A 287,925-nucleotide genomic window follows, 5' to 3' on the forward strand; every position below is an offset into this window, starting at 1 on the left:
TGAAATATCTTGGGATATTAAAAGCATGATATAAGTACACATTGTCATGGTTGTTGTAGATTTATTAGGGTGTTACCAGGGATGAAGATTTGCACGTATAAAGAGACAGTTGAGAACTTGAGATTGTTTTTTCACTAGAACTGAGAAAGTTGACATGTGATAAAAACAAAAAAACTGCGGATGCTGGAAATCCAAAATAAAAAATACCTGGAAAAACTCAGCAGGTCTGGCAGCATCGGCGGAGAAGAGTACAGAAGAGTACCCTCAACCGTGTCCAGCCCATCTCCCATGCATCCGCCCTCACGCCTTCTCCTCCCTCCTAGAAACATGATAGGGTCCCCCTTGTCCTCACTTATCACCCCACCAGCCTCTGCATTCAAAGGATCATCCTCCACCATTTCCGCCAACTCCAGCATGATGCCACCACCAAACACATCTTCTCTTCACCCCCCCTGGCGGCATTCCATAGGGATCGTTCCCTCCGTGACACCCTGGTACACTCCTCCATCACCCCCTACTCCTCAACCCCCTCCTACGGCACCTCCCCATGCGAACGCAAGATATGCAACACCTGCCCCTTCACTTCTTCTCTCCTCACCGTCCAAGGGCCCAAACACTCCTTTCAAGTGAAGCAGCATTTCACTTGCATTTCCTTCAACTTAGTCTACTACATTCGTTGCTCCCAATGCAGTTTCCTCTACATTGGAGAGACCAAACGCAGACTGGGTGACCGCTTTGCGGAACACCTTCGGTCTGTCGGCAAGCATCACCCAGACCTCCCTGTCGCTTGCCATTTTAACACTCCACCCTGCTCTCTTGCCCACATGTCTGTCCTTGGCTTGCTACATTGTTCCAGTGAAGCTCAACGCAAACTGGAGGAACAGCACCTCATCTTCCGACTAGGCACTTTACAGCCTTCCGGACTGAATATTGAGTTCAACAATTTTAGATCTTAAACTCCCTCCTCCATCTCCACTCCCTTTCCGTTTCTTCCCCCTCCTCGTTTTTTCCAATAATTTATATAAATTTTTCTTTTCCCACCTATTTCTATTATTTTTAATGTATTCCACCGATCATTTATCTATACCTTTTATGCCCTTTTAGTCTTATTTCACCCCACCCCCACTAAAGCTACCTTGCTTGTCCTGCTATCCATTCTTAATTAGCACATTCTTTTAGATAATATCACCACCTTCAACACCTCTTTGTTCTTTTGTCTGTGACATCTTTTGGTTATCTCCTTCTTTCACTGCTTGCTTGTCCCAACAACCACCACCCCCCCCCCCACCCACCCTTTAAACCAGCTTATATTTCACCCCTCTCCTAGTTTTACTTAGTTCTGTTGAAGGGTCATGAGGACTCGAAACGTCAATTTTGTTTTTCTCCGCCGATGCTGCCAGACCTGCTGAGTTTTTTCAAAGTTGACATGTAACCTGATAGAGGTCTTCAAGATTAAGCAGGATCAGAATAAAATAAATAGAAATATGTTGTTTCCAAAAATATGGTTATGAGGGAGCAGAAATTTAAGATAATCGCAAAATACACGGTGGGTGGGTAGAATGTGGAATTCTCTGCAACAACTGGTTGGTACATCAGAGTGTAAATAATTTTAAAAGGAATTCATTGTGTTTTCTCAGAAGGAAAAATTTGAAAATATACAGTGGGTTGGGGTGTGGAGCAAACGTAATTGTATGATCAAACTAACTGACTTATGTGGAAAAAGGCACCAGCACAGATTTGGTGGACCTCATGGCTTATTTCTGAGACGTAACATGCTATGTACAGTGTGTAATGCAATATTAGCCTCTTATATTTTACTTGTGAACTTATAGGAATCAGAATCCTCTGACTGGACAGAAAGTATACCTTCTCTGCAGCGAAATATCTAAGCTAATTTTAAGTACGTTTGTAGATTTGTTGTTCTGAATAATTTGTTACTTATATTATTGATACTTATTTAAAAGACTCTTTGAAATTGTTGATGGTTTTCTAAATTGTTTGGCATGTCTCGATGAATCATGGTTGTTTACATCTATATTTGTGTGTAGATTTTCAGTTTCATTAACCTAAACATTAAGTTGCATTTATGTCAATCGAATCATTAATTTATGGTTTTTAATCCCTGTGTTACTGTTCATCACTCAAATAGTTCTGTTGCAAGACATGAGAAAGCTGGATAATGGGTCTTTATATGGATCTATGTGACTAGGATTAAGTGCCTTTTTTTCTTGTTCCTGATTTGAATTCCTGATTTAATCAAATTAATAAAAGCACCTATTGTTAATTTATTTGTGTGCTTTGCTTGCAGCTCTGATATGCTTAATAAAAATACAAGAAAAGCTTGACACCATCCAAGACAAAGCAGCCTGCTTGATCAATGCTCCATGTACCGCCTTACACATTCACTCCCTCCACTACCAATGCACAGTGGCAGCAGTGTGTACAATCTACAAGATGCACTGCAGCAACTCACCAAGCTCCCTTCGACTGCACCTTTCAAGCCTTGTATCACCATCTAGAGGACAAGGGCACACTGGGAACACCACCACCTGCAAGTTCCTTTCCAAGCCACATGACATTCTGACTTAGAAATATATCACCTTTCCTTCAGTGTCGCTGGGTCAAGATCCTGGAACTCCCTCCCTTACAGTACTATGGGTGTACCTATACCACATAGACAGCAGCGGTTCAAGAAGGCAGCTCACCATCAGCTTCTTACAAGCAATTAGCGATAGGCAACAAATGCTAACCTTGTCAGCAATGTCCACGTCCCGTGACAAATAAAAAAAAATTGTTGGAACCAAATCAAGTGTTTAAAAATTAATATGTAACACACAACTTTATAGAAGTAGTTTTTCCTTTTACCAAAAAACCCATGTCATTTTTTTTTCTTAGCTCTCATTTTCTGCTTCTGTTAGTGGTTCTGTAACAAAAAAATTGCCAGGGAGGAGAGAACTTTCTGCATATTAGAAACTTTACCAACAACAAAAAAACTGTGGAAGTTACTGTGCTGTATAGTTTAACTTAATCATCCGTTCGAATTAGAGATTATAGTTTTGCAACCTTTAGAAGTGGGTTGTTGAACCAGTTTTTCAGTTCATTGATTGAGGGGCAGATTCATCCAACTAAGTGCAGTTTCTGCAAGTTTAGCAGCCTTGCAGATCTGTCACCTGTAAATCCTACTGAGAGTTGGTATTAAGCCTTCTCCAAATCCAGCAACAATACAGCGTAATTGAAGTTTAACTTATGGCTACCATAAATCTTTTGGATAGGAATAGAATAAATAGAAGGTTTGGGAAAATCTGATCGCCTTTAATTTCAGTTAAATGAATTTTCCATGCTAATTAAAACTGGCGTATCGAATAGCACTCTCATATACTCATCCTTCAAAACAACCTAACACCAATATGAAGTGCTGCAGTTTCGTATGTTATCATTACAAGATAAAATAAATCATTAGAACTACCTGAACATGCTTTATTCCTTTTGCTCTCATGCCAGCAATAGCTCCTATTGTTGCTCTAAGATCTGTGTAATAGATGAGACAATGATGGTATTATTGATAAATGGCTGAAATATGTGCTTATTTTTTCTGTTCTGTGGTCTTCTGCTGTGTATTTCATTTGATTAATCGCACCTTTTGAAAATGTGCCTGTGGATTTGTGCCCCACTTTAGATAGTTGTACCAGAGGTAATGGTGGTGGAATCAACTGTAATAAAATAAAGCATTTTTAATCTAAGATTTTGCTTGTACCATGAAAAAAATACAGAATCTTATAACATGTTACAAGTTTCTAAATATTTCCTTGAGTTCGGTGTCACCGATCCCTCATGTAAGCAGAGACCACATTCCTTATGAGGATTTATCTTTACTACCCGATACCTAGTCATACGATAGCATAACTTGGGGCACAACAATGAAACTCTTTATCATATGAATTGGATACTGTAATTTTGCACATACATGTACACTTCTCCAATCCTCCATAAGATAGACTAATTAATATTTTAGTGTGATGAGACAAGATACAAGCTGTTTTATTTACGACAATGAGTGCAGAGTAACAGGTAAGGCAAATCTCATTTTTCTCAACTCATGATATATAATAAAATAACAAAATATGCCACATAACTATCGTGTGTGTTTATAATGATATAAAAGCACCAATCACTCTAAGAAATTGGGTAAACACGTTGTGGATCCATTTATTGACATTAGGCACATGAGAACATTTACACAGAGGCATAAAGATTGAAGACATCAGAGCTGTTCTCTGCTCCAAAACAGAAGTGAAACTGAAACTGGATCACATGACATACTTCCTTTCTAGTGATGTCATGCTGCAATCCCTTAAAGGCATATTACAACATCCACCTTTCTTTTTAAAGATAATTTTCCCCCTTCCAAAGAAGTATAACTATTTACAATACGTGTTCATGTTTAGTTACCATTGCATAAGTGTATAGGACTAGTGAATCTAGTAAAATTAGGGATTTCACTGTGTGAATCATTTGTTCGGCTAGGCTGTTAGATCTAGGGTAATGTAGAGAAGTAGTGAGATCAATATTCCATTCCTCACACGTCCTGAAATGGCTTACCAATAAATTTCAGACAGTTTTCCATACTAATCTCACACCAAAAAAACTGAAAATAGCACTTATAGTGTGCATAACAGGTGTGCTTGACATCTTGTGCAATTGTTGAATAATGTGGTACATGGTAAAGTAGTCGATGATTATGATGAAGTCAGCACCATGGACATGAAAGAGGTTGGATGCAATTTTGGACCAAGGATGGGGAGGAACTTCATGTGGAATCAATGGTTTTTTTGTGCTGGCTTGGTATACCTCACACTTCTTGACAATGACTTCAATGTCATTGTTCATACCCGGCCAGTAGACTTGTTCTCTTGCGAGCCTTCTCATCTGATCTGTGCCCATGTGTGAGTGATGAAGGTGTTGGGGTTGCAAGGACTTGGGTATGATGACTTGCCTGCCTTTAAAAATAACTCCCTGGGAGATGCCTAGCTCATCCTGGTAAGGCCAAAATGGTCACACCTGTTTGTGGACGTGCTGAATTGAATCAGGACCTTCAATGATGTTTATCCATAGTTTCTATAGTATAGAATCCTTCGCTGTTTCTTCTTGTAGCTGCTGACATTTGCATTGTGCAAAATATACCAGACCAATTTGAAGAACATCTTCCAGTTTGATGTCAATGAAGTCAACTTGTAGATCAAAGATGCATCTTCTGTTTCGCTGGGTTAGGCAATCTGCTAAGAATATCCAATATGACCATCAAGTTATTGGGCTTGTACCTGCCCTCACAGTCGTAACTGTGAATCTTTATCAAGAGATGCTGCAATCTTGGTGGTGCACTGGTCAATGGTTTTCTCCAAATCATCTCGAGTGGCTTGTGTTCGGTCTCTACCACAAATCTTTTGCCAAATAGATAGGTATGAAAACACATGATTCCAAGCACTAAAGCTAATGTTTCCCACTCGATGTTGGAGTAATTGGATTGTGTTACAGACCGAGATTTTGAAGCAAATGCAATTGGTTTGCCTTTTGGGGTAGGTATGCTCCCAGACCTTTCTGTGAGGCATCTATCTCCAGAGGAGTTGTCTCCCTAGGATCGTAAAACTGTAATGTCGATGCTTCTGATAATGACTGTTTCAGTGCTTCAAAGAGGTATTGGTGGTCTTCATGCCAGAGGAAAGGCACGTCCTTTCTTAATAATTCCTTTAGCGAGGACAATTTTTGAGTGAAATTGGGAATGTATGGAGACAGAAAATTAAAGAAACCTAGACACCTTCGAAGATCACCTTATTTTGAGTTGGCATGGCTTAATTATCCTCTATTTTACTTGGATTAGGGTGTATGCCAGCACTGGAATAAATAGAACCAAATAAATTGATCTGCTGCACATAGATGACACATTTCAGACTGTTGAACACCAATCCTTCATTACGTGCTGCTTGCATCAATAAGGGCAGTTTCTGGACATGTTCTTCCTTTGTTCTGCCTACAAAACAAATATCATCGATGGTACAGATGCATCCTGGCACAGTGCATGTAATGCAGCCCATGGAAGCTTGAAAGAGATCCTGGCTAACAGCCCGAAAGGAAGTCGTTGTATACAGTATCATCTGAACAGGGTATAAAATGTAGTAGGCTCTTGGGACTTCTCCGCAAGATGTATGGACCAGTAGCCATGCTTGGCCTCAAGCTTCAAGAGAAAATTTTTGTACCAGCAAATCTCAGATTTAACTCTTCTAAATTGGGTATTTTGTAAGGACAAAATTTCAAAGCTGCATTTAAACATCATGGATTGAGGCATGCTCTTGATGATCTATCCGTCTTTATGGGCAGGATCTTTAGGTCAGCGAGCAGGGGGTGGGGCCCGCTCACCAACACGTAAAATGACGCAAGATGACGTAGAGTGGAACTCCCCATGTCACACCGCATTATTTCCATTTTTAGGTCGGCGGGGGTGCAGCCAAGTCAGCTCTGCACCCGCCGGCCTGTCAACGGCCTATTGAGGCCATTAATAAAACAATTTAGGTTATTGACAGGGCTGCCCGTCCAACCTTAGGGTTGGCGGGCAGGCCAGGAGCCCTGGCAGGATTAAGAAAAAGCATGAAACCTCATCAATGGGTGGGATGAGGTTTCATGAGGGTTTCTAACTATTTAATAAAGGTTTGAGTTAAAGTGATGGACATGCCCCAACTCATGGGACAGTGTCATATGAGGGGACATGTCAGGGAAATTTTTTTAAACATTTACCTTCAAAGTTTTAATTCTGACACAGAATTTAAGAACTTAAAAATGACAGGTGGTTCATCTACAGTTGTGCCAATGTGTTTTAACTTTAGAGAAGCACTTAGCCTCAGGGAGATCAGTGTGCTCTTAAGAGTGCACTCCCAGCTGAGGGAGTCCCCCCCCCTTGCCCGCACAGGGAGCGCATAGCGCTTCCTGGTGGATGTCACGCTGGGCGGGCCGCCCACTTAAAATGGCGGCATGCCCGCGCCCGTTCCTGCACTTCCCCCCTGGCGAGGGGAAAATTCTTCCCTAAGGCACATATAATGGAGCTGCACCAATCTGGGTGCTCCTGTACTCTTCTCATGATTCTGTCTTTCTCCATTCTCTCCAGTTCAACCTTCAATTTCTCTTGTAAGTGGATGTTGCATTTACCTGGTGGATCAATAGATGGGCTTGCATGCTCCTGCATGTGCCTTGAATCTGCCAATTTTGTCGAAACATTCTGGATATATCAATGTTAGGTCATAAGCTGAGTTGAGAGGAGTAGTTTCTTAGATTGTGCTGCTGTATGAGGTCTGACTAATTCCATGGTTGTTACTAGTGAGAGCTCACAGCATGCTGGTAGATCTGAAATTGTTGGGCCTTTAGTCTCCATGATGTAGAACATCTGTGATACCCAGGAGGATTTTAAAAAAAAATTAATTCACGGGATGTGGGCTTTGCTGGTTGGGCCAGCATTTATTGCCCATCCCTAGTTGCCCTTGAGAAGGTGGTGGTGAGCTGCCTCCTTGAACTGCTGCAGTTCACGTGGTGTAGGTACACCCACAGTGCTGTTAGGAAGGGGGTTCCAGGATTTTAACACAGCGGCAGTGTAGGAACGGCAATATATTTCCAAGTCAGGATGGTGAGTGACTTGGAGGGGAACTGCCAGGTGGTGGTGTTCCCATCTATCTGCTGCCCTTGTCCTTCTAGGTGGTAGTGGTTGTAGGTTTGGAAGGTGCTGTTCTAATGGGCATTCTTATTGCTTGAAGATACCCATTGTATACGGTCTGTTTGGATCAATGCATGACTCTTTGTAGCTACATCAGCCCTTGATCTGGTTCACTAGCAGTGCCAATGGCCTTCTTTGCCACATATCTTGCTGAATTGCTGGAAAGGCAGGTAGCTCCTTGGTGCATGCAGGAGCCACACTTTCCACATATCTGGCTAGGTTTAGGTGCTTTTGTGAATGTGTCAACAATTGGAGCTGTACTTAGTTGTACTCAACCTTATGTCCATCCTTGAGTAGCTCTTCCATGCTATATGCTTTAGGCTTGACTAGCAGATCTTTCTAGAATTCTTCCATGGGAGTGAATGCGACCACCAGCTCAACAATTCTGTCTGCTCATTCTGCATCTGAGAAATCACAGTACTTTTCTCTGCATCTTCTGATGAAATGCTTGATGGATTCTGTAGGCTGTTGTCAAAATGAACTCTAGCCGATGAATACGAATGTTTAGCCTGATTCCAAACCAGTCTCCTAACGTAGTCCATATCTTTTGGGCATCCTTCAGTTCTTCTGCTGTTAATCCTGACATGTTCATTCCCAATTGCTATGTGAATTTTGATGGCTTACTTGTCTGGTTCAGACACACATGAATCAAAAAAACTCTGTATACTGTTTAAACATTTTGAATTCGGATATTAGGTCAGCTGCATCCCAATTCAAACTGGGGAATTTTGTAGACATTTTGACAATATCCCTTTGACCTTCCTTCGCTTATAGTAGCTGGGATAGGTGTCACTGTAGCTACTTTAGTGCACTTTTCCAAAACTCTGCCGTTTATAATCGCAATCTTCTCTGGCCCAATTTTTATGATTTTTTTTTAACCCTCCCTATATCACTATCTGTCCAGCCCACATGCTGGTCACTTACCTTTCCTGACTGAGCTAACATGGTGCTGGTTCTCTCAATGTGCTGTCCTGCTCACCATGAGTGTCTGCTTACCAGCTCTTCATTTGAGCCCTATCTCTGCTCTGTGTCTTCAATGCTTTTCTGTGCAGTCACTACACTGTAATTTCAGCACTCTCTGATGCACTCGGACCAGAACATCGAGGGTTGTCTCATGCCATTTAGTATGATCTAAGGCTGTTCACCATGTCATACCTGTACTGAATTTTGCTGCCTGGCTGACCACTATGTTGTATAGAAGGAACCACTGCTGCACACCATGTTGTATGTGTTATAGTGATACTCATAAGGGATTGTGTAAACATGTTGTGGGTTCATTTATTGACACCAGGCACACATGAGAACATTTATACAGAGGAATAAAGATTAAAGATATCAGAGCTGACTGTGTGTTCTCAGCTCCGAAGCAAAAGTGAAATGAGACCAGATCACACGATGCACTTCCTTTCTAGTGATGTCACGCTGCAATCCCATTAAGGCACATTATAGCAATAACAGGTAGCAAGTAAACTTAACCTTTTCTTGTCAGCCTTTTCTCTGAATCTGGCTGGCATGGAGCTTAAAAATGAGACAGTGTGTTCCTGCTAGATTAAAGCCCTTTCCTAAACCTTGCCAAACTAACCCAGAGTCTGTATTCCTCTTAACTTTTGTATCAAATCTTCTGTCGAGTTCCTCAGTAGGGATACAGTGTAAGGGGGTTGACGATCCCAGGCAGCGAAGACACTCAGGTCAAGGCATCCCTGTATGTGGAGATGCCGCTACTTTCTGCTCAGATTTGCTGTCAGTCCACAGACTGATGAGTATCTGCAATCTGGCCTCAGGAGCCAGAGTAAACAGCAACAAAAGCAAAGTCATGTTCTTTGGAAACTGTGCCAACCATTCCTTTGTCCCCATCATCATCAGATCAGGTTATTGAAGGTGCTGGGAGTATAGTACAGAGGAGCTAGGGTGTGTGCCAAAAGCTGGGAAAAGTGTATTGCTAAAGTAAAATGGAAATTGGGTATATGGGAGCAATGTACCCTTCTTCATTGTGGTTAAGAACCTGGTCATCAGGCATGAGGTTCTCTCGGTGTTGCTGTATATGGAGGAGAACAGCCCATACCTATTCGTGTCATGATAGACTCTGAGCCATCTTCCACATTATCTGAAAATTGAAGATTGACTGTCCACAGGGACACTATACATAAATCCCCAGATAAAGTGGGAAAAACATACCCATTGTTGCTCTCATCCTGATGGCCAAGTTTGTGTGCAGCTTCATTAAGCTGTGCCAAGACCATCAGTAACACAAACAGCAAGTGTCACAATGTGTTGAGGCTCTATAAGTGCAAGGAGAGGAGAACAAATGAAGGAATACTAGGCAAGTCAAGTTGCCCACAAAGTTCTCCTTAGCCTCCTGCCAGCAACCACATTTCCATATCTGCAGAGATTAAATAATTCACTTTGGTAGACCTTGTGCTGAAAGCTGTGCCAGCAGATCCCTGTTGGTATCATAAAATATAGAGAATGCCTAACCAGCTGCTATGGCTGGTTTTTCAGAAGCATTCCAGTCATAGCTTGTCATGTTTTAAGAGATATTACATAAAGAAAACTGACCAAGAACCAGCATTGTCTGTTGGCATTGTCTTCCAAGATGCCGCCAAATGCTTCTGCATACTCTGGTACACTCACTTGGCAGTGACTGTGAGGACCTGTTTTTCACACTCTGGGTCAGTAGTGAGTCAGTTACAGAGCTGTGGCATCTATTACAATGACACCTGCCCCTACTAAGCATCATAGGACTGGCAAATTCAAGGGTAGCTCTGGTCTGAAATGTGGTTGCATCTGCTTGTAGGCATGCTGCAATGCTGACCTATCAGTATCATACTATGCTATTGCACAGAGAATAATCCTCCTCAAAAGTACTTCATGCAGAACTAACTTGATTTCAGAACCAATTAAACAGAGCTGTGATCTCAGCTGAACAGCTGCAATTTCATGTTGACACCTAAGATTGTCTTTCCCTTATTTTTGCCTGCCATTACCTAATCCTCACTATTTTAGTCAAGGCAAAGGTTGCAGGTAGGCTGAGATGCTTTGTAAGGTTTCTCAAGACCTTTTGAAATTGTTGTACCCCTAATGTGACACTCTCCTTTAATTGCCTCCATCTCTTTAAATTGAAGTAATATACAATTCTCTCCCACCATAAAATGCTCCTTAGACCCGTCTTTGTCTGCATCTATGTTATGAATAATCATGTAAACTTAAACTTGAGAATTCAGTACTATTAGCACATGACCTTTCAGGCAAAACAAAAATAAAAATACCTGGAAAAACTCAGCAGGTCTGACAGCATCTGCTAAGAGGAACACAGTTAAGGTTTCGAGTCCGTATGACTCTTCAACAGAACTAAGAAAAAATAGGTGAAATATAAGCTGATTTAAGGGGGGTGGGACAAGTAGAGCTGGATAGAGGGCCAGCGATAGGTGGAGATTATCAAAAGATGTCATAGACAAAAGGACAAAGAGGTGTTGACGGTGGTGATATTAGCTAAGAAATGTGCTAATAGGTGACATTAAAGGTAGAAAGCAGGACGAGCAGGACAGACTGAAGGTGTTCCGCAAAGCAGTCACCCAGTCTGCGTTTGGTCTCTCCAGTGTAGAGGAAACTGCATTGGGAGCAGCGAATGCAGTAGATTAAATTGAGGGAAGTGCAAGTGAAATGCTGCTTCACTTGAAAGGAGTGTTTGGGCCCTTGGACGGTGAGGAGGGGGGAAGTAAAGGGGCAGGTGTTGCACCTTCTGCGGTTGCATGGGAAGGTGGCGTAGGAGGGGGTTGAGGTGTAGGGGGTGATGGAGGAGTGGACCAGGGTGTCCCGGAGGGAACGATCCCTGCAGAATGCCGCCGGGGGGGGTGAAGGGAAGATGTGTTTGGTGGTGGCATCATGCTGGAGTTGGCGGAAATGGCGGAGGATGATCCTTTGAATGCAGAGGCTGGTGGGGTGATAAGTGAGGGCAAGGGGGACCCTATCATGGTTCTGGGAGGGAGAGGAAGGTGTGAGGGCGGATGCGTGAGAGAAGGGCCGGACACAGTTGAGGGCCCTGTCAACACCTTTGGTCTGTCCGCAAGCATGATCCAGACCTCCCTGTCGCTTGCCATTTCAACACTCCACCCTGCTCTCATACCCACATGTCCATCCTTGGCCTGCTGCAATGTTCCAGTGAAGCTCAACGCAAACTGGAGGAACAGCACCTCATCTTCCGACTAAGCACTTTACAGCCTTCCGGACTGAATATTGAGTTCAACAATTTTAGATCATGAACTCTCTCCTCCATCCCCACCCCCTTTCGATCCCCCTTTTTTCCAATAATTTATATGGATTTTTCTTTTCCCACCTATTTCCATTATTTTTAAATGTATTTCCATCCATTGTTTTATCTCTACCTTTTAGCCTATTTCGATCCCTTCCCCCCATCCCACCCCCACCAGGGCTATCTGTACCTTGCTCGTCCTGCTTTCTACCCTTAATGTCACCTATTAGCACATTTCGTAGCTAATATCACCACCGTCAACACCTCTTTGCCCTTTTGTCTGTGACATCTTTTGGCAATCTCCACCTATCGTTGGCCCTCTATCCAGCTCTACTTGTCCCACCCTCCCTTAAACCAGCTTATATTTCACCTCTCTTCTATTTTTTCTTAGTTCTGTTGAAGAGTCATACGGACTTGAAACTTTAACTGTGTTCCTCTCCGCAGATGCTGTAAGACCTGCTGAGTTTTTCCAGGTATTTTTATTTTTGTTTTGGATTTCCATCATCCGCAGTTTTTTGCTTTTACCTTTCAGGCAAGATTGGCTTCAATTCTTAATCATTTAGAAACAACTTATAGGAAAAAAATCTTCAAATAGTAACCAAGGGTAGATTTGATGTTGGAGACTAGTTAGCTCAGCTGGTAATAGCATGGTGCTTGAGTATGGCATGGGCTCAATCCCTGTACCAGCTGAGCTAGCTCTTGGAGCTTGCCTCTTCTCCTTGCCCCATTGTGATATCATGGCATCATTGAACCATGATTAGCAACCCTTGGAGAATGAGGACGCCTCGTGAAAAGAGCAAGTTTTGATGTAGGGTGATAGTATAAAATGGATGATATTGGGAGGCATCTCAGTTGAAATGAGAATTAGGAGAGATGTAGCATAGGTAGCTGATCTGATATCTCCTGTTTTACATGATCATTTAAACTTAATATTATCCCATTGAATCGTAGTTTTTCAAAATCTTCAAATAAATGGAGGATAATCTCAGAATGTAATTTTTATAATTTGAACTATTTTTGGTACAGAATAGTTGTTACATTTGCCAGAATAACATTAGCCACTCAAATACCAACACTGCCAGCTTAGACCTCTCTCCCTGTGTTTAAAGAGGAAAGACATTCTGGGACATTATACACTTTGAATCTAAACTACTTACTCATAAAAGTGTATTGTATATGGCTTCTGAAAAAGGGTGACCAACAGTTCTGTTTAGCCTAATGAACCGTTGAGGTTCGTCTGTAAATGGGAGAACAGCACAGCTGCCTGTTTCAAGTGAGAGGCTGCTTAAATATATGCCTTATTTTTCAATTTTCAAGCTCCTGGAGAACATCAACCATAAACATCTAAAGAGTGCTTGACTGAGCTACAGTGCCTCTGATGCTGCGGCCATAACGGAGCACCTATTCAAAGCACTAAAGTAGGGGGGAGGGTTCTGGACAGAGGATACATAGGCTTACAAAGCAAAAGGATATGACAGCATTGCAGGGCAGCTATTTAGGTAATGATACCTAAAGTGTGACAGCAAGGGACAGGGTGTATAAACATTTTTTAAAAAACAGCAAATAGGGTCAAAGGAGGAAAAAAAAACATTAAAAAGGCAAAATTCATAGCTCTTTACTTAAATGCATGTAGTAGTCGGAACAAAATAAATGAATTAACGGCCCCAATAGAGATTAATGGTTATGATCTTATAGCCATTACAGAGACATGGTTGCAAGGAGATTAAAGTTGGGAACTAAATATTCGGGGGTATGTGGCCTTTTGAAAGGACAGGCAGGAAGAAAATGGTGGTGGGGTAGCTTTGTTAGTACGAGATGGAATAAGTACAATAGCAAGAAATGATCTTGGATTGGAAGATGTGGAATCCATATGGGTGGAGGTAAGAAATAACAAGGGGAAGAAGACACTTGTGGGAGTAGTCTATAGGCCCCCTAACAGTAGCTATGCTGTAGGACAGAGAATAAATCAGGAGGTAATGAGGGCATGTAATAAAGGCAGTATATTAATCATGGGTGACTTTAATCTACATATAGATTGGGAAAATCAAATTGGCAGAGGTAGCCACAATCAAGAATTCATAGAGTGTATTCAGCACAGTTTCCTAGAATGATGTGTTATGGATCCAATCACAGATCAGACTATTTTGGATCTGGTAATGTGTAATGAAGCAGGTTTAATAAATAGTCTCAGAGTAAAAGATCCCCTAGGAAACTGTGGCCATAACACGGTGGAATTTAGCACTCAGTTTGAGAGTGAGAAACTTAAGTCGGAAACAAATGTGCTAAACTTAAATAAAGGTAATTACAAAGGAATGAGGGCAGAGTTGGCTGGAGTGGGCTGGGAAAGGAGTTTAGCAGAAAAGACAATTAATGAACAATGGCAGACGTTTAAGAAAATAGTTCATGACTCACAAAAAAGATATATCCCAGTGAAGAAGAGGGATTGTAGGAAGGGGATACACCAACCATGGTCAACCAAGGAAATTAAGGATAATATCAAAGCAAAAGAAGAAACATACAATGTGGCAAAGATTAGTGGTAAGACAGAGGATTGGGCAAGTTTTAAAAACCAACAGAAGATGACCAAAAAAAAATGAAGAGGGAGAAAATAAACTTTGAGGGCAAACTAGCAAGTAATATAAAAACAGACAGTAAGAGGTTCTCTAAATATATAAAAAGGAAGATAAAGGCCAAAGTCAGAGTAGGCCCCTTTGAGAATGAAGCTGGAGAAATAGTAATGGGGAACCAGGGAATGGCAGAGGAGTTGAATAAATACCTTGCATCAGTCTTCATGGTAGAAGACACTAATAGCATACCAAAAGTACTAAATTATCAAGGGGAAAAAGGGGGGCGAGAGGAAATAAATACAATAACTATCACTAGGGAAAAAGTACTGGGAAACTAATGGGGCTGAAGACTAATTAGTCACCTGGACCTGATGGGTTGCATCCTAGGATATTAAAGGAAATAGCTGCAGAGGTATTGGATGTACTGGTAGTAATCTTCCAAGAATCCTTAGATTCTGGAAAAGTCCCAGAGGATTGGAAAACTGCCAATGTAACACCTTTATTCAAAAAGGGAGGGAGACAAAAAACAGATAACTTTAGGCTAGTTAGTTTAACATCCGTCATTGGGAAAATGTTAGAGTCTATTATAAAGGATGTAATAGTAGAGCATTTGGAAATGCATAATATAATCAAGCAGAGTCAGCATGGCTTCATGAAGGGGAAATCATGCCTGACAAATGTATTAGAATTTTTTGAGGAGGTATCAAGCAGGGTAGATAAAGGGGAACCAGGAGATGTAATATGGATTTCCAAACGGTGTTCGATAAGGTACCGCACATAAGGCTACTTAATAAGATAAGAACCCATGGTGTTGAGGTGGTATATTAGCATGGATAGAGGATTGGCTAACTAGTTGGGATAAGGGGGGCATTTTCGGGTTGGCAACCTGTAACTAGTGGAGTGCCACAGGGATCAGTGCTGGTGCCACAATTATTTACAATATATATTAATGACCTTGGATGAGGGAATTGAATGCACTATCGCCAAGTTTGCAGATGACACAAAAATAGGTGGAAAAGCAAATGGTGAGGATGACACAAAGAGTCTACAGAGGGATATAGACAGGTTTAGTGACTGGGAAAAAACGTGGCAGATGGAACATAATGTGGGAAAATGTGAGGTTATGCACTTTGGCAGGAAGAATAGAGAAGCTGAATATTACTTAAATGGAGAAAGACTGAAGAAAGCTGTAGCACAGAAGGATTTAGGAGCCCTCATGCATGAATCACAAAAAGCTAGCATACAAGTTCAGCAGGTAATAGGAAAGGCAAATGGAATGTTGGCCTTTATTTAAAAGGGAATGGAGTATAAAAATAGGGAAGTCTTGCTAAAACTATACAAGGCACTAGTTGGACCACACCTAGAATACTGTGAACAGTTTTGGTCGCCTTATCTAAAAACGGATGTACTGGCATTGGACGCAGTCCGGAGAAGGTTCACTAGGTTGACCCTGGGTATGGAGGGATTTTCTTGTGAGGAGTGGTTGAGTCGGTTGGGCCTGTACTCATTGGAATTTGGAAGAATGAGAGGCAACCTGATTGAAACATATAAGATTCTTAGGGGGCTTGACAGGGCAGATGCTGAGAGGTTGTTTCCCCTTGTGGGAGAGTCTAGGACCAGAGGACATAATCTCAGAGTGAAGGGTCGCCTATTTAAGACAAAGATGAGGAGGAATTTCTTCTCTCAGAGGGTTGTTAATCTGTGGAATTCTTTACTGCATCAGGCTGTAGAGGTTGGGCCGTTAAGTATATTCAAGGCTGAGGTAAACAGATTTTTAATCAGTAAGGGAATCACGGGTTATGGGGAAAAGGCATGAAAATGGAGTTGAGGATTAGAAGGTCAGCCATGACCTCATTGAATGGCGGAGCAGACTCAATGGGCCAAATGGCCTACTTCTGCTCCTACGTCTTATGGTCTTATGGGCTAAGGTAGAAGAACACTTAAGACAGGCACTAAAGGCTGACTCTTAGATGTCAATAATGTGTAGGCAATTGTGTAAGATTGTAAAGTTATAATCTTTTGAAACATTTTTGTGTGTGAAGTGTTCCAAGTACAGTTGCAGTGTTAGTTGACATGAATATCAATGTTGGCCTTGGTGGGGTGGTGATGGGCAGTGGTGTAGTTGATTTGATGGTGATTGAACTGAGGCAGATTTCAGATGTGAATGTTGTTGAAGGGGAGCAGGGATTTTTTAGCTGAGGAGCTTTTCAATGAGTTGCTGCCAAAGAGGTCTGGCTGCAAGCAAATATTGGAGTATTGCTCTTTCTTTATCATCAGTGACTTCTCTCGCATCATGCTGAAGATCCTCCTTAGATGGTGACTCCATCTGTTGTCTCATTAAGGAGCAGAGCTGTGGCTATCAGACAGGAGATCCTTTATGGCTGCACTGCAGGGTTCCACAGGCCTATTCAAGCAGCAGAATCATGTCTTGAGGACTCCACTGGTCTGCTTGTTGGGAGATCTGTTTGAGCCATGGATAAGAGTTTAGGGAAGTTTGATTCCCCAGCATGTGCATTCCTGAGAGGAGCCCGAGGAAATTCCTTGCCCCCAAGAATCCAGTCTCTCACTTGCTGTGCATAAGCAAAGATTGGGGGGAATGGAGCATTGCTGCAATATAAACGTGTCATGGTGGCTGCCGGGAAAGTGGGCACTGATCTGCATTATGTACTGGTGATCACACATCAGTTACACGTTCATTGAGTGGAAGTCCAAGGAGAAAGTGATGGAAATGTTTACTTTAACAACCAAGACATAAGTCAGCTGCATAATGCAAATAAACAGCAGACTGATTGATGTTATGGATCTCTCCTGTAGCATTCAGCTGGGTCTGCTGTGGCAGTTGGTTTCAGTTCTTGTTGAAGGAGGTGATACAATGTGATTGCCAGTTTGGAGAAGTGATGCCTTCGAATGCACTGCTGCTTAGGGAACTGCAGGTAGATCGTCCTGAACTTATTTGGGATGGTAAGAATTCCTGAAAGCACAACTCTTTTTATTGGCTCTCCCTCCAACTACAGCATTGTTTCTCCTTCCTTCAGCTTCAAATGCTGCTCCTCCTTCTCTGCCTCGTAGAATTTCCAGAAGGATCCTCTCAAAGAAAAGAGCGTGGTGGAAAAACCCTTTAAGTGTTCAGGATTTTCTACAGTGGCTACAAGCACTTTAAAATCTTAAGTAGCAAAACATTATCACCTAATACAAATAAAATGCCTCAAAAAATCTTCTTAAGTTTTACCTGAAAGCAGCACAGGATCCTCTTAAATAATGCTGAAAATGGCCACATTACAATTTGTAGTACTCAGAGGTTGTGAATGATAGTAAGAACTGATGATAGCATGAGACTGAGATGAAAATAGTATCATGGGTCATAAATACATCATTTGATTCCGATTTGCATTTATTAATGAGGCTCCCATCTGTTTCTAGCAGGATGCTTTGACCTAGATCAAAGTGCACTGAAAATCAGGGTAAGCAGAAACCAAGCAGTAAGCCAGAACCTCAAAAATAGGTGTTATATTGATCCCACTACCACATTGTTTTTATAATGTAAACAGGGTGGGATGGGCATGAAATTGTCTCCAATAATTTTATAAGACTTGAATTTTTCAGACACAGTTATAACTGTGAGATTATTTAAAAAGGCAACAACAATGCTTAAAACAATTGTTTCAAGGAGATTTAATTTCCTCTGGTACATCGCTTAGTACAACCTTAGATATTTGTATAAAATTGCTTTGTGCACTACTTTAACCATTTGTTAACACATGCTTTTAGTACTGAATGCCACACAAATAATATATTTACATGAACAACTGCACCAAAAGGAATTAAACTCCAAGGTGGCATGAGCCTGGATTATGCGTTCAACTCTTTGGAATAGGGTTTGAACCTATGTCTCTCTAAATCAGAGGACAGAATGCCACCGTGGAGCCATGGTGATGATTATTAACTTCTTGGGTGCAGTTTTCCATTGTGTTTGTATTCATTCTGTAAATTGAAAATGCTAAAATTACATCAAGATGTTAAATAAAAAGTTAGGTTAATGTTTAGGGTGTAATCTTTGACAGATCTGTCTGTTTCCAGCATTTTCTGTTTTAATATCAGAATTCCAGTATTTGTGGTCTTTTATTTTCCCACCTGTATTATGGACTGTATAGAAAGTGCCTGAATCAGTCTAAATTAACTACTGTGCTCAATCTGAATCATTGAATGATGGAAAATTACAGCACAGAAGGAGGCCTGTGTTGGCTTTTTGAAAGATCAGTCATGCTTAGTCCTACATCCCTACTTTTTCCTCTGTGATACTGTAAGTTCCTGCGAACATACAAACAAGGAGCTGTAGGCCATTCAGCCCCTCAATGCTCCGCCATTTAATAAGATCATGGCTGATCTGATAGTAACCTGAAATCTGCATCCCACCTACTGCCAATAACCTATCACCCTCTTGCTTACCAAGAATCTACGCACCTCTGCCTTAAAAATATTCAAAGACTCTGCTTCCACCGCCTTTTCAGGGAGAGTTCCAAAGACTCGCAACCCCTTCCTTGTCCTCAAATACCTACTCAGCAATGTTCAGCTTGGATTCTGTCAAGATCACATAGCTGCAGGTCTCATTACAGCCTTGGACCAAACATGGACATAAGAGCTGATTTCCACAGGTGAGGTAAGGATGACTGTCCTTGATATCAAGGCAGCATTTGAACAAGTGCGGCATCAGGGAGCCTTAGTAAAAGTGAAGTCAATGGGATTAAGCAGGAAAGCTGTCCACTGGCTGGTGCTAAATTTAGCACAAAGGAAGATAGTTGTGGTAGTTGGATGACAATCATCTCAATCCCAGGATATCACTACAAAAGTCCTCAGGGCATTGTCCTAGGACCAGTCATCTTCAGCTGCTTCGTTGCTGATCTGCCCTCTATCATAAGGTCAGAAGTTGGGTTGCTCATTGATGAATGTATAGTGTTCAGTTCCATTCACATCTGTTCAGATAATAAAATAGTCCATGCCCACATGTGAAAAAGACCAGGAAAATATTCCAGCTTGGGCTAAGTAGCAAGTAACATTAGTGTCATACAAGTTTTAGGTGTTAACCACCTCAAAGAAGAGTCTAACCATCCCCCCTTGACATTCAATGGCATTAGCATCGTTGAATCCCCAACCGTCAACATCCTGGGAGTTACCATTAATAAAGAAGGAAAGAAAGACATGCATTTATAAAATGTTTTTCATGACCACTGGATGTCTCAATGTCTTTGCAGCCAAATATGTACTTTTTGAAGTGTAGTCACGGTTGTAAAGTAGGAAATGTGGCAGCCAATTTGCACACAGAAAATTCCCCAAACAGCAATGTGATAATAACCAGACAATCTATTCTTGGGATGCTAATTGAGGGCTAAATATCCATCCTCACAGGTGGAAAGGACAAACATTTGGTGAACCTAGGCCTAGCATACCTCTTGTGACTGATAAAATAACTATGTTGAATGAAGTTTGAGTCAGGTCAATTGTCTGTCCTGTTGGTTAGAATAGGGTGTGTAGCATGGCTGGAGAGGTGTAATTGCAATGGAGAAAATAGCTTTAAAATGCTGTAAACAGGAGAAAAGCAAGATTATCATATTAACAACACTCTAAACAATAGGTACTGTAATGCTTTACTGAAATTTCCAACAGTGTTTATCCACAGAGTTGGCTATTGGTTGGTAAACTGCGATAGAAGAAAAGATGTCCAAGCATGAAAGGCCATCAGATGAGACAATAATTTGGCATGCTGTGTGCAGCAAAACTGTTTAAAGTGTGTCTGCTTAAAAAGGTTAAATTACAAAGATTGTTTACAATTTTTGTGAATGTTTATTGAGGTATTTCAATAAAATTGCAGTGCATCAAAAAGAACTGCACAGGGCCAACTCACTACAGAAAAAATCAATAGCCAATGTAGAAACAGAACAAAGTAGGATCAACATGAATGGTTGTACTAACAATGAGTGTACAATAGCAGAGTCAATTGCAGCAGCATTCAGAATTTAATGTTAATCCTAGGACTGCAAGCATTTTAGGATCATCATGGTGGTTATAAAGGTCAGTCCTGTACTCCCTGGGTTAAAATGCAAAAGTGTCCAAATATATCTGGTTTCTATGTGAACAGTGCACTGGGTAAACATGTGCCTTGTGTGATATTAAGCCATTCAAACCAGAAACTATCATATTCAGTCTGTGCAGAGTTAGTTGATCTCAGCTAAACTTGCAATCAGGATGTTAGAATTGGTATTGGTGATTGAGGTGGAAGATTAAAGAAAACAGCCAGAGTTTGCACTCCTGATCAGTGTTGTCTCTCCTTTATGCTTGCATGAGTGGATATTGAGGAAAAATAGGATCAGGCTCAGGTGGTACACCCTCCATATTTAAACGGACTGCAAATACTCTTTGTTCCAGCTTCTTTGGGGAGGCTTGATGAAACTGTCTGCCAGCAACAGTCAGCAGTTTCAGCAGATAAAAATATCAGGAGAAAATATCTGATTTCACTACATTTCATATCCAGGAAACAACAAATTAAACATCCTCTTGACAACTTGTGAATTCCAGAGTATTACAACTGAAGCTGCTTAGGAATGAAATGATCACCAATCACAGTGGAATCAGTCAGTTTGTATGATTACTTGTTTCTTATATAAACTGTATGTTTTATGATAATCTCTCCAGAGAAATTATATTAGTGTAATCAGTTATGGACCATAAATGAAAAATAAACAACACTTTTATGTTGAGTTAAATGAGGGTTTGTTCCGACCTTCTGCAGTCACATTTAGCTCTTAGCGGAATAAATTGATGAGAGAAAAATACTTCATGTATAAGCTCTTTAAGGTACTATTACCATAGAATTTTTGGAGTGCAGAAAATAGCAACCCTATGACAGTAATATGATACATTTTGAGGTACAAAACAACTCTTTAATTCTGTAGATAGATTCTACTGTACAAAAAGGTCTCCACATATAGTAAAGCCAATGACATAATGCTCTCCTTGTGCCAACCAAATAAAGTATGTACAAGAGGTTCTCAGACCTCACAATATCAGAACCAGCTCAAAGTGCTCTTAGGAAACTAATTATTTTGAAGTCCAGTGTCTGTTTTTGCATTTTGCACACAACAAGAATTTACATTTCTTTAAAGGCCAGAAAATCTGAGGTGTTGTTAAGTGGGCAGGCTGACTTCCACAGCAGATTCTACAATTTGGCTTTCCATTAAGTGTAACTCTACACTGGGAGCAGAAGCTAAAATTTTTAGGGTTCATGTACATAGACATCATATGTTATTTGCTTAACTCTTTATTAGAAATTTCAACATTTAATTATGTTTTATCAAGCTTACTATCAGGATTAGTTTGAGCAACTCAAAGACAGAAATAGTCTTAATTGGCTGACCAATCAAACAGTGTTTTTGGCTCAAGGATGTGAACCATCAGTGAGCACTGTCTAAGTAGGTGAAATTCTATTTTCTTGCTCCACCTTTCCTATATAAAAAATCTCATGATATCACATCAACAATAAAACTTGGAAGAATTTTTTTCCTAGGTCTCACAAAGTCCATACACCATACACTTCATAGCTATCAAATAAAATCAGACACCCAGACTCAGTAAGGACAAAGGGAAATCCTGAGTGCTGAGATAAAATATTTCTCCTAACAAATCTTCATTTTCTCCCTTGAAAAAATAAATGTCTTCTAATTCTGCCCTCGGATCTCTCCAAGGCTATTACAGCCACAGCCAGATGCACAAATACTATTGAATCGTATACCCTTATTTTTTTTCCCCTCTCTTTAGGTCCAAACTCAATTGCTACACAATACCACTGTGTCACTCTTGTGCTGGAGATAAAGATGCTTTGTTGTGCTGCTCTCTTACACTTTGATGGTATAACTTGCTACACACAGCATTCAGTACAAGGCTATGTGTTTGTAACATGATCCACGTTCTAGTTATTTTTGAACCAACCATTAATCGACCATTAATATTGCACCATAATATGACAGAGATATATCATATTGGAACAACTTCCAGATGAACTACAAAACTTTAGCAAAAGAGCCTCTAAATCCTTTCCATGCCTTTGGAACATAAGAATACATAGAGAAGTTAGAACAGGGAAACAAATTATTTGGTCCAATTAATCTCTGTGTTGATCTACCACATAAGCTTCTAGTCATATTTGCCCACTTGGTCCCATATCCCTTCACCTTTTTCATTCATCAATCTTTTAAATCTAATTTTGGATAGTGAGAGTTTCTGCCTCAACCACTAAACCTGGTAGTGAATCATAAGGTGGTATTTAATGGAGGTGACAGGGGTCTCACCTGCCAGCTTCTTTTAGGGAAGGCCCACCAAATTAAGTGCCATTCAGGACTCGACAGGCCAGAGGCGGACTTTCCCTGGGATCAAGCTCCCCGGGGCGGAAGTCCTGCCTACCAGCAGCTCTACTGAACAGCTGTGCCACTGAGGCGGCAGTGGCTTCCTCTCTCCCTCTCACAGTCCCTCGAAATGAGGAGGGCACTAGCCATGGAGCCTGTGGCAACAGCTTGCCCGTGGAGTCTTTTAACATGGGGAGGCTGTTGTGCTGCAGCTACCACATGGTTCTGACTGACCAGGAGACTCCCCCACTCTTAGCCTCTGCTATAGGTGTATTGGAAGGATTTACAGGTTGATAATCAACCTGTTTGGCCATGTTATGAACGGACCTTCTGTGGCCATCAGGTCCTAGGGTGGGACTCGGACCTGGGGCTTCTGGTTGAGAGGTAGGAATGCTACCCACGACACCACAATACCTCCTATGGAGATGGTGGCTGCTGCTGGTACAACACTCACCCGAGTTCTAGGATCGTGGATGGATGCAGGCCATAGGTGAGTGGTGATGCGAGAGGGGTTGCAGGGTGGGGTTATGCAGGTTAGGGAAGTTGGCAGCAAGGGCAGGGGGGTGGCTCTCAGCAGGCCCCTCCTTTCCCAATGCTGGGTCTGTCAATCAGGCATTGAGTGCCTATGCACGAGGGACACCCCCTGACCCTGGGAGCCAGCAAGCACCCCTGCACAGGTTTGCTTCTCATACTCCCTGCATGGCGAACCACCCCAGCAGTGGTGGGATGAGGCCCTTAAGTGGGCGTTAATTGTCACTAAGGGCTTTAATTGGTGGTGGAATAGGAAGGTCCTCCACGGGCTGGCCCATTCACCATGAACTTAATTGGCAGGGTCCCCACCCAACAACTGCCTGATTAAATGCCCTCCCTGCCTCGAAACTCTCCAAGTGGAAGGACATTAAATTTTAGTTGGCTGTGGAAAAGGACAAGGTGCAATCCAGAATAAAAATAACTAATTGTTGAAGGGTCAATTTCAGTGGGGTGAGAACAGATCTGGCCCAGGAATCAAAGCTTGGTGAGCAAAACTGTAACAAAAAAATTGGCTGTCTTGAAAGAGGAGTTGGTCCAGGAAAAGGGTGTGCATGACAGATGTCAGCGTTGATGATACAAGTGAGGAACAGCTGAATATAGGAAGTTCAGGGGAAAAGTGAAAAAAGGAAATAAGAGAAACAAAGAGAGAGTATGAGAATAGACTGGCAGCTAACATAAAAGGGAATCAAGAAGTTTTCTATAGGCATATGCATATAAAAGGGTAATAATGGAGGAGTTGGTCGATCAGAGACCGAAAGGGGGATTTTGGCATGGGGGGAGAGGACATGGCTGTGGTACTAAATGACTACTTTGCATTTGTCTATACCAAGGAAGAAGATGCTGCCAAAGTCATAGTGAAAGAGGAGGCAGTTGAGACACTGGATGGGCTAAAAATTGATGAAGAGGAGGTACTAGACAGACTGGCTGTACATCAAATTGAAAAATCACGAGGTTCAGATTAGATGTATCCTAGGATACTGAGAGAAGGGTGGAAATAGCAGAGGTGCTGGCCATAATCTGCCAATCCTCCTTAGATGCAAGAGTGGTGACAGAGGACTGGAGAATTGCAAATATTACACCCTTTTTTAAAAAAGGGTGTAAGGGTAAGTCCAGCAACTACAGGCCAGTCAGTTTAACCGCAGTGGCAGGAAAGCCTATACAAATGATAATCTGGGACAAAATTAACAACCACTTGGACAAATATGGATTAGTGAAGGAAAGCTGACACAGATTTGTTAAGTACAAATCATGTTTAACTCACTTGCTTGAGTTTATGGATGTAAGAGGGTACATGGACTTCCAAAAAGGCACATAACAGGCTTGTTGGCAAAGTTAAAGTCCATGGAATAAAAGGGACAGTGGCAACATGGATAGGAAACAAGAGTAGTGGTAAACAGTTATATCAGACTGTATTTACAGGTATATAGTGGGATTTCCCCAGGGGTCAGTATTAGGACCACCTCGTTTCTTGATCTATATAATTGACCTTGACTTGGGTGTGCAGGGCACAATTTAGATCTTATGAAATTTGGAAGTATTGTGAGCTGTGAGGAGGGTAGTGTTAGGCTTTAAGAGGACATGGATAGGCTGATGGAATGGGTGAACAAGTGGCAGATGAAATTTAATAGAAAGAAGTGTGAAGTAATACATCTTGGAATGAAGAACAAGGAGAGGCAATATGAAATAAAAGTTACAATTCTAAAGGGGAAGTTGGCGGAAGAAACAGAGAGACTTTGGTGTATGCACAAATCATTGAAAGTGGCAGGGCAAGTTGAGAAAGCATGTAACAAGGCATATGGGGCCCCGGGCTTTATAAATAGAGGTATAGAGTGCAAAAACAAGGAGGTTGTGATGAACCTTTATGAAATATTGTTTTAGCCTCAACTGGAGTATTGTGTCCAATTCTGGGCACCAAACTTTGGAAGGATGTGAAGGCATTAGAGTGTGGAAAAGATATATGAGGTTGGTTATGGAGATGAGGGACTTAAGTAACCTGGACAGATTGGAAAACTGTGGCTGTTCTCCTTAGAGAAGATAAGATTGAGAGGAGATATGATGGAGGTGTTCAAAATCATGAGGGGTCTAGACAGGGTAGATGGGGAGAAACAGTTCCCATTGGCGAAAGGGTTGAGAGCTAGAGAACACTGATTTAAGGAGAATGGCAAAAGGACCAAAGGCTACATGAGGAAAAACTTAACAGTGAGTGGCTAGGATGTGGAATACACTGTTTGAGAGTGTGGTGGAGGAAGATTCAAATATGACTTTCAAAAGGAATTGGATAATTATTTGAATAGAATAAGAATGCAGGGCTACAGGGAAATGCCAGGGGAGGTAGACTATTTGAGTTGCTCTTGTAGCTAACTGGCATGGACAAAATGGGTTGAATAGCCTCCTTCTATTCCATGAATTCCATATCCTCACAACGTTGTGCGTAAATAAGCCTTTCTTCCCATCTGTTTGAAATTTCTTATATTTAATCCTGTGTCTATGATTTCCACCCCCCCCATTCTTGAACCCTAATACTGGAAAGTCTACTTCTTTTCACCCTATGTGATATTCTTATTATTTTAAACACATCTATTATATTGTCCTTTAATTTACATTGTTCTATTAAAAACGATCCATTTTTTCAAGTCTTCCACCATATTTGTTTTTCCTCCTGCCAAACAGCATCCTAATGGATCTGTACTGGATCCACTTTAAAGCTGCAAAATCTTACCTATAACATGGTGCCCAATGCTGCAGACAGTAATTTGACTGATGTCTTATTATGGTTTCTTTTAGGTTCGTCATTACCTCTTTACTTTTACATTTGACGCCCTGAGACAAAACGTAGTATTCCATTAGCTGTTTTTACTGTCTTATCAAACTAAAGTTAATTTAAATCCCACTAAGACAAGCCTCTCCTTATTGCTGTAACCTGCCCCAGTCCTACAGCCCTCTGAGAACTTTTCATTCCTCCAATTCTAGCCTCTTGTGCATTCCCAATTTTCTTTGCAATTCCCTATGGATGCTATGCCTTCAGCTGTGTCAGCCCTAAACTCCAGAATTATTTTCCTAAACTGCTAATCACCCGACCTCTAGCTCCTCCTTTAAGACACTCCCTAAAATCTGCCTCATTGACCAAGCTTTTGGTCATTTGTCCTAATATTTGTTTATAGTTTTTTTTCTGATAAGACTCCTGTGCACCCTGTGAAATTTAACTATGTTCAAGACACTATCTAGAGGCAGTTGCTTTCCTAAATGTTCTCTGAACCTATACACTCAAATTCTTTTGCTTTTCCACAGCATCAAGCTTGCTTCTATTTGGATAAGCCTAAGGCCCTAGCAACGTGACAGCAGCATAACTTTCATAGTGTTTGCATTTGATAAAAGCACTGAAGTGCTGGATCTTTACAGCTTTAAAAACTTAAAGACTGACTTTCCAATTATGGGCTGGTCACCTGCAAATCAACATTAACAGAATTTATCACTGGCTGTATGTGACAGATGTAAAAGAGAAAAGGTAGATAAATCAACGTAAAGATGCATTTAAACTATGACTTCCTGTGGCGCATTTCGGAGCAGCTTTGAAGAATGTAAAATCACCTAGACTTCCCCCATGGGGCGGGATGCGCTATTGCGCAATCATGGAATAGTTTTTATAGAAAAATGAGCGTGGTTTCCTTCAAATCTGGACTTGATGTGTGGACACAACTGCTGCTCATAGCAGCAATAGGCTCTCAGAGGGGCAAACATAACTGGTAAAACTAAAAACTGATTAAATTAAAATCCTAACGTGCAGAGAGATATTATTTATGAGCTTGTTATGAAGTGGACAGGTAGAGACTCAGCTGTGTAAATGAATCTTTGTCCCACACACAAGGCGTGCGCCACCACCTCCCCCCCCCCCAAAATCCGGGTCTTTCTCTAGGAGACATCACCGTCCAACCTAACCTGATCCGAGCCCGCTAGCCGTTTGATTGACAGCCGCAGCAGCCAATGGCCAGTCGGTCCTGACGCCGTTACGCCGCGCAATGGAACGTCAGTCGCACATTCTGGCCAATCAGCATCGAGCGGTTGGGGAGGGGCGGGGGCCGGATGTGCACCTATCAAGTTAGTCGGAGCAAGCGCACAGAAGTTAATGGTTCGGGTGGACTAATATTGGCGGGGCCTAGTCTGTCTGTGAGGCGCGGGGGCTTTCGCTGTTCGTCGCCCAAGTCAAACTTTACATCGGGAAGATTAAAAGACGCTGAAATCCCCACAGCTTCTAGTCAGACTCGGAGGCGCCCGACACGGTAAGGATAGAGGGCCAAGAATATGCAGAATGAAGTGATAGCGGAGAACCGAGCGCTGGACACGATGACAGACGGCTTTGAAGACGAAATAGATTCTGTGACCGCTGCCGTCAGCACTAAAGTTCGCATTTTAGAGCCGACACCCGGGGATCGCCTGGATTTCAAACTGGCTGTGCTTTCCGGCAGCGAAGAGGATGAGGTTTCTGAGGTAAAGTGACCCTCACTTCACCATCGCCACTCACAGAGCTGCTCTTTTAGTCAATCATTTTAAGGTGTTAATACGCGGCCCCCTCCCCTCCTCTTCTCCCCTCCCCCGCAATCACCCCCTCCTCCTTCGAATAGGAGGCCTGAGAGCTGTAATGTCGGTGGCGGTGCGCACAGATCCGGGTCTAAATTTGTAATACGAAGCCGAGGCTCGGGCGGCGGAGCCGGCAGAAACGGTAGGCCGGAGATTTTTGGGGGGGGGGGGGAGGGGAATGGAGGAGGAGGGGGGGGGGGAGAGAAAGGGGAGCCGGAGAGTCGAGTGCGCACGCGCGGTGGCCGCTTTGCATCACAGGAAGTGTAGTTTCGACGATTGACTGGGAGTTTGAAGGGACTCGGAGGAGAAGCTAGACCCGGACTACAACTCCCAGTGAGCCGCACGGCCCTCTCGCTGCTTGGTTTTTTTTGGAATCCAGAAACTAGTTCTGGCCTGAATTGTCCTGAAGCCACTAACCCTTTTGAATCACTATATATAGGTTAATATAGGTTGAGCCATCAAGGGCCGCCCGTACCAGATATTTCCCATAATATGACCGCATCGAATAAGATGCGATCAGCTGCCCAATATATTAACTCAGTAATTTTTTCAGCCCCATTTTCTGTAAATGTGTTTTTCTTACGTACATTTAACTACGAACGAAGTTGGAAGACACCATATTATCCCCATTTACCCTAGGAAGCGTCTAACATAAGGGAAATGGGCATAGTAGGTCTTTAGTTCCTAAATGCTGTCTCCGTTCGCACAAATCTAGTCTTTCGGGCCTTGTCACATGATGTAACCTCCGAGACGAAATATGGTTCTAGTTTATATCTCAATTACAGTTCCAGATTGATTTTGATGCGTTACCAGATGAGCCTGACATGCCTGGTTTCACTGGAGAAGAGATGGTATTTGGTGTGTTGATGTGTGACAAGTAGAATGTCTGTTTCATATGAGGGAACGGATAATGCCAGTTCTATTTTACAGGTTTCTTTTTTTTGTTTGGCAGGGGAAAATTTAACAGCATTTAAGATTTTGGTGCAAATATGTTACCTTTAGGCAGCATAGTAGTAATGTTCTTAGCCTGCAAAAACCCACCTATTTAGATTCAGTTACAGCGATGAACAAAATATTTTCAGAATGGATACATGAAAATTAGAGCAAAAAGAAATGTCACAGTTGTCTTTTAACTTCAGCTCTGGAAATTTGCTTCTTTATTTTTTATGATCAACAGATTTGGGTATCATAAGACTGTAAGACGTAGGAGCAGAAGTAGGCCATTCATGATAGCATAAAGAAGCAGAAAAGTTAAAACTAACTTGAAGAATTTTGGTTAAAAAATACACAGGTACAAAATTGAGCTAATTGGCCTGGTCATATTTCTTGTGTTCTTGGTTGAATTGTGTTGCAACTGAGTTGTAGGAAAGAAGAGGGGTCATAAAATTTATTATTCTCGATTGACATCAAATTGTATATGACAATTAGATAACTAAATAATTTGTGTAGAAAATGATCTGTTACTAGGGATTACAATGAAGTTTGGTAATAAAATTTGATCAGCGTTTTGCTGTCTGAACATTTTGATTATTCAGTCTCATGGAAATAAATATGATTATCATAATCAGGTAATAGATAATTTAGTTATTTTTGGATTTCTTTTAAATAAACATTGTTTACATTTTGAAGATACCAACTAGTTGGATTTCCTGAGCAGCTGACGGCCCCCTGTTTCTTGTCCAATTGGCTGTTTATTATATGCGAGCTGAAGATAATGAATGTTGGCACATAATTGAGCCCTGTCCTGTCATAGCAAGACATAATTCCTCCCTTAGCCTCTGCACCTAGTGATTCCTCATTCTTAAAGTCATAATACTCTTGCAACTGTTGATTAGTTCAATCACTCCCTCACTTTCACCTCTTTATCCTTCTGCCCCAAGTTAAACTTTCACATGTTCTCACCCTGCTTTTCTATGATATTGCCCTATCTTCACTCCTTCAAGACCAAGGTGTGCAGATTGAGTGTACCTGCTGCACAGCTACTTTAGCCATCCTCAGATGTGACTACCACATCAAATGCAATCAGATTTCACTTTTCTCTGCCAAAGTCTATCAGCTCCTTTCTCTTGCCACCTCACCCTTGAACAATAAGTGCTAATAGAAATTTTTGGCACTAAAATTGAGATAATTTGTTCAGCTGTCTCTTTTGCTGCAGCACTCCTCCCTCTCCCCACCCTGCCCACCAAACCAAGCCATGCCAAACTTTTCCTTCTCATCCTGAACTTGCACATTGACCCCAATCCCACTGAACTATTGACCAACCATGCAGCCTGCCTTTGTGACCCCATGTTTCATTCTCGCTGCTATTAGTTTCTTTCTCGCATACTATCTCTGTTCCTTTTCACAGTGGCCTTTTCATCACATGTTTTTGAAAGAAAACAACCTTGGCCAATCTGCCTTTCCAAACTACTTCCCCTCCAACTTCCTTTCCTCTCCAAAGTTCTTGAATGTATTGTGGCATCCAAGTTTCAAAACCATGTTACCTGCATCTTTGTGTTTGAATCTCATCAGTCAGTTTTCTGTCCCCATGCAGCATTTAAACAGCTCTGACCAAAGTAAAAAATGGCACATTGAGGTTGCAGTGAACATAATCCCAGCTTCAACTTTTTTAATAGCCTTTAAAATGGTTGATCACGCCATCCTGCTTCATGACCTCCTTATTCAGCTCAGTGCAGCTACCTTTATTGGCCCCACTCACCTATCCAATCGTAGCTAGAGCAGCTCTAGAAATGAGTATAATCCACCCTGTTGCCTCCAGAATTCCCATTGATCTACGCTTGGCCCCTCCTCTACCTCATTTATATCCGGCTTCTTGGTTACCATTTGGGGAGAGAGATTTAGGTCCCAAATTTGTTGACTTTACTCAGATCATCTACTCCATCACTTCTCCTGACCCTTCCACTGTTTCTATGTTGTGAGAATTGTCCACTATCCAGTTTTTGCTTATTTGCAATTTGCTTCAGTTAAATGTTGGGAAGACCAAATCTATTATCATTGTCCCCTGCCACAACTCTGTACCCTTGGTACTGATTCTGAACCCCACCACCTCCAATTTCTGACTAGGATATTTGTATCCTTGGTGTCTGATTCGACTCTGAGCTGGGTTCTCAATTCCATTATTGTCTCCATCAAAGACTGTTTGCTTCTACCTGCATGACATAGTCCATGTGTCCTTGTCAGAGCTCCCTCCTGCTTAAGACCTCACCTATACTGTTATTACCTCCAGACATGACTGTTCCAGTTCTGTGCTGGCCTTCCTCCCATCATCCATGCTCTGTAAACTTCAGTTCTTTGATTCTGCATCAAGGACCACTTGCCCTTCTTGACTTTTTGTTCTTGCTGGTCTGTGTTGGCTTCCAGACTCCAATGCCTTAAATGTTAGGATGGGAATTTTATATTTCAGATCTCTTCATGGTGTTACCCCCTTATCTCTGCAACCCTCTGGACTTGAAGTCCCAATAGAACTTGCTATTCCTCTGCCTCTGGACACTTGTGCATTCCCTCCCAACCAAAAAAAAAAACCCTTTTGCCCTAACTTCATTTGCAGTACTGCAAATCTCCTGGGAGGAGTTTGGAGAAGGAGGGTGGCGGGTGCAGAATCAATACCAAGGATACAGAGTTGTGGCAGGGAACAAACATCATAATTTTGGTCTTCCCAACATTTAACTGAAATAAATTGCAGATGACCAAAAACTGGATAGTGGACAAATTCTCGCAACATAACAGTGGAAGGGTCGAGAGAAGTGATGGAATGGATGATCTGAGTAAAGTTGGTGCATGTGGAACCTGGCGCGCATGCGCGCGCTCGTTTTTTCTTTCTCCCTTCCCAAATGGTAACCAGGAGCAGGATATAAATGAGGAAGAGGAGGGTCCAAGGCTAGATAATTGGGAATGATCTTTCTAAGCCTCATGCATTGAATTTACCTCCCTGAATGCTTCCATGTCTTTCTCCTGTAAGCTCTACCTCTTTGAAGAAACCTTTGATCCCCTCACTTAATATCTCCTTTTACTCGGTGTCCATTTTCTTTCTGTTTAATCCCTCTGTGAAGTGCCTTGGGACTTTTTGTTTCCTTTAAATGTGCAATGTGAATGTAAGTTGTTGTTTGCATAGGGCACTTTCCAGCAGAAGAACTGGATAGCTATCAGCAGCAGATACATTGACCAACTGCTGCCCTAGATAAGATCAGCAAACTGAATAGATCTGGAACCATCTGGGCTTGCATCTTGGTATCAATGGCCTATTAAGCCAATTAGGGAGCTTATTTGGAGAAATCTTCATTTTTTACTTCTATTTGTAAATCTCCAATTCAGCTGGTGTTTGGTGGGGTGATAGCAGTCAGGATTTAGCACACTTGCTCTGCAGCTGAGTGTTCTGTAGTCAGTCCTATGGAGACTACTCCTGGTCTTTAAAATATTTGTGGTCTTTATGATAGGACGGGCTTTTGAGTGACTGGCAAGGAAAGTTTCTATTCCATGGAATCAACAACCCTTCAGTTAGACCAAGTACATGAAGGTTGGCTAGAACAGTACAGTACTTTATTAAAGCTACACCTTTTGGTATTTTGAGAGTTTTTGCTACACTGTGGACGCCTGAGAGATTTTGGGGGTGAAATCACAGTATCCAATGTTGAGACAGTCTCAGTGCCACAATGCATTTATCAAGACAACTGATTTTCATCTCCATAAAATTGCATGTCCCTATCCTTAACTTATCCCTGCTGTATTATCCCTGGCTTTTTTCCTGTATTGGCTCCTTGTTCCTCAGCATGTTGGTTTCAAAATCTTTGCCTGCAAATTTCTATGTGCAAATTCATCTGTGTAATCCATTCCAAATTCTGGTCTGAACTCTGCTTTTGCAATTCTGGACCGGTGTGGTCACTGCATCATTGGTGACAACCTTCAGCTATCATGTCCTGAACTCGAGATCCATGTCATCTTATGTTCTTAATCTCAATTTGCTGTCCATTCTTACCTTCCATTCTTGTAGTGCCAAGTACTCTGCCTTTGTTCAAATCTGTCCTATCGTGCCCCCTCATTTATGGCCATGCCTGCAATTGACTAGGCCTACACTTTGGAACTCCCTCCTAAAGTGTTTGTAGAGTCACATCTTCCTTTTAAAAAAGATAACAGGAATTCCTTAGTTAAAATGTTGCTCCTTATGTGCAGTAGAGTTTTCCAACTCAGCATAGTTCTATCTCCTGATGATGTAATAGAGTGCCATCTCTCCAAGTTTGTTGATGACACAAATTGTAATTTCATGTTCCTGTCTACAAAATAAAAATCATTGATTGATAGATTAAATGAGTAGGTAAAATAGTGGAGATGGATTCCATTTCTGCCTGAAAAAGACAAGTTTTTTTAAATGATCCAAAGAGATTTATGAATCTATGTACACAGATAACTAAAACCTAGTAGCCAGGTCCAATAAATAATCCAAAAGCTAGTGGAATTTTTAGTTTTAGAGGGGTGGAAAATAAAGGGGAGGAAGTTTTGCTGCAGTTGTACAAAGCCTTGGTTGAATCACATCTGGAGTATTGTGTGCAATTCTGGGCATTGCAACTTAGGAAGACTATATTGGGCTTGAAAGGAGTGCAGTGTAGAATCACCAGAATATTACCAGGGCTCCAAGGGTTAGATGATGAACAGCGATGACAAGATTGACTTAGATTATATTTCTTTGGTTAGAGAAGGTTAAGGGGTGATTTGATTGAGATTTTTAGGATTTTGAAAGGAATTGATGGGTTAAGAGGTCAATTACCAGGGGCATAGATTTAAGATGATTGCTAGAAGGATTAGAGGGGACACGAGGAAAAACTTTTTCACTTAGAGGGTAGTGTGTGTCTGGAACTCACTGCTTAAATTGAAGGTTGAGGCTGAAATGCTCAACTCATTTAAAAGGTACCTGGATCTGCACCTGAAGTGCTGTAACCTGCAAGGCCACAGACCTGGTGCTGGGAAGTGGGATTAACATGGGCGGTTAGTTTCATTTTTTCCTCCTTTTTTTGGCCGGCGCAGGCACGATGGGCTGAATGGCCTCTTTCTGTGCTGTAACTTTTCTGTGGTTCTAAACACTTCTTGCTGGTGTGGGGAATCTAGGATAAGGGCATATAACCTTAAAATCTGAAGCAGGTCATGCAGATGTTAAATTAGGAAACACTCCTTCACAGAGTGGTAGAAGTGTGGCATGGGGTCTCATTTTTAAAAAAGAAAAGCAAATATTAACTCAATTAATTTTAAATCTGATATTGATAGATTATAAAGAGATATGAAGCCCAGGCGGGTGATGGAGTTAAGATACGGAGGAGCCATGGTCTTATTGAATGGCAGAACATGTTTGAGGAGTTCAGTGTTCCTGTGCATAGTGGGTAAATGTTAGTGCTAATCCATCAAGACTGGAAGGTCCCTGCTTTGATTTTTGACTGGTGCTACTTTAGCTGATCTCAGCAGGGAGAAACATTTTGATTAGCACTATTATCAGCAATGCATCTAAGCTTGTGAGGTGTAAAATTAGCCAAGATTTCAGTAGTTCCTGTTGAAAAGTGAACAACTGAAAAGAGGATTGGCCTTGGTTGCAAGGCTCTGCATTTTGAAATAATCTGCCAATATTCTTTAGATTTGAAATTAAGTACTATTGGATAAGGTACTTGTGGGTTACTAGAACCTGTGAAATGATACCCCAGCAAGAGTCAAGCAGCCTGATGAAGGGGAGACAAATACAAACATTTATTTGAAGTATGAGCAGGAGCATTTTCAGGCCAGATGGGTACTTCATCAAAATCTTAAACGTACATATAATTTCATTTCGCAATCAGTCATTTAGTCTGGGTCATTTAGTTTCCTTCTGACAATGCTGAAATCTGCTACCTCATTCTCTGTTCCTGCTCTGCTATACAAAATCTGGGACTGAACAGAGGATAACCTACCATTTCTCTAACTGGCCTATCTGAACATTATGTACTTTGCTCACCTTCGAGCAAACTTGTGCAGGCTTGATGAGTAAATACACTGCTGCAGTCAGCCATGGAACCACCCCGGAGGTTCCTGGTTCGACCTTCAGGTTTTTTTCGCCAAGTTACCTGACCTCAGTCAGATAGGTGTTGGAAATGTTGCAATTGACCAGTCCACTGGGCAACACGAGGTGGGGGGGAGCAAAAATCAAGGTTTCCTACCTTGAATGAGCCCAATAGTAATTAATGCCTTCAGGAGAGATTCAAAGGTAGAAAAACAGTCTTGATTTAATTTCCTGTTCTTTGAAATTAAGCTAAATGCGGGTGGTATTTAAATTGAGATGGTTTAACTTGGGCTGCAGCAATACTAAATAGTCATTGCAAGCCTGTGTCTGAATATATTCTTTCCTTTGTTTAGATAAGCCAAATAAGACAGCATTGAGAGAAGTCCAAGTACGAATGCTGAACAAGACTGTCATGTCTGATATTGTATTTATATTACAGCCCTGATTTCAATGTTGCCCATATGTGTCCACAGTATGTTGAGTATCATGTAGAGCTTTTTTTAACCCCATGCACTGATGGAGGCAAAACAGCGGCAGTATAAATAAGCTGCAATATGTTACTGCTTTTCTGACTGCAGGTGGAATGAGTTCTCAGTTTAGTGGCCAGAACACTTGAAATCACAGTTGTGATCTTTAAATTGCTTGTGAATCTTAATGTAAAATGATTGGTACAAGAAATGATTCTCCTTATAAACCAGCTGCAGCCTGTGAGAGCTCATGGAGAGTATTGCAATTCCATGCAGCCACATTTGCAGCATGTGTTTGTATCTCAGAGCGTTAGCTCCCAGTGTTGAGTCCTAGATGTAGACGTTGCAGAGCATCAGGGAGAATGAGAGTTACCTGTACATTTTGCATGAGGAGGGAGTCACGCCCCTTGGACTGGGGAGTGGTGTGGATCTGGTTTGTGGTCGTGGACAGGAGAGTGTGACTGGGAATCATGTAGTAAGAGGACCCCGATGCAGTGCTGGAGGAGCCTCAATTTCTTCAGTTACCAGGATTTGGCTGCCTGTGTGGATGAGGTCAAAGTTTGTGGGGTGGTTGAACAAACTAACCATGGCACTGTGGTAGAGGAGGCTACCAAGTTTGTTGGGGGGGGGGGGTGCAAAGGAATGTAGTACTAATTACCTTATCCATATGGCAATTTGCACAGGGTCAAACAGATAAGTGCTGAATGTGTGCCTCAGAGTGGCTTGGAAAATCAGGGTTTTGGTGCATGGGGCAATGGCACCAGAACTGGGGGAAGATAGAGCCATTCTGTTGAAATGAGCTCCACTTAAATTGTGCTGAAACCAGTGTCCTGGCATATAGAATAACTAGGGCTGTAGATAGACCTTTGAATTAAAAAGTCAGGGTGGGTGTGGTGTTCAGGTAAGGGGAGATTTGGAAATTTACAGCAAAAATGCAAGACCCGAGAGCAGGGTAGCAATTTGAGTAAAGATGAGCAGATGTAACAGGAAGGGACAGAGTTTAACGAGTAGTGCATCAGTGAATAAGGTCAAGTCAGCAAAAAAAAAAGTTGAAATCCAAGGTACTTTATCTAGATGCATGAATTATTTGTAATAAGATTGATGAATAAAGGAACAAATAGAGATAAGTAGGTGTGATCTGATGGCCATTTCAGAGACTGGGTTGCATAGTCACTAAGGTTGGGAATTAAATATTTCAAGGAATTTTGGCACTTGGAAAGATAAGCAAACTAGAAAAGGAGTGGCGTGGAAACCCTGATAATTTTTTTTTATTGATTCATGGGATGTGGATGTTGCTGGATAGGCCAGCATTTACTGCCCATTCCTAACTGCCCCTGAGAAGGTGATGACCTGCCTTCTTGAACTGCTGCAGTCCATGTGGTGTAGGTATACCCACAGTGCTGTTAGGGAGAGAGTTCCAGGATTTTGACCCAACGACTGTGAAGGAGTGGCGATATATTTCCAAGTCAGGATGGCGAGTGGCTTGGGGGGGAACTTGCAGGTGGTGATGCTCCCATGTGTCAGCAGCCCTTGTCCTTCCAGATGGTAGTGGTTGTGTGTTTGGGAGGCACTGTCTAAGGAGCTTGGTGAGTTCCTGCAGTGCATCTTGTAGATTGTCCGCACTGCTGGCGTTATGCATCAGTGGTGGAGGGAACGACTGTTCGTGGATGAGGCGCCAATCAAGTGGGCTGCTTTGTCCTGGATGGTGTTGAGCTTCTTGAGTGTTGTTGGAGCTGCACTCATCCAGGCAAGTAGGGAGTATTCCATTACAATCCTGATTTGTGCCCTGTTGATGGTGGACAGGCTTTGGGGAGTCAGGAGGTGAGTTACTCGCTGCAGGATTCCAAGCCTCTGCCCTTCTCTTGTAGCTACAGTATTCATATGGCTAGCCCAGTTCTGTTTCTGGTCAATGGTAACCCCAGGATGTTGATAGCAGAGGATTCAGCGATAGCAATGCCATTGAATGTCAATGGGTGATGGTTAGATTCTTTCTTGTTGGAGATGGTCATTGCCTGGCACTTGTGTGGCGCGAATGTAACTTGCCACTTGTCAGCCCAAGTCTGGATATTGTCCAGGTCTTGCTGCATTTGGACGTGAACTGCTTCAGTATCTGAGGAGTTGCGGATGGTGCTAAACATTGTACAATTATCAGTGAACACCCCCACTTCTGACATTATGAAGGAAGGAAGGTCATTGATGAAGCAGCTGAAGGTGGCTGGGCCTAGGTAGTGATGAAATAAGGCACTGTGATACAGGAGCCAGTCAAGTGGGTGGAGCAAAAACAAACATAATCGTAGGACAGGACAGTATAGTGAGGGGGACATGTGCTCAGGGCTGGAGTGGAACTTCTTGTGGGAGGGCAAGGATCCAGTTATCATGGTCTGTGTAGGCACCAGTGACATAAGTGGAGCTAAGAGGGAGGTTCTGCATAGAGAGTTTGAGGAGCACTAACTTGAAGAGCAGAACCTTAAAGTTAATAATCTCCTAGGTTATTACCTGAGCCATGTGCAAGTCAGCTTAGGGCAGATAAGATTAGAGAGATGAATGCATGTCTCAAAGATTGACGAGGGAGAAGTGGGTTCTGGTTTGTGGGGCACTGGCACCAGCATTGGGGAAAGTGGGATCTGTACCGTTGGGTGGTTGACACCTGAACCGTGCTGGGATTGGTGTTCTAGTGAGCTGCATAATTAGGGAAGTAGAGAGCATTTTAAACTAATTAGTGGGGGCACGGGGCCAAATTTGGCAAGATGTGATAAACCACAGAGTAGAGAAGGCAAGAAAGCAAGGTATTAATATGGGAAGTGATAAACAGAACATGACAGGAAGGGATAGAGAATACAAATCTAACAGTAAGACAGCAGTCAAGGCTAGGGTTACAAAAATAATAAAAGGACAAAACTAAAGGCTCATTATCTGTACGTAGCATTGAAACAAAACAGATGAACTGAGCGCAAATAGAAATAAGTATGACCTGGTAGCCATTACAGAGACATGGCTGCAGGATGACATAGATTGAGACCTGAATATTGAAGGGTGTTTGATTTTTAGGAGGGACAGTAGGCTAGGAAAAGGTGGCGGGGTGGCTCTGCTAATTAATGATGGTATTAGCGCAATAGAGAGGGATCACCTAAGTTTAGAAAACCAGGATGTAGAAGCAGTGTGCGTTGAGATGAGAAACTCCTGTGGGAGTAGTGTACAGGCCCCCTAATTTTAACAACATGGTAGGACAGCGTATAAAGGAAGAGATAATGGGAGCTTGTCAGAAAGGTATGGTAACAATCATGGGGGATTTTAATCTACACACAGACTGGAAAAATCAGATGGGCAAAGGTAGCCTAGATGAGTTCCTAGAATATTTTCCAGATAGTTTATCAGAACAACATGTTCTGGAGCCAACCAGAGAGCAGGCTATACTAGACCTGGTATTGTGCAATGAGATAGGATTAATTGGTAACCTCATAGTGAAGGCACCCCTGGGTAGCAGCGAATCCCTGGATTTGGGGAAGGCACTATTGGAAAATAGAAAATAAACAGGAAAGGATTAGGTAAATGGAGTGTTGGCCCTCTAGAGTGTGCAAATGGAGGCTTCATCGTCGATAATAAGGAAATGGTGGATGAAATGAACAAATATTTTGCTTTTTTCTTCACGATCGAGGGTATAAAAACATTCCAGTAATAGCTATAAATTAGGTGGAGGGGAGAGAGGAACTTGGTGAAATTATAATCACTAGGGAAGCAGTAATGAGCAAATTGATGGAACTGTGGGTTGCCAAGGCTCTGGACCCAGATGGACTTCATCCTAGGGTCTTAAAAAGGTGGCTAATGAGGTAGTAGATGTGTTGGTGTTAATTTTCCAAAATTTCTTAGATTCTGGAAAGGTTCCATCAGACTGGAAAGTAGCAAATACAACCCCTCTATTCAAGAAGGGAGGGAGGCAGAAAACAGGAAACTATAGGCCAGTTAGCTTGACATCTGTTGTGGTGAAGGCGTTGAGTCAATCATTAAAGAGGTTATATAGCTGGGCACTTCGAAAAACACAAGGTAATTGAGAAGATGGTTTTGTGGAAGGGAAATCATGTTTAACCAATTTTAGAGTTCTTTGAAGGACTAACATGTATTGTGGATAAAGGGGAGCCTGTAGATGTAGTGTACTTAGAAGGCATTTGATAAGGTACCACATCAAAGGTTATTGTGGAAAATAAACACTCATGGTGTAGGGGGTAACATATTAGCCTGGATAGAGGATTGGCTGGCTGGCAGAAAACCAGAGTATGCATAAATATGTCTTCTGTCTGATTGGTAGGTTGTGACTAGTAGGGTCCTGCAAGTGTCTGTGCTGGGGCCTCAACATTTTACAATTTATATCAATGACCTAGATGGGAGTGAAGGCGTGGTAGCTAAATTTGAAGATAAAACAAAGATAGGTAGGAAAGTATGTTGTGAAGAAGACACAACTTTGTAGACAAGTATAGATAAATTGAGTGAGTTGGCAAAAATCTGGCAGATGGAGTATAATTTGGGAAATGTGAAGTTGTTCACTTTGGCAGGAAGAATAAAAAAGCAGAGTATTAAATGGAGAACGACTGCAGAGTTCAGAGGTGCAGAAAGACCTAGGTGTTTTCCTGTTTGGGTCACAAAAAGTTGGTATGCAGGTACAGCTTTGTAGAGCTCTGAGATTCAGAGGGACCTGGGTGTCCTAGTGCATGAATCACAAAAGGCTAATATGCAGGTATAGCAGGTAATTAGGAAAGCTAATAGAATGCCATTGTTTATTGCGGGGGGAATTGAATATAAAAGTGGGGAGGCTATGCTTCAGTTGTGCAGGACACTGGTGAGACCACATCTGGGGTACTGTGTACAGTATGAGTCACCTTATTTAAGGAAGGATGTAAATGCATTAGAAGCAGCTCAGAAGGTTTACTAAACAAATACCAGGGATGGGTGGGTTGTCTTAAGAGGAAAAGCTGGACAGGCTGGACTTGTATTTACAGGATTTTCGAACATTAAGAGGCGACTTGATTGAAACATATAAGATCTGGCTGGGGGGGCGGTGGGGGGTCTTGACAGGGTAGATGTGGAGAGGATGTTTCCTCTTGTGGGAGAATTTAAGCTAGGGGTCACTGTTTAAAAATAAGGGGTCACCCATTTAAGACAGAGATAAGAAATTTTTCCTGAGGGTGGTGAGTCTTTGGAATTCGCTTCCTGAAAAGACAGTGGAAACATGAGAGCATTTGTTTTAAAAGCAGAGGTAGATTCTTGATAAACAAGGTGAAGGGTTATCGTGGGTAGGCGGGAGGTTAGTCAGATCAGCCATGATCTTATTGAATAGCCGAGCAGACGAGAAGGAATCTCGTTCATTAAAGTGATAAAGATCTTAGCTTGGAATATCAGGAAGTAGAATCGATATGGGTATAGGTGGAAAATAATAAGGGGCAAAAAACATTGAGGGTAGTTTACAGGCCCTGTGAAAGTAGCTATACCATTGGACGGATTATCAATGAAGAAATGAGAGGAGCTTGTAACAACAGCAATGCAGTAATCTTGGGGGAATTTAATCTTCCCATACACATTGGCAAAAGTGGTCTAGAAGATAAGTTCATGAAATGCATCTGAGACGGACAGTTTCTGAGAACAATACATTGTGGAACCGAACAGGAAAGAGGCTATATTTGATTTCCCTTATGTAATGAGACAGGGTTAATTAATCTCATTGTGACCCTCTGGGAAGAGTGATCATAATAGAATTTCACTGAATTGGAGAGTGACTCTGAAACTATTTTAAGTAAAACCAATTACATAGGTATGTGGTGTGAGTTGATTAAGATAGATTGGGGCATTAGATTAAAAGGTATGACATAAGATAATTAATAAACATTTAAACATGTGTTTCATATGTAATGAATTTGCATTCTATTTATTAATAATTCCACTGGAAAAAAATATATTCCTGGGCCACTAATGAGGTTACAGATAGTACTAGACTCTTTAAAAAAAAGAGGCTTATAATGTGGCATAGAAAAGTAGTGTGTCTGATTTGCGAGTGTTTTAGATACTAGCAGAGAATGACCAAAAAATTTGCTAAATGGAGAAAATAGAATGAGAATAAACTAGCACGAAGTGTTAAAACAGATTGTAAGAGCCTTTGAGATTGTAAAAAGGAAGACAGCAGCCAAAGTATGTGTGGATCCCTTAAGGGTTGAGGCAGGAAAGAATATAAAGGGGAATAAGGAAATAACAGAAACATTAAGCAAATATTTTGTATTTTTCTTCACAATAGAAGACAAAAACCATAGAAATATTGGGGAACCAAGGCTTTGATGAGAGTGATGAACTTAATATAATATTATTAAAGAGAAAGTACTGGAGAAATGAATGGGACTAAAAGCTGACAAATCCCCTGGATTTGATGGTCTACATCCTAGGTGTCTGGAAGAGGTGGCTATAAAGTGGATCCACTGGTTGTGATCTTCCAAAACTCCCTGGGTTCTGAAACAGTATCAGTGGATTGGAAGCTAGCAAATGTAACACTGCTATTTGAGAAAGAAGGGACAGAGGCAACAAGGAACTAGAGACCTTTGAGTCTGACATCACTTATTGGAAAAAATACAGAAATCCTAAATGAAGGATGTGATAAGTGGGCATTTAGAAAATCAGATGATTGGTCAGAATCAACATGGTCTTACGAAAGGGAAATTGAGTTTGAAAAATTTGTGTTTTGAGGATGTAACTAGCAAGGCAGATAAAGGGAAATCGGTGGATTTTTAAAACATTCAATAAGTTGCCACATGAAAGGCTGTTACATTAGTTAAAGGTTCATGGGATTAGGGATACTATAGCACAGATAAGAGGGTTGGTTAAAGAACAGGAAACAGTAGGAATAAACAGGTCATTTTCAGGTTGATAGGCTGTCACTGTTGGGGAGCTGCAAGGATTAGTGCTGGGGCTGTAGCTATTTACAATCTATTTTCATGATCCGTTGTTGCCAGCATTCTTCCATCTACGCGAGATGATAGACAAGCAGCAAATCAAATCCATTGTGGACATGGTACCTTAGTATGCTGCACTTTTGCTGATGGCTGAAGAAATCAATCGGAGAGGCAGGTTCTGCTGCATGTGCATATATGAAATGGTTATCATGGTCTTTGTGGGAGTTTGTTTTTGGTGTTGGCACCTGTTGCCTTGCCATTGATTGGCATGGTGACACCAGGTCAGCTAGTGATTCCCAGGTGCGATAATTGATGTTTAGGGCCTTGAAGTCATGTTTTCAAACATCCTTGAAGGGGAACTTTGGGTGCCCTACTGGTGTTTGGACTCCAGGTACCTCGCCATAGAGAAGTCCTTGGGTATGCGTCCATCTTCCATCACTGCAGACGTGCCCGAGGCAGCAGAGTCACCTCTGATTGAGTGCCAGCATGCTTGGGAGATTTGGCTTTGAGGGGACTGTCACATTCCTGATCCATGAGATGTCCAATATGTGCCTCAAACTGAGATGACTGTTGAGCTTCCTTTTTTAATAGCTGTAAGTCGTCTGTGTTTCACAGCCATAAACAAGATGCTAAGGACATGGGTCTCATAAGCCAACATCTTGGTCTTAAGAGTCGGAGTGATGTTACTCCACGCACTTTTCATGAGCCAGCCAAAGCTTTCCCTACGCATGTATTAAGTTCTGCATCAAGAGACAGATTGTCACTTCGGACGCAGCGAAATATTATTTAGAGCGATCAACTCTGGAGATGTGGAACCCTGCCCCCTGACCACAGTTTTCTTTACGCTCATGGCTGGAGAGTTTAGAGCTGGGCTCTGAGTCTCAGAATAAGGGTTGGTCAATTTCAGCCCAAGATAAGGGTCTTCAAACAGAGGGTTGTGAATCTTTGGAACCCTCAACCCTAGAGGAATGTAGATGCTCAGTGGTTGTGTTCAAGGCTAAGATGGATTTAGGTTATTGGTGCTCAGGGAATTAAGGGATTTGGAGATTGGGTGGGAAAATAAAGTTGATCTGGAAGATCAACCATGACCTTATTCAATGGTGGAGCTGGCTGGAAGAACCATATGGCCTGTTCCTATTTCTCCTGTTCCTATAAATTGTATGGATTTCTGCACTCCAAGCCCAACTGCAGTTTCATGGCCATTTGCCTGGTATTGAATTTTTGCTGACAACAACAGCTTACAGAGGTGCCAGGAGTCTGCACTAATTGTTACCAACATTCAGTTGTGTGTAGCAATATTTTTCTGGCACATGTAGATGCTGAGAGTTAGAATTGGGATCAACTCTTTTAACCCCACGATCAAGTAGTTAGTTTAGTACCTACATATTTCCACTTATGGAGAGTAACTATTTGGATAAAGTTCCGCACAGTTTCTGGCATTGTCAGAAGTGTGAAATTTCACTTGAGAGGTGCAGAGAAAAGTGGAGGGTGGGCATATTGTTATGATGAAATGTAATGGTTCCTATGGATCTATTTCCGATTACTGTTGTTGCTGCTAGGAGACACACTTTCTGACTTAGATTTGAGTGTACAAGGCACAGTTTCAAGGTTTGCAGAGGGCACAAGTCTTGGAAGTGTTGTGAACTGTGAGGAAGATAAGTGATAGACTTCAAGAGGACATAGACTGGTGGAATGGGAAGGCACATAATTGATGAAATTTAATACCATAAAATATGAAGTGATTTGGTAAGAAAGGAGGGTGGAGGAACTGAGAGACCTTTGTGAATGCATAAATCATTGAAGGCGGCAGGGAAGGTTGAGAAAGCAGATAATGAGGCATACAAGATCCTGGGCTTTATAAATAGAGGTTTAGAGCACAAAAGCAAATAAGTTATGGTGAACCTTTTATAAAACACTGGTGGCTTCAATTATTGTGCCAATTCTGGGCACCATACTTTCGGAAGGCTGTGAAGGCATTAGAGAGGCCGCAGAAAAAGATTTTGGGGAATTATAGAGATTTCAGTTACATGGACAGATTGGAGAAACAGCGGCTCTTTTCCTTGGAGAAGAGAAAGTTGAGGAGATTTGGTGGAGTTGCTCAACATCCTTAGGGGCCTAGGCAGGAGATGGAGAGAAACTGTTCCCTTTGGCAAAGGGGCCGAGAACCAAAGAACACAAATTTAAGATGATTGGCAAAATGGTCAAAGACAACATGAGGGGAAAACAAAATTATGCACTGAGTGATTATGATCTTTAACCTACTGCTTGATGGGATGGTGAAAGAAGATTGAATTGTGACTTTCGAAAGGGAATGGGATAAGTACCTGCAGGAAAGGCCTGTGGAATAGTATTAGCTAACTTGCTTTGTTGTGGACTTGACATGCTGAATGGGTTCTTTCTATGCTGTAACCATTCTGAGACCCCCTTCTTGAGGTAATGCCAGACCTCTGTTTTATACTTTCTTATAGCAGTATGACTTTATTAAAAATTAAGATCCATATTTCACAGCTTCATAGCATAGCTGAACCAAGAGGACAAATCAAGATATAACTCTTAAACTAAATTGATACGAAATTAACATTTAAAAGCTTGGCACCATAAACTCCCAAGTACCCCCACTATAAAACTGGTATAATTGTACTTGATTCTTGGACCTTGCTTTCCAAACATTTTCATATTCAACTAGTACACGAGACATTGTGTAAAATGCATGTGGTCCAGGGTGTGTGTGTTTTTTTAAAACAAGGGTAGAGAAATTAAATGCATGCAAACACTAACTGGTGAACAGCTGTGGAAATTCAAAACATCAGTGCACTGAAAAAGAAAATTTGTAACTAGATTCTTTTGGAAGCTTGTGGATAATATTGACTATTAAAACTCCAACATGGTAACTATGCCAAATCCGTCTCTCTGGCTGCATGCTAAATATAATCTCCACTCTGATACTACCACAGTGCATATTATAATAGCCTTTTCTTCCAGCCACTTCCATTTCTCTCATGTGATGAAAAGGGCTGGGTATAGTACAGTAGCAAGTTTAAACATTTGAAGTGTCAAACTAAACTATACGGTACAATGAGCATAAATACATTGAAATGGAGGATATTTCTTAAAAAATAAGCTTTTATTTTTACCAAGTTTCTCTTCACATCCGTCTTCATCCATGAGAATGAGGATGAAGATATCGAACTCGGAGCGAGACTGCAAGGTTCTTGAGCAAATTGATACACAGAGCGTATTGGAGGTGTTGGCAGGCTTAAAAGTGGACAAATCTCCAGGTCTGGATGATTTGTGTCCCAAACTGCTGAGGGAGGCAAGGGAGGAGATCGCAGGGTTCTGACCCAAATTTTTAATTCCTCTCTGGCCACGGGGGAGGTGCCAGAGGACTGGAGAACAGCTAATGTGGTTCCACTATTTAAGAAGGGTTGTAGAGAGAAGCCAGGGAACCACAGACCAGCGAGCCTCATGTCAGTGGTAGGGAAACTATTGGAGAAAATTCTGAAGGAGAGAATCTATCTTCACTTGGAGAGGCAAGGTTCGATCAAGGATAGTCAGTATGGCTTTGTCAGAGGGAGGTCATGCCTAACAAATTTGACTGAATTTTTTGAGGAGGTGACCAGGTGTGTAGATGAGGGTAGTGCAGTTGATGTAGTTTATATGGATTTCAGCAAAGCCTTTGACAAGGTCCCACATGGGAGACTTATAAAGAAGGCAAATGCACATGTGATACAGGGTAATTTGATGAGGTGGATTCAAAATTGGCTTAGTTGTAGGAGACAGAGGGTGATGACAGAAGGATGCTTTAGTGACTGGAAGCCAGTGGCGTATCACAGGGATCTGTGCTGGGTCCCCTATTATTCATCATTTAAATAAACGACATAGATGACCATGTGGGTGGGAGGATTAGTAAGTTTGTGGATGACACAAAGATTGGCCGAGTGGTTAACAGTGAGGTTGAGTGTCTTGGGCTACAAGAAGACATAGACAGGATGGTCAAATGGGCAGTCAATAGATAAGTGGCAGATTGGAATTGGAGTAAAGAAGGGAAATGGTATGTTGGCCTTCATAGTGAGAGGATTCGAGTACAGGAGCAGGGATGTCTTGCTGCAATTATACAGGGCCTTGGTGAGACCACGCCTTGTGTGCAGTTCAGGTCTCCTTATCTGAGGAAGTATGTTCTTGCTATAGAGGGAGTGCAGCAAAGGTTTACCAGACTGATTCCTGGGATGGCAGGACTGACATGAGGAGAGATTGAGTTGGTTAGGATTATATTCGTTGGAGTTCAGAAGAATGAGGGGAGATCTCATAGAAACCTATAAAATTCTAACAGGACTAGACAGGGTAGATGCAGGAAGGATGTTCCCGATGGTGGGGGAGTCCAGAACCAGGGGTCACAGTCTGAGGATATGGGGTAGACCATTTAGGACTGAGATGAGGGGAAATTTCTTCACCCAGAGAGTGGTGAACCTGTGGAATTCGTTACCACAGAAAGTAGTTGAGGCCAAAACATTGTATGTTTTCAAGATGGAGTTAGATATAGCTCTTGGGGCGAAAGGGACCAAAGGATATGGGGAGAAAGCGGGAGCAGGCTATTGAGTTGGATGATCAGCCATGATCATAATGAATGGCGGAGCAGGCTCGAAGGGCCGAATGGCCTACTTCTATTTTCTATGTACCTCTATGAATTTAACCCTGAAAAGTGTGAGGTGATACACTTTGGAAGGAGTAATTTGACAAGGAAGTATTCAGTAAAAGGCATGACGCTAGGCAGTTCTGAGGAACAAAGGGACCTTGACATGTGTGTCCATAGATTTCTGAAGATGGAGGGGCATGTTAGTGGGGTGGTGAAAAAGGCATGTGGGACACTTGCGAGGCATAGATGACAAAAGTAAGGAGGTCATGTTGGAGTTGTATAGAACCTTGATGAGGCCACAGCTAGAATACTGTGTGCAGTTCTGGTCGCCACATTATAGGAAGGATGTGATTGCACTGGACGGGGTGCAGAGGAGATTCACCAGGATGTTGCCTGGGATGAAACATTTAAGTTATGAAGAGAGGTTGGATAGACTTTGGTTTTAATTGGAGTAGAGAAGACTGAGGGGTGACCTGATCGAGGTGTACAAGATTATGAAGGGCATGGACAGGGTGGATAGGGAGCAGCTGTTCCCTTTAGTTGAAGGGTCAGTCACGAGGGGACACAAGTTCAAGGTGAGGGGCAGGAGGTTTAGGGGGGATGTGAGGAAAAACCTTTTTACCCAGAGGGTGGTGATGGTCTGGAATGCGCTGCCTGGGAGGGTGGTGGAGGTGGGTTGCCTCACATCCTTTAAAAAGTACCTGGGTGAGCACCTGGCATGTCATAACATTCAAGGCTATGGGCCAAGTGCTGGTAAATGGAATTAGGTAGGTAGGTCAGGTGTTTCTCACATGTCGGTGCAGACTCGATGGGCCGAAGGGCCTCTTCTGCACTGAGATTCTGTGAAAACATTGACTACTTGTGGGTAGTTTGGCAGGCACAGGATGCCCTCTGGTACATTGTCCAAATGGGCTTTTTTCGGTATAAACCTGGGCAATGAGTGTTTACAGGCTTTTGGATCATGAAGACAGTGGGGTAGATATTCTTGCCAAGCCAACGTACATGTTTTATCTGTTGTCATTGCATAATTAACAGCAACATTGTGTTAAAGGCACACTAGAAATACAGTAAAATATCCCAAGACACTTCATAGGAGTATTGTAAAATTTGACATCAAGCCACATGGAGAGATAATAGAGCTGATAATTGGTTGGTTTTAAGGTGTGTCTTAAAGGAGGAAAGGGAGATGGAGAGGTTTAGGGAGGGAATTCCATAGATTAGGGCCTTGGCAGGAGTGAGAACACTAGGTGATTTTTTTCCTTCATAACCAGCATCTCACCAAAGTGGCAACTGTAATGACTGCTTCCACCTCGGTTAGGTGTTGACTTAGCACAGATTGCAGATAGAACCTCAAGCTAGGAATTTTCTTGGTCTTTGCAACTTTATGCACTACAGATTGAGGTCATAAAACTTCTGTACTTTCGAGATTCCGCTGATTGCAAACAATAATTCTTTAAAGCTTTGTCAGATTTTATATGCCACTAGCCAGTATTGTTGATGGGAATGTTGCACTAAAGAAAACATCACTTCTTGCAGTATTTCTTAATGAGAAAAATCTCGCTTATAGAGAAAACAAATACTACCATTTTTACAAGTTTGCTACTGGGAGCAATGTGACTTGAAGATTTCTTCCCCACTGAACCATGTTGTGATGTTATTAGGAGTGTTCCATTGTTAACAACGGGAACTGACTTTGGATTGACCTGAGTCTTGACCTGGAGACTTTGGGGTAATAATGCTACTGCTATGCAAAAGGACTTGTAAAATAATAAACTGATTTATATTGTGTTTTTTAAATTTCAGGATGTCTTAAACTGCTTGACCTGTACTTGTCCTGTAGGCAGCTGTTTTGTGCTAGCAATTGAATGATCAGATTTTTTTTGGTGTTGGCTGAGAGATGAATGAACCAGGACACTCGAAGAAACCCATCTGCACATGTGTACATACTTGAACAGGGCATAAGGTTAATCATGTCATTCAAAAGATCATACCTTTGAAAATCAATTTGCAACACAGCAGCTTACAACTCCTGCAGTGGAGCTTCCATAACCCTAACCAAAGACGAGAGTGCTACCAGCTGAACTAAGCTAACACTAGACGCTGCAGTAAATTTCTTTTATTACAATTTGAGCTGCCATGAATTTAATGTATTTAATGCTTTATATTAATACATTAAGACTTTCCCCCCTAAGGGCATTCTTTTGTCATTAAAACTTTGCAGATCTTCAGTTTTGGATGAGCTGATTAAAGAGATTAATTGATGAGAATGTTAAATAATTGCTTTAGTATGATTATGGAATGCACACATTTGTTCAAATTGTAGAATATTTACATCACTGCCTGTGACAAAAATAAAGATGCTGAACAGTAAGTGTTCTGCTAGGATGTTCTGATGTATGTTGCCTGAAAGCAAGTTCACATAAATGGCATTTTGGTTTTGTCACTTACAATTTGATAGTATTAAGCATCCAGCATACTCTAATTTTGAATTGAATTTCCAATAGTTGCAAATGTTGTACTTGATTATTGGATTTGTAATCTGTTTTGAGTCATCTTTCATTAGAAATCTTATTAACTGAAATTTGCGAGCTGTTTTCTTAATCCTGAATAAAAGCAGATAAAGTGCAAATGATTAAAATAAAGTAGTTACAATAGTTATGAAAGCCTGTTTTAAACCCATGAATGTGAATTTGGACAACAGAACCAACATTGGATGTGAGGGAAAGTTTTGAGTTGGTGAGTAAGGGAGGAGGAAGGAGCCTTTGAATCTGGTTATGTATGCTGTGTGGCATTGAGCTACACAGCTTGGGAAGGCCCTGTGATGCAATTGGCCTTTGTTAGGGAGGGGCTGGAATTGGGGTTGATTTTGTTAAAAACAAAAACAGAATTACCTGGAAAAACTCAGCAGGTCTGGCAGCATCGGCGGAGAAGAAAAGAGTTGACGTTTCGAGTCCTCATGACCCTTCGGCAGAACTGAGTAAAGTTAGGAGAGGGGTGTTAGTTTATCTCCCGTGGAAAAAAGTGTGCTTCGGTAGGCACTGTGTAGCCCCAGCAATTGAATAACTTCATGACTATTTACTGCATGGGCTTATTTCTGAAGAATACCCCAGCATGAGTCATGGCTTTGAGAAAGGAAGGCAGAAAACTGGAGAAGTAGATTGGGGAGAGCAGCGAGAATTCATTCCCAGCCCTTAGGGTGGAACAGCATGTAACAGTTTGTAATGTGCTGCTGGGTCCTGCTATCCTTGTGCTCTGCGTGTTGTTACTTTGAGAGCATATGACTGCTTTGAAGTAAATAAAACTTGAGGCTGTGCTGTGGCATCTAGAAAAGTTGAGTTCCTCCAGTGTGGTTTCTTGTTTTCATAAGTGGAAATGCTTCTATATATTGTCCCCATTGTTTACTATTCTACAAAGGTAGTAAGATTATAATGACTCTTTTATGTTGGTATCTCTTTTTCTGTCTATTGATGCCTTGCAATCAGTGTCAGTTTAAATTCTAGTAAATTAACATGAGGGAACATGGCTAACTCTTTCCAGACAAGTCAAATCTCACTTCTACAAATGCTGAAATAATGGCAAACTAACCATAATGGTTAAAAGCAAAATACTGCAGATACTGGAAATCTGAAACAAAAACAGGAAATGCTGGCCAACCTCAGCAGGTCTAACAGCATCTGTGGAGAGAAAAAAAACAGTTAACATTTCGAGTCCGTATGACTCCTCTTCAGAGCTTCAGCTCTGAAGAAAAGTCATATGGACGTGAAACGTTAACTTTTTTTTCCTCTCCACAGATGCTGTTAGACCTGCTGAGGTTGGCCATATTTGTTCCCCATTATGCAAAGGAGTGACAATTCCAGAATGGTCAATGACCTACCTCAGAAATTCTTAAATGTTGAGATCAAAACTATATTGAGCCAGGGAGCAGATACCATTAATGCTGAAGGTTAAAACTGTATTTAAATACATCAATGGGGTTATACATCAGGAGCTAGCCTACTGTGGCTGTTTGCAGACTAGTATTTACATGTCGAATGACTGCATGGCTGCTAATATTTCAACAAAGCAAAATTGTGGGCATCGTTTGAGTACTGATGATTAGTTCCTTTGTTTATTTTCTTTTTACTATTTTTGTACTTCAGTGTTATTTGTTTACTTCTCTTCTAGACTTAACATCATCTGACACCTTCAATTCTTTATGTGCTTACACTATTTCTGGGTTTCTTTTCTGAATGGTGTGCTTATCAAGGTGAGAGTTATTGATGCTGAGAATTTCCATTTGAGCATTGAGGATTATTGGCCAAGTTCTCTTTACTATGCCTAGCAAAGTGTTTCAGCCACAAGGTCAAAAGAGCATCCCCTGCTGCATGAGTGTGGCAGTTGTCTTTTCTCACACCAGTCTTCTTGTGGTCTGAATGAGTTTGACAGCGAAGAATTATGGGCAGTCTTGTGCTGTCATCGATCCTCAGTAAGAAGTGTATTTCAGCTTTCCAGATTCGATTCGCACGTAGTTTTTGTAGCCACCCAGCAGGTGATTTATCCCATTAGTCTAGTCTAAATATTGAATCCGGATTCGAGAGGTATCTAATTTACCACCACCTGATCCTCCCCTCCTGTTTATGGAGGTTATAATATTCTCCTACACATTCCAACCGTTTATCTCTTCCACTACTTTTACAGGTTGAGAGAATTAAGTTCAGCTCTATTACCATAAAATCATCAGTACATTGGGAATGAAGTGCTTTGTAAGCAACCTAGAGCACGAATACTTGTGCCATAAGTATGAATAACCCCTACTTGCAGTAGTTTGAGACTGAATCCCTTACCAGCTGTGGTGGGGGAGAGCAAGAGAATGAAATTTGTTGTTGGGCATATAGTCGGAGTGGGTGGTGTTCTAGAGTTTTCATATCTATTTAACATGTTCAGTAACAGTTCTAGGTCTTGCATCCCATTTTCTTTACTTTTGATATAAATCTCACAGAATCACAGTGCAGAAGAGGCCCTTTGGCCCATCGAGTTTGCACCGACACGTGAGAAACACCTGACCTACCTACCTAATCCCATTTGCCAGCACTTGGTCCATAGCCTTGAATGTAATGACGTGCCAAGTGCTCATCCAGGTACTTTTTAAAGGATGTGAGGCAACCTGCCTCCACCACCCTCCTAGGCAGTGCATTCCAGACCATCACTACCCTCTGGGTAAAAAAGTTTTTCCTCACATAAATCTCTCTAAGGTTTCCCCTCTTCCTAACTAGAGTATGGTTGCATGTCGGTTGTTTGCTAGCTTCTTTACCAGCATCTGTTAACCATGTGATCCTGATGTGTGTGTGCTCATTCTACTGCAGAGGCTTCATATTTGAGATCAGCTCCCCCCTCAGCTCAGTGACTGCATTTATATACTGTCAAGTGGATTCATTGCAGCATTCAGGAGAGGAATTCCTACTTTTTTTTTTCCCCTGCCCACTGTGTTAAGGCCAATTATGATTGAAGTCAGCAAGTTGAACGCTGTGTGTGGATCAAATTTGGGAACTTTTGATTTGTACAAATGCAGTTTGCATTTATATAGCACCCTGAACATAGTAGAATGTTCCAAAGCATTCACAGGAGTGTTACCAAATCAAGTAAGGAGATATTAGGAAAGGTGACCAAAAGCTTGATTTTCAGGTTTTAAGGCGTGCCTTAGAAGAGAGCGAGGTGGAGATGCAAAGAGGTTTAGGGAGGAAATTCCAGACCTAGGCAGCTGAAAGCAGCACTGCTAATGGTGGACTGATGAAATTGGTGATGTGCACGAGGCTCTAAATTAGGGGAATACAAATTTGGAGCATTGTAGGGCTACGGAGAATATACAGTATGGAAGCAGGCCATTCAGCCTAAACAGACCATTACCAGTTTTTAAGTTCCATTTGAACCTCTTCCTATCCTTTCTCATCTAATTTTACCAGGAGAACCTTTTTCCCTCTCTCCGTATGCCCATCTAGCTTCTCTTTAAATGTATATACGCTATTTGCCTTAACCACTCCATGTGATAATGAGTTCCACATTCTCTGGAGGAGGTTACACTGATGGGAAGGAACGAGGGATTTGAAAACAAAGATGAGAATTTTTAAAGTCAAGGTGTTGCAGGAAGACAGGAAGCTAGGAAAAGATGGAGGGTCGCTCTGTTAATTAAGGATAACATTGGCACAATAGTGAAAGATGACTTTGGTTCTGGAGATCAAGATGTGGAATCAGTTTGGGTAGAGATGAGAAATAGTAAAGATAAAAATTCATTTGCGGGAGTGGTTTATAACCCCCTAACAGTCACCACACTAGGATGGGGCATACAAGAAGAAATAATGGAGGCTTGTGAGAAAGGTACACCAATAATCATGGGTGATTTTAATCTACATTTCTGATTGGACAAATCCGATTGGCAAAGGTAGCCTGGATGATAAGTTCATAGTGTGTTTCTGGGACCATTTCTTAGAGCAGCATGTTCTAGCATTGACCAGAGAGCAGACTATACTAGATCTGTTAATGTACAATGAGACATGGTTAATTAATGACCTCATAGTGAAGGTACCAGTGATCATAATATGATTGAATTTCACATTCAGTTTGAGGGAGAGAGGAATGGATCTAAGACTGGTGTTTTAAACTTAAGGGCAATTATGAGGGCATGAAGACAGCTGGCTAAAGTGAAGTGGGAAATTAGGTCAAGGGATATTTCAGTAGAGATACAGTGGCAGACATTTAAGGAGATATTTCAGAATACTTAGAAAAGGTATATTCTAGTGAGAAAGAAAGACACTAAGGGAAGGACGCACCATTGGGGCTAAGTAAGGAACTTAAAGATGGCATTAAATTGAAAGAAAAAGCATGTTATTCCACAAGGATCAGTGGCAGGTCAGAACATTGGACGGAATAAAGAGCAGCAAAAAATAATTAAAAGAATAATGAGGGAGAGATTAGAGTATGAGGGAAAGCTGGCTAGACATATAAAAACAGTAAGTTTCTACAAGTATTTAAAAAGGAAAAAAGTAAAGTGAGCGTTGGTCCTTTAGACAGTGAGATAGGGGAATTAATAACGGAAAACAAGGAATTGGTGGATGAATTGAACAGATATTTTGCATCTGCCTTCACTTTGGAGAGACAAATAACACCCCAGAAATAATTGAGTCAGGAGGTGAAAGGGAGGGGGGAACTAAAAACAATTGCAATCATCAGGGAAAAGGTACCAAGAAAATCATTAGAACTAAAAGTTGGCAGGTCTCCAGGCCCTGGTAAATTTCGTTGTAGAATCTTAAAAGAAGTGGCTGCTGAGATAGTAAATGCATTGTTTTAATTTTCCAAAATCCCCATGGTTTTGGAAAGGTCCCATCAGATTGGAAAATAGTGAATGTGGCTCCACTATTCAAGAAAAGTGGTAGGCAGAAAGTAGGAAACTACAGGCCAGTCAGCTTAATATCTGTCATAGGGAAATTGTTGGAATCTGTTATTAGGGAAGTTATTGAGGGTGGGAGGCGCTTAGAAAATCTCTGCCATCAGGCAAAGTCACCATGATTTTGTGAAAGGGAAATCATGTTTGACTAATTGGAGTTCTTTTAGGAAGCAACAAGGAACGTGGATAAAGGGGAACCTGTGGATGTGCTGTACTTAGATTTCTAGAAGGCATTTGACAAGATGACACATCAAAGGTTACCACACAAAATAAGAGCTCATGGTGTAGGAGGTAACATATTGGCGTGGATAGAGGTTTGGTTTATTAACAGGAAACGAGAGTAGGCATAAATGGGTCACTTTGGGTTGGCAGGATGTGATGAGCAGAGTGCCACTGGGATCAGTGTTGGGGCCTCAACTATTTACAATTTATATCGATAACTTAGAAGGAACCGAATGTATGATTGCTAAATTTGCGGGTGACAAAAATAGGTAAAAATAGGTAGGAAAGTAAGTTGTGAAGAAGTCCTGAATCTGCAAAAGGATATAGATAGGTTAAATGAGTGGGTGGGTAAAAATTTGGCAGATGGAGTATAATTTGGGGAAATGTGAACTTGTTCACTTTGGCAGGAAGAGTAGAAAAGCAGCATATTTAAATAGAGAGAGATTGCCGAACTTTGCAATACAAAGGCATCTGGGTGTCCTGGTACATGAATTGCAAAAAGTTAGTATGCAGGTAGAGCAAGTGATTGGGAAGGCAAATGGAATGTTGTCGCTTATTGCAAGGGGAATGGAATATAAAAGTAGGGATATTTTTCTCCAGTTGTACAGGGTGTTGGTGAGACCACATCTGGAGTACTGTGTACAGTTTTGGTCTCAGTTTTGGATATAAATGTGTTAGCAGTTCAGAGAAGGTTCACGTGACTGATACCTGGGATGGGGGTGGAGTTATCTTATGAGGAAAGGTTGGACAGGCTGGGACTATATCTATTGGAGTTTAGAAGAATGAGGGGTGTTCTTATTGAAACATCTGGTTCACTCATGTCCTTTAGGGGAGGAAACCTGCTGTCCTTACCTGGTCTGGCTTACATGTGACTCCAGACCCACAAATGTGGTTGACTCTTAAATGCCCTCTGAATGAGGGCAATTAAGAATGGGCAATAAATGCTGGCCTAGCCAGCGACTCCCACATCCAATGAACGAATGAAAAAAAGATCCTGACGGGACTTGCCGGAATGGATGCTGAAAGGATATTTCCCCTTGTGGGAAAGACTAGAACTGGTGGGGACAGTTTTGGAAAAAAAAGGGGCCAGTCTTATTTAAGACGCAGATGAGAAGTTTTTTCTCGTGGTCATGAGTCTTTGGAATTCTCTTCCCTGCAGAGTGGTGGAGACAGAGACATTGAATATTCTTAAGGCAGAGGTAGATAAATTCTTGACTAACAAGGGAGCCGAGGGTTACTGGGGATAAGCAGAATATGGAGTTGAGGCCACAGTTAAATCAGCCATGATCTTATTGAATGGCAGGGTTGGCTCAGGGCCAAATTGCCTATTCTTGCTCCTAATTTGTATGTCTTGACGTGTTGCTGGACTAGCAGCCATTGTAAGTCTGCAAGCACAGATGTCATGGGTGAGTTGGACTTGATTGTGAGTACAAGGGAATCAATATAAAGCTGCTCAGAGCATTGAAAGAGTTATTGAATCTTTTATAGGATGGAATGCATATCTAGGGTACAACTGGGCGTGAATATTCCATCATGCATTATCTGCAATGAAAATGGGTTTGGATTTTGAGCACTGAATGTTGTAAAGGCATCATTTAGCATGGATCATCCAGTGCAGCGGATGAGTGTACTTCCTTAACCTGTTGACTGTAAATTTTACACTTCCTGTTGGGTCAAGGCAGAGGAAGTCATAAATAAATAAACAGATCTGCTTCAGGTTATGTATGGGTGATGTAGGGTGGCAAAATATGAAATATAATAATTCCCAACTTAACACCCAAATTGTGTTCTTTAAGTGCAATTTAAAGCAAAACAATGTTAAGCAAGTCAGATTTTCCCATAAGCATTAACTGGAGTTCGGTTCCACATCAACACTCTTCCCCCGATTCCCAGTGAGCCTCCCTTGTCTCTATTACCTGGTTGTGGAAACATTGAATTGATACTGTAGTAATTTTGGTCATTTGGAGTGGGGCAGGAGTGAGGTGCAAGCTGATCTGGGAATCTCCCAAGCCAACTTCTGAGGGCGCAAACAAACTTCTCAACAGCACTTTCCATTGCTCTGTCGATGGTGATGATGCTGCCCAATCTTTCCAATGACGCACAAACTAGTTCCAACCTAGTAGGACTTCAGTTCTGAAATCTTTGTTAGACAAAATGTCCAGTGGCAATAATTCAGTTGAATCCCCTTGGATTATGACATTCCAGCCATCCTGTCCTATTTATAGATGCTCGCATCAAGGCTTGTCATTTCCTTCACTTGGATTGGAATAATTGGCACAAGACCTCTGCCCATCTAGGATCTCTAGGTTCATGAAAGCTGCTTGGAAAAGTGAACCTTTTGCTAGCTGATTCCTGTCTGGAATTTGAGCAAACTGTATGATGAAACTGTTTGAGCTAATGTTATTTGGCAAGCATTTTTGCATTTGAGTTGGACTGTTTGCACTTAGCTCAGCGTTTAGAATTAAATGAATGTAATTCTTTGGTGATGGAACTAACATATCTTGTTTGATAGATAATCCCGTCTGCTGTTGCTAGAAATAATTTTTAGTTCATTTACCTCAGCAATCATGGCACCAATGCTTTAATGGTAGCACAGATAAATTAAAAATAACTTTCTATGTAGATACAATTTAAGATTATTTGTTAATCCAGTTATTTTTTCTTGTAAGAATCACATCTTTGAACCCATTATAAAACAAGACTTAGTAACTTAGTAGCACATATCTCCTTATCTGGTCAGGAATCACCAAAGAAAACTTGGAGCCCTTCTGGCTTTTTATGATAACCTTCAGAATTGGCCATCAGGTTTTAATTTATGCTAACTGGGGTAGGTAACTAAGGGTAACTGCATGCTTAACAAAAGCATTGATCTCCCTCAGGGTAAGTGACTTTGCAGAGGTTTAGGCTGATATACACATTTAAATCCTCGCATTGTCTCTAGATTCTGCACTACTTTTGTATGGTCCTGTTTGTTTGAGTTTGATGATGGATATTAGATGATTTATTATTGATAAGGATTTCCACATTCAGTAAATGCAACTTATCGCCAATGCACTCCCTTCTCCCTTTTGCTGTGCAGGGATTTTTTTTTTGCCTGTCAACTTTCTTCCATCTCCTACTTTCTGACGGTTGGGGCATAGTGAGTACCATCTACAATATGCACAGCAGTAACTTGCCAAGGCTTCTTCGACAGCACCTTCCAAACTCTCAACTTCTACCATCTAGAAGAACAAAGGCAACAAACATGTGAGAACACCGCCTGCAAGTTCCGTCCAAACCATATGCCATCCTGACTTGGAACTGTATTTTTGTTCCTTCGTTGTCGCAGGGTCAAAATATTAGAACTCCTTCCCGAACAGCATCGTGGATGTATCTACACCACATGGACTCCAATGGTTAAAAAGACAGCTCATCACCAATTGCAGGAGCAATTAGGGATGAGATATAAATATATCATAGCATCACAGTATCGTTACAGTGCAGGAGGAGGCCATTTGGTCCATAAATGATGGCCTAGCCAGCACCCCCTCATCCCATGAATGAAAAATTAAAATGTTTTTTGTTGCGGGCAGAGGATGATGTTGGAGGAGGGGTGGCGGTGGGAGGGGATAGAGAAACTTGCATTTATATAGTGCATTTGACAACAACAGGATGTCCCAAAGTGATTTGTAGTCAGTGAAGTACTTTTGAAGTGTGGTCACTGTTGTAATGTAGGAAACGCAGTAGTCGGGTTGTGTACAGCATGCTTTCACAAACGGTAATGTGATAATGATTAGATATGTTTGTGGTTTTGATTGAGGGATAAATATTGACAAGGACACTGGGTAACTCCCCTGCTCTTCAAAATAGTGCCATGAATTCTTTTCTGTTCACCTGAAAAATGGGGCTTTGGTTTAACATCTCCTCCTCTTACAGTGTAGCGCGCTCCTAGTACTGCAGTAGGTGTCACTTTTGATTTTTGTGCTCAAGTCCTGGAATGGGACTTGAACCCACAATCTTCTGTCCAGATGCTACCAACTGAGCCACAGCTATAACTTAGTTGCATATTAAATAAATTTTCTGAACCACCCTCATGGACCCATTTTCTGACACGTGCAGAAACTTTTAGAAATGTCATGTTTGCAATATGAAGGAATTAACCAGTTCTGTATGTTTCACTGATATCCTATTGTTCCACTTTTGCTGTTTACCCTGTGGAGGACCTCAGCTGACTGAAATCAGAATTGCTAACTTAATGACCTTGCATAGTGTATGTAGTGTAGGTCAAAGTTCTTGATGAAATCTTTCATTGGAACTGATGAAAAGTTACATGCAAAAGGAAAATGTTAACTTATCTTTCTCTTTCAGATCCTGACTGACATTGTGCATTTCCAGCATTGAGTTTTAACTTCTAGTATTTCAGTGGGTTTCTAGGCCAGTACAAGTAGGTTTTGAAAATTGTTTGCAATGGACATCAGAGCCATAGGTCCAGGTATGGTATTTGTAAGAAAAATACTCCTATCTCTGTCTTCTATTAAGTTTACTTTCCATTTTTCTTTCAATGTGAGTGGTCTGCAGATGGTGGTAGCACTGAATAAATATTAAATTAGGCCCCAATTTGTTTTTGAGTGTCCCTAAACCATAACGTTTTTATCAATTTTTCATGCATGCTGGAATACAGAGTATTCACTCTTTCACCTTCTAAACTTGTACCTCTGCACGTGCTCTCTTGCGCTTTCTCTCTTGCTTAGCTCCCCCCCCCTCAGGACACAGGCCCTGCCCCTCCCTCATTCCTCCTATCTATTTTACAAAATTGGCAATTCAAAAGCACTTTCAGATGTACTGAGGTCATGACAGGCACTATGTAAATGCAAGCTCTTTACTCACCACTCCCTTCACATCCCTGCCTGCTCACTCACCTCACCTTCCTGGTGCTCACTCTTTCTTCATCCTCACCAGTCTCATGAATGCATTCCTGTTCATGTGCTTTGGCTTCTCCCTGAGATTGATTATCTCTGGTGATTTTCTGGGTCTCTTTTTCATATATGCAAACTCTCTATTTAGCTTTATTTTTTCTTGATTGTGCATGCAACCGTGCTCATGCATACTCCCCGATTCTCTTGATTGAACTCCCTTTGTGTCCCAGCTCTTTCTTGTATGCGTCTGCCCCCTCTCTATGCCTGTCATGCTCACTTGTTCTCTCTTTGTCCCCCCTCCTCGTTCTGACCCTTTGACTCTCTTGCTCTTGTTCCCACTAGCAACCTGTGTCTCATTATGTGCACACATACCTCCACCACTCCTGTTGTGCATGTTTTCCTTTTCAGCCATCTTCTGTTTCTTGTTCTGTAATCTTTCTTTTAGTAAATTCATCATAATGTTGGAGGCAACTTAATGAGTGGCTTCTGGGAATGTATGCTGGAGATGTTGCTAATTGATTGGGGTTGATAGTACAGGGCATTGATTGGATGGAGCACGGTGGTGTCATGTTAAGGTCTCAGCCCTGTAAGTATTTTTAGAGCTCTTTTCATTTGGTTACTTGTTCAACTGTAGCTGGCCCAAGCATTATTAGCAAATTTCTGGTCTGTTCTATCATGGATAAATCTATCATGGATAAATCAGTTGGCCAAGTGCTTTTCATTAATAAAGGTCGGGTAAGACAATATTGTTGGCTTTCTTTAAGAGCGCACCAAATTGAAACTTGATTTTTATTAGCCCCAGTGCTGCTTTTCCCTTGCAGTTTGGATATGATTGTAGATTTGAGAAACATAGTACTTTGGAAATGTGATGGTGATGTTAGCTTACTCTACTAAGGGAGCTTACATTGTTGTCAAAATTATTTTCATATCACTGTGTAGATCAGGTGATCCAATATGGATTTTTGTTGTGACAAGGTTCTTGGATCATCCTTGCCTTCACCCCAATCCAAGTTAAATGTTTTTGTGCAGCACTAACAGATCGACCTGACTCGCCTGAATGTCTCAGTATTTTAATTTGAAATGAGACATCCCTCTTCCATTACTATGTTGTGCCTTTGCCCCATTTGCTGCTTCCTCTGCCCAAAACACTGTTACATTCTTCTCTTTCATCGCTCCACAGTGATTGATCGCTGTCTTCATCGACAAACTGTAATATATGGTGGACTCCCTTTGACTGCTTCTGCTTCTACTTATTTGCAGCAGAGTCTATATCTCCAGCAGTGACTTTTCTTTCCTATTGCAAAGTGGAGCTATTGCTGCTGCTCTCCTTTTCCTTACTTTTGCCCTATGGAAACTTTATCCACAGATATGAGACCCAGTTTCTGCAAGCATTAGTGCTCATTTGCTTTTGAATTCTTCCCATAATAGGGTGCCCAGAACTATGTAGGTTTTTTTTTGACTGTGGCCTAAAAATAATTTAAGTTCACCATTTCCTTGTTTTTGTTTTCTTTGGCTTCTGAATCAATAACTGAGATCTTTCTTGTGGCTGTATCTACTTATATTGCCACCTTTTTAATCTTCACACAGTGCACCCCCTACTTCCCTTGGCCACCTAATCATTTTTCCCCCTTCTCCATTTTTCTCCCCCTCCCCACTCCCTATTTGGAGAGTCTAAATGAAGATTCTAGTGAGAGATTTGAGGTCAAGGACAGTTACAAGTAAAACCTTATAGATAGCCTATTAGCTGGGTAAACTCTGCTTAATGCTTACCATAATTCCAGAGTGTCTCATGCTTAAGATCTTCAGTACAGTAATTCTTGTTTAATTGTACATGTCTTCTGTGGAGTTGTAATGGGTCACAACCCATCATTTGTCACCTGAAATACAAATGTTTTTCTTATCCAAGTTCCAGTACCAAATCTCCACTGGACTTGATATAAATTGTACTTATTAATATTCTCAATTGCCAGTGCTACAGCATTACAATAACTGAGAATGAAATGTTTGCCAAATTAAAGAACATTTTGTACTTAAACTTGAGACCCAAGATGGGCTTGCAATACTAATCTGTAGTTTTGGTTTCAATGGGATTTGGCTGATGTATTTAATGAGGTTAAAAAAATGGACAAAAATCTCTGCATGCATGACTTTATACTCTTCACTTCAAAATCAAAAAACTTTAAAGTAAGTACTGACTGTTTGGAAGGCAGTCAGGACAGAATTAATATGGCTGTTAAATGTACTTTTTTTTAAACCCCCGGAATCCTTGGTTTTACATCTGAAGTAATTGGAACACAAAAGCGGTGATAATGTGGAACTTGTACAAGACCTGAGACAGAAATTCAGAATCTTATGTACCATTATAGGAAGATGTTGAACAGTGGGAAAAGCGCAGAGGAGATATACTAGGATGTTACAAGGGATGAGACCATTGCAGTTATGTTGAACAACATGAGAGATCTGGGCTTTAATTTTTAATAGTGTGGAGAAAGTTGAAAGGTGATCTGATGGAGGTCTTCAAGATTTTGAAGGATTATGGTAAGTTAATAGTGATTTTGTTTCATTTGGTTGGGGAAATGGTAGCAAAGACATTAATTTATGATGATCACAAAGAATGATAGGGAAGAGTAGAAAATTTTTTTCATTGAACACAAGTAGAATTTTCTGTCTCAAATTTTATTGAAGCAGTGTCTATAAATTCTTTTGAAACAGAATTAGGTAGTTGTTTGGAAAAATAATTTTGAAGATATAGACAGCCAGTAAGAAAGTAGTATTAGACAATGACTCATGAAAAAATACACTAGAATTGACTTTCTGCAAAAAAGAACTGTTCTAGGATTTGTTGTGGGGCACAGTGCGCTTCACTTGCAGTGTGAACGCTAGAGGGCATCATGCACGGGTGTTAGTGCCTCTAATTAGTGAAAACCCTGTCCTAACATGTTGCATTGCCAAACTATTAATTGCCATGGTCAGTTTTACAGTTATATTGATGGAAACTGGAGAACAAATAACTTGCACTGGAATGTCCAAAGTGTCCCAAAAGAATGGAGAAAATTTAGTTTGGTAACGGTTTGATGAGAGTAAATTGCTTTTGACTAGAGCACTAGTTTTAATTAATCCTATTTTTTGCTCTTGTGAATCTTTAACTGTTCCTGATGTTTATGGCTCAGTAACAGGCCATTCAGTACATTTTAATCACTTAATCATCTGAGGAGTTAGACTTTGTGGAACCAGCAAATCTAATTCCTTTACCATTGGTGTGGAGCGCTCCAGAGCTGAGTGTTTTCCATTCAGTTAGTTTGTTTTTCCTTCTGTATCTTCTGGTGAAGAATATTTTACTGCAGTTAATGGTAGTGGAAAGTCTTCCCTTGGACAAAAGTATCCCCAGCCTGTATGGCTTCATTTCCCTATTGAAGTCTATTTTGGAAAGATTATTAAGTGCTCTTAATTTTAGTGATTCTATAGTTCAGATTGCAGGAGAGCAGTGACAGAGAGCTTGAATCCCTTATCCTGTGTGGGGGCATGTGTATTTCAGGATACTGTTGATGTAGTCTCCTTATGCCAAGAACAAATAATGGAAAACCTGTGGTTTGTCTGCCCAGGAAAAGCAAATGATTTATCAGTTTATCAGTCTTATTTAGAATCTTGCCAAAAACAATTGGCTTGGGCCTGTTGCATATAATGTCTATGTATTAAATTTAGAGGTACACCTAAAACTGCTTGTATGGATCTGCTGTTTCAAAATAAATTCCACACTGTCCACGGTGTTCTGAAATTGAACTGTTGAACTTCCAATGTTAAAGGTGTATTGCTTTGCTTGGCAGTATGTCCTCCTTTCCCTTTACACAAAACATGGACTGTTTTAATAAATATCCTGTAGGGTATTCAGAACTCTTTCTGTGGTGACGAGATGGTTAAGGAGTTAAGTATAGTGGGGTAAGAAAGAGGTGTGTGGGCGATAGGAAGTGGAAAGGAGTATATTTAAGTTGAAAGAGTAAGAGATTCAATGGAAGCAAGAGAGTGGGGAGAACAGCAAGTGATTGAATTAAAGGAATGAGAAAGGAGCTACAACCCCTAGTATACAGTTGTTGCAGTATGGCAGGGAAAAGGAGCAACCAACACCCAGCATCTGCCGCCAAAGAGAAAAAGGGAGACAGAATTAAGAGTTAGAAAGGAACAGAAAGTGAGAGGAACAACCAAGAGAGCAACAGCAACACAAAGACAGCAGAGACAGGTAAGCAAGAAAGCATATTCTTAGACTTAACAACTGCAACCCCATGGGAGATCTGCTAGTGTTAATGTTTTTTTTCCCTCCTCTGAAGGTGCTGACTTTTGCTATGGTAAAGCTCCACAAACACCAGCAGCCTTTTGGTACCTCAGCAGTATGCGAGCCTAAAACGTGTCAGCAAGCTTTTTGATTATAGACGCTCTTATAGCTGAGCCTTGTCCTGTTCTCAACAGATGTTGACATTCACGTTTTCCAGCTGGAGTTACTGGATAGCAAACAGGAATGGGAATCCTGGATGATTTTTCTCTTTCCTCCCCTATTGAGGCCAAATGTAGTATTCTTACTGCTGCTTCAGTTGAGATCAGCGAACTCAGTACATCCAGAGAATGGACCTTCAGGTTTGTAAAAGCAGTGCTTTTACTCAGGCTGTTGTGGTGGGGATAGTGATCATATCCATTTTGGTATTGTTGGTGTGGAGCAGTACATAACCATCATACTATCATTGATTTACCTTGCTGAGAGGGCAGAGAGTTTATATTTATTTTAGTTATTAGGATGAAAAAGAGCAGCTTCAAGTGTCCTTGAAATTATTGCTCAAGAATATGCGAAATGTGATAAATGTGACAAGGATGAATCGAAGGTTAAATGTGATAACAGGGAAATGTACGTTTTTAAATCAAGTTGATGAGCAGTCTCTACTCCTTTCTATGTTTGAAGGGGGTGGATCCAAATTCTTCAGTATTCTGGTCATAGTGCAAACTAACATACTGGTCATAGTGCAAACTAATATACCATGTGCTTTGTGAGCATCTTTGTCGTTCTCCCTCTCTCACTGCCCTTGCCTTCAACACCCTGCATATGACTATCTGCATTGTCTGGTTGACAATTTTATTTGCTAGCCTTTGATTTTGCTTTTCAGTAAACTAATACGTCCCTATACACAGCTATTATATATTCCCCTGGAACCAAATAAAATGGTTCCTTTACTGGATTTCATCTAAAATAGCAATACTTTATAGACGGTAAGTGAATGTTAAAACATGGACGGCTATAGTGTAGCATTCTGTCTCTACTCCACTGCAATTTTACAGTTCAAAGAGGAGATGGCATTGGAAGAAGCAATTGTCACAAACTACTATTGTCAGTATATAAATATAATATGCATTTCAAACTTTCAAATAACCTCAACATTTCATTGACCAAGTGGATAGAACAGCAAGATTGCAGCATTTTTTTAAATTTCTAAAGTCCTGCAGTCTTTAATTGAGCCTTCCATCATAAAATTTTAGTTGGCTAAAATGTTTTGTTAGTGCCTTAATTAAACATGCAGATTATGAATTCCATGCTACTTATGGTATATCATGCAATCTCGGGTTTGTTCAATCATAGAGGCACAATATTGTCTAAAGCTCTGTGTATAATTTGTGTAGATTACCGTTGTTATTTTTAATTGTCATTTCCATTCTTAATTTCCTGGGAGTTTGTCTTGTTCTTTTGAGAAGCAAATTGATTGTTGGAAGAAGGAAGTGCTCTCTTGCATCTTTAACCTAGGATTGTAATCTTTTTCAGGTTGAATCGTTTATTTTGGACCAGGAAGATCTGGATAATCCAATGCTTAAAACGGCATCTGAATTACTGTTATCAAGTGCCGCAGATGGAACAGATCTACGAACGGTGGACCCAGAAACACAAGCTCGATTAGAAGCCTTGCTTGAAGCAGCAGGTATTCTCTTCAGTGTGATTGTAACATGTAACTTTTTTTTCTACAGAATTATATTTCTGATTGGTCTATTCGCTGACTTTCAGAACACAAATTATGCATATGTTCCAACGCCTCCCCCACAAGTACTTAATATATGGATTATAAATTAACCTCAGCCAATATATTTGGTTGAGTGACTACTTATCAATAAAATATTTTGTTTGTTTATGCAGGTTAATTTGAGCTTAATCATAACCTAAAGAATAACTGGGATTCGTAAGTAATGGTGGGGAGAGAGAAATTTCTTGACAATTTGAGTGGCATGATGTTTACATTTGCAAGAACTATATAGTTAAATGTGATACAAGTATTTTAGGTAAGTGAGATAAATAGCCTGTTATTTGAGATGGTTGGAGTCTGGAACAAACTTCCTGAAAGGGTGGTGGAGGCAGGTTTGATAGAGGAATTCAAAAGGCAATTGGATTGCTACCTGAAAAGAGAGCATGTGCAAGGTTATGGGGAGTAGGATGAGGTGGAATGCTCTTCAGAGAGCCAGTAAAGACTTGATGGGCCAAATGGCTGCCTCCTGCACTGTAAAGATACTGTGATATAGATGGGAAAGTGAAACTGTACCCCTTTAATAGTTTAGCATGTTTCCATAATCTACATAATGCTGAGTACAATGCCACATCATGGATATTGTTTTCTGATATGCAGCAGGAAATTCTGCTGTGCATCAGAGTAAAAAAAATGTAATTTTATTTGGTTCATTCTACCATTGCATCCTAGTAAAGCAGTGCATTTTGACCTCTTTGGCAAAATGCCATCCTTGCCTCAATGTTTCATCACTTTGTGCAGAAATTAGACTACAGTAAGTCCTCACTTTAAGTCACCTCGCTTAATGTCAATTTCTTCTTTAGGGCCAGTTTTTCTGATTTGCGTTGCCCTTTTTGCTTGAAGGCTTTTTTTGTAGAAGGCCCCCCGCCCCTACCCCATGCTTCACTCGGGGCCATGTCCTGCCATGCTTTGGCGTTGGAGCTGCTGCCATTACCAGAGACCGAGTTGGGGGGAGGGGGAGAGGGACTGAGTTGGGTGGAGGACAGGGGAGGAGGAGAGGGGGAGAGGGACCGAGTTGGGGGGGAGGAGAGGGACTGAGAGGGGGTGCCGAGTGGTTTTGGGGGCAGGGGGGAGGTGAATGGGGTGGCGTATGGTTGGGGGGTTGGGCGAGTGGGTGGGTGGGTTTGCCGGGGGGGGGGCTGGGGCTGGAAAAGGGTATGGTATGGTGGGTGAAGAGACCGAATTGGGGAGGTGACAAACTGTGTGAATTCAGAAGCATATTTCCACTTGACTGCAGATAGGGTGTGATATCCTAGCTATTTTCTCTTATTTATGTCCCTTATTATCATAGTGATCATGAGGTTTGTTTAAGAGTTATGTTACACTATACTTTGTTACTAGCTGATTTTTGGGAAGCAGCTTCTTGTTTTGAAATGAGTTTATTTTTTTCAACCAAATTATGACAGCTGAACAGGCATTAGTGAACCCTTGAGTAAGGTCACTATGTTGTAGTTTTCCCAAATATGCAATCATAAAATGGTTACAACACAGAAGGAGACTTTTTGGCTCGTTGTGTTTACACTGGCTCTCTGCAAGAGCAACTCTCAAATTGGATTGAATTGAGGAATTTCCAAACCAGTGTTTTAAAAGTCCCAGGACCCCATGCAGTAAAAATAGGAATTTATTGATTTAGCTCATATTAATCAGTTGCCATCATTGTAAATTGACAAACCTGTCCCTAAACCACTACATAAGATAGTAAATGGGAACAGGAGTAGTCCATTTGGTCCTTCAAGCCTGATCCACAAGTCAGTACAACGAAGGCTGATATACATCAACCTCACTTGCATTATCCCCATATACCACAATTCCTGTTGTATCCAAAAACCAGTTAATCTCTACCTTGAATAAACTTTAATGGCTGAACATTCATAGCCCTTTGGGGAGGAGAATTTCAAAGATCTATAACCTTTTGAGTGAATAAATTTCTCTATTTCAGTCCTAAGTGGCCCTTATTTTCAGACAGTGATCTCGGATTCTAGACTCCACTGCCAGGGAGGGGAAAGAACATACCAGCATTTACCCTCTCGAGAATCTTGAGAATTTTAAGTTTCAAAATGATTACCTGTCATTCTTCTTAATTCTTCTATAGGCCTGGTCTATTCAATCTTTCCACATGGGGCAATACTTTCGTCCCAGGAATCAGTCTAGTAAATCTTTGCACTCTGTCTGAGGCAAGTATATCCTTCTGAAGGGGCTTGACAGGATAGTCATCGAGAGGTTGTTTTCCCTGGCTGGGGGAGTCTATAACGAGGGGCATAGTCTCAGGATATGGGGTCAGTCATTTGGGACTGAGATGAGAAGTTTCTTCACTCAGAGGGTTGTGATTGGGATTGAGGGGAAAATCAGCCATGATCGTATTGAAAATTGGAGCAGGCTCGAGGGGCCGAATGGCGCATTCCTGCTCCTATTTCTTAGGTTCTTGGATCCCTTAGGTAAAGGGCCAAAATGGTACACAATACTCCAGATGTGGCCTCACCGAGGCTCTACAGTAATTGCATTAAAACTTTTTTACTTTATGCTACCTCCCTCATTCTGTATCAATTCCCAAGTTCATCGACACCTGGACTTTCAAAATTCAAACAGTTGAGGCTTAGGCCTTCATTGGCCACAGCATTTCTACAGCTACTGATTTATTCAGCTTCATCCTCACCTCCACCTTTGATATCCTAGTCCCCATTAAAACAATTATATTCTCTCACCTGGGCCATTCCCTCTGCATGACCTTCATCTCCGCTTCCTTAAGTCCAAAGACTTGAAAGGACCTGGCGATCAACTGATTTAGCCACCCAATGCTATATCTGGCTGTACCACTTAAAACACCACCGGGTGCTTCAGTTGTCTGCTAAAACTCAGACAGAATCTCAATCTTTGCAGTGCAGAAGGAGACCATTTGGCCCCTTGAGTCTACACTGGCTGTCTGAAAGTGCATTTTACCTAGTCCCACTCCCTTGTCTTATCCCTGTAGCCCTGCACATTGTTTCTTTTCAGATAGCAATCCAATCCCCTCAGTTGAACCTGCCTCCACCACCCTCTCAGGAAGTTCGTTTCGGACTCCAACCACTCTCTGGGTGAAAAAACTTTTCCTCACGTCACTTTTACTCCTTTTGCCAATTATTTTGAATCTGTGCCCTCTAATTCTTGATACTGCCTTGGAACAGTTTCTCACTATTTACCCTGTTCATACCCCTCAGGACCTTGAATACCTTTTATCAGGCCTCCTCTCAGCTGCCTTTTCTCCAAGGGAAACAGTCCCAACTTCTCCAATCTATCCTCATAGCTACAGTTCTTTATCCCTGGAATTATTCTTGTGAATTGCCCCTGTACTTTCTCCAATGCCTTCACATCCTTCCTCAAGTGTGGTGCCCAAGACTGGATGCGGTACTCCAAATGAGTACTAACTAGTGACTTGGACAAGTTCAACATGACCTACCTTACTCTTGAACTCAATGCCCCCATTAATAAAGCCTAAGATACTATATGCTTTAACTGCTCTCTCAACATGCCCTATTATCTTCAATGACTTACGTACACGTGCACTGAGGTCCCTCTGTTCCTGCACCTCCTTTGGAGTTCTCCCTTTATTTTATACTGTCTCTTCATATTCTGCCTGCCAAAATGAACCACTTCACAATCCTCTGCATTGAACTTCATCTGTCACTTATCTGCCCAATCCACCAATATGTCTATGTCGTTTTGAAGTTCAAGACTATCCTCACCACAGTTGACAACGTTTCCAATCTATGTATCATCTGTAAATTTTGAAATCATGCCCTGAACAGCAGAGTCTATGTCATTAATGTATATCAGGAAGAGCAAGGATCCCAACACTGACTCTTTGGGAACTCCACGACAGTCTTTCCTCCAACCTGAAGAACAACCATTTAGTACTACTCTCTGTTTCCTGTCACTCAGCCAATTTCTTATCCACCACCTTATTCTGTGAGCTAGAATTTTGCTCACAAGTCTGTGTGGCACTGTATCAAATGCCTTTTGAAAATCCATATATACCACATCAACAGCATTGGCCTTATCAATCTTCACTGTTACCTCTTCAAAAAACTCCAAGTTAGTTAACCATTTTCCCCTAATTATCCTGCACTTGTCTAAGTGATTATTGGTTTTTGTCCTGAACTATAGTTTCCAGAAGTTTCCCTACACTGCAGTCAAACTGACTGGTCAGTAGTTGCTGGCTTTATCCTTGCACCCCTTTTTGAACAAGGGTGTGACATTGGCAATTCTCCAGTCCTCTGGTATCACCCCTGTGTCTAAAGAAGACTGGAAGATTACCACTAGTGCCTCTGAAATTTCCATTCCCACTTCCCGCAATACCCTTGGATGCATCTCATCCGGTCCTGGTACCTTTTCTGTTATAAAGATAGCCTTTCTAACATTTCCTTCTCGATAGTAAATTCTTCAAGTGTACCAATTATCTCCTCTTTCACCTCGGCTTGGGCAGCATCTCTTTCTTTTGTAAAGACAGATGCAAAGTACTCATTTAATATCTGTGCTATTTCTCCTGCCTCCACGTGCAAGTACCCTCTTTTATCCCGAATTGGCCCTACTACTACTCTTGCCACCGTTTTGATATTTATTTTCTCATAGAAGACCTTGGGATTCCCTTTTATGTTAGCTATCAGTCTCTTTTCATGCTCTCTCCTTGTTTTTCTTCTTAGTGTTTTAACTTCCTCTCTGGCCCTTCTATATTCAGCCTGATTCTCCATTGTATCCTGGAATGCCACTTAACTGCTGATTACCCAACTTGTCCTCCTGGTTCTCGTGTTAGCCGATATCTTAAATAGTTCTCTGTCTCCAGGTGTTGTCCCCCTCTCCTTTTAAATCTGTCGTCCATCACCCCTCTCCTCAAAAAGCCAACTCTCGACCACACTGTCCTTGCAAATTACTGTCCTATCTTTCCTCTCCAAATTCCATGAACATGTTGTTGTTTCCCAAATTCATTCCCATCTTTCCTGGACCTCCATGTTTGAATCCCTCTAATCAGCTTCTGACCTTTTGCAGTACTGAAACAGGTATTGGCAAAGTCACAAATGATGACTGTGACAAAGGTAAACTTGCCCACCTTGCTGTCTCTGTCTGCAGCCTTTGACACTGTCGCCCATACCATCCTCCTCCAGGGCCTCTGATGCCCAGCTTGGTGGGATTGCTCTCGCCTGGTTCCATTCATATCTAATTGTAGTCAGGAAATCACTTGTAATGTCTCCTGTTCCCACTCCTGCACCGTTACCACTGGAGTTCGCTGAGAATCGATCCTTGCCTCCCTCCTATTTCTCATCTATATTCCGCCTCTTGGAATCTGAAGGCACACTGTTAGTTTTTACATGTCTGATTATAACAAACGCTCATCCGCCACCTCCAGTACTAGATGTGCAGAAATTTCCTCCAGTTAAACATCGGGAAGACCTAGGCCATTGTTTTTGGTCCCTGCTCCGAACTCTGTTCCCTAGCTATTGACTCCCTCCCCCTGGCAACGGTCTGAGATTAAACCAGTCTATGCACGTCCTTGGTGTCATGTTTAATTCCTAGATGAACTTTGGACCTCTTTTGCCATCATTAAGACTGACCATTTTCATCTCCCACTTTCTACCTCTGTAAACTTGATCATATAAAGCTCTGCTATTTATGTCTTAACTCACAGCAAATTACGTTTCCCTATCACTCTGTACTTGTTGACTTGCTTTGGTTCCTGGTCAAGAAACATCTTCATTTTAAAATTCTCATCCCTGTTTTCAAATCCTCATTTCCTTTCCCTTCCCTATCTCTAATCCTTTCCAGCCCCACAAACCTCCAAGGTATCTGCACTCCTGTAATTTTGGCCTCTTGAGAATTTCCAGTTTTAATTGCTTCGCTATTGGTGGCTTGCCTTCAGTTATCTAAGCCCCAAGCTCTGGAATACCCACACTATGCCTCTCTTCCTCACTTTAGTCTTTTAAGATGCTCCTTAAAACCTACCTGTTTGACCAAGCTTTGGCCATCTGACCTAATACTTCCTTACTTGACTTGGTGTCATGCTTTATTTTATAATGCTCCTGTGAAGTGCCGTGGGATGTTTCATTATGTTAAAGGCACTATATAAAATATGTCGTTGTCTCGTTATACTTCAATCCATTTTTTAATAAAGGCTGATGTAAAAGCAAAAATACTGCAGATGCTGGAAAACTGAACTAACAAAAGTTGGAAAAACTCCGGTCAGGCAGCATCTCTGGAGAGAAACAGAATTAACGTTTCAGATTGGTGACCTTTGATCAGAATTGAGGGAAAATAGAAATCTATGCGTTTTTAAGCCAGTGGAAAGGGTGGGGGGGGAAGAGGGCAAGAAGAACAAAGGAGAAGGTCTCTGATAGGATGGAGGCCAGGGGAGATTAAATAACAAAAGATTTCATGATGCAGCACCAAAGAGAGTGGTAATGGATATAGTAAAGAGACAAAAGTTGTGTCCAAATGAGTCATGAATTGCTACATTAAAAGCACATTTGAATGCAGCACGAAGGAATAAAGAAACAGAGTGAAGACCAACCCAGCAAAACAAAAAAAAATAACCTCTGCCTCCATCTAGTTCTGATCTAAAGCCGAACTCCATATTGAGTCCAGAAGGCTGTAGAGTGCTGAGTTGAAAGACAAGATACTGCAACACTTGCCCTTCCACCTCCTCCCTTCTCACTGTCCAAGTCCCCAAATGCTCCATCCAAGTGAAATTGCAATTTACTTGTACAACTTTCAATTTCGTATGCTGTACTCACGTATGCTCACAGTGTGGTTTCCTCTACAATGGGGAGACCAAGCACAATCTGGGTAACTGCTTTGAGGAACAGCTCCATTCAGTCTGCAAGCATGACCCTGAGTCTCTGGTTGCTTGTTATTTTAATTCCCCACTTTGCTCCCATGCTGTCCTTCTTCTGTCCATGTCCTGCTAGTGTTTCAGTAAAGCTCAGCGCAAGCTCGAAGAATAGCACCTTATCTTTACAATCTAATTTTGTGCATCACTGTCTTGTGTGACACCATATTGAATGCTTTTTGAAAATCCAAGTACACTGCATCCATTGGTTCTTTGTTATACACCCTACTAGTTAGATACTTAAAAACAAAGCCTGACAGATTTATTGAACATGGTTTCCCTTTCATAAATAAATTGATTCTGCTTTATCGTAATATGATTTTCTAAGTGCCCTGTTACCGTGTCTCTAATGATAGATTCTAGTATTTTGCTTACTGCTAATGTCAGGCCAACTGGCCTGTAGTTTCCTGTTTTCTCTTTCCCAGCTTGTGTTAGTGGGATTATGTTGCTATTTTCCAAACAGCGGAAACTTTTCTAGAATCTAAGGCGTTCCAGAAGATCAAAATCTTTGCATCCACTCGCCCTGTAGTTACTCTTTTAAAACACTAGAATGCAGGACATTGGTCAAGAGGATTTGTCAATTTTAAGTCCCATTAATTTCTCCAGTACTATTTCTTTACCAATAATATCTCTAATACAAAATAATTGTTTAATGCTTCTGCCATTTCCTTGTTCCTCATTATAATTTTACCTGTCTCTGCCTGTGAAGGACCCATGCTTATGTTTTCTAACCTCTGTGTTTTTTCATATCTGTCAATGCATTTGCAAAAACAAAATACTGGGGACCCTGGAAATCTGATATAAAAACAAAAGATGCTGGAAAAACTTAGCAGATCAGACAGTATCTATGGAGAGAGAAAGAGTTAATGCTTCAGGTCTGACCTTTCATCATTATTGGGAAAAGTTCAAAATGTAATAGGTTTTAAGCAAATGATATGGGGTTGGCGGGGAGTGGGATGGTTGGATTGCTGGTAGGAGAGAATGTGATAAGAACAAAAGGGAAGGCCTGGGCTAGGGTGCAAAACAGGAGAGATTAAACGACAAAAGTGCATAGCCAAAGGGAGTGGTAATGGGCCTGGTTTTTTAATAGAATAAGGAAAGATGTGTCCAGAAGAAGTGGGAGTTTTTTTAACACACTAATTCCTGGGATGTGGACTTCGTTGGTTAGGCCAGCATTTCTTGCCCATCTCTAATTGCCCTTGAGAAGATGGTGGCGAGCTGCTGCCTTTAAATGTTGCAGGCTGTGTTGGAGGAATACCCACAGTGCTGCTAGGAAGGGAGTTCCAGGATTTTGACCCAGTGACAATGAGGGCATGGTGAAATAGTTCAAGTTAGGATGGTTTGTGCCTTGGAGGGGAACTTGCAGTTGGTGGTGTTCCCATGTATATGTTGCCCTTGTTTTTCTAGGTCTTGGAGGTCGTGGGTTTGAAAGGTGCTGTGGTAGAATCCTGGGTGAGTTGCTGCATTGCATCTTGTAGGTGGTACACGCTGCTGCAACTAAGCTTTGGTGGTGGAGGAAGTGGATGTTGAAGGTAGTAGATGGGGTGCCAATCGAGTGGGAAAGTTTGTCCTGGTTGGTGTTGAGCTTCTTGCATGTTGGAACTGCACTCATTTAGGCAAGTGGAGAATATTCCATCACACTCTTGATTTGTGCCTTGCAGATGGCGGACAGGCTTTGGGGAGTCAGGAGGTGAGTCACTCTCTACCGAAATCAGCCTCTGGACCTGCTCTTGTAGCTACAGCATTTATATGGCTGACCCAGTTCAGTTTCTGGTCAATGGTAACTCCCCCTGGAAGTTGCTTATGTGAGATTCAGTGATGGTAATGCCATTGAGTGTCAAGGGGAGATGGTCATTGCCTGGCACTTGTATGGTGTGAATGTTACTTGTTAGCCCAAGCATGGATATTGTCCAGGTCTTGCTGCATTTGGACATGGAATGCTTCACTCCCTGAAGAGTCATGAATGGTGCTGAACATTGTGCAATCATCAGCGAACATCCCTACTTTTGACCTTATGATGGAAGGAAGGTCATTGATGAAGCAGCTGAAGATGGTTGGGCCCAGGACATTACCCTGAGGAACTCCTGCAGCTCAGCCCTGGGACTGAGATGATTGACCTCCAACACTCACAGCCATCTTCCTTTGTGCTAGGTATGACACCAAACAGTGGAGTTTTCTCCCACTGATTTCCACCTGAATCCAGTTTTGTTTGGGCTCCTTGATGCCGCACTCAGTCAAATGATGTCAAGGGCAGTCACTCGCACCTCACCTCTGGAATTCAACTCTTTTGTCCATTTTTGAGCCAAGGCTGTAATGAGGTCAGAAACTGAGTGACCCTGGCAGAACCCAAACTTAGTGTCAGTGAGCAGGCAATTGCTAATCAAGTGCCGTTTGATAGCACTGTTGATGACCCCTTCCTACTGATGATTAAGAGTAGACTGATGGGGCGGTAATTGGCCGGGTTGGATTTGTCATGCTTTTTGTGTACAGTACACACCCAGTGAATTTTCCACATTGCTGGGTAGATGTCAGTGTTGTAGCTGTACTGGAACAGCTTGGCTAGGTGCTCGGTAAGTTCTGGACACCAAGTCTTCAGTACCATAGCCGGAATTTTGTCAGGGCCCATAGCCTTTGCAGTGTCAAGTGACTTCAGGCATTTCTTGATATCACATGGAGTGAATCGAATTGGCTGAAGACTGGCATCTCTGATGCTGGGGACCTCTAGATGAGGCTGAGATGGATCATCCACTTGGCACTTCTGGCTGAAGATTATTGCGAATGCTTCAACCTTATCTTTTGCACTGATGTGCCATGCGCCCCATCATTGAGGATGGGTAAATCTGTGGAGCTGCCTCCTCCAGTCAGTTGTTTAATTGTCCACCACCATTCACGACTGGATGTGACAGGACTGTAGAGCTTAGATCTGACCCTTTGGTTGTGAAATTGTTTAGCTCTGTCTATTGCTTGCGGCTTTTGCTGTTTGGCACGCAAGTAGTTCTGTGTTGTAGCTTCACCACATTGACACCTTATTTTTAAGTATTCCTGGTGCTGCCCCTGCCATGCCCTACTGCATTCTTCATTGAACCAGGGTTGGTCCCCTGGCTTGGTGGTAATGATAAAGTGGGGGATTTGCCAGGCTATGATGCTACAGATTGTGGTTGAGTACAATACTGCTGCTGCTGGGCCCACAGCACCTCAGATTTCTTTTCCTGAAGGACATTAGTGAACCAAATGGGTTTTCATGGCAATTGACAATGGTTTTGTGGTCAACCTTGGACTAGCTTTTAATTCCAGATTTATTAATTGAATTTAAATTCCACCAGCTGCCATTGTGGGATTTGAACCCGTATCCCCAGAGCATTAGACTGAGCCTGTTGAGTATTACTCTAGTGACATTACCACGTGCCACTGCCTCCCTTGTAGAGTAGCAGAATGATGAGCAACTGCTGTCTGAAAGCAGCATAAAACCTATAAAGAAAGGGAAAACGAAATACAAGCAGAGATCAATATTGAGTCCAGACGGTGGTAAAGAGCCTAATTGAAAGATGCGGTACTATTCCTCAAGCTTATGTTCAGCGTCATTGGAATATTGCAGGAGGCTGAGGACAGAGTGCTTTGCCTAAGAGCAAGAGGGAGAATTAAAATGACAGACGACCACAAGCTTGCTGACTGAATGGAAGTGTACTGCAAAACGGTTTCTCCAATGTACAGCAGAACACAGTTTTTGCAACCTGTTTTTATGTCCCTGGTTAGTTTACTCATGTTCTCTTTTCTAGTTCTTTATCAATTTCTTGGTCACCTCTGCTGGATTCTTGAACCCTCTGTATCCTTTGGCTTGCTAGCTTTTTTGTAGCACATGCTCCTTTATTTAATCTAACATTAGCTTTAATTTTCATAAAGCACATTTGGACATAAGATCATAAATGGGAGCAGTAATAGGCCATTCCGTCCCTTGGGCACGCTCCGCCATTCAATAAAATCAATAAAGCAGGCTCAAGGGGCCGAGTGGCCTACTAGTCCTAAATCATATGTTCATATGGCTGATCTGATTGTGGCCTTCACTCCATTTTCCTGCCAGGCCCCCTCATCCCCTTAACCTTTGACTCCATTGTCGATCAAAAATCTGTCTAACTCAGTCTTGAATATATTCAATGACCCAGCCTTTATTGCTCTCTAGGGAAGAGAATTCCAAGATTAATGACCCTCAAAAGAAATTTCTACTCATCGCCATCTTAAATGGGAGGCACCTTATTTTTAAACTCTGCTTCGTAGTTCTAGATTCCCCCAGGAGGGGAAACATCCTCTCAGCCTTTACCCTGCCAAGACTCCTTGGAATCTTATGTTTCAATAAGATCATCTCTCATTCTTCTATACTCCAGTGAGTATAAGACCACTTTTCCCATGGGGTTATTATTTATTAAGGGAATGTATATTTGTTGCAAATTATGAATTCCTTAAGCATCTGCCATTGCTTATCTACTTTCATGTATTTAAATCTAATTTCTACCTCAGCCAACTTGCTGCTCATACCTACATAGCTTGCTTTGTTCAGAGTTACGACTCTAGTTTTGGATTTAACTAGATCACACTCAAACTCAACGTTCATCATATTATGATCACTATTTCTTAGAGGCCTTTACTACGAGTTTATTAATTCACCCGTTCTCATTGCACAATATTAGATCTAAATAGCATGTTGCCTAGTTATTTCCTCAACATACTATTTTAGGAAACTATTTTGTATGGATTCCATGAACTCTTTCTCTACACTAATACTGCAAATTTGATTTACCCAGTTTTTATGAAAACTTAGTGGCCCATGATTACATTCCAAGTAATGGAATTTAACATGTTTAGCTATTATAAATCAGTGGTGTTTTCCATGAGATTTCGACTCATTTTACTTGTTCTGTTCACCTTGTGGACCAATAAGGAACATTTCTCCTGAACACGTTGAAGACTTTACATAGTTTTGTGAACTATATCCTGGATTGGAGCTGAAAATTAGTTTTGGGAGTAAAGTTTGAGATTGATAGCTTTGTTTTCTATATACTTCAGGATAATCCATTCCTTTTCTGTGCAAGGGGCAAAGGCATTTTCTTTCCTGCTTTTTAGATTTGGCTCTGTTCGTTTTTTATCTATGTGCATTAGTTGCCCCACACAAACTACCTGCCTTTTACTTGGTTTGTGTTTCTGAAATGGAATAATTACAGCTCCTTGTTTTTTTTTGCTGTTGTTGCTGCCTTTCAAAATAATTAAATGAAAAATTACTCGCATGACTTTTGTGTGGCACTAAAACTTTGAAGAGAGTATCTGGTAATTTTTATTTTTAGATGATTATTAATTTGACCTACAACATTTAGATGCATATTGTGGTCCTAAATGACCAATGTCTAAGGTGAAGCTTGGGCTAGTGATTCAATTCAGCCTCTGGGTGTCGCTTGAAAGATGCATGAATAGTTGAGGACAATCAGTTAAGTAACACAAGAGGAAGATATTGGTTCTGTCCATTTGATAAGAATCCTATCCATTAGGTCCAAACAGTGTATTTTTAAAAAAATCACCCTTTTTACATTAAAAAAAATACCCAAAGTTTTCTTTAGGTTTTTTGTTAGTGTGGATGAGGTAAATTTATTGCGTGTTAACTGATGAGGCATACGTTGCTATCGCAGAAGGTGAATCTTTGTGCATAGTAGTGGTAAGTTCAACTCTTCCTATGGCTATTTCTTATTTGTAATACCTGGAGGAATATTTTCAGTTTGGGATTTTCTCAAGCAGGGGCATTTGGTCTTGGGTCACTCAGTTGCATGATATGGTTGCTTGGCCATGATATTTAGGAATGGAATTTCCCTGTTTAGCTCAGTGGAATGGATTTGGCTTGTGCTGATATGAGGTGTGACATTGGAACATGTGACTGGTTTGCTCATTACGGAAAAAATACTTCCAGTAGTATTGGGGAAGGGAGAACAAAGTGGCTGGTGACTTGTGCTTCTAATATACATAAAAGATGGCAGCAAAAGGGAAGTTGCTGTGTTAAACCCAAGGGTCTTGGGATTCACAGTTATATCCTTTTAAGGCATTATTTCCATCAGATGCAAATAATAGCAACTCAACTCTAAGCTATTAAATACCTTCACAAAAAGTGACAGCAATTATGTTTTTTATATTAAAAGCATTATTTTACATTAAAAACATTAAAAGCACAATGCTTTTGGTTTCCAGATATGGTTTGTGTTTTGTTGTTTGGGTAACCCAACTCTAGGGAATGTGTGAAAGGAAGACATATAATTGTAGTTTGTGCACAGTGCCCATCTGTGGAATAGATATTCCTGCTTTAAGAAATATTCTAAGTTTTTGGATTATACTCTGAAGGTCTTAGTAAATAGTCTAGTGACAAGAACCAATTCTACATTGCCAAATGGTAATGTAATATCTAACTTTTTATGGATTTGTCTCACTTCTGTTTTTCCCTTCCACCCCATTCTTAAAAATATCAACTTATACTTCAGTGGCTTAAAACATATGTAAGTTGCAGGGGTAGTTTTTTTAAGTTTGTGTGCGACACTTTGAAAACCACAGTTGCTTCCCTGAGGAAATGGTGGTGGGCTGACTTCAACTGTTGCAATCTGCGGGATGATGGTGCTCCCACAGTATGCTTCTTGGGGGAAATTGATCCTGGGACATTAGAAGAGTGGCAATATATATATCTAATTCTGGATGATGGATTTTGTGGGAACAGGGGGGCACTGATGTTCAATGTTCCCAAGACAATGCTACTCCTCTTGGCAGTAAATGTTAGAGGAGGAAGATGCTAAGTAAGCTCGGGTGAGTTGCTGCAGTGCATTCTGTAAATCCAATATACTGTAGCCACAGTGCATCGGTGGGAGGTGGATATTGATGTTTTGGCCACTGAACTCAATCAAGTGAACTGCTGTGTCCTAAATGGTGCCAAGCTTCTTGAGTATTATTGTAGCTGTCTTTTTCATGTGTCCTCAGCCTGAAGGCAGGATCTTGGCTCTTGTATGCTGCTGCTACATTCTGAGCTGTTTCTCTCGGCAGTTTTTGTTAGTGGTGGTTTGTCATTGCCTCCTTACCCTGTCCAAGAGTGGAAGGCAGACCCCAAATCTACTTCAGCTGGAATGGGAATCAAACCTACAGTGTTGGGGTTATTCTGAACCACGTGCTAGCCATCTAGCGAACTGAGCTAACCAGCCCCTTTTGTAGCAACCTAAACAGAAAAGCAGTGGGTATTCCCTCATAGCTCTGACTTCAGCCTTATAGATGTTGAAGAGGTGTTCGTGGGCTCAGGGATGAGCCACTTATCACAAGCATGCCCAGACATTTTCCGTCTCTTGCAGCTGTGGTGGTGTTATAGCTTGCCCAGTTGAGCTTCTGAGCAATGGTGACTTTCAAGATCTTGATGGTGGGGGAGTTGACAGTGGTGGTGTAAAATTAATCAACTAAAAGGAAGAGGAGATTCTGTGCAAATTGCCATGGATCAATGACGGCAGAGTCCAGCACATGATGCTGAAGCATTCACAAGCATCTTCAATGGTCTCACAAATGTTGTAGTGACTTGAGCAAGTCAGAAGCTGGATGTTTGACTACTGTCATGTCTCCCAGCCTCCCTTTGCTCTCAGCTGCATGAGCATGCTGTTGTCTCCTAAATTTTAGCTCATCTAACCCTCCGTTCCATGTTTAAATTCCTCCAATTAGGTTTCTGCTCCACAGTACTGAAATGGTCCTTCGTAAAGTTAGAAATGACGGTGTGTGGCTGTGATAAATGATCCTTCCCCATGCATCTCAACCTGGTTGTAACCTCTGACAGGGTTAATCATAGATCCCCTTCCAGCACACCACCTTCAGCTGGTTGGGCCTGCCCTTGCCTAGTCCATGTTTATCTATCTTGTCACAGCTAGAGAATCATAATATGATCCCTGTAGAGATGGTTAACGCTTAGAGAAATTCGAAATCCTTGTTACTTAATGCAATACTGAAGCCACAAGATTTTGTTACAAGTCAAACTAAGCTAACACAACCAAATAAACACTACCTTTGGTTATCAGTTACACTTTACAATTAAAAAAAAAATACAAACACAAATCATTTATACCTTAAAACTGAAATCCTCAAATGAACCTTACTTATTCTGCTTCAACTATCCCACCCTCCCCTCAGCACCGCAGGGAGTCATTTGCAACTAATCAGGCTCTTAAACATTCCTTCACTTCTTGGAACCAAACCTGGTCCCACAGCACTCAGGAATTCATTTTGATTTTCCTCCGTGTTCTGCACTCTTTCTTAGTGACTCCACCTCAGAGTTACACCTGATTTCTGATGCACCTTTTGCTTCTGGTCTACAACTGCTTTCCATCTTGTGGCAGTCCCCCTCTCCCTCTCCTTCTCTACCCCTGTTTGTCTCTGAGCAAAACACATTGATGAACGCCCCTCTCCCCCCGCCCCCTAAGGGCAGATCCCTCATAGCTTTATTCCCTTAACTTCTGTCTATGGCAACCTGGCAAACCATACAGAACTGGAAATTAACAATCCTTTACATTCAGAAAAAATCTTTTGATTCTGTGATCCATTTGAATAATTTATCTTTAATGAAGTTAATGGCCCTATTTTTCAGACTTGCAGGCCACACCAAGGAATTGTTTACAAGTTGCCTTTAGCTTCTTCTCATCTGCGAAGTTTGTAAATCATTTATATCTTTTAATGAAGTAAGTGTGGATCGGTTGGCTCTACCCAAAGCTCAGAGATGTGACAACCTCTCGCTTCCAACCCTCATCTGATTTACTAAACACAGGTAACCCTTTGAACTGGCAATTTCTAAAGCCTAGAATTTGAATTACCTTAGCCGTATAAATTGAATCTCACCAAAGCTCAAGTTTTAAAATATTAATATAAGCCATGAAGCTAGATGATTATGACACTTGCCTACAATGGCTTCTATTGTCTCCTGCATTATTCCCGCTGGTGTCTGCGAAAGAACTATCCTTGACACCCTTCCTATTTCTCATCTTGCTATCCCTTGCCAATATCATATGAAAAAGTAGCAATTGGATGCACATGTTTGCTGATGGCGGTGAAGTCTGCCTCATCATCGTCTGTCTTGCCCCTTCGGCTGTGTGATTTGTTTTGCTGCTTATCTGGCATCCAGTACTGGTTGAGCAGAAATTTCCTTGCACTAAACAATTGGAGGACCAAAACTACTGTCTGTGGTGCCTGTCTTAACCTCTGTTCCCTAAACGTTCATTCCATCCCTCTCCTTGGCCACTGAGACAGAATGCAACTTTGGTGCTATATTTGATACTGAGATGAGCTTCTGAGCACACCTGCTTTATCACCTAGACTGCCTATTTCCACACCTGTAACATCAACTTACTCAGCCCTTGCATCAGCTCATCTGCTGAAACCCTCATCCATGCCTTCGTTATCGCTAGACTTGGTATTCCAATGTTCTCCTGGCCAGCCCCTCATCTTCTCCATAATTGGACTGTAGAGTTTTAGATGAACTCATATTCTAAATCTTGCCAAGTTCCATTCAGTTATCACCCTTGTGCTTATTGACATTGTCTCCTGGTTTTGCAACACCTCAATTTTAAAATTCTCATAATTGTTTTCAGATCCCTCCAGTTTTGCCTTTTGATATCTCTGTAACATTCTCCTGTCCTGATAGGCTTCAAGATTTCTCTGTTCTTTCAGTTCTGATCTTTTCCACATCTTCGATTTTAATCACTCTGCCATTGGTGGCTGCGGCTTCAGCTGCCTCGACCCTAAACTCTAGAATTCCTTTGCTAAACCTTGTTGTCCCTCTACCCCTCTCTACTTTCAAACACTATTTAAGAACTACCTCTTTGACTGCCCTGATATCACCTTATAGTTTCAGTATCAGATTTTGTTGGATAACACCCTTGTGAAGCTCAAATAAAGTTGAGTTCTGCGGGGAGTAGCTCTCCAAATGCTACCCAAAGCCTCTTTACTATCTACAAGACACATCAAGAATGTGATGGAATACTTTCCAGTTGTCTTTTTTGGTGCAACTGCAGGAACATTTGAACATCTACACCATGTAGGACAAAGCAGTCAGCTAGATTGAATACCCATATGCCATCTTAATGCACACTGCAGCGATAGAGGCTATGTATAGGACATTGCAGCGATTCATCAAGACTTCAGCACTTCTGAGCACTGCAACCTTTACTACCAAGAAAAATGAGGGCAGCAGGTACATTGGAGCTCAATTGTCTCTCAATTCCCCATCACACTTCACATAATCTGATTTTGTGTATCACCATTCTTTTGTTGTTGGGCTGAAAACTTGGAGCTCCCTACCTAATCGCTCTGGGGGAGTACTTTCATCACACTAACTGCAGTGGTTCAGGAAGATGATGCAGAGGCAGCTCGGCAACTCAGCTATAGAAATGTTGATCATGCTAGAAACACCATTCCCTGAGAGTGAATTTTAAAAAATGAAAATCGAGGGGAAGTTTCTTGACTTTGTCTTGTTTGAAATGGCCACCATCGTTGTTCCCTCTGACTTCTGTTTGTTGCACGCAGCTAGATTGTTGCACTGCATGGTCCCTTTACAATTGACGTATGCATCTTAAAGGGAACATTGCTTGTGGTGGGCTGTTTTGATTCTTTACTTGCACTGGTCGACCCAAGCCTGGATATCGTCCAGTTCCTGCTGTTGACTGGCATGGGCTAAACATTATGACTGGTGTTGGTGAATATGTAAATTTTAAATAAAAAAAATGTTAATTTGCATCCTTACATGTTCAACAACTGTCCACTACTGTAATGATTTTGCTAAATTCCAGTTCTTGTTTTCTTTTATACACCATATACACAGCTTTCCTTGAATTTTTTTCCCCATATTTGTAACATAAGCTAACCATGAACTATTTTTCTATTGAACCTTAATTTACAGCTTTCCAATTAGAAAATAATAAGAGTTAGCATTAATTTGACTGTTGAACTGGAACTATAGTGAAAAGTAGTTCTGTGTAGCTTTAACTCCATTTTTTTGGAAACGTATCAGCTGCTTTCATCAACTTGGTTTGTACATATGGCGCAAATAACACATTATGTATCTTAATTATCTTGCACAAGTTATAAATTCTGTTTCAAGAGTGTAATTTATCTGGTCATCCCTTTGCTGCATACTTATTGTCTCTTCCTCACTGTGGTTCTTCGCCAAAACTTAGATTATTGCTTTGGGCATTCATGGTTTATAAGTCAGGTTTTAATTGCAGAAGTTTAAAACCAGTATGCGCTTCAGCCAACGTTGCAAAGTCAGTTGAAACAGTATAACTTTTTGTGACTTTTCAAGGAATCTTGAAGAGAACCAACTTAAATTTGAAATCACCACGGCATGCAGTTTTCTCATTAGGATTTTCATGGAGAATAATGATTTGTGGGATTTCATGAAGGCAAACTAAAGTATAATGGTGGGCACCTGCAATATTTTGTCATATTAATAGAAGTGTAGAAACCTGAGCAGCATAATTGGAATGTTTACTTTTAAATTTAAGTTGTGTCTGTGAGTTTGTTCGCATTGTACAGCACGGAACAATTTGTAGTGAAAAATTAAGTTTCACACAGGAACCCTATTATATGATATTGAAGTGTATTTGTTTTCTGATATCCATACTAGATAAGGCAGCCCTGGCATAGATGGTTGAATTGGGGAATATTTTCGTAGGCGTTTTTCTCTTCCCATTTTTTTTAACCCCAAAAAGAAAATCTGACAGTGGAAGACTGGTCTAGGTCTTTGAAAAACTTGGAACAAGCTGAACAGAGATTAAGCTAAACACACAGACTTTGATGGTGTAAGTTAAAAGAATATTGCACTGCATTTTGGTTATAAGTTTATGATCTCTCCTTATATTGGGGCTAGTAGGTGATTTTTTTTTGGGGCCTTTTGAAACTCTCTTTCAGACATTTGATTTCTAGTTAATCTCATTGTGCTAAAAAAAAAATTGACAGCATGCTCATTCTTCTGAAATACTAACCTCTCGGCAGCCATACCAACTTCACATCAAATTACATCCTTGACAGAGTGGATTTTTTTCCTCAAAACATAAGTTTGTAAGAAGAGTTTGTAGGAAGAAAACTACATCGTGGGAGCAGCCAGAAGTAACTAAACTTCCTTGCTTTCCAGCTTGCCAACTACCTTAACATAATTTCAGGAGTTTGCAGGCACTCAAATATAAGCCTTTTGGAATCTTGTGTGTTGTTCACTTATTTAAATTGAGAGCATTCCATGCAACAAGAATTTCAAAACCTGGTTCAGACTTGCAAGTTAAAACTAAACTGACACTAATACTGAGACTTACAAACATTTTGTAGAACAAGCCAGGCTTCAGATCTCTGGCATCTTAACTTCAATGATAGCTTCCCGTGGGTAATCTAAAAGTTAGCATGTGTCATGATTTTGCAAGAGGCCTTTGAAGTGTTGCACCCAGTGAACTGGAAGTCAAAATTTAAGCTGGAAGTCAAATTGATTGCATTTACAAAGGAAGAAATTGATTATTAATGGTAGCATCTCTGTGTGGGACCCTGTTACTAATGGAGACACAGGAATTCATTTTAGAGCTATTGCTCGGTGTCTTTACGTAAGAATGTAAGACATAGGAACAGGACTAGGCCATTTGGCCCATCAAGCCTGCTCCGCCCTTCAATAAGATCATGGTTGAACTGATTGTTGCCTGACTGTGTATATTTATGGTCCTCTCACAAAGGAATAGGAGTAGGCCATTTAGACCCTTGAGTCTATTCTGCCATTTAGTGTGATCATGACTGATCTGCGACCTAACTCTGTCCGCATTCCTTTTCCTTTTTGCGGTTGATTTAACAAGTTAATCTGATTTAACATTCAGTTAATCTAGCATCAATTGCTGTTTGTGGAAGAGAGTTGCAAACTTCTTAGCACCCTTTGTATGTGGAAGCGTTTCCTGATTTTACTCTTGAAAGGTCTGGTGCTAATTTTTAGATCATGCCGCCTAGATTCCTTAACCAGCAGAAATATGTGCCCCTCACCCCCATCTGTTCCCCTCAATGTAATGGTGGAGGATATAGATGCTTAAAGAAGGTTTACGGGAGGGTCTCTACCAAGTCTCAGTTCCTGATAATCAGGGCAGGGTCAAAGTATTGATAGAGAAACAGATTTCAAAGTGATATGGTTGAGACCTTTAAAATGTTGAAAGGAATAGATTATGATGTGATTCTGAAAGTTTTCCATTTTTATCTGATCCAATCCATCTCACTTAAGTTTGTAAGAATCAGAGAAGAATTATCTCTCCTGAAAAATGGCACAAAAATTAAACTATCTGGAGCAGTAATTATATGCAACAACTTTAATGTTGTGATCAATGCTACCCAGGTGTTTTTTTTCAAATGAGGATCCAATTAGCATCTCTGGTTAACTTGTAATGATGATCAATGATTTTCTAGTGTTTTCTCCAATTTGCTGTGAGACAATTGTCCACAAATATTTCAGCCCTTCCGCTGTCATACTTGGCTGTCCACGATCAGATCATTGAATAATTAGTTAGAATTTCCCCCTTGCACGTTCACAGCTTAGTTCTGTAGGCCTTTTACAAAGCACATAAAGCACATGGCAAGCACCCTGACCTGGTGCCTTTAAAGCCATGAAGAAAGAACTTGCATTTACATAGCACCTTTCACTATCCTGCAATGCCCCAAAGAATTTCATAGCCATAGTCATTGCTATCAGGAAACGCACCGTTCAATTTCAGTACAAAGTACATCAAATAGTAATGTGAGAAATGACCAGACAACTTTTTTTTGGTTATGTTGGGTGAGGGATAAATATTGGCAGGACACTGAGCTTTGAAGAGTGTCATGGGATCTTTTGAATCCATCTGAGAGGGCAGACCTGTCCCCATAGTTTAAAGTCTCCTAGACAGACCGCTCCTTCAATGTTGTAGCACCTTCTCAATGACTGCACTGGAGTATTAACCTAAATTATATGCTTAAATTTAAGCTGGGCTGAACGTGGTGAAAGTGCTGCAATTTAGTCAAGGGTGCCATCTGGTCAGTTAACTCTACCATGCCATCAGTGTTGACACTTTCAATAACAATTACAGTAACATTTCTGTTATCCAGCACACTATCAAGCAGCATTCCCTATTAAAAGAGATTCTGGGGTCGGGTCTGTTTTTTGATTGACATGCCAAACTCACTGCTAACCGTTATTGGCAACCTGTTCTCACTCTGGTCTCAGCCTCCCACTGCTCTGCAGCACCATCTCCCCTTGGCATTGCTCACTCTATTTGCACACTCCTTCACCTCAGACCTCTACACCACCATCCTGGAACTTTTTCATTGGATGAAAACACGGAACTCGCTTTGTATCTCGGTTAACCAGCATATTTGATGAAGTGGCACCTCCCATTCCCAGATAAAAGATTTTCCAATAAATCTTCCTTAACAATTAGAGCTGTACCCATCTCAACCTTCTGGGTCAATTGATCATCTTTTAACTGATTCAAATTAGCCCTTCTTAAAAGTTTTAACTTCACCTGAAAATGTTCTCCAATTGCCCATTTGGGTGAGCTTTTCCTTTCTGCGCAGATTTGTCTGCCATTCATTTGTGCCAACAAATGTGGTGTTACTCTGCTCCTGCAGTGATGGGTAAAAGATGAAAACCTGCTACCTTAATGTTTCAATAAATTATTGGCAGTCTTCCCACAAGAAAAACTTTTCATTCATAACATTGCTGCTTTATGTGTTGGAACCAACAGTTTCCTTGCTCTCATTTCATTGTTGCCCATCATGCTGTGAAGATCTTTAACACTGGCATAACTGCCTAGAAATACTGTTGCTTAGAACTTTTAGGATGATGCTCGCAGAAAATACTAGGAAAATGTTTTAACAATTCATTTGAACTTAATTGAATTTATCAACTTAAACAGTGAAGTGACAAGATTTTGGTATTTTCAAGTCACGTGTATCAAAGTTCATTGATTTTGCAACCACTGAATTTTTCTTAGTGGCAATTTAAGTGAAAACCTAGAGTGGATTAAATGTAATGGCAATATTTTCTGTTAACAATGAGAGAGCAGATTTTATTTCATTCATGACACCTAAATGCAAGATGTGCACCAATTACGGTGTTTGTGCTTATTCTTTTGAGTCACAAATAATTAGATTTATTATCTAGTGTATCTATCTATATACCTATATCTATAATAACTATTATTAGTGAATTAGATGTCTATCTCAAATCCTGTATATTCACATTCTACAATAAGTGAAACAGGTCCTGTAAAGCATTGTAGAGCTTGTTTTATGATGGTTTGAATCAGTTTGCTCAAAGTAGAAAAAAATTTGACAATTTGCTTATTCCTGATTTTATAATTGTGTTTTTATATTACCGTTCTTAAAGTGGTGACTGTCTTTCTTTTCTAAAATTTGTATTTTGAAAGAGAAAGGAGTAATGACAATTTGGTTCACAACTACAAAGAGGTTTTCAAACAATAAAAAAAAATTGAGGGCAAACAGATTATTATTTTTATTGTTTGGTGAATTGATAAGCAACTACAGACTGAAGATTATCACAAAGTGAGTAGAAAGTTGGAAGAATTTTTCCATTTTTCTTAAATTTTAGAACATGAAATGGTTTGCAAGAAGTGGCCTAATTAGGTGATTAAAAACCTTGAGTGAACAAAATGGCCCGTATTTATATAGTGCCATTCAAAAACCTCAAAACCTCCAAAAACAGTTCAATTAAGCATATTGGAAGTGTTGACCCTGTTGTAATGTAGGAAAATTAGAAGGAAATTTGATCATTGAAAAGCAAAAAGCGTGTAAGAGTAGGCAGAGAAATGGGTTAGAATGGATAGCTCAGGTTAGAAAGCTGGCAAGGGCACAATTTGGCCAAATGGCAGCCTTTGTGCAGCAACCTCTTTGTTCAAGAATGTAAAAACACAATTAAGGTTACACTGTTAAATTGAGAACTCTCAACAATGTGTCTTATAAGCACATTAGCTCTCAAGACTCCTTCAAATTAAATAAAAAGGCAATAACATCTCTGGATAAGTATGCTTAAGCTACTGTCTATGTGCCTACTTTCTTCTGCCTTGCTGATTTCATGCACTGCCACCCCAGTCATAACCTCAGCCCAGGAATGCCTCTGCCTTAAGCCCCAGACGTCGCTGTTTGCATTTGCCAGGTAGCAGAATGCTGAGGTTGTTGCATCTCTGCTTGAGCTTTTTTTCTTGTACCCTGCTCCACCTTCTAGTTTGTTCAGTGCAGCTCCTGATTGTGCCATGTATTCCCTGTTTGTTCCGTTCATCTCTCCTTGTTTAATTTCTTAGTTGATTATTATGTGGCACAGACTTGCATGATGATAATGCTACAAGGTCGACCAGTAATATTTTGGAAGCAGTACATGCGTTAAGAATCATTTGGAGTTCTTTGGGGAGATAACAAAATTTACAACTGAGACTTGGCTGAAAGTTGCAATTGGATAATGTTAAAAGCCTCATTGAATTTTAAGACTCACTGAATTAATTGAAAGTTAGCTGCTTGGATTGACAATGATCTTTCTGCTGGTTAAAAAAGTTATGGGGTGATAAGGGGCAGGAGGAGAAAGGACAACGGGGAAGTTCTTCTGGGTCTATTTCACATTCACAAACAAGAAGCAAGCATTCTAATTTTAAAAAGAGATGAGAAATTGATTAACAGCAACTTGCATTGGTACCTTTTTTAATGTATTAAAATATCCCAAAGTGCTGTGCAAGAGGCATGATGAGGAAAAGGAACATTGAGCCGGAGAAGAAGACATCAACAGGGATGGTCAAAAAACTGGATTGATGAAGTGGGATTTTAGGAAGCTCAAAGATTTGAGTGAAAAGTGAAAGTCGCCATAGCCCCAGAGGACCATAGGCTGCTCTTTCAGTTTAACCTTGGGGGTCGCCACACCTCAGGTGAGGAGTGAGGTTGAGAAGGCAGGGCTTTCATGGATGACCTCAGTTGGTACGGGACACCTTGCTGTTGGCGTCACTTTGCATCACAAACCAGCAGTCCAGCCAACTGAGCTAACCAACCCCCTGGATTTGAGTAGATTTAAGAGTAGGACCTTGGTGAAAGCAAGGAAGATTTTTTTTTGGCTGTGACGCTCTTAAAGAATGGAGAAAACCTTCTGAACTTTTGAGGTTGCTTCAACTCTGTCAGGAGATTAATTACGTTGTAGAGAGAAAGAGAAAAAGAGGATTCACGGCTTTTGTGAGTTGCACCCAGCCTTTTAAAAGGAATGGGCTAAGCTATCTATTGTAATTCCATGCTAATGTTAAAGATGGGCTTAGACATGGCTGTTTCCTGTCCTCCTCCTCCCTCCTCTTTGCTCCCTTTCCTGCTTCCCCAGCCCCATTGCATAGGAGTATTGTTACATTTGAAGCTTTGTTATTGGATAAGAGTAGAAAATCTATGAAGAATTGGTCCCCGAGAAGGAATGAATCTTAACTAAGAAAATGGGGTCTAAATATACTGGGTAAGGTTTTTAATTGTGGGTTGTTGTGATGCTGCTAACCACTTCAAAAGCTCACAAAAGTAAATGGAAGCACAAGTTGGGTCTTGTGGACAGAATGAACTCATGTACAATGGGAAAGAATGGAAAGAAACGAGAGAGTGACAAAGGCTTGGGGAAGGATTTGGTGCAGAGTGCAAGTGAAAGGATGGGACAGCACTTGAATAGATTGAGAAAAGTAAACGATTGAGGGGGCAGGAAGAGAAGTTTGAAGAGACATTTGGTAGTGCAGAGAATGTGGACCAGTAGTGCTTGATGTGATTCAGCCAAATTTGATAACTATTTGGTAACTTGAAAGTTGGTACGCATTCTACTTGTGTAGTAGCCAACTCCTAGCCTAACTTTGAAAATTATTCTTTTCCAGGCAGTGGCTTAAAATATGAATTATTTCATTAACTGCTCAGGTAGCCTGTTCTGGTGCTAAAAGCCATTTTCACATCTTCCATATACTTTTGTTTTGTGCGTAGAGGTTGACTGAGGAAGACCTGGTTGCCTTAGGAAAGGCCCCCTTTGAAAAGAAATTCCGCTTCTACATGAGCTTCCTACCAGCCAATGCTTAAAAATCTGAGCTTGACACCTCAATGGTTGAATCATTTAAGAATATAGGTATGGTCTAGATTGCGGCTTTGTGTAGCACAGGAGGAGACTTTCTTTTCATTTGCCTATAAGGTTTATCTCTGATAGAGTCATAAATGATCTTCACTTTTGGCAGTGGTGGTATTATCCTATTTCAAAAGTTTGCAAGACCTAACTAAAGGGAAATACATAATCTTAACATTTTAGAGGAAGTGAAGAGAAGGAAAGAGCTTTAACATTGGTGTATTTAACAGACTTCAGTCATGCGTTAAAAACATCAGGCATATATTTCAAATCTTAACCATGTTTAGTTTAGGCATATTATGGCCATGTAAGGCCGCCATTTGTGTAATTGCATAGTCTGGATACATTTCTGCTCTTCTAAGTTTATAATGCCAGCAGGTTAAAAATTAAAAGGCTTTTTAAAAATACATTAAGCTTTTACTAAATAGCAAATGTTTGTTGTCTGGGTAATATCGCCTATTTCATTTAAGAAAATACTTCAACTTGATTTGAGTTATACAGCCGTGCTCATTCTATGAATTATACAAGATTCAATAGTGGCTCATCAAAATATATGACGATTCTGCTTCAAAGGAACAAATCCTTTTAAAAATGAAATTTGAAAGAGAAAATTGGTTCTCATCTTCATTGTCCTTGTTGAGTAATCTGTGATCTTTTGATTTCATTGTTCTTGTGAATGAATTACTGTTGATTATAAGTGCTTAGTATATATTTGCATTTCTGGATGATTTGTTCAGAAGTCTATTGCTTAGATATTTGGAGAGGAAGGGGTGAAGAAAGCTATGCTGGGAATTAGTAATGCCGATTCAAATTTCTGATATCATATGTCATGCGATGAATGTTTTTCATTGGTCCTGATTCAACTCTGAATCTCTCAAACCCTTGGGTCACAGTTATCCATTGCCAGCATTGTTTGAAATTTCATATGGGACAGTTGCAACATATACATAACCATTACTATACATCATGTTCTAAGTTTTAAAATTTAAACCCTGTGTCCATCTACTTAATATATTTCCTTCAGAACTCCGACATGGCCAGTTTCCATTGTGTTAAAGGTGTGCTGTAGATGGTCATTACTGTGTTTTTCCTCTGTTGTATTGTAATGCTGAAAGAGGTAGGACTTCACTTCAACTATTTTTTGATGTAAATATTGAAAAAGCAACTTTAAATGTTTTGACTTTAAGTCTTCTCATAGCCATTTAGTTCTGCTCCACAAAAATCACTGTATATGCTCAGTAATTTTTAACTAGATTTGATCAAATTTGCCATGGACAATGCTGTGATTAATGTCCTGGCATGTGGCTGATATAAATTGGTTAAAACTTGAGTACATAATTTTGGCATTTCCAACATGTGCCACTTGATTTGTATGAGCACCAAATTTCTCTCTCCAAATTGGGCAAGCTATTTCTCAAGTCTTTTTCTTCGGAATCAGTCACAAGCCGGAAAAACCTAAGTTTTCAGAATCAAACAGCTGTAATTTGACTGAAAATGGAAGATTTGGTCTTGAAGCAATCTGATTTTCAGATGGAGGAAGTTTTAACTCTGGCATTGTGGTGCTAAATTGGAGCACATATGCTATGATGTGTGTTCAGCATAATATCAGAATAATGTATTAACGTAGGACTGTAGAGATGATGCTTCAAAACTGGTAGAATTGACACACCTGCACTGCTCCCAAACCAGCCCCAAACCACTTCCTTATTGATCTTCAGCTGAATGTCCCATTAGTGAAAGTGTAGTAACTTGTTTCTCTGAAAGGTCAGAACCAGATTCTTGCCTTGGCCTTTCAGTGTGTACACACACTTTAGAAAATATGTAGTGCAAAAGAAAGGAGTTTAGGTCAAATATTTGAAGTCATTCTACTTATTTTTTTTCTTTTTCCTCTCCTCCTGAAGATTCAGAATGGGAAGAGATATATGGTATGTGTATATTTATGGTCTGTTTGCCCATTGCCTTGATTTTTGTGTTTGCTGTTTGTGTGAAGATGGTGGTTTTACAGTTTTTTTGCCCCCAGTGCATTCATTTTCTGTTGCATGTTTTATGGCATTCAAAACAGTATGCGAAGTACATTACAAATCTAAATTCAAGAAATGAGTCACTAGTAGCATGTGCTTTCATAGCCAAGCTATTTTCAAGTTTGAGGTAACATCTCTCTTATCTTTTTAATATGGAAGTAAATTCCTTCATTTTATATTCTTCTCATAGCTTTCAACTTTGATCACAATAAATATCTGGTCAGTGGCAGAATTTTTTTGACTTCCTGGATGAATGATTTGAGATAATGTTCAAGGAGGTTCTATGACATTGCATAATACACACTGTTTTGGTGTACCATGATGTTCAGAAGCATCTGACTTGATATAAAATGCATGTTACTTTCTTTTAGTTGAACAGCAAGCAAGATAATCTGTTCGCTTGATGCAATTATCTTAAAACCATGCTTTTAGAGGAAAAGAAAACTATTGGAGTTTAAAGTTTTACCATGTGTCGCATGTTTTGACTCAATGATTTTTAAAACACAGAATTTTTCAATGGCTTGTGCTGCAGGTAATTTGGCCTGAGCTCTAGCTTGTTAGTTGGCATTATAAAACCCTGCGGCATTTAAAAATATAACTGTTTCTTGAAGTGCAAGTGTTGAATTGTTCCTGTGGCATTGTGGGTTGGATATAAATTATGCTGTCCAAAATATGTCTTTATGGTAGGACTATACATGATTGCTGAAGCATGTTTTTGAACGCAAAAATTGAGTGCAAATGCCTATGATTTTATTTTGATTTCATTATCTTATTTTCTGCCTTGTCTGCTCCCTTCTACTTATTGCTTCATTTTCTTCCCTTTCATCTTAATGTTGACATTCTTGTTGGTTTTTCTTAGTGTAGATTATATTGCTAACGCTTGTGCGCCATGTGTAAAACTACATGGCGCCTGTTATAAAACATAATTGAGAAAATGAATACATTTATTTTCCTCTCTGTACTGGTCAGCTGCAATTTAACATTACTGACCTTATTTAGTTCCTTTTTGTGTGTTTGCAAAGTATAGGAGGTTAAAATCAGCTGTGTGATTCAATCGGAGTAATGCAGACCACAGTGATCTTTACAGTCCACCATTGCTGATGCATTATCATCTGACTTGAGACTTCTGGATAGTTTGAATGAATTGTTATTTCAGATGGGAGATACATATTTGAGGCTGGACAAGCCTGATACAAAATTGTAACTATATGGCTGGAAAATTATTACAGTAATCACTAAATGTTGATATAGAGGAAATAGCGTTCTAGGATTTTGGTTGGCATTTCAATCAGAGACCATTAAGGATTACAATGCTGTGTCAGACACTAGACCTTCTGGGAGGCACAGTTGAACTGCTTTACCTGTTGTATGCTGCCTGTAGAATGGTATCATTTTAAGTACCTGTTTAATAAGAGCTCTGCCAGTTACCACTTAGAAATTGTAGAATTTATTTCTTCAACAAACCAACTTTTCATTTTTTTTGATGACCCACGTAAAGTTCTGGTTAAGTATTGTCAGAGACAAGTACGCATCTATCAATCTGAAAGTTACAATGCAAGCTGTTGGAGTCCTGCATTGCATTTTTTCTTGTGATTGGACAAAGAATGTTTGAAGTGTGCAGTATGTTTGTTGTCATTATTGGTGAGGTGGGCAGTTTGGGGATTAATCCCTTCCTGTCTCCCCAGTATTCTTTCCTCAGTGAAGGTTAAAGAGACTAGGCTGTTTAGAGACTGTCGGCAGTTTAATAAAAACTTGCAGTAATGACCTGTTGCACCGATTCCTTTGCATTTTGTGGATCTAAATGAACCTACAAAGGGCTCAGTGGAAGTGCCCAGTAAAAACAAATTCAAGAAGATTTGTTAACTGTAAATAAAGCTTACCTGTAGTTATATTTATTTTAAGATGCTATTTTATTAGTTGTCCTCTGTAGATCCAAATTGCTGTTTAGTTTAACCTTCAATTTTATTCCTGCTTCTGCTTTCCAAAAAATTGATTGGGAAAGGAAGAAGAAAATTAAAGCAATGGGCAATTGTATAGGTAATTGTATATGTAACCTCTTTCAAATCGCACCAAACCGGAGGAACAATACCTAGGTAACAAGTGGTGTCAAATCATCTACATTTTTCACACGTTTTTTAATGTAATTCATATGTTAATTCATAACCATATGTTGGCTGCTTTGTTTCTTGACATTGCAACAGTGACTACACTTCAATAGTACTTTGTTAGTTGTGAAGTTCTTTAGGGCAGACAGAAAAGATGCATGCTCTGTTTTTCTTTTTTCTTTCTTCATTCATGGGATGTGGGGGTCGTTGGATAGGTCAGCATTTATTGTCCATCCCTAATTGCCCTTGAGAACATGGTGATGAGCTGCTGCCTTGAACCGCTGCAGTCCATGTGGTGTAGGTACAGTAACAGTGCTGTTAGGAAGGGAGTTCTAGGACTTTGACCCAGCGACAGTGAAGGAATGGCGATATATTTCCAAGTTAGGATGGTAAGTGGTTTGGAGGGGAATTTGCAGGTGCTGGTGTTCCCAGTTGTCTGTTGCCTTTGTTCTTCTAGGTGATAGTGGTCGTGGGTTTGGAAGGTGTTGGCTAAGGTGGCTTGGTGAGTAGCCTGCAGTGCATCTTGTAGATGGTACACATTGCTGCCACTGCTGTCGGTGTTGGCAGGATGTTGTTGATGGGGTGCCAATCAAGTGGGCCGCTTTGTCGGGATGCTGTCAAGCTTCTTGTGTTGTTGGAGCTACATTCACCCAGACAAGTAAAGAGTATTCCACCACACTCCTGACTTGTGCCTTGTAGCTGGTGGGCATGTTTTGGGGAGTCAAGAGGTGAGTTACTCACCACAGGATTCCTAGCCTTTGACCTGCTTTTGTTGCTACAGTAATTATGTGGCTAGACCAGTTCAGTTTCTGGTCAATGGTAACTCCCAGGATGTTGATTGTGGGGGATTCAGTGATGGTAATGCCTTTGAATGTCATGGGGAGATGGTTAGATTCTATCTAGTTGGAGATGGTCATTGCCTGGCACTTGTGTGGCACCAGTGTGACTTGGCACTTGACAGCCCAAGTCTGGATATTGTCCATGTCTTTGCTGCATATGGAAATAGACTGTCAGTATCTGAGGAGTTGTGAATGGTACAATCATCAGAAAACATCCCCACTCCTGACCTTATGATGGAAGGAAGGTCATTGATGAAGCAGCTGAATATTATTGGGCCTACGATGCTACCCTGAGGAACTCCATTATTAGGAATGGGAGTATACAATTAATGGAAGACAGTGAAGGGTCTAAGTATATAGAGGTAGTTAATTATGGAGTCATTTGCAGCACACAAGGCCATTCGGCCATCAAGTTTATGCCAGCTTTTCGTGAAGCTGTCCAGTCAGTCCCATTTCCCAGCTGTATCTACATAGCCCTGCAAGTTTATTTCCTTCAAGTGCCCACCCAATTTCTTTTTGAGATCATTGATGATCTCTGCTTCCACCACCCTTGTGGGTTGCGAGTTCCAGGGCATTACCATTTGCTGTGTTTTTTTAAAAAAAAAGTCTTCCTCATATTCCCTCCCCATCACTTGCCCACAACCTTAGTACAAGTACTAGGAGATACAGATCTATCAGCTAATGGGAACAGCTTTTCCTTGTCCAGCTTATCCAAGCCTGTCATATTTTTGTACGTTTTTATCAAATCTCCCCTCAATCTCATGCTCCAAGGAGAACAATCCCAGCTTCTCCAACCTAACTTTATATCTAAAATCCCCCATCCCTGGAACTATTCTGGTAAATCTCCTCTGCACAATTTCAAGGACCCCCACATCCTTCCTAAAGTGTGGTGACCAGAACTGGATGCAAAACTTTAGTTGTGGCTTAACTAGAGCTTTAGAATGGTTCAGCATAATTTCCTTGTTTTTTTTTAAACTTGATGCCTCTATGAACCCCAAAATCCCAAATGCCTTGCTAGCCACTCAGTATGCTTGTTACCTTCATAGGCCTACGTGCATGCATTCTGAGGTTCCTCGTATCTGCACACTCTTTAGAACAGTGCCATTAAACCTGTGTTCTAAACCGTTTTGTGAGAAATCAACCCTGTAGAGTTTTGAGTTCAGAGGCATAGTGCACAAATGGTACAAAAAATAGCACAATAGGTAATGGTTAGTTTATACAAAACACTGGCCAGAGTGTATTGTGTGCAGTTTTGAGTCCCCCATTATAAGAAGGACGTTAGCCATAATGTGTATTATGTAGATTGCCAAGGTAATGCTAACAGTGGGGGAGTTATAGTTATGAACACAGATTTTACAATCTTTTATTCATTCACCTGATGTGGGTGTCACTGGCTGGGCCAGCATTTATTGCCCCATCTCTAGTTAACCTTGAGAAGGTGGTGGTGAGCTGCCTTCTTGAACTGCTGAACTCCATGTGGTGTAGGTACACCCACAGTGCTGGAAGGGAGTTCCAAGATTTTGATCCAGTGACAGTGAAGGAACGGTGATATATTTCCAAGTCAGGCTGGTGAGTGGCTTGGAGGGGAACTTCCAGGTGGTGGTGTCCCCATCTATCTGCTCCCCTTGTCCTTCTAGATGGTAGTGGTTGTGGGTTTGGAGGGTGTTGTCTAAGGAGCCTTGGTGAATTGCTGCAGTGCATCTTGTAGATGGTAAACACTGCTGCTACTGTGCATCGGTGGTGGAGAAAGTGAATGTTTGTGGATGTGGTGCCAGTCAAGCGGGCTGCTTTGTCCTGGATGGTGTCAAGCTTCTTGAGTGTTGTTGGAGTTGCACTCATCCAGGTAAGTGGAGAGTATTCCATCAACTCCTGACTTGTGCCTTGTAGGTGGTGGACAGGCTTTGGGAAGTCAGGAGGTGAGTTACTTGCCACAGGACTCGGCCTCTGACCTGCTCTTGTAGCCACGGTATTTTTATGGCTAGTCCAGTTCCACTGCTGGTCAATGGTAACTCCCAGAATGTTGTTTGTGGGGGATTCAGTGATGGTAATGCCATTGAGCGTCATGGGGTGATGGTTAGATTCTCTCGTTGTAGATGGCCATTGCCTGGCATTTGTGTGGTGCGAATGCTACTTGCCACTTGTCAGCCCAAGCCTGGATATTGTCCAGGTCTTGCTGCATTTGGACATGGACTGCTTCAGTATCTGAGGAGTCGCAGATCGAGCTGAACATTGTGCAACCATCAGTGAACATCCCCACTTCTGACCTTTATGCTGCAAGGAAGGTCATTGATGAAGCAGCTGAAGATGGTTAGGTCGAGGACACTGTCCTGAGGAATTCCTGCAGTGATGCCCTGGAGCTGAGATGACTGACCTCCAACAACCACAACCATTTTCCTAGGTATGACTCCAACCAGTGGAGTGTTTTCCCCCTGATTCCCATTGACTTAGGTTTTGCTAGGACTCCTTGATGCCACACTTGGTCAAATGCGGCCTAGGTGTCAAGGGCGATCATTCTCACCTCACCTCACCTCGGGAGCTCAGCTCTTTTGTCCATGTTTGAACTAAGGCTGTAATGAGGTCAGGAGCTGAATGGCCCTGGTGGAACCCAAGCTGGGCGTTGGTGAATAGGTTTTTGCTAAGCAAGTGCCGCTTCATAACACTGTTGATGACCATTTCCATCACTTTACTGATGATCAAGAGTAGATTGATGGGTTAGTAATTGGCCGGGTTGGATTTGTCCTGCTTTTTGTGTACAGGACATACCTGGGCAAGTTTCCACATTGCTGGGTAGATGCCAATATTGTAGCTGCACTGGAACAGCTTGGCTCGATGCATGGCAAGTTCTGTAGCACAAGTCTTCAGTAAAATTGCCGGAATATTATCAGGGCCCATAGCTTTTGCAGTATTCAGTGCCTTTAGCCATTTCTTGATATCACGTGGAGTGAATCGAATTGGCTGAAGACTGACATCTGGGAGCTCCAGAGGAGGCCGACATGGATCATCCACTCAGCACTTCTGACTGAATATTGTAGCAAATGCTTCAGCCTTACCTTTTGTACTGATGTGCTGGGCTCCCCCATCATTGAAGGTGGGGATATTTGTGGAGCCACCTCCTCCAGTGAGTTGTTCAATTGTCCACCAGCATTCATGACTAGATGTGGCAGGACTGCAGAGCTTAGGTCTGATCCGTTGGCCATGGGATCACTTAGCTCTGTCTATCACTTGCTGCTTATGCTGTTTGGCACACAAGTAGTCCTGTGTTGTAGCTTCACCAGGTTGACACCTCATTTTTAGGTATGCCCGGTGCTGCTCCTGGCATGCCCTCCTCCACTCTTCATTGAGCCAGGGTTGATCCTCTGGCTTGATTGTAATGGTAGAGTTGGGGATATGTTGGGCCATGAGGGTACAGATTGTGGTTGAATACAATTCTGCTGCTGCTGATGGCTCACAGCACCTCATGTATGCCCAGTCTTGAGTTGCTAGATCTGTTCGAAATCTATTCCATTCAGCACAGTGGTACATACTGGGATTATTTCCATTTTTTGTAGCAGAGAAGGTTGACTATATTTAATAGACATGTTTAAAGTTGATTTTTGATGAAAGGAAAGTGTTGTTTGGTTCTTGAGTCAGTGCTAAGGGGTTATTCATTTTGTAAAATAAGCTGACTTGATAGTGATTTTAAAAACATGATGTGCTGGGTTACAAGTTGTGGTGATATACAATTCCACCGTTGCTGTTGGCTTACAGTTTCTCCTGGATACCTAGTTTTTTGCAGTGCACAGTACAAAATTGTTCCTCTGTGTGACAGACTTTTGTCTACACTATGGCAGTGCTGTGTGGTTGTCACTCCTAATGCCATCATAGACACATATGTTTTTTATAGGATGGTAAGTGAAAGGGAGGGAGGAACATAAAACAATCAACATCACCAGGGAAAATGTATTGGGGAAACTGTTAGACCAAAAGGCTGACAAATCCCCATGGCCTGCATTATAGGGTCTTAGAAGAAGTACTGCAGAGATATTGGAGGCATTGATTATAACCTCTCAAAATTCCTTAGATTCTGGAAGGGTCCCAAAGATTGGAAAATAGCAAATTTAACACCTTTATTCAAGAAAGGAGGGAGACAAAGCAGGAAACTACAGGCTTGTTGGAAAATAGCTGGCATTCATTATTAAAGAGATTGTAGCAGGAAACTTGGAAAATCATAATGGGTTCAGGCAATGTCAGCATGGTTTTGTGAGAAGGAAACCATGTTAAGCTTTATTTTAAAGAATTCTTTGAGGAAGTAACAGGCAAGGTGGATAAAGGGGAGCCTGTAAATGTGGTGTACCTGGATTTCCAAAAAGGCATTTGATGAGGTGCCACAGCAAAGGTTACTACGCAAAATAAGAACTCATGGTGTACAGAGTAACATATTAGCATGGATAAAGGATTGGTTAGCTAACAGGAAGCAGAGAGTTGGGGTAAATGGGCTTTTTTTTTGAGTTGGCAAGCAGTAACTAGCAGAGTGCCACAAGAATTAGTGTTGGGGCCTTAATTGTTTTCATCCAAGTCTTTGATATAGATTGTGGGGAGAAAATGTATGGTTTGCCAGTGTTACCAAGATGGATAGGAATGTAGAGCCTACAAAGGGATATAGATAGGTTAAGTGAGTGTGCAAAAATTTGCCAGGTGGTATATGTGAACTCGTCCACTTTGGCAGGAAGAATAAAAAAGCATTATACTATTTAAATGCAGGGAGATTGTAGAACTGTGCTACAGAGGGATGTGGATGTCTTGGCACATGAATCTCGAAATGTTAATATGCAGGTACAGCAAGTGATTGAGAAGGAAAATGGAATGTTGGAATTTATTGCAAGGGGAATGGAATATAAAAGCAGGAAAGTTTTACTGCAGCTGTACAGGGCATTGGTGAGACCACACCTGGAAATACTGTGTAGAGTTTTGGTCTACTTATTTGAAAAAAGATATAATGGTGTTGGAAGCAGTTCAGTGAAGGTTTATTTGATTCATTCCTGGGATGAAGGACTTATCTTATGAAGAAAGGTTGAACAGGTTGGGCTGATAACCCACTGGAGTTTAGAAGAATGAGAAATGATCTTATTGAAAAATATAAGATCCTGAGGGGACTTGACAAGGTGGATACCAGGCAGATGATTCCTATTGTGGAAGATGCTAGAGCTGTGCGACACAGTTTAAAAATACGAGGTCTCCCATTTACGAGGGAGATGAGAAATCTTTTCTTAAGGTTGTTAGTATGTGGAATTCTCTTCCCCAGAAAGCAGTTGGGGCTGAGTCATTGAATTTATCCATGGCTGAGTTACTCAGATTATTATTAGTCAAGGGAGTTGAGGGTTATGGGAGGGGGCAGATGACAAAGTGGAGTTAAGGCCACAGTCAGATCAACCATGATCTTATCGAATGACAGAGTAGGTTGAAAGGGCTGAATGGCCTACTGCTTCTAAGTCCTGTGTTCCTATGCATGAGGTCAAGTGGGTTACTTCCTTTAGTTGGTTCCCTCAGCATCTGATGCTGACTGGGTCTTGCAGTTATGCCATTAATGCTTCGGTTAGCTTTTTTGCCACAAGGTGTCATCGAGGCAGAGCTGATTACTTCTTTCAAAGCAAAATGTGATAAATATTCGAAGCAGGTGGGGGTACAATGTGGAGGTCATGGCATAGTGGTATTGTCACTGGACTGATATTCCAGAGACCCAGGGTAATGTCCTGGGGACCTGGGTTCGAACCCCACCATAGCAGATGGTGAAATTTGAATTGGAATTAAAAATCTTGACCACAGAACCATTGCTGATTGTTGGAAAAACCCATCTGGTTCACTCATGTCTTTAGGGAAGGAAACCTGCTGTCTTTACCTGGCCTGTCCTACATGTGACTCCAGAGCCACAACAATGTGGTAGACTCTTAAATGCCCTTTGATCAAGGGCAATTAGGGATGGCCGAACCAGTGACACCCACATCCCAGGAATGAATAAAAAAAATACTACGGGGAAATAATAATTAATTTTTGATTAATTAATTTGCCAAAGCGAAGGTAGTGTCGCCCAGGTGGCTGCCCCTGTGCTGTAAATTAGCCTAGTTCCATAGTTCAATGATCGCTTGGGAGAACTGAAAACATGGCACTCCCATTTTTGTTTACTCATCTGTGAGATATTATTGTTATTGGAAAGACCAGCATTTATTGCCCATCGCTGATTTTCCTTGGGAAGGTGGTGGTGAGCTGCTGCCTTGAACTACTGTTGTTCATGTGGTGACGGCACTCCTGCAGTGCAGTTGCAGGATTTTGACTCATCAACGATGAAGGAGCAATGGTAAAGTCCCAAGTGAGGATGGTGTGTGTCTTGGAGATGGTGGCACCCCGTGCACCTGCTGCCCTTGTCCCAGGTGGTCGAGGTTGTGGGTTATGAAGTGCAGTCAAAGAAGCCTTGGCAAGTTGTTAGTGCATGTTGGTGATGCTTCACATGAAGCCACAGTGTGCTGGTGGTGACTGGTGTGCCAGTCAAGTGAACTGTTTTGTTCTGGATGGCATCAATCATCTTGTGTTGTTGGAGCTGCATGCATTAGGCAAGTAGAGCTTATTCCATCATATTCCTGACTTGTGCCTTGTAGAAAGGGTGACATGAGATGAATCACTTGCTCCACAATGCTCACCACCTGCAGCCACAGTATTTCTGTGACTGGTCCAGTTTAAATTTCAATGGTGATCTCTTCTCTCCCCAAATCCCTTCCCCTCACACTCTGGATGGGGCATTTTACAGTGCTAATGTCAAGGGAGGTGGTTAGAATCTGTCTTGTTGGTTATTGCTTGGTACCTGGAAGGCATGAATGTTATTTGCCACTTGGCCTGAATGTTGTCCAGGTCTTGTTGCGTGTGAGCACACTTCATTATCTGAGAAGCTGCAAATAGAATTGCATAATCAGTGGTAAACGTCCCCATATCTGACTTTGATTTATGTAAGGGCATTAAAACAGTTGAAAATGTTTAGACCTTGGACACTACGCTGAAGAATTCCTGCAGTGATGCTCTGGCACTGGAATGATTGGCCTCCCAACAGCCACAATCATATTCCTTTGTGCTAGGTATGACTCCAACCAGTGGAGAGTTCTCCTCTGATTCCCATTCAATTTTACAAGGCCCCCTTGAGGGCACACTTGGCCAAATTATGCCTTAATATTAAGGGCAATCACTCTTCCCTCACCCTTTTGAGTTCGGTGCTCTTGACTGGTCCAAGGCTGTGACGATGCCGGCAGCAGAGTAGTCTGGACTGAATCCGAAATGAGCAGGCTCTTGTTGAGTAAATGTCACTTAATAGCACAGTTGATCACATTTTCCATTACATTGTTGCTGAATAAGAGACTCTATAATACGCTTGATTGGATTTGTCATTTTGGTGGAAAGGGCATATCTTGGAAATTTCCCACTTTCTCAGGTAGATGGCAATGTAACAATACTGAAAAATTGATTCATCAGCTAAGGGAGAGGTAGATTGCAAGAGGCTTCCTTGCCCATGTTTTGACCTGATGCCATGAAACTTCATGGGATCTGGCGTCAATGTTGAGGACTCCCAGGACCACTCCCTCTTGACTGTATACCACTGTGCTACCAGCTGACATGGGTCTGTCCAGAAGGCGAGATAGGTTATACTGTATCTAGTGATGGTGGAGGACTATTCTGAGGCATTAGCTTAAAAGCATGATTTGGTGAGTATGACTCAGACTGTTAACTTGACCAGTCTGTTTGTCAGCCCAATTGCCCAATTCTGGCACACTATTACTGAGGAAGACTTTACAGTGTTGCCTGGGCTGGGTGTGCCTTTGTCATGCCCAAATTTGATGCCTATGTCAATAGTATACTCCAGTATACTGATCTAATTCTTACAGTACTTTGTCTTAGTGGTTTGGCACAGTTCAGTGGCTTGCTAGGCTATTTTAGAGAGCAGTTAAGAATCAACTGCTTCACTGTGGATCTAGAGTCACATGTAAAGTCATCAGATTTGCTTCTCCAAAAGACACTCGTGAACTAGATACGTCTTCTTACAATCTTGGTAGTTACATGGTCACCATTACTGATACTAGCTTTGTAATCTAGATTTATTTAATTGACTGAGTTTTCCTATCTGCCATGATGGGATTTGAACTTGTGTCTCCAGATCATTTGTCTAAGCCTCTGAATTACTAAGTCACATAACCATTCTGCTAATTGTGTTCTCATAGTATTTTTCCTTAGAAAGCACTAATCCCATTAGTCTCTAACAGAATCAGCAAAACAATAAAATTAAGTGTAAATAAAGGGTAATGTTAATAGTAAATAACAGATTAAGTCAGATTTATTAAAATTGTCAATGTTTTGAAAGTTATTAATGGCATCAACTAGGTGAAACCAAAGTACTTTTTGGTACTTGCCTGAATCCAGTTATCTATCCAAGTGTAATGCAATTTTAAAAATGTAATCTGAAGTACCATTTTCATACTTTCAAACTTTGCCAAACTAAATTAACCTGTTTTTCTTTCAAACAATTTTTTTTGCCAATTTCTCATATCTCTATGTAAAATCTTGCGGGTATGGTTTCATTGCTGCCAGGTTAATTGACAACAGGGAATCCCAATGTAATATTTATCCTGGCGTCCATTTATGAGCATTTCCAGCAGGGGTGCTTCTTCAGTTATCACCATTGAAATCCCTGGCTGATTATCTCTTGTGTATCTCGGAGATACTGAATTTAATTTTGGCACCATCCTGCCAACCTGGCCGGTATCAACCAACTCAGAACAGTTAGAATGAAACCTGGGAATAATGGCTGCTACACTTTAGGTGTTTATGGGATAAATTTGCTGAACCACCATGATATCCTGCACTAGAAATACCTCTAAATGGATACCAAGTGTTTTGTGTCATTTAAGATGGTAATGTCAACAAACTGTTGCATCCATAACTTATTTTAGTTTCAACACATTACTCCTCATTCCTATTAATTGAGATTAATTTTGTCTTGTAGCTAAAATGTCAGTAATTGAGTAGTTTGAGATCTGGAAACAGTCTACCCATTTGTGGTGAGGAGGAAGTTAAGATTTTTTTCTTCGTTGTAATGGCATCTATGGACATTCTTATACCTGGCATGTTTGAAGTTAAGACAGGTTATGGAGAATGGAGGAATTTTTATTATTCCCGTAGCTGAAGCTCAACTGGGATTGTTTGCAGATAATGGTGTCCATTTTAGGATAGGAACAAAGTCTTAAATCTCTAATTTTTCCAGTGTGTTCCAAAGCTGAAAATGAAATTTTGTATCTTCATTTCTCCCAGCAACTTCACTACATCTGAAATTCCTTTGCCTTGTGGTTGCAAGATTTGCTTGCTTGCTTGTTTAAATTGAGATATTTTTCAAGATGTCATTTTTGATGGTGCTTTAGTTGGAAACTTCAGCCTTCTTAAAAAGCTGCTTAAAACTCACTCCATTTTCCACTAGTATGTAAAACATTTCTGTATAAATCAGACATTCTTTATATTTTTTCTTTCTGATACACTTTGTAATTTTGGGTGAAATTGTGCCCCTCTCTGGAGGTGTGTTCATCACCCTGAATGTCCGTTTTGGTATTATGAGAACTTGACAGCATAGCTCTTCTCTTAGTTTGAATTGTTAAGTGGGAGATTATTTTTCTAATTCAGCTGCTGCCATTATTATAAAATTAGAAAGTTGCTTGGGTAGAGCTACCTCAGCACCTAGGGCAGGGGTTTCCAAACTGGGTCACAACTTCCAGTCAAGTTGTGGGACAAGATTTGGGGGTAGTAATGGTGGCTGTGGAGCTCGGACTGAGTTTTAACAGCTGCTAGGCCCCTTTTAAATATTTGTTTTTTTCCTTGTTGGTGGGCATGGCGTAATCCTAAAGCCAGATTGTTGTAACAACTACACGCTGTAAAAAGGTGGGTCTTCGCTTTTCCAGGGCAAAACCCAGCAGTTTGAAAACCCTACCCCATCAACAAAATACCACCTGCACCCCCTACCCAACCTGCTGAACAACTCTCAACCCCACCCACTATCTCTTCCCCATAAGTTTTCATTCTGGAGTCACACGAAGCCTGAGGTATTAAGACGGGGTCACATCGGGAAGGAAAGCTTGGGAAGCACTGACTTAGGATCAGGAGATAGGCAAGCATATAATATTTCTGATCCTCCCAACTGAGTAAATGGGATCTGCAGGGAACATGCTAGTGCATAGTAGTAGTGCTAGCGATGACTAAATTGATTACAATACAGCTTTTACACTGAGTGAAACCAAATGAGATTAATAATTTTATTCAATGGCTCACTCCACCTCCACCCTGAGTTCTGGATTGATTGATTCCATGATCATTTTTCTCATTGCATATGATATATGTGGTAAAAATGCTGGTGTTGAAGCATTGGATAGGAATAGATGTTTAATTGCTTTGAGAATGTTACTTTCACAACTGAGATTATCTGTTTATGTAAGTAGCAGAATGATGCTACATACTTTGCCAAATTGCTTCCAGCCCAAGAACAGCATTAGTTGACCAATATATTTACTACAGTTGTTGTGTTTAGGTAATATCATTGAAAGTTGTTCTGTCCAATGAACTGAAGACAATGAATAAAGAGTGATATACATGTCATAAAGGTCCAGTTGGAAATGAATTGATTGATATCTCAGTCTCATCTTCATCTTTAATACCTGCCCTTCCCTACTTCAGTAAACTTTGACCGCTACACCATCCTCTCCATCCCTTCCAAGTTTTCCATTTCTGACCCTAGTTTTTTTGTGCTTTGGACCCGCACCTTCAGCCGCCTTGCCACCACATTCTGGTATTCTTTTGCTTAAACGCACCACCTTTCCACTTCCCTACCTTTTTAAAAAAAAATCTTCCTCAAAACACATGTCTTTGACCAAGCTTTGCATCAACCCACCTAATATCTTCTCAAGTTGGCTTCCATCTTATTTGTGGTTACACCTCTGAGGTGCCTTAGTACAATCTTCTGTATTAAAAGTGTTAAAGTAAGTTGTAATGCTATGAATGGTGCTGAATTGTGGTTTTTACCAATGCTGGTGCATTCAGTTCATGGCTGGTGCGTGTAATTCATTGTAGCTGTCTTAAATTGATTTGTGACCAATCAACAAGTTTTGCTCCTGTCCTGGTTATATTGTGCTAAGTTTCAGGGCTGCATCAAAATTTGAATTCTGTAACTAACACTGGTATAACTAATGTGCCATGCAAGCCATCATCATTGTAACTTTGGACTGCCCAATCGCAAGCTGATCTTTTTTGGCATTGTAGTGTTGCATACTGCAGCTTGTAACTACACTTATAAAGTTTGAAGGGATTGGTGCAGCCAAATTCTGACCGTGATGGCTATGACTTGAATAAACCTGACCTCTTTTTTTGTGATTATTTTTGATATTTTGTAGTCGCCTGACCTGTTCATGTGTTGCTGAATAGACAGACTCTGCCAAGAATGTATATGAATCATACTAGTTACTGCTGAGCTCTTGACTGTGGAAGTTTCTTGTGCTTAAAATGTTTTTATGATACAAGTGAAAATTCTAAGTGGTGTATATGCCACTCACAACTTGTTATAATAAATTGTCTTCAAGCTACAAAATGCATGCTCCACATCTCCACAAATAGGTGAGATGGCTTCTGGATGTCCTGGAAGAAATTTGAAACAAGATGGTGTAGGTTCATACATCGCACGCAGTTTAGTTAATTTACAGAGACTTGAGTGGAGAGTACTAAAGTAGTAAAATCTGAAGCCAGTCCCTACTCTGAGCTGCTTATGTCAGGTTGAAGGAAAGAGAAAAGGGAAATTGAAGCTTTCCCCTTCCACTCAAGGGAGTTAGAGGCTAATGAGCTTTACAAGCTGTTATGATCTCCGTAGAGACTAAACTCTTAAAAGAAAGAAATTTGAACTTCCAGTTGGATAACTGAAAGAATGACACGTCCAGATTTCATGTTTAAGACTTTTACTGTAACAAACAGACTCAAAGCACTAAGTATTATTGCTTTAGGCAGCTTATACTTCAAAATACAGAACACAACTTTCCCTTTTACTTTCAGCACAACCGAAAAACACCTGTCACAGGTATACATTACACTGTCACTTAAGTAGTAATTCAATTTTCCCGGACCCAGCCTAAAGTGATTACCAGCTTCCGAGGGTTTACTTCCATTCCTTTCCTTTCCCAACCTGGTAACTTTTAACCCCAGAACTGTCTTTCACGGTGAGAGTTTTTCTTTGTGATTCTCCCCTAGCACAGACGAGGCAAACCTTGCAGCCTCATTTTAACTCATGAATTTGGTCTTTTCAACACAAGCGCAATCTCCCACCTGCATTCCTGCACCGTGAACCAGAGGCTTTGGCCTGCAGTTGCGTTTTCTTAGATTCTGGCAGACTAACTTGTTTGAGCGCTTCAGGGATATCTTAGAAACTCTTTCCCCCCTTCTAGCCCATCTTGATGCAGTGTGCATCACATGAGCTTTGTATCCGGGTAGAGACTGATTAGCTATTCTTTAGACCCTAATTCTATTCTATCTTGGAATTAAATGGACAGTTTAAGACATAACTCTTTACAATCTGACATTCTCAGCACCTTCCTGAGACTTTGGAGACTGCCAGTCTAACCACTGTAAACACAGATGCTGCTATCATTGTCTCCAAGTGTGATCACCTTACACCTTCTTAGCAAAATAATCTGGGCCTTCCTTTAATCTTTAACAGCTCTTCACCCAGGCCTGTTCTCAGGCAGACTTCAGAACAGGTACATGCCCTCTTCATTTTATCCTAAATTTAAGATGCAATCCCAAGAGATAACAATCTTATAAACCTAAATTGTAACAAAGCAGATTGGCTGCCCTTGTTTGTGCACCCTTAAGCTTATCCCTCAATTCCATTTTCTAGTTCCTGCCTCAAAACCCTCTTTAAAAAAAAAAATCCTGTTTGGAGGTTGGATTACACCTGAGCCAAGAGTCCCATGGAAGTTCTTTGAGCAGAATGTTTTACATTGTTGACTGGGCTAGGTGATGCCCAAAGCTTTGTCTTGGTAGCATGTTAGGCTTGGCTCTGTTAGCACTCTTGCCTGTGAGCAGCCAGAAGGCGACTTCAAAACCCATCCCAGAGATATGATCGCACAATCTAGGTTGATCCCTCAGTGGAGTACTGAGGGAGCACTGCACTGTTGAAGCTGACATGTTTCAGTTGAGCAGTTAAACCTGTCTTGTTCCTCAGATGGATGTAAAAAATCTGACTGCACTATTTGAAGAACAACAGGAAGCTTTTTTTTGACCAGTCTTTATCCTTGACTAACAACAGAAAGTCAGATTTTCATTGTTTGCTGTGCACAATTTGGTTGCTGCATTCCCTGCATTACAACAGTGACTGTGCTTGAAAATATTTTATTGGCCGTAAAGTGCTTAGAGATGTCCTGAGGCCATGAAAGAATTTTTTTGTATGAAAGCTTACTGACTTTTTAATATTTTTTCACAAGGTGTGGGTGTTGCTGGCTAGGCCAGCATTTGTCCATCCCTAATTGCCCTCGAGGAGGTGGTGGTGAGCTGCCTCCTTGAACTGCTGCAGGCCATGTGGTGTAGGTACATCCACAGTGCTGTTAGGGAGGGAGTTCCAGAATTTTGACCCAGTGACAGTGAAGGAACAACGATATAGTTCCAAGTCAGGGTGGTGTGTGGCTTGGATGGGAACTTGCAGGTGGTGGTGTTTCAAGGCATCTGCAGCCCTTGACCTTCGAGATGGTCGAGGTTGCAGGTTTGGAAGGAGCCTTGGTGTGGAATTTCCTCTCATCATTAATACTTACCAAATGACAATTTGTATCATGTTCTGTCATTTTATAAGGACAGGCATGTTTTGCTTTACATGGATGTCTTACCATTTTATTTTTATTACATGTGGTGGAAAGGCTAAAACAAAACAGAATTACCTGGAAAAACTCATCAGGTCTGTCAGCATTTGTGGAGAAGAAAAGAGTCGACGTTTCGAGTCCTCACGACCCTTCAACAGAACCGAGTATAGTTAGGAGAGGAGTGAAATATAAGCTGGTTTAAGGTGTGGAAAGGCTGCTGTTCGGTATAATTAGACTTGTATTGTCACTCAGGTGCTTAGTTTAAGACTTGTTAATTTGTTAGTGTGTCCAGGCGAAGGATGTGGCCGTGGTGTCTACCCTCCACCGTCTAACCGACTCACAATTGATTTTTTATGTTCATTTAGTTGAGTTCTGCTGGGAATATAACTTGCCAAGTCTGTATACTTGAATGTGTGTTTCAAGAATACTTTTGATCCCATCGTGCCCCTTTTGGTCCAGAAGTTTAATTCCCCTCTTGATGGCAGTTGTCTTCAAAGGTGCTTTATGCTTTTTTTTAAAAAAAAGAAACTACTTCTGTACTTGTTTTTTATTCTTTTCTATTAAATCTTTTACACTCCTTACCAATGTGTGGCAGTTGCCACACTCAACTAGGCTGGTCACCACTCAATGTACAATTTTTTAATATGCAGGTTATAGGCAAATATTTAAATTGGAGAAGACGATGATGGATGATAGACATGATCAGCATTCTGCAGTCGTGTCTGTTAACTTTTCATACCATCCTGCTGTTCTAATGCATGTGAAGTAAACATTTTCTTGCAAGGAATGGGGAAGTATTTGATTGGAATTGACCTAGGTCTGCACGGTAGCCTGATATCTTGGGATAGGATTGTTACTAAGGATGGACTAATGCTGCGTGATGTATCTATTCAGGTCAAACTTGTGAACTCTGCAGAGCATTTCAGTGCCAGCCTTGAGGTCCTATTTTCTGCGATTGCTGCGAAGGCTAGTCCCACTGCAACTCTTTCCTTAAACATTCCTAATCTTCAAGTTCACCTTGTACACAAGACTCAGCTCTAGCACCCCTGATTCCCTTCCCATTGGAATCCTATGCAACTTTTGCTTCTGGCTTCCTTGCTAATTTATATTGTCAGTGGCTCCCACTTTGCCTTTTAAAACCACTCATTATGTCTCCTTTCCAATATTTAAAAAAACTTCCTTCCCATCTGTTGTCCATCTCAAATCTTCCCTTATCTAAAATCTTTGAAAGTGTTGTCACTTTCCAACTTTGTGGTCATCTCCCCCATAATCCACCACCTGATTCCTTTCAATACAGCTTTAGCTTTTTACACGATACCAAAACAATCCTAATCATAATCATTAACAAAATCCTATGTGACTGTAATTGAGGTAGATGATCTCTCCTTGTCTTAGACTTTTTGATGTTGTTTAATATAGTTGACTACATCACTCGCTTCTAATGCTTCTCTGTATTCCAGTTCCATGGAATGACCTCACCTGGTTTTAGTCCTGTTTGAATGTATCTAGAGTATCATTGGCATTGGCTTCTCCTCCCAGTCCCACATCACTCCTTGAGTTTCCAAGGTCATTTCCTTTGCTGTCCCTCAGCATTACTGTTCATGGACATGGTGGCAGCCTCCACATGTATGCATCAGCACCCACCTCTGATCTTCTCAAAATTTTGATTCTTCTGCACTGTCAGTCAGCTAGTCCAACATTTGGTATTGGATGAGGCTTAACTTCAGTGTTCAGCAGATGCTGTTTCCACAACCTTCTGGACTTTTGCATCCTCCAAGCCCCCTCTTCTGACTCCTGCCTCTTAGGCATCACACTGTCCCTTCATGTATTGGCAGCAGAGCTTTCTGCTTCTGTCTTCACTATAGAGAATATAAAACACATTCCAGCAATAGCTGTAAATCGGGAGGTGGAGTGGAGAGAGGAGCTTGGTGAAATAACAATCACTTGGGAAGCACAACTGAGCAAACTGATGGAGCTGCGGGCTGACAAGCCTCCAGGTCCAGATGGATTTCACCCTAGGGTCTTAAAAGAGGTGGCTAATGAGGTTGTAAATGTGTTGGTGTTAACATTCCAAAATTAGCTTGAATGTGGAAAGGTTCCATCAGACTGGAAAGTAGCAAATATAACCCCCTTATTCAAGAAGGGAGTGAGGCAGAAAACAGGAAACTATAGGCCAATTAGCTTGTCATCTCATGGGGAATGTGTTAGAATCTATCATTAAAGAGGTTATAGCTGTCCACTTTAAAAAGTTCAAGGTAATCGGGAAGACTCCACATGGTTTTATGAAAGGTAAATCATGTTTAACTAATTTATTGCAGTTCTTTGAAAGAGTAGCGTGTGCAGTTGCTAGAGGGGAGCCTGTAGACATACTGTACTTGGATTTCCAGAAGGCACATCAAAGGTTATTGTGGAAAATGGCGTAGAGGTCAACATATTAGCCTGGATAGATGATTGGCTGGCTGGCAGAAAACAGAGTATACATAAATTTGTCTTTGTTTGGCAGGATGTGACGAGTAGAGTCCCACTGGGGCCTCAAATTTTTACAACTTACATCAATGACTTAGATGAGAGGAGCAAAGGCATGGTAGCTAAATTTTCAGATGGCACAAAGATAGGTAGGAAATAATGTCGTGAAGAAGACATAAGGAGTTTACAGACATATAGATATGTTGAGTAGGGCAAAAATCTTGGCAGATGGAATATAATGTGGAAAGTTGTTCACTTTGGCAGGAAGAATAAAAAAGCAAAGTATTACTTAAACGGAGAACGACTGCAGAATTCTGAGGTGCAGAGGGATCTTGGTGTTCTTGTGCATGAGTCACAATAAGCTAGTATGCAGGTACTAGCATGTAATCATGAAGGCTAATGGAATACTATCCTTTATTACGAGAGGAATTGAACATAGAAGTAAGAATGTTGTGCTTCAGTTATACAGGGCATTGGTGAGACCACAGCTTGAATACTGTGATAAAAGCAAAATAATGCAGATGCTGGTAATCTGAAACCAAAACAGAAAATGCTGGAAAAAACCTAGCAGCTTCTGTGGAGAGAGAATCAAGAGTTAATGTTTTGAGTCCATGTGACCCTTCTTCAGAGCTAAAGAGAAGTAGAAGTGTGATGAAATTTACACTGTTTAAGGAGAGTGGAGCAGGTGAAGCTGGCTAGAAGGCCAGCAATAGGTGCAGATAAAGGAAAGATTGACAAAGATGTCATGAGCTAAAGGACAAGGGGAGTGCTAATGGTAGTGGTAAGGGCTAAAAAGGCGCTGATAGTGTCGTAGAGGTAAGAAAGCAGAACATGATAATAGCAGAACAAGGGTAGGCATTGTGTGAAAGAACAACATGGAACAAGTAACAGATGGCCCACTTGGGGATGGGGTGGGGGGACAGAGCGATGGTGGGGGAAAAAAGGATAGAAAATGAGATAAAAGGGGGGATAAAAAAGGGATAAAACAATGAATAAAAATAAGCGGATAAAAAATAAAAATGAATGTAGAAAAAAGGGATTAAAATTATTACGTTCTTATGTTGTTTTCTTACCTCTACACCACTTTCAGCACCTTTTTTTAAGCCCTTACCACTACCATTAACACTCCCTTTGTCCTTTAGATCATGACATCGTTGTCAATCTCTTCTTTGTCCCCACCCATTGCTGGCCTTATATCCAGCTTCCCCTGCTCCACCCCCCTTAAACAGTATAAATTTCATCACATTTCCACTTCTCTTTAGCTCTGAAGAGGGACCATACGGACTCGAAACGTTAACCCTGTTTCTCTCTCCACAGATGCTGCCAGACCTCTTGAGTTTTTCCAGCAATTTCTGTTCTGGTCTGTGTGCAGTTTTGGTCTCCTTATTTAAGGATGGATGTAAATGCGTTGGAGGCAGTTCAGAGGAGGCTTACTAGATCGATACCTGGAATGAGCGGGTTGTCTTATGAGGATGGGTTGGACAAGTTGGGCTTGTTTCCATTGGAGTTTAGAAAAATGAGGGGTGACTTGATCGAAGTACATAAGATCCTGAATGGCCTTGATGACCTGGTGGACGTGGAAAGGATGTTTCCTCTTGTTGATGAGTCCAGACCTAGTGAGCACTGTTTTAAAGTTAAGGGTCACCCTTATAGGGCAGAGATGAGACATGTTCTGAGGGTTGTGCAGCTTTGGAACTCTCTGCCTCACTGAATATTTTTAAAGCAGAAGTAGATAGGTTCTTGTTGGGCAAGGGAATCGGAGGTTTTGGGCTAGATGGGTTTGTGGAACTCGACACAAACAGATCAGCCATGATCTTATTGAATGGTGGAACAGGCTCGAAGGACTGAATGGCCTACTTCTGCTCTTCGTATGTTCCTATGTTCCATGCTCTTGATATTTCTTGCAGGAACCCTTCTGCTTCTCCACCTCTCTCTTTAAAAATGCATCCAAAACTCATCGTGCTGTCCACAATCCCTCCTTGAATTTGTGTGTTCTTGATGGTTGAAGTGGCTGAATTTCTTCAGACCAAAGGTACCACATGAGGCTGCTTGCCTATCATGTCTGCTGTGTAAAATACACTTGATGTTTATGGAAAAGCTTCAGGTGATTTATGATGCCCTTGATGTGGAAGTCTGGCACGTAGCCATGGGAAGCAGTGTTGTGTAAGCCCTTTTGGCTTCAGAATTTTGGAATCTTCATGCACATCATAGGGAGAAGATAGGCATTTTCAAAATGAGCAGTGTAGCTGCAAGTAGATTAAGAGGAAGAACATCTTGTGAAGTTAAAGGTTAACAAAATTGAAGCCTTTTCCCCACCTAGAATGAAAAACGTTTGAGTGAAGTATGTATTGAGTATTGATGTATTGAATGAACTGATTTCCCTCTTAAAATATTGTACATTCCTACTGTATGGAGTGATAATGATAAAGGGGAACAATGGAGAGAATCCAAGTTGCAAGTAAAATATTTCAAGTATGTAGTGACGTTAATGAGCTTTTTAAACACGTGTTTCACAGACACCCACACACATTTGTTAATTTTTGCTTTTGTAGGCCCACTAGCAGTGCTGCTCATAAGCCAACCATGAGCAAGTATCATGAGCAACTGCTTCAGGTGTTCATTTCTTATAGGGATGTGAATGGCCTCTCTTGAGCACCTCTATGGATGCAGAAATTGAATGGGAGCTCTCTGAGGAATCAGTGTATTTTACCAGAATTGCTGCTTCGCAGTATAGAAAGGCATTTTGAGCATTTTATTCAGTTTGAAATTGATAGGTTTTCTGTTTTAATTCTTAATATGAATTTCTGGCATGAAGATCCTAGTAATGTGTAAAATGTAGTGATTGTTCTATTGCTATTTTTAGTCCCCAAATCCTACATCATAAATTGTCTAAAAGTCGTGTGCATTTATATTTTTACTGACAAATTTTCCCAGATTGTACTCTGATAAATCTTTGATGTAGAGTGATTCCTTCAGTGTTTGAGCATTTTGACAGTAAACAGTCAAATTTACAATTGTGAAGGATATAGTTTAAAGTTTGGAGGTAATTTACTCTTTTACTTGGTGCAAATTTTACAAGGTAACTGTAGTGTCAAGACTTGCTTCCAGAAGGGATACATTTCACACCTCCCCTTAGCTCAGCTGTGTTCTCAATTTTTGCTAGCTAAAGTGAAACTACTAAGGTTTAGAGCAACAAATGTTGCAAAACAACTGAAGGCTTTGATAGGAAACCACATGCTCCTGCAACCGGGGTTTAGTGCCCATCATGATTGTGCTTAAGAGAAAGCAGTTACCACAAATTCTAAACATCTGATCTGGTTCGATTCTATCATCTGGTAGGTGCTCATTGCCAGGCACTTGTCTTAACGTCATCCAGCCAATGCTGCGTGTGTGGACAGACTGCTTCATTATCTGAGGAATTGCAGATGAAACTGTGCATGCAATCATCCGGGAACATCCCCCTTCTGACATTAATGCTGGAGGGAAAGTCAGTGATAAAGCAGCTAATGGTGGTTGGGCCTAGAACACTCTTGCAGGAGTTCCTCAGAACAGTGTCCTGGGGCTGAGTTGATTGACCTCGTGTGCAAAATAATCTTTGGGATTGGTATGACTCCAGTCAGTTGACAGCTATCCCCCTAATTCCGAGTGACTTCACTCTTACAAGGGCTCCTTAGTGCTACACATTATCAAATGTTGCCTTGATGTTGGGGGCTGTCACTCCCACCTCACCTCTGGAATTCAGTTCTTTTGTCCTTGTTTGGGCCACGCTGGAGCAAAATGCTCCTGGTGAAACCCAAATTATGTGTTGGTGAGCAGGCTCTTGCTGAGTTAAGTGTTGTTTGATAGCACTGTTGATGACACCTTTGGCCCCGTTCTTGCTGCTTGATAGTCGACTGGGGTGATAATTGGCCAGATTGGGTTTGCCCTTTTTGTGGAAAGGACATAACTAGGCAATCTTCCATTTTCTTGCGTAGATGTCAGTGTAGGTATACTGGAAAGCTTGACTAGAGGCATGGCTAGCTCTGGAGCACAAGTCTGCAATGTTCTAGCCAGGATGTTGTGAGGGCCCATAACCTTTGCTATATCCAGTGTGCTCAGCCATTTTTGATATCAAATGGAGTGAATAGAATTGACAGAAGGCTGGCTTCTCTGAAGGCTGGACCTCTGCAGGAGGCAAAGATGGGTCATCCACTTGGCATTCTTTGCTGAAGGTGGTTGCAAACGCTTCAGCCTTGTCTTTTGTATTCAAGTTCTGAGTCTGCTATCATTGATGATGGGGACATTCATGGAGTTTCTTCCTTCCATTGTTTATTTGACTACTACCATTCAGGGCATGTGATGGGGATCACTTAGCTCAGTCAATGGCTTATGACTTCTGCTGTTTCACGGGCATGTAGTCTTGAATCAGCAGGTTGCCACCTCTTTAAGGTATGCTTGCTGCTGCTCCTGGCATGCTCTTCACCATACATTGAACCAGGATTGTTACCTGGCTTGATGGTAATGGTAGGGTGAGGGAAATGCCAGGCCATGAAGTTACAAATTGTGCTGGAGCGCAGCTTGCTGTTGATAGGTCTATAATGCCATGTGGATGTCAAGTTTTTAGCTGCTAGGCCTTTTCTGAATTTATCCCATTTGGCACAATACAATATAATGGAGGGGGCCTGTAGTGTGAAGACAGGACTTTGTCCCCAAGAGGACTGTGTGGTGGTCGCTCCTGCCAATGCTGTCATGAACAGATGCATCTGCAACAGGTATATTGGTGAGAATGAGATTAGGATTATTGTGTTGGCTCTCACCACCTGCCACAGGCCCGGTCTAGACTTGGCCAGCTTGATCAGTAGTTGTGTTTTGAACCACTCTTGTGATGCATTAAAGTCCATGTTACCCTCACTGCTTCCAAGTGGTGTTCGACATGGAGTACTCATTCATCACTAAGATAGGGAAGTAGATGATCAGGCTACCTAGCCCATGTCTGACCTTGTGTCATTAGACTTCTTCAAGTCCAGAGTCAATGATGAAGTCTCCCAGACCACTTCCTCCTGACTGTCTACCACTGTCACCACCTTTGGTGCTAGTGGAACCGTATATACCAAGATTTGGTGATGGGGGAGTCTGGAATATTGGCTGAGATATTTGATTCTGTTGTTCTGACTTAAGTTGAGCTGTTGCTTGACTAATTGGTTGAACTGCTCTCCCAATTTTGGCAGTACTTCCCAGAGGAGTACTTTGTAGGGAGGATGGAGTTGGTGTGCCTTTGACTTGTCCAATGCCTAGGTCAATCCTGAGTGATTAGTCTGGTTTTATTCCTATTCAACTTTTCCATAGAAATTTGAATGGCTTGGCAGCCCATTTCAGAGCACAATTTGAGAATTAACCACATTGCTGTGGGTCTGGAGTCTCACATAGGTCAGACCAGATAACCATAGCAGATTTGCTTCCCTGAAGGATGTTAGTGAACCAGTGATATCGTGTGTCAGGTAGGCCTGCAGTGCTCCATAGTACTATTGATTGACCAGCAGGTTTGGTTAATCAGACTGAAGAGATGGGGTGGAGAAGCTTCCAGAGCTGGTAGGCTGGGATTCGGTGGCATATTGCTACTGGACTGGTAATCCCCGGGTAATCCTTTTGGGGTCCTGGGTTCAAATCCCGCCATGGCAGATGGTGGAATTTGAATTCAATAAAAATCTGAAATTAAAAGCCTAATGATGAGCATGAAATCATTGTTGACTGTTGTAAACTGATGCCCCTTAGGGAAGGAAATCTGACATCCTCACCTGGTGTGGCCTACATGTGACCCCAGATCTGCAGTAATGTCGTTGACTGTAGAATGCCCTCGCAAGCCACCCAGTTGTATCAATCCGCTAAAAAGTCAACAAAAAAGAATGAAACTAGGTGGATCACCTGGCATCAACTGAGGCACCGGAAGTGACGATGGCAAACCCAGCCCTTTCGACCCTGCAAAGTCTTCCTTATGAACATCTGGGGGCTTGTGCCAAAGTTGGGAGAGCTGTCTCAGACCGGTCAAGCAACAATAATAAATAATTGAGAAAGAGTCTCTGAAGAAGGGTCAAACATTAACTCTGCTTCTCTGTCCACAGATCCTGTCAGATCTGAGTTTTTCCAGCATTTTCTGTTTTTATTTCAGATTTCCAGCATCTGCAGTATTTTGCCTTTTCCCAGTCAAGCAAACAGCCTGACCTTACAGATCATGTCCGAGACACTACATTGGGTGTGTCTTGTCCCACTGGCAGAACAGACCTAGCAGAGGTAGCGGCACAATGGTATACAGTTGGGAGGGGCTTGCCCTGGGAGTCCTCAACATTGACTCTGGACCCCATGAAGTCTTATGGCATCAGGTTAAACATGGGCAAAGAAACCTCCTGATTACCAGGTACTCCACCCACCCAACCCCTCAGCTGATGAATCAGTACTGCTCCATGTTGAACATCACTTGGAAGAGGCATTGAGGGTGGCAAGGGTGCAGAATGAATTCCATCACCAAGAGTAGCTCGGTAGCACCACCACAGACCAAGCTGGCCGAGCCCTTAAGGACATAATTGCTAGACTGGGGCTGCAGCAGGTGTTGAGGGAAAAGCCTACTTGGATTCGTCCTCACCAACCTGCTTGCCACAGGTGCATCTGTCCATGGTAGGAGTGATCACTGCACAGTCGTTGTGGAAGCGAAATCCTGTCTTCACATTGAGGAGACCCTCCATTGTGTTGTGTGGCACCACAGTGTGCAATATGGGATAGATTTCGAACAGATCTAGCCACTCGAGACTGGACATCCATGAGGTGCTCTGGACCATCAGCAGCAGCAGAATTGTACTCATCCACAATGTATCACCTCATGGCCTGGCATATCCACCACTCTACCATTACCATCAAGCCAGGGGATCAACCCTGGTTCAATGAAGGGTGCAGGAAGGCATGCCGGGAGCAGCACCAGGCATACCTAAAAATGAGGTGACAAGCTGGTGAAGCTGTAACACAGGACTACAAACAGCAAAAGCTGCAGCGATTGCACAACCAACAGATCAGATCTAAGCTCTGCAGCCCTGCCACATCCAATCGTGAATGGTGGTGGACAATTAAACAACTCACTGGAGGAGGTGGGTCCACAAATAACCCCATCTCAATGATGGAGGAGCCCAGCACATCAGTGCAAAAGATAAGGCTAAAGCATGGCAGTGGAAGAGTGGTATTGTCACTGAACTAGTATCCCAGAGACCCAGGGTAATGCTCTGGGGACCCGGGTTCAAATCCCACCATGGCAGATAGCAGAAATTTGAATTCAATAAGTCTGGTGTACAGGCAAAAGTCCAATGACCACAAAATCATTGCCAGTTGTTATAAAAGCTCATTTGGTTCACTAATGTCCTTCAGGTAGGGACAGCAGATTTCCTTCCCTAGTCTGGCCTACATGTGTCTCCAGACCCACAGCAATGTGGTTTACTCTTAATAGCCCTCTGAACAAGGGCAATTAGGGGTGGGGCCACAGCCACTACCATCTAGGAGGATAAGAGCAGCAGACACAGGAACACCACCACCTGGAAGTTCCCCTCCAAGCCACACTCCATCCTGATTTGGGAATATATTGGTGTCCTTTCACTGTCGCTAGGTCAAAATCCTGGAGCTGCCTCCCTAGCTAGCGACACCCACATCCCATGAACGAATATAAAAAAAAACAATCTTCAGCCAGAAGTGCTGAATGGATGATCCATCTCGGCCTCCTCTGGAGGTCCCCAGCATCACAGACGCCAGTCTTCAGCCAATTCGATTCACTGCACGTGATATCAAGAAATGGCTGAAGGCACTGAGTACTGCAAAGGTCATGGACCCTGACAATATTCTGGCAATAGTACTGAAGACCTGTGCTTCAGAACTTACCCCACCCCTAGCCAAGCTGTTCGAGCATAGCTTAAAAACTGGCATCTACCCAGCAATGTGGAAAATTGCCCAGGTATGTCCTGTACACACAGTAGGATAAACCCAACCTGGTCAAATACTGCCCCATCAGTCTTTTCTTGATAATCAGTAAAATGATGGAAGGGGTATTCCACAGTGCTATCAAGCGGCATTTGCTTAGCAATAACCTCACTGCCACTCAGTTTGGGTTCTGCCAGGCTCACTCAACTTCTGACTTCATGACAGCCTTGGTTTAAACATGGACCAAAGAGCTGAACTCCCAAGGTGAGGTGAAAGTGACTGCCCTTGGCATCAAGGCCACGTTTGACTGTGTGGCATCAAGGAGCTGTAGCAAAACTGGAGTCAACAGGAATCGGGGAAAACTCTCCACTGGTTGGAGTCGTACCAACACAAAGGAAGATGGGTGTGGTTGTTGGAGGTCAATGGGAATTGGGGTGGTGGTGGTGGGGGGTGGGGTGGGAAGCTCTCCACTGGTTGGAGTCACGCCTAGCACAAAGGAAGGTGGTTGTGGTTGTTGGAAGTCAATCATTTCAGTTCCAGGACATCACTGCAAAAGTCCTCAGGGTAGTGTCCTAGGCCTAACCATCTCCAGCTGCTTCATCAATGACCTTCCTTCCATCATAAGGTCAGAAGTAGGGATGTTCGCTGATGATTGCACAATGTTCAGCACCATTCGCGACTCTTCGGATACTGGAGCCGCCCATATCCAAATGCAGCAAGACCTGGACAATATCCAGTCTTGAGCTGACAAGTGGCAAGTAACATTCGCACCACACAAGTGCCAGGCAATGACCATCTCCAACAAGGGAGAATCTAACCATCATCCCATGACATTCAATCGCTGAATCGCATTACCATTGCTGAATCCCCCACTATCAACATCTGAGGGTTACCCTTGATGAGAAACTGAACTGGACTAGCCATATAAATACTGTCGGAACAAGAGCAGGTCAGAGGCTAGGAATTCTGTGGCGAGTAACTTGCCTCTGACTCCCCAAAGCCTGTCCACCATCTACACTGCTCAAGTCAGGAGTGTGATGGAATATTCTCCATTTGCCTAGGTGAGTGCAGCTCCAACAACACTTGAGAAATTTGACACCATCTGAGACAAAGCAGCCTGCTTGATTGGCACCCTTTCCGCAAACATTCACGCCCTCCACCACTGACGCACAGTAGCAGCAGTGCATACCATCTACTAGGTGTACTGCAGGAACTCACCAAGGTTCCTTAGGTAGCACCTTCCAAACACATGACCACTACCATCTAGGACAAGGGCAGCAGACACATGGGAACACCACCACCTGGAAGTTCCGCTCGAAGCCTCTCACCATCCTGACTTGGAAATATATCAGTGCCCCTTCAAAATCCTGGAGCTCCCTCCCTAACAGCACTGTCGGTGTACTTGCACCACATGGACTGCAGCAGTTCAGGAAGGCAGCTCACCTTCTCGAGGGCAATTTGGGATGGACAGTAAATGCTGGCCGAGCCAGCAGCGTCCACATCCCGTAAATCAATTTTTAAAAAATTGTTCTGGACATCCCTGTAAGTTGGATTCCTCGTGGATAGCGGCCCAAGCTTGTTCCTGCCTCAGTTTTCAACCTTTTCATTTAAGCATCATTGGCCCAATAATTGCTGTCAAAATAACGTTGAGGTGTTAATAGTGCTTGCCATTATTTAAGTACAAATACACAGCAACTTCAGGCAAGGGCAGAAGCAAGATGAAACATGGAAATTGAGAAGTTGACTGAGATGTGTTGCTGCAACATTGGCCTTGTGAAAATGCTTTTCACTGTCTGGCTCCCTGTAAAATTGCTTTGAGTGGCATGAATTTCCTGTACTTACATAGTAGGTATGAATTAAATGCATCATGGAATGCAAAGTCATTTTAACCCTTTTGATTGACAGTATTAATTACTGCCAGCCAAATTCTCAGGCACTAAAATGAGCTGCTCAGCCTTCAGTTTTTCACTGTTGAAGACCCAAAAAATTTTTTTTTAAAAAACAACCTGATTTAATGTTCAATTCACCATTCTAACTTGTGCTTCCTCGTTCACAACTTGCAGTGTTCATTTCACAATCCTTCAATATCATTGCACTTGCTTGCCCTGTTCACTCAGGTACCAGATTCCCTTGAGAGGGCGCTGTGTCATTTGCATTTTGAACTTTTAGCAATGGATGAGGTCAAGCCTGTCGAATGGCGGGTGCCGTTTATAGTCTAGTTAAAGGAATTTTTGGGCTAGTTTTTATTTTGGCATATCTATCTGCATGCTGCTCTATGAAAATAATTTTGACAAATTTGATATTAGATCAGCATTGTATCAAAATTGTATTTTTGATCACTGATAGCCACCTTCAAAAGGGTACTAATGAGCCCTTATTATATGTATTGTGTGTGTATCTGTATATTGACTTTTCCTCTTGAAAGTTAGTATTTAAACTATTTTCGCCCAGTTTCCTGACACTGCCTTCCAGATCATAAAATTGTGGCATTTTTTTCAAAAGAAATCACCATCTCCTCTCTGACTTTTCTGCCAATTATTTGAAATTGTTGCCCTCTCGTTGCTAACTCTCCTGCTACTGGCAAGTTTCTCCTCATTAGCCCTACTAAAATTCTTCATAATTTTAAAAATCTTTACATCTCCTCTTGTCCTGTATAAAATGAGGATGCTGAATTAACCAACACAGTTCAAATAGTCAACTTGTTGCATTTCACCAGTTTACCTTTCAATTGTATAATACATATTAATTTAACAATCATATGCAATCAGGTTTTGTAAATCCTCTCTCTGTTACTCCGCTGTTCTAAGCATTTATAAAAACAGGGTACTGCAGATGCTGGAAATCTGAAATAAAAACAGAAAATGCTGAAAATACTTAGTTTGGTAGCATTTGGCGAGAGAGAAAAATAAAGCTAATGTTTAAAGTTGATGACCTTTCATTGGAACTCCATTTTTCTCAGTGTTTGTTCTTTTTAACTAGTTACATTCAAAATAATAACCATACCATTTTTTATTTATTTTCGTTTATCATTCATTTTATGGTGATTAAAGTTAAAACAGTTACAGTGCAAAAGACATTTTAAGTTAATTGGTCGTTATTGATTGGCTAGGTACCTTGTACTCGGTGATGGTGAATCAATGGATTAGATGTTGCCCTTTAATTTTAGGATCGAGATTCAAATTAGTTTTCAATGGTTGAATGACACTCTTATACTTGGAATAAAATTAGTATAGACAGTTTCAATCCATACCAACAGCACAAAAACTGGAATTAAATTGGAAATTTTGCCTAGTGGCTTTAAGGTAACTGGTTTAGGAATTGAAATTGGAATGTTTTTCTGCGAAAGGAGCAGGGAATGTTATTGGCAGAGTCAAGAGAACTTAAAGACTGGATTTTGTGGTCAATGGTGAAGAAAGAGTGTTTGCTATGTATTACACTTACATTGCCCATGGGCCTTTCATGGGCTTTTGAGTGGCAACTTGCCATGTTTAGAAATCTTTTTCGGGCTTCTACAGGTGATCTGTGGTATGTGTGAACAGGCCAAGCAACAATGTGCCCCTTCAACCAATTGGACTGAAAAATCTTCATTGTGGTATAGAATCTAAACCAGGAAGTATAAATTCGAAACAATGTAAAATCCTGTGCGGCATTTGAAATACCATCAGTGAAGGAAAGATGGGATTGAGAGAGAGAGACAGTTGAAAAGAAATTTTGATTTAAAAACATTTCCAATAATTAAATTCTGAAGGAGTGAGATGCTGCACTTGTAAAATTAAATTTTCAGGGCCAGAGACACTAACTAAGACTTATCTCACTGTTTAAAAAATCACTTGCACCAGAACATGTTGGCCTTAACTCTTCTTGGCTTGGTTAATGGATAACTATTGGGAAAGTACTGCAAATTCATGCCCTTCGTGTTTGAACGATGGTCTCTTGCCCAGGTAGCACTGTAGCGCAGATTATGAAGGAACAGGGTAAATCTTTATTTATTTATTCATTTAACTGCGCATATGTGGATGCTGGATGTTCGATTTGCTCCATAATAAAAGTGAATGTTTTATTTCTATTGCAAAATCCGAGCCAATATGTCTATATTGAAGTTAAACGCCTCTGCTGAGTAATTGCGTTATCTATTTCAGCCAGGCAGTCCTATTTATACTCTTGGCTGGCAGGCAGGTGGGTTTAAAAAGTACACGAGGTTGTTGGGACCTACACACCCCCCCCCCCCCTTTTTTTTTCCAAATGTGGTTTAATGCCCCTCAGGAGCTATACTGAGGTATGATCCTAAAGCTCTTTAATGCCTTTTAAGGTGTCTTGGCATTTTTCTTTCTGGAGTAGTCAAAAGTGAACTCCAGGTTTGCAGTGCAGTTTAGTGTTGCTGTGAAGTGAAAATCACTTTGCAACAGCATTAAATTTGCAATAATAAGGTACTCTCACTCTGTGTTTCATCATACTATTTCTGTCCTGAAGGTGCTTTATGTTGACACTTAGTGCCTGGACTGGAAGGTAGTCTGTTCCCCAGTGCTAACATCCCTTGTCTTGAGTGAAACATTTATATTTAAAAGAGCAAAGTTATAACAGTTGCCTATCATATCAGTGGGCTATATTAGATGCAATGCTGGTAGTGATTATAGAAGCTCAAGGAAGAGCGAGGATCTTCATTTGTGTAGCAGCTGGGGGAAATTAGTTATGAATTAAACTAAAGTTTTTCATCGTTCCCAAAAAAATACATTTTTATACACTTAACAAAACTAGTCACTATGATCTTTTACCTTTGACTTGCTCTGTATTTTGGAAAAATGCTGATTAATTCACTAGGCTTCCAAACATTTTCAAAGTGATTTGTTCGATATTGCTGAATGTTGATTCAAATTTAGTCCCAGGGCTCCTATTCAGTAAATGATCTATATGATTTGTGTATCTTGGAGTTTTAATTTCAAGTTGCAGAATAATAACTCATGTTTCAGTACAGGAATGAAACTTTTCAGTTGGCTACATTTCTGCCAAATTTGAACAGTGTGCACTTTTCATATTGACTCAGAAGGAATGGGAAGGAGCATGAAAATATTCTCATGATAGAAAAACCGAATGTTTCATTTTTAATAATAATTGTATCAACCTGTGATTAATGTTTTGTATTGGGAGGGGAAGAAATTGAAAATTTTGCTTTTTTTAAAGGTTTAGCATATTGGTAATGAGGGAAGGCAGTAAAGGAAGCCTGTTTCTTGAGAAACATCCAGCATAATGTAACTTCCAACCCCTTAATCAGAAATGTCAAGTTATTTTAGTTGTACCTTAGTTTAAGTTGCATGTTTAATATGAAACTTACTATGGAGCTGACTAACCTTATTTGTGCATGAACTGCACTTAACGTATGGCTGTTGTTTGTGTCTTTGCATTTTCGCCTGCAACACTCCTACTAACTGATGTGATGAATCAAAACAAAAGGAATTGGTAAATTATCCACTGCTGATGGTAAAGCCTTCGCAGATCCTGAGGTACTCCGAAGACTGACTTCTTCTGTCAGCTGTGCGTTGGATGAAGCTGCTGCTGCCTTGACCCGAATGAGAGCCGAGAATACTTTAAATGCAGGACAAGCAGACAAGTATGTGTTTCTTTTTATTTATGCATTTTGTTGTGGAGTAGCGGGTGAAATGGGAAAGGGTGATTATTCAACAAAACATTAACGAGTAACATATAGCTCTACAACTTTATAAAGCTTTATTTTTATATGGGATTTTGGATTTTTTTTCTTTTTGGGATTGTGTTGCGATTCCATAAATTTATGATAACTGAATAAGTTAAATTTTGTTTTTACTAAACAAGTTGCAAATTTTGTGTGGCGCACAAATGATTTCACTCTTGTTCTTTTAGTGAAATCCCCCAGTCAGTGGTCTTCATGTCTAGTGTGCAGTTATATTTTATTTTATAGAGTAGCCATTTGCATGACTTAAAAGTACAAGAACAACTATTCTGTAACAATGCTTGATCATTTAAGTATGTGCACCTCAATAGATGTATACATAGAAGCTATTTAAATTCACCCTTAGACTTGGTCGCAGGCCCAGAAAAACATGATCTTTCAGAATCAATTGGCTAAGGATTCAGCTAGGGCACAGAAATTCTGAAGCATGCACTATTCTACCTGTTTCAATAGCTAAATTCAACCAGTGACAGTCAAAATATCAATCTGGATTCAAAACGAGGAGGATCGCTTTCTGGCTTGTACATTTATTATGTAACAGAACAAGGATAGAATGCCAACAAGATTAGCTTCAGTTCATCTTGAGTATAGATGTGTGTGATTTAGAAGGGCTTATAAGGTAAAAATATTGGGAAGCGGTGTGGGGTGGTGGACAGTGGATTTAATATTGTGCCTGGTTGTTGGAGAGTAAATGTCCTTTTTAAAAAAAAAAATCATAGACCGTGTAGGTGCTTAAATATAATCTCTAATAGTGATGCACAGAAAATTAGACTGTCACTTGACTGTGTGGTACTGTCAGATTTTGTAGGATGTGTCAGAAAGTCACTGTTTCTTCATTTCCCCCCTCATATCTCTGAGCAATGATTTATGATTTTCATAAGAAAATGGGTAGAGTCATAGCGTATAATTCTATAATAAAAGAGAATTTAAATGTTTCACTATGAACCAAAAGCTGTAATTGTAAACTGACAGAATTCAGGAATAGAGCCCCTAAAACCGAAGTAAAGTTCTGGAATCCCACATAAGAAAAACTGTTTTACTTGGTCCCTGCAAAACAGTTGCCCTGGTCATAATGATGAATTTCTGCATTTCTATATGCACTGCACACTTGTCTTGTGCCAGGCAATGTTGCTTAGATCCAGACACTGAAATTCTATGACTGCACTATTTTTATATTCAGGTGAATCTAGCTGATGTTTTCATTGTTATGGTCCTGGGATATGGCACATGAAAATCGGCAAGGTAAACTGTCATGATGAATTAACCTGGTGTCCCAGGAACCCACATAAGAGAGCTGAGACATTTGGAATCTAGGAAATAGTTTTTTCACCTGCTGCTGCCAGAGAGAGTGGACATCAGTTTATGGCAATCTAACCATAATCCAGCTTCTGTAAATTACTACCAGTTGATACTCATCGAGAATTAGCGTGCCAATTCCCTAATCCAGGATTAGATAGAGGCAGCAGCTGGTTGTTTTAGGATTGTTATTACCGCACCATTTGCGGGATTGTTATTATTGCACCATTTGCCTTTATGAAGCATGCGGTTATTTTAATTTATCAAGGCTGTAACCACAGTTCACTGTGTCATGACTAATTTTAATTTGGCAATGCCTCTTATTTCCTCCCTCTGTTCATGTGCCATTCTCTGTCTGATTTTGTTGTTCTCTTTGCTGAATATTTACATTCAATATAATTTTTAAAAATTAACTGAAGTTTTAAACTGGTTAACCATCTATTTAAATATTCTACCGGGTAATAAAAGGTAAGAATATTTTATGGAATACATGTTCAAAACATGCAGAAAACCCATGGCATCAGTAGTTATGACCAAAAGTGAACATTTTAAGATCAGATGTCTTGTTTCAGTTTTTGAAGCCACGTTTGTCAGTTATATTTGTTTTATTTTACAGTTCAGCAACAATTAGAGTTCCAAAAATAAACTTCTATGGTGTATGTGTTTCTATAAATCCTGATGACCTGCAAGAATAAGTTATTTAAATTTGTTTTCGGGTTTAGCCGAAGCTTAGCAGAAGCGTGCTCAGATGGAGATGTAAATGCAGTCCGAAAACTGCTAGATGAAGGACGAAGTGTAAATGAGCATACAGAAGAGGGTGAAAGTCTCCTTTGCTTGGCATGCTCTGCCGGCTACTATGAACTTGCACAAGTAAGTATTGAATAATCCATTTGTTTTATAATAAACATACCAATTTTCAACTTCCTGCTCCACAATACTGCATTCGATCTGTTTTAAGATTTTCGTTTACCCATCTTTCTGTAGTATTTTGAATTGAGTAATACAGAAATGAATTGTTTGGCCATGTAACTGTGCAGAGGCCATGTGGGCCTAATAACAATATTTCATTTAGGTTTACATACAGTCTTTGTGTTTCTCTATATTGTGATAACCATTATCAGTTTATATTAAGATGGCACTCTTATCTTATGACTGTCATGTACAATTTGTGTACAGTATATAGTTGCTCAAGTCTTTTCTTATAAAGGCTAAACCTGTTTGAAAAGTCCTCACGTAAGTATTTCTTAAGATTTGCTGATCAGACTTTGCATGGTTTAGCATTAACATGAACCAGCTGCTTTTGTTGGAACTTAAATTCCAGTGATCAGTTGGCCACTGAAATATAGACAATTTAAATGTGCAAACACACTGGTGTTATACTGTTTTCCTTCTCTCCTTGTTGGGTGGGGAAGATGGGGTCGGTGTGGAGTTGACAAAGGAGGTGGTTGAAACATGTTCAGTGCAGTTGTTGAGTAATCCTTATCAGGGTCCTTGAGCAAGAATTATCACTATGCTACATTATATTTTCAAATCTACCCTATTTTCCATTGTACTTAAAACAGTTTTCCTCAGAATGGCGTTGATTTAGGTTTATGGAGACAGGAGGTGAATTTGTGACCTGACCTTCCCTGTTGGCCTATTTTTATAACCATTTCAATTATAAGACCCCTGGATTGAAACACAGGCAGAAATGTAAAAATAAAACTTATAGCTGTAAGGTTCTGTTGAGAGTCAGTAAATTAAATGAGCAGCTGTCCCAATGCAAACTTGCATAATGAGCCAATGTTTTGCCATTGTGGACACCATATGCTATTAGTTACCCTTAAGTTAGCTGTGGGAATAGCAGCCATCAATTAATTTTGGTAAATCCTCAACCAAACCCAGTGTCCATTGCTGCAAATTGTGCTCACTTTTAACAGACACAAGATACAGCCAATTCAAAGATTCCAATATATTATGTTGAAAAAAATTCCATGAATTTGGGGGCGATTGCAGAAGAAAACCTTTTCAATCCAGAAGGTACTTGGGTGACTAAGGATACGGATGAGAGAATTTACTTGAAGGGTTAGGTTGAAGCAGGAGAGGAAGATAGAGAAATCAGCTGATTAAAGTGCAGGCTAAAATCACCAAGGATGAGGAGTTCCTCAGTTTGCAGGCCAAGTAAAGACAGAAGGAAAGAAATGTTGACATAGAGATAGTGAGGTGGAAATGTGGAAAATGAGGGTGTGGAATGATGAAAATTATTAGGGCTTGGATGTCTGTGCACATAACAAGATTGAAGATATGGTCGGGGATGTCGAGAATAAATTTTGTAGGCTGTTTGATGTGTAGACAGCAGAGAGGTTGGACTCATTGCAATCAGAGGGCTTATGGAAAGGCTGTGTAAGAGATGGAAACCTTTTACTTACGCTGATTAGCCAGATCAGGTGTGATATTCTGTTTAGAGAAAGATTTTCTTATACATGGAGAGAATTTCATTACTCCTCCAAAAGTCTGGAAATTGGACTTGCAGCATATAGTATAAATCTAGATACCTATGTATTAAATTTAGTGGCCAGTGACAAATCATCTGCAGGAAAGCGGTCAAGTTTAGGGTTTGCCTGTTCTTCCCCCAGTGACATGTCTGTGATCAAGAGACATTGATACCCTTGTTTAAGTGCCTAGTTACAAATTGAAGCTTTAGTGGTGTTGCTGAATAGTAAATCTACCCTTTTGAGCTCTGTTAATTTAACAAGTTTTATTATTCAGGTTTTACTAGCTGTGCATGCTAATGTTGAAGATCGTGGCATCAAGGGAGACATTACTCCATTGATGGCAGCTGCCAGTGGAGGCTACGTAGATATAGTAAAACTGCTACTGGCCCATGACGCCGATGTAAATGCTCAGTCTTCAACAGGTAAGTGGTGAAGATGCTTAGCTATCTAATTTTGGTTTCTGTAAAGTGAGATGACACTTTACATTTTTAAAACTTTTAAATTTTGTTTTAGGAAACACAGCACTCACTTATGCCTGTGCTGGTGGGTTTGTTGATGTTGTAAAAGTACTTCTGAAAGCAGGAGCCAATATTGAGGATCACAATGAAAATGGTCATACACCTCTGATGGAAGCAGCAAGTGCTGGCCATGTGGAGGTTGCACGGGTGCTTTTAGAATATGGAGCTGGAATCAATACTCACTCAAATGAGTTCAAGGAAAGTGCACTTACACTGGCATGTTACAAAGGTATGATATTTCATAAGCTATGTCATGTGACAAAATATGTACTTTGAAAGTTGAAAACATTGAATTTAGTTTATGTATTTTCTAAAAAATAAACAAAGCAATTGGTTGTGTGGTGCTTAAATGAATGAAGTTGTTGGCTTTCATGAGAAGGTTTAGTTGAGACATCTTTCGTCATAACAAGGTCAAGAGAAATTAAATAGTAACTTGATAACCTAGTGTGTGTTCAGGGCAATTGGAATAAGGCTGATTTTTTTAATCTCAAAATTTGAAACTGAGTATTTAAAAAACAGCTCTAATATAGTTCCAATGTAGGACTTCTTTGAAACATTGTGCAGTTTACCTATATTAGCTGTGTTTTTAACACTACAGTATAAAGGCTTTCAAAACCCCTTCAAAGCACAGCTCCATTTTCTTTGAGGCACATTGATGTATTGTGCAATCGTTATCTTTTCTGCCCCCCTCTTTAAAAAAAAACTAAAAATAAAGCATTTGAAAACCATGAGAGCATTGAAATACAAGTCTTGTATAAGGAGCTTTCACAGCAAAAATAAAACTTGGACCTCTTCCAAGATTTGCCCCTTTCTAAAATTTTTTGTTTTATGATCTGATACTTGAACAGTGCTTCCTTTTATTTGGTTTAAAGATTAAAAAAGTGCATTATGGCCCTCGAACCTGCTCTGCCATTCAGTTAGATCATGGCTGATCTTCCACCTCAACTCCACCTACCCATCCCACATCTCTTGATTTCCTGAGTCCAAAAATCTGTTGATTTCAGTCTTGACTATACTCAACAACTGAGCAAAACACAGATCTCTGGGATGTAGACTTCGAAAGAATTCCAAGAATTGAACAATACAGCACTTTATAATCACAATTATGCCTAGAAAAATTGCAGACCTCATTCCATCTGAAAAATTGAAAATTAAGCAGAACTTAATATGTAAAAGAAACTGATGTTTTAAGTACATTTACAAGGCTATATATGTCAGAATATTTTTTCTATTATTAATCCTAACTGACCTATGTATTATATAGGACATTTGGAAATGGTGCGGTTTCTTCTTGAAGCTGGTGCTGATCAGGAGCACAAAACAGATGAAATGCATACAGCTTTAATGGAAGCATGTATGGTAAGTGTTTTTGTGCATCTCCCCTTTCCTATCCCTCCCAAAATTGCTGCACCAGTTCCTTTTAGGTCTCAGCTTAGTTTTGCTTAGTGCAATAAATGCAATGTTAACTTTTTTGAACAAGATATTAGCCCACTTAATCGCAAAATTCAGATTGTCAACTATTTGTTGTCTGAGAAAAACAAGTAAGCAATTCTTTTAAAAATAATTCAAAAAACAGGAATGAGAAATGTGTGTAATTGTCAAGACTGCTTCTTTTATACAGTAGCTTGATCCATTTTTTTGATTGCATGTCCATGAATATTTCTGCAGAAACCTGAAGATTTTTAAGTTAAACATGAGCTTTCTTTCCTGTATACAATGGGTTTGATAAGTGTTTCACTGCTGTATTAACCTTGAGTACAAAGTAAATTGTGTCCTTTATTTGGCTGTTGAGAATCAAAACTGGATTTCCATTTGATTTATGCTTTATATTAGAAAGGAATGTGCTAGGTATTCTAACATATTAAGATGCTGATAATTGTCTTTATTGAATAGGACGGCCATGTTGAAGTAGCTCGGCTCCTTTTAGACAGTGGTGCACAAGTAAACATGCCAGCTGATTCTTTTGAGTCTCCATTGACTCTTGCTGCTTGTGGTGGTCACGTGGAGTTAGCAGCTTTGCTCATAGAAAGAGGAGCAAACCTAGAAGAAGTAAATGATGAAGGCTATACACCATTAATGGAAGCTTCACGAGAAGGTCATGAGGAAATGGTAGCTTTGCTGCTTGCTCAGGGTATGATATGTCCCTTGTATTCAATTTTACATAGAACAAGGAGTTGTTGACATGGCATTGGAACTGTTGACTGTTTACTGACTATATTGTATGAATATAGCTGTCTAGATTTAAGTTTCATTATTTTGATCTTAGATTTAGGATTATCTTTGGATTGTTTGACAGAGTACTACAGTTGAATAAATTAGGCTTCTGGGGTTCTTTTAGATTCAAAGAGACACAGGCTTACCTATTCTCCATCAACATCCCACCATTCTTCTCTTCTCAGAAGATAGAAAATTACAATCAGCAATGGCTGCTGTGCTATTGTAGAAACAGAGTGGCCACAAGGTCCTGCATTGTAGCTTATGGCTGATTGAGGTGTCCCTTGCCTGTTTATCTTGATGGCTTCAGAGAGATGACTCAGTTGAAACAAGATCAGCTGAGACTATTTTAAATGAGAAATTTTCACCATCTGGCTCAAAATCAAGAGCTGCTAATAAAATTGAACATCTTCAGACAATTCACAAAACAATTATATTTGAATTCAATGGCTTTACCTTTCCCTCCATATCTGGTATAATGTTTATTCTGGTTCCCTTGTATAATAAGCTTAATAATTTTCTGTGAATGAAGATGGTTTTTAACTATATAGATACTGTTGTGGAAAGTAAGAAACATCTGACTTAGTCCCATGTGTGGCATGGCAAGAAAGAATATTGCTCTATTGAAATAAACAAAAATGCTTTGTATTTGTCTTATCTTTTGTTTTCCCCACCGAGTTATTCTCTGAAATGGTCACCAGCGACAGCCACACTTCAAGTGGGTTGATACCAATGATAAAGCATTGCAATGGGATCCCTTGGGCCATGTCAACAACTTGGTTGTACAGCTAATTTTTATTTAGTGTTGTGCAATTTTAATGTTTAGTGTATTGAGCTCCATAATAAAGTCGCCAAACAAAAGCTATTGCCATACCAGTAATACATAACTCAAATCGTTGGAGCTTAGTTGAGCAAACTCTTAATTATAAATTGCTGCCTGGATTTCTTGTAGGAGCCAATATAAATGCACAGACAGAAGAAACCCAAGAGACGGCCCTGACTCTAGCTTGCTGTGGAGGCTTCTTGGAAGTTGCAGATTTTTTAATAAAGGCAGGAGCTGACATTGAATTGGGTTGCTCTACGCCATTGATGGAGGCTGCGCAAGAAGGTCATCTTGAATTGGTCAAATATTTACTTGCAGCAGGTGTGTTCCTGATTTTATAGTGGTTATTTGCCCAGAGTCTTAATATCTCAAATAAGGTTTTACTATTTCACTTTGCAATCCAGAAGAATTGTATAACAGCTTAGAAGTGTGAAAGTATTATGTCAATGCAGCATTCAACTTTGTAATGTCATAAGCAGTATGATGCATCCTTGTCTCTCCACATAAGTTGCACATAGTAAGTTGCACAATACATCCTGATATTATGGAGTAATGTTATTTGCTAAATCAAATAACAGTTTTTAAAAAATTCAATTCCGTTTCAATATGTGAATAATCTCATGATACGGGATCCTTTAATGGTAAAGATTGATTAATTAGTACTTTTAGTCTCTCCACCTGTGCTGTAAGCAATCCACAAAAGAATGTAGTGCATGGGTAAACACTTAAAGTGATTGCCATTAATGCAGAAAAAGTATAAGCATGCTTTTTAATTTTTCCTGCTTTTTTCTTTTTATTTTTTGTGCTTACTTTGGCAATCTTTTTGGTTTTGGATTTGTTTTCCTTTTGTCAAAAAAGTAAGAGTTGGAACATATTTTAACTTTACAGTTCTGATGAGATAAATATAATGTTTAATCCAAACACATAAATACTTTAATGCGGGCACTGATTTTGGTAATTGTAAGTGCTGGATTCACAGATGAACAAAAATTCCTTGCAGTAAATTAATTATCTTTTCATTACTTTGGAAGAAGCTCAATTGCCTCACTCACTAAAAAATGAGTGCATTTAACATGTCGAAAGAATGCATTTTAGTTATTGTTGGTGCTAATCAACTCTGAAAATTTATTAGAGGGAAAATGGACGAAGAACCATCAATTTCAAGTGTAAGGCCTTGAGTGTAGCATTTGAAGGTCTGTCAGATGTCAAATCTCATTTGTGGAACCAAAGCCTTGCATCGGAGATAGAAATTGCATCCTACATTTATAAATGTTTCACTTAACTACTGCTAAAATTATTTTCTACATTATAGTAATTTTCCATTAAAAGCGTGTTACATTTCTAAATGAAGTGATAAATGTGTTTACTGGATAGCGTTACCAAATGTTTTTATACATACAAAATGTGTTTAGCATCGCTTTTCTGTTATATTTGAGATGCTAAAGAATTCTTGTCTTTATTAGGAGCAAATGTGCATGCCACTACAGCTACAGGAGATACAGCTTTAACATATGCCTGTGAAAATGGGCATACTGATGTTGCTGATGTTCTTTTACAAGCAGGAGCTGATTTGGTAAGAATTTCTACATTCTGTGACAATGTAGTACATCAATAGGGATATGCCAGTGTGATAGTTTGGTTGACTACAATTGAATATATGAATTTAAATCTTAGCAAAGATTTTAAATATATTTCAAATAAAATATTTTTATTACCAGGTTAAATTACAAATGTAATAGGATCTACATAGTAGTGTGTAAGATTTTTAATGGTGGAATTTTGAAGTTTACCTTTTGAAATAGCGTGTAGCCTAAAATTAAAATTCTAGTTTTTGAACCTTTTTCATTAGATTCCAAAACCACTTTCATGAGGTTTCTTCCTCTCTTTAGGAGCATGAATCTGAAGGTGGGAGGACACCTTTGATGAAAGCTGCAAGAGCTGGCCATTTGTGTACAGTACAGTTCCTCATCAGTAAAGGTAAGCCTTCATGTTTATTCTGCAGGATGTTCTGAACTTTTCCTCTTGGGGAAAGGCTAATTTTACTAAGATGAGATACGATTTAGCCCAAATGGACTGGGAGCAGCTACTTGCAGATAAAACTGTCAGAGCAGTGGGAGGCATTCAAGGAGGAAATAGTGAAAGTACACGGCAAATATGTTCCTGTAAAGACAAAGGTGGGGGGGGAAAACCAAGTCTGGAGCACCCTGGATGTCATGGGACATAACGGTTAGGATTAAGAAAAAAAGAGAAGCTTATGGCAGATACCGAGGGCTCAATACGGCAGAGTCTCTAGAGGAGTTTAAAAAGTACGGGGGGAGCTTAAAAAAAGTGATTAGGAAAGCTAAGAGAGTGCATGAGAAAGCACTTGTGTGTAGAATAAAGGAAGACCCAAAGTGGTTTTTTAAATATATAAAGAGCAAGAGAATAATTAGGGAAAGAGTAGGGCCAATTAGGGACCATTGAGGTAATGTGTGTGTGTGTGTGGATCCAGAGGATGTAGGCACAGCCCTCAATGAATACTTGCATCGGTCTTCACAATGGAAAAGGACAATACAGATATAGACATCAGGGTGGAGGACTGTAAAATTTCCTCTAATCTTAACATAGAGAGAGGACCGACTAGTGGGTTTAGCAGCCTTAAAAGTGGATAAATCTGCATCAGATCAGATGAGATGTATCCCAGGCTGTTGAGGGAGGCAAGGGAAGAGATATCAGAGGCCCTGGCAGTAATTTTCAAATCCTCTGGCCACAGGTGAGGTGCCAGAGGACTGGAGGACTGCTAACATTGTCCCATTATTAAAAAAAGGAGGAAGGGATAGACCAGGAGATTACAGGCCAGTCAGTCTAACCTCGGTGGTGGATAAGTTACCAGAAATAATTCTGAGGGGCTGAATATATCTGCCCTTGGAGAGACACAGATTAATCAGGGATAGTCAGCATGGATTTGTTAAGGGAAGGTAATGTTTGACAAATTTGATCACATTTTTTGAGGAGGTAACCAGGAGTGTTGATGAGGGTAATGCATTTGATGTGGCCGACATGGACTTTAGCAAGGCTTTTGATAAGGTCCCTCATCGCAGACTGGTCAAGAAAGTAGGAGCCCATGGGATCCAAGGCAAAGTGGCAGGAAGCAGAGGGTGATGGTAGAGGGATGTTTTTGTGACTAAGTCTGTTTCCAGTGGGGTTCCGCAGGGCTCGGTGCTGGGGTCCTTACTGTTTGTGGTGTGCATAAATGATTTGGGCTTAAATATATGATTTAACTATAATATATATGATGAAACTAAAATTGGTAGGGTGGTAATTAGTGAGGAGGATAGCCGTAAACTGCAAGAGGATATCAATGGACTGGTCAGGTGGGCGGAGCAGTGGCAGATAGAATTCAACCCAGAAAAACATGAGGTAATGCACTTGGGCAGGACTAACAAGGCTAGGGATTACACTATGAATGAATGGTAGGACCTTGGAAAGTACTGATGATTAGAGGGACCTTGATATGCACATCCACAGAACCCTGAAGGTAGCAGGGCAGGTGGATAAGGCGCTTAAGGAGGCATATGGGATACTTGCCTTTATTAGCCGAGGTGTAGGATACAAGGGCAGGGAAGTTATGCTGGAACTGTATAAAATGCTGATTAGGCCACAACTAGAGTATTGCTTGCGGTTCTGGTCACCACATTATAGGAAGGATGTGAGTGCGCTGGAGAGGGTGCAGAGGAGATTTATCAGGATGCTGCCTGGACTGGAGGGTCTGAACTATGAGGAAAGATTGGATAGGCTGGGGTTGATTTCCTTGGAGCAGTGAAGGTTGAAAGGAGACCTGGTAGAGGTATATAAGATTGAGGGGCATAGATAGGGCGGAAAGGAAAGCACTTTTTCCACTAGTAGAGGGGCCAGTAACCAGGGGGCATAACTTAAGGTAAGAGGTAGAAGGCTAAGAGGGGAGTTGAAGAGAAATGTTTTCACCAAGAGGGTGGTGGGAATATGGAACTCACTGGCTGAAAGGGTGGTTGGGTCAGAAACACTCGTAACGTTTAAGAAGTATTTAGATATTCACTATATTAAACAGCTCACTGGAGGAGGAGCCTTCACAAATATCCTCATCCTCAATGATGGAGGAGCCCAGCATATCAGTGCAAAAGATAAGGCTGAAGCATTTGCTGCAATCTTCAACCGGAGGTGCGAATGGATGATCCATCTCAGCCTCCTCCGGAGGTCCCCAGCATCACAGATGCCAGTCTTCAGCCAATTTGATTCACTCCATGTGATATCAAGAAATGGCTGAAGGTACTGGACGCTGCAAAGGCTATGGCCCCTGATAATATTCTGGCAATAGTACTGAAGACTTGGTGTCCAGAACTTGCTGCACTCCTAGCCAAGCTGTTCCAGTACAGCTACAACACTGGCATCTACCTGGCTATGTGGAAAATTGCCCAGGTATGTCCTGTACTCAAAAAGCAGGACAAATCCAACCCGGTCAATTACTGCCCCATCATTCTACTCTTGATCATCAGTAAAGTAATGGAAGGGGTCATCAACAGTGCTGTCACTTGCTTAGCAATAACCTGTTCACTGACCCCCAGTTTGGGTTCTGCCAGGGCCACCAGGCTCCTGACCTCATTACAGCCTTGGTTCAAATATGGACAAAAGAGCTGAACTCCCGAGGTGAGGTGAGAGTGACTGCCCTTGACATCAAGGCTGCATTTGACCGAGTATGGCATCAAGGAGCCTGAGTGAAACTGGAGTCAATGGGAATCGGGGAAAACTCTCCAGTGGTTGGAGTCATACATAGCACAAAGGAAGTTTGTTGTGGTTGTTGGTCAGTCATTTCAGCTCCAGGACATCACTACAGGAGTTCCTCAGGATAATGTCCTTGGCCCAACCTTCTTCACCTGCTTCATCAATGATCTTCCTTGCATCATAAAGGTCAGAAGTGGGAATGTTCGCTGATGATTGCACAACGTTCACCATTTGCAACGACTCGGATACTGAAGCAGTCCATGTCCAAATGCAGCAAGGCCTGGACAATATCCAGGCTTGGGCTGACAAGTGACGTTCGCCAGGCAATGACCATCTCCAACAAGAGAGAATCCAACTATCACCTCTTGATGTTCAATGTCATTACCATCACTGAATCCATCACTATCAACATCCTGGGAGGGGGGTTACCACTGACCAGAAATTGAACTGGACTAGCCACATAAATACTGTGTTTAAAAGAGTAGGCCAGAGGCTAGGAATTGTGCGACGAGTAGCCCACCTCCTGACTCCCCAAAGCCTGTCCACCATCCACAAGGCACAAGTCAGGAATGTGATGGGATACTCCCCACTTGCCTGGATGAGTGCAGTTCCCACAACACTCAAGAAGCTTGACACCATCCAGGACAAAGCAGCCTGCTTGATTGGCACCACATCCACAAACATTCACTCCCTCCACCGCCGACGCACAGTAGCGGTGTGTACTGTCTACAAGATGCATTGCAGGAATTCACTAATGCTTCTTCGACAGCACCTTCCAAACCCACAACCACTACCATCTAGAAGGACAAGGGCAGCAGATCGATGGGAACACCACCCAAGTTCCCCTCCAAGTCACTCACCATCCTGACTTGGAAATATTTTGCCATTTCTTCACTGTCGCTGGGTCAAAATCCTGGAATTCCCTTCTTAACAGCACTGTGGGTGTACCTATACCACATGGACTGCAGCAATTCCAGAAGGCAGCTCACCATCACCTTCTCAAGGGCAACTAGGGATGGGCAATAAATGCTAGCCCAGCCAGCGAAGCCCACATCCCTTGAATTAATTTTTTAAAAATGCACTTGTGTTGTCATAGCCTCTAGGGCTGTGGGCCAATTGCTGGAAAATGGGATTAGTGTAGTCAGATCTGTGTTTTCTGGCGCGGACACAATGAGCCTGAATAGCGGCCTCCTGTGCCGTAAACGTCTATAAAACTGTATAAACCTGAAATTTAAACTTTGTAATCTATCATAATATGCAGTTTTTGCCTGTCCGCCTTTTGCCGAGTTGATTTAGTGGACGAAGCCTGGTACGCGTGAAGGACTGGAGTGCACAAGGCATATATTGTATTAATTGGGGGGAGGGTTCACAGAACAGTTAAATTCAGGCATTGTAAAATACCCCGTTATATTATTTGTTTTGAATAATTTTGTCTGGCTGGCTGGATTAACACTTGGCATTTGATAGGCCTAGGAGGCCTCAAACATGGGCCCCAAGTCACTACCAAAGCCCCTGTAGGCAGTGAAAGCCAGAGCCCACATAATGTGACTCCCTCATCTGATTTTCTCCACTCCGTGCCCCCTTTCCTCACCCGCTCTACTCCACCCCACCACTACCTCCCATGGATGGGGAGACATTTCAACTTCTTGTGAAGAATGTAGGCAGAGAGATCAAAGTATGAGGAGTAGGGCTTGAAACTGTGTCTCTAAAAATGCTCTTTGATTTCCCCCACCTCAATAAAAAGAGCCATCATTTTCTGAGAGTTTCACAGAGTAGTTGCTGCTTTGAGGCATAGCTACTGTGATGTGGTGCCGATTGAAGCATGTGAGGCATGTGCAGCAGTTGGCGGTGGGGGAGGGGTAGTTGGCATAGGTGGAGATAATGAACAGCAGAAGATAAGTCCAACAGCGAAGTTACCCTGGCTGGAAGGATATGGTGGGTCGGTTGGAAGAGAGTTAGAATGGCATTGGAGGGACAGTTGGCTGGCGGAAATGCAGTGGTTGGTGAAAGAAAACTGCGAACAGTAAGGGGAGCCCAACAACAAAGTTGTGGGTGGCAGCTTAGGAGGGATGGCTGGTGGGAGAGGGTTTTGGGTTGGGGGAAGTGGTGGAGGGAAAAAAGCAATGCAAGGTAAGGGGAGCTTTACAAAGTTGCTCTGGCTGAAGAAATGGGGACCAGGGTGGGCAGCATGGAATGGTGTTGGACAGAATGGGAAAGGTTGGATAAGGTAATGGAATGGGGGATAGGATGACATAGGAAGAAAAGGTGGGATGAGGATGATATGAGAGGGATGAAAGGAATGGGATTGGTATGGCATACAAATTGGATTTAAAGACATACTGTTCCAATAAAGATACCAATGACATTGGAAATGTTTTATCGGTTACTCCTTGTACTGTTGTAAAAGAAATTAATGGGCTGAGTGAGATTTCTTCTCCACTGGTGAGGGAAGTACAAGATCGGACATGCCAATTTTTTCTGGATGACCTTTTCATTTTTGATCGCAACTGAGACACTGGAATGGACATGTTTTAGCAATAAAATTACTCAGATGTTAGAAGTAGGCTATTTGTGTAATAACCTGATTTGGTGCAATTTAAAACCCATGTATTAAGCAACAAGCCCATCTATTTGGGCATATATTGTTGCTGGAGCACAGCGTACTGATAAAGCACTGGTAATCTGGGTCTGGGGAATTAAAGATCTTGGATGAATTTTAAATCCAGAATACACTACTGTAAAGGGTTCTTTGGAGCTGGAGGTAGCAAAGTGCTGCAGAAGAGACTTTCAATGGAATACATCTTTTTGGAGTCAACTTGATTCTGATACTCTGATAACTTCTATCTGAACCATTTTGAATTCTTCAAGACATTTATTCTTATTGATGAACATGTATTGGAAATGAGCAGAATAATGCGGGTTATCTGAAAAGTGGAGCTGCCTGATGAAGATTGCAAAGCAAATGTGCTTCCACTCCCAGTTCAAGGTAACCAGAACTGGCTGTTCCAAGAGGTTCTGTATATACCTGTGAAGGATAAGAGGTAGAATTATTGTCCCAGAAACTGTACTACGATTCTCACTTGACTTAACTCTGCTTCCCCAGAGGTATGGGATCTTGAAATGTAATACAGCAAGTGAAATCGTAAGCAGATTATCCAGGCTTTAGGGAAACCTGTAATCCAACTTTCTTTTAATAGTACTCAAAAAAAAAAAGGGTAGCTTCTGCCTCCTTATTGCTGAGATGGTCAGTATTTAATGTTCTGAGATCCTTTTAATTCCTGACTGAAATTCATTTTGTTAATGTGGGGTTACATTTGTCCATCTTCCTGTCCCTTGAATACCAGAAATATTAAGCAGATTTTTTGTAAAGCATCTTTCTTTTTTAAAACAGTGATTTAAATCCGTAAAACATTAAGGAAATCCTATGAGAATCACAGCTGAAACGTAGTGGTCATGAAACACTTTATGGTCCCTGGTTGCTAACACTGCTAGATTTGACAAGTATATTCAATTTGGTTGACATCCTTGAAACAGCTGTTGTAAAGATCATAAAGTAATAATTAGGAGTAGGCCATTCAGCCCATTGGACCTAACCTGCCATTCAGTAAGATCATGGCTGATCTGATTGTAACCTTAACTTCACTTTCCTGCCTGCCCCGATAATACTTGACTCCCTTGTTGATCAAAAGTCTGTCTAACTCTGTCTTGAATATATTCAATGACCCAATCCTCCACTGCACTCCTGGGAAGAAAATTCCAAAGATTAACGACCGTGAGAGAAGAAATTTTGCCTCCTCCCCATCTTAAATGGGAGACGCCTTATTTTTAAACTCTGCCCCCTAGTTCTAGATTCCTCCAGAAGGGGAAATGTTTCAATAAGATCACCTCTCATTCTTCTAAATTGAGTGTAGGCCCAACATGCTCAACCCTTCCTCATAAGACAACCTCACCATCCCAGGAATCAGCCTAGCGAACATTCTTTGAACTGTTCCCAATGCAAGTATACCCCTCCTTAAGTAAGGAGACCAACTGTACCCAGTACTCTGATTTCATCAATACCCTGTACAGTTGTGGCAAGATTTCCTACTTTCATACTCCACCCCTCTTGCAATAAAGGCCAACATTTCATTTGTTTTCCTAATTATTTGCTGTACCTACGTGCTAACTTTTTGTGATTCATATACAAGGGCATCCAGATCCCTCTGCACTGCAGCATTCTGTAGAGTCTCTCCATTAAAAAAAATATTCTGCTTTTCTATTCTTCCTGTCAAAGTGGACAGTCTTTGTCAAATTTTTGCCCACTTACTTAACCTATCTATATCTCTTTGCAGACTCTTTGTATCCTCCTCACAATTTGCTTTCCATCCTATCTTTGGATTGTCAGAAAATGTAGCTACAATACAGTCAGTGCCTTCATCCAAGTCATTAATATAGATTGGGAATAGTTGAGGCCCCAGCACTGATCCCTGTGGCATTCCTCTAGTCAAGTTTGCCAAGTTGAAAATGACCCATTTATTGCAACTCCGTTTTCTGTTAGCTAGACAATCCTCTATCCATGCTAATGTATCACTCCCAACACCATGAGACTTACCTTGTGCGGTATCCTTTTATGTGGCATCTTATCAAATGCCTTTTGGAAACCCAAATACACTAAATCTACTGATTTTCACCCCCACCCCCCCCCTCCTTATCCATCCTGCTTGTTACATCTTCAAAAACAGATTGCGCATAGAGTCCACACCAACCAGGTTTTAACTTTGTCTTTTCAGGAGCGAATGTAAACAGGGCTACAGCTAACAATGATCATACAGTGGTCTCATTAGCATGTGCTGGAGGGCACCTTGCTGTTGTTGAGCTCCTTTTGGCACATGGGGCAGATCCTACACATCGATTAAAGGTATTTAAAATCTGCTTTACAAGATCCATTTTTATAAAACCAAACTGTACAGTGATTTGATGTAGAAAAATCCTTACACAAAATTCCTTTTATGAAAAAGGAGAGTTGTTTTATCTTTGTGTTTCTTAGGATGGTTCCACTATGCTCATAGAAGCTGCTAAAGGGGGGCATACAAATGTGGTTTCGTACTTGTTAGACTATCCAAACAACATCCTGCCTGTACCAGGATCAGATGTGGCTCAGCTTACACCACCTTCACATGACCAGTCTCAGGTGAGTTTGCCAATTATTTTCAACTTGCTGCACCTCACTAAAATGTAAACCACTAACTTTTAGTCAGACCAATGTGAAAGCTGGCTATCTGCTTTTTAAGCAGACACTAATAAAAATGCAAAATTGAAGCAAGAAAATTTAGTTCAACATTGTAATCTTGGGGTGTAATTAAGCCATTCTTAGCAAACTTTGATTTTTTTCTGATTATATCTGTTTCTGCACAAGCTTGCATTTCATTTTAACTTGTTATATGCTCTAAGCTACATTAACCTGCCCCATTTACAAAACTAAGCCCGCATAAATCAAAGTTGCACATGATTTGAAGTCTCAAATTACAATAGTCACACTTTGAACAAGACTAAAACTTTTACATCTCGCATGTTGTCAATTGCAGTTTTTAATATTGGCTATAGCCTACATTACTTTTGATTTGGAAAATTTAGAATTTCAACATTGAAAATTCTGTTGGGGGATATTGGTGTAAAGTCCCCCTAATAAACGTGGTTTCCAATAAAGTTGCAACCAGGACTAGTGATGTACCATAGCAGAATTTGAATTTATTGTTCAGCTCTTTTAATTTGAACGAGATCTGAACATAAGAGGTGAAAAATTGCTTTGGTCCAACCTTGTAACTGGTATGCACGCTCCTAAGGATTAGAAGACCAGTGCAGAAACAAAATGAGCTTCAGATTTGGCTTCATTGCTTCTGGAGTTTTGTTTGAAGTAGCAATTTCTGGTTGTTGGTTTTTAGTGATCTTTGTGGACTAACCTACCTAGGGGCGGTTGAAGCAGTCTCCCAAGGAGGTAGAAATGGAACTAAAAACACTGCCATCTTCTACAAGGCAAGAGCTATTTCAGGCCTGAAATTTCTTAAACTTTTCTGCGTAAAAGAGGGGTTATGCTGTCTTTTTCCCCCCAAGGATATTCGCATGCAATTGTTATGCTGAAATATTACTATGTTCAAAATTTCCTGATTGTTAGTATCATTTCCAAGATATGTCTGCTGAAAGCATGTGACTCATTTACAAAGCTCCATGGGAGAGACTAGCTCTCAGGAGTCTCCTGCTTTGCATGGATAATGTGCTAGAGTAGATTTGTGCCTAAAACTTTAGGTGTAGCAGGAAACCTAAGTCCAGTGTGATTTAAGCAATGGTCATCTTGGGAATATGTCCAAACTATTTAGCCTTATTTCTACAGTTTCACAGCAATATTTTTTCCTTCTCAATGTGGAGACTTGCAGTGACTAATTAACTAAGCTCTCTGAACTTGAGATTTTTTGCCTTCCTAATGCCCCAGGGAGCATGCAGGCATGTTGTATTAGGGCCTTTATGGAGGAACTGCACTTCATAAAAAGAAGCCATCTGTGTGAAATTCTGTAGGATGACATCAGGCCACAGTCTTAAGTCCTGCAGGATGTTATCTCTCAAGATGAAGGCCACCAAGATCCTGAGTTTCTACAGCTTGGGAATCTACTCAGCCATGGTGGAAATCAATGGGCTGTAAGGGACAGCATTTAGCAGGCAATGATGCCTTTTCCAAGGATCACCATAATTCATCCCCCGGGGCGTGTTTTATGCAAGCAATGAGAGAGGTTTATACAGTTCTACAGGCTTGCTGGCTTCCCCAGGGTGGCACATATAAATTCTGTGACTTAAATCGATACAAAGGGCTTTTAGCTTTCTAACGTGTAGCTTGCCTTTACCCGCCAAAGGATACCGCATGACAGTACGTGGAGGGATTCCTTTGAGCCTTATCATTTGGTGAGCATGGCCTGTTAAATGGTTGTATCCTAGGGGCCAAGGCCGGAGCTGCAGACAGTGTTCTGAGTGACACAGTGCAACAGAGGAATGTTACTTATGTGCTCTTGGTATCACCAGGCAGCTTTCAGTTACTTGGACAGGTCAAAGCATATCATGTAGTATGCACCAGAGAGAGTGGCAAAAACAATTGTGGCCTGCTATGTATAGCTTAGTTTCCATCTGTGAAAAGGCCTCTGCCTGGGTGTACCTGGCAAAAAACTATGGAATCAGTAGACTTTGAGTTACAAGTTCTGAAGCCAAGAAATGATAGATGCTTTAGACAAATGATGTTTTGAGGTGCAGGGTAGTCGGAAGGCAGCTCTCAGTAAAGGTATTCAACAACGCATTGTCTCCACCATCAGAACAAACCTTCATCATCTTCCTTGCCTCAGACAGCAAAGATTTTCAGAAGGTAATGCCCACCTAAGCACACAACAACTCGCCTGCCCTTTACACCCCCCCAAAAAGGCTGTTCCACTGATCCAGCAACTTTCATTGACTGAGTAAAAAATTTTGAACCAGCCATATGAATGATATTCAAAGTCGGGCTGTTACAATCCCAGCTGATGTTTAATACTGGACAAGTCAGATCCCAGAGTGAAACATGGGTTAAGAGATCCTAACTTTTTAAAGAAACTAGAGTAAAGTTACTGAACAAATTCACAGCAGGCTGTTGATTAACTTTTAATACAAAGAATAAAATATTAATTAAAACATAAAAGGTGAACTAAATTATACCAGACAAAAAGGTTGGAACGATCTCAATACAAACACAATTCAAATTCCCACCATTCCTCTACCCCAGCAATGTTTTTACAGACACACAAACCAGTGAGGAGTTACTGCTAGCTTGACACAAAGGCTTCTCGCTTGGGACTGGCACAGTTGCGAACTGTTTTCCTTTGGTGAATTCCTGAACATTCACTTGATGACTCTCTGATCCAACTCATCTCTCTCCCTGAGATACCCCAGAGACTGCACTCTTAACCTCACTGTTTCTCAACTGCAGAGCAAACAAATGAGTTTCCAGTAGCACCTCTGCTAAACTAATCACTTTACTGAGGCCCATAACTGATTATTCAGTTAACCTGCAAGGCTAGTAGGACAGTAGTTTTCTTCTCAACTTCAGATCCCTGTCTTCTCCCTCTGACACACACACTGAACTCCCTCTCTCAACTCCTGTCTTTTTTTGTCTGTGTTCTTGGATTACTGTCACTAGGCCCCAGTAAAGTTCTCCTGATTTTCTCTTATTTTTCCCCACTGAACTTTCAACCCTTTTTAACCCATCCCTTTAACTTAAGGGGTTGTAAAACCTCATTAAAAATGTGTATATATACGAACAGACACAAAAGACCTGACCTTTCAGTCTTAAGTCTATATCCAGACACCCAGGCACCAAGGTTCATAAACAAAACCTAAATGAAACTGCAACAATTTTTAAAATTCACCATAAAATTATACATCGTTCATAACAGGGACTGTGATCCCAAAGAGTAACTGACATTAGGATAGTCCAAGGGTGAGGGACTTGAGTTATGTAGAGAAACGGGAGAAGCTAGGATTTTTCACCTTGGACCAAAGCAGATTAAGAGGAGATATAAACAGTTTCGATAAGTAAGGTGAAACTGTTTTCAGCTGCAGAAGGTTCAGTAACCAGAAGACACAGATTTAAACTGGCAAAAAATGCAGAGATGATGTGAGGGAAACCATTTTTGTGTAGCGACTTATGACCTGGAAGGCACTGCCAGAGAGCATGGCACAAAGCGATGGAAGGTGTCATAGATATTGCTATCAAGTGGCACTTGCGCAACAATAACCTGCTTACAGACGCTCAGTTCGAGTTCTGCCAGGGCCATTCGATTCCTGACCTCATGACAGCCTTGGTCCAAACATGGACAAAAGAGCTGAACTCGAAATGAGATGAGTGACTGCCCTTGACATCAACACAGCATTTGACCGAGTGTGGCATCAAAGAGCCCTAGCAAAACTGAAGTCATTGGGAATTGGGGTGGGGTTTGGGGGTGGCGGGTTGTGGGGAGCTCTCCATTGGTTGGAGTCATAAGGAGCGCAAGGGAAGATGGTTGTGATTGTTGGAGCTCAATCACGTCGTGTGAAAGAATTAAAAATAAGCTCATTTAATCGTAATTTTCAAGAGAGAATTGGATAAATACTTGAAAGGGAAAAAAATCAGGGCTATGGGAAAAGAGAGGGTGTGGGACTAATTGGATAGCTCTACCAAAGTATTGTCAGGCTGTGTGACCACCTTCTGTACACCAGCCAGCATTTATTTCCCATCCCTAATTGCCCTTGTTCAGAGGCCATTTTTAAGAGCCAGTGTTGTTGCACATCAGAGATTGGACACCGAAGGCACCTCGCCACACATGTTTCCTGGTGTGTACTCATACTGCTAATGCCCTTTTAACATCTCTTAAAAGGTGCACCGTAACATCTGGGACCCATGACTTTGTAGTTCTCGGCTGCCTTCTACTCTGCCTCTGTGGAGGAGAGACCTCATGCTTTCCCCGCCAATATCTTTTCAGCCAGGATATGTCTGTCTGGTTTTGCTGGTGGCTAGTTGAGTCAAGTGACATGAATGCTGAAACAGAAGGGCTTCTGGAAGTCAAGACAGATGTATCCTTCGCAACCTCCTGGAACTCCACCTTGCCTGCATTCTGGCACTTTGGATGAGTAGTAATAGAAAAGCAAAACTTAGAAATATTCAAGCAACTGCAACACCCCCCAACCACCCCTGGATGCAGTCTCAATTAAAAAGGGGTGGAAGGTGAGGCTTGTGAAATGGCAAGGAGATATCATAGGTACTCACCATCACAGCAGCATGCTAAAGGTAAAAGACGTTGGTGAGAATAAAGGTCAGATCAAGGTAAGGAGCAAGGGTGGAAAATAGTCAAGGGACAAATGCACTTACAAAACAGAAATACAAAAGGACTTTTTTTCTTAAAAGCAAAAGGAACAATTACTTAAGATGGATCAAACTGCCTGATCACCCGAAGTAAAACAGTGGAATTGGAGGCAATAATCCATAGTGAAAGGAAGCAACTAAATATTGCAGATTATAGCAATTAGAAAAGGAGAGAAGGAAGGTTGGGGTAGCTGTACTAATTAGAGATAACAATGATAGTAGGAAAAAAGGACACTAAACACAACAAAACAAAAAGGGACATCGAGACAGGTTAGAAACCAAGTCCACGTGGATTGAAATAAAACAAAGATTCATCATGCCACTAGGGTGGAGGAAGAAATATTCAGGCAAGTATGTGAAATAAGTAGAGGACATAAAACTTCCAAAGATGATTATTCTAACTGGCAAGGAGAGGAAGCAGTGCAGGTAATGGAGTTTGTACAATGTGTTCAGGACTCTTACCAAGTCTGGGGGGAAAAAATCCCTATGAGAGTACTGCTGGATTAAATAATGGGAAATGAACTGGAAAAGATTAAGAAGGGCATAGAGTCTAGGGGAAATATATCCCATTTAAAGCAAGAACTACCCAGTAATGAAACATCATGGATGAATTAAAAAATGGTAAAATTGAAACTAAACAAAAAGACATACATTAAGTCCTTAGATAACAAGGGAGAGGATGACACCAGGGAATACAAAAAGATTAGGAAAGAAGTAAAAAAAAAATTACTAGGAAGGTAGAGAGAAGTGCGATTTTCAAGGAACTTAAAAAGAAATGGTAAAGTATCACATAAATACAGTACATAAATTGCAAAAATGAGGGATAGGGCCTGTTATGACCGATGCAGTTGTTAAAGCGGAGTTACTTTAAAAATCCCAGAGGGAAACTAAACAACTCTCATAACCAATAATTTTAAGTGTTATGTTTGAGATGCGACTCTAAACCCAGGAATCAGACCACTAGTTCTCGAGGTTTTACATTAAACTAAATGAAACATTTTATTAATTTACACAGGTTAAAATATATGTACACATGGCTACAAATTACTACTATCATAACTTCTAACACATTCCCAAAATAATCTCCATTAAGGCAACAGCAACCCATGGACTTAACCAAACACGAGGCAAAGCATTTTCACTGTGAGGTTCCTTTCACTGTGGAGCCAGTTGGAGGCTTGCAGCTGCCTTTTGATCTTACATTGCCTCTGCCTGCACACCCGTAAACTACTGAAGTTATACCTACCAGCCCCATTGAATGTTAATTCTCATTGTATCAACAACCTCTTTAAACTTTACCTTTTAACAATGAAACTCCCATTCATTGTACCAATTTTATTCGTAATATAAACATGTTACTTGGTAGCTGTTAGGTGTCAAGTTTTCACCCCACTTCTTGAATGCTCCATTCAAAAAATACAAATGCACGCTATGTCTCTTACATATCAAAACTAGTACATATCAAAATACCCAGACTAGCTGACTTTAATCTAATTAAGACATACCCGCAGACTAAACCTCTGTTTTGAAAGAAAAATATTTTCCAAAATATTATATACATTAATAGCTTCATGACAGGGCCACTGAGGGATACACAAACTCAGTCATGACAGTGAAAAGGCAGAAATATTAAATAATTACACTCAGTACTTAGGGAGACAGACATGGTAGATGCAGTGTTAGTGTTATGGTCTCCGTAGAGACTGATAACTTCTAAAAAGATATTTGAATTCTGGTGACCAACTGAGATCTCTCAACTAGATTTCAAGTTTGAAGACTTTTACTGTAATAATCAAACTAAAGGCAACATCAACTTAGCACTATTTTTGTAGGCAACTTATATTCTTAAACTGCAGAGAGATTTCCTCACTTAACTTTTAAAACGACCTAAATTCCCCCACCACGCTTATACTTTATACTGTCCCTTAAGTGGAAACTTTATTCTTCCAGACCTAGTCCAAAGCTATTCTCGGCTCCTGCTGCCCGTTTCCTTGTCTTTTCTCAGCTGGGTGACTTCTAATCCTAGAACTGACTTTCACTATGAGGGTTACACTGGAGATTCCTTCTCAAGCCCAATCGAAGTGAAGCTTCCAGCCTCCTTTAAATCCTAACAAACTCAGTCTCCCTAATTTGACTGCAAGCTCCCATCCATGTTCTGTGTGGTGAACAGTAAGGTCAGCATTTTCTTCGCTACAGGTACAGGATTGGCTGCCTCTATTTTCCTGCTCTCTCTCCGTTTCATGCAGACTGATTTGGGTCTTTGAGATTCAGTGATATCTTAAGGAATTCTGTAATCCGATACTACTGTGGCTTGCTCTGAACTTGTCCTCAAAGTCCATCGCTATGGCAACATGAATCGTGTGAGCCTTGTATCCAGGTAGAAATGCTAATGAGCTATTCTCTAGACCCCCCCCCCCCCCCCCCCCCCACCAAACTCCATTCTGCCTTGGAATTAAGTAGACAGTTTAAAGTATAACTGTTTATAAAACCTGACATTACCAGCACCCCCATGTGAGACTTGGAGACTAACCATCTACCCACAATCAGCACACATGCTCTCCCCATTATCCTTAGATGTGAACATCTAGCATCTTTTTCACGAAGGTTCTTGATTTGGGCCCTCTTGTCCCCTTAGCAACCAAGCCAGAGGCAGCTTGTGGGGAAGAACTCAAAGCAGGTCACATGACACCCTTCATTCTTCCGCTTAAAGTAAAGATCCAGTCTCAAAACCTAACAAATTTACAAACTTCGTATTTGTAACAGAAGTGATTAAAGATAACGTGAAGACACTTAAGGTAGAAAGGTGAAGGTAATTCATAAATTAATCAAGCCTCTGAATGGATTCCACCTGCACATATTAGAAGTTAGGATAAAGATAGAAGAGGTGATATTACATTAATAAAAGCCATTATAAAAGAATAATATCTGAAAACTAGCAGAGAGCTAGCGTGATTTCTATATTTAAACGGCAATAAGTCGAAGGAACTATAGACCAATTAGCTTAATGTCAGTCATAGAAAAATTCATGGAATCCTTCCTCAAAGATGTAATAGAAAAACATCCAGAACTGGAAATATAATCCAGAGTAGCAGATTTCAAAAGTGAATGTTGTGGTTGACCAACCTGATTGAAATGTTTTGAAGAAGTAACAGAAAGGATAGATAAGGTTATTGTAAACAAAACATATCTGGATTTGCAAAGGCCCTTTGACTGACTCATGACTGAGATCAGAACACATGGAGTCGGAACAAGCAGCTGAATGAATAATAAACTGGCTGTAAAATAGCAGTAGAGGTCAATAGCAGTTACTCAGATTGGTGTTCCGCAAGGATTAGTGCTGGGACCATTATTGTTCACCATTTCCGTAAATGTTTTGGAATCAGGAATACAATTTCAAAATTTGCAGATGATACAAAATTGGGGATTAATACAGAAAATTCAATAATGTAGACGTAGAGAAGATATTTCCACCAGAAATAAGGGCCATAAATATAAGAGAGCCACTAACTAATAAATCCAATAGGGAATTCAGAAGAAACATCTTTATCCAGAAAATGGTTAGAATGTGGAACTCGCTAAAACGAGGTGCATTGTATATATGGATTTAAGGAGAATCTAGATACTCACATGAGTGAGTATAGTGGAATGATGTATTGCTGCAGTTAGATGAAGGATGGAAGTTTATCTGGAACATGAACTTGTTGGGTCAAATGGCTTGGTTTGTGATGTAAGCAATATCTAATGCCAACTCAGTTGTTCAAAGGCCTTCTCATCATGGGGTGGGGGAATCAATGCCACTCCTCACCCCCCCAGCCCCTTTAGCCTAATGTCTTAAATTGTGCATCTACTTGTTCTGCAAAGAATAGACAGATTACAGGTGAGGCTTGCAGTTGATCATGAAGGATGTTATTAATGTGGTGATGTGCACGAGGTGAAGGTGTGGATTTTCTTGTATGATTAGGGAGCCGTATGGATATGCACTCTCAGGATTGGGTGATAGATGTAGCGAGTGTAATCAGCAGTGTCAATTGAGAGTTCTGCTTTGAGAGTTAGTGTGGTAATATCTGGGCTGGACAAAAAAATAAAGGGAACTTACCTTTCTAGCTTTGGCTAGGTCATTAAATTGCTTCCTGTACTTTCCTGTATTCTGGTACAAACAGATTGTTCAGTGCCTCTTCCTTCCAGGTTCCAGGACTGGCAGGAAATTTGGGCCATTATTTTGAAATTTGTTGTTTCTTCCCAACCCGCTTATTTAAAAAAAAACTTGCCCATTAGTGGATTCGTTAAAAGTATTCCAGGTAGTGAATTGTGGTCAAATGGGATGATAAATTGGAATTGAAATTAGTGAATTGATACTGAAATTAACCACCAGAGATTATGATGGTTAAATGGAATAGTTTTGATATCTGGTAATTAACAATGGTGAAGCGAAAGCTTAGAATTTCCTGGATGTCTAAAGATATGGATTTAAAATGAAATGATAAATTTCAGGCTCATATAGTTGAGAATCAAGTTGAATGCAGAAAGGAAATGAGAGGCAATGAGAGTGAGAGAGAATAGATTAGGGGTTATCATAAAAGGGAACATCTGAAGTCATAAACATATAAACAATAAATGGGTACTTAAAGGAAGAGCGGAACCAATTAGGGACCTGAAAGAAGAATGTTGAAGGTGTTGCTGAGATACTAATTGTACGCTTTGCATCTCACTTCAGTGGAGGTGAGAATACTATCAGTATCATGGTGGAGGAGGTGGTAATAGAGAAATTGGATAAATAAAGAGGTACTTAAAAAGTTGGCATTGCTCCAAGTAACAGAAAAGTCACCTGGTTCGAACAGAATGCTCCCTTTTTATCAACTTTTTGGTGCGATCATGGAGGCTTTGGCCACAATCTTCAAATTCTCTTTGGGTATGAGAGCGGTGTTAAAGGACTGTATGATTGTGAATGTTACACCCCTGTTCAAGAAAGGGTAGAGGGATAAACCCGGCAACTACAGGCCATTCAACCTAATGTCAGTGGTGGGAAACCTTTAGAGATAATAATCCAAAGCTAAATTGATTATCACATGGGAAAATAAACCTAATGATGGATTTGTTGAAGCCAAATGGTATGAGGGGAGAACTGGCTAAGGTTGATTAGGTAAATAGACTAAAACATTTGGTGGTAAATTAACAGTGGAAAGCCTTCAAACAATTTAAAATGTTCAACAAAAATACGTTCCATTGAAAAATAAAAACTCAGCAAGAAAAACCCATCTGTGGCTCACTCAGGAAATTAAGGATAGCACTCAAGTAGTTGAGGATAGACCCCACCCTCCACCCAACCTCCAACCCACTCCCCAAATCCTATCCACTTATCTTCTCCCTGGCCTGTCAATTTCCCTAGCCTTTTAAACTTTATGCTTTATGGCAGCAAGTGCTGTAAAAAAGCGGTCGTGACCTCCTTGAATTCGCTGGAGCTACACTTCGCTGGGGCTTGTGAGGAGCCTTTTGATGCAGGCCCCAAGCAGCTCCGGCGATTTGAAGTGTCAACGTAATTTTCAAGACCAGGTAAGTAGGTATTTATTTCTTCTGTATCCTGCAGGCCAGCACTTTCCGGTGCTAGTCGGAAGTTACAGCCCAATATGATTAAAACAAGTCAACGTGGTTTTACTTAAAGGGAAATCCTATTTGACAAATGTATTAGTTTTTGAGGATGTAACTAGTAGGGAAGATAAAGGAGAACAAGTAGATGTAGTATACTTGGATTTCTAAAAGACATTCAGTAACATGCCACGCAAAAGGTTATTGGCAAGATAAAGGCTCATGAGTTTGGGGTAATATGTTAGCATGGATTGGGGATTGGTTGATGGACAAGAAGCAAAGAGGAGGCCTTTTCAAGTTGGCAGACCCTGACGAGCGGATTGCCACATGGGTCAGTGTGAGTATCTCTTTGCTGATGATACAAAACCAGGTGGAAAGGTAAGCTGTGGGGAGAACACAGGCTGCAAGAAGTATAGGTTAAGGAGTGGGCGACAAGATGGCAGATGAAGTATAATGTAGGGAAGTGTAAGGTTAATCACTTTGGCCCTAAAAGAGTAGAAAAACAGAATATATTTTTAAAAGGCGTGAAACTTGATGCTCAGGGAGATTTGGGTATCCTCCAAACAAGGAACACAAAACTAGCATGCGGTTATAGCAATCAATTAGGAAGGCAAATGGCATCTTGGCCTTTATTGCAAGGAGATTGGAGTACAGAATACAGAAGCCTTGCTACAATTGTACAGGGCTTTGGTGAGACCACATCTGGAACACTGTGCAGTTTTGGTCTCTATTTATTAAAGGATATACTTGCATTGGAGGAGGTACAGTGAAGGTTCACTAAATTGGTCCCTGGGATGAGGCAATTGTCCGATGATGAGAGGCTGAGTAAATTGGGTCTACGTTCTCTGGAGTTTAGAAGAATGAGAGGCGATGTTGTTGAAGCATACAAGATCTGAACGGTTTTGATAGGTTAGAAGCTGAGAGATTGTCATCTGTTTGGGGAACCTACTCAAGATAAGGGGCTGACCATTTAGGACTGAGATGAGAAATAACTTCACTGAAAGGGTTGTGAATCTTTGGAATTCTCTACCCCAGAGGGTTGTGGATGCTCCATCAATGAATACAGTTAAGGCTGGGATAGACAGATATTTGATGTCTTGGGGAATTGAGGGATATGGGAGCAGGCAGAAAAGTGGAGTTGAAGCCAAGATCAGCCTTGATTGTATTGAATGGTGGAGCAGGCTTGACAGGCCGTATGGTCGTTTCTTGTGCTCAAATCACGCTTGGCTAAGATTGAGTTGTTTGAAGTAATGGAGAGCATTGATGGAGGTGTGTTGTCGATGTGTAAATGGAATTTCAGAAGGCATCTGATAAAATACCACATCTTTAACCTCTTGGCAAAATTGAAACCAATCAGATTAGAGGGCCAGAAAGCAAATAGTAGTGGTGAGCAGTTGTTTTTCAGACTGGAAGGAAGCGTGCTGGTGTCCCTCATTGGTCAGTTTTGGGATCACTGCATTTTTTGATATATATCAATTAATTGACTTGGGTATGCAGGATATAATTTTTAAAAATTGCAGATGAAATGGAATTTAGAAGTAACCTAAACAGTGTGGACAGTAACAGACTTGGGATGACATAGACTGGTGGCGGCAGACACCTGACGGATGCAATTTATTGTAGAGAAGTATGTAATAATTGAATTTGGTATGAAGAATGAGGAAAAGCATTATAATCTAAATGGTACAATTTTAAAGCAACAGGGAAACCTTGGAGTGTATGTACACAATTATAAGCGTAGGACAAGCTGAGAAGGCTGTTCAAAAAACATATGGGATCTTTGACTTTACAAATAGAGGCATAGAGTACAAAAGTGAAGGGGTCATGCTAAACGTTTTATAAATCACTGGTTTAGGCACCATCTGGAGTACTATGTCCAATTCCGAGCACCATACATTAGGAAGGACATCAGTGCCTTAGAGACAATGCAGAAGAGATTTACCGGAATGGTATTGGGGATGCAGGAGTTCAGTTATATTATCAAGAGACGAGAGAAGTGGGGTTGCCATCGTAGAGCAGGGAAGGTTAGGGAGATTTAATCAAGGTATTCAAAAGCATGAAGTGACAGAATGATCGGTAACCAGAGATCTCAGACTTAAGATGATTAGCAAAAGAACCAGAGGAGAGAGGAGGATTTTTTAACTTAGTAGTAATGACCTGGAATGTAGTGCCTGAAGGGTGTTGGAAGCAGACTTGATAGTAACTCAAAAGGAAATTAGATAAATAATTGAGGGGAAAAAATTTGCAGGCTAGGGAGAAGGCCAGACCTGTCATTTTATCAAAACTTACGTTTCGGCAAAGATTAGAATTTCACTTTAAATGAAAATTCTATCTGAAGTTAGGCATGACCTACAGACAGGAGTATAAGTTTGTGACTGTTGCTCTCTTAGCTTTCAATTGATTTTTTTTTCAGGTTCCCAGAGTACCAGTGCAAGCACTTGCAATGGTAGTTCCACCCCAGGAACCTGACCAGTCCCCAGCAAATGTTGGAGCTACGCTTTCTGTCATTAATAAAGGTGAGAGTTTTTTGTTTGTTCTATTGGTTGAGGGAGGTAGTTAATGTGCTTTCCTGTGGATTGTAAGTGTATAGTTTGCTTCCCAATTCCCATCCCTTAGGGGCCTGAGTCTCAAAGAAACCACACTGAAGGAAGCATGAAGGAACATGTAGGAAATAAAAAATTTGTATCTAACAACTCCATTTGTTTTTATAAATTAAGCACATGGTTTCATATGAGGCAAGTTTAGTTTTCAATTTGTCTTTTTTTGCATTATTTATTTAAGACTCATTATATGTAACTAAGAGTTTAAATACTATTTGTGTCCCTTGAAAGTAAGATTTTCTGCCTACTATAACAGTTTCATGGACTTTTCATCGTCACCTAGCTAACAGTAGGATTAACTGGTTTGGACAGATTTCATGTCTAATTCCTCAGGGTAGAGTGCTGGGGGGGTGAAAATTTTCATGGCTGTGGAGATCAGTGTTAGAAACTGCCAACTTGCCTTTTTGAGGTGAGGGAATAGGGAGTCATATATTTTGTTTGAGAATGGCATACCAGTGATATTTCAGTATGCCGTTATGATTTCTATTTACAAGAAGAGTTTCAATTGAGACCAGAAAGCTCTGGAGAATCTTAACGCTACTCCTCTCTCTCAAATGGTTCTTAGGGCCATCACAGCATGTATATTGGTGGCTTGGGAGATCCAAGGAGTAATCAAGATAGTGCTCTTGTGAGAAATATGTAGTGTAGTTTGTTGCTTCACATACAATCATAGAATGTTACAAAACTGAGAGAAAACATTAATATTACATTCCTAGATCATTGATGTTTTTGACCTAGTGCCTCATATAGTTTCCATGAGGAAACTGGAAGCTGTGGGAGTACATGGCTGTATCTTTAATTTTATCCAAGATTGTGCTCCAAGTCTAAGAATCATCATAAGGACAGTTAAGAGACTCACTGAAGTTCTTTCCCTAGTAAGAAGGAGTCAAATATAATCACTATCGCCTGTCTCATGCAGTGTTGCCATAAATGTTTCGTAAAGTGAGAGTGCCTTCGAGGCATTTCTGAAAGAATTAGTTTGCTTTTTATGATGATATCCTCTTGTGATGTTGGCGAATTTATCTGGGGATAAATGTGCTTTACTTAAACCATAGGTTAACCAGCACACTATATTTGGTGGATGTCTCTAAGAGTAGTATTATGACTTTGAGGCGTATGCCCCCTTTGCTCTTTGACGCAAATACAGGGCTGTGGTGGATGCCACCGTAGTCTGGACTATGTTGGGAAGGAGTGTTGAGTATTTGATCTCCATTTTTAATCTCAACATCCCATTGCTAGTAAAGCTAATGGATGTCGGAGGTGTGTCCAGAAAGTTTGTCGTCATGTTTTCAAGCCCCTGCATGTGTAAAAGAAGGGTTTCCTTTGGTCCACTTGAGAGATCCAGATCCCAAGGGGTGGATTTGTGGCATAAATGGTACATAATTGCATGAAGGAGTTTCTGGCCTGCATTCAGTGGTTTGGAGGTGGAGTCATCTTTATTGCAGACAGGGTCTCTGCCGAAACTGCTAAGTGAAGGCCTAGATTGAACAGTTGATGAGGAAGCCTAGTACATAGTCTTGGATTTAGATGTCTGCAACATCAATATGGTACGTATGTTACCAGCTGTCCTACATAGTTCCTTCCACACGCTAAAAGTAAGTAACTGTAGCTAAGGAGGAAACTGAAACCTCTCTATCTTCACTAACCTTACAATCCATTTGTTCAAACAGACTTTAATCGCCTCTATCTTCTTGGCTTGGCATCAATTTTTCTCTGACCACCTATGAAGCGCTTTGGAACATTTCATCACACTGAAGATGCTATACAAATTTAAGCTTCTGATGTTGATAGCTGATAGGATATACCAAAGATGGGTATAAGACTTGTACGTCCAAAGCTTATACCCACTGTGGTTTATTTTGCAGAGAGGCAAGCAGTTAACACTGAAGCTCCACACCTCAAACTGAGGTATGGTGTGATTAGGAAAACAGTGGCTTTACATGGTCAGTTTTACTGTTCACCGTGCTGCTTCTGAGGAGTTCCTGGTATTAGCTGACTTGTAGGGAGCTCCCACATATGCGTTTGTCAGGTAGTGATCAACCAAAGACAATCCTTCTTGGGAAGGCTTTAAGGAAAAATAACTAGGACTTCTCCAATATGATGATTCTGGTGGTGGAAAAATGGAAAAGAAGTCAACTGACTTGGTAAGCCAGTATCTAATAGGTTTTCAGTTGCTACAGCTGATGCTTTACCAACAGCTCGGTTACTGAGAGACCTGTTTGTGGGGGGTGCAGGGGTACAGTTTCACACATCACTAAGATGTTGCCCTCATTGGATACTATTTTTAACTTGACAGCTGGGAGAAACTTGTGCTCTACTAGTAAGATATGTGGCACTAGCAGGACATGTGACTAAGCTCCCGGGAAATGTTAAGGCTAAGAGAAAAGATTGGGAGGGTCTTCAAGCTATTGCCAAAGGACTCTATTTAAGTAATTGTCATTTTTCCCCACAGGCAGCATGTTCAGCTATATCATGCAAATAGAAACTCTGCCTGTGTGGATTCTTAATAGCATGATTTAGAGCTGTAACCTGGTGATGAATTTTAGTGTATATTTTTAAAAATTATTTTGTGGGATGTGGGCGTTGCTGGCTAGGCGAGCATTTATTGCCAATCCCTAGTTCCCTTGAGAAGGTGGTGTTGAGCTGCCGCCTTGAACCGCTACAGTCCATGTTGTGTAGGTACACCCACAGTGTTGTTAGAGAGTTCCAGGATTTTGGCCTAGCGATGGTGAAGGAATGGCAATATATTTCCAAGTCAGGATGGTGAGTGGCTTGGAGGGGAACTTCCAGATTGTGGTATTCCCATGTGCCTGCTGCCCTTGCCCTTCTAAATGGTAGTGGTTGTGGGTTTAGAATATGTTGTCTAAGGAACCTTGGTGAGTTCCTGCAGTGCATCTTGCACCCAGCTATCAGAAAAAATTGGAAATTTCCAAAGTTTAATTGAATCTTAGAAATATTGTACAGTATGATGCCACTCTCAAATATGGAGGAAGGCATGCATCTGAGAATGTTTTTAAGGATATAAGACCAGATACAAGATTATTTTACAACAGTTTTTGCGTTGTGAGAAAAATATAAAAAATAAAGTGAGTAGATATTTGTATTTACTAGATTGGTTAGTATTATATAATGCTAGCTACTTGTTCTTTTGGCATATTTTAATATCTGAACACATCTCATTAAGCTTTGGAGTGACAGCTACCCTTCTCCACCTTTCAAGATACCCACCAACTAGATGCTCCTCAGTAAGAAGGGAGGCTGAAGACACTTCAGCAATTCCATTGGTGATCTGAACAGTGATCTCAGATCATCTGAAGGGATTGTTCAAGGTGGCTCCATATTATGCTAAATGCTTGCTCCTGGAGCTGAGGATGATGAATAGCGTATGAAGTATTTTTGCAGATGCACAGCTGGAATTGTAAGCAAATGTGTGGCCAGTGAGATCAGCTGCTGTAGTGCCTGCTGACAATGACCATGGCAATGGCAGGAGGACTGCTATTGCAGAGTTCCATAGTCAGAACTTTTTTCTGGAAGGAGAACCCAATACTGCCATGAAAATTCCCAATTAATTTGAGCAATGATTGTTAAGGCTCCACTGTAATGCGTTACTCAATCTATCCTAACTGTTAACTTTTTTATATCTAAGATATGTAATTTGTTTACAAATAGCTGCTGGGACTGAGGCAACCAAAGATTGTCCTTTGCAAGTTCACTGCTTTAACATCTGAACAGACTGAGGCAGACAGCCTTCACTGCAAAACACTTAATTTTAAACTAGAATAGTTAATGGCAAGGGAATGCATTTAGCTGTTACTTCACTTTTTTTAAAAAAAGGTATCCTGTTTACACTATAAGAACTCTCAAGTAATTGAAATATTTTGTTAAGGTCTTGCGGGGGATATAAAAGTTGCTTAGTCTGGACTAAACAAATTTCCATATAATTCAATAAAGGGCACAATGGTTTTTGGTTAAAGCATATTCATCTATATCAATTTCATTTTGAGACTTGGGTTGCAAATACACTTCAGCTACTTTTGTCTTGTTGCACTAATATTGTTAGTGTTGCCACCTCCCTAGGTTCAGAACACCAAACTAAAAATGTCTGAGGGCTCATAACAGGCGGACTGGCCTTAGTGTCTTAGCAGGATTAGTTAGGGGTTGTCATCTGCTTCATGAGATCTGCTTTGGAACTAGAATTATCACAGTGATACAGCAGTATAAAAGCAGCTTGTCATATTTGAATATTAAGATGTTCAAATCATAAGCAGTGATCAACAAATTGCCCTGTTAATATTAATTTATGGATTCTAGTTTTAAACTAGAATTATCAATATTAATACTATTAAGTGTTACTTTCTGGCACAAAAACACAACAGAAAAAGTGACTCAAAAATAAATTAAAGATATTAGATCCAAAGAGGAGCCATATAAAGTAGCTAGAAAAAGGAGCAAGCCTGAAGATTGGGAGCAATTTAGAATTCAGCAAAGGATGACCAGGAGATTGATTAAGAGGGGAAAAATAGAGTATAGGGGTAAACTTGCAAGGAACATAAAAGAGAACTGTAAAAGCTTCTATCAGTATGTAAAAAGAAAATGATTAGTGAAGACAAATATAGGTCCCTCGCAGCCCAAAAGGGGAGAATTTATAATAGAGAACAAGGGAATGGCAGAGCAATTAAACACTACTTTTGTGCTGCCTTCTGCGAAGATAGAACTAATACATTCTCAGAAATGCTAGGGAACGAAGGGTCTAGTGAGAAGGAGGAATTGAAGGAAATTAGTATTACTAAAATAATAGTGCTGGAGAAATTAATGGTCCTAAAACCCGATAAATCCCCAGGACCTGATAATCTGTAACCCAGTGTACTAAAGGAAATGGCCATGGAAATAGTGGATACATTGGTTGTCATCTTCCAAAATTCTGTAGATTCTGGAACAGTCCCAGCAGATTGGAGGGTGGCACTATTTGAAAAAGGAGGGAGGGAGAAAAGAGCGAATTACAGACCAGTTAGCCTAACATCAGTAGTAGTAGGGATAATGCTAGAGTCTATTATAAGGGATGTGATAATAGAACACTTAGAAAATATCAACGGGATTAGACAAAGTCAACATGGATTTATGAAAGGGAAAGCAGGTTTGACAAACCTATTGGAGATTTTAGTGGACGTAACTAGTAGAATAGATAAGGGAGAACCAGTGGATGTGGCGTATTTGGATTTTTAGAAGACTTTTGATAAAGTCCCACAAAAGAGGTTAGTGTGCAAAATTAAAGCACGTGGGACTGGGGGTAATATATTGGCATAGATTGAGAATTGGTTACAGACAGGAAACGGTAGGAATAAATGGGTCTTTTTCGGAGTGGCGGGCAGTGACAAGCGGGGCACCTCAGGGATCAGTGCTTGGGGCCCCAGCTGTTCACAATATAGATCAATGATTTTGATGAGGGAACCAAATGTAATATTTCCAAATTTGCTAATGACACAAAACTAGGTGGGAATGAGAGTGGTGAGGAGGATGTTAAGAGGTTTCAAGACGATTTGGACAAATTGAGTGAGTGGGCAGATGCAGTATAATGTGAATAAATTTGAAGTTGTCCACTTTATTAAAGTTCAGCTCACAGACCTCTGGATGTTAAATACAATTTCTAATTTTATGTATGGCTTGATGCAAATGGTGTTTAAACTTGTAACTGTTCATATTGTAACTGCTTAAAGTTGTCCACTTTTGTAGGAAAAACAAAATGGCAGAGTATTACTTAAATTGTGATAGATTGGGAAATGTTGATGTACAAAGGGACCTGGGTGTCCTTGTACACCAGTCGTTGAAAGCAAGCATGTAGGTGCAGCAAACGGGTAGGAAGGCAAATGGTATGTTGGCCTTCATTGCAAGAGGATTTGAGTACAGGAACAAGGATGTCTTACTGCAGCTGTACAGCGCCTTGGTGAGACCACACCTGGAGTATTATGTGCAATTTTTGATCCCTTTACCGAAGAAATGATATACTTGCCATGGAGGGAGTGCAGCGAAGGTTCACCAGACTGATTCCTGTGATGGCAGGATTGTCATATGAGGAGAGATTGGGTTGACTAGGCATGTTTTCGCTGGAGATTAGAAGAATGAGAGGGGATCTCATTGAAACGTATAAAATTCTGACAAGGCTGGACAGACTGGATGCAGGGGTGATGTTTCCTCTGGCTGGCGGAGGGGGTCCAGAACAAGGGATCACAATCACAATAGAATATGGGGTGGGCCATTGAGGACTGAGATGAGAAATTTCTTCACTGAGGGTGGTGAACCTGTGGAATTCTCTACCACAGAAGGCTGTGGAGGCCAAGTCACTGAATATATTTAAGAAGGAAATAGATTTCTATACTCTAAAGGCGTCAAGGGATATGGGGAGAGAGCAGGTGTATGGCATTGAGATAGAGGATCAGCCATGATCATATTGAATGGCCGAGCTGACTCGAAGGGTCAATTGGCCTACTCCTATTTTCTATGTTTCTATCACCAGCTTCCTGTTAGTCAATCTTCATCACAATTGCCTGAATTAATTATTCTGAGGTTAAATAAATTTAGCTAAACAGATATAAAATATATAAGTCTACTCTACTTAACAAATTCAGTATTATATGTTTAGCAAATTAATATCCTGATCTCTCAGTTCACATTGTGAATAACATGCTGCTAATTTTGTTGTGTAAATTTTCCTTGCATCTAGCTTTTGATGCATATTAAGCAGGTGACTGCATAATGTGAAGTATTTAATTTTTAAATATTTTCTGCAAAAGATAGATATGAACTGTTGTATTTTTATCAAGTTGTGAAATCATCCTGCTCACATTTAATTTTAAAGTTACTTTAATATCAGCACATGTACAATGAGCCAACTGGCCACCACCTGTGTTGTGCCACTCTGTTTGCAAGACCTTTCAGTACATTTTGGATTGTTATGTGATTGACATTAAACAATACATGATTGACAGAGCAAACAATGTTTTAGCTTTAGAACCAATTAATAGTTGACACTTGTCAACAATTATTCCTATTGCCCTGTCCCATTACTTAACTAGTTTTACATAAGTGCAATTAATTTTGAAAAAGTAGATTGAGAATTATATTGATGGTAAAATTAATATTATTGAAAAAATTAAGGCATTACAGTGATAATTGAGCTTCTGAACACTGGACTATCTAATATCTAATATTTTAGTTACAGAAAATTCATTTGCTTTTGTTTCAAACCTCCAGTTTTCATTGTAAAATGTAGCATCGCTCCAAAATTAACGTTTTTTCTGTAAAAAGCAGTTTTGCTACATAATTAAAAGATGCCTGGAAGAGGATTGCAATTCAAATTCATTTTGTATCACATTTCAAGGGGTATTGTCTTCATGAAAAATGAAATGCCAGTCATTTTTGTCATTTGTGTAAACACAACATAAAAATGTCATCTCATTTGGATGCTATGTTGTGGCAAATGATGTGGTGTTCTTTGCACATGCAAACAAAAAAGCATTTGCCAAATGCTTTTGCATGAAGATGGTGTTTCTCTTGTAAAAGTTCATATTAATGTTTTTGTAAGCCAAAACACTTCCAGGAAAGCAAAATGCCACAGGTGCTAGAAATTTGCTCACTTTGGGTTAGTGAGGGCTAGCTAGTTGTCAACCGGCCATACACTGGCATGAAGTCTTACAGACCTACTGTAAATAGACATTGAGTGTCTTTGTCTACGAGCAGATATTTTAAAGCAAAAAAAAAAAATCCTTTTTTCAGGCAGCTGAATTTTGAGAGCTGTCTTGCTTTTTACTTTGGCAATGATTAAAACTTAGCAGAAAAATTAGGTTTAAAAGTTTTGAGAATTCATTTCTGCTTCAACATACTAGAAGAGTTAGTTAATGAATTGTTTTAAATTTCTAACAGACCTCCCATTTCTATGGATTTTGAATTCGAGCAGCTAAGACTGAAGCTTCAGTATCCTCCTCGGTTTTCTTTGGTCTGCCTTTTGTAATTGGCTGTTTTCAGACTGTTGTCATAATATATCTGCTAACTGCTGGTGGACTCACTCTCTCCTCCGTACCTCACCAAAAAAAATTGATGCACAGTATGTGCATGTGTACTTTTCAGAGGTGAAGATTATGAAGTATCTTTAGTTTTTATTATTAACTAATATCTTTCATCTGGAAATAGTTTTCAGTATACTTAATCAACTTGCTGCCTTCCTGAAGAGGATGATTCATTCTGAATTATAATTTTATGGGTTCAGGTTCCCTTTGCCGTCTTGTCCAAGTAATGAGTTCTCTCTGTGAGCATGAAACAGTAATTTGCATTTGTATTGTGCCTTTAGCTTAGTTAAAGGTCCCAAGATGCTTCACAGAAGCATTGCGAAACAAAATTTGACAGTCACATAAGGAGATATTAAGACAGGTCAAAAACTTATACAAAGCACTAGGTTTTAGAAAGTGTCTTAAAGGAGGAGAGAGGGAGGCAGAGAAATTTAGGGAAGCAATTTCAGAGCCTAGGTCCAAGACATCTGAAGGAATGGTAGAGAGATCAGGAACGTACAAGAGATTAGAATTGGAGCATTGTAGAGTTGAAGAGGTGCTGAGATAGGAACTAGTGGGCCATTGAAGAATTCTATGACAGACGAGAATTTAAAATAGAAGTGTTGCTGGATCAGGAACCAATGTAGGACATTGAGCACAGGGGTGATGGGTGAAAGGGGCTAGGTGTCAAGTTGGGATATGGATGTAGAAGTGTCATTATGCTCTTCACATGAGTGCTATCAAAGATGAGCTTAATCCTGTCCATGCCCAATATCCATACATTATTGTTTCCCAACAAGGGTCTTTGGATAATGACCAGGAATGGAAACTCTACCGATTTTTTTTCCCTTTCCCAACCCTGGCCCTGAGGACATGCATAGTCCTCCTGCTGCTTGAGCTGAGATCAACTAACTCTGTAAAAGACTAGAAATTAAGCCTGATGCTTTCCTTGTCCAGCATCACCACGAGCTTTATTGCATGAAACTATGGAACCATCGAGGAAAATTTACCTGTCAACTTGAAATAGTCTTCTGTGAAAATTTAATTTGCAAACCTCAAATATTTGTATATTTGAAGTTCATTAGCATCTCTTTCCATGTGGCATCAGCATATAGAGTTAATGGACAAGTTATAGTATTCAAAATACATGCATGATTTCTGTTGTGCAATTCTTTAAAAAGAAATCTAGAGAAACACGGAACAATTTTTAAAAACGTTACATATGAATCTTTTCTGATTTTGGATAATTATCTAGCAGTTAATGTGATTTACCTAGTCTAATTCAAAATGAAATATAGATTGAGAATTATTACCATTGGAAAGTTTTGGTCAAAGTTTCTTCAGATAGCCACTTTTAGTTGCACCCTATAACATTTAGTCTAGACCTCTAGGACTTGACAGAAATTGTCCAAGTGTAAATTATCTAAATATTCAGAAAATTTGAATCCCCACAGTTGCATTATTTGGCAGCCTTTTCCAGTTGACCTGTGAGCCACTTTAAGTTTGATTTGGATAAGCTTATAATATCTGGGGGCAAGAATTATGTAGATGTAGCATTCAAACATGGAAATAGATTATCATTTAAAACATTATTACAATACCAAGTTTTAAAAGTGACTTAATATTGTTCAGCCATCTTGCTATTTTTGTACTTCTGCCCTATATCCAAGCTTAACATTTTCTAGAAATGCCATAAAGGAGACTATTTTTAATGTAATTTTTTTTCCTTTCCCTCTTACTCTGACAAAAAAAATCATGACAAATAATTTCAGATACCTTACAAAACTGATATCTGGAATGCAAATACTTCATTAGATTGAACAAAGCAAATGTAGAATAGTTTATGTTCAGTGCTAGACTGAATAAAAGCCACAAAGTGGTGAAAAGTTTACACTGGTTTCACATGGGTAAGTAATTTTTGCATGGCATTTTTTCAAACATTTTTCGTGTGCTTAGGTACATCCAAGCAGAAGTCCAGTCCCCTGCAGGTAGCGGAACAGGATGTCCAGCCCTTCCACGAATACCAGCCTTTAGAATGCATTGTGGAAGAAACGGAAGGCAAGCTGACAGAGCTGGGACAAAGAATTAACGCAATTGAGAAGGCACAATTGAAGTCACTAGAGTTGATTCAGGGAGACACTTTAACCAAAGACAAGATAGAAGAACTAAAAAAGAGCAGAGAAGAGCAAGTCCAGAAGAAGAAAAAGATTTTGAAAGAGCTGCAAAAAGTTGAAAGGGAATTGCAGCTGAAAACTCAGCAGCAGTTTACCAAAGAGTACTTGGAAGCCAAGGGTCAACAGCAGACGCTTCAGCTCCAGCAACAACAGCAGCAATGCCCACAAGGAGGACTGTTCCCCCAGGTGGGGACTGGTGACTGTCTGCCAGAGGAAGACTTTTCAAAGTTGCCTCAGGTGGACACCATCTTGCACAGAGATGGCCAGCAGCAGCCACCTGCAACCCAAATGGGGTTTGTTCCTATCCAACCTTTAGCAACACAAGTGTCTCCAAACTTTACTAGTTCTGTTTATCCTATCACTAACGTACCTGATCTACAGCGAGTAATTGTGAACCAGCCTTTGTTAGGACAGGCACAACTTGCTGGACTTGGACAGGGACTCTTAGCTCAAGCACCTGATGGATTAATGGTTGCAACTCCAGCACAGACGCTAACTGACACTCTTGATGACATCATGGCAGGTGGGTTAAGAATTGGTCAACTTTACCTTTTACCTTTGCTCACATCTACTAGCTTTTAGGTACAAATGGACTTTTTGTTAGATCCATTGAGACACAGAACTATAGATTTAACAGCACGCTAATGCTTAATCAAACTATTGCAATAGCAAGGCTGTTTAAGCCAGCTGACTAATACCATTCCTTTCAAATAGTACTTGATTTTTGAAATGCTGGAAGTGCAGAGAAGTTAATCATTATCTGAAAGAGAAAGTAAGACTAATGTTTTGACTATGATACTCCATCACAATTGAACAGCCCTTATAAGAACCATACCTCAAACTGTTAACTTTTCTTTTTCTATCAATGCTTGTTAACTTGCTGTGCATTGTCAGCATGTTCTTTTTTTTCATATTTCCAGTTTTTATAAATGTTCTTTATAATTTCTCATTGACACTTTGTGTCATTAATAAGATGAAAAATAAAATGGGCATGCAAATCACAAACATTAGCTTGAAAGTATAATCAGGATTTTTTTTTGCTAAAATTGACATGTTTTGCCATTCACATGTATAAATGCATGGGACAGGATCTCTGTTTTGACTTTTGTTCTATCCCTTTAACCTTTTTATGTGGCAATTTTGTAACTGGTCTGTCGTTTTTATTGACCTTCGTCCCACAATAGTTTAAACCACATGAAGCTGAAATAGAGTATATTGTACAACTTGGGGGACAGTTTTATTACACATTTTGTCACTGCAAAGCCAGTGCCACTTTGAGTAATGCAACCTGTGCAGTATAACTGCAGTTAAATTGGAATAAGTTTGAGATTCAGCTTTGGATAAGAAACAACTTCCAGGAGGTTATTTCACACCAATGGCTTTGCACCAACTAGAATTTGGCTGCCACAGTACAGAAACTTTTAAGTAAAAAAACAATCCAGCCAACCACTGGCTTGAAAATATAATCTTCTATATTTTAATGTTATGCAGTGGCTGTTGTGAGAAGTTGATGTTGCCTTATTGTAGAGTGAACAGTGAAGCTCATTTACACTATAATTGCAGGTACTGCCATTAAACAGTAGTTTGCTATAACTGTAGCACTTCCAGTAAAAATTCAAAATCAAAATTTATATTTTGTATATCAAGAAACCAAAACTCAGCCTCCTGTTTCACATAAAGCTGATGTGCTTCAAAAGCTCTTGTAATGTATTACTATTTTCCAATCAAAATGCTTTATTCTTAAGACTATGAACCTGAATGAATTGATTCTAACTTGCACTTCTCAGGTATCCCTTTATGAAGGATTAAGGAACACTAATTTTCGAAAATGGGCAAAACTTAAACATTGTGTTGAATCAGTCTGATCTTAGCCTTTACTTAAGAATTTAATGTAGTTTGTCATCCGATGGGAAGGTCCCATCTTCTAAATATCATGCTAATTTGAACTGTCCAAAGTAATGGAAGAGAGTTGTCACAGTGGTACACTTTTCTGGTTTCATAAATATGGTTCTCTAATGCCAGGTTATGTTTGATATTCAGGGGAGTATTTCAATTAGTTTGAGAAGATGGTGTAAAATTTGGATTCAAAATTCCAAATATTAGGTATTATAAATGGACATTTTTGAAAGCGCTGAATAGTTGACTCATGAGGAATGCGGTTTGTTTTTCAGACTTAATTGGATTTTAGCTCCAAAGAGCATGGACATAAGACTCAATCTTACTGAATTTTTTAGTGAACTGTTAGTTGGCTGATGGTAGATGTTTGTAGTGTGTTTTTTAAAACTCTGTGCTATTTGTTGCGGTGGTAAATTATAATAGTGGCACCTAGTGGTAGCATGATGACACCCTAGGATTTTGTTCAAAATTTATTGCAAGCAAAACCTCTTTCACATCAGAATTAAAACACAGCCAGTCACTTAAATATTAGCAGTACTTTGTTCTGTTAGGCCTAATCTTTGTTGTAATTTAATGTAATTCTTTGCATATTAAATGTATTGTGAATCTGTTAATTTGGACTGAAGTTGTGTGAAAATGGGTTACGAGTTTTAAAAAAAATAATTTTTTCAAATGAAAGGTAATATCCTTTTGGCATAAAAATATAACTGAATTGTGCTATTTGCAACAGCTTGGAATGGATAGCAGTTGCATTTCAAAAATGAACTTTTTGCCCCTTAGGAGGCGAGAGCCCTGTTGTCCTCCTGTGGAGGTGTGATTCTCACTGTAAAACACTTGTCCTCTTCCTTGGGTTGTCCCATACCATTCATTACCTGCAGCTAAGAGAGCTGAAACCAGCAACTACAAGTTGCACTAAAGATTCTGGGTAGGTAGAGGAGAAGGCAGAAAGCTGTCCAATTGTGTGTTTTTTCTTTTTAATTGTTTTGATTAACTGGAGTTATATTTGAATTGAATTGAATTCAAAATGAATTAATCCCATTTCAGAAATCTATAGTCTGCATTAAAACACTCCCACATCAGATATAACGCAGCCAGATTAGAGTAAAGCACTCTCTATTCTATAGTAGTTCTGTTTCTGAGCCATAATCTTGGATGAGCACTCACTATTTTTACCAGTGTGATACTTCCCATTTCCCATGATCCAGTAGTCTCTAGGAGATTGCTAAATTTAGGGGCAGTTTTGTGCTGTGGTCCATGTCCACTCGGATCTGGATTGATGCTGTTCAAGCTAATTTCACACACGACCATTAGCGTGAACTGCTAGGAGAGCGTTTCATCCCATCAGTCTGGGGCTGGACTTGAAGTCAGGTTCTGAAGGTCAAAAGCTACTGTCTTGTTCACTGTACTATCCACTCTGTTTGCCTATATCATTACTATCCAAGGAGCAAAATTGAGGGGCAAATTAGCAAATATTTCCAGAACCTTGTGCTATGCTAAACTATCATTTATAGTTTCCAATTCTTTGTAAAGCATTCTAATTCCTTTCTGTCTCTTTCTGATCATGAAGAATCCTTCAGGAATTGATCCTTGCTCTAAAATGACCTTTTGGTTTTGGGACGGTGATTTTGCCTGGAAACAAATTAAATTAGCCAATATTCTGGCACATAGTTGCTGTTGTGATTTTCTTTTTTGCTGGAAAGTGCATGCTTTGATATCATTTGAGGACAGGATGTTCAACTGTGATTATCCCCACCATACACACACACAAAACCATTTGCACATTCTGTCCAGGCTTGTATACGAAGAATGACGACTTAACTGAAAATTCAGGACTGCTTGACTGCCCTGGAGTGGTGGATAACATCCAAAATGGGAAAGATGCTGAAGATTGTTTAACATAAGAACGACTCAAAGATGGGCTGTTATCGGAACAATTTTTTTGCATGTAAACTTGGGTACTAATACAAAAATAAAAATTCAACCATTTTAAAAATCAGCAATTTTGGAGAGACCCTTTTTAGATCAGCAACTTCTACAGTGTACTAAGTTTTTAATGTCAAATGTCCTGGTCAACATTTACTTCGACCAGCACCAAAGCAGATTCTGGTCATTTGTCTTGTGTGTGAGAATTTGTGTAAATTGGCTGTTGTGTAGCAAATTATAACAGTAACTAAGTGTCAATCATAACCGTGTTTTCAAATTTACATCAGTTTAGCTAACAACTTATACCTCTGCTTTCCAAGACAGAAATACAGCTCTTGTTTAGCTTGCAAACTCAACACCCTGGGACAAGCTTTTTTCAAAATTTTTAGTTTAAAATTTATAGGTCTTTTTTTTTTCTTGCCATCAGTACCCTTTTGGAAAGGATGGTTAAGACTCGATTTTTTTTCCAGTTTGATATTATGTGCACCTTCTGTATAGTTCTGCTGTTAGCAGCAGTTGTTTAAACAATAAGGTTCTTTCTGTAACTTTTCTAGCACTAAGGACGACTGAAAATCATACACGCATTTAAGATTGAAGTATTTCTGAAAAACTATATGGAAAATATATTTTTGGAACCTTTTTTATTGTAACCATATTTCATTCAGGGTTTGCAAATGCGAACTGTATCATTTTCACTTGCACTATCTAGGTGTTTTGTAAATAAACCCTGTCTTTTGACCATTTTTCTCTCCTAACTGGTCCAGTTGTTAATCACCTGGGGTATAAGGAAATTTTTATGCCCTGCTGGGCTAGTGTATCCAAATTTTCATTTGCTTTACTTTCACTGTTAAGTTAAATATCTTTTGTACACATCTATTAAGTTCATTCTGAGTTTTTTTTTGGCTGAAGAATCCTTATTTATTAAGACATTCCATATAGCTTTTTTTCCTTTTGCTATTGGGGTCAGCCTCAACACATTCTACACTATATTTCCAGGTTATGGCAACTCACTTATGTGACAATGACAAGTGGAGTAAATGGGGGAATTTTATAGCTTCAGCTTGAATTCTGAAAAATTGAATTTAACTGATACAGCAATATAAACCAGTATCCCGTATGCTTTATCAGCGTTCATATTACTTGGACAGATCACTTGGGCATCAGCCCTTTTCCTCCCCCAGTGGCGTGTTCTGCTCCACAAATGGAGTACCATGCCTGTCTTCATTTCAAGTCTGCATTACCTTGCATTTGTCTGTATTTAGCTTTGTTTTTCACTGATCATCTTTGGTTTGAACTTTATTGGGTTCTTTGTAACATCTCAGCTACCTTGTTGCTTGGTGTCATCTGTAAACTTTACTATTGCAATTTCAAATGTGTACAAGGAACAGGAGGGATCCTGCTAATAGCTCTAGCATACCATACTTTTCTTGCTCTCTTTGTGACCTGGCTCCCTTTGACTCCCTTTAGCTGGTTAACTAGTTCATAGCTTGTATCCAGTGGCTTAATTTGCAACCTTGTGTTGCACTTTATCAGAGACCTTTTGAAGTAAAGGAACTCGGTGTCATATGCTTTGCCCTATTTTCCCCTCCCCAGAGTTGGCAAATTTATATTATCATGTAGAACCAAGTTAGCTGAAAGGGAGGTCTCAAGTTTACCTCTCGTTTTGTGCTGAGTTTGCTGATCTCAGCAAGGAAGTAGTAATCTGTATAAGGGAGAGTATTAATCAGCCAGGATACTAATTCCTACCACTTATTGAGTACCATATTGTGGAAGTGCACACCTGAACATGTAGAATGAGTCTATGATAGAGCTGAGCTGTGCTGTGAAGTTCTGCATGGCCAAATAGCCTGCCATTTGTCATTGTCCATTTTGGGTGAAGCATGTCATTTCGGATGACATACTGGAGACTTGGCATCCCATTGAAGGAAAGAACGTTTGTTTTCGGAGAAACGGCCTTCATAGCCATTGAATTACTTTTGAAGTGTAGGCAGATATAGACAAAAAAAATCCCACAAACAGCAAGTAAGGTGAATGACCAGTTATCTTGCTTTTGGTGATTAAGTGCAGCATTATTAGCAAGTAATGCTATTTACATCTATGTACCCAGGAAGTGTACATCTCATTTTATAGCCAGTACCTCCAACACTGTTGCACTTCCTTAGTATTTGTGTGCCAGTTTAGGTTATCTGCTCAAACCCTGGAACACATGAACCCACAACCTTGGATTCAAGAATATGATCAACTGAGTTTGATAGGTAAGGGGAGAAAATCGGGGGTGGGGGGGGAACCCGGGGGAGACTCATAATTTTCGTAATTTAAATGCATGCCGGTAGGGGTGGGCAGCATGTTCTCTCTGCTTTTGGAAGAAGTTATTTCTGCTGGATTATTCTCCCAAGTTGCTGAACTTTCAATGCCTTTAAGTGGCCATTCTTCAAGCCTGACCAAGATGGTGAATACTGGCACATCGTTTGACCAACGAGAACATCATAAGGATGTCCACTGTCTATAATATGCACTTTTCCAGCAAACAGTGATTAGAAATGGGTACCATGATAAATTGCTTGCTCTTTTTCCTCAATTAAGCTATGTATTCACTGCACACCCCCCCTCAATGCCCCAGCCACTCAAACATATGATATGCTCATGGATGCTGAGGTATAATTGTAGTGCTGCCAGCAGCGATCTGCTTGGACTCCCATGAATAATAAGGTGAAAATTGATGCCTTTTTGGCCTGTTTAGTTCAGTAAATGTTACATCCACCTACTGAGTCACTGGGAGCCCATATTTTCAATATTTAAATTACATGGTTAAATATTACATGTTAATTTATTGAAGTGTCTTCCCTATCACGCAGGAAATGACAAATTGAGTTGCACTCATTTTGCACCTAACCTTTGCGTAGTTGTAGAGATGGTTGTCAGAGATTGGGATTAGATTACCACACCAGCTTCAGGAATAATGCATGGCACTGGGACAGCAACTGGAAATTTCAACAATTGCACATCTCGCACCTATGAATTGTACAAATCAAGCTGCTTTAGTTGGACCTTCTATTTTCAGGTGAGGTGGGGAATGAGAGAAAAAATTTTCCCATCCAAACAATATTTCCATCTGAGAAGAAAACTCTACATCAAAGAATTCTCCTTGTAATTTTTTTCATCCCAGTGGTCAGAAAAGTAAATGCATTTTTTTGTTTCTAAATTGTATGAATTAATTCAACAGGAGAAACCTGAAACATGTGAAGCTTACTATCCTGTTGAATATTTTTTAATGTAAGATAGTAAATGGGTGCATTTGTTCTTGAGGCAGCTAGCTCTTACAAATGAGCTGGAGATTATGAGCATTCTAAGAACAAAATTTGATTAACAGGCCTAATACAAAACAATTTGTGTGAAGTTGGGGCAAAGTGAAGAAGCCCTTTACTCTGTAACTCATCGTCGCTGATTTGGAGTACCTAATGTTGGCACAATGGGAAAGATATGACATCCCTGAAATCTATCACAGCTGTAAAAATTCAACCCTATGCCTTTATCCCTGTGGAGTGGAGACACAATTTCTAGCACATTTTATTTTATGATGTATACCACTTGGAGTCCAGCACTAAGTGCTCTTGCTCAGTAGTCAAGAAGCAATGAAGTCATCTTGAAGTAGACAGGCTACCATCTGGTGCATTCAGTCTCCAGATGGAAAGGGACCAGTTCATTAAAGTTTTCAGTGGGTGATTTTTGTTTTAACTATTCTATTAAACAACTAGTTATTAAATGAATTTTGGCAGTTGGCTGGAGTCCTCGGTAATTAGATGGTTGCACAAAATGACCTGATTTGGGGTTTCCTTACATTAAACCACCCAGAATCCTCCAAATGACTTGTTTCCTGATTAGAATACTTGTTTTCAGGGCAGTGAATTATCTAATTGTTTTAATTGCAGCAGCTTTAAAGATCCTTTGAATGAAGTTTTCCTTTGTGATTTTTAAAAAATATATAATGTTAGTCTGGATTGCTTTAACCTTTCAATTTAACCAATGAAGAAACCTGGAACTGAACAATTATCGTAGAACTTAAGGACGTCTTTATTGATAGAATATCAATACTCTTTATTTTCATTATGCTAGTTTTGTTGATATATATATATATTCAACTTCTTGGTTTCATAATTAAAATAATCTCAGATTTTCATTTCAGAAACTTAATGGGTCTTTTGAGGAGTAAGATCAATAGGGTGCCATCCTTGAGACTACTTGGGCTATAGTTCAAAATTATTAAACTACTTTAATGGAGATTCTTCAATTTTCTGCAATTCCTAAATATGTTGCTTCCTTATTTAGCGATGTTATGTAATGCTGTCTTGTAAAATACTGGCATAATAATGGACCAGCTTTCTGAGGCACTGTTAGCTAGGTTAAATTTGTCTTGAACATCTCAATCTTACGTCTTAAACAGAATGATATTTGGATTTTATTTCTTAGTTATTCAATTCTAGGTTATATTTGCAACACGCTGAAAGAGGTGCTGTTTCAAATTATGATCTCACTTTCCAAAATATGCTTGATCTTTGGTCAGTTGTATGCATCTAGCAAAACTCTGAAGTTGTTTCTTGTTTTGAGGAAATGACAAGTGATTTTGTTTTGCAGCAGTGAGTAGTAGAATGCCTTCTGGACCGAATGCTTCTTCTCACACTACAACACCCCCTACTCCTCAGCCTCGTACTCAAACTCCCAGTCCAGTTGTTTCTCCTTCATCAATGCTGCCCCTCTACCCTTCAGTTGAAATTGATGCACAGGTAAATATTCTGTAAGCATGTAATGCACCAGGAAATAGCAAAATAGAAATTTATTGAACATATTTTTGAATTATATAGTGTTTTAGATGCAGTTGTTGATGCTTGTGATACTAGGATTTGGATGATCATTTTACAAGATATGCATGTCTCGTGATTGAGTAGGGAAAATACTAGAATCAATAGGGACATGATATTGGGGCACTTAGAAAATGACAGAACAAATGGGCAGAGCTATCACGGATTTATGAAAGGGAAATGGTGTTTGACAAATCTGTATTTTTGAGGATGTGGCTAGTAGGGTGGGTGAGAAAGAAGCAGTGGAAGTAGTGTATTTGGATTTTCTTCTCAATGGAGTGCAGTGCAAGAGTTTATTGCACAAAATTGGGGCTTGGGGTAATATATTAGCATGGATTGAGGAATAATTAACCAACGGAAAGCAGAGTAGGAGTAAATAGGTTATTTTCGGGAAACTTGGGTAATTTTCAGAGGGATCTAGGTGTCCTTGTATATGAATCACAAAGTTAATGTGCATGTACAGCAAGTGATTAGAAAAGAAAATGGCATGTTATACTTGAAGAGGTTGGACTATAATGGTGAAGTCTTACTGCATGTGTATAGGGCCTTGGTGAGAGCACACCTGGACTATTTTGTGCAGTTTTAGTCTCCTTATCCAAGGAAGGATATACTTGCCTTGAAGTAAGTACAATAAAAATTCACTGGACTGAATCCTGAGATGAGAGGATTATGCTTTGAAGGAAGATTGAGTAGACTAGGCCTATCCTCCCTAGAGTTCAGGAGGATAAGAGGTGATCCCATTGAACATATGAAGTTTTTAAGGGGCTTGATAGGATAGATGCTGGGAGGATGTTTCCCCTTGCTGGGGGAGAACTAGAACTAGGGGTCACAGACTCAGAATGAGGGGTCAACCAGTTATGACTGAGATGAGAAATTTCTTCACTCTGAGGGCTGTGAACTTTTCTAATTTGCTACTACGGAGAGCTGTGGGTTCTTAGTCATTGAGTATATTTAAGTCAGAGATCAACAGGAATCAAGGAATATGGGAATCATGCTGGAAGGTTTAACTGACGTAGGTGGTCAGCCGTGGTCTTGCTGAATGACAGCAGGGCAGTGTTAGGTGGCAATTGCCTACTCCTTCTCCCTTGCATTCTCTTGTTTTTATGCATGTTAATGACATTTTTGAATATATGAATGTGGGGCTGCTTGTGTACTATACAGTTGATTTGAACCTTCATTGCACAATGCATTGTCTTTCTACTTAGACTGAGAGCAACCACGATACTGCATTAACATTGGCTTGTGCTGGGGGACACGAAGAACTTGTTTCAGTTTTAATAGCTCGTGGTGCTAACATTGAACACCGGGATAAAAAAGGTATGCATTAATTTGCCATTTAGATCAGCTTTCATTTAATGGAGATATGCAAGACATAATTTTGAAGCTGCTGTGTTCAGTAATGAGTATACTTTTTTGAGTACACATGCAACCCAGTGTAATGGGGAACCTTATCCTTGGATAGTGTTGAGAAATAATGTATTAATTGCTTGTTGCACACTCTACGAGGATAAACCTGGTTGACTTTGGGAGGAATTGAAGGGTTGGTTTACACAGATATCCACTGAATGCAGCTCCATTTATCAGGAAGATTGTTTTCCTCATGAGTTAATCATCTTTAGTTTTTTTGTCTGCCTTAAAATTTCTCAATTTTAAAAATATTTCTTGGGATGTGAGCCCAATTGTCCTTAAATAGGTGATGGTGAGCCGCCGCCTTGATTCGCTACAGTCCATGTGATATAGGTACCCCACAGTGCTTTTTTCTTGCCCTGTTGCGGCTTGCTATGCCTTTACAGAGGGCATTTAAGAGTCAACCATATTATTGTGGAGTTGCATGTAGGCCAGGTAAGGATGGCGGATGTCCTTCACTGAAGGACATTAATGAGCCAGGTGGGTTTTTTACTGGAATCCCAGTAATTCCCTGATCATTATTAATGAGATTATTTCATTCCAGACTTATTAATTGAATTTAAATTTCCTCAGCTGTCATGGTGGGATTTGTATCTGAGAGTATGGAGCATTAGTCCAGGCGAATGATTACTAGTCCAGTAACATTACCACTATGCTACTGTCCCTTGTGTTACTTGCTTTTGAGTAATTGGGATATTCATTTGGAGGATGAAATTCAAGGTCATGTTTTGCAGCTATGAATCTGACCACCATATCTTCTGTACTAGGGGATGGGGCATGATAGGAAGCATGGGCCAAATATATACACTTTCTTGATTTCTTTATAGCATGCAAGCATGCCATTTGACCAAACAGATCCATACAGGTGTTTATGCTCCACATTATTTTCTTTCCACCTTACTTTATCTCACCATTTAATCATATTTTATCACTTTCAGTGAGCACAGAGCTGCCTTACAGGGCTGCGCAGAGTGAATTTCTTAGCTGATCAACCAGTAGTCAGCAAACGTGACCACTTCAGGTGTTCTGCATGTGTTACCAAGGGTCATTGTCTCCAGAAGTGTCTATAGAAATCACCACTTTTCTTTGGAAACAGCACTGGTTACTCATCTATGTGGTTTGGGGATAGGTTTGTTCCCTATATTTCTCGATTAAAATATTGTATCGATTTCATCTATATCTATTTTGCACCCATCTAACCTTTTGGAAGTAGAGAGCCATTTTCACTACTGCATTGCTAAGCAAATCTTAGCATTGTGGTTTGAGAAGTCCAGAGTTTAGTATAACTAGATATCTAGTCGGTAAAGTTAGTATTCAAGCTCTCTGCTTTGTATGGAGGCTTACAAAATGGATAAGTGTAAACTTCATTACTGATTGGCAGATGTGGATTATGGGGTCTTCTGTATATTAAATAAGACATTTATAGGCTAAGTTCAAAAGTGAATTTAAAATACCTGTAAGATTTCAGCATTTTCATTCAAACAAATGAGTATTTTTAAAACATTATATAGGGGATCGTTATTGTTGGTTAACCTGCCCTTAATTAATGTAATGGCCAGCAAAATATTGCTACCTAATTGAGGTGCGATGACCAATGTAAATAATTAGATTGTTATTTGTATGCCTTGGTATTGAACCTTGCAGTATATTTATTCTCAGAACTGATCTAATGACATCCAGAAGTTGTTTACTACTTGAGGGAAAATCAAAAGAGGATCACTGCTTAAAAAAAAGGTCCTACAGCAACCCAGCAAAGATCCCCTGTTTATATTCATTTGGTGCCCCCCACCACTGCATTGCTGAAATCAAGAAGTCGGAGTGGAGATCCAATTTTATTAACCACTCTAATGTCACATGTTGATCATTATATTCATTTAAATGTGATCTATTTAATTAGTCTGTTAAAATGCTTATCTATTTTTCTTCCCATTAGGTTTTACTCCACTTATTTTGGCTGCTACAGCTGGTCATGTTGGGGTTGTAGAAATTCTATTGGACAAAGGTGCAGATATTGAAGCACAATCTGAACGCACCAAGGATACGCCATTGTCATTGGCTTGTTCTGGAGGAAGGCAAGAGGTGAGAAACCTTCTGTTAACTTTTCTGTAATGGTGGTTAAATAGAAGTGTAAAATGTCAGTGTTGTGAATATTCCTTGGTTCATTTTATCAACCTTTAACTTCTATTGAAGTAACCACTAAGATTTTAAAACAGTTGTTAAATAGAGAGCCAGCATAGATTTTAAAGAGGAAGTCATGCCTGACGAATCTGGTTTGAATTTTTTTTGAAAAGGTGATTAAAATGGTGGACTGAGAAATGCCTATGTAATTTATTTATATGGTCTTACAAAAGGCATTTGACAATGTCCCTGATAGACTTAGCTAAAGTTGAAGCCTGTGGAATGATGGCAAATTATTGACCTGGTTAGGAAATTGGCTGAGCGGAAGGAGACAGAGGGTAGGGATAAAGGGCTGGCACTGTAATTTGCGGCGAGATATTGATAGGTTAAGTGGGCAAAACTGACAAATGGATTTCAATATAGGCAAATAGGAGGTTTGTAAAAAGGAAAGAACAGGCTACTTTCTAAATGTGAAATATCCATCTACATAGATCCTAAAATGTCGTGAACAGGTAGAGAAAATAATCAAAAAGGCTAATGGAATGCTAGCCATTACATCTCTAGAGGATGAGAAAAAAGGAGGCAGAAGTCATGCTTCAGCTTTACAAAGCCCAAGTTAGATTGCACCCGAGAGCAGTTCTGGGCACTACATCTTAGGAAGGCTATATTTGCCTTTGACAGTTTAGTCTAGATTCATGAAAATGGTATTTGGACTCCAAGGGTTAAATTATTAGGGGAGATTATGCAAACTAAGGTTGATGATCTTTGAAAATTAGAAGGTGAAGGGATGATTTGATTGAAGTTGCCAAGATATTAAGGGAACAGATAGGTAGATAGGAATTATTTCTGCCGGTTGGGACTCTAGGACTGGGAGCCATGATCTAAAAATTAAAGCCAGATCTTTTCAGTCGTGAAATTAGGAAACACTTTTACACACACGGGTACAAGTTTGGAACTCTCTCACAAATGACAATTGATGTTAGATCAATTATAATCTGTCATTATGATTTAAATCTGCGATTGATAGATTTTTGTTATTGCAAGGTATAAAGGGATATATGGAGTTAATTCACAGATTTAGCCATGGTCTCATTGAATGGCCAAACAAATGTTCCTTTGTTCCTAAGTTCAGTAAGCTATTCCCCTTGAGTATATTTTATGTAATTTCATCAGAGCATAGTTACAATGGTCTATTGCAATAGTAGTCATTGATGGTCAACCTTTTGTCATGGCATTGATCACAAATGTCGATACTAAATTTCAAAGCAAGTAGAACCATAGGGCGATTTAAGTTTTTAGCTTTTCATATGTACCTTGTCTGCATAATATCCTTCAAGTATGGAGTCATAATTGCAGAATGATGATATAAACAGTTTAATAAAGTTTTCATTATTTTTACTTTAAATTCGTACCCAAACATTTTTTGTATGTTTCTTGATTTAAGGTCGTGGAGCTGCTGTTGGCCCGTGGTGCAAACAAAGAGCATCGCAATGTTTCAGACTATACACCTCTCAGTCTTGCTGCTTCTGGCGGCTATGTTAACATCATAAAGATCCTTCTGAATGCTGGAGCAGAAATTAATTCCAGGTATTACAGCTAATAAATGGCTTGATGAAGATCTGGCAAGTATACCCAGAAATGTTCCATGTTGTCGTCACATGGTCAAAATATCTGACTGTCAAGTAGAATCATATCTATCTCTTGATCATTAACCTTTGTTTCGATGTTGATCTCTTATTTAAAGCTGAGGTCTCAACAGCATTGGCTTCAATCCATCTATTCTCTCCCCAACCCTGCAAATGTTCTCACCAAAAATTAATAAAATGAACATAGAAATATGTAGATACAATGGGCCTGAATTTGCTAGAGCGTGCCTGATTAGCTAGAGTTTTGAACTGAAGAGATCAGAAAAAAATGTTTTGCCTTGAAAGTTGCTGGAAGTACGAACTCGTAATGGCTCAGCAATAGCATCAGGGCACCTGTGACCTTGGGACCAACAGGATCAAAAATGTATCTCAACCAATGTGATTTTAAAGATCGAGAAATCAACAGAAGAAAGACTAAAGAGGGGGGCTAATTAGAGTGGGTGAATTCAATATCAAATCATATACAAAGGAAAATAAGGAGGGAAAGAAAGATTATATTAAGAGTGAAAAAGAGAAAGGAAAGGTGAAAAGGAATTTAAAATGTTAACATTTTTAAAATCTCCAACAACAATGAGACTCCACACTTCTAATTGTTTACTTTCTGGGTTAGAGATTGATTGGCCATCAATAAATGTAGTGTCATTTAAAGGGTGCCTGCACTATTTGTAGCTAGATTGATCTTACTGTGGTGAATTTAATGAGCAATTAATTTGCCAATGCAGCAACTTCATGAACCTTAAGAGGTTAAGCACGAAATGCTGTTTTTTGTGATGTTAACAGTGGAGTGATGCAAATTGTCCAGAAACTTGTGACAGTTCACAGGGCATCTTCTTGCCATAAGTTGCTGGCTAATTTGCACATTAATAACAGCATATGTCATTCACCTGTTGTTTGATTCAACAAACTCTGGCTCTATAAGAGAGTTAATTTTAATGTATATTCAGATAAGCAAGTGTCAGCATAAGACAGCATTATATTAAGTTCAACACAGACACATTGTAGATATAATCAGTATATTCTTAAAATGGACTGTTTGGAAATAACCATTACATGACTTGCCTGCACGAATGGGGAGATTCCTTTATATCTTCCCTCTAATTTTCAAGGTGATCACAAAGGCAAAACCAGAAATTATTGAGATGACTTTTAATTACATGATACTGGCCACAACCTGTCATTTTCTAATGTGTTTTCATCATGACTTGGGACAGCTACAAGTATGCCCTTGATGAATTTACTATATGCCTATATGGAAGTATTCCAAGTAAAGCATGAATGCAGTGAAGTTGTTATATTTTGTTGTGTGACATTTAATTTCAAAATGGATTTGAATTATTCAATGTTTGAGCCCAGTTTCTTAGTCTGACGACATTATATGTTTTGCATGAATGTCAGTGTATAAGGTTGCAGTTAATTTGATAGGCAACAGGGAAAGAAGCACAAAAGAATTAAGGAATTTTGATTTAGTTTTAGCTTTTCAGCAGCTTCCTTTCCTCCCTCTTCCATCATTCTTAATTAAGGGTTTTCTCACCAGTTAGGAACCACCTTGAGACATACCCAGTGCTAATTTTGCTATATTATCTGTGTCACAATGCAATTTAAACAGACTTTGTAAAATTCATAAAATGTTTATTCTGTTGCAGGACGGGAAGCAAACTGGGGATTTCTCCTTTGATGTTAGCTGCTATGAATGGCCATGTGGCATCAGTGAAACTGCTGCTTGATATGGGCTCTGACATCAATGCCCAGATTGAGACCAATAGAAACACTGCCCTAACTCTGGCTTGTTTCCAAGGCCGAGCAGAAGTTGTCAGCCTGCTGTTGGATAGGAAGGCAAATGTTGAGCACAGAGCAAAGGTACTACCATTTCATTGATTATTAAAACAAATGTGTAAAGGACAACCCCTGCAAGCTTAAAATATATTATACTAAAAGATCAATATTTTAGCAAGAATATTTGACTTCAGTACTCCCCTCACTAATTTATTTCAACTATATACAGCACGGGTTGCACATATTCATTTGATTATAACAGTTTCTGATTATTTTTGGAGCTAACTGCAGTTAATTTTGTATGTGCGTGAACTTCCCTGTCAGTGTGACTCTTCCTGTAACACTTCATTTTGTTACAATTATTATGGCTTGAATCTTCTGGTTGGCTTGTGGGGGCGGGCCCCGCTTGCCAACGCATTAAATGACGTGCAGTGGCGCTGGGCGTGCGTCCCGATGTCACCGTGCGTCATTTCAACCTTCAGTTCGGCGGGTGCACACCGGAGTCGGCTGCGCCCCCGCCGAACTGTCAAAGGCCTATTAAGGCCACTTAAATAGCAATTGAAATAATTAACAGGGGTGCCCATCCAACCTTAAGGTTGGCGGGCAGGCGAAGAGCACAGGCGGCCTTCACATTTTTCATGGAACCTCATCCACAGGCGAGATGAGGTTTCATGAAGAGTTTATAAATGTAATAAATTTTATTAAAATTCATTGATATGTCCCAGCTCATGCGACACTTGTCACATGAGGGAACATGTCTGAATAATTTTTTCTATCTTTACTTCGCTTATGAAAAATTGAAATAATCTCCCTGAGGCAGCTCTGTGCCACGGAGATTTCTGCGCTATTTCACGCGCATGTGCGGAACAGCGCAGGCCCCGACTCTCTCTCTCCTCCTCCTCCTCCTCCTCTCCCCCCCCCCCCACCCTCGCCCCCCAGGGAGTGCTCAGTGCTTCTGGGTGCGTGTCATCCTGGGTGGGCCTTAATTGGCCCGCCCATGTATAATGACAGCGCACAGCTGATTGTGGGCAATGATCAGCTGCGCGCCCGCCCGACGGAGAAAATTCTCCCCTATGCCACACTGCTTCCATTGCATTTGAATTTGTTTCACATATCCCGTTAACTTTATTGCAGTGGTAAATCAGGCTTCTTTGTTTAGACCACTAGACTATTACATGGTTGGTGGGTATGTACTTTCCTCTGGTTGGAGTGGATCACAGTCTTCAAGTCCCAATTCGTTTTCCTGCACTCCACTAATCCTGCTGCTTCTCATTCAAAGCTGGGGTCACTAGCTGAAGTAGCAGGGAGAATACAAATCCTGTTTTCCAACTCAGTGCTAGGGAACAGGCAGGAAATGTGGAAACTAAGGAGTGCAAGCAGAAATGAAGCAGGACTTAATGAAACACAAGCAACAGAGGTGGGACAAAAAACAAACCAGAGCTATAAGGAATACAAACTTGGAGTGAAACATTTTTAAAACAAAAAGTAAAGCTGTACATAAAACTTGGTCAAAGAAATAGGTTTTAAGAAGTGTCTTAAAGAAGGAAAGTGAGACAGAGAGGTGCAGGGAGGAATTCCAGAGCTTGGGTCCTTGGCAACTGAAGGTATGGCGACCAGTGGTGGAACAATTATGATTGGAAATGCACAAGAGGCCAAAATTAGAGGAGCGCAGATATCTTGGAGGGTTGTGGGGTTGGAGGAGCAAAGCTGTAGAGAGATTTGAAAACAAGGATGAGAATTTTGAAATCTAGATATTGCTTGACCAGGAGCCAATGTAGGTTAGTGAGCGCAGGGGTGATAGGGGAACAGGACTTGCTGTGACATGGGCAGCAGTGTTTTGGATGACCTAAGTTTACAGAGGGTAGAATGTGGGAGACCAGCCAGGAATGTGTTGGAACAATTGCGCCTAGAGGTAACAAAGGCAGGCATGAAGGTTTCAGCAGCATATGAGCTGTGACAGGTGGAGTTGAACGATGTTATGGAGGTGGAAATAGATGGTTTTAGTGATAGTGCAAATACATGGTTGGAAGATCACCTCAGGATCAAAGATAACAACAGGATTGCGCACAGATTTCGGATTGTTGCCAGGGAGAGGGTGGGAATTGGTAGTTGGGAATGGAACGGGGGCTAAAAACAATGGCTTGTGTCTTTCCAATACTTAATTGTAGAAGACTTCTGCTCATCCAGTACTGTATGTCAGATAAGTAGTCTGATAAGTTAGCAACAGTGAAGAAGTCGAGAGAAGTGGTAAGTTACGGTTGGATGTTGTTTGTGTGATGTAAATGTATATGTACGTAGAAAGATGTATGCTGGGAGCAGCAGTTAACCACCAAAGTGGATCCTGTGCCAAAGAAGATCATCGGGAAGGGAGAGAATGTGACAGAAGAATTGTAGTACCAGCAGTGGGAGGGCGCTTGAGAAGATATGAAACAAGATACCCTTGGGCTGTTGGGTGGTTTTCAAAATATCCCTGTCAAAACTTCTCTTCTGTTGTTCTTCGTCCAGTTTCCACTTGGATGGGATTGTTTTTAAATTTTGTGGAATCTTATATTTTGTAAAGTCTGCACATCCTGAAATCCTCAACTTCTGGTGGAATGTGGTTAGAAGGTAGCGGTTAATTGGACCAATCTGGACAGACATAACTTGACCTCTATTTCTAAGTCATGCATTCTGTCCTTAATATTTTCATCAGGAATATGGACTTAGGAATTTAGTACTGAAGAGCTTCTACTGGATGTGACAAGTTTATGTAGGCAGCTTTGAATAAACTTGTGTACATAGGGGTTTATAATGGAAAAAACTGAAAAGGTTTGCCTATTATATATATCCTGCTTGAATGCTGTGAATTGACAAACATCTTTTGTTCACAAACGCCAATGAAGTACTGAGGAAGCACTGCATTAAAATGCCCTGTCATTTGAAGTGCTGTTCTTCACCTGTAATACTAAAGAGTCCTGTCTGCCAGTTCAGGTAGATGTTAACAATCGTGTGACAGCACTCAGAAGATAATGAGGGAGGCCTGGTGCTTTGGCCAAAATCCCTTTCTCAATTACTACTAACTAAATAAATAAATAAATTGGTCATTCGTCTTGTTGTTTGTAGAACGTTGCTATTGCAGAACGTCTGCTGTGCTCATCTACGTAAGCCACAAAACTTGAAGCACTTCAAATGTGAATTATTTAAGGTATTTTTAACGACTATATAAATGGTTGTTTTTAAGGCTTCTAGGATAGCACATTGATCACTTGCATTCTATATAGTGGAGCATGTTAAATATTTAGGAATTATTCTAAAACCCTTTTACACAGCAGATAAAATTGATGCAATTTATAAATGAGCAATTTAATCTGTTTATATTTAGACTGGTCTTACACCTTTAATGGAAGCTGCCTCTGGAGGATATGCTGAGGTGGGGAGGGTTCTGCTCGACAAAGGTGCTGATGTCAATGCACCACCAGTGCCTTCTTCACGTGATACAGCTTTAACCATTGCAGCAGATAAAGGTCACTATAAATTTTGTGAACTGCTGATAAACAGGTATTTAATCATTTGAATATATTTTACACAAAATGAGTCCTTATAATATGATTTCATTAAGGTCCTGTGAGAATACAGTCAAAATCATTGATTTTTGTTTGAATTCTGCAGAGGGGCTCACATTGATGTTCGCAACAAGAAAGGTAACACACCTTTATGGCTGGCAGCAAATGGTGGGCATTTTGATGTGGTCCAGTTATTGGTGCAGGCTGGTGCTGATGTGGATGCAGCAGACAACAGGAAAATCACACCTCTTATGGCAGCTTTCCGCAAGGTAAATTTGTGGTCTGTTCACCACCCACTCGCACCCACCCCCCTCCCCTCCCCATATTTTGACTGTTTAGTAAAATAAGGAATGCATACGTTGTGACCAGCATAAGCACTTCAAAATGACCCCTTGGCGTCTGTGTAAAGTCTATCAATTTGATCTATTTGTAAAGGCTTGGGGGGCGTGGGAGGGGGGGTGGGGGGGTGGGGTTTGTGGTGCAGGGGAGGGGATGTGTTAGGGTGGTCATATTTCTTTCTTCCAGAGTCCATCATGTTGGGCCTCCTTGCTACTGGCAACTCCAAGGATATCATTAGCTAGGTGTATGCCATGATTCCCACTGTTTCCTCATTGTTGTGATAGCCAGGACCTCTGACTAGCCTAGAAACTGATCTTAAATTAACCTACCCTACACAAACATCCAAATGTGCTTTTTAATCTATTTGTTTTTACTTATTCACTTTTTTTTATTTTTGTTTTTAAATTCCTTTTCCCCAACCTGCGCGCACCCACCCCCCTGCACACACCCATCTGTCACTTATTTTAATGTCTGTTTTCACAGAGTGCTGACCCCTGTTCTGCTATTAACACATTCTGCTATCTTACCTTTATGCCACTAAGAGCACCTTCTTTTAGTCCTTAACACTACCATTAACACCCACTTTGTCCTGTGCCCATGACATCTTTGTCAAATTTCTCCTTAGCTTCCACCTATCCCTGACCTGTTTTGTTCCACCCCCCTGTTAAACAGTGTGAAATCCTTCACGTTTCTACTTCTCTTTAGCTCTGAAGAACAGTCATACAGAGTAGAAATTTTAACTCTGTTTCTCTCTCCACAGATGTTGCCAGACCTACTTAGTTTTTCCAGCATTTTCTGTTTTTACTCCCTGACCTGGTGCCCGTGAGCTTTTTTAGTCTTGTTCTTGGACCACTCTATTAGCACTGCTTCTTTGTTATGCATTAGCTGCTACTAGCCTTGTACTTAGGCCCAGGGAAGACAGGAGCTGCATGTTGCCTGCATGGTTACGCAAAAGGGATACGACCCTAGTGGGCTTTCAGATTTGGTTGATGGCTTAATCATTTCCCTGCCAAGCTTAAATTATATTTTAAGAATGAGAAATACCATAATGTTAGGTGATTTCACTTGCACAATATTTTGTTGTCGCTTGGTAGTAGAGCTTGAGCATTACTAAACAAAAGAGACATGCTGTCGAAGCTCTTCGTGTTGTACTCATCAGGACAGACACAAGAATACCAAACCTCAAAGGGCACAACAATTTATACTGCATGAGAAGAGGGTGCTGATTGATTGGCAAGTGGATTCTGGTAGATGTGTTGCCATGGAGAATACACCAGGGAACAGTTAACTGTCACGCTTTTTGTTTAAATTCAAACCAGGCAAGTCAACTCTGTCAAAGCATTGCTATGGAGAATGAACTAGGGAATAGCTGACCCCTAAGCTTTTGTTAAGTAGAAAATGGTGTAATGCGTGGACATATTCTTTTTGTTTTCAAAGGATAGGACCCTGTGTATGAATATATGTAGTTTCTAGCACGCATAAGCGAGCAACACTGCAAGCCTGACAATTTTAAATTGGTTAGTGTAATTCTTGGCACAGTCAGGATTGTTTAAGTGTTGTCCAGTCATGGATTCACATCTAATGTTGGACTCTGTGTTCTGCAAGCACAGGCTGATTGAGTACGGTCAATACCTTGCCTGTTGCAAACAGCCTAAGGGACGTGCTGATTGTAATGATCCACCAATCATTGGGATGTATGGCCTACATACCTGGTATCACACCGGCACTGAAAATTCATATGCCACATTACTCATTTGTGTGATAGGTAGAAGATCTTTAGGCTTGACGGCGTAACCCTAGTAGTGGAGAATACCATCTGTGTTGTTACTGCATAACAGCAATGTGAAACGGCTAGCTTTACCTGTTGCTCAAATTTTTGAAACACCTTGCCCTTCAAGGATAACCTCAGGTAGACTGGGCAGTTTTCAGGACCGAAGTGGTGGCCTTAACCCCATTCGTGAGTTTGAGATATACAAATTGTACAATATACATATATATGAATGGGCCTAAAGCCGCCACATTCGGTCCTGAAAAGCATCCAGTCTACCTCAGTTTACCCTGGAAGGGTAAGGTGTCTCAGACATTTGAGCCACAGGTGAAGCTAGCCGTCTCACACTGTCGTTATGAAGCCGCAACACGTGGTATTCTCCACTAATAGAATGTTGCTGTCATGCCAAAAAGACATCCTGCCCACCACACAAATGAGTATTGTGGTATATGAATTTCAGTGTCGGCGATACCAGGTATGTAGGCCATGCGTTCAAATGACTGGGGAACTGCAACAAACAAGATGTCCCTTCAGAAGTTTGGAACAGGCAAGATACTGACCATACTCATCCAGCCGTGCTTGCAACACTCAGAACGCTTACTAAACAATCCTGATTGTGCTAAGAATTACACTAACAAGCAATTTAAGATGATCAGTCGGGCTCACAGTGTGGCCCATATAAGTGTGCTAGAAGCTACACATCTTCATACACAGGGCCTATCTTTTGCAAACAAAAAGAACATGCCCACGCCTTTTTTAAGTTAACAAAAGCTTAGGGGAAAGCCATTCCCTGGTTCATTCTCCATGGCAATGACTTGACCAGAGTCGACTTGCCTGGTTTGAATTTAAACAAAAGCTTGGCAGTTTAACAGTTCCCTGGTGTGTTCTCCATGGCCATGCATCTACCAATCAGAGTCGACTTGCCAATCAATCAGCACCCTCTTCTCATGCAGTATAAATGGTTGATCCCTTTGAGATTTGGTATTATTGCACCTGTCCTGAGGAGTCCAACATGAAAAGCTTTGACAGCATGACTCTCTTTTTTCAGCAATATTTTTGCTGTGTGGTGATAGTTTACACTGCAGACTTCCTCTCAAAAAAATCACCAGTGTAATATGGCTCTTTTGCACTAAGAATGTCAGACAATCACTTGGGCCTTGAGGTGAAATCAAATAAGTGCTCTAAACAGAAATGTTTTTAAGATCTCCTGGCTCCTTTGATTTGCTTTTTCATTTACTCCCCTCCTTGTATCTTTCAAATACTCAAACACAACCTTAATGTATGTGTAGAGTAAATAACACCTGAGAAGATAAATCATATTTAAGGTAATTTAACTTTGTATTGAAATGATCCTTTATAAGATAGGAGATAAAAATGGCTTGATGAGCCAGTTCATAACATTAGAATGCTCTAAAGATTCAGCTTACAACAAATTTTAAAAAGCATTGTCATTTAAGCAAGCATTTTCAAGTCTAATAATGTTGAATTGTACTCTTTTCAGGGCCATGTGAAAGTTGTGCAGTACTTGGTGAAGGAAGTGAACCAATTTCCATCTGATATTGAATGTATGAGATACATAGCAACCATTACCGATAAAGTGAGTCTATTCCTAAATTCTGTAAGTTTCACTTGTCCTCCATTGCAATATTTTTCACCTCCTTAGGTTTGTCTTCAGTGTGCAGGCACTTGGGTTTCCTACCTTCCCACCTGTTTTTAACTGGAATTTTCAGTAATGGAATCTGTGGTGACCTGGAGTTGAACACATTCAAAGGCACAAAGGGGCTTAATCAGTACCAGTGAGCCGTAGGAAGAATAGTTGAGCTTTGGGTTGGGAAGAAGGTCGAGATTGTTTTGAAGTTTTGAAAGAAAAGCCACCAGGTGCTTCGTAGGAACATTCAAGGATCTCCCTTCTTAGTCAGGATGAACTACACTGTTTTCAACCTCACTGTGTTGTTTGACCCCGAACTGAGGTTCTAAACCCATGTCTTCTCCACAAAAAAAAGGCCTTACTTCCCTCGCAATAAATAGCATACCTTTATTTCCTATCTCCAGCCCATCTGCTGTTGAAACCCTCAGAGTGGGTAAGTATGATTTGAACTCCATTCATGTGGAGGTTGAACACAGGATGGTCTGATTTGGCCAAGTGAAGCTTAGTTTACAGTTGGGCTGTTCTTATAAAGAATAATACTTTTACATCAGAACATTTGTTTTCCTGATATAAAAGATAAATAGTTTATATAATTTCCTATGAAGTAGTGAAGAGTTTCTTTCTCAAGTTGCTCTCTTCGCTTGCAACTCCTGTATTTTTCTACGTTCCACTATCCTAAATAGTGTTTTTAAAGCTGATTACTAATTGTTGTCCTAGGAACTGCTAAAGAAATGTCACCAGTGCATGGAAACAATAGTGAAAGCAAAGGACCAGCAAGCTGCTGAAGCAAACAAAAATGCAAGCATTCTTCTCAAAGAGCTGGACTTGGAGAAGGTGGGAGTTTGTTCTGAATGATCATTAATAAACATCCAAAAACTACCACCTTGTGCTGTTTAGAGCCCATCTTTTGGGTTGTTCTTTGTCATTCTTTCAATATAACTTCATCTTCCACATAAGAACGGATATGCTTGCATCATTACTTTTTAATGTAATTAAGAAAAAGACAAATGATAGTTTTGTAGTTGTAGCTTGAAAGCTTGGTTTTAATATGGGCACCCCGAAATATTGGAACTCTGTTTTAATGTTTCCATTGCCAATTTTGTTAAATCTACCTGTTTTGATCTTTGCATAAATTGTTTCTGTCTTTGTTATAGTCAAGGGAAGAAAGTCGAAAACTAGCTCTTGCAGCAAAAAGAGAGAAAAGAAAGGAAAAAAGAAAGAAGAAGAAAGAAGAACAGAAGCGGAAACAGGAGGAGGAAGAAGCCAGAGTTAAGGAGAATTCAGAAAAGCAGCAAACTCCAGAAAAGGATAGGTTTGAAGGTAAATAACTTTGATTTTAATTGTCAACTGTAAATATGATTATGGATTGATTTTTCTTTAAAAGCAATCAAGCTAACAGCTTCTGTTCTCCACAGATGAAGAAGTTGTGCCTATAGAGCCTCCAAGTGCAACTACAACTACCACCATTGGTATTTCTGCAACTTCAGCCACCTTTACTAATGCTTACGGGAAAAAGAGAGCCAATGTTGTAACCACACCAAGTACTAACAGGAAAAACAAGAAAAACAAAACTAAAGATTCTTCTCAGAGTGTTCAAATAATTCTAGAAGATCAGCATATGTCTATAGCGCAACAGAAGGCAGATAAAAATAAAATAAATGGGGAACCGAGAGGCGGTGGTGTAGGAGGGAACAGCGATTCTGATAATGTTGACAGTACAGACTGCAACAGTGAGTGCAGCAGTGGTGGTAAAAGCCAAGATCTCAATGTAATTGCTGACTTCCACAACTTCAGTGACCAGAAATTGTACCCTCCAAGAAATGAAAAATCTAATACTTCCATCTCAGAGACTCAGAATCACCCAAGGTAAGATTAATATTGTGAGCTGGCACTGCTTGTTGTTCAATAGTAATTTTATGTTTCTGTTGGCATTCTCTCCTATTTATGGTATGTGCTTATCATATAGATTGCACGATGGCACTAATGAAACAAATTCCAGCTCACTGTCTACAACTCACAAGTCTACTTCACTGCCATTGTCCTCCCCAAATGGAAAGATGAATCTAACCAGTCCTAAGCGTGGTCAAAAGAGGGAAGATGGCTGGAAAGAAGTTGTGCGAAGGTAACTAAAGAACTTTTTTGAACTAGTGATCTATATGTCAGCGTACGTGCGTTATTACATTGCCAAAAATAAAATAATATGCTCCTCACTCCTTTTTAAAAAAAACACACAAAGGGAATAAAATCTATTTAATTCTTCCAGCAAGTTTTTGGTGACAAAATTTGAGGAATATTTTTAACCGTGAAACTAATACAAAATTTTCTCAATGTTATGTGAAAGATGCAACATGTATCCCTGTGCTTTTCAAATATTTCAGTCTAGGGCTTTCTGACCTAATTTCCCAAAGGAAAGCAGTGTATGATTGGCATGAACTGTTTTCATAGATAGCAGCAGAAGCAGTGTGCTAGGAAGCCAACAAAAATAAAATGGGTTGAAATAGTCAAGCCATGGGGAACAGGTTAATGAGCAGTGATCTGTTGGCCTGCCCTATGGATACATTGATAGAAATCTGACCTTGTGGGCCACTTTTTGCAAGTCTTGTGACCTACATTTATGTAGTTTTATTGCCAGATAACTCGTCCTGTCTTGCCACTTTTTTGCATTATACATCTTCATCTGTAGGATTCTTTAGTCCAAATGGGAGTTTTAATAACGACATGGAAGGGTTGAAACCTATCCAGAGATTAATTCTTGCACCATAATTCTCAGTAGCTACGCAACCTCATTGCTTTCATTGGGATAGGAAAGAGGTAATAGTTCTTGAAGGCTTTGGGATACCATCTGTGCCGCCTTACAACCTGAGAATGAGCAGGAGATGGCTCTCTTTTGGAGGGTGGCCATACATTAGGTCCAAGTTTCAAGGTACAAATGTTTCTTTAATTTGAGTATGTATTAATCCTCCCCACAAGGTGATGTACTAAGTGCTGAACAAGGAAGGAGTTATTTTAAATTCTCCAGAAATATGTTTTTTTTAATACATTATGGCCTCTTTTATAGATTTTTTTTTCAAAATGCTTGCATTTACAAAGGGGATATTGTTAGAATGCTGTCAAGCTATTTGAAAGGCCAACAATAAGAATGTCTGTTAGCCTTTGAGGTGTAAATTTTATGCTGGTTTACAAAAGTCAGCCTATAAAGCCTTTGGTAGCATGCTATGCTATGCAAAAATCCATCCCAATAATGGGTGCCATTGTAGATCAGATGAAGCAGCAATGATATTGAGGATGTGGGTTGTTTAGTTCAATAAATGTTTAAATCAAAATTTCAACAGTTTGGACATTTTAAATATTCCCCATTCATCTAACGTATAGGTAAAAAGATTCTGGCTAGGTGATGCAGAGATATTATTGGGAAGGAGTTCCAGTCAGATGTCAAAATTAGCAATCCATTCAATGGCTTCAGCTGATGCAGTGTGGATGGTTGTGATGTCACCAGGAATGGATCCATAAGACATAGGAGCCGAAATTAGGCCATTCGGCCCATCGAGTCTGCTCTGCCATTCAATCATGGCTGATAAGTTTCTCAACCTCATTCTCCCGCCTTCTCCCCGTAACCTTTGATCCCCATACCAGTCAAGAACCTATCTATCTGATCCTTCAGGGCAAAAGTTCAGTATATGGGCAAAGGTGTGACTTGCATGGCCACATTCACAATTTGAGTTGTTCCTCATGTTTCACTTATGGACCGAGTGACCACATTTTCCCTGGCCTGTCCTCAAGTGGTTCAGGGTTGCCCAGATTTTCCATGGAATGTTGAAACCTGGGACTTCACTGCTTCAGTCAGTTACCCGGTTGAAGTTGTTTGCAGTCAACCTGGAGGTGTGTCAGCAAGAGATGGGGTTGTTGTCAGTTTGTAGGGTGTGAAATGTGTTCCACTGGGAACTACAGGATTTCAGATGAATGTGTTGGTTTTTTTTTTTGAGGTCATATGTCAATGGGAGTGCTTCGTTAGCTGTCAACCGGTGGTGTTCTTTGAGGAGGATGTTCCCTGCGGACATCAGGATGTTCAATATGTGCTAGAACAGGAAGCCAGTCAAGCTGTGTTGGTCTCAACAACTCAGAAACAATCCTCGTCACTTCCCAGATATAGATATCTACCACGTTTGTGTGGCAGCTCCTCTGCCAGCTTGAGCAATAGTACTCTGCTGTTGGGTGGGCCAGGGCAAGTGAAGCAGTGCTCTCCTGTCCCAGGTGATACCCACCAGTTTCTATATGAAATTCACTCTTGTTTTTAACTTTGGTTCTGGTGTTCTGGAGGTGTTGCTGGTTGATTATGGGCAAGAGTGATGCCATGGTATTTTGGCAGTGGACTGTGGATGAGTGGTTGGCCACAGAACTGGACATGATGTTCTTCACCAGTCTTCTGAGTTGTTCAGGTGGAAGGCTGAAATGATAGTCCTGGCAGTGCTTGGTTGAAGTTTCCATTTTCTGAAGCAGGTTTCCAGAGAACATAGATCTTCACTGAGTGTTTTTTCAATGTCCTGGAGTGCTTTAGCCTGGAAAGCCAGGGCCAAGTTGTCAGCATATGTGAAGATCCGTGATTTTGTAGGAGGGAGGCCACTGGTATATATGTTGGAGAGTTGGTGCAAGGACTGATCGCTATGGGAGCCCGTGTTGGTTATGCATGGCTGCCTGCTTTGATCTCCAAGGTGCACACGAAACAGTTGGCTGCTGCTCGTGGCGTTGATTAGTTGTCGGGTTTTCATACAGCAAATTATTTTGGAGAGTTTCAGCCACATGCCTGTGCACCACACTTATATTTATTTAGCGAATGCAAATCCCCAAAGTCAAGCGATGGCCTATTAATTTGCTGAGTTTAAGGTGATTAGTCCGCCACTTAGTCTGTAGCAAGGAGTGTCCCCTCTGATGTGCAGCATTGTTCGTGTCTTTCCACAAGTGCATAAGGGGGTTTGTACTGAGGCCCCAGTGATGTGCACTGGTCCGCACACGTGCAGCAACCTAATGTCATTGCAGGAGCCTGCAGCCTGGAACTTAGAGTGGCAGAAGGGGGAGGGAAGGATTTGCAGATGGGAAACCAAAACCTTTACATAGAAACCAGGAGCAAGAGAAAGCCATTCGGCCCTTCGAGCCTGCTCCACCATTCATTATGATCATGGCTGATCATCCAACTCAATAGCCTGCTCCCGCTTTCTCCCCATACCCTTTGATCCCATTCGCCCTAAGAGCTATATCTAACTCCTTCTTGAAAGCATACAATGTTTTGGTCTCCACTACATTCTGTGGTAACGAATTCCACAGGCTCACCACTCTCTGGGTGAAGAAATTTCTCCCCATCTCAGTCCTAAATGGTCTACCCCATATCCTCAGACTCTGTCCCCTGGTTCTGGACTCCCCCCACCATCGGGAACATCCTTCCTGCATCAACCCTGTCTAGTCCTGTTAGAATTTTATAGGTTTTTATAGGTTTCCTTGTGGGATCTTTTACTGCAGTCATGTTTGTGAGTGTTTCTAAACTCTTGTCTCACTATCCCTGTGATGTAAGTAGATTGTAGGTTGCTGAGAATGTTAGATGAAGCAGTATAGTCTAACGCTCATAGAAATCTTACAATCCACTTACCGAGTGGTGACAGAGTTTAGAAACATTCACCAACATGACTGCAGTAAAATATCCTAGAAGTAAAAGATTTTAGTTCCAAAATCCATCAATGTCAATTGGTGGATGTGTGGCGGAGTGATGTTTGCAAGGACAGGAAGCCAGGGGAGGGGTGTTGAGCAAAGAGCCCCAGTTATGATTTAATTGAGTGTCAACAAGATGTGTGTGATGAGCTTTGCCAGACAGGTGCTCAGTATTCTGCTGTGGAATATGATAGGGCAAGCCTGGAGTGTTGTGGCAGCAGCGCCCCTACGCAGATCTAGCAAGTTTGGTTAGTAGGTTGTTTCTGGTTTTGACCTTGGCTGCTGTTTTCATTAAATGTTCCCAGAAGGACAGAGTCCGATTCAGAGTCACTCCCAAGCATGTTGGGTCGGTATAATGCATTAGTCTTTGGCCATCCATGTGGATTTAATGTGAGATGCCATGTGCTGCAGTAGTTTTGTAAACTTTGTAATCTCTTTATTAAGGATCTGGTCCAGAGTGCAGATGGATGGAGCTTGGTTGGCACAACAGATGTCATCAGTGTAGATGAACTTGCGGGTTAGCAGGTCATTCGTATATACATTGAACGGGATCGGGGCTAGCACTGAACCCTGTGGTACCCTGTTGGCCTGTTGTCTCCATGCACTTCTTCCTTGCTCAGGGTGGACTCTGAATCGTCAGCTCCAAAGGAGTGTTTCAGCAACTGTCCCGACCCAGGTTGTAAGGATTCTGGGCAGTTTTAAGATCAGGCCAGCGTGCCACACTATCATAAGCAGTTGTGAAGTCCAGTAGCACTATGCCTGTCTTCAGCTTCTTTTGGAAGCCATTTTCAATGTAGGCAGTGTGTGCCAGAACTTGATCCTCATGCCATTCAATGGCATTACCATTGCTGAATCCCCCACTATCAACATCCTAGGGGTTGCCATTGACCAGGAACTGAACTAGCCATCTAAATACTGTAGCTGCAAGAGCAGGGCAGAGGCTAGGAATCCTGCGGCGAGTAACTCACCACCTGACACCCCAAAGCCTGTTCACCATCTACAAGGCATAATTCAGGAGAGTGACGGAATACTCTCCACTTGCTCGGATAAGTGCAGCTCCAATGACACTCAAGAAGCTTGTCACCATCCAGGACAAAGCAGCCTGCTTGAATGGCATCCCACCCACAAGTATTCACTCCCTCCACCACCGACAAACAATGTGTACCATCTACAAGATGCACTGCCAGAACTCGCCAATGCCCTGTAGGCAGCACCTTCCAAACTCACTACTATCTAGAAGGACGAGGGCAGCAGACACAAGGGAACATAACCACCTGGAAGTTCCCCTCCAAGGCACTCACCATCCTGACTTGGAAATTTATCACCATTCCTTCAGTGTCGCTGGGTCAAAATCCTGGAACTCTGTCCTTAACAGCACTGTGGGTGTACCTAGACCAAATGGACTACAGTGGTTCAAGGAGGCAGCTCACCACCTTTTCAAGGGCAATTAGGGATGGTCAATAAATGCTGGCCTATCCAGCAACCCCCACATCCCATGAATGAATCACATGCTACGCCCCTTATGGAAACCCTCTTGGTCGACATTAAGGATGGTCTCTACTTCCAGAGATATGCGTTACAGGATAATACGCTCAAAGATCATAAAGCACACACAAAGTAGTGAAAGCAGTCGTTCACCACATTGTTTCATAGGCACTGGGTGGGTCAGCAAAGGCAATTCCTGACTTCAGGATTTTCTGGAAACCAGCCTGAATATGTGAGGTCAGTGTCAGGACCTGCTCCGAGCATTGCAGCCCATATGAAACCTGCCAAGAGCGAGAGTCCAAAGTACTGTGTTGTCTGTCAGGTGCCAGGGTTCAGGATATTTGCTTGGTGCTGGAGCGAAAACTGCAGTGGGAGAGGGAGGATCCAGTTGTCATGGTCATGTGGGTACCAACGACATAGATAGGACTAAGAAAGAGGTTCTGCATAGAGAGTATAAGCAGCTAAGGGCTAAATTAAAAAGCAGAATCTCGAAGGTAATAATGGATTATTACCTTAGATTCTGGAAGGGTTCCAGCGATTGGACAATAGCAAATGTAACACCCTTCTTCATTCAAGAAAGGAGGGCAACGAAAAGCAGGAAGCTGTGGGCCAATTAGCCAAACATCTGTCATAAGGAATTGCTAGAATCCATTACTGAGGAGGTTATAGCAGGATACTTTTTAAAAAAAATAATGTGATCAGACAGAGCCAACATGAGTTTTGTGAAAGGAAATCGTGTTTAACTAATTTGTTTTTAAAGAATTCTTTGAGGAAGTAACAGGCAAGGTGGATAAAGAGGAGCCTGTAAATGTGGTGTACTTGGATTTCCAAAAGGCTCTTGATAAGATGCCACAACAAAGGCTACTACACAAGATAAGAGCACATTGCAAAGGGGCTAACATATTAGCATGGATAAAGGATTGGTTAGCTAACAGGAAACAGAGAGTAGGGATAAATGGGTCTTTTTCGGGTTGACAAACTGTAACCAGGGGAGTGCCACAGGGATCAATCATGGGGCCTCAGCTATTTACAATCTAGCTCAAAGACTTGGATGAAGGGACCAAATATCTGATAGCTAAATTTGTTGATGCCACCAAGATGGATAGGAAAGTAAGTTGTCAAAAGGAGGTATGGAGCCTGCGAAGGGGTATAGATAGGTTAAGTGAGTGGGCAAAAATTTGGCAGATGGAGTACAATGTGGGAAAATGTGAACTTGTCCACTTTGGCAGGAAGAACAGAAAAGCAATATATGATTTAATTGGAGTGATATTGCAGAACTTGGTGGTACAGAGGCATATGAATCACATGAAGTTAGTATGTAGGTACAGCAAATGATTAGGAAGGCAAATGGAAAATGTGTTTATTGCAAGGGGAATGGAATATAAAAATAGGGAAACTTTACTGCAGCTGTACAGGGCCTTGGTGAGACCACACCTGGAATACTGTGTACAGTTTTAGTTCCTTATTTGAAATAATATCAAATTGAGTTAGAAGCAGTTCCAAGAAGGTTCACACGACACATTCTTGGGACGAGAGATTGCCTTATGAGGAAAGTTTGAAGAAGCTGTGTCTATACCCATTTGAGTTTAGAAGAATACGGGGTGATCTTATTGAAACATACAAGATCCTCGGGAATTGACAGGTTGGATACCGGGAGAATGTTTCCTTTTGTGGGAGAGATTAGAACGAGAGAATGCTGTTTAAAAATAAGAGGTATTGCTTTTAAGACAGATGAAAATTTTCAACTATCAGTGGGTCGTTAGTATGTGGAATCCTCTTTCCTAGAAACAGTGGAGGCTGGGTCATTGAATTTATTCAAGGCTGAGTTAGGTGCATTTTTGATAGACCAGGGAGCTGAGGGTTATGGGGGGGCAGACAGAAAAGTAGTGGAGACCACAAAAAAATCAGCAATGACCTTATCGAATGACAGAGCAGACTTGAAGGGCCAAATGGCCTACCCCTGCTCCCATGTCCTATGTTTGTGGTGTTAAATGTTGTAGAGACATTGCTGCTTTCAGGTGGGACTCAAGTCTGTTTAGCAGGAGGTGTTCCTGGATCTTTTGGGTTATTAAAAGCAGAACGATGGCGTGGTTATTGTGTGGGTCATTGAGTGGTTTTTGTGGCTTGCCAATGGCTGCTATCTTGGATTGTGTTGGAATGGTGCCTGTGGTGTGGAAGTTGGTAAACAGCTTTGCTAGCCACTTCTTTCCCAGTGATCTTTCAGGAATTCTGGGTAAATTACATTGGCTTCTGAAGCGTTACCAGATTTGGTTGCCATCATGGTGCTGTCCACCTCCTCGTGTGTAAGGGCTTGAGAAGTCTGTCTGCTCTGGGGCAGTCTTGAGAAATTGAGCTGTTTTTACCATCTGCTTATATTCCATGCTGCCCGGTATCTTTGAATTTATTAGGAGCTGTGAAGCAACTGCACCAACATTGATTTTAGGCCGCTGGTGAGGTTGTAGCTCAGTTTCCAAGCGGCATAGGAGTTTTCATGTCTTTTGGCTTGTGTGTGAAGTCTGCTGTTTCTTACCATCTTCATCAAGGAACCCTAGGAGTGCAGTTAGCACTTTGGGGCCTTCATTTTCCCTGTATTCTTCCATGGCAGTTCACTTTCTAGGGTCCAGCAGGGGATGAAAGTTTTTCTGAAGCCCTGGGGAGTGGGTGGGGGCAGACACTATTGTTTCTAAAGCTTATGACCATAAGCCTCGCTTGCTGTTTGCAAAAATAAATTGTTGAAATTCTGATATCCATGACACCAGGTAAAATGCTGTGGCATTGCAGGAAGCTTGTAACAGGCATTCACTCAGTTAAAACTCAATTTGTAGAGATACCCTATCCCCAATATAAGATGGCTGAATCTTAAATGCTGCAACAAGATTGCCCTGATTTGCTTGAAAAATCAGTTGTTGCTGAGCCAGCCTTGCATATAAGTGGAGCTGAAATTTACAAGTAACAAATATTTGACTTGGTTTTCACTTGGAATTTTTTTTTTGAAAATGCTTGCTGCATAAATATGAAAGCAAAAATTAAGCTTTGAACATATATTAGGTTGCCCACTAATTGGAGAAATAATTTTGTCCACCACATAATAGGTCTGTACCATGTGTTCACAGACTTGCTTTCGTTAAGATGGATAGAAAAATCAGTAGATTGGCTGCTGCCTTGAGCTGAAATTGAAAGATTAGATAACTAGAAGCCAACATGTGCCATGGATGTTTGTTTCATCATGATGTTAGCACCACCTACCAATGGCTTACTAAAGCAGTTGGTCTGTTTTGAGTCACATACGCAAATATGGTCCAGCTCCACTCCTTAATCTTTTGAGTTAGCTGGTCTCAAATGTGGCATCAGTAAAGGTGCCACAAATTGGCTTCAGCTTCCCTGACTTGGGATTAAAATTGACCAGGATTTCCACTTCTGGTTTTCTATCTAGTGGCCTGATTGAAGAATATTTGTGTGGTCATTGTGTAAGACATAGTTTATTATAATGTGTTATATACTTAAATAATCTGCTGGTGTTCGTGATTCAGGTTTACATGTGAAGAACATGTTTACCAAATCACTGCAGGTGCCTTTTGCACCATATCCCAGCAAATGTTGCTGTCTTTAAGAGAGGAGGGGGTGGGTTTTGTGTGTGGAAAATGCAAAATTGAATTAATATATATTGAGAATTTTATGATTTTTATATAGAGTTGCTTTAACCAGGTCAAAGAAATTGTCTGTACCAGCGTCGGTTGTATCAAGGATAATGGGAAGAGGGGGATGCAATATAACTGCCATCCAAGATGTTACTGGTGCACACATTGATGTTGACAAGCAAAAAGACAAGAATGGAGAAAGAATGATCACAATAAGGTAACTGGACCTTTAAATAAAAGTGACACAAAGTTAAAAGGGGAAATCATTCAAGTTGTTCCAGCTGTTAAACTGTCTGCTTGAGAAAAACCAAATGATAGTCTTCCTAATGGAAAGGACCAACATGGTGCAACTAGTCCATCCTTGACACATTATTATTTTGAGTGCATTGGCTATATTCATTGTTCTAGTTCTTCATTCAAGTGACTCCAGCTTACTGTAAGCTAAGAGTCTTTAACATGTTCAGTAAAGACAAGCAGATCGTCAATAGTGCACTTGACTAGGTACTGGATTAGCAACCCAGATGTGATGAGTTCAAATCCTACCACGGCAAGTTGTGAAACTAAAGACGATAAACTTAGTCATTTTGTGCACCGGCACCAGAAAAATGACTGAAGGCTGCGAGGTTGTTTTAAAATCCTAAATATTGTCTTTCAGGAAATGGAACCTGTGCTCCTAAATACTATTGTCCACATGTGACTGCAGTCCCATGCTACGTGGTTGACTCTAATGCTCTCAAGTGGGCCAGCAAGCCAGTTGTAAAATCATCACACTCCCACTACCACTGTCTCAGAGCAACCAGTGATATGCAATAGATGCAGCCTTGTTAGTGTTCTCTCACCCTGAGAACTAAAGGAAAAATATTTGTGTAAAGTTACTAAAGCTGTCTTCAAAATAGACTAAATTAAACATTTATCACCCCCCCTTCCCCCCCGGGGACCACCTCAGAATTTTGAGCACTTTTTTTTTGCAGTAAAAATGAGAAGCGTAGTTATCAGACTTGTTCCTGCTGAGACATTTAGAGTCAATTCTTTCAGATGTGTCCCTCTTAATTGTTTCAGTTTTTTCTCTTCTTTGGTAAGCCTGCTGACACATGCTATTTTAAGTTTGATCTCCAAATTGATATTTTCTGTGTTCTTGATAAGCCATTATTTACAATAGTTGTATATTTTTCTATTTTGGGAATTAATATTTTTTTGTGTGGCATCAAATCTGAACACTGGTCTACTGTACTTCAGTTCATCATCTCCAAGAAAGTGGAGAAAAGTATAGCTGACAAAGCTCATAGTTTCTGCATACATATCTTCAATATCAACCATAACTTGCTTAAATGTAGGCACTGATCACAATTGTTTTCATTCTGTTCATACAATAAATAAGTAAATTTAGCAAGTCTCAAGTTTCAGACTTGGTCACTCTTTATCTTGTATAATATTCTGAACCTTATCCAAGCATTTTCTTGCCATTATCATATGCACTGTGATTATTTGCAAGCACTGATTTGATTACCCTTGGTCTCTCCCATACTAGAAAAATAATTCAAAAACAGAATTACCTGGAAAAACTCAGCAGGTCTGGCAGCATCGGCGGAGAAGAAAAGAGTCGACGTTGCGAGTCCTCATGACCCTTCAGCAGAACCCATTATGAGGGTCATGAGGACTCGAAACGTCGACTCTTTTCTTCTCCGCCGATGCTGCCAGACCTGCTGAGTTTTTCCAGGTAATTACGTTTTTGTTTTGGATTTCCAGCATCCGCAGTAGTTTTTTGTTTTTATCTAGAAAAATAATTTGCCTGAATGCCAGTTACACCAAATAGTAACTGTTCTTTCCAATGCTTGTAGGATTAAAACAAAAACTCAATACAATGCTATCATTAATCTTGTACATAAATGCATTGCCATTGGTACTCATCTGATTAAATCTAGATTTTATGGTTATTTAATGTCTCTTGCATGCATTAGAAAGAGCTGTTTGGAATCTAGTGATTTCATTTGTTGAACAAACGTTCTACATACAGTTGAGCTAGCTGTTTTATTCAGTTAACCCCACAAAATCTGGACTTCAATAAAACACACGTCTGACTCTTTGGGACTTATCAAAAGGCTAAATTTTAGACAAAATATTTTATTTTGGCCAGAATCTTAAAATTGCTTTGCTTCATTTTTTGAAAGATTATGACGATCTCTCACTTCCAAGAGGAGTCCAGTTTGCAAGGAAACATTTTAGCTCCAGCATTCTGGCTGAAAAGATGGTGGGAAGGAACTATATCGGGAACAGTGCTTGCATGATAGGAAGATTCAGTTTGCGCTTAAAGGAACACTGGTCCTGAAATCAACACTCTTCATATTTTTCCTTCTCCAGGGACTGGAACTTACTGGCTTTTGGACCGGGTGTAAGATGGGGTATTAGTTTGCAGGAATTAAAATGGCTGACTTACTGAACTTTGCACACACATGTTAATTATTTTTAGAATTACTATAGTAAGGCTCCCTTGAATTAGTTTCAACCCCTGACTTGAATATTTATTAAATCCAGATCTAAAATTTAACATTTATAATAAAATCAAAATTTGTTGATCACAAAAATATTGCAACTTTGCCATATCATATGGCTTTCTCAATAATGCGGTCAACAGCATACAGAGTAAGGCTGAATCAGTCTAAGTGACTGGAAGTATTGTTAGTCCAGTTCAAGGCTTACTAGTGAGTTTATTAGGTCATAGTTTTTTGTGGAACAGCATCTGGAATGTCTACTGTGGTTTGATGAGTGGTCAGTTGTAGTTTGGATTGAATAAATATTCTGAGCCCAATAATTTTTAACTGGAAGCATAAATAAACAGGAATCTAAAGAAACATTTCTCTCATTGTGAAACTTTACATTGTACTTATTTCAGAGGAGGCACAGAATCAACAAGACATGCAGTGCAGCTCATCAATGCACTAATTCAGGATCCTGCAAAAGAGCTGGAGGACTTGATTCCTCGGAATCATATCAAAAACGTCACAGCCAACACAAGAATGGGGTCCACAGCTGCCACAACCACAGCTAGCACCACAACTGCCGGACACCGAATAACCGTTTCAATGATGTCTTCCTCTGCAACAGCTTCGCTGTCAACCTCATCATCCACATCATTACAATCCATTAACAAACCTGGTAAAAACATTGTGTCAAACAATATGCGTCCTACATTTTCAGTTTCGCTTCCTTTGGCTTATTCACATCCGCAGTTAGCACATGCTTTGCTGGCTGCTCAAACTATCCAGCAGATTCGACACCCTCGGTTACCCATGGCACACTTTGGAGGAACCTTTTCTCCATCACCAAACACATGGGGTCCTTTCCCAGTGAGACCTGTAAGTCCTGGAAGTGCCAACAGTTCACCGAAACATAACACAACTCGTCTCAATAACCAGGGTAATAATACTATTCATCCCAACACTGGTAATTCAGCTTCTATTAATTCACCTTCTGTGGCTGTGAGTTCTCCAACTTTCACCACACAATCTCTGTGTGTCACAAGCAGCCCAACTCCATCATCGGTTAGAAAGCAACTCTTCACTTCGGTCAATAAAACTAATGTCATGATTTCGGTGACTTCAGCTGTAACGAGCAATTCCTGCTCACTGCCCACAAATTCAGCCGTATCAGTGAGCAATGGGCAACCTCCTACTCCACCACCGCCTCCGCCACTTGTTGTGCAGCCTTCTCAACAATCCATGTCACTGACTAAGAATGAACCATTCACAACCTCCACTGCGAAGGAAGAAGTGACCACCACAGAACAGCCTGCAGGAAGCCAATGTGCACATTCAAATGTCTGCAGCAGCTCTTCAGTCAACAATAATTCTGGAGCTATAGGAATTCAACCGACCTCTTCACTGCCCAGCATTCTGCCGCAAATTCCATGCCGTAGTTCCTCTGATATTCGACCTACTTTGCCGAAGCCTTATATTTCAAATACAGATCATGGATTAGTGGCCCCAAGCAGTCTCGCATCTACTCGCCCTGTTACTATGTCGGCTTGCCCTAATGTTCAGAGCAACAACACTTTACCTCAGTTAGCTGCAGCCTCTCCTCAAGTATCTCACAGAATACAGCCTGGTGCTCCTTTCTATCCCCTAGTACAGCAAGAGCCACAGTCTGTTTTTGTCCCAAACCCAGTTCCAATGGTTTCTACCCAAGATCCTATGAAGCAGCATGGTGTACCTTCTCCGATGCAGCTTTCATCTGCACTTGGTATGCTGAACGTTTCGCAAATCCACGCAAACCCAGGAAGCAAATCATTGCCTCCAAATTTTGGCTCTGCAGCCCTCTTCAGCCCTTTCAACAGTTTCTTCGACAATACCCAGGTGTCTGCAAATCACGTGTGGGGAAGTTGTCCACTGCCTTCGCGGCCAACGCAAGATCCAACGTTTAGTGGACATTCTAACTACATGGGCAATTCTGTACTTGGACAGTTAGATGCAGTACTTCCACATGATAATTCCAAGGCTCCTGGTTTCAGGCCACCTTCACAAAGAGTGACATCGAGCCCCACAGGTGAGATGGACAGTGGATTATTTTAATTTATTTGTGTATTAGTTTTGTAGATTCTGATTTAAACCGTCCTTATGAACAGCATTGTGTTAGCAACTTTAAAAAATTCCAAACTTTAGCCAAATTGTTTGCCAAATATTTCTCACCTTTTATCTGCATTCTACCACCCTCTTTCCTTCTCTTACCCTTACCCCCTTTTCAGGGATTTCTCACATTACTGGTTCAATCATCAAGGCAGGGCTGTTTGCGACTAGAGGAACAATTTTGTTTCTCCCTTGCATATCTGTCGCCCTCCCCCCCCCATCAACCAGCCCATGAGATGTGCTGACTTCCTTTTAAGTTCCACTTGCTGTCCTACTTAGGAACCGATTGATTCCTATAATTAAAAAGTTAAATCTGTGACAATGCTAGTGACTTGCAATTTTCAGAGGTTGGCAAACGATCTGTTATTTGCAACCCTCTGTACCTCTATGTGCCTTTTTTGTTGTTGACCTATATCAAAATTGGACCGTAAATTTCAAAATTTGTTGAAATGTTATCTACTTCATTTCTTTCCCTCACTCTACTAGATAGTGGGGGAGGAGGGGAGCTGTATGCCAATGCTGTTTGAACTCTAACATCACCTCAGCAATTTACATCTGCCAAATCTTGAATTAGCTTCAGATTGTTTGCTGCTCATTAATAACAAGTTCCCTTTGAAAATGGACTATTTGATCATTATCCATGATTGCAACTTGTGTATTTGTAAGAGTCAGTAGGTGACCTCATAAATTTAAATACATTGAAAAGGGGATCAGATTCTCCCAGTATTAGGAAAGCTGAAAATAGCCCAAATACATTTATGCACTTTTGAAAAGTGGCTTGTGACCTCAATAAGCTAGACTTTAGACATGCAAACGACCTTTGAAGGGGTACAACCTTCACCAAAATGATTCCGTGGTTGAATACTAAATTAAATGGACCTGTTGCAGAAACTTGATTTTAAAGTCCCTTGATTTTAAAAGGTTATGGCGATCTAATTAAGATGTTTAAAATACATTAGATATAGAAGAACCATCTGTGATTCTATTTCTTCTGCTAGGATAACCTAAAACAGGGGGACATAATCTTTAAGCTCAACCAGTTAGGAGAGTGATTAGGAAGCACATTTTCACATGGTGTGTTGGAAATCTGGAACTTGTTTTCCCCCTAATTGCTGTGGATGCTGGGTCAATTGAAATTTTCAGTATTAAGATTTTTTTTGTTTGGTAAGGTTATCAAAGGGTATGGAGAAAAGGCAGGTGAATAGAGTTCAGGTACAGATCAGCCATGATCTAATAAAATGGTGGATCAGGCTCGAGGAGCTGAAAGGCCTACTCCTGTTCCTTATTAGGTAATGGTCATGAAACAATTTTCTTAGGATAACAAGAGCTTGCCAATGTGGCATGCCAATAATAGCTCAAGAGTTTTAGGATAAAATTACATTATTTTTAAAATACATTTTTAAATTAGTTCCTTTTATTTTACAATGACGTGCATGTCTGTGCTTGCATTTGAGTTTTTTGAAAGACTGCAACCATACTTTTCTCAACCCTTTTTTTTCAATGACACCTTAGTGAGCGCTACTCTCACTTATAGTTTGGATTATTACCCCTTTATTAAAGAGAGAAATGTACAAGTTATAGATAAGTCACTTTTTATAATGTGCATTTCTCAAATATTCCATTACATGTGATTTTTTAAAAATGTTTTTGAAGGAATGTCTGCTATGGACCCATCAGGCAATGCCATTTCTTCCTCCTCCACCCCATTGACGAGTTTTGCTCCAAGTATGGCTGGAACTCAGGTGTATGTACAAGGACCAGCCCCTGTAGGAATGCCTGCTCCTAGCTTCAGCAGACAACATTTTTCCCCACACCCTTGGAGTTCAACAACTGCTCCAGCTACATGTATGTACAAGCCAATCCTTTCTATATTTTAGTTGCGTTTTTGGGGGTGGGAGGTTATGCTCCTTAATCTAGGATCCACTACTCATTATATGCATTTATAATACCATTTTAAAAACTTCCAGTAGGGCCAATCTTCCAAATGTAGCTAGAAAATTATGGTACAAACGTGGCAAAGCAAAATATTGGAAAAGAGGCATCATCTAATTATGTACCTATTTGCCCTTAGAATTTAGATACTATCAGTCGTCCTTGTGGAAATGTTGCTTTCAAAAATGTTTTGCTTATACGCAAGGCCAGTTAAATTCAGATTAATTGCCCAATTGCATCTGAAAATAGTTATATGAATACATTTTTAATGTTCTGGATGTCACTTGCCTGGTGCGAATAAATGTCTGTCAGAGCAACTTAATCTTCGTGGTTTTGATATTGACATCCGAAAATTACAGCGAAAATTACAGCGAAAATTAAACCACTTGCAAACTTCAGCCAATTATTTCTTTACCTTTCTTTGTTTCTGAGTGCCAAATGCATACCCTGCAGAATATATTGTGTTGCACTTTCACGCAAGCGTGCAAAGCCATAGGTTATCTGTATTGGTGAGGTCGAGACCAGTTTAGCAATATGTATTTGGCAGTGTACATGGGCAATTGTTTGTGTATCTCCAAATTGGAGGAAACCATTGAGTGATAGCTATTCTCATGCTATAACATGCTTGAAAATGCATTTTTAACTTTCACCAGTAGTTAGGATGAAGGGGGGAGGGGGCGGGGGGAGTCAGTGATGAGGAGCTCTTAAGATTCAGTCTAGCTAGTAGGAACATTAAAGTGCTGACCTTAATAAAGCAGTGAGATATTAAACAACAACTTGCATTTGTATTTAGTGCCTTTAGTGTAGCAAAATTGTAGCTGCTTCACAAGCATAATCAGAGAAAGCATGATAAATTGATGGGTGTCTTTCCACTTTTGAAGGAAGACGGAGCTGAAACACACCTGAAAAGTTATACTTCGGTAGCTTTACTATCAGTTTACCCCTCTTATCAGACATGGGCTGCTCCAATGCCTCAATCTTGCATTTGTGAGAAGAAATGTGTTTGGCAAAACTCAAAAATGGAGTTTTTGATTTTTGGGATTTCCTTACATTTTCTGGGTTCCTCTTTTTTAAAAAAAAAAATCATGCTAAGGATTGTGTGTAAAAGAACATTAATGCACATGAACACTATCCATAAAACATTTCCCAGGTTGCCAACAATTGATGTGATTGCTCCTCAACTTCTTCGTTCTCTTGGATATTAAGCAAGTTAAAAGATTTCTCCTCCTATCTACACATACATCAGTTATACAAATTTGTTTTAAAGATTTTCAGACCATTTTCCATAATTAGTTTATTTTCTCCTAACATGTTGGAGTTGTTCAATACCAAAATTTTTCTATTGCATTGCACATTTAAAGGTGGTGTTCAAAACAAATAGCATTAACACAGCATTGACTCTCAAAGTAGAACTAGACATGATTTGCATGAACACATTTTTTGAATTCTTTTCATTCACAACGACGTTTGCATGTCTAAGTATGCTTTCTTCCTAGCATTTTGACCCCTGTTTAAATGAAGTGCGGAAGCATTTCTAACCAACATTTTCGAGAAGTCTTGTTGAAGCCTTCATCACTAGACCTGTTACTTTGTGTAAAGATCTGAGATTTTGCTGATTTTACATAAGAATAGGAATCAAAAACAGAACAGTTTACATATGATGCTGCCCTTCACTCTAATTGTTGAAAAGCAAGCAACATATAAGCACTTGAGTTTAACTTCTGTTTCATGTCAGGTTTTTTCACTGGGTATTATTCAGAATTTATAGCTACAAATATCACATTATAGAGTACTGCAATTAAAAAGAATTGTAATGTTATAGACTATACTGTTTTTGCAAATGGTTGCATGTAATTTACTTTTGTGGATCGTAATTTGTAGGTGAGTCCCCTCCATCGGTGTCTTCTGGAGCTTCTTCACCCTTATCTGCTGCTTCTGCACCTCCTTCCTTGGGCCAACCAAAATCAAGTAATGCAAACCAGGATCGGAAGGTACCTCCGCCTATTGGAACAGAAAGATCAGCTCGCATTAGGCAGACTGGGTCTATGACTCCACTTTCCACTATGGTGGGTAGTAACCTGACAACTCCTGTTGGACAAGGAGGGATCTGGTCTTTTGGTGTCAGCAATAATTCAGGTGAGGAGTTATTAATTATAGTGTTGGAGAGATATGTAAGCAGTATACTTAACAGGGCTAAGTTTTAAAGCTACAAAATCTTGTCATTTTCTTAGAATGGGTTTCTCTTTCAGATGGCATATCTGGCTGGTCCCAAGGTGTGATGGGTGGTCACCTAATGCACCAATCTATATCAGACCCAGCTTCATTTTCACAACATCAGACATTGGAAAGAGATGATACTGGAATAGTGGCACCTTCAAACACCTTCCATCAGCCAGTGCCAAGCAACTTCATGGATTATAACAAGGTTAGTGAAAGTTACTTGATTTCTTTTAAACCGAGCATGAATATTAGGCAGCAGTAATTTGTACACAATCAAAATGCAAAGTCAATGAATTGCAGTTACATCCCAATCAATTTGGCATGAACAACATGCAGACTGAATTTTTTAGCAAATTTTGGTAGAACTTGGAATATACCATAATGCAGCAATTCATGCATTACAATAAGGTTGTGTATTGTAATTTTAAAGCTGGAACAAAGACATACAATTAGTGAAATATAAACAGAAAATGCTGGAAATACTAAGCAGACCTGTCAGCTTTTGTGGAAAGAGAAACTTTTCAGGTTAATGGCTTGTTGAAAAGTCATCAACTTGAGCCGTTAACTCTGTTTCTCTCTCCACAGATGTTGCCAGGCCTGCTGAGCACTTCCAGTGTTTTGTCTTTTTATTTCAGATTTCCAGTGTCCACAATATTCTGCTTTTCAACACAGAGTTACTGATTATTTTTTTCACAACATCAGTAGAGCCTGTACTCTTGCAACAGTTTGGAGAAAAACCTGTGTAGTTGCACATACTGCTGTTGGAACCTTGAGTTGTTCATAACATTTATTAACAGCACTTTATCAAAATCAAGTTTACATAGGGGTTATGTGGGCTTTGTCTCCCAACTGTCAGTTTTCTTGCTGCAAACTGCTACACGAGTACCATTTACATTATAGAATAGCTAACCTTTAGCTGTTTACTCTTGGCATATAAATATGGCAGTGGTCATCAAAGCACAGGCCGATTAGCCTGACCTCGGTCGTTGGTAAGATTTTAGAGTCCATTATTAAGGATGAGATTTCAGAATACTTGGAAGTGCATTGTAAAATAGGGCAAAGTCAGCGTGGTTTCATCAAGGGGAGGTCATGCCTGACAAATCTGTTAGAATTCTTTGAGGAGGTAACGAGTAGGTTAGACAAAGAAGAGCCAATGGATGTTATCTACTTGGACTTCCAGAAGGCCTTTGACAAGGTGCCGCACAGGAGGCTGCTCAGTAAGATAAGAGCCCATGGTGTTAGAGGCAAGGTACTAGCATGGATAGAAGATTGGCTGTCTGGCAGGAGGCAGAGAGTGGGGATAAGGGGGTCCTTCTCAGGATGCCGGCCGGTGACTAGTGGAGTTCCGTAGTGGTCAGTGTTGGGACCACAACTTTTCACTTTATACATTAATGATCTAGATGAAGGAACTGAGGGCATCCTGGCTAAGTTTGCAGATGATACAAAGATAGGTGGAGGGACAGGTAGTATTGAGGAGGTGGGGAGGCTGCAGAAGGATTTGGACAGGTTAGGAGAATGGGCAAAGAAGTGGCAGATGGAATACAATGTGGGGAAGTGTGAGGTCATGCACTTTGGTAGGAAGAATAGAGGCATAGACTATTTTCTAAGTGGGGAGAGAATTCAGAAATCTGTAGTGCAAAGGGACTTGGGCATCCTAGTCCAGGATTCTTACGGTTAACTTGCAGGTTGAGTCAGTAGTTAGAAAGGCAAATGCAATGTTGGCATTTATTTCGAGAGGACTAGAATATAAAAGCAGGGATGTGCTGCTGAGGCTTTATAAGGCTCTGGTCAGACCACATTTAGAATATTGTGAGCAATTTTGGGCCCCGTAACTCAGTAAGGATGTTCTGGCCCTGGAGAGAGTCCAGAGGAGGTTCACGAGAACGATGCCAGGAATGAAAGGCTTAACATATGAGGACTCTGGGTCTATACTCGATGGAGTTTAGAAGGATGAGGGGGGATCTGATTGAAACTTACAGAATACTGAAAGGCCTGGATAGAGTGGACGTGGGGACTTCCATTAGTAGGAGAGACTAGGACCCGAGGGCACAGCCTCAGAGTAAAGGGAAGACCTTTTAGAACAGAGATGAGGAGAAACTTCTTTAGCCAGAGAGTGGTGGATCTATGGAATTCATTGCCACAGAAGGCTGTGGAGGCCAGGTCATTGGGTGTATTTAAGACGGAGATAGATAGGTTCTTGATTGGTATGGGGATCAAAGGTTACGGGGAGAAGGTGGGAGAATGGGGTTGAGAAACTTATCAGCCATGATTGAATAGCGGAGCAGACTCGATGGGCCGAATGGCCTAATTTCTGCTCCTGTGTCTTATGGTCATAGCACTATATCTTTTTTAACAATAAAAAATCTTGCATTTATATAGCACCTTTTAATGCGGTGAACAGCCCAAGGTGTTTCACAGGAGCTTAATCAGATAAAAATTGACACTAAGCCTATATATGATATTGGGATAGAAAACCTAGGTCAGAGGGTGGGGTTTTATGTACCTTCAATGAGTTTGAAAATGCTGTTGAGTAACTTTAGGGATTTTTTTTTCCCCCCAAGGGACTCAAAGAAGTGGGGTTGGAGGGGAGTGGTGAGGGATTCACAGAAGTGATAAGAGATGGATAATCTTGTTTGTGAATGTGATAGGTATAGGCTTTGTGAGCTAGCAAGGTGGAGGGTGTGACTATGAATATGGGTAGGAAGGTTTACATGGAGGGAGAAGTTAAGGAAGAACAGTGAACTCAGAGGGCAAGGTGAGTTCAGATGGCATTTGAAATCACCGAGCATGAAAAATCTCTTCGTAGAATCAGTAAGGAAAGCAAGAAAATACCTGGTGAGAAGCTTGAGAAGAGAGGGAATATTTTTAAGCAGAATGGAACAAGGTTGAGGTGCTGAAAGCAAAATGTGTCAGAAGTAGAGGCACAGCCAAAGGTGGAATTTAGTGAGAAGGGCCAGGATGTCAACATGACAGTTTGAGCAGGGCAGTTGGTGGAAGATGTTGCCTGCCAGGGAGGCTTCAGTAAGTGGTAAGGTATTATCTGTGAGCCAAGTGTTTCATCAAGGCCATATCAATGTAATCATTAATAATGTCATGTAGCAAGGGCCTTGTTTGCAGCTGGATGAACATTCTAGAGGGAGGTGCAGAGAAGAGCAGCAACTGTTGAACTACTGGCAGAGTCCAAGGGACCAGTGGTGGGAGGAATGAGGAGGAGGGAAGGAGTTTCGAAAGATTAGCTCCAAGTTTCACCCTCAAAATAATGTCATCTCTCCAAACACTCCACATATATGACTTCTGTGTTTTCATTTCAGTTTTGTTTGAAATACTTTTTATTTGAACTAAGAAAGCAAACTACCACAAATTGAAAGAAATTAACAGCTAAATTTCAATACAACTGAAAGAAACTGCAAAACACCTTTTAAATTTCTGAAGCTGATCTCACCAGTTAAACAAATTGGAAACAAAAACCTAGAAAGATTTACAGCACAGAAAGAGGCCATTTGGTTTATTGTGTCAGTGCTGGCTGGAAAAGAGTTTTGCACCCTAATCTCACCTTCAACTCTTGCTGCATAGCCTGTAGATTATGGCACCTCAATTGTATATCCATATGTTTTGTCAAATGTCAGGAGGGTTTCTGCCTCTGCCACCTTTTCCTGGGAGTTCCAGATCCCCACTACCCTCTAAGTGAAAAAATTATTCTTCATCCCCAATCCTTCTACCAATTAGTTTAAATCAATGCCCCCTGGTTATTAATGTCCTCACTAATGAAATTAGGTCCACTCTATCCACTATTTAAGCCACCTCATAATTTTGTACTCATTTAAATCTTGCTTTAGCCTCCTCTGTTCCAAAGAAAACAACTCTAGCCTCTTCCAGCTTTCCTCATAGCTAAAGTTCTCCGTTCCAGACAACATCCTTGTAAATCTCTTCTGTACCCTCTCTAGTAAATTGTGCCCTTCCTGTAATGCAGTGACCTGAAAGGTATGTAGCCCTCTTTTCTGCCGTCTAGTGTTTTTTTTTAATACAGTTCTGACATATCCTCCCTGCTTTTATACTCTAGGCCTCAGCCAATAAAGGAAAGTATGCGTTGTCCACTTCTCCACCTGTCCTACCTTCACAAGGATTTATGGGCATGCAGTCCAAGTCCCTTTGGTCTACACTTCACATCATCTTCAGCTTGACACTTCTCAAATCTTACCATTTATTGTGTATTCCTTTACCTTGTTTGTGTTTCCCAAATGCACTACCTCACACTTCTCTAGATTGGATTCCATTTGCCACTTTTCTGCCCACTTAATCAGTTCATTGGATTATCTTCTGGCAGTCTGCAGCTTCCTTCTTGCTATCCATTTTTGCCAAATCGCATCTTAGCTTGGCAAAATTGACCATTCCCCAATTTAAAACTTTTACTCTTGGTCTGCCTTTGTCCTTTTCCATAACCATGCTAAATCTAACTGAATTATGATCACTGCCACTAAAAATGCTCTGATACACCCTTCCACCTTACCAGCTTCATTCCTAAAACTAAACCCCCTCTCTTGTTGAGTTTGCTATCTGCTGGCAGAAAAAGTTCTCCTGAATACATTTTAAGAATTCTGCACCCTCTATACGTTTTACACTGAATTTATCCCATTTAGCATTAGGATAGTTTAAATTTCCTATTACTGCTCTTTTGTTTCTGCGCTTCTCAGCAATTTGCCCACATTGTTGCTCTTCTATCTCCCTCAGATTATTGTTGGGGGGGGGTCTACAGTACATCCTCAGCAACGTGATTGCCTCTTTATTGTTTGCTCCTCAGTTCACCCATATGATCTCATTTGATGCTTCCAGCATATCATCCCTCTCACAGTTGTGATTTTTTCTTGGACCAGTATTGCCACTCCACCATTTTTTTTTATCTCCCCTGAAAACCATGTAACCAGAAATATTAAGTTGTCACTCCTGTCCTCCTTTGAGTTATGTTTCAGTAATAGCAATGATATCATATTTCTTAATGTCCATCTGTGCCTTCAGCTCATCTGCCTTATTCACTGGACTCCTTACATTGAACTATGTGCCACAAATAACTGAACAACTCTTTTGTAGCCTTTGTTTCCATGACCTTCAATACTGGTTTACTTATTGTAGTAACTGTAGCTTTAAGGAATGTAGTGACTGTAGCTTTAAGACTTATTGTATTGTGTAGTCTCACATTGACAGTGTGAACGAATCAGCTCGAAGTGTGCGGAACCTTAGGGGTGGAGTTTGTGTCTAGTTGTGGTTCTTGATGGAAGCATGTAACTGGAAGCATGCTGAAGTTCTGCGAATAAAGTTCACTGTTTCTTATGAGAAACCTGTCTGGAAAATCATGCTTATAACAACTGGCAATGAGGAGAAATTGGTTCTGGCACTGATCCTCGCCCAGTGAATGTGAGTATCTTATTTTAAACAGAAGAAAGGGAAAATATACTCACCAGATATGCCACTTTTTGGCAGGATCGACCCCTTCGACTGATCCACAGAGGAGTGGAGTCAGTGTATAGAATGCCTCAGTTTCTTTTTCCAAGCAAATGAAATAACGGCGGAGGAAAAACAGAAAGCAATTCCTAAGCGCCTGTCGGAGTAAAACTTATGATTTAATCCATAGTTTGACGGCTCCCGATGTGAAGACCTTCAGCAAATTGGTAGATTTCGTAAAGGGTCATTTTCAACCCAAACCCTCTGTAATCATGCAGAGGTTTAAATTTCATTCGAGAGCAAGAGTCCTGGGGGAGACCATAGCAACATATGTAGCGAAGTTGAAACAGCTAACTGAATGTTGTGACTTCGGGGAGACCCTAAACAACATGTTAAGGGATCGTTTGGCCTGCGACGTGCATGATGATGCCATTCAACAATGATCACTAGCTATTGATTTTAAAAGAGCATTGGAAATAGTGCTTGCGATGGAAAGTTTGTGGGATTCGCGGGCCTTACAGAGTGTACAAAATGGCACAGTTTCCCAGTTGGGGTAGGAACAGACCGCCAAGTGTGACACGAAAACCCAGGGAGTCAGCCACGAACAGTCTGCTACCCGAAAATTTAAAAAAAATATACAGGAGACAGCTCAGCAGCAAACCTGAAAATGTGGAAGTGACCCTATCCCAGAAACTTGCAGTTTTAAAGAGGTGGAGTGCCATTATTATCATAACACATACTGAAGCAATGTGGAGCAACATTGAGACAGACTCTCGGGCAGCAAACTAAACTGATCGAAGTACATAATGTGGAAGAACCAAGAACCATTGATTCCAATGTTTATTTTCTATTTAATGTGAAAGTAGGGATAACAGAGCCAATCACTGTTACTCTGCAGGTCAATGGAAAACATTTGATTATGGAAGTGTATACCAGTGCATCAACCACTGTAGTGGGGGAACACACATTCAAATATTTAAACAAGGTTACTCAACAATTGAATATGGAGCAAATTTCGGCCAAATTGAAAACGTATGCTAATGAAGCCATACAAGTGAAAGGTGTTACCACTGTACCTGTTTATTACAAGTACCAGGCAGCACAGCTCCCTGTGATTGTAGTGGAAGGTGAAGGACCAAGCCTTCTAGGTTGTGATTGGTTAAAGGAAATTAAACTAAATTGGTCTGAAATTTTCCAGCTGAGAGCTGGAGAACTGCCAGAGCTGTTAAAGAAATATGACCAGGTCTTTCGAGAAGAACTGGGGAAATACAAAGGCAGGATAAGATCTATATTGACTCTGAAGCAACGCCTCATTTTTTTAAAGCCAGGCCTGTGCCTCATGCCCTGAGAGAGAAGGTTGACAATGAATGAAACCGTTTAGAGAAACTGGGTATTATCCAGCTGCTTCAAATTTTGAAGTGGGCAGCACCCACAGTCCATCTCTTGAAACCGGATCAGATCATCAGTACCTGTGGGGATTATAAGTTAACAGTAAACAAGGGTGCCAAGTTGGGCAAGCACCCATTCCCAGTTTCGAGGATCTGTATGTCAAATTAGGAGGGAGAACTTGCACTAAATTGGATATGAGTCACACGTATCAGCAGCTGGAACTGGATGATACATCTAGAGGATTTGTAACCATAAACACACACAAAGGGTTGCATCAATACACACGCCTGCCTTTCGGTGTTTCTTCGGCCTGCGTGATTTTCCAGAGGACGTTGGAGAGCTTGCTGCAAGGACTACCTCAAGTCATGGTCTACCTGGACGACGTCCTAATAACTGGGTTAACAGAAGTGGAACACTTTTGCTAACTTGGAAGAAGTCTTAAAGTGATTTTTGAAAGCGAGGGCGTGCTTGAAAAAGGATAAGTGTACCTTTCAGGCAAGTGAAGTCATTTACTTGGGCCACCAGGTGGATGTCCAAGGGTTACACCCAGTAGAAGAAAAAGTCAAAGCTATCAAGGAGGCACCCTTCGCTACAAATGCCTGAGCTTAAGTCATTCTTGGGTATGGTAAATTACTATGGCTGATTCCTACCTAACTTATCAATGGTCCAAGCCCCTCTACACTCATTAAAGTAAAAACAGTGTTGGCCTCAAGAAGAAGCTTTCACGAAAGTTAAACAGCTCTTGCACTCTTCGAACTTGTTAGCACACTACGACCTGACAAAATAATTGGTGCTAACTTGCGACGCATTCCCCTATGGTATGGGAGCAGTACTATCTTGCAAGATGGATGACAGTTCAGAAAGATCAATAGGCTATGTATCCACTCCCTCTACAGCTGAGAAGAGTTATTCACAAATCAAGAAAGAAGGATTTTTGATTATTTTTGGAGTTAGGAAATTCCATCAGTATGTACATGGTCGACACTTTACTATAGTATCTGATCACAAACCGCTCGAGTCTGTTTAGCAAAGAGAAAGCTATCTGTCCCATAGCTTCCGCAAGAATTCAAAGATGGGCTTTGATTTTATCAGCATATGAATATACTTTTATGTGCAGACCAGGGATGCATATAGCCAATGCAGATGCCATAAGTTGCCTTCCTTTGCAGGAAAGCATTGAATATGCTCCAACTCCCCAAGAGATCGTATTAGTGATGAATTTCCTGGATTCTGCACCAGTCTGCGCAAGACCAGCAAGAAACTGGATGAACCGTGGTCCAGTCTTGTCTAGAGTACGAGACCAAGTATTGAAAGGATGGCCCCAGGAACCAGTTCCTGAAGAATTGAAGCCACTCTTCGCTCAAAGGAATGAATTGAGTAGTCAGGATGGTATCCTATTGTGGGGTGTATGAGTCGTCGTTTCTTCACAAGGAAGGGAACCCCTCGTAACTGAGCTGCATAGTGCGCATCCTGGAATTTCCAAAATGCAAGTGCTTGGAAGAAGCTATATCTGGTGGCTAGGTATAGACAGTGATATAGAAATAATGTTTAAGCACTGTCTCCAGTGCCAGCGACTACAGAAGTTGCCTGTTGCAGCCCCACTGCACCCATGGGAATGGCTTGGTTGACCCTGGGTGTGACTGCATATAGGTCATGTAGGTCCATTTCTAGACACCAGGTTTCTACCAATAATTGCACATTCCAAATGGTTAGGCATGTACGAAGTTAGATGGCCAATGTCAGGTGTGACTGTAGAAAGATTACGCCAAAGTCTTTTCTGTACATGGATTGCCAGAAGTCATTTTCTCAGACAATGGTACTGCATTTACTAATGCTGAATTTCAAGGATTTGTGAGCCTAAATCGTATCAAACACGGAAAGACAGCACCGTATCATCTGTCGTCTAACAGATTGGCCGAGAGAGCAGTACAAACTTTTAAAGTTGGGATAAGAATAATATCGGGAGGATCATTGGAGATTAAACTTTCATGTTTCCTATTTCACCATAGAACAACCCACCATACTACTACAGGTTCAACACCGAATTATTTATAAAGCGCTGCCTTCATACAAGATTAAACCTGGTACTTCCCAATTTGGAGGGGAATGTAGAGAGCAGCCAAGGGAATCAAAAAGTAACTCATGATTTACGTAGTCAAGAGCGAGAATTTACTGTCAGTGAAACCGTATTTGTATGAAACTCTGGTGGTGGATCGAGTTGTTACCTGGTGTAGTAGTTTCTGTGACTCGACCGTTGTCATACCATGTAGAAGTGGAAGGCCAGATCACCCCAAAACATGATCATTTGAGAAGAAGGGAGATGCCCCAACAAACCGATATTCCACCTGTAACCATTGTAGAACCTGTGGTCCCCGTTGTGATTGATCAACCATGGATAGACATATCAGATGTCTCTGTTGGAGTGGATAACACTGAGCTTCCTGTGCCTAAGGAGGTACCTGATGTTGCTGTGGTTCCAGAAAATGAAGATTCAGTGAGAGATTCTAAAGTCATGGAGCTACAACGTTCCACCCAGATCAGAAAACCACCGGAGAGACTGAACTTATAATTTTATAACCTGTGTGTATATATTTGTAATGTCATGAATGTAGTTCTTGTAAATACAAATTTGTACAAAAAAAAATTAAGGGGGAGGAGTGTAGTAACTGTAGCTTTAAGGAATGTCAAAAGTGTAGCTGTAAGACTTATTATACTGTGTGGTATCACATGACAGTGAATCAGCCCAAAGTGCAAGGAACCTTAGGGGTGAAGTTTGTCTAGTTGTGGTTCTTGATGGAAGCATGTAACTGCTGCTGAAGCCCTGTAAATAAAGTTCACTGTTTCTTATCAGAAACCTATTTGGAAAATCAAGTCCATAACACTAATCTATCTTCTATTTCTGGCTTTGTTTTTCTTCCATCTGAATCTACACTTAAGTTCCCATTCCTCTACCAAATTAGTTTAAATTCTCCTCAACAGCACTAGCAAACCACCTGTCAAGATATTGGTCCTGGACCTGTTGAGGCGCAATCCATCTGGTTTGTACAGTACCCATCTCCCTGAAACCAGTCCCAATGCTCCCAGAAACCTAAAGCCCTCCTCCACCATCTCTTGAACCACACATTTAGCTGCATTTACTCTTATTCCTGTACTTGCACCAGCACATGGCAATAGGAGTAATGTGGAGATTACTACCTTTGAGCTTCCACTTTTTAATTTCTTTCCCAGCTCCCTAAAATCTGCCTACAGGACTCATCCCTTTTTCTACATATGGCATTGGTAACAATATGGACCATGACCTCTGGCTGTTCATCCTCTTCTCTCTGTGTCTCTCTCTCTCTCTCTCTCTCTCTCTCTCTCCTCTCTCTCTCTTCCCACCACCACCTCACCTCACCTCAGAATGTTCTGCAGCTGCTCAATAATGTCCTTGACTCCATCAGGAACGCAACATACCTGCCTGTTCCCCATATGATTTGAATCGCCTAGCACTATTGCTTACCTCATCACCTCCTCCCACTCCTGCACAGCTGAGCCACCCGTGGCACCATGAACTTGGCACTGGCCGCATTTACAAATGGAGCCTTCAACCTCAGCAATATTCAGAGTGAGATGCATCTGGGAGATCTTTGCAATACCTGCCTTGCCCTGCTTGGACTCTCGTGCATATTGGAGCGTGTCCACTTTTAGAAATGTGATATTTATTTAGCTCTTAGCCTCGTGGAAGCACTGCAGTGACACCAACTGCTGCTTAAGCTCTGAAACCCAGAGCTTGACCTCCTCCAACTGACAACTGCACATCTGGTTGTCTAGGAATTCACACATGAACAGAATGTGCATTTCATGAAATTAAGGTGCACTGCCATGCCTTTATTAGATTACTAACTAAACTTAACATAAATAAATTAGAGACTTAAAAAAACTCACTAACTACTTGCCAATTAGCACCTTCCCTTGTATTGATGTCACTTCAGTTTTTTTTTTACTTTGCTCCCTAACATTTGCGCTTCCTTTGGGTTCTTGCTGCTCTACCCCAAAACTCCTTTAATCTGCGCTGCTTAACTCCAGGTTCTCCAATTAAGTCTCAAGTTACTGGTCTTGAGCTGTAGCCTCATTTCTTGTCATTTGATCGTTGCCTGTTTATTTGTATGTAATTCTACAATATACATTGAGGTTAAGACATATGAAAAGTTTGGGTGGTGTTGTCTTGGCCATGAGGTTTTGCATTCCATGTTGTTATAACTGTCTCAGTTGTGACTTATATTAAGAATGCAGAGTTTTGGTTTCAATTTTAGGTGAATTGGGGGCTGTTTACTTTTGGTTTGGTTTAGTATGCCTTTGTGCGTTTACAAACCATACATGAACATTTCTCCCAGCTGAGAGACTTTTTAGAAGCAAGAAAACCCTGAGGTTGCTATGGAGAAAGTTGCTGATGGTGGAGCTATGCTATAAAAGGAACACTTTTTTAGGAAAAAGTTTAAGAGAAGCTAACCTGGACACTGCAGACATCCAGTCTGTTGTGTTTGATCGGAAAACTCTGTTCTGTATGTTTAGAAAGGAGAAGAGTGTGTTCTAGAGAATTGGGTAGGACCAAGTAGTCCTGTAAAGAGAGAAGTCCACCTACAGAATAAACACCAAGTGCTTGTCTACATGTGTCTGGTCAGTCGTGGTGTGTGGCCATCAGCGATGCTTGTACTTGGGCCAGGATGTCGTATTGTTAGGAATATACCATCGACCTGAGCTGTGATCTGTCCAGCCAGACCCAGAGAGAAAGGAACTGCCTTCCTGAGTATGAGTATGTTTAAAATCCTATCAAAGTGAAAGCCACAGTAAAAACGCTAAGCTGGACTAAGCCTGTTGGATTGAGTTTAAGGTAGAAGTTCATATTGTTTAGAATCATTATTTTATTTGCTCAGTGTACCTATTTAGTCATAATTGCTTGTTTGTTTTTGTTCAAGTTTGTATAGTAAAAATTCTTTTGTTTCCATTTAACCTTTGAGTCCTGCCGCTTATTTCCTTACCCTTGGTCCTTCCACACATTACATTCTTTAAACGATTATGGCCCAGCAAGCCAGAACCTAAGTATCTGGCTTGTCCAGTATTCTCATAGCTGGGATCATAGCAACGTTTATGTACTGAACTATTGCAGTTCATGTAGATTTTGATGCTGCTTTGAACTGTGGGAGATCATTCCCTCTGGTCCTGGTGCTAGTTTTAAGTAACACTTCTACATAATGGCAGCTGCTGACTACTATTAATGTTGCTTCAATCTTGTCTCATTCAAGCTATAAAGATTTTTTGACTCTAGTCATGAAGCTTTAGTTCCTTTGATTTCATCCTGGACCACCCTTTTTTTTGTCACGCGGACCTAACCAAATGCTGTTGGCATTAACCTGATCCACACATTAGCTGTCTAGCCAATTGAGCTATCGGCCCCCCAACACATTATTAACTTTGTTATAAGCTTGAAGTCTGATATAGGAGTTAAGTACTTCTGATCAAGAAACTATCATATTATAATCCTTAAGACACACAAAGCTCCCATGCAAATGACCTGATCAACTTTGCATGAGAATAGGTGAAACAAAAGGTTGTCATGACATTAAAATGTCACAAGTTACTAACAATACACAGAGCAAATTCGGGTTTCCCACAACAGCTCAATGCAATTCCACACTCATATTGATATTGGCCAGGACACCAGAAGAATTTCCTCTCCTTTTGAATAGCACCATGGGATCTTTAACATCCACTTAAACTAATGGAATAGGCAGATGGAGCCACAACTTAACGTCTCACCCCAAGGTAGCATACACAATTCAGCACTTCCTCTGCATCATACGAATCTTCTTCTTCTCAAGTTCTCTGCCCAAAGGCAGAGATCAATGATTATTCGTCAAACCACAGCAGAGTGCCAACATTTATTTTACTACAGGTAGAGTGAGGAGGCAGACCGAGTCTACCTCAGCCAGAACGGGGATGGGGCGAGATGTTAAGTTGTGGCTCCCTCTGCCTATTCGGTTAGTTTGAGTGGATGTTAAAGATCCCATGGGACTATTCAAAGGAGAGGAGGGAATTCTTCTGATGTCCTGGCCAATATTTCTCCTCGCCTTTTTTTTCTCGTTGATATCTGCTAATATCGTCTACATTTGCACACCTAGACACTGCATTCCAAAACAATTAATTTTGTGAATTCAGCATGTTTGTAGTAAATCAGTGAATGCCCACATATAGTTATACCTGGACAACACCCAAGCTTGGTGTGCTAAGTGACAAGTAACATTTAGGCCACACACTGTCATGCAATGACCATCCCTAGCAAGTGAGAACCTAACCAACTCCCCTTGACATTCAGCACATTATCATTGCTGAGTGACCCATTATCAACATCCTGGGAGTCAGTATTGACTGGAAATTCAACTGGACCAGCCATATAAATCCTATGGCCACTGCAGTAGAACAGGGACTGTGTATTCTGAGTATCTCACCTCCTCCACCACCAGTGGACTGTAGCTACAGAATGTACCATTTGCCGGATGCATTGTAGCAACTTTACAGGGTTTCTTTGGCAGCATCTCCCAAATTCTCATGCCTACTGCCTAAAAGGACAGCAGGAACATGGGAACACCATCACCTCTTAAGATCTCTTCCAAGTCACTCTCAATCCTGACATGGACACAGATTGTCACTCCTTTGTCATTGCTGGATCAAATTTTACCTGTTGTGATTGTGGGAGTTTTGTTACTACGTAGGCATTCAGTTAAGGAAGAAAGCCTACTCCTTCCTTTCTGTGGATTATTCGGGTTGTGGATTATTCGGGCCTGCCAGCACGCCCACACCCCAGCGGTGAATAAAAGGAAATAGGCATATAGCTTTCATCAGAGCTTCTTATCCACACATGCTGGCTGACCGATGTGCTTTTAACATTTAATATTTTTTTTGAGTTTAAGGACTTGCTTAAAAACTTGCTATCGGGTAGTTCAATGTAAGTTTCCATTGCAAAAATGCAAGTATTGAAATTTCTGAAAGATTCAGTCTTGCCAGCCTTATTTGAACTGTAATATTCAAGTTTGTGCTTTATAACTCTGCAAGAATGACAGTAGTGCTATGATGAGGCAGATGATGTGTGCCAGACAGACCTAATCATGAGGGAAACTTGGTCATGCTATCACAACGATTTTGCAATTTGTATTTATTATGAGATGTGAGCACTGAATTCAGAAGTCATAAGCCCACCAACACCTTTAGAGATTTGAAAATTAAATAAAATATTTATTAACAAAATATAAAATATTTCAAGCACATAGATTAGACTGCAAATTACGTACTATTATAATAATAATTAAAATTCCCAATTAACTTGACCCCCAGTTACATCCACTTTAAGGCAATGGTCCAAAATAGATTTTAGATTTAAAACAAACTTGGCAAGCTAACACAATACCCTGGACGGTGAAATTCCAAATGGCTTTTCCCCAACTTCAGTTTCATTAGATAACAGACTTATGCACAAATGCTAGAGGCTTCATTAAGGCTATTTCACACATACCTGCTAGATCTTACATGACCTTCACATAGCCTTTCATTCTCCTTTATATATGTTTCTCTCTTTTTAATATGTAAATTCTATTGTTCCATATGTCTTTGAATGATATCTTCCTCATAACAAAAACTTTCATGTTGCCACTATTGCCAGTAGCCTTTATGAAAAATAAACACATTCCTTAGCCTTGCTCACCTGGCTAGTTGGAAACAGACTAAGAACCCTTTGAAATCCACATATCCCTCCATTTATCTAAAAATGCAAATTCCCTTCACACCCTATATGCTCAGCCAGTATCCATGTTTAATCATTAGCATGTCAAGCACCTAGCTTCTTTTGATTTAAAGCTTGCACCCAACTTGACTACAAAATATAACTTAATCACACACATACCCAACTATACTTACCCCATAAACCTGCTTCACAATAAATCAGAAGAATATTATGAAAATGATTATACTTTCATCACAATAGTCTAACCTAAGCATCTCAATAAATCTGAGATTCTTCATTCATTTAGAGTAATTGTTAGTGCAATTGTTACATATTTGGCCCCAAACATGTTTGGATTTTACGTCTTCACTTCATAGCCCTGCAGCACAAAACATACAAAGGCAGAAATTTAATGCAGATAACTTCTTTTTCCTACATTAGATGGAATGGCTGGATCTAATGCTGTAGATACAGTCTGTGCTATTTGATGCACCCATAAGCTTGAGTTTTGAACAGCATGGTTAACTCTTTTTTATTGGAAATGAATAGGTAATCAGTAAGACTTTTTTTTTTGCTCCCTTACTTTGAAAGCTCACTATTATTTCCTTTGTGCTTTAACTTCTTTACTTGAATGATTAACTTGCCCTACTACACCTACTGGCTTAATAGGCCATCACAGTTGGCTATTTTGCTTAAAATAGGTTCATTCATTTTGCTTTGATTACAATCCATGTGTTTCATTGACAAAGACAAAGCACGCAGCACAGATAATTTTCTTGATATTAAGTGCTGACATTCTATATAGAAAAAATGCAATATTTAACTTGGGTTATGATGTATTTGATTTGACTTAAGTTAGTAATTGCTACGTATCAGTTAGTTAACTGGGCAATGGTTTAGTTGTGATGCATCAATAAAATAAAGGCTCCATCTCCTCCAGTTATCCAACTTATAAATAAGTAGACTGTTACCTATATGTGAAAACAATCATTGGAAAGCTGCCCTAGAAATAAGTAATCTTAAAGTTTCTTTTCTGATTTTACAACAGACTTGTGGCTGTTCCATGAAACCTGGAATTATTTTATTTCCTTTTCAGCAGGGCTTGCCACTTTCCATGTATGGGAATGCTATGATTCCCCCACATCCACAGTTGGCTGATGGTCCAGGGGCTCCTCTTTTTAATGGACTTCATGCTACAGACCCTGCCTGGAATCCTATGATAAAGGTTGTCACAAACTCCTCTGAGAATGCTGACCCCCAACAGGTGAGAATAAAATGAACTTTCAGCACTCTCAACATGGGGGTTTAGATCTCTTTAAAGTTCATAACAGGACTACAAAAGTAAATGAAGCTTGACACCATCCAGGACAAAGCAGCCCGCTTGATGGTACTCCATCTACAAATATTCACTCCCTCCATTACCGACGCACAGTGGCAGCAGTGTGTACCATCTACAAGATGCACTGCAGGAACTCACCAAGGCTCCTTAGACAGCACCTTCCAAACCCACGACCACTACCATCTAGAAGAACAAGGGCAGCAGACACATGAGAACACCACCACCTGGAAGTTCCCCTCCAAACCACTCACCATCCTGACTTGGAAGCATATCACCGTTCTTTCACTGTCGTTGTGTCAAAATCCTGGAACTACACCACATGGACTGCAGCGCCTAAAGAAGGTGGCTCACCACCACCTTCCTGAGGGCAATTAGGGATGGGTGATAAATGCTGGTCTAGCCACTGACACCCATGTCCCATAAAATGAATAATAAAAAAAGAATTTGATTTTAAAAAGTGTATAACCAGCATTGTGTATCAGCTTTCTGCTCTGAGGCATTTATGTTGTCACTGCCATGCAGCTGAATGCTTGTCTCCCACAGTTCACACCCTCCAATCTGACTTTTCATCAAATATCAGCACCAAGACTACTATGCACAAAGTTATGAATTGTATCCTATATGACAAGATCTGGAGCTTGCTGCCCCTTCGTATTGTTCTTGTCCACTCTGTTGCCTTGGCACTGACCACTCAATGTCCCTTACCCTTGATGTGTTCACTGCACATTTATGGTTCCAGTCAGTTCCTGCATCCCAAATACTTTTTCCTATTTGCCACCTGCATTCTACCCTTGAATCTCACCTATATAATTACATACTATTCCTCAACTTGTGCAAGTGCAGAGTCAACTTCCACATGTACACTGATAACCGTACTGTATCTCTTTGCACCCCGCCCGATATTCAAAAGTTGTTGACTTGCTTGGCAAATGTCTAGCCTGGGTGAGTTCAAATTTGCCCTGTGACTTAGTAAAACTTAAGCATCTATTGAAATAATATACTTTCACTCAAAAATCTTATTTGTACTATGTACAGTGGTGTATCCATTTGAATTATCAATTGGGTATCGATTGTCACAATATATGCATGGACCGGGATAAGTTTATTTTTGCCTTTATAACTGTATTGTGACAACAACATTTGCTTACATCATAATATAACTGCTGCTCTGGATAATATATGTAGCAGTGAACATTCATTGAATGGTAATATTGGGTTGTTGGTGCAAGTAAGAACAAAGCAAACACATTTTTAAAAAAAACAAAGAAAAATCATTCGGATCAGTAGCAGGAAAGGCAACAAAATGTAACTGACTTGATACAAGCTCCAGATCATGAATTAAGCACACAATCATCCTTGTCTGTTACTGGAATGACTTTAGTTTCTCCTGAGAGCCTTCAAATCTTAACATTGGAATGTGTTTAGTTGGATTCATGTTTTATGATATAAAAATAGAAAATACTGGAAATAACCAGCATTTCTGGCAGCATCTGTGGAGAAAGAAACAAGAGTCTACATTTTAAGTAGATGCCCCTACATCAGGGAGACTAAATGCTGGTTGGGTTACTGCTTTTAGAACACCTCCATTCAGTTTACAAGCATGACCCTGAACTTCCAGTCACCTGTCATTTTAATTCCCCATTCCACTCCCACCCTGACCCTTCTGTCCTCGGCCTTCCACACTATTCCATTGAAGCTCAAGGAACGCACCTCATCTTTCCATTAGGCACTTTACAGCCTTCTGGACTCAGCATGAGAGTTCAACAATTTCAGGTCAAAATCCCTGCCCCCATTTTGAGGGCGGGGGGTGTGGGACAGCTGCAGTTTTGTTCGTTTTTGGTTGGCAGCTGTTGGTAATGATGCTGCATTTTCCCATTTACACCACCTTTAGACACATCTTTTGTTTGTTTATTTGTCCCAATACTACCCTTGTTTTGCCTTGTGCCTCATCCCTTAATCTCTCCTTGTCAATTAGAGCTTCCTGTTTGTTTTCTTCACTACCCCCACTCTCCTGTCTCTTTATTTGCTTTAAACCGGTTACTTCTCTAACTTTTTCTAGTTCCAATATAAGGTCATCGACCTGAAACATAACACTGTTTCGCCCTCCACAGTTCCTGCCAGATCTGAGTATTTCCAGCATTTTATGTTTTGATTTTAGGTTTCCAGCATCTGCAATAATTTGCTTTTCTAGTAGTGTTCTACGGTATTTACTTGCAAGTAAGCTTCTCCAACAGGATTACATATGCCATAAATAAACATCCAGTTTTAATGTACTTTTGCAGGTGTGGCCTGGAACCTGGGCACCACATATTGGTAACGTGCATCTGAACCATGTCAACTAGAGGACGCAAGCATGCCCACAAATTCCTGACATGTCTTTCTGAGATTGAAACTAGGTTGATCTGGGAAGAAATTAACAGGACAAAACTTTTCTGATGTGCCTAACTGAAATTCTGTGTGGGCTGTTACGCATGAACTTAATTGATTTACCACTGTCTATGAACAAAGTGATCACCTGCATAGCAGGTTCGGTTCTCTGGTTAGTTTAGCCATTTTGACTTAAGACTTGGGACAAACTATTCTTGTGCTGCTGGCTAAACAGTACTGTAAACTGCTTGTATGCAGCCGAGGACTAGATAATTATGTGAATTAATCCAGATGTTTTAGAGTGGTAAATACATGTATAATTGTTTACATACTAAAAAGGGTTAAAACAAGAGTAAATTTCATGTCGTATAGTGGCTCTACTTTATGTAGCCTGTATTAATGTGAAATATTTACCTTAATATTCAATAAAAATGAACAGTACCTCATTTTTAGCGTCTTCATTCCTGGTGGTTAATTATTTGGCTTCATCAAATTATCACTTTTTTTGGGATGCAAGTTATAAATACAGCCTGATGTTTTTGATCACATGTTTCTGCATTTTTACTAAAGACAAAGATGTTCAAAACATTCTGGTTGGTTATTTTGTGTAGCTGTGTAGTACTTCGGTTTAATTCCTCTGTGTTTTTCTCTTGGCACATGCCACACTTTGGCAATTCGGTAGACTTTATCAAACTATGTTAGATTATGACCTATAGGCATGAGATTTTGTTTTGACTTATCTTTTTCATATTCAGGAAAAAACTATTGCTAATCACTGGTATTTCTGGAAAAAATGTCATTGACCATTTGCATTAAATTAAAATGATGGGATAAATCAATCTGTAATATGGTTAGAGTTCTGGCTACTCTTATTAAAAGCCCACTTATCTCTTCCATAATTGGTTTCTGTGTGGGTAAGACCATTATTGATCATTGGAACAGACAGATCAGCTGATTTCCCATTCACATTTTACATACAAGCAAGATTATCAGGCTGGATTATACTTCATGATACAGTATCATGAGCTGGGTAAACTAATCACTGAAAAACCTAAGCGTTGCCCATTTTTTTTATTTCTGAAAAAACTATTTTCTGGAACTCTGCTACATGTTCAATCTACTTGCATTTCTATAAGCTGCTGGTTTCTGCCAGTTGTCACTAGTATTCTCTTGATTCCAAGTCAGTTTTTCATCCAGAGAGTTTGAATTTTATAAATACTTTCCAGCGAGTATATTTTTTAGATTTTATATATGGCTTTGCAAAATCTTGGTTGAACAATTTAAAACTTCTTTAAGAATTCCTTTTCTGTAACAGATGGTCACAACCATGTCTACTATTTGAGGTCTGCAAGCTTCAACGAATATTATAAGAAAGCTTAAGTATTCTGTACTCAATTGCAAGGCTAGAATGGCAGGTATAAAGTTTTCTGTGAACATACAAGTGGAATTGTTACTATTGGCAATTTGCATCAAGGGAAAAAAAATCAGTGAAGCGCATCAGTTTAGAATCTGAATTGGCACCAGAATAGTTTTTGGCTAAATGTGCACATCAGATTCAAGTACAAAGTGGGAGAAGATTGTTTTTTGGTCAATTTCAGCCTTTAGGAATGAGCAGTATTACACTGGGTCATTTTTATGGATACTTTCAGTGAGCATCAGTGTTGTTGGGAATGTTTATAAAATTCCAATTTTAACACACACAACATCCTCATTCTGGGTGACTGGAGTGAACATAATGTGAGGGTGAAACTGAAATCTCCAAAAATCACATCAGAGTTAGCAGACATTGAGATCAGCATGAATGTTATTGATAACAACTGAAGCAGAGCATGATTTATATTTCTCACTGTAGTTTCTCAGATCCTCTAGTAGAGGGAGCAGCATGATGTGCCTACTCCATAAGACTGAAGAGTTTGAGGCCTTCCAATATAATCTTAGGAGGTAAGTGAAATGAGTTTGCTTAAACTGCATTCTAATATTCTTTATCATTTGAAGCTCTAAAATTTGCAGAATATAGCTTGAATTGCATTACAAATTTAGCAGGCAGAATACTAGAAGGATGACGGCCTCTGATTGAAGAGGCACATCCTGTAGTAATCTAAAGACTCTGGAAGATTTGCCCTGCCAAAGCTGTGGGGAGAAGTCACCAGAGTGGGCCTTATTGCTGGTAGTTGGTTTTGAAAACTGAGCAAAGTGCCTTTCAACAGTCACTTGATGTTATGACTCGATAAAACTGGGAGATGTAAACCCATTGGTAGCTGGGAGTGGCTGTAGATTGTTTCCTATAAAGACGGCAATCCTGTGGAGAACGTGTTCTAATGTATATGTATGCAACGCTGGGCTATTGGTCATGTTAAAACATTAACCTGGGTTATCTTTTCTGTAGTTTATAGAGTATGAGCTACCTACCAAGTATTGTTTAGTCGATATTGCTTTGAATTTGTTACAGTAAAAGATCTGAAGGAATTGCACAAGATGTCAAGTTTTAAGTTGGTCACTGAGAGCAGGAGCAGCACTAGGCATACCTAAAAATGAGTTATCATCCTGGTGAAGCTACAGTACAAGACTGCTTGCTGCTTCCACAGTTTGGCCTGCATTTGATACAGTGCTAAGCAATCCCACAACCAATGGATCAGATCAAAGCAGTCCTGCCACATTACATCGTAAATTGTGGTGGATAGTTAAACAACTAATAGGATGAGGAGGCTCCACAGATATCCCCAGCCTCAATGATGAGGGAGCCCAGCACATCAGTGCAAAAGACTAGGCTGAAGCATTTGCAACAATCTTCAGTCAGAAGTGCCGAGTGGATGATCCATCTCAGCCTCCTGAAGCCCCTAGCATCAGTGATATTTGTCTGTAGCCAATTTGATTCACTTGACGTGATATCAAAAAATGGCTGAAGGTACTGGATACTGCAAAGACTATGGGCCCTGACAACATTCCAGCAGTAATACTGAAGACTTGTGATCTAAAACTAGCTGTGCCCCTAGCCAAGCAATTCCAGTACAGCTACAACACTGGCATCTACCTGACAATGTGGAAAACTGCCCAGATATGTTCTGTCTACAGAAAGCAGAACAAATCCAACTCTCACAATTACCACCCCATCAGCAGCAAAGTGGTGCAAGGTCTCGTTTTCAAGTCTTCAGTACTACTTGCTGGAATGTTGTCAGGGCCCATAATCTTTGCAGTATCCAGTGCCTTCAGCCATTTCTTGATATCATGTGAATTGAATTAGCTACAGACAAGTAGCACTGATGCTAGGGACTTCAGGAGGCTGAGATGGATCATCCACTTGGCATTTCTGACTGAAGATTGTTGCAAATGCTTCAGCCTCGTCTATCAAACAGCACTTAATCAGCCCTGCTCGCTGACACTCAGTTTGAGTTCCGCCAGGGTCACTCAGCTCCTGATCTCATTACAGCACTGGTCCAAACATAGACAAAAGAGCTGAATTCAAGAGGTGAGGTAAGAGTTACTTTGACATCAAGTCAGCATTTGACCAAGTGTGGTATCAAGGAGCCCGAGCAAAACTGAAGTCATTGGGAATCGGGGTAGGTGGGAGGGGCGATCTCTCCACTGGTTGGAGTTGTACCTAGCATAAAGGAAGATGGTTATGGTTGTTGGAGGTCAATCATCTCAATCCCAGGACATCACTGCAGAAGTTCCTCAGGATGGTTTCCAAGACTCAATCATCTTTAGTTGCTTCACCAACGACCTTCCCTCCATCTTAAGGTCAAGTGGGGATGTTCGCTGATGATTGCAACATGACCAGTACCATTTGTGACTCCTCAGGTAATGAAGCTGTCCGTGTCCATATGCAGCAAGACCTGGCTGGACAATATTGAGGCTTGGGCTGACAAGTGGAAGTAACATTTGCGCCACACAAGTGCCAGGCAAAGACCATCTCCAACAAGAGAGAATCTAAGTATTTTCCCTTGATAACAAAGGCATTACAATTACTGAATCCCTCACTATCAACATCTGGGGGGTTAGCATTGACCAGAAATAGGACTGGACCAGGCGTATAAATACTATGACTGCAAGAGCAGGTCAGAGGCTAGGAATTCTGCAGAGTAACTCGCCTCCTGACTTCACAAAACCAGTCCGTCATCTGCAACGTCACAGACAGATTATATATGGTCTCTTTCTGCTTGTAATCAGTATGCTTTGTATGGAAAGAGGGGTTTTTTTTGTGCCCTTGGAATGTGTATTCCAATTAAATAATTCAGCAACAAGCTTTTGAGTTTAAACTAACAAAAATATTTATTCTCACACCTACCCTGAATTAACGCCACATCACTTGCACACACGCACACATACACATGCATACAAAGATTGAATACAGATAAAGTTCAGGCACATTTACAGATTACAGTTCCTTCAGTCTCTGATTTACGATTTCTGGTCTCCCACATGGCAGGTCTGTGGTTTCCTCAATGGATTTGATATAAAGTTGAAGTGAGAATCTTATGTGAGGTATCTTGTAGTCAAATATCTAGGAGGTTGGTTCTCCTCTGACCTTTGAAACTGGAACAGATTAAGTACTTTGGCTGCTTAATGACTTGCAGGTAGTTTCAAAGTAAGGTTCTCAGCCTGGCAGATGATTGAATGTTCAGATGATTTGCTGGGTCCTGGGGTAATAAGGGTTCAGTCCCTGAAACCAGTTTTGATCACGTGACTGTTGGAATTAACATTTGTGGCCCACCCCGTCTAGTTTGGATGGAGGAGGCCATCGTGATACAATGGGTGGTTGATAATTAACAGTTTCAATCTTCCCTTTTGTCTAGTATGAAACATGAAGAGAATCTGATGATTCCATAATCTTTAAGTGTTGGCCCATCCTTAAAAATGAGGTGTGAATTCCACAAATGGCTGAGAGGTACATTCACCCATGTCTATATTTAATTAGGTATTTGCTGGAGACTTGATAATATCTGTAGTCCAAATGCCAATGGTCACATGATTTGTGGCAGCCATCTTATTTTAAGATGCGTTGACTGAAAGTTCATAATATGACATGCCTTTACTGGACATGACGCAAGGCACAAGTCAGGAGTGTGATGGAATACTCTCCACTTGCCTGGATGACTGCAGCTCCAACAATACTCAAAAAGCTTGACACCATTCAGATAAAGCAACTTGCTTGATTGGCATTACATCCAGCACCATCAAACATTCATTTCCTCCACCACCAATGCACAGTGGGAGCAGTATATACCAGATGTACTGCAGCAACTCGAGGCTCTTTCAACAGCACCTTCCAAACCTGCAACTTCTGCCACCTATGAGGACAAGGGAAGCAGATGCTTGGAAACACTGCCACTTGCAGGTTCCCCTCCAAACCACACACCGTTCTGTCTGGGAACTATAGTGTAGTTCCTATTGTAACAGTAGCCCGAATCTGGAGTCGAGGCCTGACCTTGAAGGAGGGAGGTAGTCTTGCTCTACTTAACTTAGGTGTCTAAGTGTAAACCAACTCCAAATTTACATTGCACAAGTTTAGCATAGATAGTAAGCTGAAACTGGTGTGTAAGCAACTGAAAGTAATCGCGACTGCCTTGCGAATAATAAATAATGACTGGTATTGACACCGAGAAAAAGCTAAGGCTTGTGTTACAAGGGTGTGGAGTTGTAGACTGGATTAAAATGCACAAATGTGTATATCCTGTAGTGGGGCTTTCTCATTTATCCAAGTTTCGTGGTCCTGTGCTTGCTTCTTCAATTGCTTGTAAGAAACCCCCTTTTGCAATTTCAGTGAGGAATTAGTAATATGATTTGGGAAAGACTACATCCGGCGGTTTCCCACTGCCTTCCTCGTGTGCTTAAAGGGAAACACAAGTCCTCCTCCCGAAGGATCCTCCGCCTGTAAGCAGCTGTTGTTTCTCGAGGTTCTCGCTCTTTGGCAATTACCACTGAAAATTCGCCGGTCTGCCGTTGTCCATGGCTCGTAACCCTGGGCTTAGGACCTTTTACCTGGTGGGGCAAATCGCAAAATCGCTCCCTGCGAGCTCTAATTACCCTGTCATCCCAAATGCGTGTATGTGTTTATTTAAATATACAAAATGTGCGCATATGTTAAACTGGATGAAGTACCGCATTGATGTGGTGGTTTAAAAGGACCCTGGCTTTAATATATCATTCGTGTTTGTGAAGTGCAAGTTCGTATCGAAGTGTTTTGCTAAATATTTGTGCATTTAATTTGGGGAGAGAATCTGAGCACCACGTGAGCAACTCATGGCACTTCTCGGAACTGTTTTTGTCCAGGCTGAGCCGAAGCTGCTGCCTGTCAATCGGCGTCATGTCCGCTCGATCTGTAAATCGAGCCGCACGTGGTTTGCTCTTGTGTCCTGCAGCAGTCGGAACCCGAGTTGGGCAGCGACTGCTGTTATCTGTCTTCACTGCGAAACCTCTAGCTGTTTCTCGTACTTCTGGCAAAGTTCTTTTCTTTTTGTTTTTTCTTGCGTTTTCTAGAGGGGACGGCGGGAAAAAAAAAACAAAATATTGCAATGTCGACAAACTGCCATCAAAACAAAAGCTGCCCGATTCCAACCAAAGTCCTGCTGAAGGATTTGTCCCAGCTGCCTGACTTATACAGCAGTACGCCAGGCGGCACCTTGTTCTCCACCACCCCTGGAGGTAATGTAACAAATGCCAGCAGCGACACGGACAGGCTTGCCCTTGTGTTCCGCTAGACGGGCAGTTGTCGTTACTTGCTGCCAGTTGAGTAAAATGTTCACGAAGGGTTTTGAATCAAGGAGTTTTTATTCTCCCTTACTTAATATATCATAGTGCAGGGAAAGGCAAAAACAAAGCTTTGCGGGCTTCTGACCCTCCAACTCCCTCCGTTTCTGGTGCAGCTCAATCTGTCCAATTTAGGTAGAATTCAACGTTTAAGCTCAGGATTTCTGTAACTTCAGCAATGTTCTTATGTTGATTTGATACAGGGCTGGTTGTTTGCACCGGTTCAAGCTCTCATCGCCCAGTATCACACGTCGCTTTGAATCACATGCAGAATCAGCTACCGGACGTAAATATTTTGAAACAGGAGGCGAACTTCGTTTATTTAAATCAGCGCTGGAGCTGAAACTGAAGTCCTTCCTTGCTGCAAAGAAACACGCCAAGAACCGTTTACTTGATTAAAGATGTTTTTTAAAAGCTTTTTTTAGTGCTGCTATCCCACCCGCTGAATAATCTTATTCGACCGTAGGAAAAATCCTGGAAGCAGTACGTGAACGTATTAGAAGGAAAGTCAGTTTCACTTTTTGTACACTATCAATCAGCTAGTTTTGGAGCTAAACTGGTAGAAGCCAAGGAACGAGTAATCTTCCGGTGTTCACGTGTAAACATGTAAATAAAAAAAGAACGATAATCAGTGTCAGAGTGAAGTTTAGGTAGATCCGATTGAATTTTGATCAACAGGCTTCATACTGAATGGGCTAGAAGCACACTACAATTTAAGGTAGTTTATTATCCATGGCAACTGGTGGGACGATCACACGCAAGATCAATGGAAGTACTGTACTGCAATGCCACTACACTGCTATTCCAGTTCGATTGCGTTGTCAAGGGTGGATTCAGCTATGTTTAAAGACCTTGTAGTAATCTTTGCATTGTGCAAATTTTGCAAATGGTTGGAACTTGAGGTTTGCATTTCACCGTGCAAGTTAGATCCATGCAAAACCAGTCTAGGACTAAACGTCATTTTCATGTACCCCATGAAGACAGCTAATGAAAATTAGATTACAGTGCTGAATTTCACTGCAGTATTTTATCTGAGAAGTGTGGCTTATTGAACAGTTTCGAACATGCCTTTCAGATTTTTATTAAATTTAGATTTTTTGAGGTCGCCAAGATTTAGCTGTGCATAATCCACTTGTACAAAGATGGTGCCCCAGGAGAATAAGAAAGTAACTACAGTACCTGATGTGATCCTGTTAATTGGGTTTAATGTCGCAGTATGTACAGAAGTATGGGTAAACAATATGCAATATTCAGTATTGACGTTCATACTGTTGGAAGGTTCTTGAAACTTTGAGAGGGAATGATGTAGATTCATGAGGTTAAAGTGCAAAGGAAGACTTGAAGTATTGGAGCTTTTTCATTAGATCAAGCTGATTATGGAACAAAGTGATGCAAATGTTTACATTATGATAGTACAGAATTCGAAAGTTTCCAATCGTTAAGGGTCTAGAATGAAGAGGCATAGAAACAAGATTAAACATGAAATTTACAAAAGCAATTGCGAAACCTCATTTATACAAGGGGTTGGGCTGTGGAATTCACAACTATTGAGGCAGTAATTATGACCACATTAAAGATTAAACTGGAATTTGGATGAGAGAAAGTGGATAAAAGGGCAGATAAATGCAATATACTTGCTTAGAGGATAAATCTGGTTTGGTCAAATGGCCTTAATCTATGATAAAAGCAAAATACTGCAGATGCTGGAAATCTGCAACAAAAATAAAAATAGCTGGAGAAACTCAGCAGGTCTGACAGCATCTGCGGAGAGAAATACAGTCAACGTTTCGAGTCCGTATGACTCTTCATCAGAACTGAGGATATATAGAAATGAGGTGAAAAATAAGCTGGTTGAGGGGGGTGGGACAGGTAGAGCTGGATAGAGGGCCAGTGATAGGTGGAGGCAAAGAAGAGATTGCCAAAGATGTCATAGACAAAAGGACAAAGGGGTTGAAGGTGGTGATATTAGCTAAGGAATGTGCTAATGGAGACATTAAAGGTAGAAAGCAGGACGAGCAAGTGACAGCCCTATTTTTGACCTTAATCTATGTTGTAACTTCCATCAGTTTCTATATGTATTTCTATGTTACCACAGATTTTGGCCTTTTGCACTGTTATTTTTTCAACTATTACATGTGGGAGAGGGATTCAAAAATGAAAAAGAAAAACTTGCATTTATAAAGCGTGTTTCATATCTTCAGGATGTCCTAAAGCTCTGTGCAGATGGTGAAGTACTCTTGAACTGTAGTCATTGTTGTAATGTAGAGAAATAACTGGCACAAGTTAATTTGGTTTAGGTAAATTTTAACACTTTTCACTTTGTGATATGTTTTTGCTTGATTGAGTCTGAATATAACACTTGTAGCAGGCAATGCATTTTAATACATATTTTTGCAATTCACTTCAAGACATCGTAAATGATTGTACGTAACTTGAAGTTCTTGTAACTCTTTCGGGTCACAACCAAATTAACACAATCAGAGACAAAGTGAAAGGCAGCCCCTTAAAAGGAAACTGCAAAAACAAAAGACAAAATTCAAAGGAAACTTACCAACATCAAATCAAAATGTGATCAAAAGTGCCATGTAACTTTGCCTCCATGCAATCTTTTTGTGCATAAAAATTTAGATTACATTCTGCTTACGGTCAAGGGTCAAATTTCTCCTTGATCTGATTTGAAACTTATTATTTAAGACCAGTAGCAAGTAGAAATTAGATTGGCTATTAGATACTCAGAATTTTATTAAGTGTTATTGATATGCAAGATTAACTTTCTTCAATCTAAAACAAAAAAGAAACTGGCACAGAATTCATAATCTCAGAAAATTACAACTTGTAGTTATACCGACATGAATATAGATCAAACCTCAAATTGAGCACTATTCCAACCACCGCTCCAACTTACAACAGGAAGAAGAGTTTTTTTTTTAAACCTGTGGTCTGTATAGGAACCATTACAGTAGCTGGGTTAACATTTTTCCATGTATACAATGGTTGAATCAATAATCCACAAAGCACTAGATAAAATCAAAATACTGCGGATGCTGGAAATCTGAAACAAAAACAAAAATTGCTGGAAAAACTCAGCCGGTCCGACAGTATCTGTGGAGAGAAAGAGTTAACGTTTCAAGTCCAGATGACTCTAAGTCATCTGGACTCAAAACGTTAACTTTTTCTTTCCACAGATGTTGTCAGACTTCCTGAGTTTTTCCAACAATTTTTGTTTTTGACTCACAAAGCACAAACTTGCTAAGCATTGAATTTGTATCAAGGAGATTATTTAATTCTGAAATAACTGTGCAAAGAGGATCCTGGAACTATCCTATTGGAAAATTCAGTGGAATATATTCAATGTGTTATAGTTTCATTTAAAAAAGCCTAGCTTAAAAGTGTGTATCTGTGGGGAGTATATGTGACTAATTAAAGAGAAGCTGTTCACTTCTGCTTTTCTGAAGCAATTTCTTACCTTTTTCACTGGAATAAAAAAGCAGACATTCTGATAATTACATTGGACATAATATTAATTAAATCATGGTTTAAAATTAAATTTAAAATAAATTTAAAACTAAATTAATTTACCTTTGGACTATTTATGTATCTTTCTTCCAGAAAAATTTCCGTCGTCACTGGTAATTTGAAGATTGGAGTAAACCACTTCTATAAAGATTAATTGTATACCCATTTAAAATTATTGAATCAATAGCACTTGCAAGTGTAAATTTGAGGATAATTGTGACATTATTTATCATTAACCGGTTTTCTATTTTTCTTGTCTAGTAGCGACATAGTGGTAAATCAGAATAAGTTATTCTGTTCTGATGCAAGGAAAATTAACTGCCAAAATGCTCCGGAACTCTTGGCATTTAGTGTTCCCTAGCTTTCACTTTTAGCTCGGGGTTAACTGAATCAACCATTCATGTACAAGTGTAACAATTGATTCACCAGCTATCAGGAATTATAAGCTTGTGGTTAGAGCCTGCTCTGCTGTACCATCACTGTCATGAGATCAAAATGTCTGTGAAAATAGGACCTTTTACTTTAACCTGTTGTCTCACTTGCAATGCACAATTGTTCTTTGCACAATAGGTGTATATGAAAAAGCAGAAAGCTGTTTAATGTTTTGAGAGTTCACATATCTTGAGTAAAGGTTTTAAACGTTGCAATGCTAACAATTCTGAGCAATGTTCAGGTCCCATCTTGGGTTATTACCAGTTTATTCAGACCCACCCTAAACCGCCTGTTTGTCTAGTTCATTTATCTTGTCAGTGTATAGATGTGAATTATGTAACATGAATTATAACATATGTGGCTGAAGGAACACCCTATTCAAAACACATGGCTTAGAAATCATGGATATATGCTGATAAGGTATGTCTCATGAACTGTACTGATGACACAAGCACTTTTTGTTCTTGTTTTTCTCTCTCCTATTGCATGCAATGAAAATGGATTGCATAACCTGTTTCTGACTGAAGTTACAACAAGGTGGTTCGTGTAGGTTCATTGACAAGCAAAGCATTTGAAAATTGTTTTTGTGCCATAATTTTTTTTAAATTTGAAGTTGAATCACATTAAATTGGACATTTAAAAACATTTTGTTAAGGGGTTATCATGTTTCAATTTTTTTTAGTGAGTGAACATGTGTGTTTTCACTTAATGGTCAGGAGCCTAAAGTAGTTTCTTTAAAAACTGTCATGTGATAGGGATTAATAGTTGGAGAATGGATGTTTTTGTGCCAGTTGGCCCTTTAGTCATTCAGATGTTGGCCCTCCATTGCATCTTAGAACACACATTGTGTGATCTTTACCAGATCATTATTTTTTAAATTCCTCTGTGAAAATTAAAGGGCATTAATTTCAGGTAAACTTCAGGTAAGCATAAGGTCAAATGTTGAAACTTGCATCAAAATATAAATTTTGTCACTTGTGACTGACAAAAGTTGTGCACAGTTCCTCTGCTTCTGCTTCCTCAAATGAAAAGAAAACTTTGCTAAATCCTTTTACGCTTTCGTTAGACACTTTCTCCGTGAAGCTCAAAATCACCAACAGGGTTGTGCAAGTTCAATGCAATGACAACTTTCCGATTTTCCATTCCACCTCTTGGCCCACATTCAGCCAGTGTCTCAGTTGAAAGATGAAAGTTATAGTTGGGGATATATAATGGGGCAGTGTGCTGAACTTACCTCAATCCATTATGTAGTGCCAAGCTAATATTCCAGTCCACAGCTTCCATTTTCTCATTACATGCAGTTTGTATTAATTATAGCTGTTAAAATTGCAAACAGAAACAGGACAGAGGTTTAGATTTATAATAAACATTTTGTACAGCTTTTAATTGTTTAGTAATTTTAATAATAAATTACATGAAAAGATTGGATAAACTGGGATTGTTTTCCTTCAATAAGAAAGGTTTGAGAGGAGATTTGATAGAGGTGTTCAAAATTACAAGGGTTCTGGATAGAGTAGAAAGAGCGAAATTGTCTCCTTTAGTAGAAGGGTTGGTAGCCAAAAAGCACAGGATTAAGGTGTTTTGCAAAAGAGCCGAAAACAACATTAAAAGCATTTTTATGCAGAAAGTAGTTACAACCTGGAATGTGCTGGACTTAAGAGGATGGTGAAAACAGATTCAATCCTGGCTTTCAAAGGAAATTGGATAAGCACCTGAAGAGAGACAATTGCAGGGCTCCTGGGAGAGGGCAAGGGAGTGGGACCAACTAAGTTGCCCTTGGAGAGAGCTGGCCAAATGGCCCCCTTTTGTGTTGTAACAATTGTATGACTCAATCAGTATGATGGCTGATCAGGAATTTCTGATTGTGCTGAAGCCTATATTTAACACCTTGAGTTAATAGGCAGTTGAATAGAGCATTACATTTTGACAGATAACCTTCCTGATTGCCAGTCCTGTTTATATATTTCAATTCTGTGTATTTACTGATAATTGCTACTGGAATAAAGGACAGCAGTTCGTGCTTTTAATGTCTAGGTCAAATGCTTTAGTCAAATGATGGTGCATTCTCACTTGTACCAACTAATTAATACAAACTGCATGTAACGAGGAAAAGGACTAACTTTCAGCATGCCAACCAAGTACTATTTATATCATCAGACCTTCCTTTGCAATTCTGAATAATAACACACTAAATTTTACGTGTAGCTGTGTACATACTGTAAATTTTCTTTCTGCAACATTTATAATCTTGGTTCCACTACTAACTAAATATTCCTGATTTAAATGTGCAGACTTTGGAAAGTTTCAAGATCCAAATTTTTTCAATTTTTTTTTTTCAATTTTCAAGATTTGAGACCAGAGCCAGATCAACCATGATCTTATTGAATGGTGGAGCAGACTCGAAGGGCTGGATGGCCTACTCCTAAGTCTTATGTGGTTCAGTGCTGACCTCCTGAGTCAGAGGTTGTGGGTCCAAGTTCCACTCTGAAACTTGGGCGAATAATCTAGACTGATATTTCAGAACAATACTGAGGGACTGCTATGTTGTTGGATATGCTGTCTTTTGGATGAGATACTTAAGCAGAGGCCTCAGATCCATGGTACTTGCTGAAGGAAAACAGAGTCATCCTATTAGCTGGTGAACATTCCTCCCTCAACCAACACTGGAAACAGATTAAGAAGTCATTTATCACTCATCATCTATTTTGCCCCCATAATAATAGTGACTGTCACTTAAAAAATAATTTATTGACATTAGGCCAACCTGAGGTTGCAAAAGTTGTTATATAATTGAAAGTTGTGTCTTTACTATTAGCATCAATGTCTCTGTGTAAGGCAAAAGTGAAGGAATCTATAGGAGTTCCTTCTCATAATCCAGGTTTGCAGATAAGGAATGACTCTGGTCATTGGGTAGGTGGTTAGGGAAGGGGGCGGAGACAAGTATTTCTATCAAACTATAGCCTGCGTCACCAGGAGTGTCAAAATAAGTGATCAAACTTGGAAGAGAGAAAATCTAAATACTGTCCTGTTTGTCGCCCAGGAACACGGATTGTCTATGGCCGCAAATTCCTGCTGGATTGCAGAAATTCTCCACTTGCTCGGACACCTCCGTCCTATCTTCCTCAGATCCCAGGTGTAACAATGCCTCAACACTCAACCCTAGCTAAAGTTGAAGAACTGAAAGAACTTGAGACAGAGAAAGAAACCCCAGGTAAGAATTAATATCGTATAAGGTTTAGAGGGAAATAGCAGGAGACCACTTTTAAAAACTCTGATCACGTTTAACTTTAGGGAACATTTTGCTGTTCTTTAATTGCAATTTTAAAAAAAGTCTTATTAAACTTTATTAAAAGATAAACAAGAAGATGACAGAAGGTACAAAACAACAGAAGACCAGAGAAAATTTAACATCACCCATACATCCAGGCAAATCAAAGAGCATTTTCCAGACTCTGTTCACAAGATAAATTCAGGTGAAAATTGTCCTTCAGTCGATTTGATCTCATCTTTCTAGAACACCAGCCCTACTCTCTCTCCATGACATTCAGTTAACTCTTGAGTAATTCCAATGTGCTCGTCCCAAGTCAGTCCATTTCGGCTATTAATCAGCCTATGTGTAACAAATGCTTCCTGCCATTTGTCCTAAATGTACCCATCACAACCGAGAACCTGCACCCTCTAGCAGTCCTGGCAAATTTGCAAGCATTGCTTTGAGTTTCTTGATCCTGTTGAGTATCATTTATTCCCTCTGAATCATCTCTACATGAGACTGAAGTACCCCAGCTTATGTTCCTCTAAAGCTGTTTTCTGTGATCAGCCTGCTTTCTCTTTTTCACTGTCGTGATCCCCATGGAATCCAACAAACCAAAAGAATCAAATTTACCGAATGGCCCCAGCGAAAGTCAAATAGACAAGATTTCACTTTTTTTATTTTTAACAATCAAACCAAAATCAACACAAACTCATTGTGAGTGAACAGATACATCATAGACAACATGTATTATAAATTACACATTAAATAGGAGACACAACAAAGATGGATCTCACGGATTTACTGGGAAGCCTGTCTGCATACATGGCACTAATTTCAGTCACCCAGTGCCCTTCAAAGCTCTGGACTTCCTCAGATAGAATTCCAATTCCTTTTCTTCAAAGATTTATTCACCAATTCTCCGACAGCAGCTCCCAACCAACCTGAGTTCCATGGATAGTCTTCGCCAAAATGGTGCACTTCTGCTGAACCTCTTCAGCTCTGTTCACGACAGCCTCGATGGTGTCGATTCACCAGAATCATCATTATCTGAACCCCCAGTAACAGCCCTGTGTATACTGTACAACTGGTTCTGGTCAGTTACTTCCTATAAAAATAACTGAAGCAGCAACAGTAATCTTATTTCCTTTGAATTCCATTCCCAAATCCAGTCTTTGTGTTCATTTTTTTTTTTGCAACTGTGCCTCAAATCTGGTCATGTGGAGCTGTTTCTTGCACCAGCTGGGGTCACATGGGAAGAGGTGATGTGACATACGCACTTTATCAGAGGCTGGGCCAATGTCTTGTCAGCTGTGAAGCCCAGCAACACCTGGTTCCCCCCAAACCCCCAAAACTAAAACATTGGGTGGTGCAGAGTGCTGAAGCAGGCCAGAGTGAGGGGTCAGGTTTCCAATGGGACTTGCTGCTTGTGATCTCAAACAGCATGGAAAGCAGGAGCAGTACCCAGTCCTGACTGCAGCAATCCAGGAGCTGAGTCAGTCCCTTCTGATTCCCTGCTGTACATTTTCAGCTTTTTCTGCAGGCTTCACCCTCTGCCGCCAGGCCCAGGAAGCAATACCAGTCACGCTCCCGCTTAGCCCCCGCAAACCGTTGATTCCATCACACTATCTGAAGGGCCCCTTTAAATTGAGGTGACCAAAATACTGAGCACTACCTTTTTACCTCCGTCACTGAAGGTTGATGGAGGTAATGTTTTAACACCTGTTTGTCTGCAAACAGAATATCTCAAAAACTAATGAACGTATTTCAACAAAACTTATGTAGAATAGGGTATGATACAAGGAGGAACTGATTAGTTTTGGCAAAGATGCAAACCTGGATCCTAAAGTTCTTTAAAGGATTTGTTAACATTGGGAGTTGGGACAAATTGACTTTTTTTAGAATGTTGCTGATTGTTTTAGAATGTTGTGGATTGTCTCAGCTGCTGTGGTGGAATTTGTCACAGCTGTCAAAATGTGAGCAGAGTTTTCAGAGCAGGTTGTTGGATGTGGATTGACCTGCCAAATATTAATGACCATGAAACTATCATTCATTGTTGTCAAAACCCATCTGGTTCACTCATGTCCTTCAGGGAAGGAAATCTGCCATTCCTTAATTGGTCTAGCCTACATATGCTTCCAGACTTACAGCAATGTGGTTGACTCTTAACTACCCTCTGAAATGGCCTATCAAGCCACTCAGTTCAAGGGCAGTTAGGGATGGGCAATAGATGCTGGCCTTGCTAGTGAAGCCCACATCCCATGAAAGAATAAAATAAGCCTCCTCAGTGAGATGGAAGCTCTTAACAAAAAGATTTTTTCTTTCAACTTTGTAGTTACAAAGCATCAATGAGGCAGGGAAAAGCCCCATAGAAGAACTGCATAATTGTAATAATGTTGAGTTAACATAGCGTGGCAGAGCTTTGCACTCTACTGAGTGCCCTCTTCAATTCACTTGTTTGCTATGTTTGTTCACAATGTGAACATTGCTGGCAAGGCCAATATTTATTGCTTATCTGTAATTGCCCTTGAGAAGGTGATGGTGAGCTGCTGCCTTGAACTGCTGCAGTCCATATGGTAAAGGTACACCTACAATGCTGTTGGGGAATTCCAGGATTTTGTGCCAGTAACAATGAAGGAAAGGATGGTGTGTGGTTTGGAGGGAACTTGCAGGTGGTGGTATTCTCATGTCTCTGCTGTCTTTCTGGGTGGTTGAAGTTGGGGGTTTGGAACGTACTGTGATAGGAGTCTTGATGAGTTGCTGCAATGCATCTTGTAGATGGTTCACACTGCTGCCACTGTGCACTGGTGGTGGAGGGAGTGAAAGTTGAAGGTGGCGGATGGGGTGTTAATCAAGTGGGCTGCTTTGTCCTCAGTTGTGGCCTGACAAGGTCATTGCACAGCTTCAGCTTGACATTTGGGGATTTGAACTACATGAAGAAGAGCACAATACTTCATTTTTTGATGATTAGTTCAAAAGTTAGGTCATAGAATGAAACTTCTATGAGCAGTGTCAGGCTCTCGAGCATTGTGTACAAGGTATAGCTGGCATTAGGCATCAAGTGACTGATTAATAAGGACCACCGTAAAGGTCACCTTGTAAGTTAAATGACTATGAAATCAGTTCTAATTTTAGCATGATCCAAAGTTCTCTGAGCAAGACAGAGATACGAGGAAGCCTTTGGATTGTCATGAGAAGGACCCAACCATGGGAATGAACTTGTAACTTTCTTTCACGTATGAAGGGATCCCAATATGCACTATTGGACAATTGGTACTCATCTCAAAATTTGATGAATGATAATGGATATTTGGTCCTGAAGGTCGTCACTTTGGGAAAATAATTCCATGAAATGTATAAGTGCCTCCCACTGGCCTTCTGCCTTACACTGTGACAGTTTCTGTTTTGGTCAAATAGCACACCAGCGTGCCTATAAAAAGATAATGTAAAGCTTATTATTAAATCATTGCCTTCAAGTAACTGGTATACACCCACAGTATATTCAGTGATAATGCTATTGTAGTTTCTTCAGTAAGCAGTAATAGGTCTCTAATGTTCACAACACAATCCAGTTGCAAAAAGAACCAAATAATTGACAAAAATGCAATAATACATTTAACTTTATAACTTAGTATGTGCCAAGTACAAAGGTCACCAATTTTATGCAAGTTACTGCTTTATCTTCTAAATCATGCAAGTTTACTAAGCGTTAATCAGTGGCAGTTGGTCTTAACAGGTTAACAATAGACTAAAAATTATAAGTTTGCTCTGGTACTTCAAAATTACAGATGAACCAAAGCCAGCTCTTATCTGTGTAAAGTTACATACGCAAGAACCACATGATGAATACAGGGGTGGATATTCGACAGGCCACCCCAGCTACTGAAATATCTATAATTGGCAGCAATTCACAATGCCAGTTTTACTCTCAGGTGGCAAGTTAAATACCTGTCCCTTAATCCTTTGTGAATGTCTCTCTTACCTGTCACAACCTAAAACCTGAAGAAATGTCTGCAAAAATTGCCTGTAAGATGAGATGTTTTTGGGTGAAAGGTGAAAATGCTAGAGCAGGTCAAATTATTACTGCAGTTTTAGAATTTGTGATCAATTCAAACATTTAAAGAAAAGTATGACTGAATCATGCTCGCCATTGTATCATTTTCTTAATCCAATGGGAAAGTGCATTTTTATGATCCACTTCAAATCAGGACAGTTAAATAAACAGAGTTTTCTTTATAATTTGCCACTGATCTATTTTCTTGTACAATAAACAAAAAAAAATTGAAAATTGTAGTTCATACCTGAGGAGCTTATATGCAAATAACTAAATCCAGTGAATAATTAGCATAACTAGATATTTAAATTGCAATGCAAGTTAGTGATTCCACTTTATCAAAAATATATGCAGATGTAGTTGTAACTGTAGACACGGAGACAAATATTTTTAGTGATTATAACCAAGCTTCTACAAAAAGGTTTAAGTGAAGTGATCATTGATTCTCCAATTGCGCTGGGGATCTTGGTCCCTTGGTTGATTGCTCCTTGGAGAGGTGGGCGGATGGGAGAAATATGTTTCAAAAATAGACATTCCATACCAGACCATGTTCCAAGCATAGCTCCAGTCAGTAGGCAATCAGCATTGGCAATACTCAGCCCTCTCCACTTTGAGTCTGAAAGAGTAGTTAGAAAAATATTAGTAGGATGGATTCCCATCAGAACTAACAAAATACTACTGCTTGGTTCAAAGCTGTCACATGTTGAAAATTTGGCAGCGCTATGATGCAGACCTAAAATCTTAAGGGTGTGGAGAACACAAATACAAACTAAGCTTAAGATCTCTCTCACATTTCAAATCACTGAACAATAACAACAACTTGTATTTATATAGCACCTTTTAATGTAATAAAACATCCCAAGCTGCTTCACACGAACATGATCAAACTAAATTTAGCACCAATCCACATTAAGGATCTATTGGGGCAAATGACCTAAAGTTTAATCAAAGAGGTAGATTTTAAAGGAAGAAAGAGAGGTAGGGAGGCAGAGAGGTTTTGGGAGGAAATTCCAGAGCTTAGGCTCTTGGTACGGCCACCAAGGTGGAGTGACTAAAATCCAGGAGCGCAGATATTTCGGAGGGTTGTGGGTCTGATGAAGGTTACAGGCCTAGGGAGGAATGAGGCTTTGGAGGGATTTGAAAATAAGGATGAGAATTTTAAATTGAGACGTTGCTTAATCAGGAGCCAATGTTGGCTCGTGAGCGCAGGGCTGATGGGTGAATGGAACTTGGTACGAGTTTGAACATGGACAGCAAATTTTTAGATTATGTCAAGATAATGGAGCGTAGAATGTGGGAGGCAGGCCAGGACTGTGTTGGTGTAGTCAAATCTAGAGCTAAGAAAAGCATGAATGAGGATTTCAGCAGCAGATGACCTGAGGCAGGCAGAGTTGAGCGATGTTACAGAGGTGGAAATAGGCAGTCTTAGCGATGGTATAGATATCTGGAAGCTCAATTCAGAATCAGATGTGACATCAAGGTTATGAACTGTCGGTGTCATCCTTGGACAATTGCCAGGGAAAAGAATGTAGTTGGTGGCTAGGGAACGGAATTTATGGTGGGGACTGAAGACAATTTCTTTCGTTTTTCCAGTATTTTGTTGGAGAAAGTTTCTGCTCATCCTGCAGTGGATGTCTGCAAGGATGTCACAATGTTGCCTTTGTAAAGATTTGTAACATTCAGGTGATAGCCCTGGCACCAAATTAATGCACGCATTGGTTAGCTAGTCTGACAATCTAGAGACAGTAGAGGGATCAAGAGAAGTGGTGGTGAGCTAGAGCTGGGTGTTGCCAGTGTACATGTGGAAACTGATGCTGTGTTTTTGAATGATGTCAGTGAGAGGCAGCATGTCGATGTAAAATAGGAGGAGGCCAAGAATAGATTTTTGGAGTTCACCTGAGGCAATGGTGTGGGAGCGGGAAGAGAAGCCATTGTAGGTGATGTTTGTGGCTATGGTTAGATAGATAAGAATGTAGCCAGGTTTGAGCAGTCCTAACTTGCTTGGTGGGGGCTTTGGGGGACACAGGAGAGAAACTAGAGAATGATGAGAGTTCAGGGCTAGGACCGGAGTGGTGGGGGAGGGGCCTTGGAGGAAGTTTGGCCTAATGGCTAGGTGAAGGGAGTGAGTGGCAGAAGCAGCTGAATGCTGAAAAATTTGTTTTCCTTTCTCTGATGCTAGTACTAATTCTGTATGTATTCTACATATTAGCAAGAAAGTTAATGTGTTTAAAAATGAAACATGTTAGCACTGTTCTGCCAATCATCTTTAAAAACTTTGGTGTAACATATTTCAGTCACACCTTTAGTTATTTGTAGTTTTTACACTTGTGACTGTCATATGAATCGAATGATTTCATATGACCTGTAACCTTGTTTTGAAGTGCTTGGCTCTCAGAGTCATGAGGAAAGGTTAAAGTCTGAAGTTTGATATTTATAGTGGGTGTGTGATCCGTAGCCTGTACAGTAAACATTTCAGAACTGCTCATTGTACCTGTGAAGTTAAAATTTAACAGATTTGTGGCAGTCAATCAGGATGTTAATATTGATACTTTGCTTGTTTCTACAAATGGCCACTTTGCTTCAATAGGAAGTTGATAATACCAAGCGCAAGCCCAAGGGTAATTATATATCATCTTTAACATAGTAAAATGTCCCAAGGCTCTTCACAAGAGTATTATAAATCAAAATTCGGCACCTCTCCACATAAGGAATATTAGAACAGATGGCCAAAAGCTTGGCCAAAGAGGTAGGTTTTAAGGAACATCTTATGGAAGGAAAGAGAGATAGCGAGGCGGAGAGGATTAGGGAGAGAATTCCAGAGCTTACGATCTTGGCCGCTGAAGCTGCCAGTGGTAGCCCGATTAGAATCCGAATGCCCAAGAGGCCAGAATTAGAGGAGCATGGATATCTTGTAGGACTATGGCTGGAGGCAGTTACAGCGCTTGAGGGCCTTGGCAGCTGAAGGCATGGCCACCAGTGGTGGAATGTTGAAAATTGGTAATGCTTAAGAGACCAAAATTGGAGGAACGTTGATATCTTGGACGGTTGTAGGGCTGAGGGAGTCTACAGAAATAGGGAGGGGCAAGGCCGTGGAAGGATTTGGAAACAAGTTTGAAATTTTAAAATGGAGGTGTTGCTTAACGAGGAGCCAATGTAGGTCAGCTAGCTCAGGGATGGTGGGTGAAAAGGACTTGGTGCCTGTTAGTAACGTACTGGCAACAAAGTTTTGGGTGACCTCAAGCTTGCTGAGGGTAGAGCTTGGAAGCCAGTCAGGAGTGTCTTAGAATAGTCAAGTCTAGATGTAATAAAGGCATGGATGAGGGTTTTAGCAGCAAATGAGCTGAGATCGGGTCTGAGTTAGGTGATAATAAGGTGGCAGTAGACGGTCTTAGTGATGGTACAGATATGTAGTCAGAAACTCCACTTGGGTCAAATATGACACTATTGTTGCAAACAGTCTGGTTTAGCATCAGACAGTTGTCAGGGAGATGGGTGAGGTCAGGGGCGAGGGAATGGAGACTGGAAATACTGGCTTCAGTGTTCCCAGTATTTCTTGGAGGAAATTTCTACTCATCCAGTACTAGAAGTCAGACAAGCAGTCTGACAATTTAAAGGCAATGGAAGGGTTGAGAGAAGTGGTTTGAGGTGACGCTGGGTATTAGCATCAGTTTCCACATGCATGCTGATTTGTTTTAGAATGACGTTGCCAAGGTGTAGCATGTAGATGAAACACAGGTGTCCAAGGATAGATTCTTGGGGACACCAGAGGTAATGGTGTAGGAGTGGGAAGAGAAGCCATTGCTGGTGATTCTCTATTGTGATAGGATAGATAAGAATGGAACCAGGTGAGTACGGTCCCACCTGACTGAACGACAGTGGGGAGGCTTTAGAGCAGGATGGGGTGGTCAGCAGTGTCAAAGGCTGCAGACAGGTTAAGGACGGATTGTTTACCTTTGTCACAAACATCAGAGAGTTTGTTAAGATCCATTTCTGTTAAGAGCTGTGACAGGAACAGAAATCTGATTGAAGGGATTCAAACATGGAATTCCAGGAAAGATGGGCATAAGTTTGGAAGGTGACCGAAGCAAAAGTCTTATTTTCATGTAAACTTGGTATTTCTTTGACCACCCCTTATCTGTCTGTAGTTTTCCTAGAGTGGTCACTATTAAAAAAAATTGTTCAATAATTTGCCAGTCATCTTTTCTTCGCATAAAATATTCTCTGGAAATTAATTCTTGAGTTAATTTGCAATTTTTTTCTGATGGCAGGAATGCCTTTCTTGTAATTACAGATAACACACAACACTTTGTGCAAGGAATCTGATTTTTAAAGAAGTATTACCACTAAATCTTTCCAATTCATTATAAAAATGAAAAATTCTCAATGTAGTAGTTTTAATATTGCTGTAAACTACTCTCAGTGGCTCAAAAGACCATTATACAACTCAGATTGGTACTTAGTCATAGAAGCGTCCAGGGTGGTTCCCTGATTATGATCACTGAGTATCAATTAGGTTAGGAGGAACCAATGTGTGATTGGGCTCAGTGTCTGCTGGATAGGGTAAGAGGGGAAAATGGCCAGGTTTCCTACTCCTGATTGCTATATAGTGGCCATGTCGAAAAGTACATAGGTGTGAACTTGAAAGCAATTGCCAGGAAGCTATTTAAGGGCAAGTATGAAGAGCAACCCATAGGAGGAGGAGGTACCAGAGAGTGATCAATTCCAGTGGAATTAACCTAACAGGAATATAGGCAGAAGAGAAAGGGACATAATTGAGGGGAGAAAATCAAAGCAAAGTCCATCAATTTTTTTTTTTAGAAAATGTCATTAACGCATTGGGACTTGGAATGATGGCGGCCACAATTGATATAATTTTGAAAACTGCTTCAGTGCATTTTGTGTTCTTGAACTGCCATCTAATGAAAAGGTGATATTTTGCAGCTAGTATTTTTAATTTGCTGGATGGGTTTTAACTTATTATTGGGTTATCTACAAAATAATCAGTAAACTTTAAGATATTCCTAAAGCAAAAAATTTTTGCATCCTGAGAGTTCTTCATTCTGGTGTCCAATAGGCAGTTGATTTAAAAAAAAAAGCTATTTTATCTGAGGACAATGATGCTACTGCTTATGTTCATCAACCAAAGAAAACATGTTGTTTGATGTGCTGTAAAGATTTCAATTAGGCGGTGAGCTGATGCTTATAATAGTGTGCTATCCAGCATGAAACATACATTTTATTCAAACAAGATATTATGTAAAAAAAAAAATTGAGAGTGCAATATTTGAATTTCTGCAGTTAAGTTCAACCATTTACAGAGACGGAGATATAATAACTATCCCTTTGACCTGAAAAAAGTGAGGATTTTGAGCTAAGAATGCCATTTGTATAAATGTAGTCTGGAAAGTCAGTGCTCCCCAAAAATATGTTGTTTGAAAGATTGAGGCAAACGGAATTAAACTTTCTTTTGAAAACTATGCAATGGAGCAATTTCATGCAGCCCACTATTGTGCCACTTTGAATGCACAGTCCTCCTTGTCATTTTAAAATATTTGAGTCAGTGAGGTTAAGGCTTAAGAACTGGCTTCAAACCAAGAATAATATACTAATCTTGTCTTGTTTTCAATTTCTAGCTGATGATGCTCAGTTTGAAATGGATATTTAAACTCCCACCTGGAAGAAGAGGATTGTTCTGTTGACAGAAGCACTTGTGTTTATCGAAGAGCAATACATTATCCTGAAAAGTTGTGAAGCTGATGCCCTCAGCAGTGCGAGTGTAACCCATTGTACATTCAATGATTTTACAGGTTGGGGAAGGGATGACTAAATTGGTGCTTTTTTTTTCATGCTGGTTTTCTGCAGGAAGTTTTGTAAATTTGTCTTTTGTTAAAATTATAATGGTTTACTACTTTAATCCAGATACAGTGGCTATCTTGGTCTTTAATTACAACTTACTGGCTTTATAAGTTATTAATTGACTGTAAAGGAGCCAGTGGCCCAGATCTTCTTGCAGCAACAAGTCTGGTGACATGCACGGTCTAGTGTGCCAGTCTCATCCATGCTTTTGTGCAGTTCTAATTAATATGCTGCAGTGGCATAGCAGCGAATCAGAAGCTGCCCAGCCAGTGAGCAATGTACTGATCCTGCTGTTAATGGTGCAATTTCTTTGTTATGGTGGTAATTGAAGTACTGAACTCAATAGGGGTGCTACATTATGACATCCTCGTTGTAACCTAAATTCTGATGTAAACTATGTTTATGCAGGTAAAACTGTAAATAAATAAAGAACAAACTTGTACTTGTATAGCTAGCAACTTTCACAACCTCAGGACATGGTAAAATGCTTTACAAATAATGAAATACTTTTAGAAACACAGTCACCATTGTACCATAGGAAACTCATTTGTAATAAACTTGTCTCTGTCTCATTGGATCCTGCTGGGTTAGTGGCTTGGCAAGGGATCCTGCACAGTTGGTGGTTCAGTTGACAGGGTCCTTCTCATTTATGGGTTCCTCAATGGAACAATAAAATTCTTGGATGTGTCAGCTGCCATCTCTCCAAAATCAGATTTTATTCCTGATGTTTACATCCTGTTAAATTACTATACTGATAGGGTTCCCATCCAACCCAAGCAGTTGGGGGAAGGCAGTGGCAGAGTGGTATTGTCACTGGGTTGGTAATCCAGAGACCCAGGGTATTGCTCTGGGAACCCGGGTTTGAATCCCACAAAATTTGAATTCCACCAAAAAAAAAATCTGGAATTAAATGTCAAATGATGACCACAAAAACCATTGTCAATTGTCGGAAAATCCCATTTGGTTCACTGATGTCCTTTAGGGAAGGAAATCTGCCGCCTTACCTGATCTAGCCTACATGTGACTCTAGGTTAACTGTCCTCTGAAATGGCCTAGCAAGCCACTCAGTTGTATCAAACTGCTAAAAGTCTGAAAGGAGACCGAACTGGCCAAGTCCTGCTAGACTGAGCTTGCGACACGTGCTGAGGGAACCAATGAGGGAAAAACATACTTGACCTTGTCCTCACCACCCTGCCTGCTGCAGATGCGTCTGTTAATGACATTTTTGGTAGGAGTGACCACTGCACAATCCTGGCGGAGATCAACTCCCGCCTTCACATTGAGGATATCCTCCATCATGTTGTGTGGCACTACCACCATGCTAAATGGGATAGATTGCAAACAGATCTAGAACTCAACACTGGGCATCCATAAGGTACTGTGGACCATCAGCAGTAGCAGAATTGTACACAACCATAACCTGTAACCTCACAGCCTGGCATATCCCCAACTCTAGCATTACCATCAAGCCAGAAAATCAATCCAGAAGCAGCACCAGGCATACTTAAAAAATAAGGTCCCAACCTGGTGAAGCTGCAACACAGGGCTACTTGCGTGCCAAACAGCATAAACAGCAAGCGAAAGACAGAGCGAAGCGATTCCACAATCAACGGATCAGATCAAAGCTCAAGTCCTGCCACATCCAGTCGCGAATAGTGGTGGAAATTAAACAACTGGCAGGAGGAGGAGACTCCACAAATATCCCCATCCTCAATGATGGAGGAGCCCAGAACATCAATGTAAAAGATAAGGCTGAAATTTTTGCGACACTCTTCAGTCAGAAGTGCTGAGTGGATTATCCATCTCGGCCTCCTTTGGAGGCCCCCAGCATCACAGATGCCAGTCTTCAGCCCTAACAATATTTTAGCAATAGTACTGAAGACTTGTGCTCTGGAACTTGCTGTACCCCAAGCCAAGCTGTTCCAGTACAGCTACAACACTAGCCTCCACCCAGCAATGTGGAAAATTGCCCAGGTATGTTCTGTACACATACACCAGGACAAATCCAACCCGGCCAATTATCACCGCATCGGTTTACTCTCGATCATCTGGGGTCATCAACAATGCTTTCAAGTGGCACTTGCTTAGCAATAACTTGCTTACTGACACTCAGTTTAGGTTCTGCCAAGGCCACTTGGTTCCTAACCTCATTACAGCCTTGGTTCAAACATGGACAAAAGAGCTGAACTCCAGAGGTGCAGTGAGAGTGACTGCCCTAGACATCAAGGCAGCATTTGACTGTGTGGCATCAAGGAGCCCTAGAAAAACTGAAGTCAGTGGGAATCGGGGCAAACTCTCTGGTGGTTGGAGTCATACTTAGCACAAAGGAAGATGATTGTGGTTGTTGGAGGTCAGTCATCTCAGCTCCAGGAAATCACTGCAGGAGTTCCCCAGGGTTCTTGATTGGTAAGGGGATCAAAGGTTATGGGGAGAAGGCAGGAGAATGGGGTTGAGAAACTTATCAGCCATGATTGAATGGCGGAGCAGACTTGATGGGCCGATTGGCCTAATTTCTGTTCCTATGTCTTATGGTAGTGTCCTAGGCCCAACCATCTTCAGCTGTTTCATCAATGACCTTCCTTCCATCACAAGGTCAGAAGTGGGGATGTTCGCCGCTGATTGCACAATGTTCAGCACCATTCGCGGCGACTCAGATACTGAAGCAGTCCACTATCAATATCATGAGAATTACCATTGACCAGAAACTGAACTGGATTAGCCATATAAATACTGTGGCTACAAGAGCAGGTCAGAGGCTAGGAATCCTGCGGCGAGTAACTCACCACATGACTCCCCAAAGCCTATCCACCATCTACAAGGCACAGGCCAGGAGTGTGATGGAACACTCTTCACTTGCATGGATGAGTGCAGCTCTAACAATACTTGAAGCTTGACACCATCCAGGTCAAAGCAGCCCTCTTGATTGGCACCCCATCCACAAGCATTCACTCCCTCCACCACCGACACACTGTGGTAGCAGTGTGTACCATCTACAAGATGCACTGCAGGAACTCTCCAAGGCTCCTGAGACACAATTTCCAAACCTACTACCACTACCATCTAGAAGGACAAGGGCAGCAGACACATGGGAACACCATCACCTGGCAGTTCCCCTCCAAGCCACTCAACATCCTGACTTGGAAATACATCGCCATTCCTTCACTGTCACCGAGTCAAAATCCTGGAACTTTCTCCCTAACAGCACTGTGGACTGCAGTGGTTCAAGAAGCAGCTCACCACCACCTTCTCAAGGACAATTGGGGATGGGAAATAAATGCTGGCCTAGCCAGTGCCACCCACATTGCATGAACGAATATTTTTTTTAAAATCTAAAGAAATTTTTTGCACTAGTTGCTTGAGAACTAATATCAGTCAAAGAATTAGACCAATCTTGAACCTTGATATTAATCATCAGTATCGGTAAGCATATTCAGTTGTATTTTGCCATCTTGTAAAACTATTGATAAGTTTGAAAATAAAAGAAAAACTTGCATATATATAGGTCTTTTCATGACCACAGCACTATAGCTACTAAAGTACTTTTCAAGCGTAGTCACTATCGTAATGAAGTAAACACGCCAGTCAATTTGCACCAAATGTAATGTTGACTTGATTTTTTTTCATTGAGGGATAAATATTGATCAGGACACTGGGGATAACTCCCCTGCTCTTCTTCGAGATAGTCCCATGGAATTTTTTACAACCCCTTGATTTAGTGTCTCATTTGAAAGATGTCACCTCCAGCAATGCAGTGCTCCCCCCAGTGCTGCACTGGAGTGTCAGCCTTGCTTTCTGTGCTCAGGTCCTGGAGTGAGGATTGAACCCACAACCTCCTACGAGGTGAGACTGCTACCAGCTGAACCACAGCTGATAACGTAGTTTGCTACTGTTGGGGATTATGAGAGAATCGGAATCCTCCAATTCTATTTTTAAAATTGAATGTAAGTAACCCGTAAATGTTAGATTTTGTTGCTGGATTTTTAACATTAATAAACCAAAGTTTGAATTATTAATGAACTCAGACGTGAAGGCCGCCTGGGGTTAGTAAGTATGCCCTGCAGCTATTCAATAATAACATCCCAATCAGCAAATACATTTAGCATATCATTTAAAAGCAACTGATATACTAGAAAGTCAATAAATTACACTACTGCCAGGCCAACAACACATTTACATTTTAGTCTAAGTGGCAGCAGAATATGCAGGAAAATTGCAGTCATCATTGATTTCAATGGAGGCAGAGCTTTGATCCAATTATGATCCATCTGTTATTGGTGAGGATATCGGCAAGAACACCCCTAAAACCACAAAAATGTATGGAGTGGCATAATTAATTATGTAAATCACTCACTCCATAATTTGTTCTTTGTTTTGTGATGTTCCAGGGTTTCTACATTGGTGCAAGTCTCAAGGAAAATCTGGGCCAATACCACCACTGAGAAACATTGCCCAGCTACCGGCTCAAGGAAAGTGCTGGTAAGCTGATGGCAATTGATAGGTGAGAAAAAGGTTCTGCCATGCACCTGTTCGATAAACCTGTCAAAAAGCAACTCTATTTGTCACCCATTTAATCAATGTAACCTTCAAATTGTAATGACCTGTGGCTCTTACAGAATCTGAAAATGATGAGGTTTTTAAGAAGTTATTTCTGCTATACTGTTGGGCTCTTTAGATATGAATCCCCCAATCTCTGGCCAAGGAAGAATTTCTCTTAACTCTGCCAGATGGTTGGAGGCAGGCATTCTACTGCACAAGAAGCTGGGCATGTCTTGACATGAATGTGCAACTGTTTCCAAAAAAGCTTGCACAACAGTTGCTGATATTTCTGAGGAGGTGCATTGGATTGTACGAAGGAAGATCCTACTCATTGTTAATTGAACTCGATTACATTCTGTGTAAGAATTGCTAACTAGCATGTTTTTCGATACAGTATCTATCATGGCAATAGAGAGTTAACAGCTAGAGTTCTATCTGCAACAGGTAGGGTAGAATTGGCTGGTGCAGTTGTGCTTATTTTGAGGATATGGAATGGCACATATGTATTTATACCTTTGTAGACATTTGTGTAATCATGTTTTTATTTGCTCATTTTACTCAAGTGCATCTTCATATCTCAGTGTAACAAATTTGTGTTCCCATGTTAGAGTACAGTTTGCTTTCTATTTGACAGCACAAATACAGTAAGACACTCGAGATATTTGTAGTAACCTTCCCTAATTGGTGCTGATTCCTATCACTTGTTAGGTCTCTGCCCACACTGATATATGTTTATTCATATCTTGTAGTTGCAGTCTGAACCGCACGCAGATTATAAAAGCACTGTTTTTATATGGGCACAGAGCTCCTGAAACACTCAGCCTTTTCAGACTCTGCTCTGTCTTGCTCCATCTGTTGCTTTTATAATGTGCTCCAGGAAGGTGAGCATTTGGTCTCAGATGAAGGAGTTAACAGTTTGAATCGAAGCCTTAATTGATCACCTGGACTCTTTGGTAAACACAGAGGCCTTGAAATTTGATAACCCCTGAAAACGTGTGTGGAATCTCAATGTGCGATTAACCCGAGCAAGTTGTCTCCAATGCAGGAAGCACACAAACTTGTGCTGGCTGCAAATTTAAATGATTGCAGCTTGAAGCCGGTTCTAACCTCACTGTTGACTGGCTGCTCATCTGAGTCGGAGGGCCAAAATTGAGAGAGGCTGACATGAGTTCAGGCTAGACTGCTGTTTAAAGCCAGCCCTCACCTTTTAAAGGGGAGGCGCATCTTGACTGGGCCAGGTGCTGGAATCATTCTAAAAGTTATTTTGACCTGGAAAAGACACAAGAATGGCATAACATGGCAGAGTGGGGTGTTCCAATGTTGCACTTGGAGGGCTTGGTGCAGGAGGTGGAGAGCAGGAGATATGTCATCTATCCAGAGGAGACTTTCCAGTCACATTTTGCGAAGACAGTGAGAACATATAGCTGTGCTAGGACATGTGATGCAGTGCACCATGAAGTTTAGTGACATCACACGAGTGGTCAAGGTTGGTAAATGTATCTTCAAATGCCATATTGCACCAACTGCACCAATAGCCTCAGCCCCTGCTCAGATCACCACACTCCCATCGCTCAACTACAATCTCTAACAATCATGAATTATACCTAACATTCATCATTTCACCTCGCCCTTAGAAAGCTAACACTGCTGCATGCTTCATGCCCACATCTTTCAGCTTTAACTCAGTACCAGCTATTCAATCATAACAGCCATGTCACCCAAACACATTGCACCACACTCACTGACTCCACTCTCTCTTGCAAGGCAGGATGGTGCATAACTGAAGGCAGTAGTACTTAACTGGCTGTATGTCCTACCCCACCCCGCCCCCTCCAGCCCCAATGGAGGAGACTGTGCTCAGCATCATTAGAGCAGCCCTTACTGAAGCATGCTCAGCAGTGGGACTGAAAGCATCGAAGATGATATTATGCTCATACTCCTCAAGTCCCACTTCCCACTCATCTCACAATCTTGATTTGCAAGCTGCAGATGGTGGAGATTTGCAGAGCATGTACCTCTTCCTCCCACATCCTCCCCCACCCCCCTCCCCCAACAACAATCCCTGCTTTCCCCTCACCACAGTCCCACCCTGTGCCATTCTCCTTTCAGAGGCCCAAGAACTGCAAATTAGTCAGGCAATGATGGAAGAACAGCAGCAGGAAGACAATGATGAAAAAGCAATACCGTCACTCGTTCTCACACTCTCAGCCACCAGCTCAGATACTGACATTGCACTTGCTTAAGTGGACAGCATAGAGGCAGGATCTGCACATGGTCAGACCCCAAGCATGTGTGGCCTGCAGCCAGGATGCCGGCTTCTAGTACACTGTTCCTCACTGAAGCACCCTGAGAAGAGAATGCCCACTTTTGAGAGTCCTCTTCCCCTCCTCCTCCCTGTTCCAGCAGCGTGTCCTGCTCTGTATCACCTCTGCTCATTCTCCCCATCATGCTGTAGCTTAAGCAGGATCAAGTGGTTTGTGCAGAACCTTGAGATCAAGACAACGTCGTTCAGCATGTGCCGCACCACTCGTGGCCTTCTGTAACTTTAACTAATTTACAAACCATGAAATACTGCTATCACAGCAAGAGCATGAATGCCTGATATTGAGAGAGAACAGCAGCTTCATACTCCACAGCACCACTGCCACTCCCTTAGGGTGGTGCCTCAGCAATTCCAGTAATGTGTTGGTAGATATATTGCTGGGCTGCAAGCCCCTTTGAACACTGGTATCTGAAGCTATAATGACAGCAGCATGAGCTTGTATGAGAGCAGTCTGAGCTTGCGTGGCTTCTGCTGTAATGGAAGCTGAGACATCAGCCATCAGATACTGTATCATGTTGTGTCCACGGTGTACTAATGGAGTTGACTACCACTTGCACACTGGAGAGGATGGGCTTCAAGTTCTGTGTAAAGCAGTGTCAAGTTTGTGCCGAAATCCTGTATGCTCTTTGGCATTGACCATAGGCTTCCTGACAGGCCTGCTAATATACCAGGCATTTAAGTGTCTATTCCCATTATCCTTCTTTTGTATGTCACACCATTGAAGTGCTCATCCACGTCTGCTGCAGCCACTTCACTGCCCAGCAAGACCAGAAGCAGGGGATTACTGTTCTTAGAATTTAGCATTTATAGTAGAAATCTAGCCCTAGGGAATGTATAGTTAATAAGGAGTCAAAAAGCAGTTATTAGATTTAAATTAATTTATTAAATAGTTCTAGAAATGGCAGTTGCTGGGGTGAAGTGCTTCACCTGTGGGATGTGGGAAATCTGTGACGCTTCAAGTGTCCCGGACAACTACATCTGCAGGAAGTGTACCCAATTGCAGCTCCTCACAGACCGCATGGATCGGTTGGAGCAGCAGTTGGATGCATTTTAGGAGCATTCAAGTGGCGGAAAGCATCATTGACAGGAGTTTTGGAGACGTGGTCACATCCAAGGTACAGACAGATAGATGGGTGACCGCTAGAAGGGGCAGGCAGTTAGTGCAGAAATCCCCTGTGGCTGTCCCCTTCTCTAACAAGTATACCATTTTGGATACTGTTGGGGGATGGCCTATCAGGGGAAAACAACAGCAGTAGCCAGAGCAGTGGCACCACGGCTTCTCTGTTGTTCAGTAGGGGGGGTCAAAGCACAGAAGAGCAAATGTCATAGGGAACTCTATAGTCAAGGGCTCAGATAGGCGCTTCTGTGGTCGTGAAAGAGACACCAGGATGGTATGTTGCCTCCCTGGTGCCAGGGTCCAGGATGTCTCTGATCGAGTACGGGACATTCTGAAGGGGAAGGGAGAACAGCCAGAGATTGTGGTACACATTGGTACTAATGACATAGGCAGGAAGAGTGATGAGGTCCTGCAGTGGGAGTTCAGGGAGTTAGGCAGAAAGTTAAAAAACAGGACCTCTAGGGTTGTAATCTCAGGATTACTCCCTGTGCCACGTGCCAGTGAGGCTAGAAATAGGAAGATAGTGCAGCTGAACACGTGGCTGAACAGATGGTGTAGGAGGGAGGGTTTCAGATATCTGGATCAGTGGGATCTCTTCCGGAGCAGGTAGGACCTGTACAAGAAGGATGGGTTGCATCTAAACTGGAGGGGCACCAATATCCTGGCTGCAAGGTTTGCTAGTGTCACTCAGGAGGGTTTAAACTAGTATGGTAGGGGGGTGGGAACCAGAGCAATAGGTCAGCAGATGAAATAAATGACTGGGAACCAGTGACTATGGCCAGTAGGACCAAGAGGAAGGGCAGGCAGGGAGAAATTACTGAACACAGTGGGACTGGGGGTCAGAAATGCATTTGTTTCAATGTGAGAAGTATAACAGGCAAGGCAGATGAGCTTAGAACTTGGATTAGTACTTGGGACTATGATGTTATTGCGATTACAAAGACTTGGTTGAAGGATGGACAGGATTGGCAGATAAACGTTCCAGGATTTAGATGTTTCAGGCAGGATAGAGAGGGATGTAGAAGAGGTGGGGGAGTTGCACTGCTGGTTAAGGGGATTATCACAGCTGTACGACAGGAGGACACCTCAGTGGGCTCATGCAGTGAGGCAATATGGGTAGAGCTCCGGAATAGGAAGGGTGCAGTCACAATGTTGGGGGTTTACTATAGGCCTCCCAGTTGCTGACGGGAGATTGAGGAACAGTTATGTAGGCAGATTTTGGAAAGATGTAAAAGCAATAGGGTTGTTGTGGTGGGTGATTTTAACTTTCCCTATACTGACTGGGAATCACTCAGCGCTAGGGGTTTGGATGGTGCAGAATTTGTAAGGTGCATCCAGGAGGGCTTCCTGAGACAATATGTAGATAGTCCAACTAGGGAAGGGGCAATACTGGACCTGGTATTAGAGAATGAACCCAGCCAGGTGGTCGAAGTTTCAGTAGGGGAGCATTTCAGGATAAGTGACCATAAATCAGTAAGTTTCAAGGTACCGGTGGATAAGGATAACAGGAGTCCTCGGGTTAAGGTGCTTAATTGGGGGAAGGCTAATTATAACAATATTAGGCAGGAACTGAGGAATCTAGACTGGAGGCGGATGTTTGAGGGCAAATCAACAACTGACATGTGGGGGGCTTTCAAACGTCAGTTGATAAGAATTCAGGACCGGCATGTTCCTGCAAGGATGAAGGATAAGCATGGCAAGTTTCAGGAACCTTAGATAACGAAGGATATTGTGAGATTAGTCAAAAAGAAAAGGGAAGCATTCGTAAGGGCTAGAAGGCTGGGAACAGATGAAGCCCGTGGAGAATATAAAGAAAGTAGGAAGAAACTCAGGAAGGAGTCAGGAGGGCTAAAAGGGATCATGAAAAGTCACTGGCAACCAGGATTAAGGAAAATCCCAAGGCCTTTTATACATCTGTAAAAAGCAAGAGGGTAGCCAGGGCAAAGGTAGGCCCACTCAAGGACAGAGGTGAGAATCTGTATGTGGAGCCAGAAGAAATGGGAGAGAAACTAAATGAGTACTTCTCATCAGAATTCACCAAAGAGAAGGACTTAGCGGTCGATTTGTCTAGGGAAGAGTGTGTAGATAGCCTGGATCATGTTGAGATCAAAAAAGAGGAGGTGTTAGGCGTCTTAAAGAATATTAAGGTGGATAAGTCCCCAGGGCCAGATGAGATCTACCCCAGAGTACTGAGGGAGGCAAGGGAGGAGATTGCTGGGGCCTTGACAGAAATCTTTGTATCCTCACTGGCTACGGGTGAGATCCCAGAGGACTGGAGAATGGCCAATGTTGTTCCATTGTTTAAGAAGGGTAGCAGGGATAATCCAGGAAATTACAGGCCGGTGAGCCTTACGTCAGTGGTAGGGAAATTATTGGAGAAGATTCTTCGTGACAGGATTTACTACCATTTGGAAGCAAATGGGCGTATTAGTGAGAGGCAGCATGGTTTTGTGAAGGGGAGGTCGTGTCTCACTAACTTGATCGAGTTTTTCGAGGAAGTGACAAAGATGATCGACGATGAAAGGGCAGTGGATGTTATATACATGGATTTCAGTGAGGCCTTTGACAAGGTCCCTCATGGCAGACTGGTACAGAAGATAAAGTCGCACGGGATCAGAGGTGAGCTGGCAAGATGGATACAGAATTGGCTTGGCCATGGAAGACAGAGGGTTGCAGTGGAAGGGTGCTTTTCTGAATGGAGAGCTGTGACTAGTGGAGTTCCACAGGGATCAGTGTCGGGACCTTTGCTGTTTGTAGTATACATAAATGATTTGGAGGAAAATGTAACTGGGCTAATTAGTAAGTTTGCAGATGACACTAAGGCTGGAGGAGTTGCAGATAGTGAAGAGGATTGTCAAAGGATACAACGGGATATAGATCGGTTGAAGACTTGGGCGGAGAAATGGCAGATGGAGTTTAATCTGGACAAATGTGAGGTAATGCATTTTGGAAGGTCTAATACAGGCAGTAATTATACAGTAAATGGCAGAACCCTTAACTGCATCGACGGGCAGAGGGATCTGGGTATACAGGTCCACAGGTCACTGAAAGTGGCAACGCAGGTGGATAAGGTATTCAGGAAGGCATATGGCATGCTTGCCTTCATTGGCAGGGGTATTGAGTATAAAAGCTGGGAAGTCATGCTGCAGCTGTATAGAACCTTGGTTAGGCCACACTTGGAATATTGCGTGCAATTCTGGTCACCACATTACCAAATGGATATGGAGGCTCTGGAGAGGGTGCAGAGGAGGTTTACCAGGATTCTGCCTGGTCTGTACGTTATTATCTATGAGGAGAGGTTGGAGAAACTCGAATTGTTCTCACTAGAGCGACAGAGATTGAGGGGCGACTTGATAGAAGTTTACAAAATTATGAGTGGCATGGACAGAGTAGATAGTCAGAAGCTTTTTCCCAGGGTGGAAGAGTCAATTATTAGGGGACATAGATTTAAGGTGAGAAGGGAAAACTTTAGAGGAGATGTGCGGGGCAAGTTTTTTACGCAGAGGATAGTGAGTGTCTGGAATTCGCTGCCAGAGGAGGTGGTGGAAGCAGGTACGATAGTGGTGTTTAAGAGGCAGCTTGACAAATACATGAATAGGATGGGAATAGAGGGATACGGACCCCGGAAGTGCAAAATGTTTTAGTTGACGGGCAATATGATCGGCGCAGGCTTGGAGGGCCAAAGGGCCTGTTCCTGTGCTGTACTTTTCTTTGTTCTTTGGTCTGCTCGAGGGCCACTGGCTTGTCCTGCTCTTCTCAGAGAGAATGTTTACTCCAGTCATTCTTGGTGTGAACCTGGTGCTTTTTTTGCGTGTGGTCCTTCGTGATCCTTGTGGGAGTTGAAGGTGTCTCTCTCTCTCATGTGTCTTATTGGTGAGCTCACCTTGCAGTTTGGCCTTTTTTGCAATATTGCATTCTTTTGTGTGCTTCTGTTTCTCACTGAGGTGTGCTTTGGTGAGTTGATGGCTGCTCCCTTGTTCCAACAACCTTGCAGTTGGGTGTATTGGTTGGAGGCTGCAATGCCTGTGCCTTGGTGTTTGGAGGTATTGCGACAGCAACAGTTGGGAGTGTGAGGTTGGGGCTCATCTTGGTGTTGCTGTTCATTGCTTTCCACTCGAGACACTCTGCTAACTATCTGGGTGTCTGCCTGGTCTGACCGAGGAGAAACTTCTGCCACCTGCAAAGAAATTGGACAAACCGGCTCTGCGAAGAGTGAAGACAATTCAGAGCTGAAGCCTCAGTTGAGAGTATCCTTACTGGTGGGCCCCATGGAAATTTGCAGTTCTGCGTAATTAATGACTGCTTGGTAGAGAAAAGGATTGGCTCCGGATGGCATCCATGACTTCAAATATCTGCTTGCTGCCATATCTTAATGGTTCCAGAATCATGTCTATAACCAGAAGTCAGGTTCTTCTGGGCCCATAGAGTGGTGTGCCTGTCGTTCATAGCTAGAGGTGTTTCAGACATGGTTCCTTGTCTGAGAGGACTGTAACACTGGCTCCCGTGTTCAATTTAAAGTTAGTGAGGTGACCGTTCACTGAGATGTCCACATTCCAGAAAGAAAAACCAGGATCCTTGACCTCAACCAAGAGGCATATTTGGGTCTCTTCCTGGTGTGGTACCTCAATCTCATGGATTGTCTTGGGATCCTCTGCCTGTCTGGGTGTTTTAGCTATGCATAGCTTTCCAAAGTGTCCCAGTAGACTGCAGTTAAAACGTGCTAAGATTGCTGGACATTTGTGTCTCCGTGGAGTCGTTTGGCTCCACAGTGCTGATATGTTCGCCCACCCTCTTGGGGCTGATTTGGTTATTGCTTCCCCGGGCCTGTGGTCTCTCTGCTGCTTCGCTGCTTTACTAGCTGGACAGCTGGGTTTGCTCTGTATCATGGTTTGTTTTCACCAAGTAAAATGGATTGGTGCTGTAGGCAGATTTCAGATTGCCTGACTATTTGGGCGATCTTTTCTAGGATCCGATCTTCCTTGGCCTGAAGCATGTCTGAAAGGGCATTGGCAGCCATTCCGACAACGATTTTGTCCTTTATGAGTTCTGACTTCGGGTCACAGTAGTCACAATCTTCAGCCAATCTGTACAGTTCATCAATAAAACAGTCAGCTGGCTCTCCTGGCTATTGGACATGTTTATTGAACTTCACGCTCACTAAGATTTTGTTGCTTCTCAGATTAAAATATCTATCAAATTATTTGAAAGCTTCATCAAACTTGGCTGAGGATTCGTTTATTCCTTGCCTCGCTATAATATCATCGGCTATCGGACCTACTGAATAAAGTAGTGTATTCACTTGCAGTTCAGCTTTAATCTTTTTGTCTAGATGTGAAGCTATCATATATCTAAGGAATCTCTTCTGCCAAGGTTCCCCATTTTGTGCTTGATCTGGGCCTTGGATCAGTCCAAACTAGTCTGTAAAGTCAACTTAATATCTCTGGCTGTTTACATTTTTTTTGTGAGTACTGCTTTAAATACTGTGTAGGTTTCAAAGATGGCGGTGCAGAATGTGTTTTTTTTTCCCCAAAGAGTCTTCCCACACTTGTTGGTTTTTGGCACCTTCCTGCTGCAATGGTGGCCCTGACCCCCACTCTGTACAGTGATTTACTAAATCAATTATTCTGGCCCTTCCCTGCATTTTTGGGTATTTTAATGGTGTTTCCCAGCTTTGGTTGGGGTTTTTAAACGGCCGATTTTTTTTTTCTTTGTGACGAGCTCGGCTGTCACGTGGTATGGTGCCGACTCGGAACCCGGGTGCTTTCTGAAACGGACTGCTCTGACTTTTAAAAGACTGGAAACTTTTTTTTATATAACTAGTTCTGGTCAAGAGCTTAATGTTTTAGCTCACCCCTGCTTCGTCTTTTGACTCTGTACTCTGTGGGTTTCGAAACTGGACCTTCACGATCTTATTGAGTCTACAGCTGCACAGTGGAGTCTTTTCTTCTGCCTTCTGCTTCCAATTGTGCCATGGAGCTTCTCTCAAGCAATCTCCCCCTGTGACTTCATTTCAGTCAGTCCAGAATGCTGCTGTAATTTTCTAGCTTTTGAATTTCTGTTCCAGTTTCTCTGAGGTTTTGGGTTTTTCCAAAAGCTGCCACCATGTTGTAGATTTCCGTAGATCTCACAAAGAGGTTCCAAGTCTTGTGTGGTTAAACATTAAATGTATATTGAAAACAATTAACTATGTACATATATATGGGGTATAGTCCAAGCTAGGAGCTTGTGCTGGCTTCTGCACAGGTCTCTGTCCAGCCCACAACTCTCTCTCGTCTCAGGTCATGTGTCTCTTTACATCACCCTGCGAGGTGATACTGTACCCAGTCCCACATTAACCCTTGCCATGCCAGATACATTTATACTACAACTATAATTAGCTCACTGATTCTTCTCATGCTCTCCTAGTCTTCAGATAACAGAATACTAAACACTACTGTAGCAGACACTGAAATTTGACCATAAACTACAAATCAGGCTTGTAGAAAATAAACAATAGCAGAAAAATCATTACAGCAGATTTCATTTGACATGGAATGCGTAACCTCACTTTCTTGGGTACAGAAATAGTAAGAAGTACAACACCTCATTAACTTCTCAATAATACTGAATCCAGACCAACATCCATAACAAAAAACTGCTGTGTATCAGGTTACATCTAATCACCACAGAGTTTCCATGAGTCCAGCTTCACAGGAGCTGCAGATGGTGGCATGAGAGGAATGGAAGGACAGGGAGAAGGCTGCCACATTTACTCACAGAATTGGCAGTCCCTAGTTACAGAGCCATCCATCAACTGGATGTCAAAAGAACAGGCCCTCTCCTCAGAAACCTGTCCCAAATCTGTCATTTATTTGCAGGACAAAGCCAAGGACTGATACCAGGGTCCCCTAGTGTGATTACAGTTGCAACTTAGATAGCTCTATTTCTTTCAATCATATTTGCAATATAAAGCAACTCTGTCAGCTATGTGAACTCTGCAAATAAGTCATCTGTCCAGGCTATACTGACCATCTGCTTTTGAAGCTACAGTTTGCATACCAGACAGTAATGTGTATGCTCTTCAATATTAGAAACAAATCAGCTGAGACTTGCCCAGCTGGAAGTTGCTCTGCATGTAGTAAACAGATTTAAAAATACCAGTTATTGTAATTTCATACCAGTTACTGATAAATTGATATTAAAAGACTTTTTAAAACAATGAAACGTGACAGAACCCCTATCCATCACAGTAACTGTTGCATTTAAATGAAGTAATCCATCGTATTTCATTTGCTTTTGGGCATCAAAGATATGACATTTTCTAGTTACTGCTTTGATCTGGATATCCAATAAGTTGAATTATTCGTCCCTGGAAAAGCTTCCCTCAATTTCTGACGTCCGATTCTTACCTGATACTTTTCTTATTATCTTGATTCATCCAAGACACAGAGCTTGAGTATTGGCAATGGTGCATGATTTGATGCTGAATTATTGTACTGTGATGGAGCTGGATACAGGTTTGTAGCCACAATTAGCCACATTCTGATGACTATTTCGAACATCAAGAACCTAATCACCTCTATGGGACATTCATGGCACTTAACCTACCTTTGTAGCCTCCTCCAGCTATATAAGTCTTTAAGATCCTACACTCTAATTCTGCCCTCCTTTGCATTCTTGATTTTAATTACTCCGCCAATGGAGGCTGAGGTTGTTACTTTCAGCTGCCAAGGCTATAAGCTCTGCATCCCCACCATAGAACCATAGAAAAGTTACAGCACAGAAGGAGGCCATTCGGCCCATCTTGTCCATGCCAGCCCGAGGACACCCAGGTGCCCTTTCTAATCCCACCTTCCTGCACCCGGCCCATAGCCCTGCAGCTTACAACACTTTAGGTGCAGATCCAGGTACTCTTTAAAAGAGTTTAAAGTTTCTGCCTCTACCACCAACTTGGGCAGCGAATTCCAGACACCCACTACCCTCTGCGTAAAAAAATTCTGCCTCATGTTCCCCCTACACCTTCTGCCACTTATCTTGAATCTATGTCCCCTGGTTCTAGAATTCTCCATCAAGAGAAACAATTTTATCCTGTCCACTATCTATTCCCCTCATAATTTTGTACACCTCAATCAAGTCACCTCTCAACCTTCTTTGTTCTAAGGAGAATAACCAAAACCTATCCAATCTCACCTCGTAGCTACACTTTTCTAACCCTGGCAACATTCTTGTCAACCTCCTCTGCACTCTCTCCAGAGCTATTCCATCCTTCCTGTAATGTGGTGACCAGAACTGCACACAATACTCCAGTTGAGCCTCACCAGTGTTTTATACAATTCCAACATTATATCCTTATTATATATTCTATACCCCTGCCAATGAAGGAGAGCATTCCATATGCCTTCTTTACAACCTTGTCTACTTGAACTGTTGCCTTCAGGGACCTGTGTTTTTGTACGCCAAGATCTCTCACTTCATCTACCCCTCTTAGTATATTCCCTTTTATTTTGTAATCCCTGTAACTGTTTGACCTCCCTAAATGTATGACCTCACACTTCTCTATGTTAAAATCCACCTGCCACTCTACCGCCCACTCCACCAGCCCATCTATATCGTTTTGGAGATTTTGGCCATCCTCCACACTATCCATTACTTGGCCAATCTTTGTGTCATCTGCAAATTTCCCAATCGTGCCCCCCCACCTTCTCTGCCTCTCTTCCTCTCTTTCTTGCTTTAAGACCCTCCCTAACACTACCTCTTTGACCAAGCTTTTAACCATTTGTCCGAATATATCCTTATGTATCTCACTGTCAGATTTTGCTTGATAATGCCAATTTGTCTCAGGATACTTTACTCCACTAAAGGAGCTATAGAAGTACAAGTTGAGTTTCTCTGCCACCTCCACCGCCTCCACCCTGCTAGGAAAAATGTAGAAATTAATATGCTGGGGTCACCATTCACCAAATACTCAACTGGACCAGCCACAAAAATGCTGCAACTAAAAAAACAGGCCAGAGATTGGATATTTTTTGGAGAGTGACTTACCTTTGCTACCTACAAGACACAAGTGAGCAGTGCAGTGTGATAGAATAATCTCCACCAACCTGTATACGTGTAATTGCAGCAACACTGGAAGCTCGACCATCCAGGATAAGTATGTCCATTTAATAAGCGCCTCATCTACTCAGCTGAATATCCACCCCCCTACGCCACTGATGTGTCGTGGTTGCAGCACACACTATTTACATTCACCAAGGCTTCTTTGGCAGCCTATCCACTACCTAGCAGGACAAGAACAGCAGGTCCATGGGAACACCATCACCTTCCTTCAAGTTCTCTCCAGGCTACACGACATCCTGATTTGGACATATATTGCAATTTCGACAAAATTGCAACCAGGGCTAGACAATAATTGCTAATTTTGTCAGAGATGCACACATCCTGGGAATGAATTATTTTTTTAAAGAAGAAATGGCAAAGCAAATGCTGGGAAAGGAGGCATGGAAACGCCTGCACCCACAGCTACTTGTGCTAATGCAAATACCTATACAGCCACTGGAAACTATTGGACACAGTAGTCACCAATCACTAGTGTGGAAGAGATATAGAGAACAAATAAAGTTCTCAAGATAATGGAACATGAATCCTGACCATTATGGCAAAAACAATAGCAAAGAAAATGGCATATATGCAATTAAACATTGTAACATAAAGTACGGAGTGTACAAAAGTTTGATACATATGGTTAAAGCACGTGCTCATGTTGGGGAGAATGTAGTAAATATCCCCCATTAACTGGTTGCTTTGAATGCTACTTGTTTGGATTTAAACTTCAGTTGTTATTAGAAGATTGGTTTCGATGCTACAGCAACCAGAGCGAAAATTGTCTTTTTAATTTTATATTTGTGGAAAGTTAAACCTAGTGGAGGTATTTCATCTGTTAATTTGCTGTAAACCTGGTTATTAATTGGGCAGGAAGGGAATAGAAGTTGTTCTGAGAAGTATTTGCATGAGGTTTGGAACACAATCAAATACTTGAGACAGAATATGTAAATATGTAAGCATCAGCATCTGGCAACTGCAGGAGAGGCAATTAAATTAAAAGCAGGAGCTCAGGAAGCCCTGTCTGAGACAGCCCCAATTTGTTATAGAAAACCAGAAACATTTACCAGTACAATTGATGCCCAGTATGTCTAACGTTGATGGATGGACACTGTGTCTGAGTGAATGGCTAAATTAGATCAGCAGATAAACACATAAGGAAAGGGTGGGAAAGAGTGAAATTGGGATAATTTTCCAAATCCCATATTATTTGAATAAGGAACCTCACTATTGGTTTACAATTTGAAAAGGGGAAATAGGACATGCCAGGAATTCTACAAATTCCATGGTAGCATAGTTCAGAACCTTGTCTTCGACCACTGCAGACTCATTAATATCACAAATTCTCAGAAGCTTTATCATGGCAACAGTTCATTCAAGATACTTGCAAAATCATTTTACACAAATTGTAGCCTCTGGTATCTTCCACGCCATGCTTCCATACGGGATATGGGGGACGGAGGGGGTGGGGGGGGGTTGCGGAATCATGAAGTCAACAAGGTAGCAGAAAATTCTCAGATAACTCCAGGCTGGTAACAGTTCTCACCTAGTCGCAATTTAATTATCGTCAGTTTCTATGTCACCTTCTAATGCTGACAAACTATCAACTAAAACAGTTGAATGTGAAGAAGAATAGCATTCTCAAGAGTTGGGATTCTATGGCCTCTTCCCCCATGATAAGAATTGCAATAATTTTAATGCATTTGGGCAGAAAGTTTCTTGAAAAGATATATTTTGAGTAAGCCATTGTTATATTGCTATATTATTCATAAGGGGTTAGCAACTATATTGTTTTGCGCATTTATTTGTATATATCCAGAATGCTCACTACTGCATTACAGTCAGGGTATTAAACATCAATGTATCAGTCCACCAGCCAAAAGGAGAGCTGCAAGAAATACAGTCAATAAAGCTCCGGTATTTTGTCTCAAAGCGTGATCATTTCAAACATCTAGGAACCACAAGACATAACATGGTGGCAGCAGGTATCAATGAATAAAACCCAAACATTTTGAATGGACTTAATGCTGAATTCGATTGAGAAAAATCAACTTGAATTAGCGCCAGACAAAAAGGCAAAAACTGAGCGAATCATGCAAAAGTGAAATGGCTGTTGCCACAATAATGAATGCGTAGTTCCAGCTCAGTAAGTATTGGGAATCTGATGTTTCAAAGAAGCATTCAAGAAATTTAAACAAACGTGCAGATTGACATTCAGTATAGTAGCTTTCTAAAAGACACTGCTGAAAAGGACTGGATCTGCTACATCCTTTTGTGGACAGGAGAGAAAGGATCAAATCAGTTTAATAGCTGTGACATCAGTGAGGGTAAGACCATAAGACATAGGAGCAGAAATTAGGCCATTCGGCCCATCGAGTCTGCTCCACCATTCAATCATGGCTGATAAGTTTCTCAACCCCATTCTCCTGCCTTCTCCCCATAACCTTTGATCCCCTTACCAATCAAGAACCTATCTATCTCCGTCTTAAATACACTCAATGACCTGGCCTCCACAGCCTTCTGTGGCAATGAATTCCATAGATTCACCACTCTCTGGATAAAGAAGTTTCTCCTCATCTCTGTTCTAAAAGGTCTTCCTTTTGCTCTGAGGCTGTGCCCTCAGGTCCTAGTCTCTCCTACTAATGGAAACATCTTCCTCACATCCATTCTATCCAGGCCTTTCAGTATTCTGTAAGTTTCAATCAGATCCCCCCTCATCCTTCTAAACTCCGAGTATAGACCCAGAGTCATCAAACATTCCTCATATGTTAAGCCTTTCATTCCTGGGATCGTTCTCGTGAACCTCCTCTGGACCCTCTCCAGGGCCAGAACATCCTTCCTGAGATACGGGGCCCAAAATTGCTCACAATATTCTAAATTAGGTCTGACCAGAGCCTGATAAAGCATCAGCAGCACATCCCTGCTTTTATATTCTAGTCCTCTCGAAATAAATGCCAACATTGCATTTGCCTTCCTAACTAATGACTCAACCTGCAAGTTAACCTTAAGAGAATCCTGGACTAGGACTCCCAAGCCCCTTTGCACTCCAGATTTCGGAATTCTCTCCCCATTTAGAAAATAGTCTATGCCTCTATTCTTCCTACCAAAGTGCATGACCTCACACTTCCCCACGTTGTATTCCATCTGCCACTTCTTTGCCCATTCTCCTAACCTGTCCAAATCCTTCTGCAGCCTCCCCGCCTCCTCAATACTACCTGTCCCTCCACCTATCTTTGTGTCATCTGCAAACTTGGCCAGGATGCCCTCAGTTCCTTCATCTAGATCATTAATGTATAAAGTGAAAAGTTGTGGTCCCAACACTAACCCCTGTGGAACTCCACCAGTCACCGGCCGCCATCCTGAGAAGGACCCCCTTATCCCCACTCTCTGCCTCCTGCCAGACAGCCAATCTTCTATCCATGCTAGTACCTTGCCTCTAACACCATGGGCTCTTATCTTACTGAGCAGCCTCCTGTGCGGCACCTTGTCACAGGCCTTCTGGAAGTCCAAGTAGATAAGCTCCATTGGCTCTCCTTTGTCTAACCTACTCGTTACCTCCTCAAAGAATTCTAACAGATTCGTCAGGCATGACCTCCCCTTGATGAAACCATGCTGACTTTGCCCTATTTTACCATGCACTTCCAAGTATTCTGAAATCTCATCCTTAATAATGGACTCTAAAATCCTACCAACGACCGAGGTCAGGCTAATCGGCCTGTAATTTCCCGTCTTTTGCCTCACTCCCTTCTTAAACAGGGGGGTTACATTAGCAATTTTCCCGTCCTCTGGGACCCTCCCTGACTCCACTGATTCCTGAAAGATCACCATTAACACCTCCACTATCTCTTCAGCTATCTCCTTCAGAACTCTGGGGTGTAATCCATCTGGTCCAGGTGATTTATCCACCTTCAGACCTTTCAGTTTACCTAGCACCTTCTCCTTGGTAATGGCCACCATACTCACCTCTGCCCCCCGACTCTCTTGAACTTTGGGGATGTTACTCATGTCTTCCACCGTGAAGACTGATGCAAAGTACCTATTCAGTTCCTGCGCCATTTCTTTGTTCCCCACTACTACTTCTCCAGCTTCATTTTCCAGTGGCCCAATGTCCACTTTTGCCTCTCTCTTACCCTTTATATATCTAAAAAACTCTTGCAATCTTCTTTTATATTACTGGCTGATTTACCCTCATATTTAATCTTCTCCCTCCTTATTTCTTTTTTAGTTGTCCTCAGTTGGTCTTTGTAGGCTTCCCAATCCCCTGGTTTCTCACTGCTCTTCACCGCATTGTATGCTTTCTCTTTAGCTATTATGCTGTCCCTGACTTTCCTTGTCAGCCATGGTTGTCTCGTCCTCCCTTTAGTATGCTTCTTCTTCCTAGGGATGAATTTTGGCTGTGTCTCCCAAATTACTCCCAGAAACTCCTGTCATTGCTGTTCCACTGTCTTTCCTGCCAGGCTCATCTCCCAGTCAATTCTGGCCAGCTCCTCCCTCATGCCTCTGTAGTTGCCTTTATTCAACTGTAATACCATTACATCTGATTCCAGCTTTTTCCTCTCAAATTGCAGGGTAAATTCTATCATATTATGGTCACTTCCTCCTAAGGGTTCTTTCACCTTAAGCTCCCTTATCAAATCTGCCACATTACACATCACTAAATCTAGAATTGCCTGTTCCCTAGTGGGCTCCACCACAAGCTGCTCCAAAAAGCCATCTCGTAGACATTCCACAAATTCCTTTTCTTGGGATCCACTACCAACCTGATTTTCCCAGTCTACCTGCATATTGAAATCCCCCATGATCACTGTAACCTTGCCTTTCTTACACGCCTTTTCTATCTCCTGGTGTATCTTGTGCCCCACATCCTGATTACTGTTCGGAGGCCTGTACATAACTCCCATTATGGTTTTTTTACCTTTGCCGTTCCTCAACTCTACCCACACAGATTCTACATCATCTGACCCTACGTCATTTCTTGCTATTGATTTAATTTCATTTCTTACTAACAAAGCAACCCCACCCCCTCTCAACCTCCCTATCTTTTTGATAGGATGTATATCCTTGGATATTTAGCTCCCAGTCCTGATCCCCCTGCAGCCATGTCTCTGTGATGCCCACCACATCATACCTGCCAATTTCAATCTGTGCCACAAGCTCATTTACCTTATTTCGTATACTGCGTGAATTCAGATACAACACCTTCAGTCCTGTATTTCCCGTCCCCTTTCTCATTGTCGTCCCTTTATCTGATGTGCTTGAAGTTAGATTCCTAGCCCTTTCCAAACACTCTGTCCTATTTTGTGTTCTGGAGACTTTAATAGCCTCTCATGGGCTCTCCTTTCTTTTCAGTTTTTTCATAATTTTCCATGAAGTTGAATCCACCCTCCCCACACGCTAACCTGCTGCTTTGTTTGACAGTAAAAACCTAAACAAAATTTTTGAGAAATTCTGCACACATCTCCAGCCAAAGTCAAACCATTGGATCCACTGATATGAATTTCAAAGCCTGAGGCAGGAACCAAATGAGACTGCCAATAATTTCTCAACAAGATTGAGAAATATAGCCGGAAAATGTAAACTCAAAGAAAAAGATGAAAGGCTGGTAGATCAGTTCCTTTGGGGCTCTACACACCCTAATGTACAAAAGGTTCTGATTGGTAAAGACAAACTCACAATATTGCAGGCTATTGACACTACCAGAGCACATGAAGCCATGAGTAGACAGATGAACATGCTGACTATCCAAATGGCTAGTTTTCAGTTAAGTCAAGAGAAAGGCAGCAAGGTTGCTGCAGTGAAACAGCAACAAAAGAATGCACACCAGACAGAATGATGTGCAATGAGTTCACAGACTGAAGGAAATGTTCTGAATGTGAAGAGCTTGTGGAAAGCACAATCACGGAAAAGATGTGCAGAAAAAAAGAAAAAGTCAGTAAAGGAGTTACCAGAGACAAACAGGGTGAATGAGAGAGAAAGGAAACGAAAACATCCATACCCTGAAAGATGTCGATGAGTTTGAGGATACAATAGACATAGGAACAGTACAAATTGCATAGATGGTGGACAGGCTTTGGGAGTCAGGAGGTGAGTTACTCATTGCAGGATTCCTAGAGAAAATAAGTTCACACAAACATTCAGATCAGGAAGAAGGTGATAAGTAAGGCCATAACCATAAATCTAAAGCTGAAGCTTGATACTGGAGTACAGAGATGCATTATGCCTCTAAGGTTATATCAGAAAATCTTTCCTGAAAATTTGAAAGAAATGGTTACTCAAAGAAAGATGCTAAGAAAACGAACAGTGTCACAGTGATGGCATTTGGTGGAACTGAGATTTGACAACTCGGAATGACCCAAATCAGAGGGACACACAAAGGTAAAGATGTGAAATGAATGTTCTCTGTCACTGAAACAGACGGTCCTGCTATCCTGGGGTTGAACAGTTGTAAAGAGCTGTAGCTGATCTCAGTAAAACATGAGATGGAGGACACAACATTGAATGTTGAAGGTAGTACACCCAGAAAAGTGCCCTCCAATCAGAATCAAGGAATATCTGAAACAGATGTACCCAGATTGTTTTGAAGAGATGGTTGGATTCTTTGAAAAGTTTGAATGTCACAGCTCTATTGACCAAGGGAAGAAAACAGTGACACATCCCCCATGTAAGGTACCATTAGAACTAAAGTAGAACTAAAAGGAAAGCTTGAAAGAGAGCTCCAAGAGATGGAAGAAAAGAAAGTGATTGCTGGAGTCACAGAGCCTACATATTGGATAAATTCCATCATTGTGAGAGAGAAACCAAATGGGCAGCCTCTAATTTTTTATACTCATTCACAGGATGTGGGCTTTGCTGGCTGGGCATGAGTATACTGATATACTGAGAAGGTGGTGGTAAGCCGCTTTGGGAGCAGCGAATGCAGTAGACTAAATTCACTTTTCTCAATTTAGTCTACTGCATTCGTTGCTCCCAATGCAGTCTCCTTTACATTAGAGAGACCAAACGCAGACTGGGTGACCGCTTTGCGGAACACCTTTGGTCTGTCCGCATGACCCAGACCTTCCTGTCGCTTGCCATTTCAACACACCACCCTGCTCTCATGCCCACATGTCCATCCTTGGCCTGCTGCAATGTTCCAGTGAAGCTCAACACAAACTGGAGGAACAGCACCTCATAAGACCATAAGACATAGGAGCAGAAATTAGGCCATTCGGCCCATCGAGTCTGCTCCGCCATTCAATCATGGCTGATAAGTTTCTCAACCCCATTCTCCTGCCTTCTCCCCATAACCTTTGATCCCTTTACCAATCAAGAACCTATCTATCTCCGTCTTAAATACACTCAATGACCTGGCCTCCACAGCCTTCTGTGGCAATGAATTCCATAGATTCACCACTCTCTGGATAAAGAAGTTTCTCCTCATCTCTGTTCTAAAAGGTCTTCCCTTTACTCTGAGGCTGTGCCCTCAGGTCCTAGTCTCTCCTACTAATGGAAACATCTTCCCCACATCCACTCTATCCAGGCCTTTCAGTATTCTGTAAGTTTCAATCAGATCCCCCCTCATCCTTCTAAACTCCATCGAGTATAGACCCAGAGTCCTCAAACGTTCCTCATATGTTAAGCCTTTCATTCCTGGGATCGTTCTCGTGAACCTCCTCTGGACCCTCTCCAGGGCCAGAACATCCTTCCTGAGATACGGGGCCCAAAATTGCTCACAATATTCTAAATGTGGTCTGACCAGAGCCTGATATAGCCTCAGCAGCACATCCCTGCTTTTATATTCTAGTCCTCTCGAAATAAATGCCAACATTGCATTTGCTTTCCTAACTACCGACTCAACCTGCAAGTTAACCTTAAGAGAATCCTGGACTAGGACTCCCAAGTCCCTTTGCACTCCAGATTTCGGAATTCTTTCCCCATTTAGAAAATAGTCTATGCCTCTATTCTTCCTACCAAAGTGCATGACCTCACACTTCCCCACGTTGTATTCCATCTGCCACTTCTTTGCCCATTCTTCTAACCTGTCCAAATCCTTCTGCAGCCTCCCCGCCTCCTCAACGCTACCTGTCCCTGCACTTATCTTTGTATCATCTGCAAACTTACCCAGAATGCCCTCAGTTCCTTCATCTAGATCATTAATGTATAAAGTGAAAAGTTGTGGTCCCAACACTAACCCCTGTGGAACTCCATTAGTCACCGGCCGGCATCCTGAGAAGGACCCCCTTATCCCCACTCTCTGCCTCCTGCCAGACAGCCAATCTTCTATCCATGCTAGTACCTTGCCTCTAACACCATGGGCTCTTATCTTACTGAGCAGCCTCCTGTGCGGCACCTTGTCAAAGGCCTTCTGGAAGTCCAAGTCCAAGTAGATAACATCTTCCGACCATGCACTTTACAGCCTTCCGGACTCAACATCGAGTTCAACAACTTCAGATCATGAACTCTCCCCTCCATCCTCACTCCTTTTTTGATCCCCTTTAATCTAATAATTATTATATTTTTTATATATATATATTTTTCTTTTCCCACTTATTTCTGTTATTATTTTAAAAATTTATTTCCATCCATTGTTTTAGCTCCACCTTTTAGCCTATTTTGATCCCTTCCCTTCACCCCACCCCCACTAGGGCCATCTGTCACTTGCTCATCCTGCTTTCTACCCTTAATGTCACCATTAGCACATCCTTTAGCTAACATCACCACCTTCAACACCCCTTTGTCCTTTTGTTCATGACATCTTTGGCAATCTCTTCTTGGCCTCCAACTATCGCTGGTCCCCTATCGAGCTCTGCTGTCCCACCCCCTTCTACCAGCTTATATTTCATCTCATTTCTATATGTCTTAGTTCTGATGAAGGGTCATACGGACTTGAAACGTCAACTGTATCCCTCTCCGCAGATGCTGTCAGACCTGCTGAGCTTTCCAGCAATTTTTGTTTTTGTTTCTGATTTCCAGCATCCGCAGTATTTTGCTTTTAGCTTCAATGGTTCCTAAGCTGCTTTCCCCTCTTTTGAAGGACTGGGCTCCTCACTTTCTTGTCACATCCTTTAAATGGGCATGGGCCATAGATTGGTTCCAGTCCAAGAAGACCTAACACACTGTGACAGGCAAATTTTGCATTGATAAGCTCCATCACAAATGTTTACATAACAACAGGAAATAAGGTCTGGGGATAAACTACCTTTTCAGAATTTTCAGGGTCAAGGTGGGGGCAACCTACTCATATGTTGCTAGCAGGTAACCATGCCTATGGGCACAGGAAGGTGTAATACTGGCAAACACTTGATTGTGGGGCCCAGAAGGAGGATATATCTTTGACGTTTCACAAGCACCCTATGCTGAGGGACAATTGGGAAGAAGTTTGGAAAAATGAGGCATAAGGCTGAGAATGCGTCCTCCCATCTTATTAAAACAGTTATACTGGCCCTTTGAATTCTAGAAGTACAGGCCCAATGTGTATCCTGCAGAATCCATAGAAAATCTTTTTTATTTGCAAAAATATGCTTTATTTATATTACAAAACATTTCAAAATGGTCATTACAGAAAGCGCAATGATTTTCAAATTTTCGACATAGATCATGTTGCACTCTGAGGTACTCCAATACAATTATGACACGTAATATTTACTCTATACAGTCAATGTGAGTCATACAGCCCAAGGGGTTCTATACAATTTCCAGCCCCTTGGTGCACCATTGCTGAAAGGCTTATACAGCGACCTTTCCCCATTACACCTTTGCTGCGGCTGCCCCAAGCTTTAGTGTGTCCCTCAGCACGTAGTCCTGACCTTGGAATGTGCCAGTCTGCAACACTCGGTCGGGGGCAACTCTTTACACTGGAAGACCAACAAGTTTCGGGCAGACCAAAGAGCGTCTTTCACCAAAATGATGATCCCCCCAGCTGCAGTTGATGTTTATCTTGGTGTGCATCCCTGGCAACAGCCCGTAAAGCACAGAGTCCTGCGTCACAGAACTGCCCAGGATGAACCTCGACAAAAACCACTGCATCTCTCTCCAGACCTTCCTTACAAAGGCACATTCTAGAAGGAGGTGAACAATGGTCTCTTCCCCGCCACGGCCACCTCGAGGGCAACATGCAGAGGCAGTGAGACTCTGGGCATGTAGGAAAGATCTGACAGGGAGGACCTTTCTCACCACCAGCCAAGCTACGTATTGGTGCTTGTTTGGAGGTTTTAGTGATGAGGCATTCTGCCAAATGTCTTTAATAGTCTGCTCGGGGAACCATCCGACAGGATCTTTTTCTGCAGGGCCTCTAGGACATTACGCACAGACCATTGTCTGCTGGACTTGTGGTCAAAGGTGTTTTTCTGCATAAACCTTTCCATGAGGGACAGGTGGTACGTCACGGTCCAGCTGCTTGGCGTGTTCTGCGGCAGCGTGGCCAGACTCATCCTTTGCAACACCAGGGACAGGTAGAACCTTGACACGTAGTGACACTTAGTGTTTGAGTACTGAGGGTCTACGCACAGCTTGATGCAGCTGCACACAAAGATAGCTATCAGGATGAGGGCATTGTTGGGTATGTTTATCCCCCCTTTATCTAGAAGTTTGTACATCATGTCCCAGCAAACATGGTCCATTTTCAACCTCCAGATAAAGCTGAAGATGGCTTGGGTGATCCTCATGGCGCAAAAGTGAGGAATGGGCCAGACCTGTGCTGCATACAGCAACACTGAGTGCCTCACACCTGATGACCAGGTTATTACCCGCAATGGAGAGGGAGTGTGGCTCCCACATTCCCAGTTTTTGTTTGGCCATAGCTACATGTTCCTTCCAGTTTGTTACGCATGCCCTGGCCCCTCCGAGCCATATCCCCAAAACCTTCAGGCAGTTTGACCTGACAGTGAAGGGGGTCAAAGGATCGGTCAGCCCAGTTCCCAAAGAACATGGCCTCACTCTTGCCATGACTTACCTGGGCTCCTGAGGCTGAGGTTCTACCTGTCCCCGATGTTGCGAAGCATGGGTCTGGCCACGTTGCCGCAGAACGCTCCAAGAAGTTGGACCATGCTGTACCACCTATCCCTCATGGAAAAATGTATGCAGAGAAACAAACACCTTTGACCACAATCCCATCAGGCAGTGCTCTGTACCCAATGGAAAAAGGAGGCCCTGCGGAAAAAGGAGATGATGGATCCGGTCAGGTGGTTCTTTAAGCAGACTGTCAAAATCATTTGGCAGTATGCCTCATAACCAAAACTTTCAAACAAGCATCTGTGGATGGACAGCAGATCCGAGCAGAAGCTAACATTGTCGCTCATGTACAGGGAGGCTTTGGCCTGAGTGCCTCCCCTGCCTTGGATTGTCACTCCTTCCTTTGCCTGAGTCCTTCCTGATGGACTCAGAAAAAGGTTCTATGCAACACATAAACAGGCCAGGGGAGAAAGGGCAGCCCTGTCTGACTCCAGGTTTTGAAAGCTTTCTGATTCCCATGCCCATTGATTGAAACTGTGTTACTGATGCTTGTGTAGAGCTATTGGATTCAATTGCAGATTCTCTCTCCAAACCTCATTTTGGAGAGCACATCCATCATGTAGATGTGCAATATTCTGTCAAAGGCCTTCTCCTGGTCCAGACTGATGAGGCAAGTGTCCACACCCCTATCCCGTACATAGACAATTATATCCCTGAGTAGCGTGAGACTATCAGAGATCTTCCTGTCAGGTACGGTGCTCCCAGTGGAACATCAAAGGGATCGGAGACTTGATGCAGTAGACTACACCAGACTCCCTACACTTCATGTTACACTGGTGGTGGCTTCACCCACTGGACCGTTTGGAGAGATTAGGTGTTTTTTTTCAAGTTCTTAGTAACCATTGGTTATCAAATAAAAATGTTTGGGAACACTTTCTATTATTTATAAAGTTGAATCATCCTTAGTTGCATAGGCATCATGAACATTCAATTGCCTTTAGGGAAATTATGGTTTATGTTTTAGCAATAATGATGCTGCTAAAACTAGTACCAAGAGTTACAATAGTGAAAGATGGAATGTATTTTGATTGTGAAAGTAGCATTCTGTGTTTCAAGTTCACAGCAAGTATGAAGTAACCAATGGAAAGTGCAATATAAATGTTTCTGCCATATGCTTTCTTTTGGATCTATTTATTTAAAAGCTGGTTTCTTATAACACAAATAGCCTAGGAAGAAAATTGTGGACAGTTTTGTGTTCTCAGCTGCAGGTTACCTGAAATTTGTTGTGCATCTACTGGGCACTAATGGAGGAAGATCTGTCCGCAGAAGTTCAGGTAACCGTGTCTATGGGGACAGGAAGAGGTTCAATCATTGGGCTATGGTAATTTCAATTGGTACAATGTTTCAGATATTATAATTGGCCTCAGCACGTTGGACTAGCTCGGTTGCATTCCAGTAACCCTTGCTGCAAAGTAAAAAACATGAGGACATGATCAGGTGGGACTGTGATGCCCTTCAGGGTTGAATAGCATGCATATAATTCCCATAAACATTCACATATCAGGAGTAACCACTCAGTGGGGTTCAGTACCAGGGAGTTAACAGCTTCTGTGGAATTGTATGGTAGTGAGATTTGGTGCCTTCAGGAAAGGTGCGGTAAAGAATTGTGGGTGTGGGGGAGGATGTGACGTGGAACCTATAAAGGTGAGAAGGCAGTTTGTTCTTGTAAACTCACCAGAAACTCTGGAAGTTTTGAATTATTTCAGAATTGAATGTTCATGCCCTCTACTGATTAGATTTTGAATAACAAGACAAATGTGCAAACTGTTTCATAAGCAACTGTCCATAGTTACACTACAGGCAGGTTTTCACTAAGTCCGGCGGCGGGCGGGAAAAAGGACGTTTTACCCACCAGCAGCAATGGCGGCTTCTCACGCCGTACCATCCCAATTAATTATGCATTCCTGGGAAACATGCCGTTTCCATGGGGGGCAGGCTCTCATTTGCCCACCAAGCCATCTCCTCGCTACTTCATCACACCAGACGCCATATTTAAAGTGCAGCCGCGCAAACACGTCTCAGTGCTTCCAGCCCAGGACTGCTGCAGAGAAGACATGGCCCTGAAAGGCAAGAAGACTACCTGGTTCAATGAAGCATACCTTGAGCATCTTTTGGACACAGTGGAGGCTCACTGTGATGTACTCTACCCTGCTCTGGCCGCAGGAGGGGCAGCAGCATCACCAATCGAGCATGGGAGGCTGTGGCAGCTATGGCCAGCACCAACACCCTACAAAAGAAGATAGCCACCCAGTGCCGAAAAAGGATGGATGATGATCTCCATTCCATCAGGGTAATCACTCTTCACATCGCTCTCAACTCTCAAACTCACAAACCCATCACACATCCACAGGGCCCTCACTCACTGCCAGTTCAAGGGACATCACCATTCACTCTCTCACACATACCTTCATTGTCCTCATCCCGTACATGGGGCCACTCACCACCCACACAGGCCAGGCATACTTATCATCTGGCCTGGCAGGTGTCCTGATACACTCTCCCCATCTCTATTCATGCAGGACAAGCTGGCACACAACAACATGGAGAGGTCGCAGACTGGTGGAGGAATGCCTGAAATCAAGGTCCTCACGCACTTTAAAAACAGAGCCATCCAGCTGGCCGGTGAGGATCAGGACCATTCCTGTTCTGATGGTGAGGTCAGCGGTGCTCTACCAAGCGAGGATCCAGCAGTACAACATCCATCAGACAACTGTGCTGTGAGTGATGTGCCCTGTTCCGCAGTCCCCTGCCATGAACTAATTATCTCTCCTTGCTTTTGCAGGCACATCTGGGAAACAGCCAACAGAGTCCACGTAGAGGAATCTGAAGGCACCTTCATTGAAGGCCGGTCACAGTGCTCACCCACACCCTCCAGCAGTGCAGAGACACAAACCTCAGTGGGACCTAGCTTTAGGGTAGCCTTGGGATCACAATTTGGTGAGCACAGCAGATGGTAGCAGGGACTCCCCAGATCTCCGACACTCAGAGGACTGCTGGAGGCCAGAAATCTGTTGAGTCCGAGTCAGATGATGAGTCTCTGGACTCGTTCATGTCTCAGTTGCTGGATCTGCAAAGGCAAGCTAGGGAACATCAGGATGGGATGTCTACTGCGCTCCTCAGATTGCAAGAACATAGCGCTGGCATGCCAATGCACCGAGGTCAACACTGGTAGGATGGTGGTTGCCATGAAGACCTTGATCCAGGATATTGGTCCTGCACTGCTGCGTGAACTGAACTCCATTGCTGATGCCATAGTTGACCTCCAACAATCTGTATGCAAGAGGGGTGTGGGGCAGCTCAATCTCATTCCAGCTACTCGTCTCATCAAGGAGTCCTTGGGCACCCATAGGGAGGAGGATCAGGAGGTGCACACCCCAGGGCCATCCACCCAGGTGACTCTGGGAGTGTCCGGCCCATCCAAATCCCCTCTTCCTGTGACCCCTGTAGCTCCAGCTCCAGCTCCACAGGTGAAGGAGGCTGCCAGTGTCACACAGCCATACTCACTTTTGCCACTCTCTTTCTTTTTATACACCCCTAAGAGCTCTTGCTGTTTATTTTTATATTTCTTGCCAATTTACTTTCATAATCAATTTTCTCCCTCTTTATTAGCTGTTTATTCATCCGCTTCTGGTTCCTAAAAAAATTCCCAATCCTCTGGCCTACCACTAGTTTTTGTTGCTTTTTTACACCATTGATCATTTTGATTCTGGGCTCAAGTGAAACCATAATTCTTATTTTTATTTGTAGTCTTTCCCCTGAACCCTTTCCTTTCCCTTATCCCTCTTTTATTGTATGAAACCACAAAGGTGTGGTTGGTGCAAGCCCCTTCCTGCATTTTGTGTGTGTGTGAAATAAACTAACCCTCTTATTTTTTACCTTATCTCGAGTTTTCTGTGGGGTTATTAATAGAGGATTGGATCACTCCAAAAACTAAAAGTTTGTGGAAAATATGCCACCACTTATAAAGGGGGAAATCAAAAATCAAAAACACTTCTCTGTTTATGGACAGGTAATGAGTGGAGAAATCAGGGCTGTTCTAAATTAAACCCCCTCCAGTTCATAGAAAGAGAAGTATTAGAAAAACTTAAGGGACAAAAAGCTGACAAATCTCAGGACTTGATGGACTACACCCTAAGGTTCTAAAAGAGGTAACTGCAGTAATCGTGGATCTACTGGTAATGATTTTCCAAAATTCCCTAGATTATAGAATGGTCCCAGTGGATTGGAAGTTAGCAAATGTAACACCACTATTCAAGAAAAGGAGAGAGAAAACAGGAAACCACAGGCCAGTTAGCCTGACTTCAATTGTTGGGAAAAGACCAGAATCTATTATTAAGGAAGTCTTAAAAATATGCTTAGAAAACCATAGAATGATCAGAAAATGTCAGCAGGGTTTAACAAAAGTAAATCTTGTTCAAATTTGAGAGTTTTTTGAGGATGTAACTAATAGGACAAAGGGGACCAGTAGATGCACTATATTTTGATTTCTAAAAAGGCACTCTGAGGTGCCATACAAAGGGCAGGATTTTCCGCACCCACCCGCCACCAGGATCTTCCGGTCCCGCTGCAAGTCAATGGGCTTCTGGCTGGGGCACTTCCTCACCTGCAGCAGGTCCCACCCACAACAGGGCCGGAAAATCCTGGCCAAAATCTTAATCTGCAAGATAGGGGCTCGTGGATTTGGGGGTAACATATTAGAATAGATGGAGGATTGGTTAACTGACAGGAAGCAGAGTTAAGTAGGGATAGACAAGGAATTTTCAGGATGGCAGACTGTGATGAGTGGAATGCTGCAAGGATCAGTGCTGGGGCTTATGCTGTTTACAATAGATACATTACTCTCAGTCTTTCTGTCTAAATTTGCTGATGATACAAAGTTAGGTGGGAATGTAAGCTATGAGAAGGACACACAGAGGCTGCAAAGAGATAGAGGCAGTTTAAGATGAGGGTGTCAGCTGTGGCTTTGCTGGTAGCACTCTCACTTCTGAGCTACAAGGTTCTGGGTTTGAGTCCCACTCCAGAACTTGGGCACAAAAATAAAGGCTGGCATGCCAGTGCAGTACTGGATATGTCTGAAGATGTGCTATGTTGTTGGGTGTGCTGTCTTTCAGATGAGATGTTAAACTGAGGCCTGTTCTACTTGCTCTGGTATAAGACTTCATGGCACTGTTTTGAAGAAGAGCAGGGAAGTTATCCTGGCCAAATATTTATCCCTTAATCAACATCACAGAAACAGGTTTTCTGGTCGTTATCACATTGCTGTTTGTGGTTATTATCACATTTGCTGTGCACAAATTATTTGTTGTGTTTCCTGCAGTACAACAGTGACTACACTTTGAGAGCACTTCATTGGTTGTAAAGAGCTTTAAGATGTTCTGAGGTCATGATAAGTGCTATATAAATGCAAGTTTGCTTTAAATGAGTAGGCAACAAGATGGCAGATGGAGTATAATGTAATAAAGTGTGAGGTTATTCACTTTGGTTTTAAGAATAGAAAAGCAGAGTTTTTTTAAAAAGATGTGGAAATTCTAAATGTTTATGTTCAGAGACACTTGGGTGCACTTGTACAAGGAATCAAAGTTAGCATGCACATACTGAAACAATTGGGAAAGCAGATGGCATGTCAGCTTTTATTGGAAAGGGATTGGATAATAACAAAATTAAGGCAGAGTAAATTGGGCCTATATTCTACATAACATTGTTCAACTCCACCCTCATATCAGCTTAACCCTCATTCATGCCTTTGTTTCCTCTAGGCTTGACTGATCCAAAGCACCCCTGGGAATGTGAGTTGTGAGGAGGATGCAAAGAGGCTTCAAGGGGATTTCGATAGGCTAAGTGAGTGGGCAAGAACGTAACAGATGGAATATAATATGGAAAAATGTGAAGTTACCCACTTCAGTGGATAACGCAAGTATTTCTTAAATAGTGAGAGATTGGGAAGTGTTGATGTCTAAAGGGACTTGGCTGTCTTGTTCATAAGTCACTGAAAGCTAACAGGCTTTGCAGCAAGCAATTAGGAAGGTAAAAGGTATGTTGGCCTTTATTGCAAGATAATTTGAGTACAGGAGTAAAGAAGTCTTGCTGCAATTGTATAGAGCCTTGGTAAGACCACACCTGGATTTTTGTGAACAGTTTTGGTCTCCTTACCCAAGGAAGGATATACTTGCCATAGAGGGAGTGCATCAAAGGTTCACCAGACTAATCCCTGGGATCGCAGGATTGATTTATGAGGTGAGATTGAGGAGACTGGGCCTATATTCTTTCTAGAGTTTAGAAGAATGAGAGGTGATCTTATTGGGACATACAAAATTGTTACAGGGCTTGACAGGGCTGGGGGTTCTAGAACCAAGGGACACAGTCTCAGAATATGGGATAGGCCATTTAGAACTGAGGTGAAGAGGAATTTATTCACTCAGAGGGTGGTGAATCTTTGGAATTCCCCACCCCACAGGGCTGTGGAGGTTCAGTCAGTGAGTATATTCAAGACAGAGATCAATAAATTTCTAGATATTAAAAGTATCAAGGGATGTGGGGATAGTGTGGGAAAATGGCATTAAGGTAGAAGATCAGCCACAATCTAGTTGAATGTTGGAGTAGGCGCAAGGGGCTGAATGCCTACTCCTGCTCCTATTTCCTATGTTTCCATATTCTACCTGAGGGCAACCAAAAACTCTACCCGTGTCTTAACTCGCCCTGTCTTGCTGACCCACATTGGCTCCCATTTAAGCAACATCTTGATTTTAAAATTCTTGTTGTTTTCAAATCTCTCCCTGGTCTTGTCTCTCCCAGTCTTTGTAATCTCCTTCAAACCCACAACCCTCTGATATATCTACACTCCTTTAATTCTGGCCTCTTGTGCATTCTCAATTACAATTGTTCCTCCATTGGTGGCCTTGCCTTTTGGTTTATAGACCCCAAACTCTGGAATTTCCTCCCTACACCTCTCTGCCTCTCTACCTCGTGCTCCCCCTTGAATATACTCCTTAAAACCTACCTCTTTGGCCAAGCTTTTGGTCATCTGACCTAGTATCTCTTTATGTGGTTTGGTGTCATACTTTGTTCTATAAATTGCTCCTGTGAAGCACCTTTGGATGCTTCATTACTTTAAAGGGGCTAAATAAATATATGTTGTTGTTTGAGTTTAGAAGACTGAGAGATGATCTCATTGAAACATACAAGATTCTGAAGGGCCTTGACAGGGTAGCCAATGAGAGGTTGTTTCACCTGGTTGCAGATTGTAGAACATGAGGGAACAGTCTCAGGATAAGGGGCTAATCATTTTTCACTGAGATGAGGAGAAATTTCTTCACTCAATGGATCATAAACTTCTGGAAATCTCTACCCTAGAAGGTTGTGAATGTCCAACATTGAGTATCTTTAAGTCTGAGATAGACATATTTTTGGTCTCATGGCATCAAGGGATTTGGGAGTGGGTGGGAAATTGAAGTTAAGGCAGAAAATCAGCCATGATCATATTGAATAGTGGAGCAGGCTCACGAAGCAATATGGTCTACTCCTGCTCCTATTTCTTATGTTCTTAGACACAGGGGATGTAAGGATGAACTTTTTTGCACAGCGATTGGTAATGACCTGGAACTCACTGTCTATGAGGGCAGTGAAAGCAAAGATGATCAGTGATTTCAAAAGGAAATTGGATTTCATTTGAGGGAAATAAACTTGCAGGGCTACGGGGGGGTAGGTCAGAGAGGGAATGGGACTGACTGGATTGGTCAACAGAGAGCCAGCATGGACTTGCTGGTCGGAGTGGCCTCCTCCTGTGCTGTAATGACTCTGACTCTATGATATGCAAGGTGAGCCACACTTCTGCTTCTAAAGAATTTTTTTAGTGGGGTCAGCAGCTAAGGACACAATGAACCATCCACCCTTGGCTTTTTTTCCACATTACTCCCCAGCATCTTTCAAAAGACCATGGAGTTCTTTAACTTTCAATATGCAAAATGGGGGTCATATATTTAACGCGAAACACCCTGACCCCTTAATGTTGTCAGGGTTTGACAAAATCCAGCACCTGAGACCGACCCCCCACCCTCCCAGAGCAATTTGGGCAATAGTCTATAACTGGAAAGTCCACTGATTCATATGTTCTAGTTTCACTTTTGCATTCAATCATCTGAGGCCACAGAGGGTATGTGTCTTACAGTGCCTTTAAATGCACATCTGTGCCTGCTGAGCCATATCTGTAGGGGAGAGGGCCCCTCTGAAACATGTGGACCACTGTCACTGCTAGCCACAATAATACTTCTCTCCCTGTGGGACACATGCCAGTCGGAAGGGATAATGTTATGGACTCCAGCTGGAACAGGGAGGTGTCAGCCAGCCTGGAGCCTTATCCTGGAAGTGCTCATGACCGAGGTATCTCCCAAACAATCCAGATTACTTCCCCAAGAAGGTCAGAATGGTGATGAAAACTAACAAGCATTCACTTTACACAAAATAAAAGAAATTTAAAGGGTGTTTATTTTTCTTCCCGTTGAATTGCATTGAACACTGGTTCACTGTTCAATAGAAACTCTGTCACAATGCATTTTTGTGGACTTGGCGTCTTTCTGCAGTGCCTGACATGAGTGCCACATCACTGTTAATTTGTGTGTATAATTCAGTCGCTCTCTAATGACATGTTTCATCAGGGTAGTAATTACAGCTTGTTTTTCTTGCCAGCCTGTTATTGTAACAGATTGGCTCGTTTCTCAATAGTTAGTCAGTATTCTACTTTCTCCTGAATGCTAATGGCTCGAACAAAAAGAAACTTCAGTTCAACTCTTAGTGACTCTGATGAGAAATCTCCACCTGAACGGAAATGGTTACTGCAAATGAATCTATTGTCACATGCTCTTCCTGAAGTGTCTCTTCCTCGGCGATATGGAATATTGCAATGTTATAATTTAACAGCTAAATGTCAAAAACCTTGACTATGGTTTTTGTTGGATTTACTTCTTTCAGTTGCGCTCTCACGTTACAAATTGTTATGTAAATTTCAGCTGACCTGTGCCTAACATTTGTATTTGGGATTGGATTTTATGTAATGTTGCTTTTCTCACTATTCAGGGCTGAAGTTGTCTAATAATATAATATTGTATCAAGCAGGTTTGATGAGATTGGAAGACAACTCAAATTGTGCTCATACAATTCAAAATCCTGGGGTGATTTTCTCCCATGCTTGCTGGTTTTGCATGAATGAACTGGAGGAAAGCTAACTCTTTACATGTAACGTGAAT

The 287,925-nt window shown here is 41.0% G+C and overlaps 2 protein-coding genes across 14 annotated transcripts; both read left to right on the plus strand.

Moving 5' to 3' along the window:
- The first annotated feature begins 27,634 nt into the window (after positions 1-27,634).
- Positions 27,635-227,229, plus strand: ankhd1 (ankyrin repeat and KH domain containing 1). 12 transcript variants are annotated; one of them, XM_078550820.1, is made up of 35 exons: positions 27,646-27,978; positions 65,438-65,591; positions 92,602-92,625; positions 125,395-125,551; positions 127,669-127,816; positions 129,695-129,842; positions 129,934-130,167; positions 131,203-131,297; positions 131,832-132,069; positions 133,105-133,296; positions 134,439-134,548; positions 134,865-134,952; positions 142,482-142,609; positions 142,739-142,882; positions 155,598-155,700; positions 165,780-166,520; positions 174,449-174,597; positions 175,878-175,989; positions 178,013-178,158; positions 179,642-179,784; positions 181,487-181,700; positions 184,978-185,153; positions 185,265-185,427; positions 188,767-188,862; positions 189,631-189,747; positions 190,068-190,233; positions 190,329-190,779; positions 190,880-191,035; positions 199,786-199,950; positions 202,624-204,272; positions 206,006-206,197; positions 208,166-208,420; positions 208,534-208,709; positions 224,179-224,346; positions 226,704-227,229. In XM_078550820.1, the coding sequence occupies exons 1-35, from the start codon at positions 27,793-27,795 to the stop codon at positions 226,761-226,763; spliced, it is 7,644 nt and encodes a 2,547-aa protein (XP_078406946.1). In that variant the 5' UTR covers positions 27,646-27,792; the 3' UTR covers positions 226,764-227,229. The 12 variants fall into 12 exon arrangements, with proteins under 12 accessions (XP_078406949.1, XP_078406952.1, XP_078406953.1 ...); XM_078550822.1 differs by having other exon boundaries at positions 199,801-199,950; XM_078550821.1 differs by having other exon boundaries at positions 174,452-174,597.
- A 5,878-nt stretch (positions 227,230-233,107) lies between these two features.
- LOC144685864 (eukaryotic translation initiation factor 4E-binding protein 3-like) lies at positions 233,108-251,081 on the plus strand. 2 transcript variants are annotated; one of them, XM_078550833.1, is made up of 4 exons: positions 233,108-233,430; positions 240,524-240,694; positions 240,837-240,956; positions 250,421-251,081. In XM_078550833.1, exons 1-4 carry the CDS (start codon positions 233,301-233,303, stop codon positions 250,450-250,452), a joined length of 453 nt encoding a protein of 150 aa, XP_078406959.1. In that variant the 5' UTR covers positions 233,108-233,300; the 3' UTR covers positions 250,453-251,081. The 2 variants fall into 2 exon arrangements, with proteins under 2 accessions (XP_078406959.1, XP_078406961.1); XM_078550835.1 differs by lacking the exon at positions 240,837-240,956 and having other exon boundaries at positions 233,114-233,430.
- The last annotated feature ends 36,844 nt before the right edge of the window (positions 251,082-287,925 follow it).

The sequence above is a fragment of the Cetorhinus maximus genome, chromosome 10 (genome assembly GCF_964194155.1).
Source record: "Cetorhinus maximus chromosome 10, sCetMax3.hap1.1, whole genome shotgun sequence".
Classification (NCBI taxonomy): Eukaryota; Metazoa; Chordata; class Chondrichthyes; order Lamniformes; family Cetorhinidae; genus Cetorhinus; species Cetorhinus maximus.

Coding starts and splice junctions, on each gene's coding strand:
- ankhd1 (XM_078550820.1), top strand. CDS start 27,793: ATGCAGAATGAAGTGATAGCGGAGAACCGAGCGCTGGACACGATGACA. Junction 130,168..131,202: donor TACACTGGCATGTTACAAAG/GTATGATATTTC, acceptor TGTATTATATAG/GACATTTGGAAATGGTGCGG. Junction 206,198..208,165: donor AACAACTGCTCCAGCTACAT/GTATGTACAAGC, acceptor CGTAATTTGTAG/GTGAGTCCCCTCCATCGGTG.
- LOC144685864 (XM_078550833.1), top strand. CDS start 233,301: ATGTCGACAAACTGCCATCAAAACAAAAGCTGCCCGATTCCAACCAAA. Junction 233,431..240,523: donor GTTCTCCACCACCCCTGGAG/GTAATGTAACAA, acceptor TTTGTCGCCCAG/GAACACGGATTGTCTATGGC. Junction 240,957..250,420: donor TGTTCACAAGATAAATTCAG/GTGAAAATTGTC, acceptor TTCAATTTCTAG/CTGATGATGCTCAGTTTGAA.